At 47.4% G+C, this 288,358-nt stretch overlaps 2 protein-coding genes and 1 long non-coding RNA gene across 3 annotated transcripts; 1 reads left to right on the top strand and 2 right to left on the bottom strand.

Moving 5' to 3' along the window:
- Nucleotides 1-10,254: 10,254 nt before the first annotated feature.
- LOC142785174 (uncharacterized) lies at nucleotides 10,255-91,057 on the bottom strand. The gene is made up of 6 exons (XM_075883629.1): nucleotides 91,044-91,057; nucleotides 85,633-85,924; nucleotides 85,463-85,555; nucleotides 85,249-85,374; nucleotides 21,457-21,781; nucleotides 10,255-10,397 (listed from the first exon to the last, which is right to left on the bottom strand). Exons 1-6 carry the CDS (start codon nucleotides 91,055-91,057, stop codon nucleotides 10,255-10,257), a joined length of 993 nt encoding a protein of 330 aa, XP_075739744.1.
- A 47,431-nt stretch (nucleotides 91,058-138,488) lies between these two features.
- On the bottom strand, nucleotides 138,489-275,760 carry LOC119178440 (patched domain-containing protein). The gene is made up of 5 exons (XM_037429646.2): nucleotides 274,572-275,760; nucleotides 153,174-153,506; nucleotides 152,370-152,575; nucleotides 148,974-149,311; nucleotides 138,489-142,117 (listed from the first exon to the last, which is right to left on the bottom strand). The coding sequence occupies exons 1-5, from the start codon at nucleotides 275,566-275,568 to the stop codon at nucleotides 140,968-140,970; spliced, it is 3,024 nt and encodes a 1,007-aa protein (XP_037285543.1). The 5' UTR covers nucleotides 275,569-275,760; the 3' UTR covers nucleotides 138,489-140,967.
- LOC142785097 (uncharacterized) lies at nucleotides 222,959-283,373 on the top strand. The gene is made up of 3 exons (XR_012888850.1): nucleotides 222,959-223,265; nucleotides 281,114-281,168; nucleotides 282,782-283,373. It is a non-coding gene; the product is annotated as an uncharacterized LOC142785097 (long non-coding RNA).
- Nucleotides 283,374-288,358: the final 4,985 nt, after the last annotated feature.

Genomic DNA, 288,358 nt, shown 5'->3' with positions numbered 1-288,358 from the left:
GTAGAGCACTGGAGGCGTGTCCAGGCTTCCCACAGCCGATTCCATTAGGAACCACGAAAGAAGTACTGATTGGATTTAATTGATATTTTTCACATTTAATTAAATGCAATAGAATACAAGACGTGCAAATTTTCATAGAGGTTTGCGATTTTTTTCAGAAGCTATGACACTGTACTTTAGAAAGTACGCTGGTCCCTCGAGATAGCAATACGAAAGCTGGTGAGATGCAAGAATAAAGAGTACGCTAGTTTCTTGCCAAACGAATACTGAAGTCAACGTGGTCCGTAGAGCTTATCGAAGTACTGACTAACACCACGTTTCCTGCAACACTAGTTCGATGCATTGTCCTCGTGCATTGTTTTCCAAGATTTGTGAAAATATCGGTATAGATGAATAGAGTGTAATAGCAAGCTCAGCGGACGCTAGAGATCTCTTGAAACTTCCGTTATGTACAACAACGCCCAGTGAGTGTCTTCTTACTATGCGAGTGAAGGGCAATTGTCATCTCATAAGAGGTCTCCTGAAACATAGAGTGCAGTTGCAGACCCCGTATCCATTGTCAGGGGCCATTTCTCTGATGTGGGTAAATGTAGGCCTGTACCACTTTTTCTCAGCCATGGAATATCTGTGAAATATATATCTGTGAAATATATATCTGGGAAATATATATCTGTGAAATATATATATCTGTGAAATATATATATCTGTGAAATATAGCCATGAAATATATTCACGGCATGGTTGTAGAGCTCAGCCCATTTCATCACATTGTTACATATGTTCAAGAAAGTCGGCAATGGCACTACAATTTTTTGAGTGTATGGCCACCCGTTTACAGAACGTAGAAGCTACTGTGTGGTCAATAGGCAGCATAAAAACAATGCCTTTGATTTTGACCTTTATGAAACAGAATAGTTTCCAGTATCAAAACAGAAACTAAACTCCCTACGTTTCTCTGGTTTCATAATTTTTATTGTTGACATACATCGTCCTTCGCACCTTCCTCATTCTCCTCCTAAGTGTCTACACTAGAGTCAGACGCGATAATTAAGCATCAACGGGCTCTCTCATATTCACAGCGGTATCTGTCCCAGCCTCTTGGGTATCAGATAACCAAAACTAAATGCTATTATTTTAAGGAAAATGGCTGGTGCAATAATAGAGGTGCCGCACAACATCAGGTGCGTGTGTGCTCTCACGAAGTCCCATTCTACTATATAAAGTACACTCGGAATTGATTACACCTCCAAGCAAAACTATGCACTCTACACACTTCTCGCGTTGTGTAGGGATTATTGTGTTCTTGGTGAAGCATAAACCATCCGTTTTTTCAACTCATAAATTTTAAAAATTGAAACCAATTTAGGAAGAGCAGTACCGACCACGTGCGTTTGGCGGGCTCTCGTTTTTCTAAATGTGAACGACTCATAGAGAAAAAAATATAGGACAGAGTCAATATGCCTACTTATCATTATCTTCCTGCAACCCTTCACATTCAAAATTCTAATGAGCAAAATCAGAATACAGTGTTATGTATTTTTTTTCCAGAATACGAAAGTGTATTTTGTGAAGTACACTGGTTCCTAGTAGGTTGAAGAACTAATGACGGGGCAGAGTCTGAATTAGAAAGCATTGGCTCATGCATGAAATCCGAAGTTTGACGGCAAACGATCTGGCCGGGGAAATTCACACTGCAAATGCGAAAGGATACACCGACCAAAAAGAAAAGAATATTTACTTGACGTTTCCACACCGCATGAGGGTGCTTTGTTAGGAATCGAACTTAGAACAAGACTACTGTATGGGGTGCCAAAACATCGAGGAAACATTGTATTTAATTTTAACTGAGTTGCACCGACTGAAAAGAATGCACCGACTGAAAAAAATGCACCACTGAAAAGAACACAGCTTGTGAATCATGGACTGCACGGTGAGTTGGTAGTGCAAGGAAAAGAGCCCAAATAACTGGTAATATGCTTGAGAAGCACAGACGACTGGGCAAGTTGCTAATGGGTGCTGTGTCCTTGTGCGCTGTGTCCAGGTGTCTTCATTTTGTACTTCAATTATTTTGCGGAACTAAGGGAAGATGAAGTACCCACTCGCCCCGCAGTCCGTGCTTCTCAAGCAAACATTGTGTTATTTTCAGTCGGTGCATTCTTTCGCGTTTACAATACAATGGCTGACCGATTATCAAAAATCAAGTGAGGGTGAATGCTGGACAATTGATCTGCATTTTTCTTTAGATTATTGTCTATTTTCGCATACTCAAACATTTCGCTTAACAACCATCATTCAACCAACAGAACTAAATCTTACCGTCAGGGATACCAGATGACACCCACCGAACTGTCGCGGCCGGAACAAGCTGCTTACGATCGATGTCAACACTCGAGAGCTTCGCTGGATGATCGGGAACCTGTAAGAAAAGGGGTTTGGCTTCAGGCAATAATAAGTGCACAAATTGCCCCCAACTGAATGAATCGCGAGCATGAAATCAAAAATTTATCTGAGAATCTATCATTTCAAACGCATTAGATAGAATGCTTAGATAATAAGAGATGGGACGCTGATCTTCCTTTCTGCACACGTGCTAATAGCACGACCGTCCAACGCTAGACAAGAAACTGACGCGAGCGCGCAACTAAACACAACACACAAGAAGAAAAAGACGAGGACGGGTGAAAACTACCAACTCTTAATAACGAGAAAAGTCACCCTGTTGACCACTGCTTGGCTTGCCGGCATTGTGAACCGCGATTCTGCTGTGCCAAAATCCTAGGCAGAAGTAGAGAAAAACGGCTTGCGAAACTCTGGAAGCTTTTTTAAATAATTAGCAAAGCAGGTGGCCAGTGTGTGAGTGAACCCTTTATTTCGCTGTGGAATGCTGAATTTTAATTTCTTTCTTTCCTGCTTTAAGTTCACTTCGGTTATTGTAATGGTGCCCCTGCACAGGGTGTTGATGTATGTGAAAGTGTGGATGTTCCTTCAAAATTATGGTTCGCAGTTTGCACCTGTCCTAGTCTTTTTCTTCCGTTCTATTGTGCTTTCGCGATAGTTTCCATGTGAAAGCATCAACTTGCCCAACAGTCAACTCTTTTGAACGCACGACAAATTTCAGCCCGGTTGCCCCCATGTGTATGGTCGCGCACCATTTTTTGTCTGGCACACTACCTGCTTGTCCACACCGTCTGATCTATCGGCCTCCCTTACGGAAAAGTTCGCTGTCCGCGTCGTCCTCTGCTGCGAAATTGCTGAAGTCGACGTGGGTATTACGCAGGAAGGAGGTAAGCCGTCTTTGTTGCGATACCAGATGATGACGTGATGCGGTGGGCACTTGTTCGTACACCTGGGCTCAGTGAATAATTTCTTCGTAGATATCTACGTTCATAAGCCGTGCTTGAAAGGACATGTGTTGTGAACCACTACGCGTATACAGTCTGCGTGTGCTATTAACGTCATCTCCACAGTACCGAAATCATCCATGTCCATCTCTTGAAGCCATATGTTTGGTGTTCCTACCTTTGGTAACTTGGTGAACACTTTCTTGAAGGGAGAAAACAGTGTGAGCTCTCACTGCATTGTTTATCTTCCTCAAGAGAACCTACAAACCATTTTATTCATCACCGTTGATTTGGCTGCAGGGCTGAACTTCTTTTGTCTCGTGCGAACTCGTTAAAATTTCAGTTTTACACGATCATACAAGGTGTTGTCCTATATTATTCACTATTTTGTCAAGCTCTTTGATTGTCGAGCAAGTGACAGGAAGAAGTTTTTAATGTTGACGGTACACAATCGTCCACCAATCTCATGAATAGCATTTGTTTTGATTTTTAAGACATTGCCGTATATTTACTTGTTTCTTCTTTGAAATAAATATTTTGGTATTATTGGTGCTCTTGCATAGTAGTTTCCTATTTCCCATTTTCAGTGTTATCATTGACATTTATGCACCCACTCCTCGGGAGCTATTCTCGCGGTGTCTAATTCGTTGACATGTCCAATGCAACCTCCCCTGATTAGCTGCAGCTGGAGGGCAGAACGCCGCCTGTTTCCGGTCTTTCTTCCGCAATGTCAGTTTGACGCCGCCCAGCTTTCATAGCTTTCGACACAGATGAGAAATACAGAATGCGTTTTGCCACATCTATTGCTGCCACCAGAGATCCGCTTTTTAATGCACATCTCTGAGGCCGTGCATGGACTCTAATCACGTTAGTCCTTGATTTAGGTTAAACGTGTCCTCCCACCTGATGCCCGAAAAATGTCTGTACGTAATCTCTGCATCGTTTTTCAAACATCTCAAAACGTTCGTACGCAAGTTTAGATTTGTTAAATTTGTTTAATGAGTCATGCTAATCTGCATGTTGTCCGCTTATTTTCTTTTTACGCTGGGAGGTGCTGGCGGGTTTGGTGCACCGACGTGATCAAGCGTTCCATGACGTCACGACTTTCCGTTTTCTTTTTTCGCGTAACTGAACACGTTTCAGCAAATCCTACCTATTAACGACTTGAAAACCACGAGAATAGCTCCCCTGTTTGGCCTTGAGAAAGACTGGCTGTATAAAAATATATATTTAACCTTAATGACTAAATAATCGTTACCGTAAACACTGCAAATGATGGGTATACTCTTGTGAAGCATCACCAAATCCCAACTTTATACAGCAGTGTACCATCTATTCAACAAATGTGCTTGAAATCTGAGTTTTGAATAAACTGTTAAAATAATCAGCATTTATTAGTAATACCTTATAGGTGATGCTGCTAATGTACATCGCGGCCGTGCTGTTTGTCCGAGGTTTTACTTCTATTGCGACCGCATGCACTTTCTTTTCAGTTTAGTGAGAGACAACTTTTTCCACTTCTACTTAGCGGCAACATTATTTAGAAAGATCTCTCTTAGAAAAGCATGCAGCCAGGGGTGGTCCCACCAAAAGGCAAACATACAGACGAATGGTCTAACTGCATACGACCCAGAGCGCAAGTAGCTAATGAGTGCTCGTTACACTACTCACCCTTATAATGTTATCTTACCCATTTTCAATGTATTTAGTAAAATAAGCCGAAAAGAAAATTTAGCACCCAGAATTAACCTTGCCGCTACGTACAGTGAGAAAGCGTTTTTGGGATTAACTATCTCAAGTTTAATTTGCGAAAAAAATTGTTGCTAAGCAATATTCGAAGGACGCGAACCTCATCGGCGCTTGGTTGTTGACTTGAGCTTGCATAGAGAAAAAAAGAAGAGCAATTCTTGACTGCAACAACTGAAATAGTTCAGAATATAATGGATTGTATGACTAGTGTCTTCAATGTGAAATACAGCGGATGCAGGCAACTGACGCGCAATCTGGTGCACTTTTCGATTAGTTTAATTCTTGTGATGCTTAAGGCATCAAAAGTTTTGTCAGGTGAGCTGCACTACCGGAGATTGGAAAGAAGGCCTACTGTTCCGATGATTATCTGCACAGTAATCGATAACTAAGAAAATAGGGTACATAGCTAGCATCAACCAAAAATCTGTGATTCTCCTCATGCGATTGATAAAAAGTAGTATTTCTAGGTAGCATTACTTCAGGTATGCTTTTGTAACACTGCCCAAAGTATTTTTTACGATGTCGAACTGAGTAATACCGTGTAGGTGCACTCTCGAAAGCACCGCCTATTCTCGCGATCCTTTTGCTCAACGTTCATGTAGATCATAAAAGATAAAAAAGCACTCTAGTCATATCAATGAAACAATTTTTCGTTCTTCAAAATCAGCAGTGCAGCCTTGTGTTAGCGCACTTTTGATTGCAAAGCATGTAATGTGGATTACAGAAGTACAACGCACCTGAAATCTGTAGATTGGGTTGGTGACTATGATTTGCGTATAAAACATAACCTGCCAATTGAACCACAAGGGTTGGCCGGACACCGTTGCTTTTGGTGGACTGAACATAGCATCAACATGACTAAAGTAGACCCCTGGGCCATAATAATAGTTGTAGTGGCTGGTGTACACGCCATCGTGTTGACGCTCGTCCCATCCTATGAAAAACGTGAAAGTATTTTTGCGTTATTTTATTATCAGTTTATGCTAGACGTTTATAGCATACTTGAAAGCATGTCTAGAATAAGTTACTGAGAAGAACAGTTATTATCACTGGAGTAGAAAATACTGAAATCAGAATAGTGTTGCTAGGGTACAAAATGCGCCGGCAAAGTGCTTCATTGCCTTAAACACAATCTCAAGATATATCATTTGTGAAATTCAAAAAGATGAGCTCAAGCAGTGGGCGCAACACGAGATGGATAAATAGGTGAAACAAAGCGCGAGAGGGTTACAGATTTTTTCGCAATGAATTTCAACGCCATGCTTCAGAGCCGCCGTTGTGAACAATCGCACGAAAAGAAACTGGCTAGCTTACAACAGCGACATGCGTAGGGTGCGCGTGCGCCAGGCAAATGCACTGTGCATAACCTTTCTTCCTACAAGCCAAACGTCGCCGAGACTTCGGTCCTAAATGTGGGACTCAATTTCAATACGGGCCCTGAAACAGACCGCGGGAAGATAATTTGCGCCGTCGAGAACACTGTGAGCCTCGTAGAACTTTCTCGTAGAGACGAAGCCCGTACGCGTGTTGTGTCTGTGCTCTCTTCACTTCGTCATATGCAGCCTTCCCCTCTGACCTCAACAGAACTTCAGGTGGTGAAGTCACTACGCAATAATAAAGACATTGTAATACTTCCTGCGGACAAGGGCAACCTTATTGTCTTGCTCGACACGAATGACTACGTGAACAAGATTAACGTTCTTCTCGAGGATGCCAGTACGTACCTTCCACTACATAGCAACCCAACAGCAAAACTTCAAAGGGACCTCCAAAGGCTGCTAGCAGACGTCTTTCGCTTCGTGCCGCCTACACAGAAGTCTTTATATTACTCTCTTCTTTGTAACAATGAATCAGCGCTAGCTATGTAAGTACTGCCTAAGATTCACAAGACAGGTGTACCAATTCGCCCGATTGTCGATTTTACAAGGTCGCGTCTGAACAGGCTTTCGGCTTACCTACACATGACCCTCTCACTGCTCGTTGGAAAAACGTGAAACGCACTTAAGGAATTCCAGTAATTTCATTGATAAGGTACGCGACGTGGTACTAGGTGACAATGATGTTCTAGCATCTTTTGATGTACGGTCGCTTTTTACAAGTGTACCTGTTGGTCTGGCAATCGACGTGTGCAAGACAGCCCTTGAGTCAGACCAATCATTGTCGGACAGAACGCCCATCAATGTTTCTCATCTGCTACGGTTGCTTAAGTTCTGCTTAGAGACCACCTACTTTATATTCAGGAGCGAATACTACAAGCAGGTGCATGGCACTGCAATGGGATCTTCTGTGTTCGTCACTGTCGCAAACCTTACCATGGAGGCTGTTGAAAACCGGGCTCTCACTTCATTTGCTGCCCCGCCCAAGACTTTCCTTCGATATTTGGATAATTATTTCTGTGTTTTCCAACGGTATGCCCTGCCAGTAATCTCAGAACAGCTAAACTCCGTGGAAGCCGCGATACAGTTCATCGTGGAAGAAGAATCAGGCGGCTGCCTTCCGTTCCTTGATGTCCTCGTGAAATGAGATGGTAGGCGCCTGACTTTCAGCATGTACAGAAAAGAAACACACACCGGTCGTTTTCTAAGCTTCAATTCTGTGCACCCGTCCTGCCATAAACGTTATGTTGTGTCTACACTCGTAAAGCGCGCTTGGAGAGTTTGTTCTAAGGAAGAAGACGCAGTAGAAGATGTTGCGTCCATTCGACGGGAGCTGGCTACTTGCGGATACCCGCTTTCCTTCATGAACTTGATGCAGCGACAACTGCAGCGTCCGGCTCAGTCACACACCATTGCTACAAGAAAACGCGCATCGGTGCCTTACGTCTCAGGCTTCAGCGAGACCCTCGCTCGGGTATCGCGCGGCTACGACGTCCAAGTGGCTCACGTTCCGACACGAAAGCTCCGAGGCCGTCTTACAAATGTCAAAGATAAGTTGGACAGACATGAATTTCCCGGCATGGTGTATAAAATTCTTTGCAAAGACCGTGAATACGGATACATTGGCGAAATGGACAATTACAAAAGAAGGCTCCGGGAACACTTTAATGACGTCAAGAACAAGAAAGCAGCTCTCTAATGCCCTCGCAGAACATGTTGCGCTACTGGGCACGCTATCGACTGGGATAAAGCCTGCATCATTGCCACGGAAAGAAAGTTCTTACCACGATTGCACATGAAATCTCTGGCCATTCAAACTACGGCGCATACGTTGAACAGAAATAATTGGACACTCCCCCCTGTGTACGCGTGATGTCTTCAACATGTGATGAAACATGCATAAGAAGAGCGCACTACGCCATTTGCGGTCACTGTGAACAAGCCTCTCGTGTGGGGAGCCGAAACATCTTTTTAAATGTTGTGTATTTCACCTTGGTCGGCGTTTTTGTTATTTCGCACTATGTTTGTCCCCGACCAGAGGAGATTCCGTCGGACTCTTGACTATATAAAAGTTATTAATATGGTAACCATCATTCATATAAAGCCATTCTGAAAGTCAGTATCATCAACTCTCTCGAATTTCGATGACAATTTATTTCAGGAATGTCCCATTATAAGAAACAGAAAAAGGCCTTTTAAATTACTTGGAAGTTTTCACTTCTCTCTCCCACTCCAAATTTCCGCACCATCCAGGCCTTTGCAGGACTAAAGCTTATGATTGTGGTCTGCCAAATGCAGTGAGTTGGAGACCTCTGGTTAGCTTCCAGTGATTTCTTTTGTATCTTAGGTTGATTGCGACGTGGCGCTGTGGTCTGCATATGTGCTTCTGGTGTCCTCATCTTTTTTTTTCTCTTGCACCGTCCCCTTCCGCCAGGTGGCGCCGAGAAGTGCACACGCGTTCACATCGGCTCCGTGAATCATCGTACCTAGCAGCGGTTAAAATCATGTGACTACCAGTGAAACTACGGGAATTGTGCAGGAAGACGTCAGGTACACGCTGACACCACCTTTTTGGACAAGCAATCCCGGTTTCCTCTGGGAAGTGAAGACCTTCGGCAGAGCATGCCAACCCGCCACGCTAAGCCTCGCGGCGAAGCGGAACGCGAAGTCCTGGCAGCCAGCTCTCGGCCTACGCGTCGCGCTGCACCTGCCCGAACCTCAACGGACAACCACCCGGAACTAGCCCAGGCACTTATGGACATGGATGACTAAGACATCTAAACCCAAGTGAGCTCTGCGGTGGACGCCAACAAAGATTTCCTTTCACCTGACGAGGTGCTACAAGGGGAATCTACTAGCGACACCGAGAACAAGGAAAAATACTCTGCGGAGGAACGCGACGACGAAGCCAAGAATGGTCAGTGGCAGGTAGCTATGTCATTGCGACAGCGAAAACGCATCAGGAAACAAGAACGCGCCGCGAGTGATGACAGCGTTGCTCGAGGCGAAACTGAGAGCAACAGTTCCGGCGCTAGAACGCTTGCAGAAGAGCAACGCGGAAGAGCATCTGAAAGGGGCCGACGACGAACGCGCCCGGCGCCGCTGCCCAAAAACGATATGAAGATTATCATGCGGCCCAGACCAGGGTTAGTTGTGAAGGAACTGAAAGCATACCAGGTTGCGCGAGCGATTGAACATGCGAGCGGTGACCCGGAGGCCTGTAACAGCCACAAATTTCTGCTTCGCCTTCGCAACGGATCAAACATAATTATTGCAAGCACTCCGTTTGAAGATGTAGCGGAAAGGATCTTGAAGATAAAAGCACTGGAACTCAATGGCACCAACTATCCCGTGAACACCTACATATCCACTCCCGCTGGATACCTGAAAGGAGTGGTACACGGATTAGAACGCGAAACGCCAGAAGCTGAACTCCTGAGCCATCTCCGAGTGCGCACTCAAGGAGTGACAATTGTTCAAGCCCGCATGCTCGGACAGTCACAAACTGCAGTGATCACGTTCGATGGACCAATACTGCCACGCTTCGTGTATTATTACGGTGGCGAAATGCCGTGCGTGCCTTATCAACCCACACGGCAGTACTGTAAACTCTGCAAGAGCCAGGGACATAGGACGGATGTTTGTCCCACACCAATGACAAAGGCGTGCAGTAACTGTTGCCTAAGAGACCCACCTGAGGACCACACTTGCGATCCAAAATGTGCCCTGTGCGGCGGACGCCATCCCACGGCGGCATCGGAGTGCACCAAGGAACTCAAACGCGTCCCTCAAAAGGGCCGGTCGTTGCTGTCGCACCAACACAGCACACCAAAAACCACTGGCATACTCAAGAGACGCTGGTTCAGCACGGACCGCGAGGACTCTGCACCGCCAGGCAGGGCCCGTTCCAGTTCCCGATTCAGATCTCGATCTACATCCCGGTCAAGGTCCGGCTCTCGAGACTGCTCCAACTCCAGGAATGGTGGCCACAAGCAGGCTCAAGCAAAGCAACAACAGCACAAGGGCAAGAAGGCGCAGAAAAAGGAAACGAAGAACCAGGTGAGCTGGGCAGCAAAATCCTCCCTACACTCACACCAAACACCACAACTCACGCGCTTAGAACGTGAGTTAGAGATAATGTGGGTGGGAATAGGTGACCTAGAACGCGAAAATAGGGAACTAAAAAAGCAACAAACGCAGCACCCGCAACAAAACTCTATACCCACCCAGAGTGGCCAGAAATCGCAAACGCAACCGAATGCAGGAGGTGACTCAATGATTACGTCGTCGATGCTGAAAGAAACATTAAAGGAAGTTATACCGACAGTTATAGAGCGAGTGTAGAGAGGAAGAAGAATATGTGCCGCAGTGGGTCACGCTTTTAGGAAGAGGAGCCGAGCGCGAGCTGTTGCTCCGAGCGTTGTGTATCCTGCGTCGGTTCCTGCCGCCCGGTTGCCGCATCAACAGACCTGCTGTGCAAGCACTACTTGTGCCAATAAACCCCGTTCCAGAGTGGTGGAGGTGCCGGGGTAACTCAACCTGGAACTCCGCAACCGGAAACTACCTGCCATCCCAGACATGGCTGAAGAAACTATCCAGCAAGGTACGACCCAGCCTCCGATGGTCATCGTTCCCACTGCGCTACGTGTACACGATCCACCTTTTTTCGACGGTACTGATGAGAAAGACGTCGAAGATTGGCTGTCGACATTTGAAAAGGTAGGCGCAAGCAACAAGTGGGACGACCCTTCGAAGCTGCAATATGTACCCTTCTACCTGAAAGAGGTGGCTAGTCTCTGGTTTAACAACCACCAGTCGGAATTTGCCACTTGGGGTGCCTTTAAGCTACGCATTGCCGATGTGTTCGGTAGCCCCGAGGTACGCAAGCTCCGTGCCGAACAGCGCCTACGGGGACGCGCACAGCTTCAAGGAGAAGGCTTCACAAGCTACATCGAGGATGTGCTCGACTTGTGCAAGCGCCTTGACCCTTCAATGATTGAGGCAGACAAGATCAAACATATTTTGAAGGGGATAGACGACGACGCCTTCCAGATGCTGCTGGCCAAGGCATACACAACACTCGGAGCAACAGCTCGCGCTCGGCTCTTCTTCCTAAAGGCGTGACCCACTGCGGCACATATTCTTCTTCCTCTCTACACGAGTAATGATAAATGTAGATAGAAAGCTCGAGATTCTGGACAAGAAAATCCAGGCACAACACGTTCAATTCACGAAAGCCTTGCGAAAGCATGCCACAGGCATCAACATCAGAGAAAAAGCTGAAAAAATTTACAACAGGCCTGGATTGTCGGCCAAAAACCAGGAGACGCATAATGGCTAATCATCAAACGCAGCGGTCAGAAAAGTGCGAAATATGGCAGTGGAACTGCCGTGGTTTCCGGCGGAAAAGAGGGCAACTGTTGCAGCTGCTGGCGTCGCAACAAAAGTCACCTGCTGTCATAGCAGTCCAGGAAGCCGGAACACAACCAAAATTACGGGGTTACGAAACTTATAGTACCGGGGACGCAGAATGAAAAGTTGCTACATTAGTCGATAACTCAATTACAGCAATATGTCATCAGCCCATTGAAGAGGCGGATATCCCGCATATCATAACAGAAATAACCTACAAAGGAAGCCATGGAAAGAGCGCCTTCACACTTAATATCTATAGTCCCCCAAGACAAAAGAGAGCAACGTTCGACAAGCTCTTTCAAGAGACAGCAAAACTGGCGAAAGGGAATCCATTAATCATAGTTGGGGACTTTAATGCCAGGCATGCAAGCTGGGGATATAAGATGCAAGACACCAAAGGCAAGAATATCGCAAGACAAATAGAGAAACTGGAAATGACTCTGTTAACTGACCCTGCAATACCAACGAGGATAGGCAACAGCGCATCCATGGACACAAGTCCGGACTTGACGATAGTACAAAACTGCCACAGCGTGGACTGGTACAACACCCTTGAAAACCTGGCCAGTGATCATTACATACTAAGCACCACAATCCGCACCGGCCGAATCCGCAAACACATCGGCACAGCCAAAATTACAGACTGGCACGCGTATAGAAAAGCGCTAAAAGTGCACGTGACCACCATAGATGACTTGGACGAGTGGTGCAAAGTAATTCGAAATGAAAAGCAAATGTACACCAAAACTGTCGCCAGAACAGATGATACCCCTCAAGTAGACGCTCACCTTCTCCACCTGTGGGAAGCAAGAAGAAACCTCACTAAAAGATGGAAAAGGCAAAAGCGTAATAAGAAACTCAAAGCGAAAATTGAAGAAATAACGCAGCAAGCCGAACAGTACGCTAATCAACTCGCGACAGCCAACTGGGAACAATTTTGCGATTCACTAAATGGAACCCTAGGAACAGCAAAGACATGGAATATCTTAAGAGCCATGATTGACCCTCTGAAAACTAAACGCGAAGGACAAAAATCTCTAGAAAGATTATTGCACACATATCCAGGCACAAGAGATGACTTGCTTCAAGACATCTATATTAAGTGTTTCGGCGCCCGAGCCATCAAAGCTCCTTACCAGGCTAAATACACTGGGCTCCCAAACCCGGAACTGGATGCACCTTTCACGCATGCCGAGGTCAGAGCGGCAATCGTCAGCATGAAACGCAACACAGCGCCTGGGGCGGACCAAATCACCAATGCCATGATTCGCAACATGAATGACGAGCCACAACAGCGCTTCTAAACTTCATTAACAAACACTGGGTAAATGGCACTATACCTCAGCAATGGAAGCATGCTGTAATAATTATGATACCGAAACCAGGAAAGAAATTGGCAATAGAAAACCTCAGGCCAATATCTCTTACCTCGTGCTTAGGCAAAGTGTTTGAGAGATTAATAAATGCCGGACTTCAACGGCACCTTGAACAAAATAACTTGTTGCCAAACACCATGTTTGGTTTCCGCTCGAACCTTTCGACACAGGACATCCTTCTGCTTTTAAAGGAGGAAGTACTAACAAATGTTCCAAACGCAGGAGAAAACATTGTCATGGCCATCGACATAACAGGCACTTTTGACAACGTAAGCCATAAGGCCATATTAGATGGGCTAGCAGCGACAAACTGCGGTCAAAGGACGTACAAATATGTACAGAACTTCCTTACTAAAAGAACCGCTGTTATCAGACTAAGAGAAGACGAATCCAATGTCTTCCACCCACCGAGCAAAGGAACACCACAAGGCGCTGTGATCTCGCCTACGCTTTTCAACATAGCCATGATTGGTCTAGCCAAAAAACTGGAAGGTATTCCCGACATCCGACACTCCTTCTATGCGGATGACATCACTGTATGGACAACCAAGGGTAGCTTGGCGGAAAAAGAAGAGCGGCTTCAAATGGCAGCTAAAACCATCGAAGATTACACTAAAGAAAGGGGGCTTCAGTGCTCAGCAGACAAATCGGAACTCATTCGGTTCTCCAAGAGTGAAAAACAAAGGACAGACCCGAGCCTGCGCCTTGAGGTCAAGCTAGACGGCAATATTATACCAGAGAAAACAACTGTTCGGATCTTAGGGATGTGATTACAGTCTAATCAGCGATGTCTCCACACACTGAATATGCTTAAACGAACAGCTCAACAAATTGTTCGTATGATAGTTCGAATAACGAACAATCGTGCTGGACTGAAAAAACAAGACGTGCTTCGTTTGGTAAAGAGCTTAGTCATCAGCAGACTAACATACTCGCTACCCTACCACAACATGAATAGAGAGGAGAAAGAAAAAGCAGACAAAATAATAAGGATGGCGTATAGAGCGGCTCTGCGACTACCACAAAGCACTTCAACTGCGAAGCTATTAGCGCTCGGACTTCACAATACATTTGATGAGTTAGCTGAGGCACAAGTAACCACCCACATTAACCACCTGCTACAGACGACAACCGGCAGAAAACTTCTTCAGAGGATCGGCCTCGGAGAACACGTACAGGCACATGGAAGAGCTAAGGAATTGTCGTGTTCAGTCAGAGCCTGGTACAAAATATGCCCCCTACCGAAGAACATGGACCCAGTTTTACATGCTGGAAGACGTAAAGCAAGAGCCGTTTACATAGATAAACAGACAAAATATCTGAATACGGCGAGATTTACTGACGCTGCACCATATCAGGCAAATGCAAAGAACATGGTGGCCGTGGTCACAGACCGAAAAGGAAACGTCACAAGTTGTGCCTCCATAGCCCAAGCCTCTATCACAGAAGCGGAGGAGATAGCGATCGCGCTGGCAATCAAGGAGGGCAGGGAGCGAAAAGCCCCAATGACAATAATCACAGACTCGAATGCTGCATGTAGAAATTACGAAAAAGGTAGAATATGTATGAAGGCCTTCCAAATTCTAACCAAAGCTCACAAGGACTTCCCAATTGAATACACCCAAACCATTATCTGGGCGCCAGGGCACGAGGGCGTCACCGGGAACCAGTTTGCGGATGAGGCGGCTCGGGGCTTCACAGATTACCGAGCTTCCTTGCACACTGCAATAGAGGATCCAACGCCCCTAGACCCTAACTTTGGTGCAATTCTTCAGTATTACAGGGACAATAGAAAAGTGTATCCAGCACCGTACAAGAAACTCACAGCAATAGAATCGGTGGCATTACGCAGAATCCAAACAAACACATACACGAACTTACACATGCTGCATGTATTCTATCCCACAGCATACAAAGATATATGTCCGTGGTGTGGGTCCACACCAAGTCTGTTTCACATCACGTGGGAGTGTACGCATCACAATGAAGAACACCACAACATGAACAACACAAAGGAACAATAAGAGGCGCTGCTGTCCAGCTCGGCCATTGTTGAATAGCGCTGGCTGGTCCAACGGGTAGAGATGATGGCTAGGGCCAGCGGAGCCCTGGAATAGGGGCCCGACCATTTGGAATGCCCCGCGTTATGCGCAAATAAAGTTTTCTCTCTCTCTCTCTCTCTCTGCACCGTCCCTTTCAATGTGCATAAAATGCATCCATGCACAGAGTCAAAAGTGGTCAGCGCAACAGCAGATAAAAGAATACGAGGACAAAAACACACTTTCAACTGACATGTAATACCACGTACCATATGTACACCACACCCAAGATACAGTATGATCATAGTAGAAAAAAAGAACGAATTTTTGTATCAAAGTGCAGTGAAGCCATCAAAAAACTAAGGCAGAGTAGCACATGACGATGAATACAGGTAAGCCAGTTCTTTATCCGATAAGAGCATTAAAGGCTTAATGTCACTGCTTCTTTTAACTATTACAGTCTCAATGGTAATCCTGGTGCTATCAGAAAATTCAGACGCAACAACTTGTGTTTCCTGGACCCCATGCTCAACAATCAGAAGCCAAGAACCATCTCTCTTTTTAGTTTTTTTTACATTTTGACAGTGTTCCTGCTACTGTAAATTTAGGTACATGTCTCTTTGACCAACATAACCGTTTCTGCAGAACGAGCGTGTGCTGTAATTGATGCCTCCAGCACAGTAAACAAATATTTACGGTCCATAGATTTGCCATGGCTCAGAGGTATTTGCACAGCACTAGTTGAAACGCACAACTGAGATAGCTTAGTCAGTGCATTGGTTTAGTAGGAGCGTTTCTAAGCATACGAGTTTGCAGAAAAATTGGCAATATTAAAATAAAACATGGCTAGAAATTTTTTTCTGGCTTCTCATAGCTGGAAATATTTAGCGAGGGCGTGTTTCAGAAAGGGATACGAGGATGAAGACACACTTTCAACTGAAATGTAACAACACGTTCTTTAGCACCCAGGTGAATGAGTGGAAAAACTTTATTAATTGTCCAGAAGAATAATGACCCAAGCTCAGGTCTCCCATGTCGAGACGTCAAGGCCTTGCCTTCCGCCGCTTCACGGGCCTGCTGGTACCCAGAAATGGTCGGCGAGCTTGGAGCTCCGCAGAGCTGCTTCCCACCTTGCCGAAAAAACACCGCAACCTTCAGTACTTTCGACTGCAAATAAGTGGTCAACCTGAATTCAATTAGCATGCTGCATGTTGCCGCTGTTTTTGTTTGTGGTTTTACTGTATTTTGATGTTTCACTTCTTGTTTATTTAGCATTACCATGTTGTTTTAGTTTGGGGTGTACTTGTAGTTGTGATACTTGTAGTTGTGATGTAATTGATTTCAATTGAATGTCGGTGCTAATTTTCTTCTGGCCTGCGTTGATGTGCCTACTTTAGCATTGAGAAGTTTGAAGTATGGCATACCAACTAGTCCACTGGCACATGTTGCCCCATGCGCAGAAACCACGCGGTACTAGGCGCACGCTCTTATGTGTTGTGTGGTGGTGAGGAAGTCGAATATTTTATTGCCATATCAATTATCTAGACACTTTCGGCTGATTTTCGCCGTCACCGTCATGTCTCGAATATGTATATGTATGCATATAGGTGTGATCGATTAAGTTGCACCTCCTGCACCGGTTCATGGTGCACGACACCGCAGTCCCCGATTCTCTGTTGCACTACATCGCAGTGCTCTATTGCAGCGTGGTGCTGGTGTGGTACTGCTGCGGTGCAGAGAATTCCTGAGCTTGCTCGAAAGAAGGTGCCATCGTGGTACAGCTCAGAAGGGACGAAATGTTTCGCCGGCACTTTGTTGAACATGGCGTTGATCGTGGATGTGAATTTATAGTGTGCAACACCAAATATAACGGCGTGATAGTGGCAGATGGCAGCATGAAGATTCAAGCAGTGGCTGCTGAGGGAATTTTTCGGCTGAATGCGGGCGCATAAGAAACGAGGCTTTGCGAGCGAGCAGAGCAGGTGAAGGGTGATGCACCAATGCTCTTGATTAAAAGGAGAAAAAACAACAGGTGATAGCGCTGCATCTGCACCACTTGCATGACGATGGCACTGCAGAGGTGCCACCTCAACTATTGCAGCACCGGATCCCCGTGCCACGTCAGAATCGAACACAGCTTTACAAAGCGCGCAAGGAAAATAAACCAGAAAAGAAATTCACAGCAGATCCATGGAGTGAATGATGATGAATGGGGCGAAGCGCTAAAGCTATGATTTCATCGCTAAAACGTGGCCCATTTGCGACTATCGCCCACTACATCATCAAAGACGTGACAAACGCTATATATTTATACAAGAAATTATATTATTCGTAAGGCGCAGCTATACGTAGCTTCCGTTACCCCTTCAATATAGCGGCTTTATGGTCGGTGAAGTGGTCGATCGGGGATGCGGCGTAGTGGGATGTTTGCAAAGGCGGAACTGTATAGGTGGTCCCGTACGTACACAAACAAGGGATTGACAAACCCACACCTTTAGGAGCCTCGCCCCTAAAAGAATGGCACCCACCGAGAACTAGAACCAGTGATCCCTCGTGCCTCAGCGTGCTACATTAAGTAACCAGGCCACGCCGCTTATAATCCCACTAATGGCGAGCTATTTATATACACCATTTACCACGGGATTACTGCCAATGTACTTGAAAGAAACATTCTTGAACAAAAGATGTACTTCGTTTCGACAAGTCATACATGCTTTCCCTAAATATTGACGTGTCCGATGGCTTGATTAATGAAACGGTGGATTCACTGAAGCACATACAGTTGGATGAAAAGTGCGTTCCAAAATGTCTCTGGCTCCACTTTCACTGTGAGCCTTGCCACGTTGGTCTAGTGGCTAATGTACTCGGCTGTTGACCAGCAGGTCGTGGGATCGAATCCCGGCCGTGGCGGCTGCATTTTCGGTGGAGGCGAAAATGCTATAAGCCCGTGTGCTCAGATTTTGGTGCACGTTAAAGAACCCGAAGTGGTCGAAACTTCCGGAGCCCTCCACTACGTCGTCTCTTATGATGATATGGTGCTTTAGGGACTTCAAACTTCACATAACAATCGATCAATCAATCAATCAATCAATCAGTCAATCACTTTCACTTTCACTTTGAAGCGACAGGAAAAATTGCTTGCATCAAATTTAGTATATTCAGGAAGTTTCTGGTCCTGTCGCGCCTGTGAATTAGGTTCTTATCGAAATGCGCATCACCACTATCACTTTACATGTATAAACTCAACTAGCTGCCACCGATTAGTTGTAATGACGCTTGCGTCATTAAAACATAGCACGGCTTTGTCGTCGCCAGCAGGTCACAATGGTATACATCTCCCCAAGAACCTTGTGTATGACGTCATGAACTTCTTGCGGCACAAATTTCGTGTAGTGTGCACGCCTACAGGATCTGCCGGTGATAGTCGCTAGAGACATCTACGTTATTTTACTCCGACGTGAAAATCAGTGGCTTGTCACGTTTCTAGATGCCGAACTTGAGCTCAACCTCCTGTTGGACGTCACTCTATCAGAACGCCATCTGTTCAAATATCGTGTTAACTGCAGTAGTGTCATTTTAAGAACAATCGACCATGTTCACTACATTTCGAATGATTCCCGATTCTCCTAGCCTTACCGTATAACAGCCCGATGTGTTGCAATCACATTAATTGACTCGGCCTTGTTTCGAAAGTGTCATTTTTTTATTGCTTAGAACTATGGCACATGCAGCCATGGAAGCGAATAGCTAGGTGTGAGCACGTGGATGTCACATGGGCACTTTCTATCAAAATCGAATTTCTGGACCATGTTTGATTCATCTCCGTTTCTAACACAATCGAGTGAATCGTGATTGACAAACTTGGACTCTACAGCTATGATCATTTTATCGTGTAATGCCGATACTGTCAAAGTCAGGTATGGTCAGCTGCTTTTCTAAACGATGAATAAGTACGGTGCATTTAACATCTCAGCCAACGTGAGTTAGATTTATTTACGCCTGTAAAGTGAAGTATCTGACGAACGGGCGTAAGAACCAGAGCTGTAATACTGAAAGGTGGGCTTGTTGGTTATGCTGCTTACTGAAGCTTTGGGGCACACACACGAGGGAAAACGAAATTGACACAGAGAGCAGCGCAGTTACTCTTCTCAGCACCTCATGATCACTTGCGCATGAGCAAAAACGGCGTCGCACAAAAATATATAAACCAATTCATTCGTCAACAGATGCAGCGCCATTCTCTTCATAGTAACCTATACGTAGAACACCACCACTTGACAGCACTGACTTTTCACCCTGTTTCCTACTGTGTGGTCGGCACCCCTCACACACTATCGACACAACTCTACCATACCGGCTGAACGCTTGTCAAAGGGACACTAAAGTCAAATAACAATTAACGTCAGAGCTGGCTGGCTCAATGTATGACAACATCTAAAATGACAATACTGTCTACAACAGTGCCCTACTTACGGAGAAATTAAGGTAAATGAACAAGAACACAAGCGCCGCAGTAGGAAATTTTCAAAATGATCCCGATGACACCAGATGGACCACCTACAATTATTCACTAGTAATTGATCTAACTGCCCTAAATAAAGAATCTCTCGTGCATGAAGAGAGGCAAAAAATGCTGCTTGTTCGTTTCTGTTTGATTCATGGAAAAAAGAGCCACCGGACGTTACTGTGGGGAATGGCGTGAAAGGTTCAAAAATTCCATTTTCGCGTGGTTACACAGGATAGGTGATGCCATATAGCGGGGCGCAGTTCAAACCAAAAACGTCTGCTATCTCGAAGCCAATGGCAGGAAATTGATCAATGGCCGTTATTGCTGCTGTGCACGTGGCTCCTCCTGCTTTCGGTCTGCTGCTACTAGCGCAGTGAAGCCGGGCAACGTTGTGCACGGCAACAGCGACGTGAGATGGTCCAGTCGGTCCGCTTCTTGAGGCGGGTAACCTGAAGTGCGCTAACCCGATGTGAACCACTAAAACTTGATTTTATTTTTAAATAGGCCCTTAATTCTTTGGCAAAAAAGTAACACTACGAGGTTTGTGGACCTTTATTTCAACAATCAACGTTGACTTAATAGTAGCCTTTAGTGCTCTTTAATATGCACTGATATCTTACGCAATGATACATGACTAAGAGGGCCACAACCTCACATGGGCCTTTGCCTCCAGTGAGCAATAGCGGAAGAGTGATCGCTGTGACAGTATACGCTTCTGCGCCCAGTTGCCTTCCTGGAGAGCTTGTGTGCCTCTTGATTTCTTCCGCAGTTTCTGATCTCTCCTCGATGTTTTGGATGTGCGCTGCCATGGCCACGACACTGTGAACAACGAGTGTCCGAAGCCGTTCTATGATCCACTCCCTATGATGGCTGCTATAGCTAGGTCACCGTACCCGTCCTTTTTTGTCAACTCATGTATTGTAGCGAAGGGTAAAGCTGCATTGTGGCATGCTCTCAAGCACCACACAATCGGTTCGCCCGTACCATGCATTGCTTACGGATGCTACTGGTGTTCCGGCATGATTTCAAGCCGTTGGTTAAGCTACTGTTCAATCCTTCAGCATCGTTTGATATACGCCTGTACCCACTCTTTTTTTTTCACCTAAAATTCATAGTCTAGACGTTTTCCTCAATTGAAAAGTATCATTGGCACGTGTAAAACTACTTACGCTAATATACACGGCAGAATAAATTGTGCGTTGTTCGAAAGTTCCCGTTTAACCGCATCTGCACGTCAAACTTTATCGGCGATGCTGTTACAGGGCACTGCTGGCTCCAAGGCTGCGCATTTGCACGTTCACCCAAGTGGGGCGTGTTGCTAACTAAGCATTATGCTGTTCAATGGACATTTGTTATGCCGTCGTGTCTAAGCGGGTATGACAACAACAGCATGTGCACTAACGCAAGACGTGAAAGAGCGTTATACGATTGCTGCCCCCGCAGACGATTGAACACGGCGAACCGTTATATACGGCAACATGAAAGAGTCACAATGCCAAGACATGAGCCAGAAACGTTGCAAAAAGTAAAAAAAAAACACGTCTTTTAAACGCGTTCAAACCCGCACTTTCTGGCGTGCTTTATTGAATTTTACTGAATAATATTCTTTCACTCTAGGTGCACATTTTATGCATTTAAAAATAGAACACTCACCGATGCCGTCATCTCCAAAATTATGGGTTAAGTGGGTGCTGGCACCCGCACCATAAGTGGTGCGCATTATGACACCTCCTATGACAGGGCAGAGCGGCTGTGTGCCATTCTCCAAAGGCGCAAAGGCATAAACATATGCCAATAAATCTTCGGCAGATCTGACAATAGGCCTTTCTGCATACGATGCTAACGGTGCACCTAAGCAGGTCACGGGTGGCGCCTGGCGTAGCATCGAGCAAGTTGCTAGATGTGGCCCTTTCCTGGCGAAACAGGAATCGGCGAGTGTCTCAAGTGCAGCTGGGTGCTTCCCTGAGGGCAGCCATCCCTGCGTAAAAAAATCAACGCAAGGTTGAACAGATGAGCATGTTCGAAGGAGGATGAAACAGGGTGCAGAAAATCGAAACGGACAGCGCACGCCTCCAGACTACCATGAGTCGGCTCACTTAGATTCAGGGGGAGGCCAACCGTGGTGGTCGAGTGGCTAGGGTAGTCGGCTGCTGACCCGCAAATCGCGGGATCAAATTCCGGTTTCGGCGGATGCATTTCCGATGGAGGTCACACGCAGAATGACAAGCAGATCAAAACGTGCCCCACGTTTCTCACGCACAAATGATGCACGAAATGTACTCACAGGTACAGATGAACGCGAAGAAGCGCTTCGTTTGTGGCTTCGCTGTGTCTGAAAAGCGCGCCCTTTTGGCAAGCGGAGACTGTGCAACGATTGCAGTGACCTCTGTGCGCCCGGTAACTACAACAGAATTGTTCCGGCGACATCCCAAGGACAGTCAAGATGTACGATCCTCCCCACCGCGAGATGAAGGGTGCGCGAGCAAGCGTCCACACACCTGCTCTCCACGGGGCAAAGTACGCGTGGGAGATGTGAGAACGCGCGCCGCCACGTCATGACGATGTGTCGACGCGCACTTATTGCGCCATCTTATACACGTCAGACTCTTAAGTTTTGCGGACACGCAGCGCCACCTGTCGATGCAGTTTTGAGTAGTTCGAAGCTCAACTTTCCCAGTTTTCTGAGCAACCAGGTGCCACTACAGCGTACGAAACAACGATTGAGCTAAATATTAGGTGTACTTGCGCATTGAGCACTTGGACAAAGAGCTAGAAATTTCTCTCAGCTAGTCGGACGCGTGACCAAACCACGCCGGGAAGTGCTTGCTGATTCACTCGACAGAACGACGGCGAAGACAAGAGCAGACGCAACAGCTCCACGCTCTATGAAAAAAGACCGTAGTCGACGCTAGTGTTACACGCCGTGTATTGCCACGAACGTAAATGACTTCAGTTTTACTGATTTCCGCAGCTTTCGGGAAGCAGAGCGGCGAGAGTGCTGCAGTCATAGATACGGGCTGTTGCGAACGTGTTGGGTAGACTCGTGTTCTCCACAGCTGTTCGCATGAGAAAGTGTGATAATGTAGGTCTCCTGCTAATATGTTGAATTGCGTTGACGAAGAACCATGGAAACTTTGATCATCTGACCACGGCGCGCGCCGTGCAGCAGTAGACAGGTGGTGCGCGCGACAGGCATCACACACGCCACCACCACAAAGCATTGCGCACGTAGGGCTTTCAAGGCTCTAAGTTCTGGCTTTGATTAGGAAATGCGAATACGTCATACAGGTAGATCGGAAAATGATCACGACCACAATCAGGTTTTTCTTGCCGTTGGTCATGCGATGGCTGGAGCTAACTCGGAGGACTTGGTTTTCCCTTTCGTTGTACACCGATAAAGTGGAAGCGCATGTATCCCCATTTGCAGTATATACAAACGGAAGACAACCGTCAAGAGGACATTCTAGCATGCGTAATAAAACAGTTCAACGCACAGGAAGCGAGAGATCGATGGAGAATGCAACTACAAAGGCGAAAGTCGCCAAGGTGTTCGTGCCTGATAAAGTGAACTTTGTACCGCTGGTCGTAAAATAGATTGCTCGTGTATGCACTTCATCGCTTTGGCATCATGTGTATGCCAAAATTTAACGCATTTAGGCATTACAGCATGTCGGAGTGCTTGCCTCCGACTCGATGTCATGCGATGCTCGCATACACTTAAATTGCCAGTTGCAGTGGGCCGAAATTATTGCAATATCTTTTGATGAGCTTCCTACTTTTCTGCAGCAAGGTTTGAATAAAAAAAAGCTTGCCAGGTCCTTGATTTTCAGGAAACCGTGCCTCAGGACAAACGAAAGAGGAAGGTCTATGCCATTTCGCTTGCGGGCGGCTCTCTTTGCACTACCCATTTTTGACCGGCGCGTCGATGGAGGCGCTGGTGGCGGCGTTTTTCACAGCGCCGCCTGGACAGAGTCTGACGTGTATGCCGAAAACACGACAGCTCCTCCCGAAATTCCCATCAACAGCTGTAAGTGGTAGATATAAATAGCTTGCCGTTTGGCCATTGTGCAATATTTTACAGTGCAACGGGTTAGATACGGACAGAAAAGGGACACAACGCTGAACTCTCTACTGAAATTTATTTGGAAAACGAAAGGACATATATAGGAGACAATGAGTCATCAAAACTGTGCGCATGGGCACATGTGTTACTGCACCACACGCTGCACCCACATAACAGCAAGTTATATTCTTCATCTTGAAGAGTGATAGATGGATGACTTATGCACTTGTAATAAGTTTCATGAAAAAAGCTTCGGCTGGCTCACGCGTGCGCTGATCTACATGTCTATATACGCGTCAGATAGCCGAAGCCTTTTTCATTAAATCTTTAACAAGTGCATAGGTCATCCATCTATCACTCTTCAAGATGAAGAATATACGTTCCTTTTAGACAAGACATGAAGCGTGTTGTGCTGTAACACATGTGCCCATGCGCACAGTTTTGATGACTCATTGTCTCCTATATATGTCCTTTCTTTTTCCAAATAAATTTCAGCTGAGAATTCAGCGCTGTGTCCCTTCCCTGTTCATATCTAACCCGGTGCTCTGTAAAATATTTCACGATGAAGATCTACCAACTCGCCCCACTCTCGATTCTGCCATTTGACCGTTGAAGGACTTGCCTCTCCGTGGCTCAGTAGTTAACGCCTCGCGCTCACGTGTCAGAAGACCAACGTTCGATTCCGCGCACTGGAGTCTATTCCTGGATTTTGTAGCGTTAGCTACACTGGCCTCGCTGAGCCAATTTCGCGTGGCATTGGTCTGCGCATGCGCATTGATACTCCACCGCCGCTGCGCGCGGCTCGCCGCCGGTGTGCGCGCAATTCGATGCGCTGCGCAGACGATCAGTGGTGTCACGCACCGGAGCCGGCACCTCCCTCGCACTCGCACTCGGCCGCGGCCGCGCGCGACTCGCCGCCGCCGGTGTGTGCTTTCCAGAGGAGTGCCGCCATAGCCTTGGTAGACATATGGACGCCGATGCGCACGCGCCTTCCCTGTGCAGTCGCCAACATACACTGCGCTAAAGCCACTTGATAGCGCCTCTGACTGGCGTTTGCCACTGTGGTAAAGCCATGGAGAAGGAGAGTGTAAATGCTGCTCAACGGTGCAGTAGAGCGGAGAAGCTTTACTTATAGGATCCCGAAGTAGTTGCCCGGCAAAATAAATATACATGTTCCACATTATACGTATACCGTGTGTGCGTCATTGTAACAGCTGTAAGCATGATATCTGGAAAGATAACGCTACGTATATGGAAAGCTAACGCTACGTATATCCTGGCATAGCTGAGCTAAGCCACTGCCATTTTGTTCTTTCTGGCTGTTTTGTATATTACAGATACGTACATACATACAGTGAGTGACGGCGACACCAGCGCTGCCAGAAAAATTCCACCAAGAGTGTCCGTTTACTTGCTATCGCAATAATAAACTCAGTTTGAAAGCTCCGTCGGAGGGGCGAGCCGCGTGGCGGTCATGAAAACTAGTGGCACTGCAATACAATTTTGCTCCAGCGGCGCGCATGTTGTGATCGGCTACGTGCAAGCGGCTACCGCAAATGGTTCCTTGTATTCCCACGTCACTTCTCGGACTGATTTCGGTACAACGTAGTTTCTTGTACGCAAATGCGTTTGTGATGTATGAGGCGTAGCGAGGAGGAGCAGATTTATCTACATTGAGGTAACCGGACTTGCTTAGTGCTAGGTTCCAACAGCGGCGACCGCAATGACGACTCCGCTTCACGCAACTTGTTTGTTTGTTTATTCATTATTGTATTTTCTGTGTAAACATGGTTACACAGTGGCGTGGGCCCACATAAAAGCTGCTTTAAGCAGCTTGAGAACCTCATTTTGTAACCTCCGATCTCTTTCGCCCTGCGGTGACGGGCTCGCAGAGAAACGATCACAAGCAAATTCGCTTTCTAGCCTTGCACGTCACCCGAGGGAATTCATATTGTAGGGCAAAAAAGAATTTTAATTACATCATTAAAATACTATTATTTTTATTTTACTATTAGTTGCGGTAGCAATTGGTGGTTATGGCAGAGGTGACACCATTGAGGATTATGTATCTTGCGTGGCAACAGTTACACAACAGTCACAAACACAACAACTACTGATCTTGGAAGACGCTTGAGCTTTAGACGCTTGAGCTCGTTAAAGCTATCACGTTGGAATAATATACAGTGCATAAACATTTCAAATATAAGTATTTGTGAAGAGACAGTCGTTTATCCTACAACCTAATATGTGACAAACATTGCTAAAATTATCAAATCAAAAAGCAGTCCTACCGTTGTGTAGCTTAGTTCTTTAGTACTCAGGCATGTGCCAATAGTAGCTCTGCCATACAAATTTCTTGTGTCATCATACTAGCAAGCAATAGGTAATTAGTCTTAAGATATCTCAAAAACTAATAAACTAATTTGTTTAGAGAAAAGTAATTACATTTTTGAAATCAGCATCAAAGACTCAATCATACTGTGAGTTTTTTTATAAACCCATGAAAATATGTGGCAATTTGTCTCAAGCACAGTGTCCCTCCTTAAATCCACTGCGTGCTCTTCCACGAGGTTCTTGGCTTATACCATCTGCCAGCAGCTAATAATGTAGCCCATTGCTACAAGCACGCTTGCGGGCACTAGCTCCAGAATTGTGTGGTCATCATCCGGTTCCTCCAAATTCCTCTTGCCACGCACTTCATTCACAATGACCTCATCTGTGCACAGTTCTGAAGCGTCAGCTTCATCATCGACCATATCCGAGCAGATGTCCCGCTTTCTTATATAGTCAACAACACATTGTCACAAATCGATCGCACCGGAGTTTTGTCGCACCTTGCAATTCAGTGTTGCAAGATGCAGCGATGGCGTAGTGGTTACAACATCCACCTCGCATGCAAATGGTCCGTGGTTCAAAATCCGGTGCCGTGCAGTTCCCAGCCTGATAAAAAATCCGCGTGGTGATGGAACTGCACTGAGAGGCCTGGGGTGCGGCCTCACCAGCAACCACCACCGGGAACGCACTCCCTCACCAGAAAAGGTTTGGCCACCCTGGTGCAGTATCTGGCCACTGCCTCCCACATGCATACGTCAAATAACTGAGGGCCCTCAGTCCCCAGCAGCTGTGAAGCAACTGACCACAGCGGTGGTCAGATATGCAACGTAGCAGAGGGTGCTAAGAATATCTAAATCCGGACAGGCCGCCATTGGAACCTGAACTGGGCAACGCTTAACGCTAGAACCTTACCTAGTGAGGGAAGTCTAGCTGTACTATTTGAGGAGCTAGAGGGTGTTAAATGGGATATAATAGGGCTCAGTGAGGTTAGGAGGACAGATGAGGCCTATACGGTGCTACAGAATGGGCACATTCTTTGCTTTAGGGGCTTGGCTGACAGAAGAGAACTGGTAGTGTGGTTCCTAATTCACAGGAACATAGCTGGCAACATAGAGGAATACTATAGCATTAATGAAAGGGTGGTAGGTATCGTAAATAAACTGAATAAAAGATACCACCATTTCTTAAGCCACCTTCCATAAAGACTCCCAGTCTGAACAGGTGTGGAACCTTAAACACTAAAAAGCAGTGCCCCCCCCCCCCCAGCACACACACACACGAAATTCGAGGGCGCATGGGCTGATACACGCGCTGATGAAGGTTGTACAGGCTTACACGCCTACATCCAGCCATGACGACGCTTCAGTTTAAAGCTTCTATGAAGACGAGGAATCTGCAATGAGTAAGGTAAAAGCACAGTATATTATACTGATGGGAGACTTTATTGCAAAGGTAGGGAAGAAGCAGGCTGGAGACCAGGCAGTAGGAGATTATGGCATCGGTACTAGAAACGCCAGAGGAGAGCTACTAGTAGATTCCGCAGAACGCAATAATTTACGAATTTTCAATACCTTTACCGAAAACAAGAAACCCGCAAGTGGACATGGAGGAGCCCTAATAGCAAAAATAAGAATGAAATAGACTTTATAATGAGTGCACACCCAGGCATCGTGCAGGATGTGGAAGTGCCTGGCAAGGTACGATGCAGTGACCATAGAATGGTACGGTCTCAAATTCACCTAGTCTTGAGGAAGAAACGACAGAAACTAATACGCAAGAAGCCAATCAATGAGCAAGCACTGAGAAGGAAAGTACAGGAATTCAGAGCCTCACTTCAGAACAGGCACTCAGCTCTTAGTGAGGAAACCAACCTTAGCGTAGATACAATGAATGATAATCTGACGAGTATCACTATGGAGTGTGCAGTGGAAGTTGGAGGCAGGGTAGTTAGACAGGACACATGCAAGCTTTCCGAGGAAACGAAGAATCTCATTAAGAAGCGTCAAATCATGAAAGTCTCAAATACAACAGACAAAGTAGAACTGGCAGAGCTTTTGAAGTTGAATAATAGGCGCAATGTATCCGATGTGAGAAGGTATAACATGGAGAGAATTGAACACGCTCTGAAAAACAGAGGAAGCGTCAGAGCAGTGAAGACGAAACTTGGTATAGACAAAAATCGGATGTATGCTCTAAAGGACAAAGAAGGCAAAATAACTACTAATATGGATAGTATAGTTAAAATAGCGGAGAAGTTTTACAGAGACCTGTACAGCCACCCTGTTTACGAGGTGTCTCCTGACGGGCAGAGTACCAGAGTCTTGAAAGAACGCTAACATCAATTAATACATAAGAAGGAGTTCACAAAGACTTGAAGAATTACAGGCCGATCAGCTTGCTCTCTGTAGTATAGAAGCTATTTACAAAGGTAATTGCTAACAGAGTAAAGAAAACATTAGAATTCAAACAACCAAAGGAACAAGCAGGATTTTGAACAGGCTACTCAACAATCGACCGCATTCATACTATCAATCAGGTAATAGAGAAATGCTCAGAATATGACCAACCACTGTACATAGCCTTCATAGAATACGACAAGGCGTTTGATTCAGTAGAAGTATCAGCCGTCATGCAGACACTGCGGAATCAGGGTGTTGATTAAGTATATATAAACATCCTGGAAGAAATCTACAGGGGATCAACTGCTACCATAGTGCTTCATAAAGAAAGCAACAGAATACCAATCAAGAAGGATGTAAGGCAGGGGGACACAATCTCACCAATTCTATTTACCGCGTGCTTACAGGAGGTTTTCAGGGGCGTAGAATGGGAACAGTTAGGGATAAGAGTTATTGGAGAGTACCTTAGTAACCTGCGGTTTCCCGATAACATTGCATGGCTGAGTAAGTCAGGGGACGAATTGCAACTCATGATTACGGACTCGGACAAGGAGAGCAGAAAGGTGGGTCTTAAAATTAATTTAGAGAAAACAAAAGTAATGTACAACAACCTCGGAAGAGAGCAGCACTTCGGGATAAGTAATAATGCACTTGAAGTTGTAAAAGACTTTGTCTACTTTGGACAGGTAATAATCACAGAGCTGAACCACAAAATTGAAGTAACTAGAAGAATAAGAATGGGGTGAAGCACATTTGGCAAGCACTCTCAAATTATGACAGGTAGATTGCCACTATCCCTCAAGAGGAAAGTATATAACAGTTGTATCTTGCTGGTACTTAGCTACGGAGCAGAAAGCTGGAGATTTACGAAGAAGGTTCAGCTTAAATATAGGACGACGCAGTGAGCAATGGAAAGAGAAATGGTATGTGTAACCTTAAGAGACAAGAAGTGAGCAGAGTGGATTAGGGAACAAACGGGGGCTAAGGATATCATAGCTGAAATCAAAAAGAATAAAGGGACATGGCCCGGGCATGTAGCGCGTAGACAGGATAACCACTGGTCATTAAGAGTAACTAACTGGATTCCCACAGAAGGCAAGCGGGTTAGTGGCAGACGGAACGTTAGGTGGGCAGAGGAGGTTTGCGGGAATAAATTGACAGCAGCGAGCACAGGACCGGGTTAACTGGCGGTACGTGGGAGAGGCCTTTTCCTGCAGTGGACGTAGTCAGGCTGATGATGATGATGATGATGCTGATGATGTTGATGATGATGATGATGAATTTGTGAGCATGATCAAAGCACACATTGAAAGGTATAGTTCTAACCTCAAAAAAAGTAACCCGGGAGAGTGATCAGACGATCGAAACAATTTAGACCATGTTACTATAGTAGAGCTTTTAAATCGGGCATAGTAAAGTGAATCAATCGCATGCCATCATTTTGTTTTGGTGGGGGTGTAAATAAATTAATGTTGACTGTGACAGACGTTCACAGAAATCCGGCGCAATTCAAAAAGTGGTACCAAGCTTAGCGTCGCAAAGATAGAAAGCTCACTGCCAAACGAAAAGCCTGACGTTCAATGTGAGAATGGCGGCATCGTAATGCACTACCGTCAGGTTTTGCTGAACAAAAAGTTTTGATTTAACGCAGAAATTGGGAGCTCACACCCAGTACCGATCCGCCCTTGTTACCAGCGATTCCGCCCCATATATCGAAGCTCGAATATCTTTAAGAGTTGTGTTAGTGCCTGGGGCAGCAAGGGATTGCAAAAACTTATCTTTGAAGCAGCATCAACATGGCCATGTTCTAGTGCTATAGAGCTCGAGTACGCTAATTTGGTAGCTGTGCGTGCGCAAAAACGCATAACATAAAAGGAAACAACGAAAACAACTTGAATCGCATGGGCAAGTTAGTATTAGCACCATGCGTGCAAGAAATACGAGTACTGAATAAAGTAAATTACTTTTACATTCAGCTGAAATACTTGCGCGCAGTGACCGCTTGGTTCACTGTTACGGGCTATTTGGTCACGGTCACCGGTGGTTCGCAGCCACACACACATGTTGTATTAGATTACTTGCTAGCCTTGACTACTACTTTTTAAGATCGGAAAACAGCAAAAAGAAAACATGGCCGTACCACCGCACTATCTTTTAACTTATTTTGCTTTAGACCTATAGCGTACAGCAAGAAAATTTGCCATGCGTCAAGCTTGTTTTCAATTCAGACGTTCGCAAGGAGACAAGTACCAGAATAACACAATTTATTCTATGTTCGTACAATAAATATGTAATATACAGAAGTGCCTCAAGTATAACCACACAACGTTACATTAAAGATACAAACAGCAAAACTGTCGCTGTGAAAATTAACTTGCTGTAGCAAACTACGTCGAGCAATTACAGATGTAAAAATGTTCCGTCACTTTAGAAAATTATTGAAATACGTATTTCTCAGATTCTCTAGCTTGACAAAACTGTTTCATCCAATAACATGTATTTTAAACGGGTGTAGCAATTGTATGCTTCGGTGCGATCTGGGGTCACTTATGCATCAGGATTGTCCTTATCTAGAGGAATCGCATCAGCATAAAATTTACGAAAGAGGTAAATACCCAAAAAAATATTCTCTTGTTATTATTCATCAGTTTTCATAACTCCAACTATTTAATTATTGATAACAATGTATATTTACGAAGCCCAAAACATCGAGCATACGGAATAAATCCCTAAGGATAATTACACGTGAAAAATTCGTCGAGGGTTACGGTTTTCAACACACGGTGAAAGCCGAGTCAATAATTAATGTCCCATGTACGTCTGTATTCTGACGTTGGCTCGTAACGTGAAGTTCATTTATTTGATTTGTCTTGTTTTTCTGCATACGTATTTTTTTACAATTTTAGATGCGGAGCATCTTATACTCGCGCCTTGTAGTGCGCCGTCCGCGCCGTCCACACCGCTTCTCGAACATTCGACAGCTGACGCGCGCATGCGCCGTCGCGCCGTCGCCCACTCTTCCACCATCTGTGCATCCCTTCCTCCTCTACACACCGCGCGCGCTTCACTCCTCCACCATTTGTGCACCCTTCCTCCTCTACACACCGCGTTCGACATCTACAATTCTCCTGATTCTCCAGTGGACGCGCATGTGGCGTCGCGCTTCGAGAACATTCAACAGCTGACAGTGCATGCGCCGTCGTGCTGTATATATACTCAAGGTCGGCGCTCGCTCACTCAGTTGCCGCTCGTCGGTTGGTTTGTACGGCGCGTCGACGTCCAAGGTCGCGGTGAAATGAATTCCAACGAATCCACAAACACAATGATCGACGTCCCTTCGACCAGCGCCGCCCTTTCGCATACGTGTGTACGTGTTCACTCATTTAACACCCCCTCCTACAACCACGTTAACCAATTTAGCCATCGACCCAAGTAAGTCGCAATTTAACACCCCATTTCACAACCACGTTAACCAATTTAGCCATCGACCCAAGTAAGTCGCACTTTAACACCCCGTTAACCAAATATATGGTCCTCATCCTCCTCAGTGTTCCCCCGGGGGAAGCTGCGGGCAATTTTTTTTCGAACGCGCGCAGTTCTTCAAAATTTAGGGGTGTGCTGTAAACAAAATAGGTGATGACCACGTTTATATCATCCGGTGGGGAAAAATCAGACCACACGCCATATTTTAAGACGAAAGCCTTAGATTCTTCATGCACAGCCGGTCTGGGGGCGCGCGCTCCAGGAAGGAAGGGAGCGAGCGCGCGCATCCAGACCAGCCGTACTTCATGAAACGAGCAAAGTGACCATCGTTGTTGATGTCCCGACTCGGCGGCAACTGCACGTACGATCACAGGCGTGCACACACGGTTGCCCTCAGAGAGGAGGGGGTGCCCCCATACCTATTATGTCAAAGTTTGGGGCTGACTTTGAGCTCACCACCCACGTTATTGTCAATATATGCGGCTGATCACTTTGCGCCCCCCTCTTTGGAGATTAGGGAGGTGTCCCCTCCGCGAGCCCGCTTGTGCGTACGAGTGATGCGAAAAACTATCACGTGATGACGTCATCATTAAATAAACTATGCCAAAGTTAGTGACGCCATCATGTCACCTCATTATGGCATCGTCACTTTACACTGTTTTAATGACAGTGTAAAGCGACGATGACAGTGTAAGCGACAGTGTAACCGATCCCGGATGCAGTGCAAAACAAAGTGAGGTGAAGAAGCCTGCATTAAAATACTTAGGACCCTAGAGGTAGGGTCAAACCACGTTCGATGCGAAAAATCTCTCGGGGGAGAGGGTAAATTAATTTATCGACAGAAATAAAACAAGTATTTCCCATCGAGCTTTCTAAGGCGACAACCAAAGGACCTTGCGAGTTGTTATTGTTAATGGTGGCGTAAAAAGATAAACATGTCCAGGTATTGACCTCGTCACCGATTAGTCATGTTAGTCATACTATGGTGTCGATCATAAATCAGTTGAATGAGACGCTAGACTTACGCCAAATACGTAGGTGTTTTTTTTCTAGTACCACATCGACGGGCACATACTGTTTCGTATGAGCTATTTAAGGCAGTCAACTACTCTAGAAAACAGGATTGGGCAGGAGCAAAACTTAGAAAAAAAATCTAACGCACAAAATAAAAGAGGTCTCAAACGCATTAGCATGAGCTAGCCACTTACTGCGCACACAGATGCTACGTTCTATTGATTATTTATACGATTTATAGCTTATAATCTTCTGTAGCACGCCGACATTCGTCAATCCACACGAAACTTAATTAAGCCCCCTTCGCTCATGATAAAGTGCGTCCAGAAAGCGTTCCTCAGATGGCCGAGTATGTGTGTACCGTTGCGGTGATATACCAGCTAGACGTATATCTAGATCCAGATCTCCATTTAGCACCACACAACCACGTTCTAAGCACGGTGAGTCAATGCAGTATTACGTTGCAGTGACATAGTATTCAACATCACCAAGATTATAGCAATGTTGGCAAACAGCCGCAAAAATATCAGGCGCGTAGCAGACGCACGCCGCTTTGCCGCGGCTTCCATCGCGGGAAAAGCTCATGATGATCATGATGATGATGATGATGATTTGAGCCTGATCTATTTGTATCTTTGTATCGGGGGGGGGGGGCAGAATAATCTGCCCTAGGCAGGGAAAAACACTTAAAAAGTAAGCAAACAAAACACTCCACAGGAGTACCCACCCGCATCTGCACGCCTTCAATTTTGTCCACATAAATCATTACTGCTGCGTCGCGCGCCACCACTGCAACAGCCTTGTTTTGGTGGTGCGCACTGCCGCATAGTTCACTGTGCCAGCCGCTCCATCACCTGCGGGTGGCCCCGGGTCATCTTTGATAACAAACGCCAGAGCATCGGGCAGTGTGGTGCCCTTTCGTTGGTGTGGGCCCAAACACGTACAGTGTAGCACTAGATAAGCGATGGTTTCTTCTTCCTGCCCGCACACCCGGCAGATCGCACTCGTGTCATCGGTATTCTCGTCGAATCAGCGATGGTAAACAAGGGTTCATAGTGCCCCAGCCCGCGCTTCGAACAGAAGGCCACTACCGCCATTGTTGTCCTACATGCGCTCCTTTTCTATTCCATTCTTGCAACTTCGAAGTAACACCCAGGTTGCCTTGAAACGCATCGCCCTCAGCCACTGCTCGTTCTATTCTTCGCTTAGCTGTTATTGGACAGCACGGGCCCATCCGCACTCTGTGCTTGCCTTCACGGGTTTCGTGAAGAAACCAAACTTTCGGCACAGGGTGTACACCCGCGCAGTCCACTGTGTCGTTATTCCAGTCAGGCTGGTGTATCGGAACAAGCGTCTTGCCCACCTGTTGTCATTCATGAGACGCAGGCGGCCCTCGTAGGCCATCTTGCTCCTGGCTTCTCAGGCATCATACGAAGATCATCCAACGTCTCCTTGAATGGCCTCTTTAGCAACTCGTCCATGGCATCCCAAGGCCAGTTGACCAACCTCTCGCTGCACTCGTTCCAGCCACTTTATAGTTTCTGGTTGGAAGGTTAGTACAGCATTGGCAAACGACAAGCATGGGACATGCCCACTCTTCCATGTTTGCCGAACCAGCAGGAATTGGTTACAGCCCCAAAGATTTCGTTTACTTATGACGTGCGCCGCTTTGCGTGATGTTTGGTGGATGTTTTCGTCGTGAATGTCTAGAACATGCCCTGATGTACTGAGTTGGATACCGAGGTATCTATACTCTTCCTTCCATGAAATCAGCACACCCTCCGGCAACAACACTACCACAGTTATATCTGCGCTTGCAAACACCAGCACCGCTGATTTCTTGGCATTGAAGCAGAGCCCTCTCGAGGCTGGCCGTATACAGCAAATAAAGCAGCGGCGACAATAGACATCCCTGCTTGAGATCCCGCTTTACCGTCATTGATTTGGCTTGGGTTTCGGCAAAACACGCCACCATCGTATTGTCCGTGTACAGCTGTCACAGCAGACTAATCTATATCCTCGGCATGCCAATCGGCGTCACCCAGTGAAACAAAGGTCCACGCGGTACGCTATCATATGCCTTCGCGACGTCGAGAAACCAAGGGTACAGTCCTGTGTTCTTTCTTGCTATCTCGATAGCCTGGGTGAGCACACATTGCCATCGAGGCGCCATCTGCTGCGGAAACCATTCTGCAGCTCCGTCAATTTGTTGTCGTGTTCTGCCCAGCCGCCCATTCACGTCTTTAAGATTTGTTCGAAAGTTCGATATAGCACGCTGGTTACTGTGAGGGGTCTGTACTCGCGTAACAACCCTGCATCTCCTCCTCTCTTCGGCACCAGGATCACTCGGCCACATCGCCAATGCTCTTGTATTGGTTCTCCTGCCATGATGCCCGAGAACATACCTGCCAGCTTCTGCCTGGCCTCGTCTCCTAAGCATTTGAGCAGCCCCGCAGGTATGCCGTCTCGCCCTCGGGCGGTGTGCGCTCTTATGATTTTAAACGCTCTGTCAAGGGCTGGACGGGTCACTTCTCACTGCACCTTGTTGCTCAGGCAGTATTCATTGATGGGGTTATCGTCAGTTATTTTGATATCTGGATCGCCATTGCTAAAATCGTACAGTTTACGCACGTGCTCTGCTAGGTGCTTGTCCATGTCCGATACTGGCAGTCCTGTATTCTCATGCCGAATTTGGGGTACCTTGGCTTTCCCACTCACGGACGACACGTAGGTTCAAAACTTCCTGGCCCCATTGCGTCCGTCCGCTGTGAAAGATTGGAGTTGTCGGCTGTTGTGTTAGTGATTTCGCTTTGGACTATTGTCTGCATAGCCTGTTTGCAGTTAAGTATTCCTGCCATGCTTGGAGAGCGTCTCTTGCGGAAAGGGTTTTTAATGCTTTCCTGTGCTGGCGGTTTGCCTCTTTGCGCTCGTCCAAGGCTTTCCGCACTTCTTGATCCCACCACACTTTTCGTTGCACCCCTCCTCGTGAATTGGAGTGGACTTCGTGCTTCCGCATCAAGCGCCGCAGTTACTCCACGAACTGTTTATAATTGAGAGGTTTAGTGTTCTGTAGGCTGTTCTCAAACTCCTGGGCAATGTCTTCGTAGGCCGCTTCCGGCAGGAATCGTTGCGTAGACTTCCGGCATTCTCGCTTTTTTAAACCATGCGGAAGAGCAGATTGTTAGGGTGATCATGTTGTTGTAACTCCCAATGCTGAAGTCACCCCCCCCCCCTTATCAATGTTTATGTGATTGACCTGACGTGCCACTCGGCATGAGACAAGTACATAGTCAATACATGTCCGATAGTTTCTGGCACACCATGTGAATTCTCCTTCGCAATCTGGCTGGAGGTTGGCTACCTCTAGGTTGTGCCTTCTTGTACACTGCTGCATGAGGTCGCCATTGAAGTCTAGGAATCCATAAACATCTTGGATGTGGCCATTGAAGTCTCCAAGGATCAGCAGTTCACTCCCCGTACCCCACCGCTGGATGTCATCACTGATGCGCTGCATAGATCGGACGTTACCGTCGTGTCGTGCACTCATGACCATGAGATAGAGTACACACGCTATTGTAGAAATCCCTAAGATTGTTCCACGGATCCACATGTGTTCACTACACTGGCACTTTAGTTTTTCCCACACTTGTTCATTCCGCCATAGGAAGCCTATTCTATCACCCTTGCGTGCTTCCTCTTCACGGTTGTTACCGGCTCACTGCCACTGTGAATTAACTGGTGGCTCCTCTAGCTCGCGAAGATGCGTCTCCGCTACCACGTAAAGCTCTATGGTCTCAGAATCCAACATACTGTAGAGCTCGTCCCACCTGCTTAGCTTGCATGCTCCATGCATGTTTGGGAAGCCTACTTTTTTGGAAGTAACTCTCGTGCGATGTCGGCGCCTGCCTCCCGCAGGCACTCTCAGTGGCTTGAGTCTAGTGAGCGTACGTTGTGCCTGGGAGGTTGCTGATTTCAGGCCACCTGAAGGAGTGCCTTCCCTATGGCTGCCATTATCGGGGTAGCAGGGTTGCTTTTAAGCCGCGTCCCACTCGGGGCTGCTGCTCACTTTCCTAAAAGAGAGCAAAGTATGCGGCCTAGACGACTACCTGCTTCCTGTGGTCTATAGGGTTGCTGCGGATCACCTTCAGGTCTCCTCCCCCTGGAATAACAAGCTCTACTCCTGTTCTCAGTTTAGCACACATTGCGTCAAGCCATTAGTTGTAGCCTTTACGCCGTGCCACATCTCTTGCTTGTCCTTGTAGAGTTTCCGGCATCCCATATCTAACGAATAAGTGGCCACTACTTCTCGTCTTCCAGGCCAGAATGTTGGCCTATAAGGTATGGGCCACTTTCTCTGGCACCTGGTCTTTCTGCAGGTTGGTGAGACCTGGGTGTAGGACAACCATGGATTCAAGTATGTTCCAAATATCTGCTCCAGAATCCACTTGAGCGCTGATTTCTTGGATAGAGACACCATCACTCACCCGGCAGTGAACCAGCTTGTTTCATTTTACCGTGCGTAGGACTGCGTGTTTCATCCTGGCGGCACTCTCGTCTCCATAGATGAATGCATGTCGCTTTTTCCTCTTGACAGCCGTGCTGTATTTGAGGTGTTTTTGCGTGTGTGGAGTGACAGCTGGGGAGCCTCCTGGTGTTGTGAATTCTTGCATCTGTTGTGCTTTCTTCTTCTTCTTGCCTTTCTTACTTAAGGCAAGTTTCCATGCTTGTCCTGTTTGCGGACCTTCTGTCCCCTCATTCTGATCACTTTCTGACACCTTGTCTCTCTTCCAGGCTACTCTTAGGCTACTCTTCCAGGCTACTCTCTAAGAGTAGCCTGTCCAGGCTACTCTTAGGTTGGCATTCTTTGTTGTCACCCGTTGTGGTGCATCCAGATACCCACTTCGCATTTTACTCTGCTGCAGCGCTGTCCTGTGCTAAGTTTTGATCTGCTGCCTCTAAGCGCGCCTACAAAGGAGCTTTCCGAAGCTCTTAAATCTGTGCGCACACAGCTGTCCTTCAGTTTCTTTCCTCAGCTAGCTCTTCTCTTAGTGCACGCCGCTTTTTTCGCTGTGTTGTCGATGTGTTCTGTAAGTCGTGTCGCAATGTTCTGCATGACCAGTCGACAACACTTGTCCGTCTCTCTCATCATCAGCAAGAACTCCTCCTTCACGAGCCTGAACCTTTTACAGTGCTTGCACAAATAGGCCTCGGCTTCCTCCCCCTCATCGGTTGTCGCGAAAGGCGTGTTTTTGAGCTGGATACACATTTCGCATCCATTGCACATCACCCATCCAGCGATAGGCTCTTCTTCTGGTCATGTCTTGCGAGTGTTTTTCGCTTTCTTCGCCAGCTGTTCTCCCCAATACTCAGCGTCTGTGTTTACTGCTGCTGTCTCTGCAGACCCGGAGGTTGTTGATGTCGGTTCGACTTGGACTGTAAATTGGTAAGTCTCTTTGTTCTCGCCTTGATTCCGCATCGCTTGTGAGAGTCGATCGATGAGCACAGCTTTCAAACCGGTTTTGTCGAAACCTCTCTTATCAAGTTCGCTCCGTAGGTCCAACACACGAAGTTCAGACATGGTCCTAGTCACCAACCTGGCGCCGTGAGCAGCTGAGGCCATGTTTACATCCCCAACCCTCTATCCCACTCGTGTAGCCACTGCCATAACGCCGGCGCCACCTTTCGTTGATAGTCACACTGACTCACACCTCTGTGTCCATGGGCTGCGAGATGGGTCGTCGGGGTGTCCCCGGCTGCTCATGCTTCACTGTCAGGTGTGGCGAAATCGAGCGCTGCTCACCAAGGTGTCGCCGGACCTTGACAGTCACTGATCTCCTCTACGCTGTGACGACCCTTTCGTGTGCTTCCCATGCGGACTCGGTTGTCTCGCATGATAAGCGGGTGCAGAAACTGGCACCACCTCTCGTCCGCAGTCGGTACCCCGATGCGTCGGCGTTGGTGCTGTCTCTTCGGCCACTCACACGGTATCGGCTTGTTAGGCCTCGTCCCAACATGGGCTTGTGTAGCGCGATTTTACACCATCACCACACATAGATGGTATTCTGGTGGTCCTTGGGGCTCGATAAAAAATTCGCCGTATTTCTGGAGCACACGATCCGTTGGCATATGCCTGGGTCTAGCACGGGTCTGGCACGACAGTGCCGCGGCGCGGATGTCGACCACTAAAGGTCTTAACTCTTCCAATGTATTGGCGTGGCGCGTTGGACACTACTCGTATTCTAGGTCACGCTACCTCAGGGGCTGCACCCGCCAGTATTATGCACTCTAGGGAAAAATGGAGTACTCGGGGCGTAGTTCTGCTACATAACAATAATCGTAATATGACTTGCTCGCATTTACTGCTTTGAAAACCCGGCGCTGGCCACTTTCCTGTCGGGAATATTATGTCACACTGATAATGCATGCGCCATCCGTGACCGCGAATACCGGAACCCAGTTGACAGCGCAAGGAAAGCTGTAGAAGTAGATGGCCATTATTGATGCGTAGCAGGAACAGTCTCGGAAGACTCGGTTATTTTATATTCGTGCACTACCGCAGATTTTAATGGGCGGACATTTCTCTTTTGCAAGCAGTCAATAGAACCACAACAAAAGACTAGCTGTCTTTGTTACTGCTCTTCAAGATACCCAAAAATCTTGAATAATAATAATAATAATAATAATAATAATAATAATAATAATAATAATAATAATAATAATAATATAATAATACACTTAATAGTAATAATAAGCGAAAGAAGATAATTAATAACATAATCTTCATTTCAGCATGAATAGGAAGAAATACAACCCTGGTGACGCAACAGGGGGTTAGCGAAAACTCTCTGATGGCTTGACTAAGGCCCCAGCCCCGTTTACAAAACTATACCAAGCAAGCAATGCAGCAGTGGACACCAAGCAAGTCCAAATAAGGAAAATCCTACTAACATAATGATGGCTTATAGGTGAACCTCAGTTTACATTTAGATGATTCACTAGATTTCTTGTTCCTCACTAGACTAGTTGTTTTTACCTCATGAATCATTACACGCAGTAATTGAGGCCATGATTGAGCTCTATAGCATATGTCATAACTTCATGCAGCCGCTTAAAATCTAGTTATTTCGTACTACAATGAAATCGCAAGTGATAAAAGTGCGAGGGTAAAAAAAGTAAGAGCCTTTTGGCCTTTTGCTAATTTTTAAGTACGCAGGCGTCAGAATCAAGATTTATTGGTGCAGGGTCATCTGCTCATTCTTAAGCAGGGGCTGGAAGTTACCGATCTGGCTCTAAAGTCACCGACTTGGTGGGCGACGGAAATGAAACTGTCCGTGAGAATCGTTGCCCAGCCATTCGGGAAATGTGAGCCGTAAACCAATTTCCGCGAGCAAAACGGTCATCAGCTTCTCATGGTAAGCTGTGTGTGGTTGATGTACGTGCAGTGCTGAGTGAAAGAAATGTGCTGATACTACACAAATCACCACATCGTAATGTGCACGATCAAGAGCGTAAAGGCTTACCTTCGAGATCAATATAACTATTCAATAATAAGAAGGGCAATAAGATTGACGACCGACAGTTTGTAGTCTGTTAGATGCCTTTTATATGCGAAGCATCTTTAGCGAACTTTGGTGACATTGAGCATATCTATCTATCTATCTATCTATCTATCTTTCTATCTATCTATCTATCTATCTATCTATCTATCTATCTATCTATCTATCTATCTATCTATCTATCTATCTATCTATCTATCTATCTATCTATCTATCTATCTATCTATCTATCTATCTATCTATCTATCTATCTATCTATCTATCTATCTATCTATCTATCTATCTATCTATCTATCTATCTATCCGTCCGTCCGTCCGTCCGTCCGTCCGTCCGTCCGTCCGTCCGTCCGTCCGTCTATCTATCTATCTATCTATCTATCTATCTATCTATCTATCTATCTATCTATCTATCTATCTATCTATCTATCTATCTATCTATCTATCTATCTATCTATCTATCTATCTATCTATCTATCTATCTATCTATCTATCTATCTATCTATCTATCTATCTATCTATCTATCTATCTATCTATCTATCTATCTATCGTGACTAGTCATAATGTGGAAATCATGACATGTATATCCTAAATGTCATGGTTTACATTTCATGGTCTCGCTGTTCTTGTGGTGGTTTCGTTCACATTACATCGAGAATGCAATGTAACCCTGATAACGGGCATGTCGATCGTGACCGGAATGTACTGGGTGCGGGGCGATAGCGAAAGGATGGAACGCAATATAGATGACGATTACTGTTGTGGGACAACAAAACACCCGTTTTACTCGCTCTTTTTTTAGAATGTAGCTTCCGCTACGACTCCATTCTCGCGCTAAGCGCACCTACAAGAACTTTGGAGTGTAAATGCCAGTGTGCTGCATGCCACAATGCGAAACCATCTGGAGACCGCCCCGCTTCCCGGCTTGCTCTATCCAACGCAAACGCTGGATTACACAAGTAAAGCGAGATTCCTTGGAGCCGGCGATTTCTCACTGTGTTTGTGAGGTGATCGCCTCTTTTATTGCGAACGGGTTGAGCATATCACTGCATGTTTCGTGAAATGGCTGACTTAAACATGCAAAAAAAGCAGTAAGCTTGGTAACTTGCACAGTAAAAAACGGATCAAGCTTCGTTCGGCAACGTCAGGCTATACGAGCGAAAGCTGGTTAACTTGAGTATGCTTCCTTGTTTATCCTCGTAGTCGAAGAGCGGTTCACCAATCGAATGATATGACTAGTCGAACGTGTTGTCCTGCATTCATTCACTATGTGCGTTTCATGAGTATCCAAAGCCGTCGCTGCATTCGTCACGGAAAACGCCATGCCCGTAAACCGCCAACAGATGCTCGCGTTCCCGTCTTCCTTTGCAAGCAGATGTTCGCGTCCCTGCGACTATCCAATGCCGCTGAAGAGGCGCTCTAGGTGCCGACCAGTAAGGACGCGAGAAGATCGGCCCCTGCTTTCGAGATTGCTTTCCTGTAAAATCCATGAATTTGTCACCAATTTTTCAGTCACATCATGTTCCTAAGTTCTCAAGAAATCATTAAACATCGTCTTTGTGCCGGTGAGTAGACTTTAAATCATTTTTGGACAATATATACACGGCAACGCCCCCGAGGGATTTACGTCTTACCAAGGAGGTGATCGCCGCCAATGCGCCAGCCCGGCGCCAACGTGGCTCAACGCACTGCGCGTTCCAGAAGCGGCACCTGAGAATGGAATACCAAGTGGATGGAGAAGACATCACTCCAGTGAACTGCACCGAAGACATGGCTTGGAATAATGCAGAAATGAGACGCTCAAGAAATAAGCTAGCCATGTTTAGCTTTCCCACGACGAAGGGCTCGACCAAGGCTGGCGTTGGGGGAGACGCTCGAGCCAGTCGTAGTAGACATGGCACCAAGCACACGATTGTGCAAGCGGGACGCAAGCCACCACTACCCAAGAACTTTAGCAAAATTGTGCCATGACCTTATTAAGGATAAGATATCTCGAGAATTGGCGCTGGAGTCGTGGCAGATGCAATAGTACTCACGGCCGGCATCAAAGAAGAGGAGGCCATGCAGGACATCATCTGTTCCAACTTGCAGCAGAACATTATGGTGGCAAGCACTCTGGACCAGGACAGAGCTTCAAGATGCTTCAAGGTCAGAAAAATTGACATTGGGGGCAAAGCTTTCGAGGTCAGAGCGTACGTCACGGCACCCCACGATACATGTAAAGGAAGGATTCACGGGATCCCCGTAAACAATACTCAGGGCATTGTGACCCGAAAAATTGTGAACGTGAACAACCCGCTGGTGCTGCAGGCCAAGGGAGTCAAGGACACTGGGACAATCATCATAGCATTAGAAGGACAAGAAGTGCCGAGATTCGTGAGATATGGTCCTTCACTTCTGCTGTGCACTGTTTACCGAAAACACATCGACATTTGGTAAGTTTGTGGAAACCTGGGTCATCGGTCTGACGTCTGTAAAAACCCAGCTGGAACCATCTGCGGAGGTTGCGAGATCAAGAACTCAGATAAGCTACACCAGTGCAATAAAGATGCAGGCTGTGTAACGGTCACCATCTCATGGCAGACAAGGAGTGTAAGAATAGCTTCTTAGTGACAAACGTCGTCAGACGCAGACGTTAGGAAAGGTCGCGAGCAGTCGGAGAAGCCCGTGACGCATCAATGACATTGAGTCCAGATATCAACGTCGAGCAGCTAATCCCACCCATCGGGACCAAAAGCGTCCAGTCTACACAAGAACAGGAAAGGTGGCCCCACTCCAGGGGGAGGTCGCGTTCCAGAAGAGGCTCTAAACCAAAGGCCTTTTCCCAATCGTGGGGGCGCTTGAGTTTTAACGGCCACTCTCTGTGTCATGAGCAGCCTGGACAGCATCCGAATGACCAGCTGTCTGGCGTTTAGTTCGAGATCACGGCTTCTAACCCTGAGCGGACGCCCGCCGATGCACCGAAAAGCAGCTGGGCTGAGCGAGTGGGCAACGGCACTGTGGAGGTGATGACAGGTAAGCGGCCAAAGCATTATAGAATTGCACAGCTAGAGCAAGAAAACGCGAGGCTTACAAAATCAAAGAGAGGCTATCAGCAGAGTTAAAAATAAAAAAAATCTTCTCACTAAGCTAACCAGCACGCAGTTTTTACAGCCAATGCTTCGGCCAGTTGACATCCATGTAGCTGAAAATGTTGGGAACTCGAGAACCACAAAAAAGAGGACAGTAATGGCAGAACACGTGGAAGCCAAGAAACGACCATGTCAGATATGAAAGAGGTCTTCGACACACTCAGAAAAGTAGTAAGCCAATCTGAATGAGTAAATGGGCAACCAACAATCAAGCATGGCAGCACTGGAAGAACATATGACTTTGCGCATAACAAAGGTCGAAGCATACCTGCACAACACAAAGTGCCTCCTCATGCACCAAACTCACCTCTCTGGCCACCAATACTAGTGATATCAAACCTGCCAACGGGTGCAGCATAAGGCTCTGGCGGCCCATGTAATAACCATGATGGCAGCGCTTAGTGAAGCATTCCGTATCTGACAATGGAACTGTAGAGGTTACCTTAAAAAAGAAGGCATCTGTAGAGCAGTATATCAGGAGCAGTCAAGAAAAGTCTCATATTATATTGTTACAGAAAAGAAAAGACGCCGTATCGACGAGGCTGTGGACTAGATGTATTTAAAACTAGCGGTAAAGACGTGACCAGTTCCCCAGCAATTGAGAGAAGACAACACTTCGTCTTCCTTGTCTGGTGCATACGCGCGTCGCCCTTTAGAATACCAATATGCATGCATGCAGCATAACCCCCGGCGGTACAAACGCCGTCTCAACGCATATAAATGTCAACGACACTAAGAGAGTGGTAGGGCTTCAAACGCGCAACATGTACAATATCAGTAGCTTCTTGGGCGCATGAAGGCGACGGGGTGGCAGGACCAATTTCATATGTTACAGGAGTAACCACGCGAAGGACTCGGTATAAACCTGTGTAGCGAGTAAGCAGTTATTCTGACAAACCAACTTGACGGGTCGGAGACCAGAGGAGGACCAAAGAACTGGGCTAAAAGTGTACGTCATGGTGTCGTTGGCCATACAGACGCCGTTGCTTCTCTTGAGAGGTCAGACGGCGAATACGGGTAATTTCGTGTGTGTGAGTGGCCCGAATGATAGCGTCCATGACATATTCACTGGTCGGTACTACAGGGGACAGTATGACGGTGTCTAGATGCAATGTTGGTTCTCGGCCAGACAGCAGAAAAAATGCGGTTACCAGCAGTGTCATGGCGCGAAGAATTGCAAGCAAACGTGACGTACGGCAACGCGAGGTCCCAGCCGGTGTGGTTGGTAGAAACATATTTAGCGAACATGTCTGTAAGAGTTCGATTTAGACGAAGATGTTTGTAAGAGTCTATAGGTTTGCGCGTGGTATGCTGTACTCAGCTTTTGTCTCGTTTGACAGGACTGCAAGATGTCGGCCATGAACATCGACAAAAAATGGCAGCATATCCACGGATTGAATGATATAGAGTGGGGCGAAGCATCCGTCCGTCCATTCGTTCTTGCTTCCGTCCGGTCATGCGTGCGTCTGTGTGGCCGCCCGTGCGTCCATCAGCCCGTCCGCGCGTGCGTCTGTTCATGCGTCCGCACGTCCATCTGTGCGTCCGTCCCTGCGTTCGTCCATGCATCCGCTCCTTCTTCCGTCCATGCGTCCATCCGTCCGTGCAGCCATCCGTGCGTCCGTCTATGCATCTGTCTGTGTGTCCCTTCATCCACCTATTCAACACTCTAAGTACTACCATCTCGCATCTTTTCATCATATATTCCTCATATAGAAGCACCGTCATCCAGCGGACATTCCCAAGGACTGAACGAGAGGAGGCACATGTACACTTTCTTACGGCTTGCGCTTCGTGTCTACTTCCCACCTTTAATCACCTCGAGTTCATAATATATACTAGTTCACTCTATTCATGGCACTGCGGCCCAACGCTCGCTAAACCTTTCTAAAACCAAGGAGGTTACATCCAGCGAGTATAACGTAGCAACCCTTTCTTGTCAGATAGTGCTCAATGTACATGCCAATAACTGCTGAGTGGTAATGAGAGACAGAGGAATTCGGCTTTTAGTTAACGCGCACGCTGCGATTTTTTTATTGTTCAACAACGCGCAGAAGAAATCTTCCACCGGCACCACCTTTGTGGTCAAAACCTAAGACTGGTTACACACTATGACTACTACTACTACTATGAGGGACGAACAGGTGCCGCTTTAAAGAGCTTTGCCCCTAAAAGATGCGGCCATGGTCTGTAAGCAGCTGCCATGGGGCTTCGTGTTGCTAAATGACGTCCTTGAGGAGGAAGTTTGGTGACATCTGTGGCGCAGCTTGTTGGAAGAGCTCGTATGATGGCATAACGCGTGGCGTAGTCGGTGGCCACGGCTATCTACTTGTTACCCGAGGAAGACAAGAGAAAAGGGCCAACTAGGTCCAAGCCTACGCGGAAGAATGGTTCTGACAGAATGTCAAGTGGTCGAAGGCGTCCGGCGCGTATTGTCGATGGTCTTTTGCGGCGCTGACATTTCTCACAAGCTGCAACGTATCTTCTGACTGAGCGTGGAAGCCCCGGTCAAAACAAGCGTCGGCATATTCGGTCGCAACTGTGTGACATACCAAGGTGACCAGCAGTCGGAAGGTCATGAAGTTCATGTAGAATTCCGAGCGAAGGTGTTTTGGAATGACAAGCAGCAGGGCCAGTTCATCCGGCTCAAAACTTTGATGGTATAATACACTATCATGGAGCACAAATAAGTGACGCGACTGATTGGAAGATGGTGATTCGAGGCGCTCAATGTTGCACAAAAGGACTAATCATGGTGCTGCTCGTCACCAATGTATGTCATTTGCGAAAAAAAAGACGCAAGTCTCGGTGTCGGTGTCAGGCATAGTGCTCGACTCAGCAACCGGATAGCTGGACAGGCAGCCTGCCTCCTGATGTAGCCATCCGGAATCGTACGTCGCCGTGTAGGTATACCATGTGCGTCACCGAGTAGGTATATGGCACCGGCGGCACAATCGATCAGGGTAGAATGAGTCGATAAGAAGTCCATGCCAAAGATTAGGTCGTCAGGGCAATTTTCAAGCACCATAAATGAAACGGTTACATGGCGGCTGGCAATGCTAACACGAGTGGTACACATTCCAGTGATGGCCGCAGTTTCACCATCAGCGACACGGAGGGTTTTAGTCGCTGCAGGTGTGAGTACATTTTTCAGTAGGCGACACAGACGAGCACTCAATATGGACATTTGAACGGCGATATCAACTAACGCCGTCAAGAAAATACCGTCCACATACGTCTCAATCAAGTTCGTATTACTGGGGAGCATCAACAGAGGATTTGAATCAGTCGGAATTGACGCAGCACTACCTCCCGGAGCTGTATGGTCAGGGTCTAGCTTTCCGTCCGAGAATATCTATAGTTGACCGGCGATGGATAGCGGCGTGGTTGGGGCGATGGGGAACGGCGGCGTTGAGGTGACGGCGAACGAGTGGTGGAGCGGCTGTAAGGAATGTCGGAAGACGGATACACATGACTGGGCAAATACCGACGGAAGTCCTCGTATGCGCGAGAAGAGGAAAATGGGCTCCAGTTCGAGGGCGTCCAAGTGCTGCGACAGCAGCGGGAGATATGGCCAACTCGGTGGCAGCGGAAATAGATCGGCTTGTCGTCTGCAGTTCTCCATTTCGCCGGATTGCGGGATCGCGGAATAAAATGTAAGTCATGGCGTGGTGAATTTGTTGTCATTGGTCTGGAGACGGGTCGAGAGACCGAGCAGGCCACAGGAAAACCGAGCTTCGGAGTATCCTGCCTCACGACGGCTTGAATAACGGAGACCGCCGGAGGCGTTTGTGCGGTGCCATGGTCGAGCGGATGTGGAGGAAATGGTGCCGGACTTGACGCCCCAAGCTCCCGTCGAACTATTCGTGTCACACTTTCCTGCATGGGTGGTGCGGCACCGAGATCGGTGCAGGTAGATGTAACAGCCGTGTTTGGTAGCCACGTAATTGAGGCAGAACACGGCGGCTTTTGGCCATTTCGAAGCGGCGGCATTCCTTGATAGTCATATATACGTTCGTGACGTTAGTATAGACGAGCAAATTGAAGGCATCGTGCGCGATGCCCTTAAGTATGTGGCCCACCTTGTCACTCTCTGTCATTTGCTCGTCAACTTTTCGGCACAACGCGAGCACGTCCTGTATATACGAGACATGCGAATCTGTTGAGGACTGCACACGAGTGACGAGTTCTTTTCGCGCTTTCATTTGGCAACCGGACGAGTCCCCAAAGATGTCGTGTAGTCGCTCCTTGAAGGTATCCCAGCTGGTGAGCTGGGTCTCATGGGCGTCAAACCAGACCCGTGGGGTGCCGTCCAAGTAAAATATTGATGCAAGGTAGCCAGCCTACCTTGCGTCAATTCCCCCCTTTCGCACAACTTCGTAAGGGCCAAAGTAGCGTCGCAATAGCTTCTCCGAAAGCCCACGATGGCGAACTGGTGTCCACACCCATACATAGTCACCTGGTTGACAGTGGACATTCCTCGGCCTTGGTTGTAACGGCGAGCGTCGATATCTTGCTGCGCGCGAATGCGGCTCCGTGCAAGCTGGCGGGCTCCCTCGGCTTTCTCGACGAAGTCGTCAACGCTGTCATTTCCGCCGGTGTCCTGGTCTACGGGGAGCATAGCGTCTAACGCTGTTGTGACGCGACGGCCATAAACAAGCTCGAATGGTGTTAGGTCTGTGGTCTCTTGCACAGCGGTGTTATAAGCAAACGTGACGTACGGCAAAATTTCATCCCACGTTTTGTGCCCTACATCAACATACATATATAGCATGTCGGCCAGTGTTTTGTTTAACCTCTCCGTCAAGCCATTCGTTTGGGGATGATATGCTGTTTTCCGGTGATTGGTGTGCGTCAGCTTGGTGACTTGTTGCTATATCTCTGCCGTAAATGCTGCTCCGCGATCGCTTATGAGAACAGCAGGTGCGCCATGGTGCAAAACAATGTCGTGGACAAAGGATCTGGCGACTTCAACTGCAGTTCCCTTAGGCGCAGCTTTGGTTTCTGCATAGCGAGTCAGATAGTCGGTTGCGACGATTATCCACTTATTTTTTGAGGAGGACGTAGGGAAGGGACCAAGAAGGTCCATTCCCACTTGCTGAAATGGTTATCGTAGTGGATCTAAAAGTTGGAGGAAACCGGTGGGCTTTGCGGGTTGAACTTTACGCCTCTGACAGTCACGGCAGGTGCGGACATAGCGCTGAACGGACGAATACAGCTGTGGCCAGTAGTACTTCTGTCGAATGCGCGCTAATGTCCTAGCAAAGCCTAAGTGACCGGCCGAAGGATTGTCGTGGCACACCTGCAAAACTTCCTCACGCAGTGCCATTGGAACGGCGAGGAGGAAAGTTTCCTGGCTGCTCTCAAGATTTCTCTTGTAGAGAACATTGTTTCGCAGGCAATATGTTGGTAAACCACGTGAGAGCCGGCGTGGGACGATAACGTCTTCTCCTTGAAGATGCTGGATGACAGGAAGTAGCTCAGTGTCCTCACGTTGAAGCTCAGCCATCCGCACCACATCTACGATGCCAAGAAACGGTAAATCTTGTTCAGTGTAAGATGGCGTCGGGGAAATAAGAGCACGAGACAGGCAGTCAGCATCTGTATGCTTATGTCCTGATCGGTAGACCACCGTTATGTCGTACTCTTGAAGGCGGAGGCTCCAGCGGGCGAGGTGGCCTGATGGATCCCGTAGATTGGCAAGCCAACAGATTGAATGGTGGTCACTGACCACTCGAAATGGCCGGCTGTATAGGTAGGGTCGAAACTTTCTAATGACCCAAATGACTGCTAGACACTCTTTTTCGGTGGTGGAGTAATTGGCCTCTGCTTTTGTGAGACTGCAGCTCGCGTAAGCGATCACACGCTCTGCGCCGTTCTGCCATTGAACTAGAATGGCTCCGATTCCTACATTGCTGGCGTCTGTGTGCATCTCGGTGTCGGCAGTGTCGTCGAAATGTGCCAGCACTGGAGCTGTCTGCAGTCCATTGCGTAGCTCTACGAAGGCTTGTTGTTGTGCTTCCGTCCATACGAAAGGCACATCTGGCCGTGTCAGTCTTGTAAGAGGTTCCGAAATTTTCGAAAATCTTTCGGCAAAACGACGGTAGTATGCACAGAGTCCGAAGAATCGCCGAACAGCCTTTTTGTCGCCTGGACAAGGGAAATCGGCAACGGCAGCCAACTTCTCCGGATATGGTCGAACACCCCGCGGGCTCACCACGTGGCCGAAAAACTTGAGTTCCTGATAGCCGAAGTAGCACTTTTCGGGCTTGATAGTAAGGTTCGCTCTCCTTATTGCAGTGAGGACACTTTTTAGCCTTGAAAGATGCTCGTCAAACGTGCTTGAAAACACAACGACATCATCGAAGTATACAAGACACGTCTGCCACTTTAGTTCAGCTAGTTCAGTGTCCATCATGCGTTGAAACGTGGCGGGAGCGGAACAGAGACCGAAAGGCAGCACTTTGAATTCGTAGAGCCCGTCAGGCGTCACGAACGCGGTTTTCTCACGGTCGCCCTCGTCAACTTCAATTTGCCAGTACTCTGACTTGAGATCTAATGATGTAAAGGACTGGGCGTGGCGTAGACGGTCTAAGGCGTCATCAATCCGTGGCAGGGGGTAAACGTCGCGTTTTTTGACTTTGTTAAGCCGTTGATAGTCGACGCAGAAACGTAGTGTGTTGTCTTTTTTCTTTACTAAGACAACAGGTGACGCCCACGGACTTGTCGAAGGTTGAATGACGTCATCGTTCAGCATTTCTTGAACTTGACGCTTAATCACCTCTCTTTTCTTCGGCCACACACGGTACGGATGTTGGCGAAAAGGCCGCACCGACTTCTCGGTAACAATGCGATGTTTTGTAGCGCTGGTACGCTGAACTTTTGATGCTGTGGAGAAGCAGTCCGAGAATTCCCTCCCAAGGTTTAGCAGCCGTTCTTTTCGTGAATCTGGCAAGTCTGGATTAACGTGAATGCGGCTTGCCAGGTCAGCACAAGCTTTTGCATGCGGTGAAGTCGTATTCAATGTGCCGATATCGTAAAAGTCGGCGATTTCACTGAGGAAAGCGACAGTAGTGCCTCTAGGGACGTGTTGAAACTCATTGCTAATGTTGGTCAGCAGAACACGAGAGCGTTTATTTTCTAACCGAACAAGGCATCGGGCTATGCAGATGTTTCGTTTGAGCAGCAGTGGGATATTTGCCTCTGCAATACCTTCATAGTCGTTGAATTCATCAAAAACGTCGCAGGCTACCAAGGTCAACACGCTACTCTTCGGCGGTAGCGTGACACAATCGTCAACAATTCGCAAAGCATTGACGTAACTGCCGTGAGTGCTGCACGCTAAAGCGTGTGCCGTAGAAAACGTTACCTGCGACTCTTGAAAATGAATCACGGCTCCATTATTACGCAGAAAGTCCAGTCTGAGAATTAGGTCCCTCGAGCAAATCGGCAGTATTACAAAATCTCCGAGATACGTAAATTCGTGTATACTGACTCGCGCTGTGCACCGTCCCGCCGGAGTGAGAAGATGGCCTCCTGCCGTACGTATCTGCGACCCAGCCCACTGGGTGGAAACATTCTTTAGCCTGCAGGCAAGACCCATGCTCATAACGGAAGTGTCGGCTCCAGTGGTAATTAGTGCCATTACTTCTTCGTCGTCCACAGTTACCGCAATGTTTGATGTCACCACTCTTCGTACCACGTTTGACTGCGTCTGTACATCTTTTTGCTGACGTCGGTGTCGTCGTAGTGGAGGATCTTCCGTAGAGTCAGCGTCAGCGACCTCACCTCCGGAGGTCACTGAACTCAGTTTTTCCCACTTGCAGGACTGGGTGAACGGTGTCTCGGAGCGCCGCGTGAATAGGATGGGATCGGTGACCTGTAGCGAGCAGGCGTCGACGAGCGAGACTCTTGCGACCGATGTTCGATACTACGACGATTCGAGATGAAACTCTCTATTTCCAGTGGTCGCTCGCCAGGTCGTGGACAAGGGGCATTAGGCGAAAATCTACGGAGACCCACACGACGGTATGCACATGTTCGGTAGACGTGTCCGGTTTCCCCGCAGTGGAAACAAAGGGGCTTGTTGTCGGGTGTGCGCCAGATGTCACTCTTTCTCGGTCTTGCTTCGGCGATGAACGGTGAGCTGCGAGGACGGAAGCCTACCTCCATTTGCTGAGCGTGTCGCTCATTGTGGTAAAATACGCTGGTTGAACTGCACGATGTAGGACGTCGCACTGCTTCCGCGTAGCTCATCTCGACGCAGTGCCTCTGTTGTGGCACCTCGGACGGTTGGGGAGCGTGAACGGCTTGCCGTAGCTCGGCGCGTACCATCTCCACAATGGAGAGCTACCATACAGGTGAAGCAGTCATCTGCATCTCTTGTAGCTCTTCCTTAAGAAGAGCTCTGATAAGCTCTCGCAACGCGCTGATCCCTTCTGAGTGACAGAAGGGACCTCACTTGGGTGTACACCACGGTTATACTGTCTGGCACGCTGTTGAAGGGCCCTCTCCACGGCAGTGGCTTCCTCATGGAACTCCGCAAGTGTCGCAGGCAGGTTTCGAATCAGGCCGGCAAAAATTTCTTCTTTAACACCACGCATTAGGTGGCGAACATTCTTGGATTCGGACATAGAGGGCTCCGCACGCCTGAAAAGCCGATCCATGTCCTCTATGTAAGTCGTCACCCTTTTTTTAGGACATTGAACCCTTGCCTTTATAGCACGCTCCGCTGTCTCTTTCCTGTCCTCTCGGGAATGCCTTGAAGAACTGCCGGCGAAACTCATCCCATGACGTAAGCGCTGATTCATGGTTCTCAAACCACGTTTTCGCGGAGTCTTCCAGGAAGCAGTACACATAGCGTAGCTTACGCTCTGTGGCCCAATCGTTGATGACGGTGACCCGGTCGAAATGCTTGAGCCAGTCATCGGCATCTTCAAAAGCAGCGCCGTAAAATGTCTTCGCCGTCTTGGGCTGGTTGATAACCAGGTGCGCTGCTGGCGCGGTGACGTTAGGCGTTGTTTGGTTCACAGTCCTCTGACGTTCAGGCAGCAAACCGTGCTGTGGCTTGAGTCCCTGGAGACGACATCTAGAACGTACGTGCACAGGGGTAAGCTCGGCTGAGCTACTCGAGGGACTTGCGTCAAGGGGTGCTCTCAGGGGACCATATCATCTACCGTACCCCGCACCTCCACCAGATAATGTCGCAAGGACACAGGTACGCGGGTACAAAATAGGTCGTTTACTTTCGTAACCCAAGGGCCAGAAACACGAACACCAGAGCACGCGCCCACAGAACTACTTCGTTGTCCTCCTCAGAGGCTGGCCACTATAGTTGCCAGCCTATCATGCGTCAATATTACGTTGAAGAACGTCATGGTAGGGTCCCATTTGTGTGTCTGGCTGATACGCTCGTACATACGGAGCCAATAGTCATCGTGAAGCCCAGGTTGTGCGGAGAATGTACCGGGATCACGGAGGTAGGGCATCGTCAGGTATGTAGTGGCTGGAGCTACAGATTGAGACGCTGACGGGTTGTTGTCATTGGTAGCCATGGCCGGAGACTGAACGGTGCGGCCACTGCGAAGCTTCGCGGTGAAGACGGGGAAAATTCCACCTCCACCAGATATGTTACAGAAAAGAAGAGACGCCGTATCGACGAGGCTGGGGATTAGGTGTATTCAAAACCAGCGGTAATAGCATGACTGGTTCACAAGCGATCTAGCAAAGACAACCCATTGGCACACACGCGCGTCGCCCCCTAGAATATCAATATGCATGCATGTAGCAATATTATTGCAAGAAACCCTTTCACCGCAAGCAACGCTGTCTGGATTCCGGCCTGTAATGGGGGTGCCGAAGGGAGAGGAGTATACACCTTCGTATGCAACTAACTAACGCACGTAACCCACGACCTTAATATAGAAGCAGGCCAGTTGGAACACATTATGCTAGAGATAGTGCCGGGTACGAGCAACCATCAGAGCATTATTATTCTTAACATATATAGCAGTCCAAAGAAACAAAAGCAAGGGTTCAAGACGGTTCTAAAGAAAGGTGTTACTAACACCGGGGCATGTCTACTCGTCATAGCAGGTGATTTCAATGCCCCTCATCATACATGGACTCACAAGTGCAACACTGTAAAAAGAAATCGATTTTGGCAAAGTGCCAGTGAACTTGATTTCACCCTAATCACGGATTCCAGCTTACCAAGGTACATCCTGCTGCAGGGACTCCACTATAGACCTTATATTTGTAAGGCCCAGTGGATGAACCTTGCTGTAGACCTTTGGAGTATCCACTGCATTCTTGCCACTACCTTTTCTGTGGAGCGTAAGAAGCAAAGAGAATTTCACTTCACAGGCAGGAATAAGTTCAGGAAGTTAATGATGAAAAAAAAATTCCGCCATATCCACGAAGTGAATGATGATGAGTGGGCGAAGCTCCGGAGGTAAATCTGGTGAACCATGAATCCTCTGTACATTTTGCCCACTCGATTTTATTACATCGCTCCCCCTAGCGTACGTCACCGCACTAAATCGAACGATTGCCTTCAACTAATGACACGCGCCATATGTGACATCATTCCTATTTTATAAGATCTCGCGTCTTTCATCAACTACAAGTACCGCTTTCTAGTTTATAACATCTTGCATCTTTTCATCATCAGCTACAAGTACCACCATCTAGTAAACACTACAAGAACTAAACGAGAGGTGGCTACATACAGGAGACGGTACCGCCATCTAGTGAACACTGCAAGAACTAAACTAGAGGTGGCTAGATACAGGGGACGGTACCGCCATCTAGTGAACACTGCAAGAACTAAACTAGAGGTGGCTACATACAGGCTACAGGGGACGCACAGCCCACGCCCTAAGGAGCTTCGCCCCTAAAAGAACAAGACGGCCACAGACCAAGCTTGGAGCTGTGGGTCAAACAGATTAAAGAGGACATCAAATTCGTCTCCTCAACCATTACCGCAGATTTTCAAGTTGAAAGAGTGGACAGCTGGCTCGCTCATCATCTTGAGGCAAAGCAAGCGCGACTGAACCGTCGGAAGGGTCAGCGCCTGAACCGAAGAATGAGGAAGAAGATAGTTGAGGTAAACAGATCAGTGGAGGAATATTGCCGGGCACTATCAAGGCAGCAATGGGACGAAATTTGCAACTCTGTCGATGGTAAGATGCGCAATGGCAAGAAGTGGAATATGTTAAAACATCTCCTTAATGAAAACACCACCAAAAGAAATCAGAGGCATGTTCTCACTTAATTTTGCGTAAAGAGATAGGGCTTTCTACAGAACAGCAAGTCGTGCAGCGGCTCGTGCATAAGTACTTTGCAATCGAAACAGGATTGGCAACACCAAGTGGAAAGTACCAGGGCCGCCCAATCTAGGTCTTGAAGGCAACTGTAACATCGAGGAGATCCGAAGAGCCTTGCATGATCTCAACGGCAGGTTGGCCCCCGGCCCGGTCGAAATATCTAACATGGCCCTTCGCAATTTTGATGGCGATTCAATTGAGGCCCTGTAGGATATGATCAATCCAGTGTGAAGAGAAGGCAGGGTGTCAGAGCACTAGAAACTGGGCAGCGCGGTCCTCATTCCTAGGCCAGGTAAGCCCCCTATTTTACACAGCATGAGGCCAATATCCTTGACATCATGTATCGGCAAGGTTTCAGAACATGCCATACTGCACATGACAAACAAATACATGGAAGATAATGACATCTATACACACAATATGGTTGGATTCAGGGCAGGGCTATCCACACAAGACACAATGAAGCTTATTAAACACCCGAAGGTCATCGACAACGAAACCAGAGATGTTAGAGCCATTCTTTGCCTAGATCTAGAAAAAGCATTTGGCAACATGTACCACTCATTCATACTTGAAGCAATTTCCAAGCTTGGTCTGGGGAAAGTCTTTTATGACTGCATGTGGTCCCTTCTTACAGATTGGAAAGCCGTGAAGAAGATTGCAGATATCGAGGCTGAAGCAATCAAACTAGAAGCAAGGGGCACGCCACAAGGGGCAGTGATTTCACCAATGCTGTTCAACATTGCCATGATTCTACTGTCAAAGAAATTATCGAGCATCAAAGGATTGAAGCACAGCATCTACGTACATGACATTACCATCTGGTGCCCAGAGGGAGTGAGGGGCAGATAAAGAGTGCCCTGCAAGAGGCGATCGACACCGTAGAAGAGTACATTCGTCTTTCTGGGCTCAAGTGCTCCTCGAGCAAGTCAGAACTCTTACTGTATTTGACTACACGTCGGAGACTGAAGCCAAGGGAATGGAAGCCGTTAAACCAGATAGACATCCACCTCCGTACAAATCAAGGAGATTCCAACCGGAGGGTCAACTTCATCAAAGTCCTGGGCATGTCGACAGAGTCTACCGCGCTAACAGCAAATCTATAACCAAGTTAACTTTGAAAACAGACAGTGCGGTGCACCTCATATGCAAAATAGCCATAAAGAACAAGATCAAGCAAAGCAAGCTAATTCGGTTGATGCGTGCGTTTGTTGTTAACCACTTCACGTACTAGGCAGATATGCACAACTAGTCTAGAGCAGAGTTTGCAAAATTGAATGTGCTTCTCAGGAAAGTTACCAAGAAGATCCTGGACCTACCCATACACATCAGCACCAAGCGTCTACTTGATTTTGGCATTCACAACACGCTCGAAAAAATAGCAGAACCCCAAGAGAGAGCACAGCTTGCAAGGTTATCTACGAAAAGGTCGGGGAGAATGATCCTGCAGGAGCTAAACCAGCACCCAATGACGATTAGAACAAGTACAATGATATCCCCTAAAACATCAGGGAGAATATCACGGTATCTCCCATACCACGAAACATGCATCGAGAACGCAACATCGGAAGAAGAGTAGCGAGGGCCAGGACTATACTTCGTCAAGTCTCAAACGAGGAACGAGGGGTTCCATTTGTTGACGCGGCTTCCTACGCCAATGAGAACGCCTTTGTGGCAGTCGTGCTTGATGGGGCTGACCGTGTCGTCAACTCTGCGATGGTCAGGAAGAAAGACTCAATCATTGCGGAACAGGTGGCCATCGCCTTAGCACTCAAGATGAATAGCATTGAAGTCGTGTACAGTGATTGCATGGGAGCACTATTGGCCTTCGCGTAGGGAACGGTGTCAGAACAAACGCTGAGAATACTGCATGACAAGGACATTGTGCATCAACTTCCGAATGGGTTCCCAGCTCACCGTGGGCAAATATACTCCCCTCCCATGCTCAACGAAGCAGCACACGAGGTGGCGTGAGACCTCTCCATAGCACCTCCCGGGGCATGCGTTCTACCGGTGAAGGGGATAAGCGAAAAATTTTCACAAAATATAACGAGCTCAGGAAAAATTTCTACCTGTCCAGGAGGATTTTCCCTCCGCCTCGCAAAAATTGAATTCGGCCCCAAGCACTTACATTAAGGTTTTTCCAAACGCAGATGTACCCTACTTCCGAAATGTTACGCATCATCTACTTTGACCTATTCCCAAGTGATTTTTGCCTACATTGTGGGAAAATAGCTTCTTGGCAGTGTACCGTATTCGCTCCTATACCCAGGGCAGTACCCAATTATTTTTTTTTGGTGTTGGTGGTGGGGGAGGGGGTTTTGTTTGTAGAAGCTTTGCAAATTTTGAAGTTTTATACCAGCTTATTTTTGTGTATGAATGAAATACATCACTTACGTTTAATATTTCGAAGGTACATTTCATATATATGCACCGAAATAAAAAACTGCTGTGAAATAAAAAAACTGCTGGAAAGCAGTCTATGGGTGTTCAGAAAAAACTCACGGTTGTACATCGCTAAGGCCTGTAAAGCGCAAGCTGGGCGATCCTCTTCTTCGATCTGGCAGCACTTACTCAACCACAGTTAGAACTCGGTTTCCATGGCATTAGCCGAAGGATTGTCGTCAAGGTAAAACGGAACTGCGTCATCAACAGCAAAAAGGCTAGTCGATGCGCAGAACTTCACCATCAGCATGTTAAGGCCACTCAGGACCTCCTAAATGAGTATAGAACCGGTCCCTTAACTGATTTTTGAAGTCCACCTGCAAAGGCAGATACACATTCCTCCGGTAATACTATTCGGGAGTAGCAGATGGTACGTTGCTTCTTTGCATCTGTCTTCTAGTGATTTGTGGTAGGGCTATCTCAACGTTTGCGATATTATGCAAAGAGATGGACTTCTGAAGTATCTTGTTAAATCCTGTTTCAGCACTCCCCCTTTTTGTGGAAAGAGCACTCATAACATTACCTACGTAATCGCACGCTTCTGACAAGTCGCAGCCAACGTTTAGAAACTTGTAAAGTGGCAGGTTGAAGAAACTTGCAAAGTTGCAGGGTCAAAGAAAAGAGGTCACTGCAGATTTGAAGCGAAACAACAAACTCGGGCTTAGTAATGGCGGTGAGCAGCTGAGACGCTTTTGATGAAGTATCACACGACACGGCTTCATGCAAGAAATGTTCGAGAAATTGAACGATGGGCACGTACAGCTCAAGAAAACGCTGAACAGCATCATGACCTTGTCTGGCAAAAAGAGAGAACTGCTTTCCTTTTCAAATGCGAACCATTTCTTAGCGAACTTCGGCGACATTGAGCGTATCTATCTATCTATCTATCTATCTATCTATCTATCTATCTATCTATCTATCTATCTATCTATCTATCTATCTATCTATCTATCTATCTATCTATCTATCTATCTATCTATCTATCTATCTATCTATCTATCTATCTATCTATCTATCTATCTATCTATCTATCTATCTATCTATCTATCTATCTATCTATCTATCTATCTATCTATCTATCTATCTATCTATCTAGCCGCCTACGACTTCTAGCTCTCCTGGCCGCTTCGATAATGGTATCAATACCAAACTTAGTATGGCATAAAATGACTGTATGAAGAACATACTTGCCTAGTCATAACATGAAAATCATGATATGTATGACATAAATGTCATGATTTACAATTCAAGGTATTGTTGCTCTTGCGGTGGTTTCGTTCACATGACATGTTACAAAACTGGTATGGTAGGACATGATTGCATGGCAAATCCAAGCGACAGACCCTAACATGAAAATTATGACATGCGTGCCATGTAACAACATGATTACATGCTACGCTCATGATGCGCTCGCGGCCGTTTCACAAGCTTCACATATGCCGAATTTGGTATTACGTGACGTCAATGAATGACGAAGGTATGTGACTGGTGCAAACATGATAATCATGAGATCCGTGTCATGTGAGAACATGGCTACATGCCACAGCCAAGGCACCAATACAATTCAACGTGACGCAGTGCGCGTGCTCGCCGGCGTTCAGTTCGTCGCGTCACGCCGGCGTTGCCACGCCAGGCGCGTGCTGTGCTGCGTTGCTCTGACGCCTGTGCGTTTGAGTGCGTCCGGCGCCCCTTCATCGCAAAAAAATGGAGACGCAGTGTTGTCTGGGTAACGCAATGGCGCGATATGCAGCATGCCGCATTTCGCGCCGGTTGCCGTCGGGCCGCGCCGACGGACGCTGGTAGCGTTTGGCTTCAGACTATAGAGTGCTGACGTTTTGCTAACGTAGCGTCGCTGTGCCCAGTCTTTGCGCGCGTCAGCACTACATTGGAGTACATTGGGCCCTTCATGACGCACTCGCGGCTGTTTTGCTAGCTTCACATATACCAACTTTAGTGTTACGAGACGTCAATGGATGACGAAAGTATATGACTGGTGCAAACATGATAATCCTGACACGTGTGTCATATGTAAGAACATTACAACATACCACGCTCATAGCGTGCTGGGGGCCGTTTCACTTGCTCCACATATACTCAATTTGGTGTCACGTGATGCGAATAGATGACGAAGGTAAACTGCACATACAAACATTTTAATCATGACACGGAAGTCATATACAGCATCATTTACCTTTACCTCAAAACGTTCTCCTCACTTTAGTGTAACATATAAACCTTTCTAATTTGTACTTCGCATATCATCGATTCCCACTGTACGTGGGACCTACCAATTTTTTTGTATTTTTAATTGGTTTTTCATCAGCTGAGAAAACCAATGTTTTTAAGTGGCGCGAAGTCATGAAACCATGCAGCAGGCAAGCTTGAAACCTTTGCTGCTTTCTCGGTGTAGCCTTAGCAAGCCAAATCCCTTCCCTATCCTCATGGGCACGTGAGCGGGAGGATCACAGGGCGCATACACATGAGGACGCCATGCGCACCGAAGGCCACGGGCGCATGACGTGCTGACCATGGTTCCGACAGCCGGAGCTGCCGTGACACGAGCAGTGTTGTGTCGGTGTTCTCTGTTCCGTCCCTGCGAGCTATTTCGAATGCGCACTCACCAATCACTTGGCTCTCAATTTGTTACTGGGCATGAAAGGTGCGACATTGGTGCGGCGTTGAGACTAGTGGTGTGCCGCATGAACATTTGGTCAGGCGCGGGAGGTAAATGCATTTTTAGAGGTAAATGAGCCTAATCATTACTGGAACATGGGGAACATAGCGTTTTGCCGTAAGGGGAGGCGTCGGCGTGATCCGCAAAGCGCGAGAAGAGAAACACGAGCAAAACAGAGGCAGGTTAGTCTCGCATGTCGATGGTATTGCCAGTAAAAATTAAAAAAGGAAAAATGCCGACATTAGGCTTGCGAGTTTTATTATTGTTCTCAAGTTTTATTCATCTATTCAAGCTACATATTGCACAAACTGCAGAGCATAGAGTTTCTCAATATAGACTAGAAGGAGCTCTGGCGCTAGTGTCTATGGGAGCTGCAACACACGGCGCTCCAGCGAGCATGGGAATGATGGGTGGTACATTCATTTGTCTAATTTTCGTACTTCTGGCCTGCTTCTGGCTCTGTGTGTGTTCGTGTAGCTTGGAGCTGTTTTTCTCACGAAAACATAAATTAGCAAATGTTCACCATTCACGCTTCACAACCTTATTTTTTTAGGCTTACCATTTCGAATAAAGTCACTAACTTTAAAAGTATTCGTTCTTTCTTACAAAACAAAACAGTGACCAGCAATAAACGAAGCCGCAAGTACGATTCGCTGCCCGCGAGTACGAAGACTAGGCAAATGTGTGTACTACCCATCATTCCCATAGTCGCTGAACGATCGCAGCGCCGGAGTGCCCTCTAGTTAATTTTGGGAAACTCTATGCTGCACAGGTCACGTCATTTATTATCGTGGCGTCACGTGCTATTGTTGGCAACGACAGAGCGCAGGTGTTTATTCAGAGGAGCGACTTCACAGCTCTACCATCTACGTGGGGCCATTCCAACGTCTATGCCATCCCCTCATAAAGGTGTTTAGCAAGGTTCGGAAACACGTTACGGAAAGACGGCAACACAAAACCGTCTGAAGAGTGCGCAGGCACGACCATTGTACGCGCATATAGAAAGGAACCGTGTCATATTTCCGTAACGTGTTTCCGTGGTTTGCTAAAGAACTCTATCCTATGGGCGCGTGCCCACAAAAAGAAGGGAAAGCAGCCTTCAGCTTGAAGATGGATCGATGGATAAAAACTTTTATTGGGGTCCTGAAGGATTCCACCCCCGTTTTATATAGGGGTAGGATCGCGGGCCCCTCCCACGTAGGGATGGGAAGGCCTAGCCTCAACGCCTAATCGTGGGACTTCTGGGCAGCCTTGATTCGTTGTATGAAAACCGCGCTCGTGAGGAATAAATGATAGGAATTTTCGGTAAATTCTTCATTTTTTCTTGTAAATGGGGGCACCTTCAGAGCATGTAGTTAAAATCACTGCGACTGTGGCAGTCCGGACAAAATTCTGAAATATCGGAGTAATGACTATAGGTTACGAGGCTAGGGTATGTTCTTGTCTGATGCACCCGAAGAGAGGTTGTCTGTGGCCTCGAGAAATTTTCGTTTGGCAATGAAAAGGACCTACGGCCTAATTGATAGTGCTTCGTGATCTCGTTGAAGGTAGTCAAGATGTCCCTAAAATGAAGGTTGGGGGTATTCCTCTGTCTGAGAAGCACAAGTATCGGCGCGGTAAGTGAAGCCTCGTGTCTTGGAGTGGGCTAGCTTGTTGACATTGGGAAGGCGCGCGACCTTCAAGCCAAGGTGAGCAGAGAATCAAATAATAGTGTGGTGGGTGAGTTCCTTGTGAGCTAGAGTTCTAAAAACTTCCTTGCACATGGAACCAGAAGCGAAGGCCCTAGCAATGGATTTAGAGTCCGTATAAATATCAGTATTTTGTGGATCAAAGGGAGCTAGTGCGATGGCCATTGTTCTGCTTTGTAAGAAGTGGTTCGAACCAACGCTGAGGATAAAATCTGACCCTTAGTATCTAGGGATAATAATGCAAAGTGAGTGGAAACGCCGTACTGGGTGGCATAAACAAAGCACGAAACAGACGATTGGGTGTGAGCTTGAGCTAAAGGAAAGGAGGCTCGAGTGACGCGCCTGCCCACGTTGTACTGTGGATGCATATTTTGTGAAAGGGGACACACTTTGAGGCGAGAGCGTATGTAATCATCAAGTGGCGTATTTTGCACTTCGAGCGTCAGGGGGTTGACTTCAGCGTCGACAAAAATCTTTCTCCCTGCTGGTGTGACCGAAAGCCTGGCTACCTGTGCTGTTTGTTGAGCCTCGACAACTTCATCAAGCGTGTTCTGTACTCCAAGTTTCACAAGGTTCTCAGTGCTTGTGCGCATAGGAATGCCGAGAACTTTCTTGATGCTTTTCCTTATGCGGATGTTCAATTTATTTCTCTCATGAAGTTGCAACTTGCGCATAGGTGCGACACAGCTTATGTGGCGAATTAAGAATATATGGAACAGTCTTAGGAGGTTGTGCTCTCGAAGACCACCCCGACTGTTGGAAATGCGTGAGATTAGTCGGAAGACCCTTTCCGCCTTGGAAGTCAGACGGTCTATCGTGTGGCCGTTCTGTCCATTAGCCTTGATAATGATGCCCAGAATGCGTATAAAGTCTACCCTTGGAATATGCTGCCCCGATGCCGTGTGCAGCCTAATGTCGATGTCAGCCAGAGGTTGCCAGTTTTGGGGTTTGGGTCCCCGTCTCGTGGGTCGATATAAGAGAAGTTCGGACTTTGCCGACGAGAGCTTCAGGCCCATTTCCTTTATGTAGATTTCAACACAGTCAACGGCCTCTTGAAGAGAGCTCTCCACAGAGTCCTCCGAGCTACCGACACTGCATATGGTGATGTCGTCCACGTAAATGGTGAGCTTGATGCCTTCTTGGTTTGAGAGCTTGGCAACAAGGCCACACACTGCAATGTTAAACAGCAGTGGGGAGACGACTGAGCCCTGCGGGGTGCCGAAGTAACCGATATCATAGGGCTTAGACTTGAGATCCCCTAGCTGTATAGTGGCCTTTCTATTCCTGAGGCGTTGTGAACTTGTGTAAGTTGGCTCCCAAGTTTAAAGAAGAGATGTAGGCAAGTATGTGGGAGTGCGAGACATTGTCAAAGGCCTGTTTATTATTGAGTCCGAGAATGACCCTTACGTATTTCATCTCCCGATCTATCATGTGATGCTTCAGCATTTTCATGACGTCCTGAGTAGATAGGTATGGCCTAAACCTATCATGTTGTACGGGAACAGGTTAGTCTTCTCTATGTTCTACGATATCCGATCGCGTGTGACATGCTCGGTGACCTTGCCTATACAAGACGTCAGTGAAGTGGGTCGTAAATTGCTAAGACTAAGGGACTCTGGCCAGGTTTAGGTATGAGAATAACCGACGCCATTTTCCAACGCTCAGGGAAAGTACCCGTCTCCCAAGGACGATTGATTTCTTTGGTGAGAATGGTGACAGAGTCATCGTCTAAGTTGCGTAGTATCATGTTTGTAATGCCATCCAGGCCCGGGGCGGCCTTCTCATTAAGATTGTTTAGTGTGGCCCGGTCCTCTGCTTCCTGAAGGGCTTGTTTAATTCGAAGGCTGGTGATTCCGTGTATTGCGCGTAGTCAGGAGGAGGCCGGGTTGTATACAAAGGGAGGTATCTCTGTGCCAGACACTCCGTTATTTCCGTGTCCAATTTAACCTTCCTTTCTGAGTGGAATATTCGGTCTACCAAGCGCGTCTGGTTTGATTAGGACTGTGTCTCCTGCAGCAGGTGTTTCAGGAGGTTTCATTTCTCCCCCCCCCCACTTTCACCTGACCATGCATTGTGTAGCGAATTTTACACCAATGCTGTTTTTCCAGCGTCTGACAGTGAGCGGTTCTTTCCTGGTTTAGACTTGCGATGCGTTTTTGCAGTCTTCGATTCAGACGGTGTGCTTTCCACCTGGCAAAAAGGCGCTTTTAGCTTGAAGAAGATGGACAAGCCTGCTAATCATTTTGTTGACCGGGAGATCAGTGTCTATTGTTTTGGTGACTGAATTTACGTCTTCGACCAGCTGAGACGGGCACTTGTCGAAATTCGGTGGGTCATTATTATCCTCTGCACTCTCCGCTCTAATCATACGGAAGAGGCCCCAATCTGTGAATTTGAAAGCTTTAGGGGGCTTTGCCTGAATTTATAATGTTGTACTTCAAGTAGAATGGTCGCTCCTCAAGTCCTCTCCCAATTTCAACCATGATACCTCTCCCTTGGTTGCGACAAAGGTGAGGCCTGGTGTAGTATCCCTAGAAGCAGAATTTCCAGTGAGGGTAAGAAAAGTGGGGTCAGTGACCAATGTCAGATTCAGATCCGATACCACTTGCTAAAGCTCGGCTCCCTTGGCAGTGGTGCGAGGGTAGCCCCAAGCATGATGGGGTGCGTTGAAATATCCCACTATCACAAAGGGTGCGTCCACTTTCCTAGCAATCGTAATGACTTTTCATAACACTGAGGTAAAGCGATGGTGACTGCCTCTTGTAGAGCTATGTATTCATATGAAAATAATACTTTTAAGGTTGCTACCTGGTATAATTTCTAACAGAGAGTGCTCAATCTTGCCATGTGCCATGTGCGAATTGTGCTCAACGTAAGTGTACTTCTTGGTCACAAATGTACAGATACCGTGGCCATCTGGAGGTTTCGTGACGCGATGGGTGTCGCCTGACAGGCTCACTGTTTCCGTAAGCGTCTCCTGTAGCATAATAACATGTGGTCGAATTGGCGGGGATTTAATGTGCTGCTGTAGGCCTTCCTTCTTTGATTAGAAGCCGCAGCAGTTCCACTGCCAAATTACCAAATCATTAAGGTGTCGCGCCATTGTTTGGCTCCTCAAAACTCTCTCTTGAGAGACGCTACGAGTTGCCACCTCCTGCCCGATCCTGACCTTCGGTATTACTTGGGCCAGAGTAGCCTCGGCCGATTGTAAAACTTTGGGGTCCGCCTCAATCTTTGTAACTCTGCTGTCGAATACCGCAATCGATTCGACCACCACCCTGAAAGCATTTTTGATCTCATTCAAGGAATCCTTGACCTGTGTTTAGAAATCGGTATCCTCGTTCTTGGCTGGTTGTTCTAGCGCTCTCCTTTTTGTTGGTTTTACCCTTGGCTGGACGTCCATGGGGACCTTATCGTGACTCGCGTCCGATGCGGCCTCTGTACAGGGAATTGTGTTTGAAGGAGACGGAGACGAAACCTGCTGTGATTTCCTCAAGTTGGCTATTTCAGCCCTGAGTTGCTCGACAATGGCCATGAGATCAGCATTTCACCTTTGCATCTGCACATATACATCTGAGTGTTGCTCTGGATTGGTACCCCCCCTGTGGTTTCGAGCTCTTGATCTTGGATGCCCCGGTCTGGCGCTGATTTCCTTGCTGCACACTGTTGCGGACGGTAGGCACCCGTGAGTTGGAACGGCCTTTGGATCTAGAATGTCCTCTGAATCTCGAAGGGCTCCTTGCTCTGCCTCTAGAACGGGATCACCCTCGTGGTGGTTGTAGCTGTTGGCTGACGTCAGGCGGGAGCCAGCTGCTGCTCGGGTGCTCAGTCGTAGCGCGGCCGCCTGCAGCGGCTGGTAGCGATGGGAAGCGTCCTCCACTATCTGTGAAGTTCATGTCGTCGGCATCTTGTTCCGCGATTTCCAATGTATATTGCATCAGTCGCTTTCGTCTTCGTCGACGGACTGTGTAGGGTACTTGAAAACGACGCTTACACGTCTTGTCTGCCGTGGAATATCAACCACCACACAACTTGCACAGTGGAGTGCAGACGGGATTCTTCGAATGAGATGACATACCCCAGCGTCTACAGACCACCTCTTCTTGATGGGTACAAACATCGTTGTGATGACCTACCTTTCCTCAGGCATAACATACATCTGTCTATTGATGATACAAGGTGCAGCGAACCAAGCTATTTCCATATTCCACATATGACGTAATTCGAGACATTTAGTCCGTCAAAGAGGATGATCACCGCGGTGAAATTCTTTATTCTTTTCACTTGGAGTACGGCCGGGTTCCTTGGGTGTGCAATAAGTTAATAAAGTTGTTCTTGACTGATGTCCACGTCAATACCTCTGATGATACCTTCGCAGGTGTCGTCGAGGGCAGCTCGGTAGACAGTAACATCAAAACTGGCGGTACCGAGAGTAATGGCGGTGATCTTAGAATGCCCTCTGGCGTTCCTTTCCACTGGTGTTCTTATAACTGCGATGTTCTGCATCATGTTCGGGCATGCCGCGTCTTCCGCTACTTCCTCTTCTCTGAGCGCTGCACCCACTGCGAATGACTTCGCGAACTTAGTTTGACTCACAGTTCTCATGTTCAGGCAATTTTTACGTCTCACAATGACTCGATGGTGATCTCTTAGAAGGTGAGGAAGTCTAGAAGCAGCGATAAGACACTTCTTTACCACAGCTCGGGAGTGTGAGACGACCACGCGTCGCCATGTATAGAGACGCTTGCCTACGTCTCGGTCCTGGGGGTATGTGTCCCACGAAGTTTACGTTTAGTGGTCGCCACATACCATTCAGAGTCTTTAGGATGGTCGCGAGTGATATTCTCCCCATCGACAGAGACTTGCATAGACATTCCATGCGTAGAGTGCTGAAAAACCCTTCCGAGAAGGGCCGGCAGCCGCTCCGCCAAAGGCTCAGTCTAGCGCGCTAGGCTGGGCAGATGGATAACTTGGTCCAACCAGAAGAGTCTCGAAAAAGAGTCAAGAAGCTCACCCATCGTGAAACTTTTGGTATCGGGTTAATCGGTGCTGTTTTATGCGTCGACTGGCACGTACAGACAGTCAAAAATGCACGAAAAACTGTCCAAAAAAATTGCCCGCAGCTTCCCTCGGGGGAACACTGAGGAGGATGCGGAGCATATAATTGGTTAACGGGGTGTTAAAGTGCGACTTACTTGGGTCGATGGCTAAATTGGTTAACGTGGTTGTGAAATGGGGTGTTAAATTGCGACTTACTTGGGTCGATGGCTAAATTGGTTAACGTGGTTGTAGGAGGGGGTGTTAAATGAGTGAACACGTACACACGTATGCGAAAGGGCGGCGCTGGTCGAAGGAACGTCGATCATTGTGTTTGTGGATTCGTTGGAATTCATTTCACCACGACCTTGGACGTCGACGCGCCGTACAAACCAACCGACGAGCGGCAACTGAGCGAGCCAGCGCCAACCTTGAGTATATATACAGCGCGATGGCGCATGCACTGTCAGCTGTTGAATGTTCTCGAAGCACGACGGCGCATGCACGTCCACTGGAAAATCAGGAGAATTGTAGAATGTTCTCGAAGGGGAGAAGCGCGCGCGGCACAGATGGTGGGTGACGGTGCATGCGCGCGTCAGCTGTCGAATGTTCGAGAAGGGGGAGAAGTGCAACGGCGCATGCGCACGCGTCAGCTGCCGATGTTCTCGAAGCGCGACGGCGCATGCGCGCGCGTCAGCTGCCGATGTTCTCGAAGCGTGACGGCGCATGCGCGCTACATTATACAGCTAGCGAATGTTCGTGAAGAGGAGAAGCGCACGTGGTGTGTAGAGGAGGAAGGGTGCACAGATGGTGGAGGAGTGAAGCGCGCGCGGTGTGTAGAGGAGGAAGGGATGCACAGATGGTGGAAGAAGGAGGAAGAAGCTTGCGGACGGCGCCGCACTACAAGCCTCGAGTATTAGATGCTCCGAATCTAAAACATTTTCAAACGCGGAGCCGATGTTTTCAGATCCACATGAGACGGCATCCCCCTGGTGGTCCATTAGCTTGAAGAACAAAACTTTCTTTGTGAGAAAAACTGCTTTGCCGCTCAAACAGTGCAACGCCGCGTAGTCGGTTCGCTATTATAAGATGGAAAACGCGAGTTTTGCTGCACCTAGCATTGAAAAATTCGCAAGACGTAATTGTGAACACCGATTGCATGCACTGCGATCTTGGAGTTCATCTGAGTGCTAGCGTAGCTTCTGGGACAGTTCAGGTCAGCGGTCGGAGAATTCAGGACGAACTGCCACCATTCGTACTGAGTGACGACATGGCGAAGTATCTCGTCAAGTTTCAACACGTCTGTGAGCTAAATGCCTTGGAGTGGTCTCCTTAGGTGTAGAGCCTGTGAGCTCGTCTTGCCGGCAAAGTGTCCGACGTGATAATGTACTTGTCGAGGAAAGCATTTGAGAACTATGACGAAGTTAAGGAAGTGCTTTTGAGACGTTATAAAATGTCACCCGAAGCTTCCCGGCAAATGTTCCACCACGCAAAAAAAGGGCAATGAGTCACATGTTGGATTTGCGTATCGTCTTAAAGCCGATTTAATGAATGGCTCAAGGGCGAAGGTGTTTATGGCGATCGCGATAAAATGGTAAAATGTATTGCATTGGAGCCATTCCACCACTGCGTCGATGATGACGTCAAGCTTCGGCTACAAAATTAACATGGCGAAGTGCAGCTTATCAAGTTAGCTGAGGAGTATTATAGGCGCCCAAAGTTGCATAGCAGGGCAGTGCGCGTTGAAAAGAATACAAGGAAAGAGCGTTTTTCAAAGAAACCTGGTCAACAGAAAGGCCACGCCACGGTGGTCTAGTGGCTAATGTACTCGGCTGCTGACCCGCCGGTCGCGAGATCGAATCCCGACTGCGCCGGCTGCATTTTCGATTGAGGCGCAAATGTTATAAGCCCGTGTGCTCAGATATGGGTGCAGGTTAAAGAACCCCAGGTGGTCGAAATTATTGGATCCCTCTACTACGGCGTCTCTCATAATCATATGGTGGTTTTGGGACGTTAAATCCCACATATCAATCAAATGGTTAATGGAAACCCACTCCGCACCGTAATTTAAGGAAGAACCCGTCTCTTACGAAGGACACTGTAGGGGAAGGGCAAACGAAAGTGGAGAAATCGAGTGAGGTTGCTAAACAACGCACTGATACCACACGGGCGTTTGAATCACGGAAGCCGCTAATCAGCTGCAACAGCAAAAAGGAAGGGCACATTGCGGTAAACTGTGAACAAAAGTTTGCTTTTGCAACAATTCCAGAATCGGAAAAGAACATGCGGTTGTTAGAGCCATATCTCCAGGAAAGTAGTGCCAATGTGAAACGTGTCGAGCACTTTGAGACTCAGCGGCAACCATTGACGTTGTCCATCTTTCGTTGGTGTCTCCGGACGACTCTACAAGAGAATGCGCGTGGATCAGGCAAGTCGCCGAGCAGCAAAGTGCTTGCTTATCAATCGCTACAGTTGTCATTGAAGGCCCGTCCGGTAAGCTTTGCGCTATGTCTGCCACGCTTCCCGATCATTTTTCCTATCTTTTTTCTAATAACTCTGAGCATCTTTTCAAAGAGCAGGGTAAATCCTTGTTCTCCAACTTAGCGTACATGGCCCTCACGCGATCGCACGTGAGGAAGCTTTTGCAGGAACTTAATCTCGTTCAGTGTAGTGAAAACACCTCTTGAAGAGAGGCTGATCTGCGTGACCTTGGTGGCGAGGCGATGGTGCCTCGGGCAGGAAATTCCCCGGATGAGTCACTGGAGCCGCCCATCGCGGAAGTCGTCTCTGTCAGCGGAGGAGACGACATGACGCCATTGGATGAGAGCGAGAGGTGTGCTATGCTCTCGCTTGTAGCGGAAAGTGGGAGTGAGCTGTTGAGGGTAGATCGAGAAATGATCATTCGAGAGCAGCGTGAGGACCACTCGATTTAGGCGCTAATGGAAAGCGTATAGTTGGGAACAAGGAAACACACCTTTGAAGTGAGTAGCCAAATAATGCTGCTGTGGCCGTCCAAAAGAACAGCCGCAGCAGCCTTCATAGGGAAGGGCCTGTTAAAATAATACCGAAGCTTTATGATACCAATTATGAAGTCAAATTGGGAAGGCAGCCGAACACGTTTTACCAAAGTAACTTGATGAAGCCATACGTTCAACGTCAAGTGGTGATAAATCTGCCTTTGAATGCTTCAGAGGTAGAGGGAGCAGAAATTTTGACCTTTAGAGATGTAATCGAAAGGAGAGTGGAGGTAATCTTAGAGCAGTTGAGCCTAGAGCCTTGGTTAATTGAAGTCCTGAAGGAGGACTTGAGAAGGATTGTTTCCGAGTTTAAAGACGTGTTTTAGCACCGTCCCGAAAACACGACGGTGATTGAACACGATATCGAGCAAACTTGTGAAGAGCCAATCCGTAGCAAGCCGTATCGATGTTTCCCTGTGCAAAAGCACATAAATCACAAAAGCACAGAGAGGAGGTAGATAAAATGCTGCAGTTGGGATGATGATGATGATGATCAAAACTTTATCACTCCCGAAAGAGGGGACCGGCCGAGAGTTCGGTTACGCTGCTTAAAGGTGGTCAGCGGGGATCCCTTGGGACACCGTGGCCTGTCATAGCACCGGGCGGAAGTGACTATGCATCCTCTTTAATATTAGTTCAAGTGCCGGGAAAAGATTCAAGGCTATGCATGGATTATCGCCGTATTAACGCCAGAACTCCAGATCAAACTTCCCGATACCAAATATAGAGGAGAGGGTAGAAACTGTGTCACAGTCTAGTTATATTTCCACGTTAGACCTCGTGCAAGGGTATTGGCAAGTCCTCCTTACGGAGCGTGCTAGCCGCTATGCCGCATTCGTTTCTACATTCAGAATGTATCATTGTCCAATGAAGTTTAGCTTTGGTTAAAAAAGCGCCCTTTTGTTTTTCAGGCTTAACGGACCACGTTATTAATGGCCTGTCTGTGTTCGCTCTGCCATATCTTGACGATGTCATCACCTACTCGAATAGCTGGGAAGAACATGTAGAGCATTTACGAGTCGTGCTTAACAGGTTGGAGGCTGGTCTTACCGCGAAACCAGCTAAATGTCACCTAGGGTGCGGCGAGGTGTCTTACCTGGGACACGTTGTGGGGCGTGGCCGGCGTAGACTTGCAGAAATTAAGGTAGCTGCCGTCATGAATTATCCACGAGCAACCACAAAATCTGAAATAAGGGCATTCTTGGGCCTAGCTAGGTACTATCAGCATTACGTGCAAAAGTACTCTAGCATTGCCAGCTATCCAACTGACGCACTTCGAAAGCCTGAGCCGGTTAAAGTGGTGTGGGAGTCAGACAAAAATGCGTTTTGCAAGCTGAAACAATCCCTAAGCGAAAAGCCCGTTTTTATGGCACCCGATTTCTCTAGGGGCTTTGCCATTCAGTGCGACGCAAGTGGCTTTGGGTGCTATATTGCGCCAAAAAGACGGCGCTGGTAACTAAAGGTCAGTTTTGTATTTAAGTTGAAAATTGAGCAGCAGGGAAGAAGCATACAGTCCCTCTGAAAAGGAATGCACTTGCCTGGTGTGGAGCGTTCAAAGGGTAGCCTTTTATTCCGGTTTCAGGTTTGTTGTCGAAACGGACTACTCTCCTCTCACCTGGTTAAATAACATGACGCCTAAAAGTGCCGGTTACTGAGGTGGAGCATGATACTCCAACAGCAGAACTTAGGCGTTCGCTTCAAGAAAGGAAAGATAAACGCTACGACGGACGCATTAAGGCATGCGTTTTAGTTACTACCTTCTACACCTTTCGGTCTTTCGTTGTCGAGTCGGGGCAAAATTTTGTCCCCATCACGGCTTTAGCTGAGCGCTCTCTTTCAGAGTGATCTCAAAGCGCCAGCTTAATGTTGTATTCTATTTCATTACGTTGTTGTAAATGCAAAAATTTGAATCTCATTTTAGGAGTCTTGTGTCCCGCATGTGCCTCTTGATTTAGAGGCAACGAAATTCCGATAGACACGTAACTAAATATATGTTGTACTATACTTTGTCTGGTGTTCTGTCGGGTAACCGAGGGCACATGCTTGTGTCGTGTGTTCTCTGTCGTCGAACCGTTCTGGAAAAGTTGCAGAACCTTTGACAAGTGCTGAGACTAAAAATTGTCAGAAGAGATGAGCGAAGCTAGCTGGCAAGTTTTTGAGACAAGCCAGTGGAGCTGGGATCCGTCCTGAGAAAAGGGGATGTGTTCACAGAACTGAGCCTGGGACTACATCCTCCCCATGGCCCTGGAGGTGAACCTGGACGGACCTGGCGAACAAGCGCGCCCAACATCCGAGCCACGTAGAAGCAGCTCGTCTTTCCGGCGCATTGTCTGGCGGTGGGGGTGCTGTTACGCCTGGGAGCCCACACCGAACGTCATTGCCTCTGCAAAGGCAATCTGTGTCAAGGCCAGCGAGCGAGCCCACCTGACGCCCTTAACTCCATGACGTCATCAAGCGGCAGCGCCGCTCTGTCTTACGCAACGTACGGCGAGCTCTTTCAGCCCATGGGCCCGATGATGCAAGCGGTTCCATGCAGTCTGGCGAGTTTTACGCAATGCGAGGCAACACCACTCGTCCTCGGGTGCAACCCAGCGCAGAGGCTCCAAATTTTAGGATCATGACGCAACCCAGTGAAAGGTCCCCATTGGATGATTCTGACATCACAGCCAGTGGCGCTTCTGATTGTACGTTGGTGACGCGAAGGTCCACCCGGTGCCTATAAAAAAGCTAAGCGGGGCGATGCCAGCAACCAAGCTATGCGTCACAGAGAAGCTGACCTATGCGTGAGAGAGAAGACATCTCGGCCTTTCAAGTCCCTAAGCTGTCGGCCCCATGCAGTGCCGAATATGTAATGTAAAGCTTGTATTTCTATACTGTACATAAACCTTGCCTTAACTCACCGTCGTCTTGTCCGCTCGTCTATCAGCTCTGCGCAGAAGCAGTCGCGAGCTGAGAAACATACTCTACCAAACAGCCAGTGACTTTGGCAGCAGCGAGTTTTGTGACAGCGGTGCCCTGCGGAACCGTGGCGTCGGAGTTTTGTGAAGTGCCAACCACTGGCACGCGTATGCTCACGTCTACGCGTCAAAAGCGCCAATGTGCCTCTCGGCGTCGGCGTCGGAGGAGAATACGCGAGGAGGCGCGAGGGATCAAGCCGGGCTTGATATTTTTGCCACGCGTACGCTACGTCACCACGCGTACAGCGGCGCCAACCAACCATGGGCCGCGATGCCTCAGAACGTTATGCCTAATGGGCGACGCTTTCAAGGCACAGCCGAGTGCTGGATGAAAGCACAGAAACTACTCCAAACGTTCCTGAATAACCGCTTCGTAATCTAGAACGACAACGACACGACGAACGACTGCGAGTGCTACCAGCTTGATGCGGTTTCGTGCCGAGTTTGAGCGACGCCGACAAATCCAGCGAATGCCGGCCGGCTATGCTAGCGCCGGTCCCGAGTGCGATCGTCAGCCGAGCGATAGGAGCATGTCGGTGTTCTTGTGCTTTGATCTGTGACTTTCTGTGCTAAAAACGAGTGTAAACAGACTTCGGAGGTTCGAAGGTTTGAGCGTGAGCTCTCGCCTACCGCGGAGGCAATTCAGAGCGGTGTCATCTGCATTCAGCGCAGGCCTCTACCGTCTAGTTCGTATGAACCAGCACATGCGAGGAACCTCGGCTGAAAAAAGTTGACGGTAGTTTCCGCCGCAACATAGACACCATATACGATGCCCGAAACATCGCGTAGTTCATACGGAGAAGTTTTTATCTGCACTGTGTTTGTTTTCAACATCGGTATTCATCATCGCTGAAAGCGAACCTCGCACTAGCCTACACATTTCGGTGATGTGAAAACGTACGTACTTATAGAAGTGTATTCGCGGATTGTACGACGCTTAAACATTCATTGGCTTCGGAGCAAATCGTTTTCGTCTGATTCCAAGCTAATAACAAGCGTGCACTGGTTGGTAGCATTGTGAGGTGACTTCGTGTCGGGTACCACCAACGCTGAAACATTCAGCTGTCAGCGGTCTCATTTCTATTCACGTACAAGACTGAAACTCGAGTGTGCGTTGCTGTGGTGATCGAAAAAGAAAGTTGCATGATTAAGTGCTGCTGGTATTGCCTGCTATTTCACTTCTCGCTTCTTCTGCTTCTCTGCCCTGCTCAGTAGCACATTGTTTGGAGGCATTCTAGCACACACATTCTTAATTTATAGTTGATTCTGATACACATAGCTATAGGCATACATTGGCGCTTATCCATCGTTTTACAGTTTACTATATTATTACGCGCGTTCTGTTTACAGCTGGAAAGATAACTGAAAACCTTGTGAGAAGCACCTGATTTGAAATCAGCTGCACATTGACATGATAGTTGGAAGAGAAGATCACCACATGTATGCACAGAATGAATGAAGGTGCACTAGTATGGTACTGCACTTTGTATAGAAGAAATGCAAGAAGTACCTCATTTGACTTATGAGACCTTTCAGAACTGTGCATGTATTTATCTGTTCCTCGAGACTGTATTGAGCTGAAGATATTATTCGATGGTTTCGAACATTGAATATTTGTATGTGTTTCCAAGGAGTGCTTCATTTCTGTTCACTTTTTAGTATATGCATTAACTTGGATTATGAATATATATATATATATATATATATATATATATATATATATATATATATATATATATATATATATATATATATATATATATATATATATATATATATATATGCACTTAAGCATATTCAGTTTAGCTCTGTTAAAATTGAAAAACTTGCCAAAACTTCTGTACGGTGCGCTCTGGTGCAATCCTATGATCGATATCTGTCCCATCAAAAATTTTGGGCATGCTTTATTGCATTATAGGGTATTTTGACAATGGATGACATGTGAAGGCCACAGTGCTTGGCTGTAATCTCAAAACCAATGTCTGTCTCATCAAGAAGTGTCAGATGCATTTTGTAGATGTTAAAGGATATTTAAACTACCATCAAAGTGCTGAAGCCTTCAACACAGCACTGATCCGCAATCACCATCCAGCTTAGAAGCCATTTGTAGTGATCTCTAACACGTTCAAATAAAGCTATCAAACACTGGATCGATCTACTTGGTTTGCTTCCTAATACCAGTGTGTCTGACTTTTTGGAGGCACTTGTATTATAATAATGTTTTATTTCTCTGATTTCTTACCGCGGTGCACTCAAGTGTAGTGATATTTGTTTACCTTGGCACACTTATTTTGATATTACTGTTTAAATCCTTTCATTTTGTATATATGTACGCCACTTTTGCAGTAGCCTCATATTGGGCTGCCATATTTGAAAATAAATAAATATACCATCCGAAAGTGTTCCACGCTGTGCTCGGTTCCAATCTGATCACTAATATCTGTTGCATGATGATGTGTCAGATGTGTTTTATTGCATTGGAGAACATTTTGGCTGCCATTTATGAAGGGTTCAGTTCCAGTATTATGACTGTTATCTGTGACTTCATGAAGAGTGAGGCGCGGTTTGTCATTTTAGACGATACTTCAGTTACAGACAACGTCCAGATGTCTTCTATACAAGGTACAGTTGCAGTCCTATGGCCAATATCTGTTTTATTATAAAAAATTCAAGTACAGTTAGTTGCATTAGAGCATATTTCGACTACAAAAAATGCCCAGAGGCATTCAACGTAGTGCTTGGTTCCATTCTTATGAACAGTATCTGTTGTATCATTAAGAGCCAGATGCGGTTTCTTGCATTAGAGAATATTTCGAATACCCTTATCATTCAAAAGCCCTCCGCAAAGGGCACAATTACAGCTTCATGACCTAAATCCGTCACATCATGAAGAGTAGGCTGTGGGTTGTTGCATTGGAGAACATTTCGGCTGCAGACAACGTTCAAAAGCCTTCTATAAAGGGTTCAGTTTCAATATTATGACCGATATCTGTGACTTTATGAACAGTTGGGTGCAGTTTGTCAATTTAGAGAATAATTTGACTAAAGACAACGTCCAGAAGTCTTCCATACGGGGTTCAGTTCCAATATTGTCACGAACAAAACAAGACCTGCAGCCAGGAGTTCACTTGAACCAGAGCAACGAAGATGTTCTCTTCTTCTTCGCGCCCAAAAACGCGTATGAGCCACAGTGGCTCGTTCATCAATGGTGGCATTACCCCCTCTCCCAAGAAGCATCGTCTCGATGCTGTACATGAAGGCGAAAAAGAAAACAAAATTAGATGAAAATTAGCATGCGAGCAAAATGAATGGCGTAAGGCGGAATAACGTAGTTGGTTGTGGGGACAAAAGTTAGAGAAATAAGAAAAATAGGAAAAATGTAAGGAAAAGACGAAACAAAAAGAAAGACGCGAAGTTACTAATAAAGTCAGTCACTCCCTGGCGATTCAGAGCGCGAAAAGTATGGTTCGAGACGTGAAACGTGAATGACTTCAGTTTGCTGGGTGAAACGGGAACGTCTCGAATTGCCTTGTGGGAGAACTTCGTAAGTGACGTCACTGAGACGTCGCACAACCTTGTAAGGGCCGAAGTAGCGGCGAAAAAGCTTTTCGGAACGTCCACGCTGTCGGATAGGGGTCCACACCCAGACTTCATCACCTGGCTTAAAAATAACTTCACGGTGGCGAAGATTGTAGCGGCGCGCGTCTGCGGTTTGGTGACGTTGAATGCGTTGACGAGCAAGTTGACGGGCCTCTTCAGCGCACTGCGCGAATTTGGCGGCATTCGTGCGGTATATTCCTAAGTTGTTGGGCAGGAGCATGGCGTCGAGCATCGTCGTGACGTCACGACCGTGGACTAAGCGAAAAGGCGTGAAACCGGTACTTTCTTGAATAGCAGTGTTATACGCAAAAGTTACGTATGGAAGTATGGTGTCCCAGTTCTTGTGATCGATGTCCACATACATTGACAGCATGTCTGCAATTGTCTTATTGAGTCGTTCAGTCAGCCCATTTGTTTGCGGGTGGTAAGCCGTTGTTTTACGATGTTCCGTGCCACTTAATCGCAAGACTTCCTGCAGCATCTCTGCGGTCAAAGCTGTCCCACGATCAGTTAAGACGACAGCTGGAGCACCGTGACGTAAGACGATGCTGTTAACAAAAAAATTGGGCGACATCTGCTGCGGTGGCTTTTGGAAGTGCCTTGGTTTCACAGTAGCGTGTTAAGTAGTCTGTAGCGACGACAATCCACCGGTTTCCAGACGAAGACGTGGGGAATGACCCCAGCAAGTCCATGCCAATCTGATGAAAGGGCGCCTTTGGTGGGCCAATTGGGTGCAGTAGTCCCGCTGGTCGTAAAGGTGGAATCTTACGTCGCAGACAGTCGCGACATGTGCGAACGTAGTGCTTCACAGTCTTCGCGAGACGTGGCCAGTAGTAGGAGCGTTGAATCCGTTGCAGCGTGCGCGTATAGCCGAGGTGTCCGGACGATGGCTCATCGTGACACGCACGTAAAATGTCACCACGAAGCGTAGTTGGCACAACAAGCAGATACATAGCTTGTGTAGGATGAAAGTTCTTTTTATAAAGCACTCTATCACGGAAACAAAAGGAAGATAGTGAGCGCGCAAAGCTTCGAGGAAGGTGGGAATTGCGTCCTTCCAGGTAGTCAATGGGCGGGATGAGCTCCGAGTCATGATGCTGTTGCTCCGCAAAGCTGGTCGCTGATACGGCAGAAAGAAAAGTGTCGTCGTCTTCAAGGTCAGTGTTGGCATTTTCGACCGGTGCACGTGAGAGACAGTCGGCGTCAGTGTGTTTCCGCCCAGATTTGTGGACGATGGTGACATCGAAATTTTGTAGCCGAAGGCTCCATCGTGCTAGACGACCTGAGGGATCTTTGAGATTCGCGAGCCAACAAAGGGAATGGTGGTCGCTAACTACCCTGAATGGGCGGCCATACACGTATGGGCGGAACTTTGTTATGGCCCAGACAACAGCGAGGCATTCCTTTTCGGTTGCAGAATAGTTTTTCTCCGCTGGGGATAACGTTCTGCTCGCATAAGCGATCACGCGCTCTATGCCATTTTGCCACTGAACTAATACCGCTCCTAGTCCAACTTTGCTGGCGTCAGTGTGTAATTCCGTGTCAGCGCTTTCGTCAAAATGACCTAGTACAGGCGGAGCCTGGAGGAGGTTTCGGAGGGTGTCGAACGCATGGCACTGATCGGGACCCCAAACAAAGGAGACACCGTCTTTTGTAAGCTTGTTGAGGGGTTCAGCAATCTTCGAGAAGTTTTTGACAAAGCGCCTGTAGTACGCACAGAGCCCCAGAAATCGGCGTAGGTCGCGCTTATTTGTGGGCACGGGAAAGGTGACAACGGCGCGGGTTTTCTCGGGATCTAGGCGGATGCCAGCATGGATCACAACGTGACCAAGGACCTTCAGTTCTTCATATCAAAAATGACATTTGTCGGGTTTGAGAGACAACCCCGCTGTTCTAATTGCCTGAAGAACTGCATAAAGGCGTTGGACGTGTTGTTCAAACGTGTCTGCAAAGACCACGACGTCATCAAGGTAAACAAGGCATGATTGCCATTTGAGCCCCGTGAGAACCGTATCCATCATTCTTTGAAAAGTAGCTGGCGCTGAGCATAGACCGAAAGGCAACACTTTAAACTCGTACAGACCATCGGGAGTAATAAACGCCGTCTTTTCGCGGTCGCGCTCGTCCACTGCGATTTGCCAGTAGCCGCTACGCAAATCCATGGAGGAAAAATATTTAGCGTTGCGAATACGGTCCAATGAGTCATCTATCCGGGGTAGAGGATAAACGTCCTTTTCGGTGACCTTGTTCAGTTTACGGTAATCAACGCAAAAACGCAACGTACCATCCTTCTTCTTTACTAGCACAACTGGCGAAGCCCAGGGACTGGTCGATGGCTGAATGACGTCGTCCTGAAGCATCTGCTGGACTTGGTCACGTATAGCATCTTGCTCTTTTTGCGACACCCTATAGAGGCATGTTGTCGGATGGGTCTCTCAGTAGGTTCCGTGATGATACGATGTTGAGCAAGTGGTGTCTGTTTAACCTTTGACGTAGTGGCAAAGCAGTCTTGAAATGAGCCGAGTATACGCAAAAGGCTTTCTCGTTGAGCCGAAGGTAGTCTCTCGTTTACGTCGAGAGTGCTCACGAAGGCCTCGTCAGGGTGGCCATTCGATGAAAATGAAGCTAACGTAGATGGACCATCGGCATCGGCAAGTTCTTCACAATATGCAATGGCAGTGTGTCTCGTTAGGTAGCGATATTCGTCACTGAAGTTCGTGACCAGCAGGTGAGCATGCCTATTGCTAGGCTGAATGATTCCTCGGGCAACACAGATTTGTTGTGAAATAAGGAGAGACGAATTGGCCTCTGCAATTACCGCGTCAGACAAGTCCTGTCCCAATTCTACTTTGACAAAGAGGCTGCTTCGAGGTGGGAGAGTCAGAGAATCGTCGGTAACACGGAGTGCTCTTTTCCGGAATTGCATACTGTCAGTTGCAGCGCAAAAAGGATCCTCGAACGACACAAGTAATTCACGGAGGTCGATGACGGCGCCGTATTCACGAAGGAAGTCCATTCCTAGAATGACTGGCTGAGAGCACACGCGCAATACGAGGAAAGAGCCCGCAAATGTTGACGTACGTATTCGAATGCGTGCCGTGCACATACCAGTAGGCGTCACCAGATGGCCACCTGCCGTGCGCAACTGAGGTCCTTGCCAAGGCGTCGTAACCTTCCTCAGTTCAGATGCCAGTGTTGCGCTCATTACGGAATAGTCGGCACCGGTGTCGACGAGGGCGTTAACAGCATGATTGTCGACGAAGACGGTGATTTCGGCAGAAACAATCTTTTTGCTGTCGGAGAACACTGCAAAACCGGAATCGCCCTCGTCTGGTCGTTGCGTCGAAGGACGCAACGTCTTTTACAGTTCTTTTACAGTTCGCCGGGCCGCGACTTCACCCGCAGAAGTCGCCGTTCCTAGTTTCCCCTGCGGGGACTTGGTGACCGGCTCCTGAAAGGAGCGGAAGACGATGAGGGCAAACTGGGTGACGTAGACCGGCGAGGGGATGGTGATCTCGACTGGTGGTACCGAATAGTCGAAGGAGTACGTTGGCCCGTGAGATAGGCTTCAATTTCGCGGGGGCACTCACCGTAGCGCGGGCATCGAGCATCAGGGTGGAAGCCGCGGAGACCTAGTTGCCGGTATTGACAGTTCCGGTATACGTGACCCGCTTCACCCCAGTGATAGCAGAGCGGACGGTTATCCGAGGTGCACCACGTGCTTGCCTTGCTACCACTTTGTCTTGAGATGGACGGCGGATAGGTGGGTGGGCTCGAAAACCTTGAGCCGAGAGGTGGGCTCGAAGCAGTGTCGTGGAATGACTGCATAGCCTGGTACCTTGGCCGCATAGCAGTATCTGTAGCCGGTGGCGCAGGGGATCGCAATGCCGTTGCGTATGTCAAGACTGGGGCCTCGGGAATCGGCGGTGCGATTGGGGCTAGGGGTGTGACGGCCTGCCGGACTTCTTGTCTGATTACATCCGCGAGGGCTGACACGGGTGGATGGGATCCCACTGCCTGCAGCTGTCGCAATTCGTCCCGAACGATACTTCGAATGAAGTCTGCGAGGGTCTGTCTCTCGCTGTCAGAGCCGACAGAGCATGTGGTGGCCGGGATCTGGCGTTCGTATTGTGACGACCGCTGCTGCAGCGTACGTTCCATCGTAGCTGCCTCACTGATGAACTGGGCGACTGTCGTCGGTGGATTGCGCACGAGCCCAGCGAAAAGCTGTGCTTTTACTCCGCGCATCAAATGACGCACCTTCTTTTCCTCAGACATGGCAGGGTCCGCGCGCTTGAAGAGTCGAAGCATGTCCTCGACAAACATGGATACACGTTTGTTCGGCCGTTGGTTTCTGCTGAATATGGCTTGTTCGGCCCTCTCCTTCCTTTCGGTGTTGCGATAGGCGTCACGGAGCTGTCGGCTAAACTCTTGCCATGTTGCAAAGGAGCCCTCGTGGTTCTCGTACCACGTCTTCGCAGAATCCTCCAAGTAGAAATAAACTCGGCGCAGCTTCCGAACATCGTCCCATTCATTGATACTGGCAACCCGTTCAAAGTGGTCTAGCCAGTCATCAACATCCTCGAAGATGTCTCCATGGAACGGCTTTGGTGTCTGTGGCACGTGAAAAACATGGGCGAAAAGCGAATCATGGCCATCGCTGGTTTGGACCGCCTGGCTTGTCATCGCAGTTGCCATCTTTCTGGGTATCGATGCCAAGGGACCAAATTCAGGGGGTAACCCACGCAGGCGGCGGCTGATTCTTGCTCGGGGTGATGTAGCTGTCCCCACGATGGCCGACACAGCCGAAGTACACGTACCCAGCGTCTCCACCAGTAATGTCACGAACAAAACAAGACCTGCAGCCAGGAGTTCACTTGAACCAGAGCAACGAAGATGTTCTCTTCTTCTTCGCGCCCAAAAACGCGTATGAGCCACAGTGGCTCGTTCATCAATGGTGGCAATATTATGACTGATATTTGTGACTTCATGAAGAGTTGGGTGCGGTTTGTCACTTTATAGAATACTTTGACTAAAGACAACGTCCAGAAGTCTTCCATACATGGTTCAGTTACAAAATCATGACCGATATCCGCCACATCATGAAGTGTCAGGCACAGTTAGTTGCATTAGAGCACATTTCGACTATGGAAAATGCCCGAAGGCATTCTACGCAGTATTTGGTTCCTATCTTATAACCAATATCTGTTGTATCAGTAAGAACCAGGTGTGCTTTGTTGCATTAGAGGATATTTCGAACACACACTTCAGCCGAAAGCCAGCTACTCTGGCCTCAATTGTAGTCTTATGACTGACTTAAATCTGTCAGATCATGAAGTTTGTGGCGTGATTATTAAGTTGAGTGCTATAAAATATGATGTGTAAATATACTGCAGGTGCCAACATATTCAAGATATTGTTAATAAATTTTGTAGTTCAGGTATAAAAACCCGGTGGTATGTTAACCTGATCAGGAGGGCAGCCGCCGCCTCATTTACCGAAGAGAGGAGGGGAAGCTCAATGTCAACTCCATATATTAACATATTAGGGGGGGGGCGCTAAACCAGCCATTACATGGGGGGGGGGCACTGCGACAAACTTTTGCCTCCTCCTTAAGGAGAACCCTGCACACACCTATGATAGACGTACAGTATGCTAGACGCGAATGTTCATTCGCGGGAGCGGCGCACGCACCGATGTTGATTTCTTGTGCATACCGCTGTAGTTACTTTGGACACTGAAATGCCAATTACTTCTAAAATAGTCTAAACTGTGGTGGGTAAAGCACTATCAATTTTTTAACGTGTTCTCATATCATCTAAAACATATAAACCCGCTCCAGTTAGGAACGTACCGTTCTGTGCTGAACTTGGACAGTTCTAAGCCAAGAGATAAAGCAACTTTTTGCATCGGCCTTCGACGCGTGGGCGTCAACGTGGTTGAGGCGTGCCAGTGGTTGCGCGCCCTTTTCCTCCACAGGCGCAACTAGACGCTTTTGACGCGTAGGCGCGTGCATACGCGTGCCAGTTGTTGGCACTTAACAGCGTGCTATGAGCGTAGCATGTAGTCATGTTTTACATGCCAGTCATGTCATGATTATTATGTTTGGACGTGTCATTTATCTTTGTCGTCCAATTACGCCAAGTGATACCAAACTTGGTATATGTAGAGCTAGCGACACGGCCATGAGCGCATCATGGGCGTGGTATCTTGCCATTTTCTTGCATGACACGCATGTCATGATTATCATGTTTCCACCAGTCATATACATTTGTCATCTATTCATGTCACTTAACACCATTTTTGGTATAGGTGAAGCTAGCGAAATGACCACGATCGCACTATGAGCGTAGCGTGTGGTTATGTTTTACATGACACGCATTTCATGATTATGATGTTTGGACGTGTCATTTAACTTCGTCATCTGTTTGCGTCATGCAATACCTAATTTGATATATGTGGGGCTAGCGAAACGGCCGCAAGCGCATCATGCGCGTGGCATGTAGTCATGTTGTTACATGACAAGCATCTCATGATTATCATGTTCGCACCATTCACACACCTTCGTCGTCCATTCACGTCCCGTAATACGAAATTTGGTCTATGCGAAGCTAGTGAAACTAACGAAGCTAGCTTCACTAGCTTCACTATATGACTCATAATGCTAGCGAAGCTAGCATGATGAGTGTGGCATGTAGGCATGTTGCTACATAACACCCATGTCATAATTTTCATGTTAGCGTTTGTCGCTTGTGTTCGCCATGCAGTCATGTCCTACCATACCAGTTTTGCAACATGTCAGGGAAACCACCGCAAGAGCAGCAAGACAATGAAATGTAATTCCTGACTTCATGACATACATGTTATTTTTATGTTATGACCAGTCACATATGCTCGTCATACAGTCATTTTATAAGCCATATCAATTGTAGTATCGATAACATTATCAAAACGGCCAGGAGAGCTAAAAGTCGTAGGCGGTTAGATAGATAGATAGATAGATAGATAGATAGATAGATAGATAGATAGATAGATAGATAGATAGATAGATAGATAGATAGATAGATAGATAGATAGATAGATAGATAGATAGATAGATAGATATGCTCAAAGTCGCTGAAGTTCGGTAAGAAATCTTTCGCATTTAAAAAGTAGTCAGCGCGTTCTTGGCCAGTCAACTAGAGTGAGTATGCGTCATATATCAAGGAAACAAGATAAACCAACCCATTTGTGTGAAAGACGGCGTTCTCGCTAACACAGGGCCGTTGACATCGTTGCGCTTCTGGTAACAGCTGGTTACATAAACATCTGCAACTCTTCAGCATATGTCGGGGGGTTTAACCTTTTTGATATATTAAGCATCATATCATGACGTGTCGTCCAATAAAAAATTGCAACACGGTCAACTTCCCTTCACCTGCTTCGCATAATGTCGATTCCCAAGTACGTGGGATCTGCCGAATTTTTTAAGGGCGAAACTTTTTATAGCGGCACCCGTTCATCCCTCATAGCCGTTGTAGTATGTGACAAGCATAACATTTTGACCTCCAAGGTGGTACTGGTGAGAGATTTCTTCTGTGTGCTGTTGAACAGTAAACAATAGTGCTCAATCTACAGGCTAATGGCTGCTAATGGGGAATGAGAGACAGGAGCATTCGGCTTTTAGTTAATGCGCTCGCTGCGATCCCCATTAGCAGCCATTGGCATGTACATTGAGCACTATCTGACAAGAAAGGGTTGCTACGTGATACTCGCTGGGTGTAACCTCCTTAGTTTTTTGAAAGGTTTAGCGAGCGTTGAGCCGCAGTGCCATGAGTACAATGAACTAGTATATACAATGAATGAACTCGAGGTGGTTAAAGGTGGGAAGTAGACCCGAAGCACAAGCCGTAAGCAAATGCGTGTGTGCCACCTCTCGTTTAGTCCTTGGAATGTCCGCTTGATCGCGGTGCTTCTATATGGGGAATATGTGGTGAAAAGATGCGAAAAGGGGGTACCTGGAGTGTTTAATAGATGGACCAACGGACACACAGACATGTGCATGGATGGACGCACGAACGGACGCATGGGCGGATGCATGGACGGACGCACGAACAGACGAATGCGCGGATGGGTGGATTGACGCATGGACGGTCACACAGACGGACGCATGGATGCACGGAAGCAAGAACGAATGGACGGACGAATGCTTCGCCCCACTCTCCATCATTCACTCCGTGGATATATGCTGCCAATTTTTTTCTAGTTTTAGTGTACCACAAGTCAAGGGGGTGATCAAAAGAGCACCCAGATGTATGCGGCTAGATAGATACATAGATGGATATCTAAATAGATAGATATTCAAAATAATAGATAGATAGATAGATAGATAGATAGATAGATAGATAGATAGATAGATAGATAGATAGATAGATAGATAGATAGATAGATAGATAGATAGATAGATAGATAGATAGATAGATACACTCAATGTCGCCGAAGCTCGCAAAGAAATGCTGAACATTTAGTAAACACGCCGCATGGCAGTGGGACGTGAAGTAATGACATGTGTTCACTGTTGGCGCCAATTCTAGTCCAGGCGTGTGTTGCCTGCGTCATAATCCTAGAGTGTTACGCATCGGGAATTTTCAGTCATTATCATCCTGATACGGGGAGCATATAGTATGGCTTCTTTGCGCTGCACAAACGTTCGTGGAAGAGGCAAGCGTCGGATGATCTCACTTACATTCAAGGCACTCGCCATCAGGTCCGGCCGTTCATAGTCGTCGTTTCCACAAGGACTCACGTTACCGCTTTTGATGTGAGAACGTTCATTTGGAGATGTGATACGCCAGACCTCGGACGGCTGTTTCTGCAAACAAGATGCCACAGCGCTTTTCATTTATCCATGTAGCTAAATGTCATCACATCTATAAAGGGGACAGTTTATTGAGGCTTACATTCGTGTGATTTGTGTTTTCGCTTGCCCCTTCGATGTTGCGCAGTGTTGATGTGGTGATAGCTGAGGTGTCTTGAAGTCTTTTTATCCCATCCTACGAACAAAAAAATACACGCCTTTGGTTTGTGCTTGAATTTCCGCAACACAATTTAAGTCCTCTTGTTAACTTACGTTTGACCTAGCTTCAGCTGCGTTTTTCCTGGCGCGGATATTCAGTGTCGAGGGAGGCCATGCGGTTGCGTCGGAAGCGTTGTGAGCCCCTGCTAACAGTGACACTCGCTGGAAGCCACTTTCAGCACGTTTACGAGGAGCTACCACGTTCTCCGCTGAAAGCGGCAGCTCCGTCGAACCGAGGTCTGGCATAAGGGTGGCCAGGCGTGGCAGCTCAACCGAAACATTTTCGCCGCTTCCAGCAGAAGTTTCAGCCACCAGGGCGACTTTCAATAGAATCCTAAGCAACATCCTGCAAGTAAAAACAGGCCGTAGTATGGAATCACGAGCATTGTACTGATGCCAACCCTCTTGAATGCCTCGCACATCACGGTCATCTTGCATACGCAACAAATAATAGAGCGGATATGGTGAAAACTATTTTTGAAAAAACGAACCATGTCAGTAACAAATAGCAGTTCAAAAGCATGCACAAAGATGGGTGTGCTTGAAATTCACAATTATGGTTATTACATGAGCGTACTCCTATAATAGTTTCAGTTACGAATGTTGCTCATATTGTCCCATGGACCGTGTACAATCTGCTCTCGATACCATGAAAGCCAGCGTGCAGCTCCGTTATAATCCAGCGTCGCGCTTGATAGAGCTTCGTATAGCGGGGAAACTCATGGATCTCGTGCACGGGCACGTGACAGTGCCTTTGACCTGTGAGGCTAAAAAAGAAGCGCGTTGGGGGAGACATAGAGTTTCTTAAAATAAACTAGAGGGGAATCTGGTGTTGCTAACGTTCAGCGACCATTGGGAATGATGAATGGTACATGTATTTATGGGCCTAGTCTTCAAGCTTGCATGCCTCAAGTGCACTTCTGGCTTTGTTTGTTACTGTATATTGGTTTTGTTTCAAATTAAATACCGTATTTACTCGCATAATAGGCGCACTTTTTTTTCAGAAAATCCGGCTCGAAAATAGGGGTGCGCCAATTACGCGGGGTAAAATTTTCGAAAATTTCTTCAACTCAGTTCTCGCGCTTTAAATCTGCACACTTGTCAAGTAAAAGGCGACTTTTAGTGGGGGAAGTAAAAGTTGTCAAGTAAAAGGCGACCAAAGTGGTGGAAGTCCACCACTTTGTCCTCATATGCTGCGGGCAAGCGCTGGCACGAGGTGGTCCGCCTTCGCAGTACGAAGCCATGGCGCCGCATGAAACGAGTTGTCCATCCGGAGCTGGCTTTGAACTCTTTCGCTTCGATGCGCTGTGCTCGGGCTATTCTGCGCGCCTCAGTCTGCACAATATCCAACGACACAGCACAGCCGTCTTGTCGTAGCTCCCGTATATGCCGGACCAGTTGCTCTTCGACGTTCGGATACCTGCCGGTCTTGGCACCGCGGAAAGCCCGTCGTGTCTTCTTCGTCGCCTTAAGTTTTTCTTCTTGGTCCCTCCAGTACCGAATACTGGTTTCTCCAACGCCGAAATGCCTGCTTGCAGCCCGGTTGCCGTGCTCCAGCGCGTACTGCACTGCCTTCAGTTTAAACCCAGCCGTGTAGCTCGCGTACTTCCCCATGGTGAAACCAAAGTTCAATACACGACCACAACATACGCACACCGCTTGCAAAATGGCGTTTCTTTCTTTTTCTCTGATGGTGGTGATGGCGATCGAGCCCCCGGCGTTGTACACGTGACCTCCAAAAAGCGCGGCGATTTGGGGGGTATCAGTAATTGATGGAACAGCCGTTTTTTTTTCGCTCATGGACGCTTTTTCTCATGTTTTATTTCGACAAATACGTTGGTTAGGTCGTTGCACTTCGAATTTTTTTATTTGCTCGTCGATTTGCCTTCTTTTTTTCTTCAGGGTACGGGAACCGCGTTCCAACTGTATCGCTGGGGGGTAGAATCGTTTCTGATCACGGCCAAGTTCGGGGTGCGCCTATTATGCGCGTAATTAAAAAAAATCAAATTTTCCGCGACCAAACTAGGGGTGCGCCTATTATGCGAGTGCGCCGATTATGCGAGTAAATACGGTAAAACCCGCTTTGAACTTCGTGACCTGATTTGAATTGGTGAGCCTAAAATGTTAAAGGTGCTGTAGCGCAACTGCTGAACGTTTACTGATTGTCGTTTAGTCACAAAGCAACTGCAAGCCACGCGAAGTGAACTTGAGTCGAAAGTATGGAAATTAGGCAAATCCAAGTCCTACCCATCATTACCATGCTCGCTAAAACGCCATGCGCTGCAGCTGCCATAGGCACTAACGCCAGCGTTCGCTCCAGTGTATTTATAGGAAACGCCATAGGTGGAGAAATGCTTTTCTCTGGAACGCTCCAGCAGACTTCTACATTTTGAATGTAGTCTTCAGAGCAGACTGGCACCCATAATGAACCAGTTGCTGTGTATCCTTCATTTAATTATGTCACAATAATTCCGTCAGTAGCTTTGTTGCGCATTCAGACTTGATATATTTGCAAACAAACGCCAACTAGTCACCACATAGAATTCAGTGTTTTACCCTACAACAGTTTAGAACACACGGCCCCTCCCGCGCATGGCTTTTAAATGCAAAGCATATCTTAGTGAACTTCACCGACTTTGAGCGTATCTATCTATCTATCTATCTATCTATCTATCTATCTATCTATCTATCTATCTATCTATCTATCTATCTATCTATCCATCTATCTATCTATCTATCTATCTATCTATCTATCTATCTATCTATCTATCTATCTATCCAGCCACCTACGACATTTAGCTATCCTGGCCGTTTCGATAATGGTATCAATACCAATTTTGGTATGGCATAACATGACTGTATGAGGTACACATTTGACTAGACGTAACATGAAAATTATGACATGTATTTCATAAATGTCATGATATACATATCATGGCCCTGCAGCTCTTGCGCTGGTTTTGTTCACATGGCATGTTGCAAAACTTATGGTATGGCATGATTGCATGGCGAACACAAGTGACAAACCCTATCAAGAAACATATGACATGCGTGCCATGTAACAACATGACCACATACCACGCTCATGAGGCGCTAACAGCCGTTTCGCTAGCGCCACATAAACCAAATTTGGTATTACAGTACGGGAATGAATGACGAAGGTATGTGACTGGTCCAAACATGATAATGAAGAGATGCGTGTCATGTAACAACATGGCTACATGCTACGCTCATGAAGTGCTCGCGACCGTTTCGCTAGTTTTACATGTACCAAACTCAGTATTACGTGACGTGAACGGACGACATAGGTAAAGGACACGTGCAAACATGATAATCACTACATGCGTGTCATGTAACAACATTAATACATGCCACACTGATCACTAGCTTCACATACGCCAAATTTGGTATTACGTGACGCCAGTGGCTGACGAAGGTATGTGACTGGTGCAAGCATGATACTCATGAGATTGCTTGTCGTGTGAGAACATGACTACATGCTACAATCAAGACGCCAATACATTTCGACGTGATACGGTGTGTGTGCTCGCCGGCGTTCATTTCGTCGCGGCACGGTGGCGTTGCCACGATGGGCGCTGGTCCTGCCATATTCTCGCAAGCATGCGTCGCGCTGCGTTGCTTTGACGCATGCGCGTTTCGGCGCGTCCGGCGTCCCTCCGTCACGAAAAGAGGGAGACGCAATGTTGTTTGGGTAATGCATCGGCGCAAAATGCAGCATGCTGCATTTCACGCCGGTTGCCGTCGGGCCGCGCCGATGGACGCTGCCACGGTCTCGCCTAGCGTTACACTATAGAGTGCTCACGTTTTGCTAACGTAGCATTGCTGTGCCCTGCGTGCACGCGCATCAACACTACATAGGAGTATATTGGGCCCTTCATGATGCGCTCGCGGCCATTTCGCTGGCTGCACGTATACCGAATTCGGTGTTACGGGAAGTCAATGAATGATGAAAGTATACGACTGGTGCAAACATGATAATCCTGAAACGCGTGTCGTGTAACAACATGACAACATACTACGCTGATAGCGTGGTCGCGGCCGTTTAGCTAGCTCCACATATACTAAATTTGGTATTACGTGATGCGAATAGATGACGAAGGTATCCGACAGATCCAAACATGATAATCATGACACGGAAGTCATGTACGGCCTCATTTGCCTCCACCTCGTAACGTTGTGCTGATATAAAGTGACATATGAACATTTCTCATTCGTGCTTTGGATATCATCGATTCGCAGTGTGCGAAGGATCTGCTATTTTTTCTCCAGTTAATCTTTTCTTGTCTTAATAAGTGATCCATTAACATTCGACCTGCAATAGACAGCTGTTTAGACAAGAAAGAAACTTGGCGGACAAGGAATAACTTTGATAACATTTGTGTCTAAATTACAACAATGAAACTAAAACTCTGCAATCGGCTTCGTTGATAACTTACTTCTCTATATAATTGTTGTTTTTCATGAAGTCTTTATCAGAACTCCTGTCTTTCAGAATATCAATATTTACTATATTTAATGAGATCCGTTCGACAAAAGTATTAAAGCAATTTACTGAGCGAAAACATCTTAAAATGTTTATTAATAGAAATATAAGCCAATGCGAACAGAATCCAATTCCTCGTGTTTGTAGTTACTTCTGGCGATGAAATAAAATGCTAAGGATGAATAAACCACTATGCAGTTTTCTAAGTGTCCGCAAAGCCTATATATATCTGCCATGTTTTAGCTTGTGGGCCCCTGAAACAACGCGAAGTGGTAACACATGTGATCAATTGTGGAATTCAATGTCTTATCTGTGTGCGCGATCATGAAGAACACTGTAACAGTGTTCGCGCCTGCTCAACGTGTCACCCTCGTGGTACTTTTGCATAAGTCTGAACCTAGATTCTATGCTATTTAACCGTATCTAAGTGCGATGATTGGAACATGGTATTTATGCTACGCCGTAGCACACGGCCGTACAATAATGCGCTGACATGAATGGCGGCGACGCTATGCACTATGGTTAGAAGCCATTTTTTTCTCAGAGGCGGCCGGGAAGTGCAGCAGCGTAGTCGCTTTCGCAAGTGTTGCCATAGCTTGCAGGCGTGATCGAGTGCGAGTGACGCGCAAATTAAACTCCAAGGAGTGTCCTGCACGATGAACTTTGCGTCACGCTCTCACTCGATCACACTTGCAAGCTACACCAACGCTCGCTAACACGACTGAACTGCAGCACTCCTCGGCCACCTCTGACAAAAAAATGGCTGCCTACCCAGAGTGCACAGCGTCGCCGCCGTTCATGCAAGCTCCATGTATTGTCGTGGGTTCCAAAGACGGAAATAAATGATGTGACGAGAGAATCATAACCGACATAGCATGCGTTAGATGAGTGTGCCGAATGATAGGATGTCTTCCACTGCTAAAGCATCGAACAATATCGAAGAGCTTATGCCAGCACTTACCCGAGAGCCAACATCTTCGCAGCGCTTGTTCTTGCTCACCTATTCCTCGTGGCGAAATAGCTGTTCTTCTGCTTCTTCTTCTTGACCCTCGCGCATGGAATGCCTTCTTGGGACGGAATGGGCCGAGTAGAAGATGGGTCCTTCCCATATTTTCTGTATAGTGTAAATATTAGGTCCACTAGTCAATTTTTCACTGATTTGAGGTGTATATTACCAATATTGAAATGTGTGATGCACGAAAAATTTTGCGAGATATTGTCTTAGTTACCGAGACATAGTTCAGAATGACAAAAAAAATTCCTGCCTGTGGCTCTACCCAATAGTGCACGATTCACTACTTTTGCGTTATTTAGCGCACTCTTTTCGTTTTCTCAGTAGCCGTGGCTTTCACCCATACGAGGATATTGTTTGCACTTCAGTTTGGCTCGTACCCATCATGTGGCATTGAATTACCATACGACAACTGAACGCCTCAGATTACTATATTAAAATGGTATACTGATAAATGAAACAGAAAAAAACAGAAGTATAAACCAAGGACCTCAAGGAACCAGCAGAAAGCACAACGGCCAAGGAAAAAAGCTTTCCACTATGGCGTCTTTCATAATCATATGGTGGTCTTGAGACGTTAAATCCCACATATCAATCATCATCATATATACCAACTGCATCTTGCCCGTACTTACCTACGAGCCTTCAGGCTTCTGCTACGGCGTACTTACCTACGCCGTAGCAGAAACCTGGAGGCTTATAAAGAGGGTCAGCTTAAATTGAGGGCGATGCAGTGAGTAATTGAAAGAAAGGTGATAGGTGTAACTGTAACTTGAAAGGGGCCTGGTGACATAATTTGAGCATGTATTTTTCATTCGTTCTGCTGATGCTGTGGAATGCACCGATATCGTTGAGTAAATGGAAAGGTCGTAATCAAAGCTGTTATAATTTTACTTCAGGGGACAAACTAACTTTTGTTTCAGACTATGGTGACACATATCAGCAATTTTCGCTTTGCGAAGTGACTTCATGTGATGTGACGTGATGACAAAGACCATTCGCTTTTCATGGGCTTGATGCAAAAAGTACGGTGCAATATTCGTGTGGGTAGCTATGCAATACGAGTGAGTTTCAAAAAGAAACAATCAAATGTTTCCCGCTCCCTTATTAATATCATGAGGAAATGCGAAGGCATTTCTTGCGCCGAGACGAAGCAGTAATTTTTTTTACAGATCAGGAAGGTGCGCTGGGCGAGGACGGTTACGGTAGCCAAAACCGACACTCATCAAGAGGACGCGTCTGTTGATCAGTAAACTGTGGCCAGAGGTATGTGTCACAGAACGAGCGCTAAAAATAGGCGCGCCGCAAATTGTTGCGGTAACGCGCGGAAACAACGCCGCGAAGTCAAAAGAAAAAAAAAGGGAAAGAAAAAGAAAACAAACGGCCAAGGCTCCCCGGGCGCGCGCTCACCCCGCAGAAGCCTGGCTTCGTCGACGAACCTCCTCACCCCCCAACGGCGGCCGAGCAAGCCCGCGATTTTTCTAGAACGAAGGAGGCGTGGCCACGCCGAGATGAGTCATCCGACGCGGAGGGCAGTCGAACCGTCTCGCGACTCTCCCCAGCCTTCGTTGCGCATCGCGCCGACGAAATGAGGAGAACTTTCTGGAAGGTGGCGCGGAAGGTATTTAATCGAGCAGCCGAGACGAGAAAGCAGGAGGAGACGGAAGTTAACGCCAGAGCGCGTAGGGATTCCGCCGTGTAGTCGGCGAAGGTTTTGGTCCGTAGGGACGAAGCCGGAGATGAAGAGGATTTTCACCTGAGGGGTGACGACTCGAGCTACCGGCAAGAGTGAGTGTTTACCGCTATCGAGCGAAGACGCGGGGCAACAGCTGCGTGTGTGAAGCCGACGTGTTCCGGCGAAGAAGTTGAAGTTTGAAGAGTGGCCAATTGAAGACGGGAGGTTTCCTGGAAGAGAAACTTCGAGGGCTGCGGAACGACAACAACGCTGGACTTTGAGTGAGTGATTCTCGGAAGAGTATCATCTCGACTTTGGTTCCAAGAACTTTGGACTGAATAGGTTTTCTATCTCTTTAGTCTTTAAGTGTCTTGGTTGTTCAATGCATGCGACTGCATTGTAGCTCGTATTGTTGTCCGAGTCCGTTGTTTCAAGTGTGGCTGATTGTATTGTGTAGTACGTTGATTGATTGGTTTGATTGGTGACATATTGTATGCAACAATTGTGGAGTGTGCATTTTTGTGTATTGTTTCTGATCTGCCATTATTGAGAATATAATTTTGTTTGTTTATCCACTCTCGGCTCTGACTTGTTCTTTGGGCCACAGCCAGCGTCCGCTGGCGCGCCAAAAAGGACCACTTCTAAATTGTCCACGCTTTCGTGGTGCGGTTCGGAGGGCCAATACTTCGGCCCTTGGAATTAGCCCGGCGATAGCCTCCCTAATTAACGGGACTTGTCTGACAATTAAGCCGGCGTCCGCTGGCGCGCCAAAAAGGACCACTTCTAAATTGTCCACGCTTTCGTGGTGCGGTTCGGGGGGCCGATACTTCGGCCCTTGGAATTAGCCCGGCGATCGCCTCCCCAATTAACGGGACCGGTGTGACAATTAATCTGGCGTCCGCGACAGGACCTTTTGGTGCACAGTGTGTCCAAAGTAGTGAGAAAGAGCCTCGAGTTGTTGATAGTGCTATCGGAAAGATTTTGTGTGTTGTTCAGTGTTCTCGTTAATGAGTGCAGGGGAGTGTTCCGATAGACCGATTTAGGCAGATACTTTTTGCACGCGGCAAGGTTTTATTTGCGAGTTGCGAGACACAATGGATCTCGAAAAGTTAGTTGCGCTTGGTGAGAAGATGGGTCTTTCCGGCGCCGAACTACGGAAATGGGTAAGCCAGAAGGAGAAAGAGGCGGTGGAGAGAGAAAGGTTGGCAGCTGAGAGAGCCAAGGAAGAAAAAACAGCTGAGTTGGAATGAGAGAGGTTGGCAGCTGAAAGGGTGAAAGAAGAAAGAGAGGCAAAGGAGCGACAGCTGAAGGAAGAAAGAGAGCAGCAATTGAAGTTGGAGCTGGAGAGAGAGAAGTTGGCAGCCGAAAGGGCGAGAGAAGAAAGAGAAGCGAGGGAGCGACAGCTGAAAGAAGAAAGAGAGGAAAGGGAGCGGCAGCGGCAGCACGAGATGGAACTCGAGCGGCTCCGTTTGCAACAGCGAAGTGAAACTCCCGTCCAAGCTAGAGTTGAAAGCAGCGAACGGGAAGATCACGCCTTCCGCTTGAACCCAAGCAAGCTGCTCGTGGCGTTTGATGAAAGGAAGGACGACCTAGACGCGTACCTCCACAGATTTGAGACGATTGCGAGGAGCCAGAATTGGCCGGAACAGCAATGGGCAACTGCTTTAAGTACTTGCTTGAGTGGTGAAGCGCTCAGTGTGTACGGTAGGCTGACGCCGACCGATGCAGCCAACTACGCAAGGGTGAAAGCTGCTTTGTTGAAGCGATTTAGATTCACTGTGGAAGGATTCCGGGATAGATTTCGGACAGGAAAGCCAGCTGACGGTGAGACAGCTACGCAGTATGCCGCCCGATTTTTGCCATTATTTCGACAGATGGATTGAACTTTCAGGGACAGCGCAGGAGTACGATGAGCTTAGAGAGCTCCTAATTAGAGAACAATTTCTTTCTAGTTGCCACCCGAGCCTGTCGCTGTACTTGAAAGAGAGGAAGGCTGAGTCACTCGAAGGAATGCTTGAAATGGCTGATCAATTCTTGGAAGCACAAGGTGGAACTAATTTGGCCAAGGTCAAGACGGATTGTCCCGATGATTCGAAGAAATTGGCTCCCGAAGAAAAGAAGCGTGCACCAGAGAGCATTCCGCGATGTTTTCTGTGCAACCGAGTGGGTCATCGCGCGAAAAACTGTCGAACGATCTTTACGAGCCCTACGGCAGTAAAATGTTTCAAGTGTGGTCAGACTGGGCACAAAGCAGACGCTTGTCGGAACGTAGTGAGTCAAACTCACCAGGTATCTTGTGTGCAAACGGCACCGAAATCTGATAATAATAATGCCGTCACTGATGGATTCGTAGAGTTGAAGAATGGGGAAAAAATTCCTATTGTGGGTGCTGTAATGTCAAAACAGCCAACCGGTGTTACGAAAGGAATGCCAACACTGCCTGGAAAAGTTGCGGGCAAAAAGATTACGGTGTTAAGAGATACCGGCAGTTCCACTGTTATCGTGCGGAGAGATTTGGTACGGGAAAGTGAGTTAACAGGCAAAACGAAACCGGTTTGCTTAATTGACCGTACAGTTCGGATGCTTCCCGAAGCAGAAATTGAGGTTGAAACCCCGTACTTCAGCGGGAAGGTTACGGCTTTATGCATGACGACCCCCCTGTATGACCTTGTCATCGGAAACATCGACGGGGCGCGAGGGCCAAGTGATCCAGAATGTTTGGGAGAAGACCCGAAGATAGAGCCCTCGCCAACACAGCGGCCGCGAGATACAGTGGAGGAACATCCCGTGACGGATCTCACTAGAGCCCAAGGTGAAGCTGCGGCGCAAGAGACAGTGAAGGAGAAGACGATCGTGTCGAATCAGTTCACGGGCCGAGCAACCGGACTTACGTCGGCACGACCTCAACCGACCGACAGTGTAAAGGAGACGGAGTTGGCCAGCCGGGAAAAATGTAGAGGCATGATCAAGCGGGTAAATAAACAGACAGGACCCGTCGAATGTAATGACGCGTTAACGGTGTCGGAAGAGACAACGATGGCTGAGACAACGCCTCAGATATCGTCGTTGGAAAGGGCTCGCCGAAAAAGAACGTGGAAGCACAAGAAGAGATCGAGCGAGCACCGCAAAAGGGGGCGCAAGCGCTGCTCGAAGTGCGCAGGATAAGTGCTGAGGTCAAAGCAGAATGTGGTTAGCAGTGTTGAGTGCCATATGTTGTGTTAATGTTGTGGTATCCTGTGTCACAAGTGTCGAAGTGTTGTGCTGTGATAGGATGTATAGTATTGTACCATTGTTGTAGGGAGAGACTTTGTACATTTGTATTATTGGGAATGTGTGGTGGAGTGTTGTACTCATGTGCTTGTGGTTGTGTTTTCACGTGTTGTGTAATTGAATTACAATGTACAATTGTATTAAGTGATCTATTGTGAATGTGAAGTGTCATGAGCGACGGACTATGTTACAGTCTGTGAGAGTGTGTGGTGACTGTTCGCGCTCGTTTGTGTGGTTTTGAATATTATGAGATAATATTCTTAAAGTGGGGGGCAGTGTCACAGAACGAGCGCTAAAAATAGGCGCGCCGCAAATTCTTGCGGTAACGCGCGGAAAAAACGCCGCGAAGTCAAAAGAAAAAAAAGGGAAAGAAAAGAAAACAAACGGCCAAGGCTCCCCGGGCGCGCGCTCACCCCGCAGAAGCGTGGCTTCGTCGACGAACCTCCTCACCCCCCCCCCCCATGGCGGCCGAGCAAGCCCGCGATTTTTCTAGAACGAAGGAGGCGTGGCCACGCCGAGATGAGTCATCCGACGCGGAGGGCAGTCGAACCGTCTCGCGACTCTCCCCAGCCTTCGTTGCGCATCGCGCCGACGAAATGAGGAGAACTTTCTGGAAGGTGGCGCGGAAGGTATTTAATCGAGCAGCCGAGACGAGAAAGCAGGAGGAGACGGAAGTTAACGCCAGAGCGCGTAGGGATTCCGCCGTGTAGTCGGTGAAGGTTTTGGTCCGTAGGGACGAAGCCGGAGATGAAGAGGATTTCCACCTGAGGGGTGACGACTCAAGCTACCGGCAAGAGTGTGTGTTTACCGCTATCGAGCGAAGACGCGGGGCAACAGCTGCGTGTGTGAAGCCGACGTGTTCCGGCGAAGAAGTTGAAGTTTGAAGAGTGGCCAATTGAAGACGGGAGGTTTCCTGGAAGAGAAACTTCGAGGGCTGCGGAACGACAACAACGCTGGACTTTGAGTGAGTGATTCTCGGAAGAGTATCATCTCGACTTTGGTTCCAAGAACTTTGGACTGAATAGGTTTTCTATCTCTTTAGTCTTTAAGTGTCTTGGTTGTTCAATGCATGCGACTGCATTGTAGCTCGTATTGTTGTCCGAGTCCGTAGTTTCAAGTGTGGCTGATTGTATTGTGTAGTACGTTGATTGATTGGTTTGATTGGTGACATATTGTATGCAACAATTGTGGAGTGTGCATTTTTGTGTATTGTTTCTGATCTGCTATTATTGAGAATATAATTTTGTTTGTTTATCCACTCTCGGCTCAGACTTGTTCTTTGGGCCACAGCCGGCGTCCGCTGGCGCGCCAAAAAGGACCACTTCTAAATTGTCCACGCTTTCGTGGTGCGGTTCGGGGGGCCGATACTTCGGCCCTTGGAATTAGCCCGGCGATCGCCTCCCCAATTAACGGGATCTGTGTGACAGTATGACTTCAACGGCGCAGGATGAAGGTTGTCATCACAGACGGTGATGAAGGTGTCCACATTCTTGTCGTCAGTGCCTCCTCTTTATACTTGTTCCAAACAACCTGAAGAGCGTTCAAATGACTTGAGTCCTTCTTCAAGCAAGTTCCCTATCACGCCCAGATTGTCGTGGAATCCCACCTGATCGCAAGGCTTGCAGCTATGACCAAAGCTGTGGTCCTCGAATACGCACTTGAAACGGGCGTGCGGCTGCGCAAACTGCCGAGAGCGCGCCACCGCTTGCGTGGTGCGATAAAAAGTGCGGGCGACAGCAGGATGAGCTTGTCATCGTTGCCACTTGGACTCAGCCTCGATCCGTTTACCTCGAGGCTCGAACACGAACGTCAGCGTTCTCATCTCGCTGCTAACGTTTCACAGCGGTGTACCGAGCCCACATTTCCGCATCTTTGGCTCGGCGTTGGCGCTTCGCAGCGGCTAACTGAGCACGGAGTTCGGTATCGGCAGCTCACTTCGTTCGCTTGCGTTAAGCATCATGCGCTCTTCGCTTTGCAGCCTTCTTTTCCACTTCTTCTCCTCCGGTTGATGATGTCGTTGAAGCTACTGCAGTGACGCCACCTCCAGGGAGAGGTGTAATGCTCAGGTTGGAGTGCATATTGCTAGCGGTAACTTTGCCGCCACTCATTCGCCTTCACCGACTTCTGCCATCGCCTTGAGAGTCGCCCAGCCAGCAAACGGTCGAGAGTGAGGCGCAAGCTGTACTCCATCGGACGGGAGAGTGGGGCACAGGGAGGAGCGAGAGCGAACGGCGAGAGAAGGAGGAGCGAAGTACTCCACCTGCCATGGTACAGTGCCTAGAATATACGTAAGTACATTCTAGGCCCTGTAGTCGTGGTATCTGAGGGCCATAATGTCAGCGTCTTATCCCCACATACGATGTACAAATGCTGACTGCACAAACGCTACAAACGCGTTTCAAACGCACTGCATTGAGGTGGTGGCAAGTCACGTTCAAGTCAAAAAGGTGATGGCTCCGTTCGCTAGCGGCGAGGGTAGGCGCGCGCATCCGTTGCTGTTGCTGAGTGACCATGGCAACTCCCGGTAGAACGGACGGCTGGCTTCACACCACAGCCGCAACTGCAGCGGAGACCCAAACTGGATATGATCCTCACAGCATGGTGTGGACCAGCGTCCCGTCTTCAGACAGTCGACAAGCACTGCCCTAATCCTTCGAGAGCACCGCACTTGCTGCCGCGGTCGCTTGCCTAGAGCAGGCAAGCAACGCACTCACGGCAGCCTCCGCCGACGTGGCGTCCCTGCCGCAGCTACCAACGCGGACGCAAGTGCTTGCTTCCAACACTTTCGTTGCCAGCGACGCGCTCCGTGGGCCCACAACGGGGGCACCGGAAGCCTTTGTGGTGACCTCAACCTCTGCCGAAGCCGAAAGCAACGGACTTCGCGCGAGACCTTTCCAACCGCGCCTCCCCGGGGATGCATTCTAACGGTGATGAAGATAACCGGGAAATTATTACAACATATAACAAGCTCACTAAACATTTCTACCTGTCTAGAAGGATTTTCCCTCCACCTCATAAAAATCTAACTCGGCCCAAAGCACTTAAATTAGGGCTTTTGCAAACGCGGATGCACCCTACTTTGAAAATGTTACACATCATGTACCCTGACCTATACCCAAGTAATCTTTGTTCACATTGTGGGGAAATAGCTTCATTAGAACATATGCTCTGGCAGTGCATCAAATTCGCTCATTTATCGAACATCACCTCTGCCAGATGGGAGGCGGCAATCCGCAACTCGTCCTTGGCAGATCAGCTCTGGGCTGTCCACCATGCCCACGAGGCGGCTGGGGAGCTTGGAATCTCAGTCCCCACTTGGGAGATGCCCGCAACACAGTGATCTGTGTTTTGGAGGACCAAATAAAAGTTTATCCAATCCAATCCAATCGCCATCGTGCTCAAACCCCGGACTCAGCTGTTCCTCGCCGACGCGTTCCCCGAGAACGGGGCCGGACGCGCGCTCATCGCCCACCTGGGAGCGAATGCGACACGGCAATCCGTTGTGATGGTGCGGGAACAAAATCTGATCTTCGTCTTCACCACAAACCCGCACATAGCCGGCAAAATTATCGGCAAGTTTGCGTTTCCCTCACCGGCCGTATACTAGTGCCCCTGTTTGGGTACTTGCACGTGGACACTCAAGACTCCTGTTATAGTGTAGTGTCAGTGCGAAGCTCCGACACTGGAGATGCTCCTCGTGAGAGCCTTTATTGGCCTGATGGCGACATTCTACACGTGCGGTGACTGGGCACCGCAAATAAGGTGCGCCTCACGTTTTCCGGCAAGGTGACGCTGAAGTACGTTGCTTACGACGCCCTGCTCATCCCAGTGCAGGCGTACGAAAAAAACTGTTCCCGCCTTGGGTCAGTTCGGCTCCGTTATACATCAATCCGATGCCTGTCCCGGCCCCAAACCAGACTTTTGTGGCATCTGCGGAAAGGTGGTGCCGCTCACGGATGGCGCCCGTGCTTCTCTTGAGTGTACGCCCCGCTGCGCTCTCTGTGCTGGGTCCCACATAACCAGGGACCGGTGCTGTAGAGAACGCTACAGGGTGCCGCCATCAAGCCACCCCCCCCCTTCATCGGTAGGTCAAGCTAGCCGCAAGAAGAGCAGACGTCGGCACCGACGGAACTAAGTACGGTTTTCAAACACATTGCTCTGCTCAGGACATACTCCTTCAACTCCATTGTGACGTCGTTGAGCTGATCGAGCATCCCAACAATGATAAGGTAGTCCTCGCCTTGGGTATCAAAGGGGCTTCTGATATAACGTCATTCACAAAATCATTCCTATCCGTCTGTCCCAAACAGATTGTGGGCATAATGCTTTCAGGTACATCCGTCAGTTACTGACGGAACGGCAGACGTACCTCCGCATTTAAGACAGGGAGCAATCGCATATTTTCTAAGCACTCGAGGAACACCACAGGCAGCCGTCCTCTCTCCCCTTCTAATTAACCTCGCCATGGCTCATCTCCCCCTCCCCCTGCTGAAGAATACTCCCGGCGTACGCCATGCTATGTGCGCCAATGATATCACGCTGTGGGCAACCCAGGGTTCCCTTGGCAGCATTGAAGCCAGCCTGCTACATGCTGTGTCGGTCGTGGAGGACTGCGCTCTTTTCTGCGGCCTCGAATGCTCTTCTACAAAATCTGACTTTGTACACCTTCGCTACAAACCCAAAGACACGACAGAACTCACAATTTCATTGCGCACCGGGCCAATCCCGAAACGTGAAGAAACCCGCGTCTTGGGGCTTTTTATACACAAGAGCAGAAAAGCTGACACACCCCGGCGCAAGCTACGTACGATCGCAGATCAGGTAGGCCGCATGGTTCATCGTATCTCGAACAAGCGAGGGTGTCTCACAAGCCGCGACACTCTGCGCCTCGCCAACACTTTCGTGACCGGTCGGATTCTGTATTCGACACCCTACCTACGTTTGCGCCAATGTGATGTAAACACACTCGAATGCATTCTGCGCAAATTATACAAGTGCACCTTAGACCTCCCGATATCGACGTCTAACCAAGGCCTTGCAGATTTGGGTATGACCAACATGTACGGGGAACTCAAAGAGGCCCATCTCAACGACAAGTACCTGTGTCTTACCAAGTCGCACACTGGGAGATGTCTCTTACACCGCCTCCATATATCCTACACCTATCAGGCAGAAAAGCGTACCACAATCGCCGAGGACAGACGTAGTGCGTTGGTTATTCAGTCTCTGTCCCAAAACATAGCTAGGGATACCCACGAAGGCAGGCGAACTGCGCGGGTTACAGCCTTTTAACGACGCTATAGGTCCCGTTTTGGAGTATTCTACATGGACGCGTCGGGCCCTCACCACGGGGGAGGGGGGGGGGTACACGACAGCCATGGTCCATCAAAACTTTCCCGTTCAAGGACTCACTTTTCAAGATTCAGACATTACTCAAGCAGAGGAAGTCGCCATAGCTCTCGCCGCAGCGGACTCGTATCTAAGATCATCATTACCGATTCGCGGAGTGCGTGTCGAGATTTAACAAAACGTCACATCACCAGTCGCGCCGCTCGAATCATGAAGGGATTTTATTATCTAGACTGCTCAAACACGCATTTTAGTGATCTGGACGCCAGCTCACGCAGGACTAGTTAGTAATGAGGCTGCCAATCCCTCAGCCCACGCACTTGATTAGAGAGAACCTCCTCGTCCTCCATCGCCTGACGATTCAGAACCTAATCCGGTCACCTCCTTTCGCCAAATTACAGCCATGTACAGATCGAACAGGCTTCGATTTCCGCTCCCGGTGACGGGCCTAAATAAGGTGGACGAGCGCTGGCGGTTACGCCTTTACACTAACACAGTATTGTGCCCGGCAATACTTAGGCATTTCAATCCAGCTTTTTCAGGGGAATGCCCCCACTGTGATCATCCGCTTTCGTATACTTTCCACATGATGGGAGACGTGAGGATGGCGCCGTGCAGGTCGGACGCGTTGCTATCGGCTCCAGTGATTTCTTCACTTCTTGGTGTTATGTGAGGCCGCAATCACCCGCAATTGGGTCGCAACAGACTTCTAAGATCATCGAGACGCCGTGGACACAAGAATCGCTCCGGTGGGTGGACTATTTGTACATTAATAAGTGACTTTCGTGACGACGACGCTGAGTGTGCAGCTACAGACGCCATCGTTCGGCCCGGCCGCGCCGCTGTCTGCGTGGTGCACAGGCACCGCGTCTCAAACAGAAAATGACTTGTTCTAGCCACATTTAGGTTGCGTTCACACTGAGCATTCCGGCTGCCGAAAGTGCTCCGAATCCGGTTCGGCGGCGGCGAAATCCGCCGAAAGGGCCCTCTCCGCGCCGATCGCTCTCGGACCAATTTTTGCGGCGTCTGCCGCCGAATCGGTCACCGCGGACCAATAGGAGCGCTAATCAAGGAATTTTGAAAAATGGCGGCCAAGCCCTACCCACTTGTTAAGGGGAAGTGCACGTAACGAATGGTTGACACCAACGGGAGTTTAACCTACTCTGTGCCTACTTCGCGTCCGTATTTCGTGGAAGAGGTGATCGAGCTTGCTGTTGGCGTGACCGAGCTTGTTGCGCTCTTGAAGAGAAAAACGAACCCACCAACGCCGCTGACGTCAGTGGTTTTTCTGCTCTTCGTGCATTACAAGACAGCCACTTACCAGCAAAGTAAGCAGTACTGCCTTTTCTTGTTTCTTGCGTACGAGAATCGTCGAAGTATACACCACCGGATAGCGTAGTAGGGTTTGCGAGCGGCGACAACAACCGGGTGACAGCGCATCCATCCCGCGTTCGCCCCGTAGTAGATGGCATATTCGGCGGCGCGGGGCGCGTCCAGTGCGAACGATGCTGCGTTTCGGCGGCAGGGGAATTTCGGTCGCTGTAGAAAGCGGATGTTTCAGTGTGAACTAGGCATAAGAGATGAAAGATGAATCATCGAAGACCCTGGTGGACGCTGAAGAGAATAACAAAGATTCCAGATGGATTACGGTGAGTAAAAGACGATCAGAAGTGAGGAAAGCCAGTAGATCTGCTGGCGCCGGAACGCCGGCTCTAATACGAATGCTCAAGAACCTACGCCCGGCCGTCACAGCTTCAGAGATGTCAAGAACAACCTTATAAGGGGAAGCAAGATGCCACCGCTGCCATGTGAAGAAACTAAGGTCATCGTGAGGCCGAGAGGCGGTCTGTGTATTAGCAAGTTTGGCGCGTCTGTCGTGGTAGAGGCCATATGGAGTGTGGCGGGGCTCGGTCCGGAAGAGAGAAACATGGAAACAATGTGCCCTAATCATCTGCAAAATATTATGGTCGTCAGTACTTCGAGCCAAGAGAATGTTAAGCGCTACGTTAACGTTGAAGCTATTACGGTGGCCGACAAGGCCCCGAAGTCAGTGCATATGCGACTGCTCCGCATGCCACCTGCAAGGAAGTTACCCTGGGATCCTTCTTAGTGATGGTCCTGAAGCAATCGACCGAAAGATTGTCAATGCAAGAAATTCACTGGCCCTCAGAGCAAAAAGAATCAAGAATACTGGCGTCACCATAGTGCTGTTTGACTGGTACAAGGTTCCCAATTACGTTTCCTATGACAGCACCCTCATCAAGTGCACTTTATACAGGAAGCAAATTGATGTTTGCTATGCCTGCGGCCGACTAGGACACCGCTCTGACGTCTGCCCGACGCCCGACGCTTTAGTCTGCAAGGCTTGCAGACAAGCTATCCAGCAAGAAGAGCATCATGTTTGTGAACCATTATGCAAATTTTGTGGTGCAAAGCACCTCACCGCATCCAGGGAATGCCAGAACCGACATCAGATACCCTATGTCGTCAGGCGCAGGCGAGGCCTGAGGGCCCGCGCCCCTCGGGAGAGGTCTCCATCCGTCAATGTCGATGGCTTCCCCGAGCTCAACGACTGTCATCAGCAGGGCCAGCCTTGACCATCGGCTCCTGGAGGCCGATTCAAATCACGAGGGAGATCCAGAACCAGAGGCAGCTGCAGGAGTCGTTTCACGTCCAGGTTGCGTCTCGGATTCCGTTGGAGATCCGGGGCCCGCTGCGCGTCCAGGACGCGGTGTCAATCCAGGGGTGGTACCAGACCACGTCCCAGCTCCAGTGTCTGTTCCGGATCCAGTCTCGGACCTGGCCAGGGAAAGACTGACGCACCGAGCACCAGACCAGACCCCTCGCTCAGGGCAGACGATGGGCACGCACGGGGACTCCAGCTGTCCGGGGCAGTCCACGCCACTGAGGACCAGAGCAGGGGCAAGTCAAACGTAACCTCGGCCGACAGGGTTCGTAGGAATGACGGCAAGCAACCCATGCAATGCGACCCGTCCCCAGAGCATGCTAGAGACGCGGAGATATTACGACTGAAAAAGGAAAACGCCGAGCTTAAGGATATGCTTACTAAAATGGCAAATGAAATGGCGGAGTTTAAAAGAATGCTGAGCACGATGCAAAGCAATACTGAAGGCGAAACCACCGATACGCTGGTTCCGGCCCCTATCGGAGATGGGCCCATGGCAACCAAAAGCAGAGCGGTGGTAAGCAAGCTTAAGAACACGGAATCTCAAGTCGAGGAGCTTAAGCAAACGCTGGTTACAATTATAGAGAACATTAGGATGAAGGCAAAGAGTGTAGCTAGCCTCACGGAGAGTGTTAGGCAGATGCAGGCTGCACTCAGTGACCCAGTAGAGGGGCTTAGGGCAATGAACAAGTGCATAATTGAGCTAGAAAATCACGCCAAACTGCCTAAACCTGCGCCACAGGGTGCGTCACCTGGCAACGTAGAAGTGGCCATTCCCGTACACGTCGACAGCCCAGGAGTTAATTACGAGGAGGAACAGATTTTTCGAGCAATACTGACTCCCCAGGGCGGTGATCAAAGTAGAATCAATAATGGATAATAACAAAGACACTGTCTGTATTTGGCAATGGAACTGCAGGGCGTACGCTGGTAAAAGAGCACTCCTGCAGCAGTACTTTAGAACAATAACGAAGAAACCTCAAATTATAGCCCTTCAAGAGACCTTAGTCTCTGCAGCGTCGCTTTCTGGTCACTGGGCAGTCCCTGGCCAGTCAGGAGGACGAGGTGTCTGCACACTAATAAGTAGAAAGCTGACACACGTCGCCCACAACTTGAAGATGGCCAGATGCAATATCGAATATGTAATAGTAGAGATCCTATTTGACACACCACGGCGCAATCAGCGGAAAAACAGTGTTTTGGTATTGAATGTCTACAGTCACCCCAGGCACAGGCGCCAGCAGTTCAAGACGTTGCTTGAGAGGGCAGTTGAACTCTATTTTCTCGATGGAAGAAGCAGAAGCACAACCGTAGGCTGCAACAAAGAATATCAAAGTTGAACAAAGAAATCGAACAACATTGCGACACACTGCAAACAGCAGTGGGACGAGTTGTGCGAGTCCGTCGATGCTCAAATCAGAAATGGCAAGTGCTGGCACCTTCTGAAGCACCTCCTGGACGAGCACAGCACTTAAGACAACCAGAGACACACTTTAGCCCATGCCCAAAGAACAGGGGGTTGACGAACTCGTTACCCGATTAGTTTCCAAGTACCTGCCAGTCGAACGAGAGGACGAAGATGGCGTGTTCCCAGAGTATGGCGGCCCTCCTCTACCTGAACTAGAAGAAGACTTTTCAGAAGCTGAAATCAGGAGAGTGATACAAACGCTCAATCGCAAGTCGGCACCAGGGTCAGACGGGGTCACGAACAGAGCCCTCAGAAACCTCGACGACGCATCCATAGAACGTCCACCTGGTTTCATCAATGAAGCATGGAAAAGGGGAAGAGTTTCTGAGTAATGGAAGCTAGCTGACACCATACTGATTCCCAAGCCAGGGAAGTCTCCTAGCTTTAAGAATCTTCGCCCCATCTCCCTCACGTCGTGCGTGGGTAAGGTGGCAGAGCACGCGATTCTCAACAGACTTAACGACTAGCTGGAGGGAAGTGACATTTATAAGCACAATATGATCGGGTTTGGTACCGGCCTTTCAACGCAGGATGCCATGCTGCTCATTAAGCACGAAGTTCTTGATGGATACTCTAGAGATACAAATGCTCTTCTTGGCCTAGACCTAGAGAAGGCCTTTGACAACATCTAGCACGAATTCATCTTGGAGACTGTGGCGAAACTCGAGCTTCAGCCCAGGCTGTACAACTACATCAAGTCCTTCTTGTCTGTAAGAAAAGTGAGGCTGCGTATCAGGAACTTCTTCTCTGGCGACGTACCACTCGGACACCGAGGCACGCCTCAGGGGTCCGTGATTGCTGCAGTGCTGCTCAATCTCTGCAACATCAGACTGTCAAAAGACTGGCTAGCTTGGACGCATCAAGCATACCATCTACGCCGACGACATCACAGTCTGGTGCGTTGGCGGCAGCGAAGGCCGGGTGCAAGATGCCCTTCAAGAAGCAGTCGCCGAGGTGGAATCGTACTTGCGCCAAACGGGACCATGATGCTCACCCGCCAAGTCGGAGCTCCTGCTCTATGCAAAAGAACGAGGTGGCCGACCTAAGGGATGGAAACCCGTCGAAGAAAGCGATATACACATTTACACGAGTGACGGGGAGGAAATACCGAGGGTAGAGACCATCCGGATCCTCGGCATGTTTATTGAAGTGAAGGGTGGCAATGGCACTGCTCTGCGGAAGATTGTCGCCAAAACTGACAACGCTTTTCGACTCGTCAAAAGAGTCTCCGGGAGACATAGAGGCCTTAAGAAAGACAAGTCGTTAAGGCTCATGAATGCGTTTTTGCTCTGCCACTGTACCTACACCTTTGCCATGCACAACTGGCTCAGGTCGGAGTGGTACAAGCTCGACGTGATTATCAAAAAGATCGTCCAGAAAGCACTGGGACTTCCCGTACGCACACACACCGAGAACTTGCTCGCGCTTGGCGTGCACAACTCTGCTGCCGAGTGTCACAAATCGAGCGCTCAAAAAAGGGCGCGCCGCCAAATTCTCGCGACGAAGCTCCGGAGAGACGCCTCGAGGTCAACGGTAGAAAAGAAAACAAGCATTCAAAGACTCCCCGGGCGCGCGTCCCTCTCCCCTCAGAAGCATAGGTTCGCCGACGAACCTCCTCATATCGGCGGCTGAGCAAGCCAAAGAAAGTTCTCGATGGAATGGGGCGTGGTGATGCAGGGTTGCGTCATCTGTCGTGGACGGCCCTCGTACCATCTCGCGCTTTCCCCAGCCTTCGCTGCGTATCCCGCCAACGAAATGATGAGAACTTTCTGGAATCACGCGCGGAAGGTATTTAACAGAGCAACAGAGATAGGAGATCAGGAGAAGAAGGAAGTAAGCGCCAGTGTGCGTGGGGTCATTCCGCCGAGTCTGTCGGTGAAGGCTTTGTCATTAGTGACAAAGCAGGAGAAGAAGAAAGTATGCGCCGGAGTGCGTAGGGTGTTCCGCCGTGTACTCGGTGAAGGTTTTGTCCTCAGTGACAAAGCAGGAGAAGAAGGAATTTCACGCCAGAGTGCGTAGGGTGTTCCGCGTTGTCGGCGAAGCTTTTTGTCCCTAGTGGCAAAGGAGGAGAAGAAGAGAATTTCCACCTTAGGGGTGAAACTCGAGCTACAGGCAAGAGTGTGTGTCTGCCGCCAGCGAGCGAAGACGTGTGGCAACAGCTGCGTGTGGGAAGCCGACGTGTTACCGGCGAAGAAGTTTGGTGCTTGGAGAGCGGCCAATTGAAGACGCGAGGTTTACTGGAAGAGAAACTTCGGGGGCAGTGGAACGACAACAACGCTGGACTTTGAGTGAGTGATTCTCGGAAGAGTATCATTCAGACTTTTGTTCCAAGAACTTTGGACTGAATAAGTTTTCTAGCTCTTTAGTCTTTAAGTGTCTTGGTTGTTCGATGCATGCGACTGCACTGTAGTGCGTATTGTTGTCTGTATCCGTTGTTTCGAGCGTGGCTGATTGTACTGCGTAGTACGTTGTTTGATTGGTGACATATTGTATTCATCTATTGTCGAGTGTGCAAACTTGTGTGTTGTTTTGATCTGCCATAATTGAGAATATAATTTTGTTTTGTTTATCAACTCTCGGCTCTCACTTGTTCTTTGGGCCACAGCCGGCGTCCGCTGGCGCGCCAAATAGGAGCACTTCTAAATTGTCCATGCTTTCGTGGTGCGATTAGGAAGGCGATCGTCGGCCCTTGGAATTGGCCCGGCGATCGCCTCCCTAATTAACGGGACTCGTGACACCGAGATAGCGGAAGCGCAGCAACGCTCGCAGCAGGCTCGCTTGCCCACTACGACAGCTGGTCTGCGCATACTTGGCGAGCTAGGTTTTAACACCATGGAGCTGGAAACAAATAGCGTGCGTATATCAAAACTTATACAGGAAAACGTCATTGTTGCCCCAATATCCCGCAACACTCACCCTGTACACAACGAGGGACGTCGTCGGGCAAGGGCGACGGCTCTTCTGAAGCAACTGGGAAAAAATGGCGTAAATGCAAGTTTCGTTGACGGTGCAGCATATCGAGACGTCAAAAAGTTCGCAGCGGTGGTCGTGGACCAGATGGGCTCGACTACGAACTGCGCCACAGTACGCACCACCAACCCCCAGGTGGCCGAACAAGTGGCCATCGCACTCGCTCTGCTAAATTATCTGTGCGAAGAGGTGTACAGCGACTCAAAAGCCGCAGTCAGAGCCTTTCAAAACGGCCGCATATCAACACAGGCAGCCAGGATCTTGCGCAGCTCCACCAGCGATACGATTGTCCCTCGCACCATACATTGGGTCACCGCGCATGTCGGCTCCGTAAACGGCGATGCACTGGACTCGAACGATTCGGCCCACTCAGCAGCGCGCGCGCTCACTGACCGCGCTGCTCTCGACCTGGGTGACGGCTCCAGTGCCGACGAAGTGGGACATAAAGACACACCTACTACACACAACGAGCTTACGAAGTATTACTACATGGCGAAGCGGGCATTCCCAATGCCACATTCAAAACTCAATAGAGCACAGGCTGTCTCGTTGCGCTTACTTCAAACCCATTCGTACCCGTCGTTAGCACACCTAAACGCAATTTATCCTCACAAATTCCCCGATGCCACTTGCGCCGCTTGCGGGCAGACCACTACATTAGCACACATGCTCTGGGAGTGCGGGTTGCTTGAACCGACTTATAGCAAACCCGAGTGGCATGCGCTTCTGCACAGCGCAGAACTTCAGAACCAAATCCTGGCCGTCCAGTGTGCCCGCGACAAGGCAGTCTGGCTAGACCTGTCGGTCCCCACGTGGGAGTAGCCGGGTGACGCGTGGCAACCTCAGCGTCTGCTCTGGACAATAATAAAGCTGTTCTCACTCACTCACTCACTCACTCACTCACTCACTCACTCACTCACTTTTCACATGAGTTGGGCATGCTAACGTCCTACCCATGCTAACGATGCCGTGAAATAGGTTGGTAGCGAGGTATTGCGTGAAGGCCACCATGACGTGACATTTGCGGTATTTCTTTTCTTTCTTCCAGCCAGAGATCGAGGACTCGTATCTTGGACACTATGGGTATGTGGCCTCATTCTTCTGTCGTGACACACATGCCCGTATGACGGACCTGGGCCACGTTCCTCGGGGGTGTCCCGGTTTTCGCGGTTTGTAGAGCAAGTTATCGGACTTGTTTGGGGCGCAGATGAGCCCCGTGCATTCGAGGGGCTACTCGACTTTCCTGACCGCACGATGCAGGCTGTTTTGCATACTCGCAAAACTCATGCCCTCTGTGGTCCATATCGTAATATTGTCCGCGTAGATTGTATAGTTGATGGCTTCAATAGCGTCGAGCCACTCCGCTAGGCTGACAATAACTAGGTTTAACATATTGTGGAGAGCACGGAGCCTTGCAGCGTCCTGGCACCAGCAATCTCGACTGTCTTTGATGGTAACCTGTCTATCTTGATCCGCGCTTCTCATACTTCGAGGAAGCTGCCAACTTAGTGGTGGAATCTTTCCCTCTTATAGGTTTATCTGACTGATATTCTCTAGTGTGGCCGCATGCCTCACCGTGTCGAAAACACTTTTGAGGTCGAGAGGGTGGCGAGAAGGTGCGTTCTCGGTGCATTAAGGACTTGTTCTTTATTCTGCAGCATTGAGTCCAGCGTGGAGAGTCCTTTCCGGAACCCGATGATGTAGGTGCTAAACTCGTTTCGCCTTTCGAGAAGCGTCACCACCTTATTAATGCAGGCATGCTCCATCACATTGCCAACGCATGACGTGAGTTTGCACTCGCGCGGAACCCTACCTCACCTCCAGCAGTCATTGAAAAACTCACATAGGTTCATGGTTGCGTTGTCGTCTAGGTTACTGAGGATATTTTTGGTGATTTTGCCTTTTACTGGGATTCTGCCACTTTATGGAGAACTGTGGTGCCCATGGATCCACTGTAAATTTCTTCCAATGTGTTTATGTGGGGTTCATCGATTTCTGGCTCCGTAGTGTCTGCATCACTGGTGATGTCTCGACTGAGTCAAACGCCTTCTCGTAATCTATGAAGGCTATGTTGTGAGGATTCTGGGTTTGATGTCATCCCACCGCTGCCACCTCTGCTTGGAATGTAAATTTATCGCAGTGTCCTACAGCAATGACCACGTGGCCGTCGTTGGTCGAAGCCAGACTCTTGAAATCGCTCGGAGCTGAACAAGAGTCAAATGTTTTGTAAAAAAAACAAGTAACAACGTTTATAGCAGAAAATAGCTGGTATGCCACGTTGTAGCGACAGAGCCAGCCAGCACGACCAAGTCTGCTGGGGCGAAATCCCTCAAACATGGGAACGGCACGGCCTTAAATAACATTCTAGTTTTTCTCCGAGACCAGTTCCTGGTGCTTGGCGGGCAAAGCAAAGACTTTCCCGGAACTGTACGTGGCTCGCCGCCGTGTGCGTGGAAAGTGAAGCTGAAAGGGGGGAGACTTCGCTGAAACTGTGAGCAGCTAGCCGACGTCTACGTAGAAAGAACGGTCCACGCACAAGGACTGTGCCTCTGGAACTGGTCTTGTGGAGTAGCCTGTATGAATTCCTGCTTGGTCCTTTGGTTGACGGAACTGTCATGTCGTATTTATTCTATGAACTATTACTTTGTAAATAGTTTGTAGAGAACTGACAGTAAGCTGACAGACCAGTAATTTTTCAAATCTTTGACGTCTCCTTTCTTATGGGTTAAAATGATGTTGCCGTTCTTCTAAGACTACGGTACCCTTCCCGCGAGTAGACACTTCGTATATAAGGAGAACAGTTTTTCTAACACAATTTCTCTGTCGTCTTTCAGCAGGTCCGTTGTTACCTTATCCTCATTAGCGGCTTTGCCTCTTTCCGTTCCTCTAGGGCTTTCCTTACTTCGCCTGCTGTTACTGGTAATATATGTCATATTCCTCGGGCTACCATTGCTTAGTACGATATCATCCTGGTTGTTTCGGCTTCTCTATAGCTCCCTGTAGAACTCTCCCGCCACCTCAACTATCATATCTATATGGGTTATGACATTGCCTTCCTTATCCATTGATGGATACATTCGATTTCCGCCTATGCACAAGTTTGCCTTCGCAGCCATTAGGCTTCTGTCGCTTTTTACAGTTTTCTAGATTCTATACATGTTATATTTTCAGATTTAGGCTACCTTGCGCCTATTTATTAACTTGGAAACTTATACTATAGCCCTATTTTGCCACTTGCATTTGAGGCTTCGATGGTTTGTCGTCTCAATGAAAGTTTTCGACTCCTGGGTTAGTTTGGCAATATCCTGCCTTATGAGCGTACCAATGACTTCCAAAACGCACTCCGTATGCATACTCTTTGATACAGTCACCCCGAGAAAAATTGTTACCGAGCGAGAAAAATATCAAGGCCTCCGAACGACGACGTGACCTAACGCTAGCGAGATGAGCCGGACCGTTCGCTTCGACACCTCTAGGTTCGTCGCGCTTGCAGGCAGTCACTTAGCGAGTCGCTGCTTATGGCTTCGAAAAATTAGCGCTGTGCTCCAAGTTTATCCAGGACTGTATAAGCTTCGGCCCCAACGCAATACACGTATGTTTAACGCAAAAAATAAGTACCTCGCGCCGGTGCACTGCTATCTACACCACCATACCAAGCGTCACTAGCTTACCCTTTGCTTAGAATAATGTGCTAGAAACATTGTTTTTGAGTGTATCGTAATATGACATCTGTTATTGCGCTTGTGGGTGTGAATGCTTGACAAAGGCTATAGAAAGCCAACTTTGTTAGTTTAGTCGTAGAGTGGCGCGCAATGCAGGATGGCCTGAGTTTCTCGGGCAGCCGAGTTTTTTCCGATCTCGCTTGCGGTGGCCGTAGCATGAGGATAGTGCGGAGCGCATGATAGCGTTGATAAAAATGGCTACACGAACGCGCGTGGCGTTTGGAACGCATGTTATTTGCGGTGGTTATCAAAGAAAACACCGCGTGCGAGCATATCAGTGCCGCCACTCACTCAACATTTTAGCAGTGCAGCGACGTCAGCGTGATCTTTTTGCCAATTCAACACGCGTCTCCCACAAGCGTGTTCATAAGTGTTTGTCCTCTTTCGAACAAGTTCTTTTGTTCCACCTGCAGCATGAAAATTTCCACTCTCTAAGGCGGCAAGGGTGCACACGCTGAACTCTTGAGCTGCTCGTGTCGCTCCAATCAAATATTGCAGATAAATATAGTGACAGGTGGTCACCAGGGGCGCTCTCATCGTGTCGGTAACAGATAAATACAAATATCTGGGCGTATGGATAAGCAATGGGAGCGAGTATCTGAGGGAACACGAAATATACGTGACGACTAAAAATAACAGGAATGCAGCAGTCATGAAAAATAGGGCACTGTGGAATTACAATAGGTATGATGTTGTGAGAGGAATATGGAAAGGGGTCATGGTTCCTGGGCTGACGTTCGGCAATGCGGTCTTGTGCATGAGATCAGAAGTTCAAGCAAGATTAGAGATTAAGCAACGTGGAATTGGTAGGCTTGCTTTAGGAGCTCACGGGAATACACCAAATCAGGGAGTACAAGGTGATATGGGATGGACATCATTTGAGGGCAGGGAAGCTAGCAGCAAGATAAAATTTGAGAAGCGATTGAGAGAAATGGGGGAAGAGCGTTGGGCTAGGAAGGTTTTCAGCTACTTGTACATGAAGAATGTTGATACAAAATGGAGGAAGCGAACCAGGAAGTTGACTGGTAAATACTTAGAAAACAGCAGGTGGCCAAACCAAAAAGAACTATCGGTTAAGAAGAAAGTGAAGGAAACGGAGACTGACATGTGGAGAATGGGCATAATTAAGAAGTCCGCACTAGAGATCTATCGAACGTTTAAGCAGGAAATTGCCAAGGAAAGGATCTATGACAATACTCGGGGTAGTTCTCTACTGTTTGAGGCCAGAACGGGAGTACTGCGAACCAAGACATATCGGGCCAAATACGAAGGGGTAGACACAGTATGCAGTGCGTGTGGAGAGGAAGAAGAAACTGCCGAACACTTGATAATGTTCTGTAAAGGGCTTCACCCTATAGTTCAGGATGTTGGCGCAGAGTTTTTCAAAGCACTGGGGTTTAGGGACCGGGAGGGCAAAATAGACTTTAAGCAAGTAGACTTAACTAGAAGGAGGTTATCTGATTGGTGGCTAAAGTCAAGGCATGAGTGAAAATTAAACTCTTCACTGCAAAGTACGAATCCTCAAACTAACTTTTTAAGAAAAAAAATAAATATAGTTTTGGGTTCATTAGGTATTACGGCTTGGTGGCGCTAGCCACCGCCCGATCTAAAGGGTACAGCCATATCCATCCATGCATCCATCCATCCATCCATCCATCCAACGCGGCTGTGATGCGATATGTCGTGAGCGCAATGAAACTGAATGCGAGCCATCGTAGCCACTTGGTGATAACACTTTTACTTCTGCGTGCGTGTGTTAATAGTCTGCACGATTAAGCTGAAAGATTCATTTAACCGCTCGACATGAGTACTGCTTCTCGGCAAGAGCAAACGTGGCGGGCGTACCCGATATTCGCCGCGGGCTTCTGTCAATCAAACTGATGAACGCGTGAACTCAGATACAAACTCGTTGATTCTGAGAAGGCCTGAGTTCAACTCGTGACTGTGATGGTGCATGTGTGACTGTCAAGCATTTGATGCGGTGAACGCTAAGCGGCAGCTTCTTTGCATATAAAATAATTTGGTGAGCTTACATTCCTTGTGCAAGGCTGATGCCATAGAGGAGTTTGTGATAAACTACCTTCTTGCAGCTTTTTAAGTTGGTTGTCTACTTATGTGCTTGGTCAGCTTTGAAGTGAACGCCACATCAGTTCTGTCCTGATTTTAACTGTACTAATTGGCTGAGGCTTTGCTATGATTACACTGAGCTTGTCTTGTCTTCCTTGATAAGGCTTTAATTAGAAGGGAATTATTTCAGGCCCAATTACCGAGGCCACCATCAATATCGAGCTATTGGACGTAATCCTGATTAGCAGGATACTAGTTGTAATCACATTAGTAAGTGCTAATTAGCATTGTTTTACTTCACCTTCGCATGAATAACGTTGCGTTAATTAGCATAGTTTAGTTAGCTCATAAATTAGCTTGCTTTAGTAAGTATAGTTCTAGCTTTCAATGGCTGCATTAACACGGTCTTCTGAAGTTGTGGCTTCATTACCTCGTCCTTATCATGACTTGGCGTAATTAGCATGGTAATAGCATGTCCTCGATGAGCTAGCCAAGTATACCGGCCAGCCAAGAAATCACAGCATATATTCACGGAGTAAATGTTGACGAGTGGGGCGAAGCTCCGAAATGTTTGTCGGAGCTTCGCCCGACAAACATTTCTGTCTCATAACTGTTAAACGCCTGCCTGCTTGCCTGCCTGTTCATTCGTCCACAGCTGCTGAGTGAGTCATTAACTAGGCGGTCACGTCCCCCGAGCTAGGAAGGACAGACCGATGGCTTTAGGAGCTTCGCACTTGACTTCTAATTAGCCGATCGCACGTGTTTGGGTGCTAGCGGGCGATTACAACAAAAACGACGCGCACCGGCCGACCAGCGCACTAGAATGTACGGGCTGACCATGATGATTAACACGTGGCCTCAGATTTAGCGGCGGTTGTGATGTTGTAAGATGCTCGTTGGGTACTGATCTCAGAGCCCACTGTGCTGATTATTCTAAAGCAGACTTAGTGTAGGCATTAAAAGCCTTAAGATTATTTTAAACAACCCGTCCTTCTAAAAAAGTATCATCACGAAATGTTTCTGACACTTATATTGCATGGGCGCACTTCTGCACTCAGTGGAATGACAAACAAATGAAAGAAGATGCCGCCCGGCCGTGGTGGTCTAGCTAAGGTACTCGACTGCTGACCCGCACGTCGCGGGATTGAATCCCGGCTGTGGCGGCTGCATTTCAGATGGAGGCGAAAATGCTGTAGTCGCGTGTGCTCAGGTTTGGGTGCAGGTTTAGGAACCCCACGTGGTAGAAATTTCTGTAGCCCTCCACTACGGCATCTCTCATAACATAATTGCGGTTTTGGGACGTTAAACACCACAAATCTATTAATCAAGAAGATGCCTCTGGTTTGAAAACACCACCAGACTTATTCGACCATCCTTGATGCGATGACTGGTTCCATCGTAATCAATGAAACGCAGCGCGCTGAGGGGTGGATTTGACTTTTCCGTACTGATGGCTCGTTCTTAAGGGGGTGTCGCCAGAGTTTGGGAAGATGCCAAGTTTCGTGAAACTTGGCCGATTCTGCATAGCACCCCTGAAGTGACTGCAAAAGAGCAGAACAGTACAGCGAAGGCACAAGTATATCTTAATGACAAATTATAAAAAACTCCATTCATCAAAAAAAGTTTAAAGCGTGTATTTGCATTGATCATTTGTATTTTCTCGTTTTGTGAAACAGACACAGAAACAAGACACAGGATATCAAGGTTCATTTATTGGCGTACATTTTTTTATAATAGCGCCACGCACTACTGATTCACACAAAAGGAGCTTCAGCCTGGTTGTACAATCTCTGATCATGTTTTTTTTATTTGCATCTGCCCTGTTTGCTGGTCACTTTGGTTTTTATATAATGTTGAGATAGTGGCGAAGGCCTAGCCAAAATCTAAATTTCTCCCCTCAGTGCAAAAGTAAAGGGCGCAATGGTGAAATGCTGTAACACGAAGAGCTTCAATGATAAACAACTATCGCAATGCGCTTCAATGATAGTATCCAGAATGGACAAAATGCATCGTTTATATTATGATGTGTGCAAATGAAGCCTAGCTACGGCACATAATGTTTACAAGGTCTCTGTCAACAAAAACATACAAATGACTTCAAAAAAGCAGAGCATCATGAATAAAACATAAATAACGAGAAGCAACTGTGAGGTCTACAAGGTCCTTAGCTTTCGCTCATTCTTGGCATTACGTAATTAGTCGTTTTCTGTTTGGCACAAGCTGTTCAGAAGTGTGTTCGCTGTAGCACTTAGAACATGCTCCATTACTTCCTGTGCAGAATGACCAGAATCACACACATCAAGGTCCTCATAGTCTGCAAAGGCAGAGAACACAGCCGACAAGAGTGTCTTTCTGCATAGGAAGGCTTAGAAATTGCGTAGTGTATTCTGGCGCCCTGAGCTTGTCTATTGTGATTTCAGTAAACAGCACAGCGTTAACTACAACTTCACGTGAAAACTTCAGCCCACCCCTCGACATCTTCAAGATTAATGCATTCTCAGCATCATGTAGGTCGACGTCTTTCATAACAAGGTTTTCCCTGCAAGATGCGCATGCCAGTTTCTTTGCATCTGCATGGACACAATAGCCGGCAACGTATGTTACTGCAGGTTGCCTTGACACGTTTTTCTGAATGTCAGACACAGTCACAGTAACCTCAAACTGGCAGAGTGCTGACGGCACAGCTGTCCTCCATGTATTCGCAGTCGATGCTGGTAGCCTAACTCTGGCAGGTTCAAAACCTTCTGCAAACGCAGTTTGTTTTAAGATTCATATTGTTACACGGTATATTGTTATTGACACATGGCAATCCGCACCCGACAGTTGCTGACACTTTCCGAAGCGATCCTCCAAGCTGTCAGTTTGAAATTTGCCTCCCCCCCCCCAAAAAAAACGTACTCAAAATTAAGCTCTTCCAGGCAGTATATGGCTAGTTCGTACAAGGCGTGGGTGGTGTGACTGGAAGTTGCATGCGTTTCACGTGTAAGGCGGCTATTGTCATGTTCCACCAAGTCAATATGGTGTCAATGTGCTCAAATTTTTCCTTAGCATACTGGGACGTTGCGGTACTCAGAGCAACAACAGTAGATGAGTTAGAAACGTTTAGTGCAAGCTTAACGTCCTGTCATTTCATGTTGGAGGGGTGTAGCGCTTTTAGAAGTGAGAGTTGGCACTAACTTCAAGGGTTCATGCTTTTGAGCTTCGTGCAACTCACACAATACCTTGAAAGATGCTGTAAGTATCTTTGGTTCAGCCTCATTAGTTTTTGGTTCAGGAAAGTACATGCATTTTCCAATGTTTTGTTGATTGAGTCAGTCATTTCTTATACACTTTAGTAAGTGAACAGTGTCCACCATTAAAAACAGAGGTAACGATGAGTCAGCAGGATGCTGGTAAACAATGCTGACACTTGCGGGCTTAGAGAAGGAGGACATAGCTTTTCTGTTTATGACGTTATTGTCTGAGATTACTGCAATTATTCTAAAACTAGATGCCTCGAGATCAAGAATAAGCTTTCGAAGGAAGTCATGTAGTGCTATAGCTTGAATTTGCGCCATGCGAAGAATGTGTACCACATCCTTGTTTGAAGAAAGAAGGCTCTGTATCATTCAGGAACCTCATCAAGCATTATTGTCACAGTCTTTCATGATCTTTAAGTGTGCTTACAATCCGCTTGGCATAAGAAAGAAGGCTAGCTTCTTGCTAACTCTGTGCTGCTCCTTTTACGGGGTTAAGGATATCATATTTGAAATCAACATGAGAAAAGGACATGGGCCGGGCATGTAGCGCGTAGACAGGATATCCACTGGTCATTAAGGGTAACTAACTGGATTCCCAGAGAAGGCAAGCGAGTTAGGGGGAGACAAGGTTAGGTGGGCAGATGAGATTAAGAAGTTTGCGGGTATAAGTTGGCAGCAGCAAGCACAGGACCGGGTTAACTGGCGGAACGTGGGAGAGGCCTTTGTCCTCCAGTGGACGAAGTCAGGCTGATGATGATGATGATGATAATAATAATAATGATGATGATGATGATGAGGAGGAGGAGGAAGAAGAAGAAGAAGAAGAAGAAGAAGAAGAAGAAGAAGAAGAAGAAGAAGAAGAAGAAGAAGAAGAAGAAGAAGAAGAAGAAGAAGAAGAAGAAGAAGAAGAAGAAGAAGAAGAAGAAGAAGAAGAAGAAGAAGAAGAAGAAGAAGACAGTCTCCTGATAATATCAGGATGCGGCAGCTTAGACTGCATCAAATTTTTCAAGAATCTGTGTTCATGAGGGGAAGCGGTGAACAAAAGGGTAAAAAAACCAACAAATCTGGGGGATAACGATTGGCGTTATTCAGAACAATATCAACTTGACTCTTCAAGAATTTCAACACCTCCAAATGCCATTCTCGCTACTGGCATGCAAAATATTCGCCGCTCACTTGCTCTAGTAACGTCGACAACAATCTCAGTAGATTACGGGTTTTCTCAGAAGGCGCCGCGCTGATATCCTTGCCAGTCTTTTCAATGATCTCTAGCACTCTCTTTAAATCTTTAAGGTCATATATTTTCAGGAACTAGCACACCACCACAATTTCTCACGACCGTTTCGCCAAAAGAATACTTCACTGCGAAGGTCAGTAGACAAAATCACCAAAGTGCGGAAGGTTGGAGCAGAATAGAGAACCAAGTCCAAAAAGTAAACCCAGGAAGGAGTTCTTGAGTATTACAGTCCAGAAGTCTGAAGGTTCAAATCCTGGCAAAGCATTGAGCAAGTCCACAAAACTACCGAGCTTATTTTTGGTTTCCTCTTTTGCTGGCGTTTGCTGCGAAAGCATTATTGCATTGCGCAAACAAGCGGCTTCCAATCGTTCTCTTTTCGCATCCTGTGCTTCCCGAACACATGGTTGCGGACGCGATAAGTAGGCAGGGCAGTTGGGAAACAAGCAACAAGCTCGGCACTTCAGTTTGCGTCAGACGACTGTTCTTCAGGATGCCTTCGACAGCTTTTCCTGTCTTGACGTCTGTGTAAGTTGTCGTCTTCAAGTAATCCGATGGCAAGAAATGCTTTTCATAGAGCTGAAACAAAATAAAAAGATGTTAGGAACATGAGCTCGACCAAAACGCAGGAGAGGTGTGGCGACAAGTGCCGAATCCCCATCTAGCGTGCAACCATCAACGGATGCTTTGGACACTATCGAAATATCTGAAAACCCTGAAAAAAAAAACACACACAGAGAAGGACTGCTTACCATGGCGTACTTCGTTGACAAGAAGCCCTTTCGGGGACTAGCTTTGGTCCACGCTACCCACATAATTGGGTCTGAAGAAAATCTGTGCACTCGTACACGTAGCCCTTCGTCATAGTTTGACTTGAAGTTCGATGCACAGCAACAGCCAGGCATCGTTGCGCTTCAGTGGATGACCATGGCAAAGATTAACCACACGCTCTCGACAGATAGCAAGCACGTATGTGATGCGGCATGTTCTACCACGGCCACTCTGGAAAGACGCGTGCGTTCGTTCTACGGAACGCGCCCCACACGGAACACGCGCGCATTTCCAGTCCGGCTGTGTCTCTACATGCGGCCACTGTAGTGTTGCAGCTATAAGTAACTAGATTATCGCAGCCAAGATGATGATGATGATGAACAAACTTTATTTAATTAGCAGAAAGGTCCTCTTCCCCTTTCAGGTGCGAGAGGAGAAGGGAGGACCAAACCTAGACGACGGCCATGATCCCATGGGCCCTGGCGGCGTCTTCGGCCTGCCGTATTAAGCATGCTTGTAATTGAGAGTCAGAGCTGAGGAGCGCGGCATCCCATCTACTCCCGTCTGGAAATTCGCCTCTCATGGGGGCCTGCGGGCATGCCCATAAAATGTGGCTCAAGTCCGCCCTGTTGTGGCAAAATTTACACTTGTCCGAATGAAGTTCCGGCGCGCAGCGGTTCATTGTTACCGGACCAGGAAACGTGTGGGTCTGGAGTAGGTGCCACGCCACCGCCTGTCCTTTGTTCAATGACGAGTGTGCGGGAGGATAAATTTTCCTGCTTAGCCTGTAATACTGCGTAATATCTCTGTAAGTGGTCATCCGCTCAAATCTCTCATCGTCCTCCCCGTTCGACCAGGGCAATCCAGAGGCTCGGTCTGTAAGTCCTCGAGCTGTCTGGTGTGCAGCCTCATTGCCGGGCAAGGAGGAGTGAGTGGGTGCCCAGACTATTTCTATTGTTCGTTGGTCTTTGTATCCAACCATTATTCTTAAAGCTATTTGGGGTATTCGCCCTCGTGCAAAGTTTCTCACAGCCATCTGCGAGTCGCTAACAATGAGTGAAGTCAAGGTGGATGCTATGGCCATTGCAATAGCTGCTTCCTCCGCCTCTTCTGCAAAGCTCGTTCTCACCGAGCCGCTGACCTTATGATTTCCTTTGTAGTCCACTACTGCTATAGTCATGTTGCCATTTCCTTTGTATTTGGACGCGTCTACGTATGTTGTTTCCGGTAAATCTTTTACGTTGTTATGTATATTTTTCGCTCTTTCAGCTCTCCTTGCTTTGTGATGTTCAGGGTGCATGTTTTTCGGAATCGGTAAGATTACTAAACATTTCCTGATTTCATACGGGATATCCTTTTTGGCGCCAAATTGATTTGCGTAGTTTATACCCAGTTCCTCTAGTATGGCTCTACCTGTTTTACTCTGCGTTCGTCTTTCCTATTGTGCGATTCTTTGAGCTTCTATAAGCTCTTCTGATGTGTTGTGAAGCCCTAATTGAAGTAATTTATCATTAGAGGTAGTAATTGGAAGTCCGATTGCCTGTTTGAAAACTAGTCTAATGATTCTGTCAATCTTCACTCTCGGCCACTTGCAGTCTGAGGTACGGAATTACATATACAATACGGCTGATGACAAAAGCCTGTACCAGTCTGATCATATTATTTTCCTTCATACCATAGTGCCGGTTTGCAATTCGTTTAAGTAGACGCATAGTTTGCTGCGCACTGGTTTCAAGTATTCTAATCGCCTCTCCGTTGTGCCCGTTTGAGCTGATTCGGAGTCCCAGAATTCTTATGCTTTCGACCGTCGGTATTTGCGTTTTTCCAACAAAGACTTTAATGTTACGTTTTTCCTGGATGCTTTTCCGACCCCTACATGTCGGGCTATAGAAGAGAAGTTCTGATTTTTTCGTTGAACATTGTAATCCTGTATGGGTAGCATATTCTTCTACAACATTCACTGCTGTTTGTAAAGTTTTCTCTATGTATCCGTCACTACCCTCTGCTACCCATAAGGTAATGTCATCTGCATAAAGGCTATGGTGGAGTCCTGGAATTTCCTTAAGTCGGGTAGGGAGACCTATCATGGACTGAGCCTTGCGGCGTACCTCTGCTGCCCAGACTAAACTCTTGGGATTCTGCTTCGCCTAGTATTATTCTTGCAGTCCGGCCAGTTAAAAAGTCTTTTATATAATCGTATACTCTTTTTCCTACCCCAAACGCTTGAAGATTGGCAAGTATAGCTTTATGTGATGTATTATCGAATGCCTTTTTAAGATCTAGGCCAGCTATTACCTTTGTGTCGTGTGTATTGAGTCCCGAATCAATTATTTGGTGTTTACTCTTAAGCATACTGTCCTGTGTAGACAATTTCGCTCTGAGGCCCACCATCGTATGAGAAAAGAGCTCATTGTCTTCCATATAATTTGATAGGCGAGTTAGGATGACATGCTCTAATAACTTTCCTATGCAGGATGTCAGGGAAATAGGCCTAAGATTATCAAGATCTAGTTTCTTGCCTGGCTTGGGAATCATTTTGATTGTTGCCGTTTTCCATTGCTTGGGTATCTTACCTTTTTCCCAACACTTGTTCATATATTCGGTGAAGGCTGTGATAGATTTGTCGTCTAAGTTTCTGAGCGTTTTATTCGTGATCCCATCGGGGCCCGGGGCTGATGTTGTGCTCAGTTTCATCAGTTCCGATCGTACCTCGGCCTCTAATATGGGTCGGTCTAGGGAATGATTTTCTTTACCTTTGTACGAGCTTAATTGCTCTTTGGTTGTATCCCCAATGTATCTCTGTTTGATTTCTTCAATCAGTTCTTCCTCCGTGCCTTTGTATTTACGGACAAGTCTAATAAAGTTTTGTTGTTGTGCTGTCTTGCTCGCTTCCGAGTCTATCAGACATCTTAACAGGTTCCATGTTTTAGAGAGACTTATTTGTTTTTTTCATCGCATCACACTTTTCCTCCCATTGTTGTCTGCATAGTTGCTCCGCGTACTTTTCAATATCTTTACTAAGGGTGGCTATCCTTTTCTTAAGGCGTTTGTTGTGTTTTTGTGTTTTCCACTATTTTTCTAGGCTCTTTTTTGCCTCCCACATATGTAGGACTTACTGTCTGTGCTTTCTAGTCCTTCTGTTTTTGGTATGGTCTTAGTTGCGATTTGAATATTTTGCTTAAGGTTCCCTAGCCATTCATCTAAGTCTTCGATGACATCGCATGCTTCCTTCTCTCTGATTTTTCTAAAGCTATCCCATTCAACCATCCTTAATTCTTTGCTTCCTCTTTTACGTGGACCTGCTTTAAACGGGGTCTCAATTATATAGTTGTCACTGCCCGTATTTTCTTGTGTATTAAGCCAATAAGGTTCGATGATATTCTTAGTAAACGTGACGTAGGGAGACGTGTCTTTGGATACGCTGTTTCCAATCCAAGTTGGGAAAAGGGGGTCGGTTTTTAACGTAAGGCCCTCCTGTTGGGCGTCGATCCAGAGATTTCTACCTTTGATGTTTTCTTTGTCATAACCCCATGCCGCATGCAACGCGTTGAAATCTCCTACTATAACCAATGCTTAATTTTTAGTAATGCTGATCGTTTTTCTAAAAAGTGAACTAAATTTGGTTTTTTGTCTAGGGCTGCTATAGACATTTAATATGAATAGACTTTCACCACTCTTCTGCGATTGAACTAACTCAACAAGAACATGATCAACGCCCCGCCGCGGTGGTCTAGTGGCTAAGGTACTCGGCTGCTGACCCGCAGGGCGCGGGTTCGAATCCCGGCTGCGGCGGCTGCATTTCCGATGGAGGCAGAAATGTTGTAGGCCCGTGTGCTCAGATTTGGGTGCACGTTAAAGAACCCCAGGTGGTCTAAATTTCCGGAGCCCTCCACTACGGCATCTCTCATAATCATATAGTGGTTTTGTGACGTTAAACCTCACATATCAATCAATCAAGAACATGATCAACGTCGCAGATTTCTGTATCATGTTCTATCACCGTGAGATTTCTTTGCACGAGGGTTGTTACGGACGTTTTTTGATCAGGGGTACCATAGGATTTGTAATTCGACAATTTAGCCATTCCTCCAGTTTCCTGTAAGGCGATGACGTCTGGTGCCTCCTTTCCGTTTCGGAACTGTTGTAAGTTACCCCGTTTCCGGCGATATCCCTGACAGTTCCACTGCCAAATTTTATACTGATTACGTCGTGCCATGTCTAGAAACGGTCCCTTCCCCTGCGATTTAGATTACTTCGGTCGTAGTCGGCCGGTTGTAGGGTTTAGTACTAGTTTTAACCGGGCCTGCTCCTATAGACCTCGAATTTGTTTGCGTGTTCTCCACCAGCGTTAGTCGATTTTCTATACTATCTATTCTTTGTTTTATTTCTACGAGCTGCAGCTGCAATCCTGCGAATTGCTGTTGCCTTACCTTAGTAAGTTCTCCGAGCATATTCTCGACTTTCTTTTCGAGGGGTTTTGAGAGGTCTTCATTTTCTACAGGAGTTATTTCCTCTGCTCTTCGTTTCGCTGCATGCACTCCTGACTCCTTTGCAGGCGCTGGAGTTAAAATTCGACTACACAATGCTATGGAGCTAGTTGACTCGCGCAGCTGATTTTGCCTGAGTTTAGCGTTCTCTTCCTTTAGTTGTTTTATTTCGTCCCTCTGTTTCGCGTTTTCACGGGTGAGTTGCTCTAGCATTTTCTTAATATGGTTTAGCTCTTGACCTAGGGTAGACCCTTCTGCCACAACTTCAGGCAAACTCCCAGACCGGAGAGACTCCCCCGATACCTCGCCCACCCAGCTCACCATTTGTTGACTGCCCCGACCGCCGCCAGGACCCTCGTGGGACTGTCCTTGAGGTGATGTCGTTGCCCTTGTCTTAGATTTGGCCCGTTACCTGGATCTGTGTTGACGAGTGGACCTTGATCTGGATGTGGATCTGGGTTCGTGTTGAGTCCCTTCTTTTTCCCCTTCGGCGAGTAGCTGGAAGGAGCTGGAACGATCTCCGCGTCGTCCCCCTCTGTCCTGGGTGGCGTTGCCCTTCTCCTCCGTTGGATTTTCTGGTGAATACCCTTCTCTCCATGCCTGTGTTGCTATAGTGTTCAACAAAATCTTCATTTCTCTTCGTTCATCGCCTTGTTGTTGTTCCTTTTCCCGCAATCTTTTCTTCAAAAGGTACGGGGTCCTAAACCGTTCTTTGCATTTTTTGTCCCCTGTAAGATGACCTTTCCCGCAAAGGCTGCACCTAGAAACGCACTGGTGCTTTTCAGTTGGATTGAGCACCCCACAACCACGGCATTTCTTGCTGTCAGGCTGTGGGCAGACATCCGCCCGATGTCCCATTCGACTACAAGTAGTGCATGTTTCATATTGCTTCTTGTATAGGAAGCACCTATATTCGGCACCACGGTAGTATACAAAATACGGCACAAACAACCCTTCGAAAACAATGACGACTGAGTCCGTAAGTCCCATACGTCGTGCATGTAGAATCGTCGGGTTCCTCTGATTGACCAAGCTTTTTTCTGTGTGTTCTTGATTATCATATTTCGGTATTCCGTGGATAACCCCTTTGGATGTGTTTTCTGGTGCTGTTACATAAGCGGCTGTAGCATAGCTCTTGTCATTGATCATAATTTCCTTGATGTTGCTGTATTCCTTCACATTGGCCAGACTAGGTGTGCTCATGATCATGGTATTTTGTCGCATATTGATTCTGAGAGTATCTTCCCCAGCAATGTCAGGCTGTACTTTTGCCGCTCGTAGAACACAGTCTCTTATGAGCGCTAGACTCTGTCGCGTCAAGTCCAGACCTCCTCCTGGGCGTATTACAACCTTGTAATCGTCTTCTGGTAGTTGCGGTTCTTTTGGCACTGGCCGGCGATGCAAAAAATGCTTCAGTCTCCGAGACGCTTCCATGGACGCACCTCCCGCGTTCGTGGCTGGTTCCGCGTTTCTCTTGTCTTTTGCCTTGTTGCGCCGTTCATGGGCCACAACCTATCCTTGAGTGTCGTTGTACTCTTCGGGAGACAGCGTCTCCCCCTCAATTTCCACAACATTCATTTCGCAGGCTTCGAACAAGCCGGGAGCCTGGCTTGTCGCCTAGTTGCCAGCACGTCGATGGTGCTGCGTCGGCACTGCGATGGCGTAGCTAGGGCGACGCCATTGTGGGAACTTAAAAGAAGTGTCACGGCTCAAAAAAAAGTAGGCCCACCTGGTATATCTAGGCATCGGACGAATCAGGTGATCGTCTGGCGACAGCTGTGATGGTCTTGAATCCCGTGGTTGTCCTTATTCAGCCGCGAAAGTGAAAAACTGGCAGAGCCCATTCGAGAGGCGTCCGAGTGGCTCAGCCCCCTAGCGGCAGATCCCCTCGCAGCCAAGAAGAAAACTTTTCTTACAACGCGGTGCGCGTTTGTTGCGTGCACGACGCGGCGTGCCTCGCTATGACTGCGCATCGCTTTGATAATGATTATGAACAAACTTTATTTATTTGCAGAAATATCCTCCTCTCCTTTCAGGTGCGAGTATGACACAAAATTTTGCGGCCGAGATAGCCTGTGTCATCAATCCCGTGAATATTCACATATCGTGTGCAAAATATCAACAGCGAATATAGCTCGGAAGACATTTTAAATTAAATTTTTATGCTTGCATGAGCGATAGACTTCATCGCGCTCTTGACACCTTCAAAAGGTACTTCTCTCACGCGACTACATCGCAGCAAACTATGACGATGTCAAAAGTCGTCATTTTTTTTTGTCACGTTTGCCCCAGTGGGCCATTACTAGCTGCTCGCGAGTCCGTGGCCGCAACGTACGAATTGAAAAATTTGTGTTTGATGACTTTGCTGTCCCGTTTCCTGTTCGAAGAAACTTCTTGATGCAAATCACGGAAACGTGCGTCACAGTTCTGCGTGCTGACATGGTCGGGCGTTGCACCCGCTGGGTGGTGATAGTTGCATTCGGTGGCTAGTCGTTTTTAAAACCGAAAGTGACAGTAGTCGGTGATAACAACTTTTTAATTAATCATCTACCGTGTGCTGCAGAAAAAGACATGCTGTGTTGGGGCTACCACTCCCCTAGAAATGCATAGCAGCAAAAAGAAAAGAAAGCGCGAGGCCAAAATGTTTTTATGTCAGTACCCCTTTAAAATGCCTTCAGCTGTAGTGTTTGGAAAACATGATTGGCAAATTGAAAGCATAGTTTTTTAGCTAATAGATAAACCCGGACTATGAAAGGCATCGAGGTATACTCATTAATGAACGCCGAGATTCTTAATGCAGGCTTATTTGAAAAAATTAAAAAAATAGTTCGAGGTGCCTTAAAGGGCCACTCACCAGGTATGACAATTTTGAGCTGAGAAGCGCAATGCGTAGACGAGGCATTTATGATCACGTCTGCCGAAATTCACAACACTACGCGCCGCGGAAATGGGTCAAATTTCAAGATGAAAGCTGCTCCCCCTCCTCTCTGCCGGCGCACGCGTAGAGAATGAGGGCATGACGTGGGCGTAGGAATGGCCCTACGTACACGGCAATGCGGTGACGTTGGTCCTCTACGTAGACGACTCTGCTCTGACGTTGTCAACAGTATACAACGTGACACGACAAAAATTGTTTAACACAATATGCGTAGTGTATGTATTTGTTGCTTTAGGAGATGAATAAAACTTAAAATAAATAATGAGACGCAATAAATTGTGCGCGTTTTTCTCACATTTTTTCCCGTGAAATGCTACGAGATGCGGGGCTAATGTGCGAGCCTTTCGCATGCGTTCGGGTCCCCGCGGTCAGCGCATTGAGCAGACGACCGCCGTGGAACGCTCCTTCGTGTTCGCGCACTCATAGTGCTCATCTACTCTACCGCGTCTAATACCCCTGTCACACGACACCCGCGAAGACCATGTAACTCCCTCGTTGTTACGACAACGAAGATGCGGTCCATGTCACAGGGCAACCCTTACCCAAACGAAGGTAAACGGAGCGTTTCGCAAAGGACGTTCAACGATCTCCCTTCGCAGCGAAACGAGGTACTCTCGTCCCCAGCAGTCTAGAGGTCAGAAAAAAATTTCGAGCACTAAGTGGCCGCAGTGAAAGAATAATACATTTTGGCAATCTTACACGTTCTTTTGTTGTAGTACTCATTCACAACGCGTGTTTGTTTACATATATTTACGCCCGCCAGAGTTTACTTACTCTCAACACCGATGCTCTACACTCCGTGCCTCGCACGTGGTGCCTCGCGAGTCGGGCCGGCCGGCGCCATTGAAAAATATTTCGTCCATGCGTGTGGTTGTGGTCGTCGCTGTGTCACTCACGGCTGAAGAACAGAAAATGTGTGCTCACGAGGCAAGGAAGCACAAGAACTTTCGTACACAAACATGAACACAGGCAACAAAACAACTAAAGCACAATGTGGCCAGCGTCACTAGCAGCATCGTTACATTTAGCGAATTCGTTTTATTTGAAAATATTTTTATGGTTTGTTAGCCCCTTGCCTCCTTAATAGGGTTTTTTTGTAAAAACCCCAGAAAGAGGATTCACAAAAAATCAATAGAGATGAAATTAGAATACTTTTCCGAAAATCAAACAGCGCCAGCTGAGCCCCCTCGCGCCAATTGTTACAACCTTTTCATTGCCGTGTGACACTGCCCCAACTCCTTTCTCCGTCGAACCACCTAGGGAAGATTTACGTTGACGGTGTTCAACGGAGTTTAGTGGTGGCCGTGTGACAGGGGTATAAGCCAGCGTTTACAAACAATTTCGCAGAAACAGGCAGAAGACCACAAAATAAATGCTGTTCAACAAAGCAACGCTGCTCGCGTGCTCGGGGGCTGGGCTTGTTCGGCACGTCATGCGCACGTCACCTCTTGGTCGGATGCCGGAGAGGGTGGGGAAGAGATTTGGCTTGCGAAGACTACGCGGAGGAGCGGCAAGGGTTTCGAGCCGCCTCCTCTCACCCTCGTTTCGCGCCGCTTCAAAAACCTGTTTTCTCCGCTCGTAATGAACCGATTCGAAAAAATTTTTGTGGCAAAACATTCCTCATCGGACACCCAGCAACTTCCACTGTCTAACTAAAATTCGGTATGGGGCCTGGTGAGTGGCCCTTTCTACTGGAGTTCGTCGGCGCACCACCACTGGTCGTACTGCTGAAGCACCAGACTAATGATATGGCCTCCGAGATGGCGGGTGCGCAGTGGGTCAACACGCCATGCACCCATCATCTTGGAGGCCATGCTAAAAGAGCCACTGAGAGACAGCCCATTGTTAGCGGTATACAGACTTTCATGGCAGCTACCTTGTGCAAACAAGCTAAGCCTTAAAAGGTTCCAGATACAATTTTCGAACATGGTCAGAAAACGTTACCAATTGGTAGTCAGAGGCTCCCGAGAACACGCGAGCCAAGTGTTAAAGCGCAGCACGCTGGGTGGAGTTCACATTAAATCATCAGTGTCAGCTTAAAATTGCTTTCTCTTCCCTCTACAAAGGATGGAGGACGCTCAAAAAGTACACGTAGAATGCCCATCTATCAGCCACTGGCTGATTTGAGCATGGTACGCTCGGTATTCACTGAGATCCCGCGGAAAGCCGTCACTTGTCTGCGCGTGCGCGCGCGATTGAAAAGAAAAAAAAAGTGCTCAAGGTCGCGAGGCACGCGCGACGTTTAGTTTGCCCCTCCCATCCCTCCCTTCTTAGCTTCCAGCGCTCTCGTCCGGACGAGAGAAGAGAGATTGCGATTGCAGCGTGAGACTAATATTTGTAACTCCACTCTTACTGGGCGGAATCTTAAAATTTTTACGGTGTAGAATTTGTGGGGCAATAAAATCTTCGAATGAATTATTACTATGGTTACTCAAAAAGGTATACCAGGACCCCTTTAAGGGGCCCAGAAATTCCTTAAGTCGAGTTGACAAGTGTCACGTTACCTCGCCAGTGTTCCTGTCAATCGACAGATATTGTTCAGACAATAAACAGACACAAATTTACGTTACTGTGGACTCTAAATCAGCTCGCAGTGATGGTGTTGAATGTCAATAAATATAACTGTTCCAATGTAAGTGCTTGGTGAGCTGGAATTTGAAGCAGACTTCCGTTGCACCTCGTGCTCCTGTAGGAGGTTTGCTTTGTCATAAAAGTTCAGGCCACACTTAATTCAATGATATTTCAGTTTAAAGTATCATCCCGTAAGTCACTTGGCTCCATCGCCTTACTATTCTAGCGTCAAGCTAAAAATATGCACTTCCTTGTTGTTTTATAACTGAAACACTTGTTGCTCAATAAACCACTTGTGCGACAGCTAGAATAAATTAAGCGACATTAAAAATGCACTTGTAGGTTGTCAGCGAAGTCGCGAACGGTTATTTCTCTTCCAACTGTACTGAGCTCAGACAAGTCAGGAACAGTTTGATCCGAAGGACTGCCTGTGCGCATGCTGGACGGCTCGGTGCTCGGGCTGTGACTGATACTGTGCTCGTGCTTGTATTATAATTAAAAAGAGACTAAAATGAAATAACAATTTACGTCAGAGTGAACACTCAATGTATGACAACACCTAAAACGACGATGAACGGATAATAAACGCCTTAACATTATCAACAGTGCCCCACTTACTGAGAAATTAAGGTAAATGCACCAGAATATATGCGCCGCAGTAGGACATCTTCAAAATGATCCCGATGACATCAGACGGACCACCTACAATAACCACTAGTAATCGATCTAACTGCACTAAATAAAGAACCTTCCGTGCATTAAGAGACGCAATGCTGCTTGCTCGTTTCTATTTGATTCATAGAAAAAGAACCACCGGACGTTACTATAAGGAATGGCGCGAGTGGTTAAGTTTATTTTTTGCGTGGTTACGCAGGGCAGGTTGTGCCATCAAGTGGGGCGCAGTTGAAACAAAAGCACCTGCGATCTCGAAGCCAATGGCGGGAAATTGATCAATGGCCGTTGTTGCAACTGTGGCTCCCGCTGATTTCGGTCTGCTGCTACTAGCTCAGTAAAGCCGGGCCACGTTGTGCATGGCAACAGTGACGTGAGCGTGCGTGAGTCGGTATGTTCGGTTCGCTTCTTGAGGCGGGTAATTTGAAGTGCGCTGCGAGTGGTTCTTAAGATAGTGAAAGGAAGAGAAAAGTGAGCCTCGTTATTGTCTGCTTCAGGAGCGACAGCGCCACAGAGCTCACAAGGGATGGGGGTGAGGAGGGATAAAAGGGTAGAAGTAAAGGTATAGAAAAGAGGAAGAAGAAGCAACAACAAACTGAGGGGATAGGAGAGACAGGAAAGATGGAAGCACGGTCACTGGAGTCCGAGGACGGGGTACACTTGCGAGAGATGTTGTCGGCGTCTGTAGATGGCGTAGAGCAGGTCCAGTAGGTCAGAGCTGCGCTGTCGTCGAAGACCGTCGGCGACAGGAGGTGACGTAGGGCCAGCCCAGTCGGCCAGAGCTACGATGACGTCGAAGGTCGCGAGCGCGCGGGGCGCGCGGGCGCACAACCGGTCGGCACAGAATCCAGCGATCTAACCCGATGCGGAGCACTAAAACCTGATTTTATTTCAAAACAGGCTCTTCCTTGGCACAAAAGTAACACTGCGAAGTTTCTGGACCGTCATTTCAACAATCAACGTCGACTTATTAGTTGACTTTAGTTTCCCTTTAAGAAACTCAGCATTATGTGCTTATCATCCCTAACACGTTAGTGACCATTTTCACTCCGGGCGAGAGCTGCTGCTTAACAAGCATGCCATACCACAATAAATTTATTAAGCTGGGCCGCACACCACAACGGCACTGCGGTGAAGCTAACTATTGTGAATTGGTTATTTTGTGGCATCGCGACACTTGACCTGGTTAGTTATGTAAATAAACGCTCTATTAACAAGCCGAGCAGTGCAAGCCATGGAGCGAAATGAGAGAAGTGAGCGTCAACACGTGCAATATGCGCGCATCATGAATTTTCTTTGCGCTCTCTAAGGCAGTCTTCATAGCTTCACCCCTACGCAGTGAATTTTCTTTGCGCTCTCTTAGGCAGTCTTCATAGCTTCACCCCTACGCAGATGTGCAATGCGATGAGAACTAAGCACTTGTAATCATTTGCTGCTATAAACAGTATTGTCCCGCTGTTTCGAGGGCGCAAAATTGCCCCTCGCACGTTTCGCAACAAATTGGTGATTGAAGAATGGTACAAGCTTTTAATGCATTGAAGCGCCTTTATAGCAGACAATCGTCTCAAAGAGCACTCTTCATAAATGTGTACCTGGTGTTTTTAATACTGCATATATGCAACAAGCTCCCGATCCCATTTCAGTTAAATGTGATCCTTAGAGTATACGTATACAGGTCACAGACTGAGGGCAGTATTCGCAACATAACCATTTATTATCTAGAGATGGTGTTAGATTGTTTCGGCGGTAAACAAACTCTTGTCTTCGATGTAAAAATAAAAGCATTCACATTTGCGTTGCATATCCACTTGGTTTCATACATATCTTTACGAGACGAGTGCAAATTATGCAAAAACAGTCAATTGAGCACGGCAAATTGCCAAGTTAGGGTAGGGGGAGGGAAGGGTAAACTCTTTCCGGACTATTAGCCAGCTTAAATCTATTATCTTCAATCGGTACGCCCTTTCTTCGTCCTCTTCTTTATCGATGTCGTCATATCCATTCATTTCACTCTCAGAACGCGTGCACTGATTTCTCCAGAGTGGGATGCAATAACTCTGATGGGGGAAAAAGACACATTGAGAAAGAGAGGGTAGAGGAAGAGAAGCGGAAAAAGAGTGAGAAAGAAAAAGAAAGATATATTTTTGAAATCATTTCTTGGAGATGTGAGATTAGAACCCCACATACCCAAGATGCGAAGGTGAGCGTCTATATACAAGGTACTCTGCTGTCTAGACACGCCGCAAAGCCCCTTCTCCGCCACAGGGAGGAGAAGGCGTAGCCTGTCTTCATGACTTCGCCCACTTTGGCAACGTGCGACGACGTCAGCGATACGTCATCAGTGCGCAGCCAACGATAGAGCAGGGCTTACCCTATACATGAGCACGTGTCATAGTGGCATGGAGAGGAAGCGTGGTGTGAAGAGCACCCTTCTCCTAGGGGAAAAGTAGCGAGACGCCTCTTTATCTAGGAAGCTTTCGTTCTGGAAATACCGTACGTTGGGTTTGTGTGTAGCACATTATCTTCTGCAGCAAATAGTAGTAGAAGGGATGGATTGCGTCTCACTGCACCCGGGTGGGCAGGAGACGGGCCATGACCGCAAAATACCTTGGCAGCCCATCTATCCTTAGGGGACGTCGCAGACTTCCCAGCCGTGCGACAGTGTAAGCCGTGCGACAGCGTACGCTTTGTGTGCGGTGACTGAAGTTATCGTGCCGAAGGACAGCCCCATTGTCACGTGTCGGGGTACGTCCGCTGCGTGTACCGAATTCACGATGCCAAAAGGTAGCCTCTCTGCTGAGTGTCGCTGGGCCTTAGCGGTCAGGAGACGGGCCATGACCGCAGCGTGCCCTATATACGCACGGCGGTAGCCCACCTTGCCGGGGTAGCGAGTTCTTCATCTTCTTATGTGGTTCTTAAAGGAAAAGAAAAGTTAGTCCCGTAACTGTCTGCATCAGAGTGCGACACCTCAACAGTAGCTCACAAGGAATGGGGGGATTAAAAGAATAGGGTTGCAAGGTATATATAGAGATAGGAAGGAGAGAGCAAGGCGAAGGGAAAGCGAGCGACGGAAGTAAATAGGAGATAGGAAAGATGGACCTGGTCGCAGGAGTCAGAGGATTGGACACCACTCGAGATCTCTTGTCGGCGTCAGGAGATAGCGTAGGGCGAGCCCAGTCGGCCAGAGCTGCGCTGTCGTCGGAGATCACGAGGGCACAACCGGTATAGGGACGAAATCGAGTGAGCGAGTCCCGTAGTTTTTTGGTTTTTTTTTCATTTTTAGCGCATTTTGTGACAGCCCTATTTAATCATCTCATATCCAGAATTCTCTGGCAAAAACAATTAACATATTGCATTTTCTTTTTTTTTGTTTCAAAAAACATTTCAATGCTCATGTCAGATTTTGTATTTAATATTTTTTTGCGACAAAGCACCGAGTGTATGTAGCCATTTGACTCAACTTGAGCCAGAAAATGAATACTTGCAAAGCTTCTAAGAAAATAGATTTTATTGATACTAAAAACTATAATTCAGCCGGGTAGCCACTAGTGATTTAGGCAAGAATTGTCTCAATGTATTGGCATCACTGCATTTTCTGTCTGGTATGTGCTTAATTGTAAAAAGTACTTTTTTGTAATTTGCTATGTTAATTTCATTCCTATCTCGGCATAGTTCGTTGTGCTGTCTCACCTTGTGTTCTTATCATTATTGCACAAATAATGGAATAATAAATAAGTAAGTGCCTATAAACAGGTTCATGCTTAGTTTATTGATGTAAGCTTAGAGCAAAAGAAGATGCGCTATAAACTGACCTTTCTTTGCGAATAGACGACAAGATTCAGAGCAATTTTCACCAAATACACTTATGTTTTACTCCCATTTGGTGTCACGAGCGGGCATCACTTGTAGCCAGGTACATTTTGTTTTGTTTTTTTTCATTTGCGCACCTAGGGGCATGTGCAAGGTTGTGTTCAATGAGAATTTAGATGCAGTACAAAAAAAAACAAAAAAAACTTTCGTGATGTTTTCAGATGACCAATCACATTCACGCAAAAATATGGTGGGTCATTGGTAGCGACAACGTTACTAGGGGCATGCGAATATTTGAATAACGAAGCAAATAGCATTCGCTAGTCAAATTGAATGGTGCATATACAAAACACCAAATATTTTAAAAATAATTGGCTCCTATGAGAAAACCATGAAGCAGAAAAACATGGGATCAGCTGAATGTTTATTTTGTTCTTGTAATCTCTGAATTACAACAATAATGCAGCCCAAGTATTGGCAACAATATTGATGCTACAACCACTACCAGACAAAGCATTTTTGCTGCATGCAGCACTTTTACTCTGTTTGTACTATGGTGGAACTGCATCGCATTAATCATTTCCTGTCTTCATTATTGAAGTTAGGGACTATGGCTGCATTCAGCTTCTCGAATAAAAACACATGCAAGCCTTTTGTTCACGTAAATTGTTTTTACAGATACAGATTTCAACACTTGATTTTTTTCATGCACTCTGTGCCGGGGTATATGTTGTGATAATTTTGCCTGTTGCAATGAATCTTTAGCTGAATGCATGGTGTCCGGTTCAAAATTGTTTAGATTTTATGTCGCAGTTTTACTTAAACGCTGGCAACAGAGTTTCAACTTGAATAATGTAGTTTCTGTGGTATTTCGACATACAGTTAAAAAGTATTTCGAAGGCTCTGATCGCTGCTGTATACAAGCTTATCACAGTTTTCATAATTGTAGTATTATTTGGTGACACTTCGTGAATACTTATTTCAAATAAACTATTGTGGAGTTCTAGGATTACCTTTAAAAAGGTTTCCTTACTATTTGAAAACTATCAGAAGACAACTAGGTTCATTTAGGCGTTCGATTTGGTTATAACACTATAGCATTAAAATTAATTCACTTCTGAAATTGACTACTAGCAAACCCCTTGCTTGCGCACGTTTCGAAATATGACAGAGCACGTGCTGTCAACACTTCACCGTTCTACAGGCACGCATTGCAGTGAAGTGAGCAAACACACGCAAACACACACCAGCTGGTGGCGGGCTCTTTATATGCACAACATACAGCAGATTTCGAAGTGTATTTTGCCTAGAGGGAATACGCTGCCACCCGCGTCCTTCTCTTCTAGTATTAGCACGGCCCCTCGCTCCTTATGGGAACGGAACTGCATCGCGTGTTCATAGCGTGACACTACGAAGATATTCATTGGCAAGTCTGTGGAGGCGCTGCTACAGATATTTGTGCTTCTCATTTCGTATCGCTATCATAATCAGTAGCGGTTGCATTCACTACGAGTAGCCTAAGATATGCCAGAGTGAGCGCAAGCTGAGCCGATCGAGTGACGTGCGCGACGTATGCACTCAAGTGCTCCGACAACGGCTCTTTGATCTGCAACAAAGGCTTACCGAGTTACGATTGTTGTTATATAGTCCGCACATGAACTCTTTACACCACCATCTTCCCTTTTTCACTGCATATCTGCGCCGACTTCGATGCTTTCGGCGATCGTTGCAAAGGGAGCGACAGGACTTACGGCAGCGTCGACACAGGCGTGCACACAACGTTTCTGTGGCATCTTGGTGGCACCAACTACTTGATAGCGCCGTTTTCCCGTTCATCGTAGGCGGTTTGTCAGTACGCGTGCGAGAGTCAACTTTGTTCTCGCCCTCGGCTAGTGTCTGCATCGGCTGTGCCCGGTCCCGACGCTTGAAGTCATGAGCCCTGCAGCATCGTCATGGGCACAGCCATGTTTGATGACGAAATCACGCACGAACCAATGAGCGCGCAGCTTCCGAGAGCCTCGTGAGACCGCCTGGCGCAGTGCATTATGGGGGGGGGGGGGGGGGGGTCTATCCGCTCGCTTTTGTAAACTCGCGCCGAGGTACGCCCGCTTTGTGTGTTGTGACCGAAGTTACAGGGCAAAAGGTTAGTCCCTTTGTTGGGTCTACCTGGCTTGTACGCCGGGAGCACGGTGTAAGAGTGGCCGGGAGGCAGGCTGCGTCTATTTGGCGCCGAGCGGTGGCCCCCTTGCCAGGGTATGGCCGTCTGCCCAAAACAACTGTTCTCTCTCACACGATCCTCGGGAGGAGGAAGTGCCGGGACAGACGTACGGATGATGATGTGTTGATGAGTTACGCGAGAATCTGAAGCAAAGCGCCTCAGCGCTGCGTCTCCTTCTTACCTGACAACGGCACCGCTTCTCCCGGTGGTCTCAGGCTCTACAAAACAGAGCAGAGGCCAGTACAAGAAAATGACTGTACGGATTGCGCGGCCGAAACTGCATCATTGCAGTGCCAAGACATCGTTTCATACAGGGCAAAGGACCACTCGACGAGCTCAGTGGTTCGTCACGTTGTCCATGGCCATGCTTGCACCACTGCGAGTTCGAGGGGATCGGTCATGCGCAGGAATCGTTTTTTCGAAATGGAGGAATGCGTGGCGTGCAGCACAGATGCTCCTGTAATATGCAGAAAATGTGATCACCGCGGTCTATTGTACGAATTGGCGAGCTAGTTTGAGAGTGTTAAAAAAAAGTCAGAGACGGTTTATTGACCTTTGACTTTTGCAAAATCGAACACTCTGTCTTGCACAACATGCCAGCTTGGTTCAAGCCGCAGTTTCATTTTAACTGCTTCATGAAAACTCTGGGGGCATAGAGCAAAACTGCGTGGCCGGTACTGCCAACTGCTGGGTACGATTCGCTTTCATTATATCTTCTGTTTCTATATAAGAGTGTTGTAAGACAACTCACCAATGTAAGATTCATTGAAGAACTTCTGATGATCCTCGTGGTTTCATATCACTGTCGATGCGCAGGTTCTGTTTTTCACTGCCAGAATGATTCTTGTACTCGTTAATAATATCGGCATGAATGCACTCCGGCAGCAATTCACTTTTTGCTGACTATAAGCCCAATAAAATGAACACTCAAAGCTCGTCATGAAAAGGGCGGCTATGTGCGACGTGCGAGAAAACCTTTAATAGACACATCACACAGCTTCACTAATCGACCAGCTTCATGGAGCGAAAGATAGGAGAGTCCATTGTATCCTTGTTTCCTCTGTCGAATTAATAATATTTTATCCTTGACAGTTACCATGCATTGCCTTCTAGTCTGCGTGACAGAATGTGCCACAGTAAACAATGATGATTAGGCCTTTAGCACTACTACTTAGTTTGCAATCGTGCTGCTTGTGCGCTGCTCCAGTTAAAGCCACGGGACGAACTCACCGTCTGTGATGGTAAGCGCTGAACCACCATCACGTCGATGACAGCCGTGACTTTTCTCTCCTTCTCTCTGTAACTTTTATTCCCCTTAACTCCTTCGCCATTGCAGGGTAACCTACTGGGCTCGGTCATATGAGTAACCTTCCTGTCTTCCTTTCATCCTTATCATCTATCTTTTTATTCAATCATGCGATGATTCGCTCAGAGCGTTCTTGCCAATCTATCCTACAAAGTAGATTTTTTTTTCACAACCGGATATTGATCCACTTTGCCCAGATTGTGGTGAATTTTGCTCTTTGAGTCACATGCTCTGGCAGTGCCCTGCGTTACAGGATTTTAAAACAGAAGAAGACTGGACGACGGCAATCACAGACCCCAGACAAGACGTCCAGCTTCAGGCTGTCCAGAGGGCCCGTGAACGAGCGGAGAGGCATGGCCTCTCTGTTCCGACATGGGACTAGCCAACGGCTGGGTGGGGACCTACATAGTTGGCCCGCTGCCTTGCCTCTCAGGACCAAATAAAGTTGTTTGTCCTGTCCTGTCACAACCATCTCGCCGTCTAGAAGTCTATTACCACCCGAAGAATAGACAAACTCTTAAGCTCAAGATGGTAAGTTAACGTACCGGCCGACGCCCTTGGTAATCGCCGAAGCACGAATACACACTCTGACCTTGTTGCATCTTCGATGCTGCGCACGCTCGCCGATTCGTTGCACAAATGGAGTCCAGTGACAACAATGCATTGACTGAAGTGTGGGCCTTTTGGCTACTTCTTTGTTTAGTGGGATGAAGAACTGATAGTCAGACTCACAAGACGTAAACAATTACGCAAGGGGACGCTTATTTCTGTGTGCCCCCTCTCGCTCTGCCTACCATTTCCTTTGTTATTTTTAGTAACCATGAAACAGCAGACCGTGGGGTTTGCGTCTGTTTCCTACAGGCCTATGCGTCGCTATAGACACTAGCTCCAGTCAAGCGGGGGTCGAAGAGCATTAAGCGTCTTCGGGTCTTAGACAAGCGTTTTTCAAAACAACGTGAACTTTATTCGTTATTCGCACTTATTGTATGTACAACAGTTGAATACTATCGCATCCTGATGCACTATCATACACTCGATACCAATAAAATAAAAAAAAACTTATACAGCACCATAAAAACAAGACAAAGAAACAGCACGTGCTAGGCCAACCAGGAATGCCTGGTCACTGCGCCGCCTGTGGTAATGCCGGAACGGCTGAAAACATTGTTTCTGTTTTATGACCGAATAATCTATTGCAAATGTAGGGACAACCGCAGTGTTTGTGTTCTTCTTTTCTTTTTATGCATCCCTACGGCTGTGTAATACTTGTGCTGCACCTGCATTTTTTTTTTCATCACACAAGTGCTTCTTCAATAGCGCAACAAGCCTGAACTCAAAGTGTTAATCGTGTTGTTGTTGTGGTCTGGCAGTCTAAAATGTGTGTGAAGGTTTACGTGAGTTTTTTTCTTTAGGAATATGCTTTCGGCCTATCCTTCAAGCAAATCGGCAATGATTCTGCAAAGGCATGTGTTCAAAATATACGGGTTCAAGAGATTCCTGATAGAGAGTTTCAGGTCACGGTACCCGAATGTTGCCCGGCCGTGGTGGTCTAGTGGCTAAGGTACTCGGCTGCTGACCCGCAGGTTGCGGGATTGAATCCTAGTGGCGGTGGCTGCAGTTTCCTATGGAAGCTAAAATGCTGTAGGCCCATGGGCTCAGATTTGGGTGCAAGTTAAACAATCCCAGGTAGTCAAAATTTCTGGAGCCCTCTACTGAGGCATCTTTCATAATCATATGGTGTCTTTGGGACGTTAAACCCCACATATCAATCAATCAATTACCCAAACGTTAGGGACGCAAGCTCCACTGCAGGCCAGGCGCATTTATTTTGTTTACTCTTTTCCTTTGTTCACACGACCAGCAGTTTTCAGCCCCATACTATTCGGTTTAGAATAGTTCAAAAGCTTTCTCATCAGTATTTGCACTGTACAACAATCAGCTATGCGTGGAAATGCACTGTTCAAAGCACGAATACTTGCTTGAGATGTTTGTGGCTTTCAAAAACAGTTCCCCAAACACGTACGCCATCATACTTTTGTCAAGAAAGATGCAGCACGTCTGGGGTAGACTAATCAACAGGAGCATTAAAACACAGTTCACATGTCTGCAAGCCACGACTCTCGGAATGGTGGCTGTCTTGTAAGTTCCCCAATGCTCTATAAAAAAGTCCTAAATTGTCGGCTGTTGACCGAAAGGCCGACGCGTATGAGTACATCTAAGACATTGGAGTTGAGAAGACGACACTGATTTTGCATTGCCCCTTTTTGGGGGCTTTCCACACACGTTCGTCGAGAGGCAAAAGGCAAGGTTTCGCTGTTTAATTCCAAAGACGCCTAGTTCTTCAAGTTCAGATTCATAAATGGGCAGCCAAAAGCAGTGTGTATAACCAAGTAACCAAGTTTTCTGCACCAATAAAAAAAATAAAAAAAACTACAGGTAGGTACCTTACACCTTGCCTCAATTTCATGATGCACTGGGGCATTTCAACAAGACAAATAATGTTGCGAATATACAAGCTGTGTGACACGGTGTTTTCTTCTTCTGTGTTTTGTTAAGTTATTGAAGTATTTTGCCGCAACTGTTAAACAGTTGGCAAGACCTGTTGTGTCAGCCTGTGCGCAGAACAAGCGTGGACGCAACCAATAGGCTTCATCAGTCATGAAATTGCAAGCTTCTCACAATATGTGAACATTGCGAAAAAAAAGAACTTGTTGACACAATACGCAATATTAACTTCACGGTACCTTATATGTTAACAATTAAATTCACACTGCTCTCACAAACACACGGTAGCATAAAAAAACGTAACATACATTCGCTAAACGCACAGGTTGCGAAAGGATCGTCTCAATACAAAGAACTTAAAATACGTGGGGCACTTATTGCGGAGTGGTTTTTACAGTCACCAGCGAAACACAAATTTGAAGCAAACATTTTCCATTCATCATCGTGCTCAAAGGACCGGGCACTCGGAATACCTCATCGAAGCAGGCATAAAATGGGTGTTGCAGGTATAACAACACAGCATCTGTACAATTCTTGAGCGTGTCTCACGAGAACTTCTTTTTATCTGGGGGTGTGTTCAAAGTCCAATGTAATATTCGATATACACCTGCGAAGCTCACTTTTGCTTCTGAAGAACGTGCAAAGATGATTTGTCAAAGCGGTTCCATCTGTACCATACAAGCCGTCGTCATCGTCACCGTACACACGCCCTGTTCGTCCGAGGGCGAAAATGACGAGTAAAAAAAACAACAAAATGCACTTTGGTTTATGTACAACACAAGCAGCCCGTATCGCACAGTGCACAGGACTAGACTTCCCATCTTTCGTCGCCGTTCGTCGGCCCAGTGCTGGGGCGGGTGAGGCGCTGGAGGCTGGGTAGGAGGCTTGGGAGACGAGTTAACAGCAGTCGGTCGATCAGGACGGTACGCTGTACTGTTTAGAAAGCCGCGGTGCAGACTTCATATCGTTCGAGCTGTGTCTCCTGTGCAGGCACCGATCGGCCGGCGGCACCTTCACTGGCCAGTTGTAGGGCGGCGCTATCCTGCCGGGCACAGTGTCGTGCTCTTCGTCTTCATCCGGCTGGAAACCCGGGTTCACCTGGTCACCGCCGCTTCTGCTATCCTGGAAGGTCGAATAGTTGACGATGTTGGTGAGCAGGTTCTTGCTGCTTTCGCTGCTGGGCATCTCCTTCTCTTGGTTTAGCTCGCCGCTCAGCTTGCGCTTGATGTCCTTGCTGTTGGAAGACGGCATGCTCAGAGACCCGTACGAGTCACCCGAAGTGACGATCACCGGCGGCGTCTTGCAGCCGTTCGATGACGGGTACGGCGGTACAAAGAACGGGTGCGTCACGATGGCCTTCTTTTGCTTCTTACAGAGTGAATGCGACATGGACAGCAGTACCGGCAGGAGAAGGATTCCATGCAGCGCACCAAAGAGGATGACGAGGAACACAGTCTTGAAGAAGGTCAGGAAGATGTAGGATGGCGCGAACGCCAAGATGATGATGCCGAGAATGGTGGACACGCTACCCTGGAATATGGGCATTCCCAGGGAGTGGAGGGCACACTTCATTTTCTCGTTGGGCGTCGGACCGTCCGACGATAGGTACGCGTATGATATGTGAGCCGAGTAGTCCACAGAGAACCCGATGCACATTATGAGATTGATCATGGAGATGGAGTCGAGGTTCACGTTCCACAAGGTCATGTAGCCGATGACGCCGATCTCGATGGAGCAGATGGAGAAGGCCACCCACAGAGCGCACGAAACGCTCGGGATAAAGATCAGGGCGATGATCATCATGACGGCGGCAGCAACGCCAATGGACTGAATGGATGTCTCGCGCACCAGGATGAACTGGTCGAAGAAGACAAACAGCGTGTGGAACACGGTTATGTGGTGATCCGGGTAGCTGTCGGCGATGCGCCTCAGGTCGAGCACCATGTCTTTCTCCATGTTGGCGTCTGAAATGTTGGTGGTCTGGATAATGCAGCGGGAGGCTACGATGGATGTGTAGTTCTCGTTGAACTTGATGTCCTTCTTGAATGTCGAAAACGGCTCGAATCTGCGCAACACATAAAAACAGAAAAGTTGAAATGATAAAATTGGCTTTCTGTCAGAGGTTCATTGTATTAAGCAATACAAATATGAGGCTAACGATTGGTCAAGCATGCTTAGTTTAATAGTGCATTTTTTTTTCAATGGACAATTTACATAAACATTAGAGTTTAATATTAAAGTCGAGCACGTCGTCCATACCAAGATCGCTCTACACTCTACGTAATATTGTAAGAGAATCGCTCGGCAGTTGGTTCAGATTGATCCCTATAGTATCATCTGGCTAAAATTTTAAATTTTCCAACTGAACTATCTAGGCATTTTATAAGGCTCGCCGCAAGGCTTTTGTAGGTATACATTGGTAAGGTAAAATTTTACGAATGTTCTTAATTTTCTTAAAGCACATTAGCAACTGCACAATTGTTTATCAGCATACTTTATATGTGCGAGAAAAAATATTATTGCGAGAGCAACTATATATACAATCTCGGCTGGCTTTTGCCGCCGCTGCCGCCGTCATTCGCGTATATGTATATGTATGTATATATATACGGGGAAGGATGGGCTAGCCTCCTCTTTCTGTAAACCGAGCATCAGCTTTCTGGCCGTGGTCATCTGCTCGTGCGCTTATCTAGTGAGCGAACAAGGGGGAGTTTCTACGGGCTGCGGTCTGTACACGAAAAAGCGGTGCCAGAAGTGTACCTGGAGCGGCCGTGTTCTCTTACACCAGCGTTTTGTAGAGTTACGTGTCATCAGATCTGAATGAGTTGACTGCCAACCTCACTTCGTATACCATTGTAATTTGTCGCTATGGCCGCGCCGCAGGAAACTTGGTTACTTATAGCAGCGCATGTTTACTATGATTATTATTGCTCCTAAAATTCTAGTTTTGCTTCATAAAACATTCGAATATGTTGCTATCGCATACATTGCTTCGCCCTTTTGGCGAAAGTGTGACTTTCCTAACTGTCTCAACATTCCAATTTTCCTGTGCTGACATCCGATTGCAAAAGTAAGAAACTAACAAATTTATGCGTAATTTGCATATAAGAAGAGGTTAGTGTACTGAAGACGTATCTTTCACGTTTGCGGTACTTGCTTCTATACTACAATTTCGATTCATTGCAAAGTGCACTATTGCAGCTAACGTAGATTCACACACCCCTTCAGAAATAACGGGCACTTTGACAAATTTCGCAACCCAATTTGATTTAGTTTTTATCAGGTCATGAGTGACCACAAGATAACATGTAGCTTCGCACTAAATTTCTTTCTTCACTTCTACCACTGCCACATTTTACCAGCAACATGACAAAAGCATGCTTGCAACTATCGCAAAATCGCAAGCACAAAGAATACTGTTCTTTTACTGTTAAACATCTTCCTAGCTCTTTTTTTTTAATTTTACTCAGTAAGAGCAATTGTTCAAAAGGATTATTCATTTATTAGACACGAATTATTGAATCTACTGAAAAATTAAGCCGAGAAGAGCGTATAACATCATTATTTGCTATTTTTAACTGTAGTGAAGTAATTACGACAAAATTGAAATGAAGTAATATGTGCCTTCCTCTTATGCTACGTTTATGTGCCCAATCGCGTAACCCTCTGCAAAGAAGCATGTAGGCGCCTTTATATATGTCGACTGAATTTTCTGTACTTCATTGAACAGCTTTCTCTCTCTTCCTCTCCCTCAAATAAGTGTACAATGCTCTACGAATTGAGCTGCGACTGCAGGCATTCTTCAGTACGTTTTGTTAATAATGACAAGTTCTGGTGTTTCCCGTCCCAAAACCACACTATGACTACGGCACACTCCATCTGAAATAACCCCTGCAATTTTGATCATCTCATGTTGTTCACTTATCTCATGTTTTGATCATCTCATGTCTGTTCACTCATCTCATGATCACTTGGCAGTGACAACGGAACTGTGAACGTCGTAATAAGCAATCTGCTTTCTGTACAGGCTGACGCACGTTTTTCACCGGTGATACCCAACCCTGGAAGGAAAAGTACCGTGGTCCCTGGCTGCATAGTTACGCTGCTGCGTGCTTCATTTGTGCGCCTGCGTGCTGCCGTGTCCTGCGCGGTGCAGCTTCGTCCACGTCATCAAATTCACCCTACAAGAAGAGCGCTCAGGTCGCCGGCTGCATCACTTGGCAGTGACAACGGAACTGTGAACGTCGTAATAAGCAATCTGCTTTCTGTACAGGCTGACGCACGTTTTTCACCGGTGATACCCAACCCTGGAAGGAAAAGTACCGTGGTCCCTGGCTGCATAGTTACGCTGCTGCGTGCTTCATTTGTGCGCCTGCGTGCTGCCGTGTCCTGCGCGGTGCAGCTTCGTCCACGTCATCAAATTCACCCTACAAGAAGAGCGCTCAGGTCGCCGGCTGCATCACTTGGCAGTGACAACGGAACTGTGAACGTCGTAATAAGCAATCTGCTTTCTGTACAGGTCAGTGACCAAGTATACTGAGCTGCTTATAGCTTTTTTGTGTGTTCCGTCGTCACTGCCAAATTGTTTTGAATTATCTGTGGTGCTTTCTTGCTTCTTTCGTAAATCATTAAGATTTGTTATGGCTAAATTGAAGGAGGAAATGAAGACTGAATGTTTGAAGTTAAAGGAGGAGGTGCAGCAGGAACTTAAGATGTTCCGTGACTCTGTGGTAAGGGATTTCAGGAATGAAATTCGAGACATGAAAACAGAACAAAGGAACATGACTAAAAGCATTGACTACGCTCACGACAGTATTGAGGAGTTGAAGAAAAAATTAGAAGAAGCTGTCGCTGAAAGTGCTCGCCTTAAAAGTGATAATGCTTCTCTACGCCTAGAAAACGCGTCCTTGAAAACCTCTGTATTTGAATTGGAGCATCGATTGACCGGCTGTGAACAGTACTCTAGGAATGTCAATATAGAAATACAAGGCGTTGTGAAAAGGGAGACTGAATCGGTCAGTGACTTACTTTGTACGCTAGGCACGATTATCGGAGAGCCGCTTAGCAAGGATGACATAGAGGCGTGTCACCGTGTGCCGAGTAGAACGGAAAACAAGAGCAACATCGTTGTTCAATTTAAGTCCCGCGTCAAACGGGACAGGGTGCTAAAGAAGGCAAAAAAAGCGCGCCTTACAAATGCTGATTTGGGCATTGGCAACTCAACTTCCTTTTCACCGCCTGTGTATGTGAATGAACATCTCTGCCCGACGTTGAAAAAACTGCTCGCGACCGCTGTAAAAAAGAAGTACGAAATGAAATGGAAATCTGTATGGTCTTACAACGGGAAGATATACGCTAAACAGACTGACGAAACACCTGCTGTACACATACCCAGCGAGCGTGATATCGACAGGATTTTTGGAGGGCAAAATAGTTCTGTGTCTGCATAATGTCAGTTGATGTGCTTGCTTGAAACTTTGAAATAGCATTTATTCGCTATGGATTACCTAGAGCTTGCTTTTCCTCGCGATATCTGCTTACACAATCAAACAGGCAACTCAGTTCTGCATATTAACACGAGGTCACTTAACCATAAAAGGGACGACGTTGCACTCTTTTTAGAGCAATTCCAATTAAAATTTGACCTCATTATGATGACTGAAACTTGGGGTACAAATGATGAACCAACTTTTACTCTGGATGGCTACAATACATTCTATCTTAATCGGACGCATAAGCGAGGGGGAGGGGTTGCTTTGCTTGTTACGACAAAAAAGAGTTGCCACATCGTCCCTGAATTCAGTAAGATAACAGATGAATATGAAATACTTACAGTCCAGTTTAAAGATGAGCTTATCTCGGTAATCTACCGACCGCCAAATGGAAGCATGGCAAGTTTCATGCAATTTTACGAGAACTTCTTGGAGTATGCTTGTTGTAATAATTTCCTCCTTATTTCTGCAGGAGATTTTAATATTAACCTACTGGAGGAAAACTGTGTCACCCGCGAGCTAAATAACCTTTTGCTCTCGAGTGGTTTTAAAAATCTAATTAATACGCCAACACGAATTACATGCTCCACTTCATCAGCACTGGATCTTGTCATTACCAATATTGACACAGTAATTTATAGCGCAGGCACAATAACATCTGATATTAGTGACCACTGTCCCGTGTTTATGAGCTATTTTTGCAAACCTCTTGATAAAGGGACGCGGCGGGTGCTGCCTACCATACAGCATATCACATCTCGAAGTCTTGAAGCTTTTACGCTCGATATATCCAAACAAAACTGGTCATCTGTATTTAAGGAGAAAAATGCCGATAACGCATATGATGCATTCATCCAAACTTTTCGACGCATTTACGCAAAACATTTTCCATTCAAAACATTAAAATCTGCAAGAAAGGCTAGGAAACCCTGGGTCACTCGCGAGCATTTGAGTATGATAAAGCGTAAAAACATCTGCTATCACACTTTTCTACGTACGCGCTCTGCTGAAACTTTGAAAGAATTTAAAAAGCTTCGCAATAGATTAAACGCTGAACTTCAACGTGCCAAGAAAGCCTACTATCAGCGTATCTTTGTACATGCCAATCGGCAACGTTCAAGTGCTACGTGGAAGCTAATTAATACCATACTCGGTCGTGATAATAAAAATGCTTTGCCTGAGTCTATAACCTTCGGGGGTAAAGATTTTAGAGGTGCAGCACTCGCAGATCATTTTAATAACTACTTCATAAATGCAGTAGCGTTGTGCAATGATAACGCGGATTTTGTCGCCGGATGCAGTAACGTGAGCCAAAGTATCTTTCTTGACCCAACAAACGAAAGTGAAGTATGCGAAATCTTCAAGCATCTAAATAGTACTAAATCTCTTGATGCCGATGACCTGCAGATCACACCAATAAAACACGTTTTATATTTACTTAGTAGTGTACTAACCTATATATATAACTTAGTTCTTGAACATGGTGTTTTTCCAGAAGCCATGAAGAAAGCTCGTGTATCAGTCATTTTTAAGGGTGGTGACCGCAGCAGTGAAAGTAACTACAGGCCTATATCGGTCCTTCCTGTCTTCTCTAAATGTTTAGAAAAAATTATTCATGTCCGCATAACGAATTTTTTTAATAAACACAATGTGTTAACAGATGCGCAGTTTGGCTTTATAAGCGGCAAGTCCACTGAAACTGCATTGTTGACATTAAAGGAAGCTATACTTCATAACTTTGAACAAAATAAATTCACACTCAGCATATTTCTAGATTTCAGTAAGGCATTTGACTCGCTTCATCATAATATATTGTTAGACAAATTAGAATCAAATGGCATTCGGGGTGTTGCCAAATCTTTAATTCGATCATATCTTAGCAATAGGTGCCAAAGTGTTTACATTAATGAAAATAGCTCGTCATTCTTGCCCCTCACTCGTGGTGTGCCGCAAGGCAGTATACTTGGTCCGCTGATGTTCAATGTTTACATTAATGACATTGTTCAACTGGACACAACAGTTAAATACGTCATATATGCGGACGATTCAACAATAATCCTTGATGGCGTTAACTTAGATGACATTGTAAGCAAAGCAAATGATATACTTTCAAGAATTTCGTCATGGTCCAGAATGAACCAGCTTAAAATTAATCCAAATAAAACCAAAGCCATTGTTTTTCGTGCCAAAAATAAAGTACTCGCTACCCATCAACCTTTAGTTCTTGAATCAGTGCCGATTGATATTGTTGATAGCTACAAAATACTCGGAGTTTATTTTTCTTCCAATCTAGGCTGGGATACACATGTAAATTTTGTTTGTAAAAAGCTTTCTTCGGTAACAGGAGTGATGTCTCGTTGCCGGAACATTTTGCCGCTCAAAGTGAAACTTCAGATATATTATGCGCTATTTAATTCACATCTAATGTATTGCAGCCTTGTATGGGCCACGACAAGCAAAGCAAACATCAATAAAGTCATTACTTTGCAAAAAAAAATAGTCCGCCAGATTGGAAATATTGAACCGTTCGGAACGACGCGTGGAGCTTTCCAAGAATTTAATATAATACGAGCTGACAACCTTTACACATTTCGCTTATTGCACACACTTTATTTCTCGAATAAGGATTTCTCCAACTTCATTAGATTACTGTCATGCCTACAGCGTCGTGTCATTACGTTTCCTACAAGAAATACAGATATTTGGTTCGTACCGCGTTTCCGCACTACATATAGACACCAAGCCTTGGCCTACAACGTTCCCACAACACTTAACACGCACGAAAGTACAATCTCCTGCAACAAAAAACAACTACACTCACATTTCTGCTCTCTGGCCCCATAGGAACATTCCTAGTCCAGTCCAGTGTAAATAAATTGTGTCATGTTATATCTCGTTATCTTGCGTTGTATTAGCGATATGAATGTATGTGTTTTCACATAAATGTATATATGTTTCTTTTTAGGTTGATAAGTGTCAATGTATACGATTTGTCTGTGCATGGTGTATTTTGCTTATTGAAAACCCTTTTTTACACATTTTATAACAGGTATTGTAAAATAATCAGTTAAAAAATCATTTTTGAATTGTGTATTGTTCATATTTTTTTTTTTTATTGTACTTGCATGTTATGTACTTGTAATCATTTCCGCACTACTGCCATGTGTATATTCAGGTCACCAGGGCCTTTGTCAAGCCGTTTCTCACGGCTTTTAGCCTTGGCGACCTTCCAGTTTGGTCTGGTAAATAAATAAAATAAAGAAAAAGAATAAAGAATTTGTTAACGCGCACTGAGATAACACAGTACAGGGGCCTCTCTTCGTCCACTTTGTTGGCTGTTAGGCACTATAGAAAGCAGTGGCAAACGTCAAGTGTCAACTCGGCGGTTCATTCGCGTGTGCATTGTAGTGGTGTCGACAAATCGCTCACCTTAGCATGAACCTAAGCCCTTGTATGTAGTCGTGGGGGTCAGTGAGGTCGAACTGGCCGAAGTAACCCTTGAAAGGACCGTCCAGCGTCTGGCGACGGTACTCGCGGAACCAGCACTCGGTCAGGTCAGAGTTCTGCACGAAGCTGCTGTTTTCGAAGTTCCCGACGATCTCCTCTAATTTGTCGTACACTTCGGGATCCCAGTAGTCAAGAGTCTTGTTCATCACCACGTGTATCCGCAGCGGGAATCGCCGGAAGTACTTGTCGTCCATGTTGAAGAAATCGCGGGCGTACGAAGTATCCATGGCCAGCTTGTAGCGCTCCAGCCCTTCTTTGACCTGCCGTTCGGGAGAAAGATAACGATGTTTAAGACGGGAGATAAGAGCATGTGCTCCACGGTCATACGGAATGAAAGTCTGTGTCGAATTCTCTCTGCCTTATTAATACATTTCAATCAAAACGTAACTTGTTCTCTCTATGGTTTTTGTTCTTTTTAGTCAAGTGGTTGCAAGTGACGCCAAACAAGATCTAGCTGCTTGAATTGCATTATTCTCACCTTTCACTGACGTCAAACGTGTCACGTATCTTATAGCGATCTCTTGAGCATAAACTAGACCGCTTACAATGAAACAGACTATGTCAACGGCATGGTTTTTTTAATGAAGAATGACATGCCATATTAAGTGGTAATTATAGAATGCATATGAAATCCATAGCGCCGTCTCCTCATTTATTTTCCATTTGATCTGTCTAAGAATGTGCTAATACTGCTCAAGTTTAGAAAGGTGCACTCTCATCAATACACCCCCACGGCCAACAAATCATTCACTGTATCGACAGTGGCGTAGTTACATGTCTATATCCAGAAGGCTTGGGCATGCTAACTGACAGAGAAGTCACGTAACAAGAAAATCGATGTCAGTAACATTATTTCATCAATACTCGACCATCAGCGGAAGATTGAAAACGATAGTAAAGCCTAAAGCGTACAGACTGTTTGGCTACGCGGCTTCGGCCTACATGTTAGCGCAGACGCGCTAACATGCAGGCCGAAGGACTTTCGTTGTGATGCCCGAGACTCCTTATTAAACCTCGATATGATTGGTGACCAGACAATGTATTAATGAAGCGTGTCTTTCGCTCCGCCACTATTTCAGACACTCTGAGTAGCCCAGAACACAGAGTGTTTCGTTTTATTTACTGTCCGAGCTATGTTTTTCTTTTTACAAACGCACAAATTTTGAAAAGTCACGCTACACTGTCATGTATGTTTATTTCCTTGTCTACTATTTATATCATCTTCGCCGCTTTAAATACTAATATTTTAGTGCGTAACGGCAGCCTATGTCGCTTCGCACTTGCGCACTCAGTTCAGCGTCGCTTCATAGTTTGTGCGCAACCACTAATTAGTGCATTTAGTAGATAGAAATATTTGGCGCTCTTTCTAAAAGCTAGCCAAAGAGAAAAGGCCTTAGAGACAAACAATAGCCTTAGAGACTAACAATAACAATAATAATTGTTGGTGTTTAACACCTAAACAAGAACCGCGATATTATTTTGGGAGACGCCGTAGTGGAGAGCTCCGAAACTTTCGACCACCAGCCCCGCCGCGGCGGTCTAGTGGTTAAGGTACTAGGCCGCTGACCCGCAGGTCGCGAGTTCAAATCCCGGCTGAGGCGGCTGCATTTCCGATGGAGGCGGAAATGTTGTAGGCCCGTGTGCTCAGATTTGGGTGCACGTTAAAGAACCCCAGGTGGTCGAAATTTCCGGAGCCCTCCACTACGGCGTCGCTCATAATCGTATGGTGGTTTTGGGACGTTAAACCCCACAAATCAATCAATCAATAAATCAACTTTCGACCACCAGGGGTTCTTTAACGTCTACGAGCCACAAGCATTTTCGCCTTTATCAGAAATGTGGCCGCCGAGGCCGGGGTTTGATCCCACAACCCTTCGAGTGAACAGTGGAGATCCACAACCACTGTGGTGGGTCCGTGACAACAAACGCGTGATGCACATCCACATTATTAGCATCTCTAGCCTGCCCATTCACAGCAGGCATTTCGATGAAATAAAGCCTTAGACACTAACTAAATCATATGCCCGTACTGTTTTAACTAATTTTCTGTAGAAATGCTCAGGCTTATATCACCTCGGCTTCTCCATTTCTCTCAGTTTTTCAGCGTACGAGCAAAGAAGTGGTTACACAAAATATAAAAAACAAGAAAAAGAAATACGTAAGAAACTGAAAAAAAATAGAAGTATCATGATGATTGTACTCTCAACAAGATATAGCAGCGAACTTTGAACAGGTGTAAGGCAAACGAAAGTAGCCCGACATATATCGTGGACTTCGATCGCAGGATGCGGTACTGCTGCATGCGAAATTTCAATATAGCTGCACATGAACTGCATACATCACCACACGTTGTTTTTGTTTTTTTGTCGCTTCCAGACGTTAGTGTTTAATTTGTGATTCGACAGCACTGTCACTAGGCCTTTCCACGCACTGTGATGACACGCTTACATATCGGCATGATCTGAATGTATTCCCCCCGTAGTGTGAACGATGGTTACAAAAGTTTAAAACAATATTTGAGTTGCTATTTCATTACGGCAACTATAGCTGGTGTTGAATATGTATACGTAGCGACAAAGCGACGTTTACAAACCTATCCACCTCTGTTTTCAGATGTGCAGATAATATATGCGCTTAATTATTACTGATCATGGTCGTTAAGGGTAACTAACTGGATTCCCAGAGAAGGCAAGCGGGTTAGGGGGAGACAGAAGGTTAGGTGGGCAGATGAGATTAAGAAGTTTGCGGGTATAATTTGGCAGCAGCAAGCACAGGACCAAGTTAACTGGCGGAACATGGGAGAGGCCTTTGTCCTGCAGTGGACGTAGTCAGGCTGATGATGATGATGATGATGATGATGATGATGATGATTACTGATCAGCTCCTTCGCTTCTTTTATGCATTCCATGTTATATTACTTAATTTACTTTTTCCTATTTCTGTTAGTAGCCTACTTACAAAATAATGAACACGTAAGAGTATGGAAGCTCCCAAAAATTAAAGTAGAATTTTCTCTTTTCATTTGCTTGTTTGTTTTATTTTTTTATGCTGTTACTGAAATTGGTCAGAAAAAAAGTGGAACCTAAGCAGACTCTCTCAAGAGATGGACTCACTCACCAAACTTTCACCCACCCGGACTCTCTAGACTAAAGACTCATGGCTTGATCTGAGTCAGTCCGAGTATAGGTTGACTCACGACCTATAGTCACCAATCTTGAACACTGAAAGCGCTCGCAAGGAGGATGTTTCATCAACTACAATACCTAACTCTGGGACGGGTACTATTGCGTCTGTAGACATTCTAGCAGGTGAACTCACTTGCGTGCAACCCCAGAGTCCAATGGCTAGGTACACCAGGAAAACGAGGATGACCAGTATCTTGATGGGAAACAGGCTGAGCAGTCCGCCCCAGGTGTCACGGAAGAAGGTCATCATGATGTGCTCCCGGTTGTCTAGCGGGTTGTCCGGGTCGTTCGGGTTGAGGCCGCCAGTGCACAGAGCCCGGAACAGCCACGAGCGCCCACCTGCGAACGCGGTAACACAAGAGGATGTTGCTGATGCTGAATTGGTGTTACGCGTAGTTACGCAGGAAGCTGAGGTGGTACACTGGACTCAGAACTGCTGACAAAAGCAGGCTCCCTTGATCGTGTTATTGCAACACGAACTGTAAAATAAAAATTAATTGACATTGATGAGTGATGACATCACACTGACGCAGCAGCGTTGACCATGTCAGTGAGAAATCGCAAAAGTGCAACATTTGATTCTCTATCTTATTTAATGGTTTTGTTGTTGCCAAGTTAACGACAACAGTGTTATAAAATAAAGATCTATGAATTGGGGCGCACTTTAATGCGTCACTCTAGCGTCCCTTTTACTTTTGCCTAAGCCGCTACTTCAGTACTCTGGTGCTCGGCAAACCTCAAAGCCTTCAATGATTCGCGAGTTGGACAAGTTGGTGGACGTTCATCGTGGTATATTTTACAGCGCAGCGGGTTAGATACGCACGGAGAAGGGTCACAGTGCTGTGTCCCTTCTCTGTTCGTATCTAACCCGTTGCGCTGTAAAATATTCCACGATGAACTTCACAGATCGAGAAGCAGTTCGCATATGGTCACTCACTGGCTTGCGACTTCGGCATGGTGGGGAAGCAAAGCAGGCCGTGCAGGTTGCGGCGCTCCGCGTATCCGGACAGCGCCATGCATCCTCCGAAGAAGGTGATCTGGTAGACGTAGGTGAACAGCACGGCCACCGCAGTGTAGATGCAGAAGATGCGCACCGACGGGAACGGCGTGATGGCGCCGATGCAGAACGAGATGAAGTTTGTCAGCGAGGTGATGGTGATGGAGACGGCCGCCTCGCGGTACGTCTCGCCCATGCGCTCCACCACGCTCTTTCGGGGGTTGGTGCGCCGCCAGGCGGCCAGCAGCACGAACGTGTCGTCCATTCCGATACCTGCGCGAAACAAGTGAAAACGATAAGGTTTTGTGCGTGTTTGTGCAATATATAACTACGTAGGATGGAGTCAAACGCTTCGGAGTTTCACACGGACTTACAGGCCAGTTGGCGAAGCGCTAAGTGCTGCGTGGTTCGTACTCAACGAAAGATGGAAGCCGACGAACCACAACGACAGAGCTTGGAGACTGAGAAGCACTGGGTATTTCACAGGAGCGCCTATTCAGGAACACCGCTCAAATCAACGCTCCGCTTCAACTCTAGCAAAGCGGAAGTGGAGGGTGGGGGCGTCACGTGCCAACAGGCAAGAAAAGAGTGCTTCACACTCGCCGTAGTAGCTACTGGCAGCGAGCGCTCTGACACTCCCAAGTTTAAATGCACATGTATACCTTACACGGTGGATGGATGGCTGACCATAGCCATATAGTTCAGCTGGTATAGAGCATTGGACGCGTTATTCGAAGGTCGCAGGTACGGTCCCTGCCGGCGACATGTTATATTTTCATCCACTTTTCTTACTTCTTTACATTTACAATAAGATTACTTCTGATAACATCCCCTATACTTTCCTTGGCATCGTTGTCTCTAAAGGAAGTACGACACATGCGACTCTCACGAGTCAAGGATCGAAGAATGTGTTCTCCGTGGTTTATCAGTGGAAGGTGCTCGGCTGCTGATGCAAAGGTCGCTGGTTTGACCCCGGCCGCGGGACTGACATTTCGGTTGAGGCGATACGGCAGAGGCTCGTGTATTGTGCCATGTTAGTGCACGTTATAGAGCACCAGATGGTCAAAATATGTCGAGGCTTCGGCTGCAGCGTCTCTTGTAATCATATCATTGTTTTGGGACGTAAAACCTCAGATAATATTTTTATTAATGTTCTCAGATAGTAAGAACGGCCTTCTCGCTGATACCATTGCCCGGTGGTGAAGTCCTCAATACAACTACTTCCATTGGCAATAACAACGCGGTGGTGCTAGTATAGTGTTTTCCTCTTCAAGGCACCTGTATTTTCTTTAGAGGAAGCACACGTGGTATACTCTGTATTGTTTGAAACCGCTCATTCATTTCTTGTTTTCTCGATATGTCCAGTGCGGAAAAACAAGGCAGCACATGAGCGCTGGCAACGCAGCGCGGTTGCCCACCAAAGCAGGAAAAGGAGCAGAATCGAACAATCGCCGCAGCGGAAAGTGCTCCCAAAGGGGGAAAACAGCGCGGCTGTGTGGGCCAACAGCGTGTGGAATCGATGATGTAAAAGATTTCCAAGGACGGTGCTTCGAGTCGTACGAGCAAAGGAGATGCGCGCCTTTTTATGTGTAAACAATACAGTGCGTGTACGTCCGGCTTTTCTTTCATGTATACTAACCATGCAGAGCACGAGGAAAACTGCCTGACCGCGGCCACTCGGCTTTGTGCCTCGCCTTCCGCACGTGACACTCCAACGAACGCGAAAAAAAAAATGCATTGAGAATTCAGAGAGTACGATTCGAGGAATAAGAATGAACATACGAGAGGCCCCGTAAAAAGAAAGCTGGGCCAATCGGGACGCGTGGATGCCCACGATAAATGCAACGTCGGCGCACGGACATCACCACGCGCTCGCTGGTTCTGTATCTCGACGGCGAAACACTTGTGCGATCTTCGTATAGCGGGCTCAAAGTGTGGGTGACGACGGAACTGCACTTGTTTCGCACTTTGACTGAAGACACGAGAAAGTGTTGCGAATGACGCAGGGAAGATGGTGCTGCCCGGTGCTATGTAAAAAAAAATTAATAAATATTAGCCCCGAGAACTAACACTGGTGGCGCGGCAGTCGGGGCGAACTGACGTCATGGCAAGGACTCGCTAGCTCTGGGCCGACTGTCGCACTTTTCTGAGCACGCCGTGAGCCCGCTCTTACGTGGCACGGTGGTGATAACTGCGCATTGTTGCAATGCAAATATATTAAGGTAGAAGTCATCTGTTTACACTGCTGTGAACGTTAGGTGAGCTGCAGGAAGTTGTGATAATCTAATGGGAAAGCCCCCGTCTGAACGGGAGAGTCACTGTGAAAATGGTGGTACATTACAGCAAGGAATTCGTTGTGACTGCTTACGCCGAGAAATCGGTATTAAAATGCTTTACCCTGATGACTCTATCTTCATTACAACTTGGCGTACACTCTGGGGTTAGAACACGTGTCACGAATACTTAGAAATAAAATTCAATATTTTCAAATTCACTAAATACAACGCAGTTTTCAAGCAGATTATTCCACAAAGTTTTGATTTTTGGTAAAAGAGATGCTAGATGAATCTACCATTAAAAATCTTTAAGTGTGTCCAAAATATTGAACTAAACTAACGCCACTCATGAAACGTTCAGGAAAATGCTGAAATGTCAGTGTACTTGCATTCCGTGAATAATAATTCAGAAAATCTAGTAACCAGGGATTATGTGACCGTGCACACGGATTTACATGAACTGCTGGTCCAATCAAACGCCACGTCCCAAACAGTAATGTTCAATTCACGTGGGTGAACTATTCATGAAAATCGTTTGCTTAGCAAACGATTGAAAATCAAAATGAGCTTTGTGAATGATTTCGCTGGCGGTCTCAGTGACGTGGCCCACGTAATAATTAAACGGTCTTTGCCTCCATCCGTCAGTGTGGGGTCTCGCACGTCATATCCACATACAAAATAATGAAGTTTGTCTAATCAAATGCAAGTAAAATTTACGAGTGGGCTCTGAAACCGGTACTAACGAGTGTAACAGCGACGTTGCGACGAATGTGCATGAAGTTTGCGTAACTAACCTCAACTCGCTTTTTTTTTTGTGAGGTTAAGCCTCAAAATTACTGCGACGAAAGCGTGAATCTATACACGACTAGTGAGTGAGTACATGTGAAAATCAAATAGAACAGCTGTGGTAGCATTCTTGGCCAAGCGCTTTGGAGATATATACCTTTACAGCCTTGATACCACATGGTTTTTTGCAGCTGTGCGTAGAACTTACTACTGATAAGATAAGCAAGATAAGCTCCTTTGTCCGATACCAATAACTGTTTCAGAAGTGAAAACATCATATCTCTGAAAAGAACCTGTCGTGAAGAAACCATCCTGATAATGTAAATATGCTGGCATGTTATGTGTAAAAAGCACGACTTGAAGTAGGACCCGCTGTGGAATAACTTTGTGTCCAAGCAGAAACATGTACCTGTTCACTCACGTTGGAATGCGGCCCCGCCACGGTGGTCTAGTGGCTAAGGTACTCGGCTGCTGACCCGCAGGTCGCGGGATCAAATCCCGGCTATGGCGGCTGCATTTCCGATGGAGGCGGAAATGTTGTAGGCCCGTGTACTCAGATTTGGGTGCACGTTAAAGAACTGAACCCCGAGGCGGTCGAAATTTCCGGAGCCCTCCACTACGGCGTCTCTCATAATCATATGGTGGTTTTGAGACGTTAAACCCCACAAATCAATCAATCAACGATGGAATGCGACTGCTGTGGTCGAGAATCGAACCGATCCTTGAGTTTAGGAGTGCGACAACACAAACCTGATCAATATGTGCACGGTGGAGCGCGGTAACCATTGGCGATTCTAATGAACAAAAGCTTCTTGTTGTTTTAGTAGGAGCATTATTGGCGCTGTTTTAGTCATTCATCTGAAACTTGAGTCAAGCGAAAAGTGATCGCAAACAGCCGAACAGCGTACGATGCGAGCGCATGTCGTGTTGGCGCGCCACGGCACGCGTCGAAGCATCCTTGCCGTGACGTCATCCAAGCAGCCCGCCAAGCGGCGTGACTCCAACTTCTCGGGTCAAATAAAAGTTCTCCTATCGGGAAAAGGGGCAAACGAAGCCTGGCGTCTGCTTGTCTGAGCTACTACTTTTACTTCTTTTTTTTTCGTGCTTTGCACGGTGGTCTATAGTGGCTAAGGTACTGCAGCTGCTGACCAGGATCGCTATCGCGGGATCGAAACCCGGCTGCGGCGGCTGCATTTTCGATGGAGGCCCGTGTGCTCAGATTTGGGTACACGTTAAAGAACCGAAGGTAGTCAAAATTTCCGGAGCCCTCCACTACGGCGTCTCTCATAATCACATGGTGGTTTTGGGTCGTTAAACCCCACATACCATCATCATCATCATCATCATCCTTGTTTGTTTGTTTTCTTTTTTATCAAGAGCCCTTTCCCTCCACTGCGGAAGCGTTAGAGAGGTGATTTGTTTCGGTGTTGGTGGGAGAGCGCATCTATACGCAGTACGCATCGCACCTAACGAATCCCTTTCTGGCGCCGGAACCTGAGGTCACGCGTTCATATCCAGGCGACAATGCAACGTGGCAACGTGAAAGTACAAGTGGCCGCTATAAAAGATCAAATTCCTGCATAAGCGACGGCTGATCACCCGCAGGCCCACGGTTGAGAGAGAGCCAATTAGCGGGAAACGAGGCTATCAGGATGCACAAGTGACCAGGACACTTCCGACGGCCCTATTTTATCAATCGGTTCCGGCGCTGGGTTTGCCGCGTGTGACAACGCTGCCACCGACAATTGCAACTCACGACAAAAAACAGTAGACCGGACGGCGTACGTTCCAATTAGTGTCGCATTCTAAGAAACGTCATCCGTTAGGCGCAGCAACAATCACTGAACTGTATAGCAGTACCAATTGATATAAATGTTGCACTTTCCTTAAACGGCATCGTGATGATTCAGTGCCATCTACCTGAGGTCCTGCATCCATTTTCTTTGTTGGTATATGATTTGTGATCTTTTGCATGCTAGCCACTTGTTCACGTTTTTTTTTTTAAATTCCATTTCATTGCTAATTCATATCCCCCAACATGCATTAGCAAACCGAAAGTACGCGTCCGGTTGGCCTCCTCGCTTTCCCTCCTCCATCAGTCAGGCTCATTCAGAGTCGTAAACAAGTCACGATCACATAAATTAAATTAGATTTATGTGAATTAGTGTGAACACTCACAAACTTACAGGGATGGTATACATGAAAACCACGAGTCATGCTGCGATGGTAGATGACCGAAGTTGTTTAGCGCAGCTATCACTGATTAACCTGCGAAGGGGCCAGTCGACGTTCAACTCAGTGTACAAAGTCTACTGTGACACATCAACGTCGACGTCCACTTTTAGCGACTTTTTCACGCAAAGTCCACCTACGAAACCGCATACTCCAACTCAAAGTGTGAGTAGGTTTCACTGCCGCAAACAATGTGAGAAATCTTATATACAAAAACGAAGCTTAGAACACGTTTTTAATGTGGGTTTCACTTTTACGCAGTAATGCAATGTTTAGCAAACACTTGTTTACAGAGGGAATATAAGTTGGCTAATGTCAAGCTATTAAGGTTCTGGCAACTTACTTCAATAGGACGAAGAAATCCGATAAACGAGTCACATACATTTTCGGTGTAAGAAGTCAGGTAACGCTTTTCAACCTGTGCTGCTCATCAGGAAGCTGTGGGTTTGATCTACACCACCGAATTCGCATTTTCAATGCAGGCATACATCGAGCCACAGCTAGTGTAGCATGCCATATCCGCGCGCGTTAAATCAACCGAATCCATCCTAAAGCTTCCGCCACGGCGCACCTCATAATCGGGCTTTTGGCACGGATACCCTCGAAAATTATCACACGCTCAATGCGTTTGTGAAAATCAAAACTTGGGAAGGCCACCGCACGCACGCGAGAAAACGTGAGAGCAATTGACAATCCGACGCGACCATGCACTGGCGGACGGCCTTCCCGTCAGGCGCACTTGTCTAGCGGCACATGCGTGGAGAAGGGCATTTGTTCACACCGATCGCTTCGGTGGGTCACGCAAGACCACAAGCGCGGACGACGCGTAACCAGTCGCATTTTACTGCTGTCCTGAATCCTTAGCGATTGCGTACTCGTCCCTTAGCCTTGCACATATGCCGAGCGTGGCTACACATCGTCGCATTCGAAGGTAAAAACGCCCGTTCATATCCACTGTGTTTTTTTTTTTCTGAACGTAAGGCCACAAGAGTCAACCTCAGTATACGCGTACCTACGTGAGCGGTTAGTAGGGCGTGTATACGCATGTACGGAAATCACAAGAACGACGTCGTGCAGCTGCTCCCTTAACAAGTTAACCGCACGCTAGCAAGTGCTTTCACGGCCGAACAACGTATAGAATCGCTACCAGCGCGCAAGTAGGCCGCCAGCGGTAAAGTGCGAAGCAAAGGAAAGAAAGAAAGAAAAAAGAGAGAGGAAAAAAAACGCCATGCGCACTTTTAATCGAATAATTCCATTTAATGGATGAATAACAGACCACAAAGGCCTTGTCGATGCGGGAGGATTAGAATGCGATTGCGCAGACTAAAAAGCGTGCCCTTTTCCTCGCGGGAAAAAAAAATACGATTCGCGTTGACAACTAACTGGCGTACATTTGAAGTTTAGCAAGCGGTATGACAGTCCTGCGGCGTTGTACCACGAGCTGCTTCCAAGGTTTCGACGACTGAACGTTTAAACGTGTCCTTCCATGTCGGCGTGGCATTGCGCGGCTTGGTGGTTGAGTGTGCGTTTGACGAAACCGATGCACCCGTAACACGCGAATGACAGCGCTCGCTCACCACTACGCTACTCGTTGCCAGGGTGCTCGCTGAGAATTCTGCGTGCGCTGTCAGATGTTTGGCAACCTTCTCGAAAAGACGGCCGCTGCAATTTTGTTAAGTGACATTAAAGGGCACCTGCATGCACTCGTACGCTTTTTGCGGACCTTGAAAAGCGGCCGAGACGCCGATAAGATTGTATAACGCATGCTTTAGGGGGTAAACCACAAATACGAATGTGAAAGGCGCCGTAGTAATGGACGTCGGATTAATTTTTACCTTACGTGGTCATTTCGTGTACACGCGAATACAACAAGGCAAGTGTCCTTGCGCTCCGCCCTCGGCGAAATTCGGTCGTCATGGCAGGCAGTCCAACACGCACACTAGAACTAAGCAGCACCACACCTTAATTCGAAGGTTCTGGGTTCGGATGCTGGTGACGAAAATGATGCTATTCTGTTGACTTTAGTGTATTCTACTTTACGTCATGAATGCTACACTAAAGCTAATATAGAGAACAGTCATTGTCTTAATGTGCGAAGTAACAAAAACGACGACCGAGGTGAAATACACAAAAGTTAAAAAGACGTTTCGGCTCCTCAAGCAGGAGCCGTGTTCACTCTGAACAAGGCTCCCGTGTGGGGAGCCGAAACGTCTTTTTAACTTTTGTGTGTTTCGCCTTGGTCAGCGTTTGTGTTACTTTGCACTATGTTTGTCCCCGACCACACGGGATTCCGTCAGACTCTTGACTATTGTCCCCAATGCTTTCTTCTGCCTCATTGTATGTTGCATTCACTTGGTTGTGACCAGAATGGGAACCACACGAATCATAGTGTGAGCAAGCGCCTTAGTTAGCTATGTTAAAGCTAGATACGCCTTAATATTGCACCAAGGTCAACTTTAATACAGGGGCCAAAGTGAGACCGTTGATCATAACGAGCTATGTGTGCCTATGGGACATGAATCGTACAGACCACCGTCCGTGTTTGCATGACAAAAAAGCTGACCAAACTTATTAAGCGGAGCGCGTGGATCGAACTTCCCTGAGCGGCAGAACGAACCGACGGAGCTGAAATCAAGAAAGCCGACGTAACATATATATTCTTCAAGTCATGGACTGCTCATAATCGAGCACGTGTAATAATAATGGCCGGGGTTTCACTTCCCAATACCATGATCCGGTTATGAAGGACTCCATAATGAAATAACTCCGGAAATTTTGACCAGCTGGAGTTCTTTGAACGTGTTCCTAAGCATATGGGCGTCTCAGGAATTTCGCCTCCACTGAAATGCACCCGCCGCAGCCGAGCTTCGGTCCCCCGATCTTCGGTTTAGCCTGCAATCAAACGCCGCAACCACTGAACCACCTCGGTGGGTGCGTGATTAAGCAAGGATCATGAGCGCAGATGCGATCATTTGCGTCCGTTGCGCAGAAGACAGCCTCGCGGAGAGAGTGCTGTAGACATTTAGGAACAACATCCCTCGGCAGCAAAATGCCGTCTCAGAAGCACCCGCCCCTTTCCTGCACCATCTTTTTGTTCTTGTTGCTTGTACCTTATTACAAGTGTCGAGGGCTTTCGACCACGTATCCCTTCAAGAAAGCACCGACGCTAAAAACGGCGCATTCGACTCGTTGCGCAAGTGAGGCGCTTGTCAGGTGAACGACGGCGCGAGCGTGGCACGCAGGCGCCTCTGTGCGTGTCGCTGAACATTTTGTCTGCTCGAAGAAAAACAGATTGTTTACCTCACGTTTTTTGGGTTATGATTATCTCTCGTTTTCCGTGTCTCCCTCCGTTTTTTTTCTTCTTTTTTATTATTTTCCTCTTTACTCCTTCCTTTTGCACGCAGCCCCAGCATTAGGCTCTCATGAACTCCGTGATCGACGAAGGAAAGTGCGAGATAAAAAATTTCGACTACGAGAAACACAAGGGCAACAGAGCATTAAGCCGACTACGCCGTGCACTGCTTCAAGCGCGGGACACCCCGCAATTGAGGCCTACAACGAAAGACATGAGAACTGACGGGAACGAGCTGACTTCACTGCCCCCTTACCAGAAAAAGGGGGCACAATGAACATTTGATCGTAGATGTTGTAGAAGTCTTTTTCAAAGTATTATTGCACTTTGTGCACACATGCGTGCATAGGTTCACTTATAGTTTCCGCTATCCATGAAGAGACGCGCTTCCAAGTATCCGTGTTGTCCTTGATCTTCTTCGATTCTTGATGGGAGAGACATAGTTTGGACATTCGCGATACATCAGAAATAGTCGTGAAACAAGTGCACCGTATCCACAATAATGTACCACTTCTTTCGATTGCGCTTGTTGTGTCGGTTGATGGGGCTGATAAATGCCGATTTACCTTGAAGGTTACGTACGCTTGTGACAGCGAACGCGCAATCACGTGTCGTTTTCTACGGGCCGAGGAGTGCTCTGGCTCGTAGCTGGCGCATTGCTTGAGTCTGTACATTTACGCTACATGCCTTTGTGTAGCACTCTACTGCATGGCGAACTGGCGCATTAGCCACGTCACCGCGCATATATACGCACGCGCGAGTAAAACACTTTTAACCATCCAGCCGTTTAGTGACAGACAACACATGTCTTTCTGTCTGAGAACAGGCGACAGCAGGCGAAGGGCGTGTAGCGATATCAGATGGTTCTTCTGTTTAAATACAATCTGCGATATCACACCGATATCTTGACAGGGCGCATTGCTATATATACGGTGTGCAGTTCCCGTGTGCTTGATGTTAGAAGTGTAAAGAAATTAAGGAAATGTTTTATATTGAATGCTTGTGAATGAGCGCGCCTGGGTGCATGTTTTATATAGCCCACGAAGCCTTGCGTTTTATAGGCAGCACAGTAAATGTAAACAATCCGTGATAGAAATAAGTAAAGGCTCATGAATGATTCAGGGAGGAAAAGTGGGAAGAAATGGGCAAATACGCCCAGAAGGCAGGGTTTATTTCCCGGAAGGTGCAGAGATTGTTTTTCTTTTTTGGTAGGTGAAATCAGTGGACACAAGCGAAACTGTACTGCGTTTCTGGTCTCGATTTTGACAATGCTCCAAAGTTGTTACAGGGTCCGTTTAAGCAGCAGATATTAGTGTCATAGTCTTTCCAAACAGTAAACTGCTATATTTTTCTTTATATGTATACATGCCCGTCCTTGCTTTTCGCCCTGCTTACTTCGCACAATGGGGTGGTCGTACGTTGTGTGGCTGAAGGCCAGAGCGGTCGCAGTTGAAGTGACCATGAAACGAAGAAGTTCGTATCAACCGTACATTTTTGTATAATGCGCAATTAGATGTAAATGTGGCTCCGCTGCCATGAGAGTTCACTGACGTTCTCTTCGTCATGTTGCGAGTGTCAAAGACTAGGTGCGTTCGGCATTGTTTCGATCGGGGCGTGGCCCGCAATGCGGCCATGGCTAGATCTACAACCGAGCTTTATCTCAACAACATATGATTCGTGCCACATCTTTATATAAATTCTACTTCCATATTGAGCCACAGCAATTAAGCAAGCAAGAAACAAAACAGGCTGCTGAAACGACGCACTGGGAGCGCACACCCCTGACCAGTGTCTTCTGTGGGCCAGCCGCTACTGCACTACAGCACAAGACTTCGTTATTTAACAAGGAGTTTAGTTTGTTTAAGCACTGTTAAATAGAATAAAAGCTGTATTTTACGCTACGTCTTCGTATCAATATATGCATTCTGACATACAGAGTGGGGTTGGCTGGGCGCGAATCGAGGACACCTTAATCCAGGGGAAACTCCGATAACGTTCACTCACCGGTATCGTCATGCACATATTCGAAGACAATTTTGTGCCACCTAGACCCAGGAAACGAGAACTTCAGCCTAGTTTCCCGGCTATACCCAGCCCCAGACGCAGGAAATATACTAAAATTGTGTGTGACAACGAAGCAGCGTCAAAGCTTCAAACCACTCTGCCATGAACGCCGGTCAAACGGTCCCATCGTGGTCGTTCGTTTCCGGCGTTAATTCATCGTGACGAAGTAGTTGGGGGTGCACGGACGATTGTTCCACTTCACCGGCCCGTACAAGTAAGAGTACAAGAAGCCCGACCTCGATTAGAAACACGCCGTCATTGCGTCTTCCGTGAGGTGCCATCCTCTATCGTTAGACTCTTTCCGCGATGTTCCCGTACAATGGATTCTGCCACCGTATCTCTTACATAATTGCCACGGCATGTTTCCTTCACAACAGAGACGTGTCCCCGCACGAAGAAGAGGTGATTTGCATACGCGTTGAAGGGCTTCCCGTTTTTCAACTCGAGCGATGTTTATCGCGCGTGTAGATGCCATTCTCGGCGTTTGGCTTCTTGCGACGAGTCATTGTTCCTTTTTTCGGGTGTCACCTTGGTGTCTTTTTCTCATTTCCTCTACTCGACGTTGTGAGCCGTTAGCTTCGATTATACGCCGATGCCATGTCTTTGTTGTTGCGCGATTCTTTTGTCTGGTTGCTAAATTTTTATATCTAGCTTCCACCAACAGGGCATGATCAACGACAAGTAAACGGTGCATGATAATCCCTAGAAGGGTACACAGATTAACAAGAATTAAAATTCGCGATACAAAAAAGAACATACGTGGACCTTGGCCACAAGCCATGATTTCTATGTGCGACTCACTGTAGAAAAACATTTTTTTTTTCGTGTTTGCTTGGTTATACTGAAATTCCTGGTGGACTCGCATACGGCAATGTACATGCGCGTGCCCGGACACATTATTTTCTTCCGCATAGAACAAGCACCCCTTCGCGCGCATGCGCATATGCATGCTTACGCGAAAGCGGTGTGGATATCGCTCTGTCTCGCATTCATTTCATAATGACGTAGAAGCCGCAGAGTCCAGGACAGAGTCGAGACAGTACTGAAGAGCAGCCTTCAGATTACGCTTGCTTTAGCTCTGACAATGAAGTCCATGATCAGCGGTCAGTACAGACTTCCACGTCAGAACAACGGTGCAACCATCATCGTTCTCATAACACTTAACAACTACCCACCTATTTTATGACCACCTCGATTTACCTTGCCCTGCGCAGACCGACTCCATTTCATGACTTCAATTTTCTTAATTTTATAACCCCTTTCAGTCTCGATTCTCCAATGTCCAGCCTGCGTTTCCTATACCTCATGGTGCTTTTCGTCACTTTTACTGACCTTCGGTTATCTGTCCAACACATTATGTAACTCATGCAGGTCCACCATTTTCTCTTCGTATACTTGTTGTGTTACTGTCCTTGATTTGTCTCAGAGACAAGTACTTGCCAACGCATTGCGTCGACTGGATGATAGGCCACTTTCTGTGCACGTACATATTACAGCACCGTCCACATCTCACGACAGCATACAGGCAGTGAAAGCCCTCGCGTTTTTTAGGGTGACGGGTTTGTGTGAACGCCTCTGAGTTGCGGCTGAGTTCTACACGCTTCAGGGCAATTACTGTCCCTCTCTCCTTTTCCCTTCTCTTCCCTCTTTTGTCTTTCTCATCTTTTTATTCCCCTTCCCTGATCCCCCAGTGTAAGGTAGACAACCGGATGTCTTTCTGGTTAGCCTCCCGTCCATTTGTGTTTGCTTCTTTCTTCGTATGAACCATGTTATCGGCTACCCACATTTGTTATTTGTCTCACACTGACGGGCTCATATCTCCTTATGTTTCAGTTTAGGGGCGAAGCTCCTTAAGGCGTGGGCTGTGCGTCCCCTGTATGTAGCCATCTCTCATTTAGTTCTTGCAGCGTTCACTAGATGGCGGTACCGTCCTCTGCATGTAGGCACCTCTTGTTTAGTTCTTGCAGTATTCACTAGATGGGGGTACTTGCAGCTGATGATGAAAGATGCGAGGTGTTGTAAAATAGGAATGATGTCACATATAGTGCGTGTCATTGGTGGAAGGCAATCGTTCGATTTAGTGCGGCGACGTACGCTAGAGGGAGCATTGTAATAAAATCGAGTGGGCAAAGCGTACGGAGAATTCATGGTTTACCAGATTTACCTCCGGAGCTTCGCCCATTCATCATCATTCACTTCGTGGCGGCACTTTTTTTCCTTCCAACGTACCCTCTGCGTGACCCGTTACTTCTCGTTTAATTGTTATCTTCCCATCTTTGGTAATATACGACAGTACTCGTAAGATGCAATATTTGTGCACTTGCCACTTAGGGGTCAGCGTTTAGTTTTGTATATGACCTTTAATAAAAGACGATTCATTTTTTCTTTCTTTTTATGGGTGCAATTCTTCTTGCGGGAAAACTGAACAACAGAAAGAAACGCGGCCGCTGAACAACTTGCGGAAATTCCTGCGCACTTCTTTTTTCGGTATTTCCACGCCAGCCACACTATTTCGCTGAAGTCCTCGCGTGCGACAAGGGCGTGCTTCTACACGTGGATCACGCGTGTGCCGCACAAATTCCACGAGTTCGTGCGTCCCGACGAGCGACCTCAAATCCGGCGGGACTTCCATCTCGACCGGGCAGGGACTGCGTGATGTTACGGACACGGACTTACACGGTACAGCGACCCCGCCATGCACGGTGTGCTCCTCAAGCTCGCGTTGCGGATTCCGTCCAACTGCGGGAGAAAACTGGCTTTCACTAGTCCTTATACTCGAAAAGGCCCGCCAATGCATGGTTACAGTAGGAACCTAAAACATTTCAAGTTGTTGTTTATTCCGGAGGGAAAGGGGATATGAATACCTCTCCCCCACCACTTGCATACACACGCACGTACCGTGCAGCACAACAAAGAATACCTGTTCCACTTTCCTTCGTTCAAAATGCACGTTGTAGGAGTTTCAAAACCATAGTGATGGTCATAATAATGGCTCCTACCTTCGCCGGTAGCTTCTATTCCCGCTGACGCATAGCTCGGCAAGTACTGCTCACTGGGCGAGCTGGTGCATGATGAAGTGCAATTGCTTTAGCGCGAAAGCGCTCACACTGTCGTCCGTTTTCTTCCTTTATTGGCCGTATAGCATCTTATCTTCACGCTCAAATAGAGCTGCGCTAAAGCAATATCATTTTAGCATAGCTCGGCCGAACGTGTGTCGCGCTCAGACTTGATCTAGGGTTCACTGTATGTTTCGATGCTGAGGTATTTTGATGATCGTCCGCCTCCGTAAACAACGGCTAAGGTGCTCGGCTGCTGAGGCGAAGGTCGCGGGTTCGATCCCGGCGATCGCATTTCAATGGAGGTGAAATGGCAGAGGCCTGTGTGCTGTACGAACAGCAAGCGGTCGCAATTTCCGGCGCCCTACACTACGGCGTCTCTCATAATGATACCGTAACTTTGATAGGTTGAACTTCAGATATTATTATTATTATTATTATTATTATTATTATTATTATTATTATTATTATTATTATTATTATTATTATTATTATTATTATTATTATTTCGACGATTACTTGGCGAAGTGATTCATGAACTCTTTCACGATGGGATGACGAATAAAACGAGCCTCTATCGGCTTGTGCAGTAAGATTGTAACTGGGCAACCTCGTCGGCGTCTGCAGTTGCTTTCTTACTCTTTCCCTCTTTCTCTCTTTGAGAGAGAGAGAGTTGCTTTCGAGCAGCTCGAAACTTCAAGCGGTACTCTTGTATCTTTGGTTCCCCTGCTACGGATATATGACGTGTTGCTGTAACTTCGCAAATTCTAAAGCATTTATTCTTATATATATACCACCGCCGACGCGTGCCGGGGCCATTAGGCGACTCGGACGGATTTCCGCCGAGTCAAGAGTGAGGCAGGCGTTCTCAATGGACCGTCAATGGCCGGGCCCATCTAAAGTGCATCGGAGGGCCGCGCTTTGACAGCGACCCGGAAGCGATTTGCACAACTCTCTCTCACCGGCTGCACGCCGTCGCAGGCAAACAAGTAAACAGATAAACAAGTGAAAGTAGGGCGACACGAGCGCCACATGCAGGGTCATAGCCTCCTATATTTTTTCATATAGGAGGCTATGGCTGTGTTCGTTAGGGCTGTTCAAATGCGTACAAGCATCGTCGGTGACGCTCTGACCCGTCCGAGCACCGCGTGTCGTTGACGAAACGGCCACGCGGTAGCTAAAAAAGGAGACACGTTCAATCGTGCACGAAAAAAACGCGGCGCCGACAAGCGCCTCTCTTGCAGTTGCAGTGATGTCATGCATGTCCGAAAGTGCGTGTGAGAGTGCGTATACTTGATCGCACTCTTACAGATCTTCTGCAAGCGCTGCCGTAGAGAAGGGGAATGAGTAACGCCCGTTCAAATATTTCCTTCTCTTCTTCGGCGAGGCTGTCGCTTTGAAAGCCGGTCTGCACACTTTGTCCGCTGCATCAGTGATAATTTACGATATATTTTCGTAAGACCTGCGCCTCGATGCCATCGCAAACGTATCTCGCCTGCACAGTCCCGTCAACGTCGTTACCGAACTGACACCTTCGCGGCATTTCATCTGTTATAGGCCATATTTGCTCATAGACGCGCCAAGTTGCGCAGACGTGTACGGCTCGCGTAAATCGAGAGTTACACTCACGGCACCACGTCGCGGGGAGACTCTGTTTTCTGTTCGTGGACGTGTCGTAAGCGCCTCGCTTTGCGCAATTCCGTGCAACAGTCGTTTATTTTTGGTTGCGCACGTTATACACCAGACCCTTGCAAATTAGCTCTGTAGTTTCTCTGTTTTTTTCTTCTGTTTTTAGACGCCGAGAAATTGCGTGGTGCTTTGTAGGTGCCCCGTAAGAGGCTACTGGGATTCCCCCCGTGTGGCTATAGTCTCACACCGCTTCCTACGTGGGGTGGCGGAAGGCCATCTCGGTCCCAGGAGCACTTTGGAAAAAACCTTTACAACTTAGTGACACGTTGGTTGTGAAAGTTAAGTGGTGTGGCCGCTTCGACTCAAAGAAGCTCTGTCAATAGTGCACAAAACTTCATGATCGCGACCGCAACAGCTGTGCAGGCGCCTGCTTTCTTCGTGTTCCTCTTTATCTTGTGCTTCGCTCCCAGAGCACGTGCGCCGATTTTCACAAAAGTTGAGAGAAGCACAAAGGACATGAAAAAAAAACATCTGGAGATGTGTTTTTTTCATCTCTAGATGTTTTTTTTTTCAAGAAAAGCTGCCCAGCTCCGCTGTTCAATGACACTCGAACCCCCCCCCCCCCTCCCAATCTGCCTTCATTTGTTTTCCATTTACTTTGCTTCCAAGGTCATCGAGAATTACGTTCGCCGTCTGGCGTTGCGGCAGCTATCATCGTTGTTGCATTAGACGCAACTATTTTATATTGCCAGTGCGTATTCATTATGCAGTGGCTTGAGGCTGCGCCTTTTATATATTTTACTTCCATGGCTTGCGCAATTTTTTCCCGTATTCTTTTTTTATTTTTGCCTGCTAGGGGTCATAATTCTCGCGTAAAATATTCTAGAACCTGGTCGAGGAAAGTGTCCACAAACCTCTAGTGTCCCACGGGAAATTAGAGAGGAGAGTAGTGCCACTTTCTCAACGTGGGAAATCACTCTGAACACCTCATACGCAACGGCATCGTGAATAGGCCACACACCGCAGTGGAAAGAAGATCAACGGCAAAGCTTCTGCGGGAGCGGCGACGCGAATGAAGTATAACGAAGCGGGGAAGAACACCACTCTTCCCATCGTACCCGATAATGACATTTCACTGCGTTAGCGTCCGTCTCAAACATTGACGCCGAAATGGCCTGCTGTGACGTCGTGCGCAGTACTGGCCCTGTCGCGCGAGCACGACTGCGGGACGACAGAAAACAGATTTTGCAGTGGATCAAGTTTCTTGCTACTAATAATGATGTGTGTGGTTTCACGTGGCAGAACCGATGGTTGTCAGGTACGCTGTAGCGATGGTCTCCAAGATATTTGTACAATAGAGTTTTTTTTTTTTTAAGTACACTAAAAGGAACTTCGTCCACGGGAGTTCCAACACATAACGTTTCAGCCTGCACGAGAATCATGGGCCGTATGCGTGTTTGTGTTCACTTCATTCATACGAAGTTAACATAACATGTTAACGAAGTTACGAAGTTAACATACCATGTTAACTTCGTTCATACGGCTCTGTTTGGCTCCGTGCGTCGTGGTGCAGCTTTGTCGCAAGACGAAGTTCAGCAAATATCCAGCAGTTTCACTTCACCGCCGTGACCTTTTTAGGCTATCTAACTCGAATCCGTTCAAGAAGCTCGCAGCGATTAACCATTTTATTCCAAGCGAATGCCAAAGCACAACAACGAACAAAGCCACCAGTGCGTTTTAAGCAGCTAACACGAAGACTAGAGGCCAATAATCCGTGCACTGCTCATCATTCGCATGGCAGCTGAACGATCGCAGCGCCAGAGTTCCCTCTAGTAAATATTGCCTGGAACTCTATGATGGGGCCATCTGGTTTGCTTTGACGTGCAGTGACATTGCACCATCACCTCGATCGAAAAAAGGTGAGAGCTGAAGCCGGGATCTAACCCACGTCTTTTGAGACAGCATTCAAGCCGCGTACATATACGAATAACCGCCACACCGCTACGACAGTCAGCATTCTTACAACCGCAGAACTTCTTGTTGCACCAGTGAAATGTTTGAAAGAAATATTAGGAATAACATTAACGTCGTGTTTCGCCTTTCAAATGGCCGGAATCACTAATCCATTCCAAAACCATATCATGTAGCCATATGTGGCCACAATAATTGGTTGTCTTTGGCACCTGGGGACACGCGTGGTCCTTTAAGTGCATTCCCGAGAACTGCGCAGTTCAATCCATCTGGCTGTATTGGTGGTAGATCTAACGCAGCAATAGTTCCGCACGGTACGAAGTTCCTGGAAACTCGTTCGCACTCCAAGCATGACTGCACTTACAACCTTACCACCTTCGTTTTTCTAAGCATCTTATATTGTCATCCTGAAAGTTGATAACTAGTACACTTACGCGTTAACAAGAGACAGAGATGCGATCGGTCATTGCTGCTACAAGCAGTGAATAACGGTACTGCCTATTGTTGGCAACCTGAGAGTTCACCAACCATGCAGCAGATATACGTTTAGTGAGAAACGATTCGGTTTCCTATTTCCCTCTCTTTACTGCGTCTTATAAGTTAGAAGGCTGTAACTGTCATCATCTCTATAGCACATTATCAATCAGTCCCAGTAATTATATTCTGTTTTTTTCTGCCGCTCAACTGAGGCGCATTTATTTTCTGTGCCGCTGCGTGCGGTATTCAAGGCTGCCCTGAGGCTACCAACCGCCTGTTGTGCGGCTGTCAACAACTCAGTTCACACAGTGAATCACTTAAACCGAGCGATAAACGAGGTCTTTTATGCACTCCCTGAATATTGAAAGTGACCTTGTCGTCATATATATTTAACAATGTAAAATATGCAAGCAAAGATTAAAAGAATCCTAATGACCTCCCATCACATTATTGCCTAATTAACTCTATGTCGCAAGATGTCTGGTAGCCAACTGGATGCCGTGATTCAGTAAATTCACCTTCTATACACATTCTCGATCTTTATATACCAGTTTCTAAAAAAACAAGGACTAAGTCGGTCGGCTTCACAGCCTTCCTTACCGGGTGAATTTCGCGTCTACCCGCTTCAACTTCGAGACGCCCTCCTATAATGTAGCTTTGCCTGCCATCAAGCGCGCATTGGAGCGAAGCCTACGTCTGCCCTTTATGACGATAGTCGTTGCATCCGCCCAGCGGAGGTGGGAAAAATACCTTTGCAAGGATATCAATGACGGTACTGATTGCATTTCAGAAATGTCGAGAAGTTAATATATTACATTGCAAATTATATCTTCTTGATAGCAATGAATTAGGCTCCCATTACTTTCGTGAAGTACAAAAATTACTATGAAATTACTTTAGCGAAAAAAAAAGGATTATCCCTGTAGTAAATCATGCCCACTTTAATTCTTGTGATGTGTGCATTGAAACTTTGAATAATTTTGTTCAACTTCCCGCATACGATGTGGCACTTAAATTGACTACGATATTTTTCTCTTCTTTCTTGGTCATTCTTTTTCTGCCACAAGGGAAGCTTAATGCAACCTTTTAATGGAAAGCCACTTTAACAGTAATAATTATTTATTTCTTTTTGTCTGTATACTTCAAGTAATTGATATCATTACTAAATACTAGCCCAAAAATGTAAATCATTACACCATACTCACTACAGCGAAAACTAGTCTAGCTGCTGTAATTTCATTACAGCCACGTCAGCCACATAGGCACTTCATTTTACCGTTAGGTTGACCGATATCTTTTGATGCACATGCAAGCGCACATCACCGGGTTTCCTGGAACTTGCTTTTACTCAGCGCCACGCATACCTTACTTCATCGGCCGCGCTGGTGGACGTTATACATGTGCGAGCAATTGCATGTGTTTTTTTTTTTTTGTCATGTCAGGCAATATTGATTTACTGAATCATTCACTAAATGCTTGTTTTGTTTTTCGTCCGCAGTTTGTGACCGCACCGAATATGTGCAGCACAGCAAAGCGTTTGGGAGAGGGGGAAGAGAAGTAATATATCAAAGAATGCGGTAAGGAAATAACACCTACTCGGTTTTAGTTCCCGAAATATACCGATCACCATGCAGGGGTACCCATCTTGCTGTCAGAAAAACCACTAGCTGCTCTGCGGCACTTGGAATCGAGCCGAATACGTCCCGTGGTGGGGATAGACGGTTACCACGTACGAGAGTTGTTAGCCCCGCCGCAGTGGCCTAGAGGTTATGGCAGTAGACTGCTAACCCTAAGGTAGCGGGATCGAATCCCGGCTGCAGTGGCTGCATTTTCGATGGAGGCGAAGATGTTTGAGTCCCGTGTACTTTTAGATTTATTGCGCGTTAAAGAACCCCAGGTGGTCGAAAGTTCCGGAGCCTTCCACTATGGCGTTTCTCATAATCATATATTGGTTTTGGAACGCGATACCTGAGATTTATTATTATTATTATTATTATTATTATTATTATTATTATTATTATTATTATTATTATTATTATTATTATTAATATTATTATTATTATTATTATTATTATTATTATTATTATTATTATTATTATTATTATTATTATTATTATTATTATTATTATTATTACCAGCGCTGTTATGGACTATTTGAAGGGTAGCCTTCTACCTTGGATACTTTAAAGAAACCACTGCGTAAAGTGATCATTCTACAAACTCTTCCTTTCCTTATCAATATCAGTCGTTACTCCTGTCCTCTTTATATATCTTGTGTCCTGTGTAGAGTAGCAGGTGAGGGTAAACAAGTCAAGGCCGATCCTAATTAATTATGTCTCCCTTGATATTCAAACATTTGGCTGTTCACAATCTTTATCCATTTGTGCGTAATAAAGTGCTTCTTCTATGTTCACCCATGAGTGCTTGTGATTCCGTGCAGTGAGAAATGCACATTGCAGAGCTGTGGTCTGAACTGACAAACATCCATTGTCACGTGAGCAGTTTCAAAGTTAGCGTTCCTGTGCCAGCGTCCAACATTTATGGGATGCTCCTCTTACTGCGTTCCTTTTCTCTCACTCTCTCTCTCTCATCTATCTCTCTCTCGCTCTCTCTCTCTTTATCTCTCTCTCCTTTTCTTCAGTGATAAAATGAGGCAGATAGCTAGCACTTCGTGCGTGCGCAGATCTTCCCTTCCCCATTTGTGATACACTGCTCATGATTCACCACATTGGGGATCTGGCGCCGCCATGGACGCCAGGCATTTACGTCTACTGTTTCTGCAGCTGATGCAGGTGATGACTACCGTCTGCGGCACCTTCGACTTAGCGTGCTTGTTTCCTATCAAGAATGCCGACATGAATCACGTGTGCCCCGCTTTCATATGCCCTTGGGATCGCAACCCGCCACTGGACATGACAGCGCTACCGGCAGCCGATCGTCTCATCCCCTGGCAACCTTGGTCACACCAGGATGGGATACTACTTAAGCAGGCACCTCAACCTGCCACTCCGGGATCTGGCGCCGCCATGGACGCCAGGCATTTACGCCTACTGTTTCTGCAGGTTGGTTATTCCTATCGTTGTGTATATGGAAAACCGTTTAGAAAGCTGGCGTCAGATCCCACATGTGTCAGTGTGCTTATTTGTGATTTATTTCATGTTGTTACAAACTACTCGGAAAGCGGAGATGTTATTGTTGGGTTGCTTTTGCTGCTGTACGGCGATATCGAGCAGAATCCTGGCCCCATTTCCGAGGAGCAAGAACAAAAAATGTTTTCTGCGATCATGCAAATCCCTCAGATGTTGCAGAAGCAGTCAGACATTCTTGATGAAATTCGCACCCTACGCTGTCAGCAACAGGCTATCAAACAAAACGTATCTGATCTCGCGGCTAAGGTCGAGCGTGCTGAAGCCAGCGCATCATGTGTTCCGCCTTTGAAAGAAGTAGGGAGAGTGACGGCTTGCGTTGAATCACTTGCTGCATCGTTTGCCTCCATGCGCGAACGCCAAGACGATCTAGAAAATAGATCACGCCGAAATAACTTGCTATTTTATGGTCTTGATGATACCGCTGGTGAAACGTGGGCGGAATCTGAGGAACAAATTTTGACTTTTTGCTCCGAAAAACTAAGCGTTGATGCTTCTGTAACATCGATAGAAAGAGCCCACAGGCTTGGGCGTTTTTCACAGCAAAACAACAGGCCGATAATAATGAAGTACGTGTCATTTAAAGAAAAACAACGGGTGCTTGCCGCTGCGCGAAAACTAAAGGGAACCGACTATTCTATCAGTGAATACTACTCTGAAAAGGTTAGATTGAAGCGTAAAAAGTTACTCCAGTTTGCTAGAGAACGCGGTGGTGATTTCAAGCTGAACTTCAATAAGCTCAAGATTGGCACACAAGTTTTATGGTATGACGCGGCTAGTGATAGCGTGAAGTGCAATGTCCGATAGCCACGAATTCAACCTCTATCGCACGAAAAGACAGATGCTGTAACGGAACTTAAAATAATTGTTGTAAATTGCCGTAGCCTCAAGAACAAAAAGGAGGAGTTTGGTGCACTTGTTGAACTAGTAAAGCCACACGTCGTTGTGGGCACTGAGTCGTGGTTGGATGACACCATAACTGACAGCGAAATTTTTCCGCCGGACTATATGGCATATCGAAAAGATCGCAATGTGCATGGTGGAGGCGTTTTCGTCCTTGTCCACAGTGCTATCAGTAGCGTGCCAATAAACCTAAATACCCCATCATGCGAAACGGTCTGGTGTAAGGTTATCCTCGCTAATGGCTCGCTCCGCTATGGCTATCGGGTCGTTTCACAGGCCACCTTCACAGAAAGGCCCTGAGTCATTGTTTCAGCTTAGCAATATTTTACTAGCTCTAGATGCAACGCGTGTTATTTTGGCGGGCGATTTTAATTTGCCAAACATCGAATGGGTCCATCTTCAGCCTAAATCTAACACGTCGTCGCTTCTGTACTCTGCTTTTTGTGAAATGATTAACGCTCATTCGCTATTTCAATTTGTATCTCGTCCTACCAGACTAGGTTCCTCTTGCAATGATGTGCTTGATTTAATTTTTTGCAATGACCAAACTCTAATCTCTTCTGTCACAACAATACCAGGTATAAGCGACCACGAAGTCGTTGTTGGAACAATAAGTTGCGATATCGTGCGCCACCCGAATCCGTTACCGCGAAAAGTGTTTTATTATAATCGCGGTGATTATGTCTCTCTTTCCCGAGAGCTAGATCAGTTTTTACCGGAGTTCAGACAACATGCTACCAACCTGGATTTGAATACTACATGGCACTTGTTCAAAACTAAGCTTTTATCACTGATACGCACTAATGTTCCGTCACGGGTGCTTTCCTCAAAGCGTAGAACTATAGTAAGCCCTAAATGAACAGCAGCCTCAAGGCCTTGATTAATCGCAGGCACCGCGTGTATCGAAAGTACCGCCAGACACCACAACGCGAGCTACATGAAACGTTAAAAGAACTAGACAAGAGTGTTGCTAAACAGATGCGCTGTGCTGAACTTGAGCATCTGGGTCGCCTAACTGATAGGATCAAAAATAACCCGAAAGAAGTATGAAAGTACGTTAAAAGCAAGCAGGCTGTGAAGGAAACGATTCCAGATGTTATAGATGACCTCAACTTCAGCGCAGACTTAAAGGGCAAAGCTGAGAGATTCAATTTTTTATTTTCAGTCTGTTTTCACCCAATCAGTTTGCCTACCCAGCGGCCCTCAGTTAGTCAGAAAAAATTCAGAAATAATTGAAATATGTTTTACTGAACGTGGAGTCTTAGCTCAGCTACAAAAAATTAAGGTGAATGCGGCACCTGGTCCTGATGCTATTCCTAATTATGTTTTAAAAAACTGTGCTGCCTCACTTGTACCATTTCTAGTCTTGCTCTTCGAAAAATCAATGGCGCTTGGCTGTTTACCTGACGACTGGAAAAGTGCCAACGTTGCCCCTATTTTCAAAGCTGGAGACAAAACGCGAACAAAAATTTACAGACCGATCTCGCTAACTTGTGTAATATGTAAATTGATGGAACACATTATCTATTCCAATTTAATCTCCCATCTTCAAGATAATAACTTTTTCTGCACTACGCAACACGGTTTCAGAAAAGGATTGTCCTGCGATACTCAACTAATTGAATTTAGTAATGATATAGCTGCCTCGATCGACAATGGATGCCAAGTGGACTGTGTATTTTTAGATTTTCAAAAAGCCTTTGATTCTGTATCACACAATTTATTATTACTTAAACTGTCTGCTCTAAATATCCCTCCCTCTTTGTTGAAGTGGCTTGAAGCGTATCTTGTTGGTAGAAAACAGCGGGCTGTTCTCGAGGGAGTGAATTCATCTGAAGTCGATGTCTTATCAGGGGTCCCCCAGGGATCTGTTCTGGGACCCCTTCTTTTTTTGATATTTATAAATGATATAACCCAACAAGTATCCAGCCGCATGCGCATGTATGCAGATGACTGCTGCATATATCGTGACGTCACGTCTGCTCAAGATTCTGCTCAACTACAAAGTGATCTAAATGCTGTGTTATCGTGGTGCACCACATGGAACATGACACTTAACTTTTCAAAATGTAATACCGTTCGCTTCACAAACAAAAAGAACATTCTAAATACGAATTACTTTCTTGGAGACAATCGTTTGGAAGTTGTGTCTAAATATAAGTACCTAGGCGTTTTCTTTACGAGCAACCTATCCTGGAACGACCACATTGAATACGTCGGTGCTAAAGCGAGCCGTGTATTGAACTTCCTGAAGCGTAACTTTAAACAGGCCCCACCTAAACTAAAGGAAACGCTCTATCTTTCTAACGTTCGCTCAATTTTAGAGTACGGTTGTGTGGCTTGGGATCCAGACACTAAAATATGTACTAATGCGCTAGAAAGGGTTCAGAAACGAGCAGCGCGTTTTGTGTCTGGTAACTATGATTTCACTAACCGCTCTTCGTGCATTCGTAAACATTTGGGTTGGCCTCTCCTGCAGGACAGGCGCAAATTCTTAAGATGAAATCTGTTTCATAATATTTATATTGGTAGCACTGGTCTAAATAAAGACGTGTACATTAAAGATCCCACTTATGTATCTTCTCGCCTAGATCACTCCCGCAAAGTTCGCGAATACCGATGTCGCATAAATACTTACAAAAACTTCTTCTTCCCGAAAACCACACACGAATGGAACAACCTACCAGAATATATTGTATCCACCCTGCCACCCTCATTTCAAAATGCTCTGTCACAATTTTTGTTGAAATGAAAGATGCCAATTTCTGTCTGCATTTCTGTTTGTGTTTTACTTTTCCTTGATTTACTTTTCCTTAATTGCCTCGTGTTCCCGAGAATGTGTACACACTGTATAAGCTGAGCAGGCTTACTTGTTTTGTTATCGGTATTCATACCCTGTATCAATTTCAAGGTTTATGTCTCCTCCCCCCTACTGTAATGCCCAAATAGGGCGCTGTAGGTACACGAATAAATAAATAAATAAAAAAATCAAAACGCTTTACTTAGGACAATATATTCAAAACAATGCTGTCTTTCTGTTTTCATTTTATTCTCGCGCACGATACAACGCCTTCCTTCTTCATCAGGTCGTCCTTCTTGTTACGGTATCTCTTTTTCGAACCCCGGTTCATCACTTATTTCGCAAAACCAACATCCACACCCACTTTCATGAGTCGCCTGTGCCCCTCCCCCCCCCCCCTTTCCCCTACACACGCGTACTTGCGCACCACTAGTACGTCCTACAAATTACCCGCCTCTCTCTATCGTCCAAAATTCGCGCGCACGCTCGCAATCGCTCGCTCACGTTCGGCACAGTCGTTGCACTGCTACGCCCGAAATGCGAACACCTCCTCTCGCCAACGTAACTCGAGAGATTGAAGGAAAGTAAGGACCTTCCCTCTCAACTGAAGCTTGCCTGCCCGTTAACGTGCGCACACACCGGCAGGTGGGCGGGCGCTGCATCGGTGCAGTAGAACGGCACCCAACAAACAAACAGCCGGCGAGAAAGTGTCGCCCTCTTTCGCCACTTGCCGCGGCGCGCACAAGTCGACCGTGAAGTGAAGGAGACTACTTCCGCATTTCGAGTTCCTTCGCGCGTCCGACTTCGCTCGTTCCGCCACGGCGGGCCTCGGATATCGTCGGCCCGGGAAGCAAGCTGGCGCGTAAGAGTTGCACGGAGCGTCGAAAGTTGCTCGAGACGCTAGAGTGATGTCTCGTATTCATTAGCCGCACGTGGCCGTTACGAGGTTATATCGCCGCTGTGTTCGGACTATTTCTTGCTTCTAGTTTGCTGTCTGAGTGGATATACAGTGGGCAACACTTCTTGAGAGATAGTATCATGGATATCTTTTGAGTCCATGCTTTATTGCCTTACTTTCTCCTAATGTACAACCATAGCAGTGTAGCTGAATTTCGCGGGCAATGCCAGAGAAGGGCGCGGGTAGTGGAAGTCACCCCTCAATAAATAAATAAATAAATAAATAAATAAATAAATAAATAAATAAATGCCTACCATTTGTCATTATTATAAGTTTTCACTTCTATCTTTATGGACTAAGACATAAAGATGGCGCATACATCTTGCATTAAACAGCTTCAAATAGCGCCTGTGTCCTTTAGCAGTCTACCCTTTTTCACTCTAGCGCTATCCTAAGTTGTGGTTCGGTGAGGTCAACGTCAAACATTGCTAAAATAAACAACTGTCCTAGGTGTCGTCCAAATGTGTTGTTCAGTTTTGTTGGTGGCTGATATCGGCAAATGAAGCATCATGTGTGAAATGGAAGTGGACAACTACGAAACGGGCTTGGGTACGATGGGCGCATCCGCAAGATATAGCAAGACAGTGGAGTGGACCAAAGAACGAACAGGGGCAACCAGTCATAATCTACTTTTGCATTAACCCTGCAACGTACCATCGGGTCGAGCTCATACGCACAGGCAAAGCTTTACGGTATACACTACCCGCTGCTCAAACAAGACAGCGATGCAAACAAAACAACGTAAAATGAACATACGCAAAGCAAAAAGAAGCAGAATCAAGCGCGGAATGGGGTTAACCTGTGGTGCGAAGATGCACGTGGTGCGATATTGAGGCGGATCGCTAGCAAGGCGCACGACTTCGTCAACTCACCCACAAGGTGTAGCTGTGCTGACCCAGATACCTTGACAAGAAGCATGGCAAGAAGCAAGCTATATGACCTCCCGATTCGCCCTATTCCATTCGAGTTCATGCAGGTGATAGTCTTTTTGGTCTGTTTGTAACGCCCTATACACCTTTTCACAGGAGGGAAAAAAACACCGCCATAATGGGCTGCGCGCTGGAGTACAAAGCCTTGTCAGTGCATTTTTGAGGGGCCCGTCAATTTGCACTGCCCAAAGAGAACTATGGCGACTCCCAGGGAGGCGTTTTTGAAAAGGTCTATACGTGTACAGTATTTTCGACGTTTTAAAGACGCGTCCCTTCCCTGTACGAACACCTAATGCGGAACTGCTGACCAACAACGAGGCTTCGAAAAAAAAAAAAAGAATTAACATCCCCGTGTGAGCGGCCTTTATTATGATCCAGACAGATAAACGCGTTCTTTGCAATGGCGAAAGCTGTTGAAAAGCTCTCTTACGTCAACTGAAGACTCGTGCGCAAACAGCGAGTCAAAAACCGGCTGCGGAAGGTCATCCAGCGTTACTGGCCTTGGCTTTCCAAGCTATTGTTCCGCCTGCGGACATAGTCAGAAACTGCGACATCTGGGCAAGATCCAGCCTCGTCCTCCTGCAATGGCTGTGAAGAAACATATTTCGCCCAGAAACCGCGCCAATTAAGAACGTGGGAGCGCACACGAGGAGATGGAGGAGCTCCACGCACGTGAATGATGCATACGGCCGTCAGATCACGTCTCTGAAACAATCGATGAGTAGGGGGCATGTTTCCGCTCATTGTGGCGTTCTTTGTCGCTACGCTGTACCGGGTAAATAAAAACGTTTTTCTAGGGGCGAAACTCTCTATAGCGGCACCCGTTCGTCCCTCGTAGCCATTGTAGTATGTAACAAGTATAATATTTTGACCTCTAAGCTGGTACCGGTGAGAGATTTCTTTTGTGCGTTGTTGAACAATAAAAAATAGTGCTCAATTTACATGCCAATGGCTGCTAATGCATGGGGAATGAGAGAGAGGAGCATTCGGCTTTTAATTAACGCGCACGCAGCGATCCCCATTATCAGCCATTGGCGCGTACATTGAGCATTATCTGAGAAGAAAGGGTTGCTACGTTATACTCGCTGGGTGTAACCCCCTTTGTTTTAGAAAGGTTTAGCGAGAATTGAGTCGCAGTGCCATGAATACAATACCATGCATGAACTCGAAGTGGTGAAAGGTGAGAAATAGATACGAAGTGCAAACCGTAAGAAAGTAAAAGCCAAATTCTCCTGTCTCTCATTCTCCCTTAGCAGCCATTGGCATGAACATTGAGCACTATCTGACAAGAAAGGGTTGCTACGTTATACTCTCTGGGCGTAACCTTTTTGGTTTTAGAAAGGTTTAGCGAGCGTTGGGCCGCAGTGCCATGAATACAGTGAACTAGTATATACCATGGACTCGAAGTGGTTAAAGGTGGGAAGTAAACCCGAAGCACAAGCCGTAAGAAAGTGTGCGTGTGCCACCTCTCGCTTAGTCCTTGGAATGTTCGCTGAATGGCGGTGCTTCTATATGGGGAATATATGACGAAAAGATGCGAGATGGTGGTACTTGGAGTGTTGAATAGATGGACGAACGGACACACAGACAGATGCATGGATGGACGCATGAACGGATGCAGGAGCGGATCCATGGACGAACGCCGGGACGGACGCACGAACAGACGCACGCACGGACGGGCGGATGGACGCATGGACGGTCACACAGACGGACACGTGGACGGACGGAAGCAAGTACGAATGGACGGACGAATGCTTCGCCCCACTCTCCATCATTCACTCCGTGGATATGATGCCATTTTTTTTTCACAGACACCTCAGGAAGTTTTGCAGCTATAGGGGAGGAAGCAACCACCGCCAAGCCTTGCTTGAGGTTCGTGCACATACGAGCCAAAGCTCATTGTTCCCCGTGGCCACCAGCATTACCTTGGCCACTAGCCACTGGTGGATTCAGAGAGGTGGGAGAAGGTCCAGCTATCTTGACCTCACTTAGCCCTCTCTTTTCTCCGCCTCCCTTTTCAAATAAGCTGACTACTTCCGAAAAATCCTGGATTACATTCTGGGACACAGTACTTAATGAGTTCTACGAACGCCTGCACTTCCACCCGCTACACATCTTCGCATGCGCTGATTCTTCTGGGTAGAAGGACACTTCACAACAAAACTAAATGCCTAAGAACACAGCGCCCTCTCTTACAATGCTTGTAACGTACAGCCCTTGAGGACGCTGACGCTAAGTATGGGTTTACGTGACAAGCTGCTGAGGCACTCAAGGCGACCTGCTCGCCTGACCTCGCAGACGCGAGGTTCTCGTCACGTCGCCGGCGCGCCGCAATGATGCACTGCGAGACCCCCGCGGCCGCGACGGATTACCGAGCGCCGTTTCTGACGCAATGGCAATCCGCGCACCCCTGTCTTTTTTTTTTTATCAATACGACATCCCGAAAAGAACGAGTAAGATGACGAACATATATGATTCCCAGCGCGCGGCACGTGACGAAATACAAAAAGACGCGACAGGGCGACGGCAAGGAAACAAACACCATAGGCGCCTTCAGAGTAGCCCCACTGTATAGATGATGTGACAGTTACGGCGAGACGTAATAAATGAATTTTGCTCTCGAGGTGCACATGATTCATTGTTTACTTTGAGGTTTTTCAAAACTTTACCTGTGTCCTCGGCGTCTGTGCGTACGTGCGTATTTTATTGCCTTAAGTAGTCTTGGTGGGTCTCTAACAAAAAATAAGAACTGGGTATAGAAACCTAATACAGAAAGTTGTCCAGGATATTATCCCGCGTATCGTGGTGAGTCTGCACTAAAATAACGGGTCAAATACCAGTTGGTGTGTTGCTCAAATAAACGAGAAGGAGGAAAAAAAATTGGCAGATCCCACGTACAGCGGGAATCGGTGATATGCGAAGCACAAACGAGAAATGTTGATATGTCATTTTCAAATCAGCACAACGTTACGAGGTGGAGGTAAATGATGCCGTACGTGACTTCGGAGTCAAGATTATCATGTTTGGATGTGTCATTTACCTTTGTCATGTAATCATCCCACGTGATACCAAACTCAGTATATGTGGAGCTAGCGAAACGACCACGAGCACGCTATGAGCGTGGTATGTTGTCATGTTGTTACATGACATGCGTGTCAGGATTATCAGGTTTGCACAAATCAAATACTTTCGTCATTCATTGACGTCACTTAACACCATATTTGGTATATGCGGAGCTAGCAAAACGGCCACCAGAGCATCATGAAGGGCCCAGTATAATCCAATGTAGCGTTGACGCGCGCACGCTGGGCACAGCGACGCTACTTTAGCAAAGGGCGAGTTCTCTATATATTCTGACACCAGGCGTGGCCAGCATCCGTCGGCACGGCCCGAGGGCAACCAGCGCGAAATGCGACATGCTGCATTTCGCGCCGATGCGTTACACAGACAACTCTGCATCTCCCTCTTTTCGTGACGGAGAGATGCCGGACGGGCTGAAACGTGCATGCGTCAAAGCAACTCAGCGCGGCGCGCACCTGCGAGTATATGGCAGGACCGGTGCCTGGCGTCGTAACGCCAGCGTGACGCGTCGAAATGAACGCCGGCGAGCACGCACACCGTATCACGTCGAAATGTATTGGCGTCTTGATTGTAGCATGTAGTCATGTTCTCACACGACAAGCAATCTCATGATTTTCACGCTTGCACCAGTCACATACCTTCGTCATTTATTGACGTCACTTAATAGCAAATTTGGCATGGTTGAAGCTAGCAAAACAGCCGCGAGTGCATCATGAGTGTGGCATGTAGTCACATTGTTACATGACATGCATGTCATGGTTGTCATGTTTGTACGTGTCATTTACCTATGTTCTCCGTTCGCGTCACGTAATATACAAAGCTTGGTACATGTGAAGCTAGCGAAACGGCCGCGAGCGCATCATGAGCGTAGCATGTAGTAATGTTGTTACATGACACGCATCTCATGTTTATCATGTTTGCACCAGTATCATACCTTCGTCATCCATTCACGTCCCGTAATACTAAATTTGGTACAAGTGAAGCTATCGAAACGACCGCCAGCGCATCATTAGCGTGGCATGTAGTCAAGTTGTTACATGAAACGCATCTCATGATTATCATGTTTTCACCACTCACATACCTTCATCACTCATTCACGTCCCGTAATACCAAATTTGGTATATGTGAGGCTAGCGAAACAGCCGCGAGCGCATAATGAGCTTGGAGTGTAGTCATCTTGTTACATGACACGCATGCCACGATTTTCATGTTAGGGTCCGTCGCTTGTGTTCGCCATGCAATCATGTCACACCATACCAGTTTTGTAACATGCCATGGGAACGAAACCACCGCAAGAGCTGCAGGATCATGAATAGTAAATCATGACATTCATTGCATCCATGTCATGATTTTCATGTTATGACTAGTTCAATATGTTCTTCATAGAGTCATGTTATGCCATACCAAGTTTGGTATCGATACCATTATCGAAACGGCCAGGAGAGCTAAAAGTCGTAAGTGGATAGATAGATAGATAGATAGATAGATAGATAGATAGATAGATAGATAGATAGATAGATAGATAGATAGATAGATAGATAGATAGATAGATAGATAGATAGATAGATAGATAGATAGATAGATAGATAGATAGATAGATAGATAGATAGATAGATAGATAGATAGATAGATAGATAGATAGATAGATAGATAGATAGATAGATTAATTAGATAGATAGATAGATAGATAGATAGATAGATAGATAGATAGATAGATAGATAGATAGATAGATAGATAGATAGATAGATAGATAGATAGATAGATAGATAGATAGATAGATAGATAGATAGATAGATAGATAGATAGATAGATAGATAGATAGATAGATAGATAGATAGATAGATAGATAGATACGCTCAAAGTAGCTGAAGTTTGCTAAGACATGCTTCGCATTTAAAAAAAACGGAAGGACGGGGAGATTAGCCTTTTCTCAGACCAGCTGGCTACCAGTGCTCGAGAAAGGGGGCAAGGGAATAAATATGATACAAGATAGAGGTCACATAGGTGAATCGTAGTATACGACAAACGTGCTGCATCACCTCATTTGGCACCCAGGGCGGTTTTCAGCCATGCGATAAAGCTTACGAAAGCACCATCGTCTCAGAAGGTAATGGAACGTGCATAAATATATACGGTAAGCGCCGGCTCGCCCGGTTCGGGAAGCCTACTCGCCGAGTAAATCCGTGTCAGTACTCGCGCCTCCTTCGTAAAACACTGCCGACTGCGCAAATGGTATCGTTTCTGTAGTCGCGATTGTGATCCGCTGCCGCGCTTTTGCTGTCTGAGGGGCCTCTCAACAGCCGCAGCTCGTCTACAAGAATGGAACCTACACCTCCTGAGAAGAAGATTGTGCCAGCAAACCGTATACCACCCCCCCCCCCCTTCAATCGTATCTAAAACGGAAGATAAACCAGACTGTGCCTGCAACAGAGCGTCTATAGGGCATTCCTCAATATCAACAATATCTGGGCCTTTATGCGCCAAAACCAACATCATTATGATAGACGCCGGATAGTGGAGGACTCCGGAAAATTCGACAAACTAGTGTGTGTGTGTGTGTGTGTGTGTGTGTGTGTGTGTGTGTGTGTGTGTGTGTGTGTGTGTGTGTGTGTGTGTGTGTGTGTGTGTGTGTGTGTGTGTGTGTGTGTGTGTGTGTGTGTGTGTGTGTGTGTGTGTGTGTGTGTGTGTGTGTGTGTGTGTGTGTGTGTGTGTGTGTGTGTGTGTGTGTGTGTGTGTGTGTGTGTGTGTGTGTGTGTGTGTGTGTGTGTGTGTGTGTGTGTGTGTGTGTGTGTGTGTGTGTGTGTGTGTGTGTTTTGATTCTCACTGACATCGCAGAGTACGCGGATCTCTGCCATTTCATCTTCATCGAAATGGGACCGCCGTGGAGAGTATCGAACTCGCGACTCTCGGGTCAGCAGCCGAGCACCTTTACCTCTGATCCACCGCAGTGGACGGCTACAGCATTCCTGATGCAACAAAAAGAAATTTATACGTCACAAGTGAGTGAGTCAGGATGCTTGGTTGTACGCAAGCACCATTGCATCCACGTTCTACAGTGGGCACAAATCCCGCTTCGCAGCCACCTGTTATCCGCTTGTGCAAACTGCGGGGCCAAAGTCACTTTGGGGTTACCAAATGTTGAGAGCGCGGCAGTAAAAGTGGCTGCGACGACATTTTGTCACTTCCAGAGCCCTCGTCGGACTCCTGATATGGCACGGTGGATGCGGACATCTACGACCCCCGCGGTCTTCCAGTGCACCGAAGTATTATTGCGCTATTGCAGAAAGCGGGAAGGAACAAAGAGAGAAGGCCGAAGAAAGTAACCATGGCCGCCGTGCCGGGTCAGACTCGAGAAGTTGGCACGCGGAAAGCGGCATTGCCGTCCGGACCGAAAACGCACCCCGAACGCCGCGGAAAGCGGTTCCTCCGGCTTCATTCCTCGGCGACGGCGGGCTAGCGCAGAAAATGGCGTCCGCCGGCAGAACAATGGCTGCTCTCGCTCACAGCGTAGCCCCGAACTGGCTGGCCCGAGTTTGGCCCGCCGAAGGAGTCGTCACGGCGTGAACGGCTGCGAGTCAAGCGAGCACCCACTAAGCGCACCGCCCAATGTGGGTCACCTGCCCGGACCAGCTGTTTGGCGGAGGAAGCTGCCATATCCTTTCCTCGAACGTCCGTCCGACCGTCTTCTGTTTCTTTTTTTTTCTACTTTTATTTCTTGGCAGGACGCTGCATCGACGCTCGCAACAGCGGAGCCCTCGAGCTGAGCGAAAGGGCGCGCGGTTGCTTGGTAGGGGAGTAAGCGCATACTGCGAATCCTTGAAGTGTGACGAAGTGAGAGTTACGCTGCTTGCCTCCAATCATATATCGCCGACGGCAGTGCGCAAGCTTGTGAATACTTACCAAAGGGCGGTTGTTACAGTAGACACGGCGACGTATCAGTGTATCTGCAGCTGTTCCAACGTTGTTATAGGTATATATTGTTTTACGGCAGATTTTATTTTTGCGCGATCTGTAGAAGATACAGAGAAATGGATTGAGAAATAAGTTCTCGCTATTTTATATTAATATTTTAATTTAAAAAGCCGGTCTCTAGCAAAGGACACTGCGCAGTTTCACTCACACGGTTATTTCTGAATTTCGAGAGTGCACTCTCCAGACATTGTCCCCAGGCAGAGTACCGCCATTCCCACGATATGCGTGTTTAAATCAGACCAGATCGGCGACCTCTGTTTTCGCGGCTCTCCTTGTGTGATTTTCACGGAACTCTTTCTCCGAAGGCAGTGACTTGAAAGGCCTTAAAATTTTGTACAGCTGTTCACGGTATATTTGGAACTATCAGCAGATGTGATATTATGTTTAAACTTTAAAAAATAACCCATGCGTGTATTAGATAGCTAATGTAAAATAAAGTTAATTGACGTTTAAAGAATTGCATTAGACGTAACATTGTAATTGAATAGTTCATACTAAATCTTGAAAATTATTTTAGTAGTTTTCTTGCCTTAGTAAAATCCCTGTATATTTATTTGTGTCAAATTCGAGCTGGCGTTTTAGTTCGTCCGAAACGTAGGTTACCTGATGCGGCCCGCACCCTTGTTTTTTGAGCCCTTCGTTTAAATTGAACTGTATTCGAATGAATCCTTCGTGTCCATTCATGGCCGATTGACTGTTCCTTAAGTGTGCACTCTTGAAAGAAAAAAAAAACTGTTGAAAGCTTGTAACCACATGCGAACAGTTAGTAAAACGAGCTGTTATTAAATTTCTTGGGCACTTACCAACTTTTGTGACCTTTTTTTTACGTAAGCTTGTCGACACTTGAAAATTCCAACGGTTTTTATGCGCACTGTCATTAGCGTTTTGCCATGCACCTGTTTAATGAATTGGTTGAACAAATCTTAGATGCCGTTATTACGAGCGCCTAACAACCTATTACTAACACGGGGATCCGTTCAAGTTCGTTGAGACGTTATATGTAAGCTTATTAGATGCCCACCTTGGGTCTTCTTAGGCCCTATATACTGAGGCGGTAGTATGCTAAGTAGACAGAACATATCATTTTTAATAATACTTGATTAAAATTCCTATGCTTCGTTACCTCCAGCACCTAATACAATTGTACATTGACTGAAGAAAGTGCAACAGAACCACAAAAATTGCTGAGCAGCCTAGGAATCAATGACAAAATTCGGTACGAATGCAAATGCTGGACTATTAGCAATTGTACATTCACTTGAAGCTAGTAATAAAGAAACGTAAAAAATAAAAAAATAAAAAGAATTTTGTGGTGTGGCGTACCCGACGATCACCTGCCGGTAATGCACTTCCTCACCAGAGCGGGAGTGGCCACCCTGGTGCAGTGCTTGACCACTACCTTCCTTGTGAAAGTACCAATTAACCTTTGACCCTCAGTCCCCAGCGACTGCGAAGCAACTGTCCAAGGCGGAGGTCATACCTGTGGTGCATGCGGTGGATGCTAAAAATCTGTTGGTCCGTACAGGCCGCCATTGAAATCTGAACTTGACTATGTTCAACGCTTGAACGATATCTAATGAGGCTAGTCTAGCTGTGCTATTCGAGAATTTAGAGGGTGTTAAATGAGATCAAATAGGGTTCATCAAAGTTAGGGGGAAAAGTGAGGCTTATAGAGTGCCGAAGAAGGGACACATCCTATGCTATAGAATCAGTTGACAGAAGAGAACTAGGTATAGGGTTTCTTATACACAAGAATATCACCGGCAAGACAGAGTTAATTTTAACAAAGGTGTAAGATGGAGGTGGTACAGGCCTACGCGATTACATCAAGCCATGATAATCATTTAGTTGAACGCTTCTATTAAGACGTAGAGACAGTCAATAATAAATTAAAGACACAGCATATTATTCTAATGGGCGAATTCAATGCAAAAGTAGGCAAGAAACAGGCCAGAGGCAATGCAGTGGGCGAATATGGCATCGGTTCTAAAAATGCCGAAGGAAAGTTATTTGTAGAGTTCGCAAAACGTTATAATTTACGGATCTTGAATACCTTCTTCGCCATGTCCACCGTAAGTGGGCATGGCGAGTCCTACTGGCGAAACTAAAAATAAAACAGACTTCATTCTGTGTGCACACCCAGGCAATGCATAAGATGTAAAAGTAGTTGGCAAGATCCGATGCGGTGACCAGTATGGTAAGAGCTCGCATTCACCTAGATTTAAAAAGAAGCAAAGACAAAAATTGATACACAAGAAGCCAAATAATAAATTAGCGGTGAGAACGAAAGTACAACAATTCAGAGTTTAGCTTCAGAATATATTCGAGGCACTAAATGAGATAACCGACGTTAGCGCTGACAGAATGAACAATAATCTTACTAGTATCATCGAAGAGTGTGCAATTAAAGTGGGAAATATAGTTACTAGATAGGTAACTGGCAAACTATCTCAGGAGATTAAAACCTGATTAAAAGACGACAAGCCGTGAAATCCTCAAATGCAATCGACAAAATAGAGCTAGTGGAGCTTTGCAAGTTAATCAACATGCTTAAGGTAGGCGACATGAGAAGGTATAACATGGACGGATTCGAGCAGGCTGTAAAAAACGGCAGAAGCCTAAAATTTCGGAGGCCAAACTGTTGCATAGGGCAAAATCGGATGTGTGCATCAAGGGACAAGGAAGGCAATGCCATAACCAGTATGGATAGAATAGTTATGATGGCGGAGGAGTTCTACAGAGAGTTGTACAGAACCCGAAACAACCAAGATGATGTCGTAAGAAGCAACAATAGTCTAGAGGAATTCGACATCCTACGATTAACGACTCGGGAAGTAAGGAAAGCCTTAGAATAAATGCAAGGAGGCAAAGCCGCTGGTAAGATAAAGTAACAATGAACGTTTTGGTGAAAAACGGCGGAGAAATTGTGTTGGAAAAAGTGGCCACCCTATATACGAAGTGTATCTTGACGAGAAGAATACCAGAATCTTGGAAGAACGCCAACATCGTTCTATTTCATAAGAAAGGAGACGTCAAGGACTTAAAAAATTACAGGCCAATCAGCATACTCTCCGTTCTCCATCAACTATTTTAAAAAATCACACCTTATCCAAAGAATGATTGATGCTCAGTATAGGTCAAGCTCGAGAAGGGGAGATGATTGGTAAACCGTAACTCTCCCGTGAAATTTAGCATATTTCCTCATTAGAAAGGAGTAAGACGGAGTATATTATGCAAATAAACTTTTTTTGTTGCTTGCAAATGTGATTTATGGTCGGAGATCGATCAGTGATGCAGCGTAGTGGGATGTTTGCAAGCATGAAGTGGTGGGCAGCTTGCAAATGTGGTTACGAACCAGTCACAGGGGAAGGACAGACCCATGGGTTTTGGAGCTTCGCCCCTAAAATATTCCCTAACAAATTTAGGGCGACATTAAAGTTCAATCAACTAAAGCACCAAGCAGGATTTCGTACAAGCTACTCCACAGCAGACCATATTCATACTATCAATCAGGTAATAGAGAAATGCGTGGAATGCAACCAACCCTTATACATTGCTTTCATAGATTACGAGAAGACGTTTCAGTCAGTCGAGACAACAGCAGTAATACAGGTACTACGGAATCTGGACATCGACGAACTCTACATAAACATACTGGAAGAAATTTACAGTGGACACACAGCTACCATTGTTCTCCATGAAAAAAGCGGCAGAATCCCAATAAAGAAGGGTGTGAGGCAGGCAGACACTAACTCTCCAATGCTATTCACCGCGTGTTTACAGGAGGTTTTCAGTGCCCTAAACTGAGAAGAGTTAGAGATAAGAGTTAATGGAAAGAATCCGAGTAACCTGCGATTTGCTGATGGCATTGCCTTGATGGGTAACTCAGGGGACAAATTGCGGCTCATGATTACTCAATAGGACATGGAAAGCAGGAGAGTAGGTCTGAAAATTAAAATGCTCAAAACTAAAGTAATGTGCAACAGCCTCAAAAGGAAACGGCACTTTGCAATAGGCGGAGAGACGCTGGAAGTTGTAAAGAAATATGTCTATTTAGGACAGGTAGAAACCGTGGAGTCGAACCATGAGAGTGAAATCACTGAACGAATAAGGATGGGGTGGATCACATTCGCCAAAAAATTTTCAAATCTCGAATGGGAATCTGCCCCTAACCCTCAAAGAAAGGTACATAACAGCTGCATCTTGCCGGTGCTTACCTACGGAGCAGAAACCTGGAGAGTTTACGAAGAGGGTTCAGCTTAAATTGAGGACGACACAGCGAGCAATGGAAAAGAAAACGACGGGTGTAACGTTAAAAGACAAGAAGAGGACAGAGTGGGTCAGGAAACAAACTGGGGTTAAGGATATCAGTTGAAAACAAGAAAAAGAAATGGACACTGTGGGCCGGACACACAGCACGTAGGCAGGATAACCGCTGGTCAATGAGGGTAACTGACTAGATTCCCAGAAAAGGCAAATGCACGAAGGGGAGACAGAAAGTTAGGTGGGCCGATGTTTAAAAAGCAGGCAGGTATAACGCGGGAGCACAAAGCACAAGACCGTATTAAATGGCGCATCATGGGGGAGGCCTTTGCCCTGCAGTGGGCGTAGTCAGGCCGATGATGATGATCATTTTACGAAGCTGCATGGAAAAGGCACCCGCTGAATAAATACCAGGTGTCTAGGTATGTGTATGCGGACCGACATCAGTACTCTAAGATGTCCCAAGCAAACCAAAGCCGTGAGCAGGCCTTGAACGATGAAGATGGAACATATGTCTTCCATAGACCAACTCAAGCGCCTGGCGCTTACCAACTCTCTTGCATGTTGGTTATGCGAATCAAGTTGGACCATAGCATCTGCTGCATAGGTAACGTGTGTTGGCTCTTGAAGATGTGTAATCGTTATAACTGTTGATAGGCAGAACATTGGACAAAAGGTGTTTTAAGACTGGATGTTTGATGGCAAAAGATGTGCTGAAGACCACAGATAAACTTAAAACCACGTCAGCTACCATGGCCGTACAGTAAATCGTTTGGGTACTCGATAGCCAAGTTTACAACTTCCTTGTTCAACTATTGGACAATTTGGATTAGCGTTCGTCCTGACGCTACGAACCATATTTTAAAGCTGTCCAGTTCAGATGAGGGTACATAACCGGCTTGCACTGCGAATCACAATGATGTACACGCACGCGCCAGTACTCAAACAAGCGGGCTGAAATTGCAATTATAATTTGGAAACATGAAACAATCTCAAAGAAAGAAAGCAAGAAAGAAAGAAAAAAAGAAAGAAAGAAAGAAAGAAAGAAAGAAAGAAAGAAAGAAAGAAAGAAAGAAACAAACAAACAAACAAACGACAATGCCCTAGTCGCGCGATGCAACCTACGACTTCCTCGGTTTTATTCGAGGAACAAGAAAAAACAATCGCCCTCTTTCCCTATTCAAGGCTGCCCTTGAGACAAAAATATGCATCGACGGTGACCGTATCACGTCCACAATCGTCGCCAGCTTCAACTTTTATCATATATATACGCCTAAACCATTATTAGCACATGATCGTCAGCCATGTGAACCACCGTTGCCGATGATGACACGCGAAATGAAGCCGCCGAGTGCCGAGCATGAAGACGGCATGATTTGCGGACTCGTTAACTACAGAAGAAAAAAGAAAACAGCATCAAGAGGTATACAAAAGGCGCCGTGAATGTGCGAAGCCACTCGCAGAACTTTCCTTCCCCGTGCGACGGTAGCTATGTCAAGGACGCGAAGTCGAGGAAGAAGGTTGAAAGATAAGAACTCGGTTATAAGTCCACCACGTCGCCGCATGGACGAGACTTCGGAGGCGATGCCAACAAGCGCGCGAGGGACTCGCGAAAGGTCGCTCGAAAAACAGCGTATGCGTATAAAAACAGAGGGGTGATTCGTGACGACAGCACACAGAAGCTCAGATGTCTCGCTGCCCAGCTCGCGGTGCTAAACAGATTAACTGCTAAGCTCCCGGCACCTGTGTTTTGACAAGGTCTAAACACAAGAACCCCCGTTTTACTTACGCTGAAGTGCGAGAACCCCATGGGGTGTGAATCAGTGGCGTAGCCAAGGGATGGCACACTAAGTCCGTTCCCCTCCCCCTATAATAAGGAAGTGCCCCCCCCCCCCTCTTCACGAAAAAAATGTCTGCCTACGTCTCTGGTCCGATTTGATCGAGATTGAGCTACTAAAGGTCAATAAAACTCCTTGTCGGCTGAGTTAATGCTTACTTGCGAAGCAAAATTAATAGGGCGTGCTTCATAATGGCAGCCTCATAACGCTCCAGAAATTATTAAAAAAAAAAAGATGCGAGAAGAGACGGAGCACGCCTACTCGAGCGCTGGAATATTTAGTTCTTTGAAACTCTATCTTCCTGAAGGACCTTGTAAGGCCACAAATGATAACAAGGCCGCAAGCTTTATTTTTGAGAAGGAAATAAATGCGCGTCTCAAGTTGAATTCGTAGATGATGCATGCGAGGTGTCGTGTTAAAAATTATTTTGCTATGGGATGAGTATTGCATATGAATACTCAGAAACTGAGATATCATTTAGCGTCTTTTTGTTTCTTCACTTTGCAAAAGTGGGGGCTGTCTTCCCGACTAATAACAGTAGGTGACAAAAGAATTTACATCTCCTTAGCTAACGTTAACGAAGACATGGGTCACTGGCAAGGAAAAGCTGTTTTTTTTTTCATACTCATGTGTCACACAAAACTTTTGCGGTGACAGAAATGGCCTTTTTTTTTTAATGAAAAACATGATGCCAGATTTCTTTTTTTTTTTTAAGTGATAGATTGAAATTCATACCCCTGTCTTTTCCTGCATAATCCCTTCTGGTTTTCGTGCACATATTCAGAAACTCGCATCTCCCGGAACAATGGCGCGTCCTTTTGTGTTGGCCGCTACAGACGCCACTCCGGCGAGCACGCGGTTCCAGCAGCAGCAGCACGTGACGCGACGTTTCGGCGACGGCCGCCGCTGAGTCGATTCCGTTCTCTCGCCCTCCTCCGCTTCCCTCTTCCTGTTCGATCGAAAGCGGTTACCTGTCGAGGAAGCGAAGCACTCCGTAAAACGGAGAGCGTAAGAGAAAGAAAAAAAAAAAAAGAGTCGGCGGACGGGCGAGGAGGGTGGGAAGCGGCAAACCGGACCTTTCTTCCTGTTCCAGCCGGCGGCCTTTCTTTCCTCGGGCGGAAGGACCCCGAAATAGAGTCGGACGTTCCACTTGCGCGGCGCGCAGCCGCCAACAACGTTGAACGCAACTGCCTTCCGTGCGCCACCAATCCGCGGCGGCTGCGTCGTCTGCGTTGGCCCCTGCACGTACGCCGTGCCCGCGCCAGCTTTCCCCTCAAACCGCTGACGTCCTGAGAGCAACGCGTCGAACATGGTCCACCTCGGTGGTTCCAAGGCCGCTGGATGAAAGCGATTTTTCATTCAGCGGCCCCGGTGTTTCAGTGATTGCTGAGGTCGCCTGCTGAATCGAATGTTGCGAGTTCGATCTCGGCCGCAGTGGTTGCATTTTTGGTGTCCGTGTACTGCGCGATGCCAGTGTACTTTAGAGCATAGAGTTTCTCAAAATTAACTAGAGAGCACTTTGGCGCTGCGATCGTTCAGCGATCATGAGAATGATGGGTAGTACAGACATTTGCCTAGTCTTCGTACCTGCGGTTGGCGAATCGTACTTGCGGCTTCGTTTGTTGCTGGTTACGGTTTTGTTTTGAAGCAGAGAACGAACCCTTTTGAACTTAGTGACTTGATTCGATACGGTAAGCCTAAAAGAATAAGGTTGTGAAGCGCAAACGGTGAACATTTGCTAATTTATGTTTTCGTGAAAAAACAGCTCCAAGCCACGCGAACACACACGGAGCCAGAAGTAGGCCAGAAGTACGAAAATTAGACAAATGTGTGTACTAACCATCATTCCCATTATCGCTGAAGCGCCGTGAGTTGCAGCTCCCATAGACACTAGTGTATATTAAGAAACTCTATGCCTTTGAGGACATCAGTTAGTCAAAATTTCTGGAGTCCACAGTTACGGCGTGTCTCGTAATCATATTGTGTTTTTGGCTTGATCCACAAGGGGCCGACACCATAGCGGCGTCATTTTGAAGGTCTGTCCGTATTGTCCGTGCTTCGGCGTACAGGAGGTGTTCTGGAGGTCTATACAGACATCCACGTTTCCGCGCGGATCTCGGACACAGCGCGTGCAGCGAGTTTTATGCATGTGGGATGAGCGCTCGGACCTCCAAAATGGTGACGCCGACGCTAGCGATCTTCACGGATGGCGTCAAGTGCATACCCCTATAATATACCATGAAACACGGTGTCGATCGCGTTGCCGCTGAGCGCAAGCTCACGGTATCCATCACCGGTCCGAACAGCCGCGCATCTCAGAAGGGTCGACTCGCAAAACTTGCTTCACATGCTTACAAATAGGTGCACATTTATGGTATTCAGTTCGGTCGATATTAGCTTCGACTTCCCATCTCTGAGAGGTAAAAACTTGAATTACAAGATCACGAAGCAGCGGTTACGAAAGGCAGAATTTGTCTTGGGACGTCCTCAAACAGTGCATAATTTTCCCCGCAAAAAGTTATCATGCGTCTATTGTACAAAATTGTCTGAAGGTTGCACGCAATGAGATAATCGATGTTGATGAGAAGCATTCACCAAGAAGCTGGCTATGGTAAAATGTTTGACTTTACCAAAACTGTATTCATTCCAGTCGAATCGACACCTTTGTGTGAACTGGGTGGCTGCATGCTTGCGAAGACTATTTATTACCAGGCACGTTTATTAGACCGCAATGCCTAAAGGGCGGATTACATAATTCCAACGCTGCGTCTGAACTCGCGTTAGAACGACAACTTCAGACGTACCATCCATAAGCATGGTGGTAGACGGGAGTAACAATCTTCAGTATATGTGGCAGAGACATAATAGCGCGTACGCAATATTTATTATATTCACATAATACCGAATCGCTGATGCTAGCGGTTGTGATTGAAAACACGGCAGAGTTTGTCAACATTCGGCAGCAGTGGTGGACAGTTAGGTGACCATTCACGACAGTTACCGCAAAACAACAGTTAGCCGATGCTATAGCCAGCGCTATTATTACATCATCGCCGTCGTCGTCAGTCTATCTCGTCTCCACTGCAGGATCTCCCCCACTGTTCTCTAGTTCACCTTGTTCGGCGATGGTCGACTCGATTTTACGGTGTGAATTACCAGTCCCTATCTCCTTCCGTGCTACACGCGGTGTACCGTATACGTACTCCGAACACACTTATATTTTACCTACTATCGGCTGCATAAGTTGATACATCACGTATCGTAAACCAAACTATTTTGCTCTATCCTAACAATACATGGAGTGCGCAGGTATTGAAAGTTTGGTTTTGTCAAAGCTAACGGCGAGCGAGAACTGGCAGCGAGCGTGCGATGGCGAAAGGCCAGATGATAGCTTGGTCGTAGTACACGTCACACCTGACGAACTGCCCCATCCAAAGGTGGCTGCTTTTTACACGCAACAAAAGCAGCTGCTGTTCCATACACTAAGAGAGTGGTAGGTGTGTGTGGGGGGGGGGGGGGGGATATTGCACGAAGATCTTAGAAAAGCGATGCTTTAGTTTGCGAACCTCTCCCAGCAACTGCATTACAAACGATTCACTTCTCTTAGCCAACGTTGCTCGCACTTAATTTTTTTTTTTTGCCAAGGCGCCACAATCGCCATGCTGCAATGCATCAGCTATATGTTCAAGGTCGGTATCATAACATGAGCCATAAGCTAAGCAGCAGCCAGTAGAATGCAACACTCTCATCCGAATTCATTTCTTTCATACGCGAGTTGTCGTGGGTGTGTACAAGCAGCGGTCGACGATCGTTATCATCAAAACTTCCCGTTCTTGAATAGTCCATGGGCAATTAAGAGTTAAGAAACTAGACAATCCAGCCAATGAGTTACAACGCGCACCAGCCGGGATGTCCGAGTATATTACCTTCATTTATAAATAACATTCATTCTACTCATTGCGCCATCACCATCATTTCTTTTGGAATTTAGAAACTTCCAGAGAAAAAAAATGAACAAGAAACGGCAGGAAAATAGCAAGAGCGCGCGTCCATTTTCCTCAACATCTACCGTCGCTTAATCTGCCATGGTTTCCGCAACTTACGAAAACAATCGCGCACTTTCTTTAATGTGCCGCTGTGGCATTCGTCTCTCACACAAAAAGAAAAAAAAAGAGAAAAGTTACACTAATAAATGAAGACCGTGGTGAGCAGGAAAAATCGCTACGATTTCCGCGAATGTGCGGCAGTGTACGTTCCAGCTTATAAACAAAGCAGAGGCCATAAGTGGTCGAGATAGGGATGTAGAAAAACGCGCTTCACTAACCACATGCTTAGTCTCCGCGAATGGGTGAAGTGTGCGCGCGCGCACTAACAGAAGCCGCGAGAAAAACGAGCGCTTCTTGAACTATTCCGTGAGGTTCCCATCCGGGTCTTAATGCGGCGTACTCCTCCTCTGCCCGCCGTCGTTAAGCGTAGCGCGCCGTGTATGTGCAGCGTCGTTACAGTTGGCGCTCCAGGAAGGAAAGCGAAAGTGACGTCCACTCCTTGCCTTATGGTCGGGGTAGTATGTGAGTTGTCGCCGTCGTGTATTACGCGACGAATGACGGAGAGATACTTGCTTTGGGCAGCGTTTTAAAGCAGCATTCATTGACAAAGTTTACGGTGTTAGATCCCAGTGAATAAGCGTGGAGAAAAAATAGCACCCCCCCCCCCCCGAAAAAAAAGGGTAGATAGCTTAAATTATTAATGGTGTTACAATCAAGAAAATTGTGTCCGTATGCGCTGCCGTGTGGCAATACTGAATACATTGTGCTGTGCTATATACAACGCTTTAATGCGTCGGTATGCGTCCCACAGCACTCTGTCCGGCGGCAAACGTATATACGTTATAAAGCAGCATCTCTGTTCTCGATCCCTGCTCTCCTCTTACGTTCTCCTCCTCTGCCTATCTTCACCATTATTCTTCACTCTCTGCCGCACGCCGCGTTCAGGCGCTGCGCCATGCTCCCTACCGGGCTGCAGAAATTCGGTGCCTTCTTCTTGTTCCAACCACTGCCAGCACCACACCACGTTCGCCTTGTTTCGCCCTTTCCTGCGTCAACGTACTGTTCACTCGATTTCGCCAAAAAGCGAAACGAACGAACGGGTTTTACTCAAGAGCTGCGTATTACAACGAGGAACTAAACTCATTGGCGTCACCTCGAAAATGACGCCTGTTAGCAGCGGCAATAACGTATAGCCCCATATGAACCTCATGGTTGGTTGGTTGTCCCTTAGAGACTTGGCGCAACCAACCGCGGGGCATTGACCATGAAACAATATGAAAAAAATGGCGTGAATAACAAAGACAAACTGGGAGGCAGAATACACAGAAGATGAGCGCTGGTATACGACGCTTTAACGTCCCACTTCGTCGTTCGTGAGGACGCTGTTTATTTCACGTGCGCGCAGTAGCATCAACTCGCCCCAAGTTTTTATCATTTCGCTTACACCACTTTGCACCCGCTTAAACGTGCTTATCGTGATATTTCACTGCAGTATTTGCTTTACAGTGTTACGCTTCGAAGAGCGAGGGTGCGGGTACGATTCACAAGCACGCCTTGCAGCGTTTCGGTAAAGAGACCAAACTCAAGAACGCCGGCGTGCGTTTAGGAGTAAGTCAAAGAAAACCCAGTTGGTCAGAATCAGTCCGGACTATCCGACCACTGCGCGACTCGCAATCATGTCGCGGTTGTGGCCCGTAAACCGTCTCGTTACCATTAATTAGTAATATACTTATTAAAACTCGTCGTCATAATTAGGCCATTGCCACCGATGTCCTTGGTGCGACGTCCTGGTACAATTTTGCAAATGGCAGCAGCAGCAATACGAGCGAAGACCCTCTATTGGCAGAGCACACGCAGTCGGCGGTCGATTACTGAGAAAAAAAACACACCTTTTTCACACGTGTCGTGCCAAGCCTGCGTTTCGTTTTCGCACGGCCACTCGATGAGACCGAAAGCACGCGACAACCGATCGATGACAGCGAGACCGCCTGTTGTGTTTCCCTGCAGCCGCCGTTGCCGAGGTGTCGAATAAAAGAAAGTAACACGGCGGTGCAAACCACAGGGTCGCGTCTGCGTGTGTGCGTCGCCCTTGGTTCGGCTGTGCGGTCGGCCACCTTGAATCGCTCGCGTCCTCGGAGCCGACGACGCCAGCCTTGGATCGATCGCAACTGGGTCAATTCCGTCACCCCGACCCACACACGGAGGGCTGCCCACAATGCCTCGACTACGCGGGAGCACGCACACAACAGCGCACGCACTTAGCTGCCTGCGAGAACCGCCACAGCCGTCTCAACTTCTGGAGGAGACGGCCTTCTTACGAGCGCATGAACGCCTTGTATACGCGTCCGTTACCATGAGAGATGACCGCCGAGCAATGTTTTCCGTTTTTCGCTTGTTTCTGGAAATCCACAGCCGATCACGGTGGTCTGCAGTGAAATTCTTCGCGTGCCTGACAGATGTTCTCTGCTTTTTAGGTATTCTGTCAACGATAGCCGCCGATCCCGTGTGACTAAGGTGAACTTTTCCGCGCGCCTGTTATCTGTTCTCTGCTATTCAGGTGCTCTGTCAACGACGTCCTATACATCTCAGCGTAACCGGAGTCCTTAACTAAGCTCCTCCTCGTTACCTTGTCTCGCTTGCTTTCTTCCTCCCTTTCTCTGCAATGGTCGTTAATGGAAATATGCTCGCTGGGCACCAACTTAGCACACAGTCAACACAGCCGACAATATATGCAAGATCTTCTTTCTTTCTTGTCGGTCTACACCTTGACTTGCCTTGTTTCCTTTTCTCGGTTTCGTTTATTATTTCATTCCCGGCTCATTTTCCTGTGCACGGCCGCAGAGTTATCTTCAACGAGAGAAACGGCTGAGGCGACTCCCTTTCTTTTATATTTTTACTCTTCAAAGACCTCTCTCTGTCCCTGCGTTGTAGTAGAATTACCCCCCACCCCCCACCCCAGCCACAAAAAATTTCTTATTTATACGTACGCAGAAGCACGTTAGAGACATAAACGACGAATGAAGCAACAAAGCGGGTCGATGAACAAAAATAGAGCGTCTAATGAATCGCTCCGTCTCCTCGTCACAAGTTCTGTCCTTCACAAAGTTCAAGCAAGCGAGACGCCAACGCTTGGAGAGACGCATACTAATGAGGGCGTTAGCCACAGTGCAACAAAAACTTTCTTTCTCTCTATATATTCTCTCTCTCTACCTCCCTTTCACTTCTGCTTGCATAGTGCCCTCCCAGTTCTCACGCGACGTCTCTAGGCGTACAATTACCGCTCGCACACCGCGAAAGTACGCAAGAGCAACGCAATGTCACAAAGGGAACGAAACGAAAGCAAACGAGACGGGGACGCGTTTTGACGTCAATGAAGTGCGCGGGTTCAAGGTTACCTCGCCTGGGTGTCTTCGCACGCAGGAGTCAAATGAATACGTACAACCCCCGCGAGCGCGTTCAACACCCAGTACGGATGCACCGTTGCGCTCTTCTGCAGGCTCCAGCAGGGAGGTACACGCCCTTTGCTACACAGCGTTCCGGACGTACACGATGGTGACGGCCCCCTCTCCTCGGTTTGCAAGCGCGGCCTTCGCCTCATTTCGTCTCAATGAAGCCGGCCAACGCCGCCGTGTGAAGGCGGTGCACGTCTTGTTTATGTCTCGGGCGGTAGCACTGCGTGGTGCTAACTCGAGCTCGGACCAAGGAGGATTAAAGAAAAATTGCTGGAGTGGAAGCTCCTGTATTGCCTTGCCAGCAGAAGTGAAGCCAGCTTTTGCCACTGCCAAGATGGCGGAAACATGCTCTTTTCTGATAGTGCCCACTTGAAGATCAAGTGGCTTTGATGTGTTATGTAAATGCTGCGTTAGTTCTGTATGAAAAGATAGTTGTTCCCGACGAAATAACATACAGAAACGAGTATGGATGACTGAATCTTCAAAGAACTTTGCTTCCCATTAGAGGCTCACTAACGAAAACTAGTAACTCTAAAACGCACTTGGAGCACTATGTGACCCGAAAAAGTTCCCACATTAAACTTGCTGGGCGTGCGAGGTTAACTGTAATGCCCCGTTTTTAATCGCTGAACGGTGATTGTCACAAACGACTCCAATTTTCGGAGCATCCGCGGGCCCCACCTTCCAAGGAAGGGCGCTTTTGTGTGGGGGACGACATCCGGCGACTATAACGACCCAGCGTGGCGCCGGCTCGTCTTCCCTGCACCGGTACCGGAAGGGGCACCGGCGATCTAAACAAGGAAAATTACTCCCAGATGAGGCGGGAGCACGTGTACGCCCCTGAGGAGGTTTGAACTGCATCGGAATAGGCAGTTGACGTACAGCCAGCAACAAGTGCGGTCGTCGGTGTCGCGAGTCTCGCGTAGGCGGCGAGCGTGGAGTGACCCGTGCAACGTATTGAGACGGCTGCAATTCCGGGCACCCTCGTCGTCTACCAAGCCGGCGAGATCTCCAGCGGCACCCGTCAACTCCCCTGCGTGCACCAAGAGCTGGCCTGGTCCGTATGGAACTTTTTATTGTGACTTTTTTTTAAACTGTTAAATTGTTTTAACCAGCCTTTTTTTTAAATATTTGTAGTGTGCGCTGCGTCGCACGTTAAAATTCAAAAGCGTCACCATGATCATTGTGTAATTATTCCCTTGTATCGCTCTGTTCTGATTTCCATTTTGTCGTTATTTTATTAACATTCCGAGTATTGGCCTGTGCTTGTACCTCTTGTGGTGTTCTTTTAGAGCATAGTTTGTTTCATAGTCGTTCTTCCCGTCGCTTATCAGTTTCCCTCCTCTGTTATATTTTTCGTTAACTCCTGCCTTTGCCCTTGTTTCAATTAAATGCTTGTTTGTGTGTAATCAAACTCCGTGTCTGCTCTATGAGTGCGTCGGTTAGGCCCACACACCACCACACGTGCAACCCCGCACGGGTCGACCAACCCGCAAATAAATTTGAAATGTGCCACTTCGAGGCCTTTCAGGCGTCGCAGGCCGAAGCGTAAAGTGGAAGCCTGCGAGTCTGCCGCACGTCGATGTTGGATCGGCGGGGCCTCACCGGAAGTGTGTGACATTATCTGGCGTCTGCGACAGGACTGGCCGACCACGTGGCGATGTCTGGGAGACTGACGTAACTCTGAGCGTGCAGTATGTAGACGTCCTTTTATAGTTTTGTTGGTGGTCAACTGTTGGTAACAATGGACGGCACGCAGTTTGACAGGCTTATTGAACAGGGCAAAGCCTTTGGCTTTGTAGGCAAGGAGTTATATAATTTCGTTGAAAAAGAACGAAATAGACTTAAAGAGGAGCGCGATGCCGAACGCATTAGGTACAGGCAACATCTGGAATTTTTGATGGAACAGGAGCGAGAAAATTCAAGGCTAAGAATTCAAAAGGAAAAAGAGCGCTTGGGACTGTGTGTGGCACAGTCGGGTCTTAGCTTAGACACTAGAACGACCAGTAGCGTGACCGACCGTGTCACGAACAAGCAGTCTTACCAGGATCATGTTCAACTACTGCGCCAGAAAATGGAAGGTAGACGGCGCATGTTTGAGACCTGGGATGCAAGGCACGAAAGGGGCAAAGAGACCGTAGGTGCCAAAACCGCTGAGAGCCGGGCAAAAGTTTTGTACTGCTGAGGCGGACATCAGGTTCGCGAGTGAACCTAAAGCGTTAGCTGCTGAAAGTCCTGTTGTGGCCACAAAGGCCACTGAAGGCCGCAGTGATGGCGACGAGGCGCTGTGCCTGCAAAGTCTTGTCGATACAGAAATGTCATCTGTTATTGACTTGGCACAGCCACCCTGTATGCGCGTCGCCATGGCAGCTAACTGCGATGTTCACAGTACAACCAGCCCGGCAGACGAGGACCCCTGTACAGACAGCGGGACAGAGGCGTGTGCTGACGCACCCTGTCAGCTGGGCAAGGTTGGGGCAAGTAGTTCTTCCAGGTGCGAGCGGTGCAACCCCGAGGAAGACGCTTGCATTGCTCAGCATTCAGCCAAGTTCACCGTAAGTCAGGGTGTCCGTAAGTTAGAGAAAGACCCCGGTTGTATAGACAGCACCGCAGATGAGACAGACGAGACAAGTTCTGCTTTGCAAATGATGCAAGCAGACTTATCAAAAGTGGTCACGAGGCAATGGGCAAAGAGAAAAAGACGCCGCGAAAGCAAAAGGACAACAAAGGGTGCAAAGCCACCCAAGAAAAATAGAATTGCTGAAGTTCAAACAAAGCAACGAAAGCATCGTTTGAATTTTGTGGCATTCGCCAGTCGAGTGGGTCCCTATGCTTCAAACCGCCCGACAGATAGAGGGGTGAGGCAGGCATTTGTTCGTGGAGCTCGGAAGAGCCAACCCCCTTCGCTCCATTGTCCTGCTCGAAACGCGGGGCGCCTTGTGAGGCAGCGCCTTTCGGCCGAGCGACAGGACGTGGCTCGGGGACCCGTTTTCGTAGAACGAGGCGTCGATGAAGGCATGCCTCCGGGGTGCAGACTAACGGAAAACAGGCATCCGTGTAGTGGCCATACGCTCTTTTGTCTGGCCGGGTTGTTTCGAACGGCTCCCCCAAGAGTGCGACCACCTCGAGCACGGATAAAGGTTACGTACATAGGAACTCAAAGGTAACCTTAAAGGCAAATGACTTGTTGTTTGAAACAATGTTCATTTATATTTTTAGATTTAGGAGCATTCCATGAATGGGAGGACTAATAGCTTAGTTAATCTTTTGGTTTGCTTTTGTCGACTTTGTGTTTGTAGACTATGTTCTCTTGTTTCAACCTATTACCCGTTCTGTTGGGGAAGCCTTGTTTTAGGGATTGTGTTATTTTATTAGTTCGACTTTTCATTTTAAGAGACTGGTTGGTCATACAATTGAAGTGTATCACGGCACGCATGTGTGATAAACATGACGCTATGTTATTCAAGACTTTTCTTTCTATTATTATTTTGAAAGGAAGCGCTTTAGTGTGGAGCATGTTCAAGAACTGTGCACAAATGATCATGCTGATTTATTACTCATTCATCTTTTTCGAAAGCTGCGTGTCAACAAGTGACTTTTCAATACCGCTTAAAGCGTGTATTGTTTTAATATGTGGCATCAAAGGATGCTTACGTGCCTCAGCTTGGAAGTGTACAGTATTTTCGTGATTTTCTTTTTGAATGTGTGCGATTATGACGTTGTGCGCGAGTTATGACTTTCATCTTATGGTGACCGTGAAGCGTAGTGTGTCGGGTGTTCTCTGCGATGTCGTCCACGTCAGTGCAATGGTGCGCGAAAAAGAAAACGCATTGGTGGACAACCGGAACACTGCAAGCTCTCGAACATTGCGCGTTTGTGATTTTCTTGAATATTACACAGTAATATTCTTAAGAAGGGGGCTATGTCACAAACGACTCCAATTTTCGGAGCATCCGCGGGCCCCACCTTCCAAGGAAGGGCGCTTTTGTGTGAGGGACGACATCCGGTGACTATAACGACCCAGCGTGGCGCCGGCTCGTCTTCCCTGCACCGGTACCGGAAGGGGCACCGGCGATCTAAACAAGGAAAATTACTCCCAGATGAGGCGGGAGCACGTGTACGCCCTGAGGAGGTTTGAACTGCATCGGAATAGGCAGTTGACGTACAGCCAGCAACAAGTGCGGTCGTCGGTGTCGCGAGTCTCGCGTAGGCGGCGAGCGTGGAGTGACCCGTGCAACGTATTGAGACGGCTGCAATTCCGGGCACCCTCGTCGTCTACCAAGCCGGCGAGATCTCCAGCGGCACCCGTCAACTCCCCTGCGTGCACCAAGAGCTGGCCTGGTCCGTATGGAACTTTTTATTGTGACTTTTTTTTTAAACTGTTAAATTGTTTTAACCAGCCTTTTTTTTAAATATTTGTAGTGTGCGCTGCGTCGCACGTTAAAATTCAAAAGCGTCACCATGATCATTGTGTAATTATTCCCTTGTATCGCTCTGTTCTGATTTCCATTTTGTCGTTATTTTATTAACATTCCGCGTATTGGCCTGTGCTTGTACCTCTTGTGGTGTTCTTTTAGAGCATAGTTTGTTTCATAGTCGTTCTTCCCGTCGCTTATCAGTTTCCCTCCTCTGTTATATTTTTCGTTAACTCCTGCCTTTGCCCTTGTTTCAATTAAATGCTTGTTTGTGTGTAATCAAACTCCGTGTCTGCTCTATGAGTGCGTCGGTTAGGCCCACACACCACCACACGTGCAACCCCGCATGGGTCGACCAACCCGCAAATAAATTTGAAATGTGCCACTTCGAGGCCTTTCAGGCGTCGCAGGCCGAAGCGTAAAGTGGAAGCCTGCGAGTCTGCCGCACGTCGATGTTGGATCGGCGGGGCCTCACCGGAAGTGTGTGACAGTGATGCATGCCCCTAGTAAGATGGTCGCCACAGCCTCCGTCTTGCCAGAGGAACGGCTTCACTTCTGCGCAGCCATTTCCACTCCAGCAATTTTTTTAGATGCGGAGCATCTAATACTCGAGGCTTGTAGTGCGGCGCCGTCCGCAAGCTTCCTCCTCCTTCTTCCACCATCTGTGCATCCCTTCCTCCTCTACACACCGCGCGCGCTTCACTCCTCCACCATCTGTGCACCCTTCCTCCTCTACACACCGCGTGCGCTTCTCCTCTTCATGAACATTCGCTAGCTGTATAATGTAGCGCGCATGCGCCGTCACGCTTCGAGAACATCGGCAGCTGACGCGCGCGCATGCGCCGTCGCGCTTCGAGAACATCGGCAGCTGACGCGCGCGCATGCGCCGTTGCGCTTCTCCCCCTTCTCGAACATTCGACAGCTGACAGTGCATGCGCCGTCGCGCTGTATATATACTCAAGGTCGGCGCTCGCTCGCTCAGTTGCTGCTCGTCGGTTGGTTTGTACGGCGCGTCGACGTCCAAGGTCGCGGTGAAATGAATTCCAACGAATCCACAAACACAATGATCGACGTCCCTTCGACCAGCGCCGCCCTTTCGCATACGTGTGTACGTGTTCACTCATTTAACACCCCCTCCTACAACCACGTTAACCGATTTAGCCATCGACCGAGTAAGTCGCAATTTAACACCCCATTTCACAACCACGTTAACCAATTTAGCCATCGACCCAAGTAAGTCGCACTTTAACACCCCGTTAACCAATTATATGCTCCGCATCCTCCCCAGTGTTCCCCCGAGGGAAGCTGCGGGCATTTTTTTTTAAATCCTCCTTGGCTCGGACTGCTCGTTTACTTTATTGATTCGGTTGAATGGTAAAATGACAGCCAGTGTCATCGGTCGGAGAGCTCACTTATGAGTCGACTCACTCAAACTCAAATCGAGCCGTGAGTCGGAGTTTGAGTCAGTTCGGGTGAGCGATATATATGACTGAGTGCGAGTGAGTCTGGTTGAAAAAAAATAACTGCAAGTTTGAGTCCGAATGGGCCCGGCTCAAGAAAATTTCGGTGAGTCTGAGTCCGAGTGACTCAGAAGTGCAAGATCCATTTCTTGAGTGAGTCTGATTGGGCTCCTTAATTTTTTCTTAGATTTGCCCAGTGCTGTACGTAGTTTGTCTATTTCCACTGCACACCACCCCTTGGCAATAACAGCAACCGATAGGATGCTAGCTGGAAACTGTGCAACATCTCGGGAGAAGAGCAGCATTCTGCAACTTTACTGTCGACAGTCCGCGAGCAGTCGCTCCACCGCAGTGATCTAGTAACTAAGGTACTCGGCTGCATTTTCGATGGTGGCGAAAATGCTGTAGGAGGCCCGTGTGCTCAGATTTGGGTGCACGTTAAAGAACCCCTGGTGGTCGAAATTTCCGGAGTCCTCCACAACCGCGTCTCACTTTGGGATGTTGAGCACCACATATCAATGTCAGTCCGCAAACAGTTCGTGTTCGAATGCTAATAGCCGAACGGACCCGCGTGACGCGGCTTAACATCTGGCATTGAAAGCCCGCAGTCCTCCCGGCCATATGCGAGCACAAGGTCCTCCATTAGGGAAGGGGAGAGGCCTAGTTTAACAGCAGCGTACAACCCCTCCCCCACTCCTTGGTCGAGTCTAATCAAAACAAGATTCCCAGTTAATGCAAGAGTGAAAATGAAGCGATAACGTGCCTGTCAGATTTGCCTGCCTTTCATTTCCGGCTTTCTGTAAGGGTACGTAAGGTATAGTAAACAGCTCTGTGGATGCAGTATGATTGGGCCAGGGCCGACACTATTGTGAAACACCTGCGTGTTCTTAACCACGAACTTTCATAGTAGATTTTAGCGCTGTGTTCGTGTGGCCCTTTCTTTATCGCCATTTTATGCGCTATAGATTCTGCTGTGATGCTGAATCAACTCGCCCTACAAGTCCACGAACTTTACAGATAGGTGGGAAAAGTCCTACTGAGCAAAGGTATGGAGCAGATTTTGTGCGCATTGTGATTAGTGAAGAAAGAGCACTATCCCTCCCCCCCCCCCCCTGGGGTGGGGGTGCACACACACGCTTCCAGCGTCGCTCAAAGCTGCTATGGACCAAACAGTCGGCCGGTTGGTCAGCCCAGATGCCATGAGTCTGACGTGACTGCACATGTTTACTCACGCGAACAGGCCGTTCGCTTCTAATTCCAAGGAGTCCTTGAGAATATGCCTGCGCCATTGGGCACTATCCGCAATCTCTTTCTCCAGCTAAGAAAAATTTCTCCCTTGGCACATGGACGATGAAGAGCCCCTTCTGCTCGCCCTCTAAATAGATTACTGCACTGAAAAAATGAAAGTAGAGACCCGTTTTGCTGAAACATTTATTTATTTAATGCATAAACTAGCACTCAGCACATAATAAGCGGTCACATATGCAGTTAAAACAAAAGCAGTAGCATAAGAAACATCAATCTTACAGCGCCTAAAGCTGAAACAGACCGTGACCTTAATATTTAGAGCCCCATCTCTTACCCTCCTCTTTCTGCCTTATTTGTAGGCCCACTGACTGGAAAGTGGGAGGTCCCCAACTACAAACGCGTTAGAAGGCGATGAGAACATTTAAATGAAATAGTAAAAAACAGTGCGGATGACTTAGCAGCAATTGATTGATTGATTTGTGGGGTTTAACGTTTCAAAACGACTATATGATTATAAGAGGCACCATAGTGGAGGGCTCCGGAAATTTTGACCACCTGGGGTTCTTTAACGTGCACCCAAATCTGAGTACACGGGCCTACAACAATTCCGCCTCCATCGGAAATGCAGCCGCCACAGCCGAGATTTAATCCCGCGACCTGCAGGTCAGCAGCCGAGTACCTTAGCCACTAGACCACCGTGGCGGGGCAACCGAGCAGCAAGCCGGCTGGAAATGACCGTGTGGGGGATGCCAAAAGCGTCCTTTGCCGTCGTATAAACGAGCAGATGTCCACCGATACGCCAGGCATACATAACCGGCCCTACAACGCGGCGAGCCCTGCAGCACAAATCGTGCTTGTTAACAGTGATGTACCAATAGGGAAGGCAAAGTGAAAGCACCGCAAGTATTGAAATAGATGAATAAACGATGCAATTATCTATGTTTTTCGGTTCGGGAGAGGCCAGTGCTAAGTTAAAGTCAAACCGGAGGGCATCACCGTTAACGGGCGTCCGACAGTTCTCACTTATGGAAAGATGGTGGTCGTCGACAATCCACGAAAAGAAAACGCACAAATACACTTTTTTTTTGTTCACTTCACTGGCATGCGCTTTTTCCCCGGTGAAAAAATAGCGAGACGCCTTTTGGCATTTTACCGGTTGTCATGGCTCCTTCTAAAACCCTACTGAAATTACAGAGGAGAGCACAGGAAGACGAAAGAGGCCGCTCGCTTAGCGACACGACTTGTTGCAGTGGTGGAGGTACACAAAGGTAAACTGCACCCTTTCGTTAGGGACCAAGAACATGTAGTTGAAAGCATCTCTTTCGTACACAAGAAAAAGGGAAAGGATCTCTTCCCTTCTACAGGAATTCGATCCCACGACCTTCGGATTTGCAGTCGAGCACCATTATATACCACCAAACCAATGTTGTATGTGATGACTCATGACCATGCTTTCCGACTTCCTTCTTTGCTCTCTCATAGAAACTAAATGTGTACACATGGAACACGGAAAGACACAGCATCTTTCGGGAATACACTGTGAAGTTTGTTTACCACCGTGGAACAGCAATTATAGAAGAAACCCGTTTTCGGAGATACAGTAAAGTGGAAAAAACACCATTGAAAGGCACCGCATCTCGCAGTTACTCGCACGCATACAGCGCAGCCTCTATCGAGCTTTCTGAGACGCCCGTAGATCTCACAAAAGAACGAGAAGGATGGCGTAGTATCTCATTTCTTCACATGCTTATGATAGAGTACCAAGTACTCTAAATCGTTAACAACTTTTTCTAACCATGACCCCCCACGCTCACAGAGCCCCACCTTCTAGCGTTGCCTCAAGATGCTCCCAAAGTACTTTGCCGAAGGGCTTGCTTTCTGTGGCTCTGAACTTGAACCTTCCTGGTCACAACGTATTCCTTTCGTTTTGTTGCCAGATTTCCTTACGCACGTGATCAGTTTGAACCCTCTACGCACGTCTTTGCTTATTTGCCCGGTTAACGTCACAGAACATAAACTCCACAAAGTGAAGTGCAGTAGCTAGGAATGACCGAGTTTGGACGGTGTCTATCGCGAACCACTACGCTCAATAGATCATTCCACATACGGAAAAGCTGGTCGGCAGGCTCATATGAGGATTCCTCACACACACATACACGAAGAAGCATCACGGATGCCGGCCCGTGCACGGTGTATAATATTGCTCCCGTCTCGGGTGCACGACGATGCCCGATTTAGAAAGAGGTGATCTTTGTATACAGGACGGCAGTGCTTAATGCATAACCCTGAATGTGCGTCGCCGCCATTACAGCGGTGGGAGGAACCGACCACTTGCCGGCGGCAGTCGCAGCAGGCGATGCCGCGCACCCGTTCCTCCTCCCAGGCGTGCCGCCGCACAAGAAAAGGCTAGAAGAGGGCGAAAGCCGCAATCGGGCGCACCAAACCGCATCGCCTTTCGCCCTCGCCGCCTGCAAGGCAAGCCAGCGGAGTCACGCTCTGCTGATGCACCGCCACCATCAGAGACTTCCGCCATTGTTTCGCTACCGCCGCTATGGGGAGCTCCGGTCGCACGAACACCACGGGTGTTTATTTTTTGCACACGTCCCGCGCACACAGCTAAAAGCAGCGGTTGGCAAGATTTGCGACTAAGGTTGACCATAGGCGCATGCATCGGTGCCGAAACGCATAGTTTTTGGTTCCCCGAGACTGCACTGTGCAATGAAAACTAGCCAGTTAATGGGTGGGAACCTTGATGGAGAAGGCGCATTTACATACACGGTCTAAGAAACAAATGAGCGACGACCTTAGCTCACTAGCATCACTAGTGGACGCTGGTATAGATGTTAAGAAGAAAGTAACACTACCGTTCCTTCGAAACGTCTGACTTGTTGGAATGTTCCTTTTGCTAAGGTGTGGTGGGGAACTTGTTGAGGTGCTCGCAAGTGCTTACAGAAAGAAGGTATGGCGTTTAGTCGCACTTTTCAGCCGCATTGTTAACGCATACTGCTTTGTTCAAGTCATGTATTGTGCATTGGTGAACAATCTTCTGGTCTTTGAATTTGTTTCCAAAGTGCCCCTTTCAGCCCCTCTAATCACGTGCAGAATGGCCAGAGACGAGCGTCTGATGCAAACAGGTGTACTGTTCTCTGGAAAATCTGTATACTGCGACCTTTCACTCTTAGTGCACTGTAGAAACTCCGTGCCGAAACAAAGTTAGCTCGGCACGGAACTGTACGTTACCTCTAACAATGTCCAGGACAAACTTCGCGCAAAATGGCAATGCTTTCGCGGCCATGATTGACATCCTTTGCTGAAGCTTTTCAGAGTTGGAGGTACAGCGCCAGAACACATAGCTTAGCGGATGTAGGGAGGAAAATTAGAGCAACGGGATCTATGTAGATTCATCGTTGTCGCCATTCAGATCACTTACTACAAAACAACTCGGAAGAAATGGAACGCTTTTACATTCTAAATAAATAGCGTGAACATGGTTAAACTTGACCCTGACGAAGCTATGCGTGTACATCGATTAGACGAGCGACGATTTTTCAGTTCAGTTTCTTCAACACAAACAGATTTACACTAATGTGTTGGGGAACGAAAAGAAAGGTGTATTAACCAGCTTGACAGTTCCCCACGTTCCAGGCTCACGGTGGCGACATGGCGGCAAAAGCAAAGTAAATTTAAAGACATGGTATACCTTGAAAAAAAAACTGACCTAATTAACGAAGCATATCCAGAATTTAGAAGTATTACAGAAAGTAGGTACATTTTCACAAGTAATAACGAAGTTATTTATTGTACTTAGCAAGGAATAACACAGTGCCTCGAGGTTAGGGCGTGACATCAGGATACGCCGACAATCTGAGTGTTGATTTAGATGCTAGAAGTATTTACCTGCAGATCAGCTAAATTATAACCGTGTGGCTGTACAGAGAAACGTCATCATGTTTTTTTTTTTTTTTCACGTCCCTATACACTCTGGAGTCAATGACGTGGTACGTGAAGGCACTGTAGCATCACCTCGCCGGTTCAAGGTGCGGGTATAGTTTAGTAATGACGGCTTGTACATCGCTCGTTTCTGTGATCGCTGCACGCGACTTCAGATTTTCGGAGCATGTTATTCTACCGGCTGAGACATGTTTGCGCAACTTTGTGACAGAGGACTGTATGGATTGCTTCCTCTTGCAAGACGTATGTCGCCCACATCCTTTTTTGTTGCTTTTTTTTCAGGTTATGCTCCACTTGCCGAAGTGCGCGCATTGCACTGCCCTGTCGTAATGCGCGTCCGCTCCGGCACGGCGTATGTGTACGCTTCATTCGACAAGAAGTGAAAGCATTTCCGCTTTTTTGCGGCTATTCTGAATATACAGCAATCATTTCGTTTATGGAAACACTAGCAATAGAGTTCAAAACCGGAGCACGTCATTGCTGTGAGCCGAGTTGCTTTGTGCGGCTCATGCGCAAGGCGCCAAAAGCCAAAGCCACAAGGCGGCAGCCTTCACGCAGTGAGCTTATCGTATACAGTACGACTCGAACTATGTTTCACACACTTGGGACAAACGTGGCACTATCCAGTGTTTAAGGTTGCGTCAACGTTTTGATAGCAATTTCGGGTCTACGTGGTATACCTTATACCCGTAACACACGGGCAAAAGTTAAGTACTTTGAAGTAAACCCCTTTTGTCGCCTAAGGGGACCATTTGCAGAAAGGAGTGGCGCTGATGACACACGGCACCGTGCTACTGTTTTAGGCGGTGCCTCAGAAGAACGCTGCAGAAAAAATGGCGCTGTTTGTGGAAGCGGCAAGATTGGAAATATTAAAAAGAATCTGCGCATGTACATCACATTCAGCGACGCCGGAGCATAAAACCGTTTTTTTTATTGTTTGGTGGCTTATAATGCGCATACCTCTAATTTTCTTTCGCTTTTTTGCGTTTTTAGCAGCAACTTAAGTTTGTCTGGCAACTATGAACAGTCGGTCTTTTGCTGTTTTTGTTTTTGTTTCTCGATATGCGAGGTGCCCATGCATGTCGGGTTTTACAGGCCCGATCTTAACACACACTAAACAAGCAAGCGGTACGCGTGCGACAACGCGTAGCGTGAGTGACCGTATAATCTGAATGTCTGTGTCAAGTTGTCAATTTTGCTGTGAACTTGCGCCCGTGTACGCAAAATACCGGCGTCGGTGAGGCTCTCGGAAATCGCCTGGTACACTCCACCGTTGTGCTTTTGCCCTCGCAAGGCGTCCAAATGGTCCTCCCATGGCTTTATCAGCGCCCAGGTCTCCTTTTCAGTCCACTGGACGCGCGGTTTATTCTTCACCGACTGAGCCGACTCCATTGTTACAAGATACTACGTCGCCGATACAGCAACTGCCGCTGCCAACCCTAACATGATCGCGCTAGTGACGTAATGCAGGCGTTTGAGAGTATGGACAGACTATAGGCCTTCACTTTTCAACAAATCGCACTGCTGCTGAAAATGAAAACATTTTCCCAGCGCAAAAAAAAAATACTGACAGCGCACCACAGTGTTGCGACACGTTTTCTTCTATTGATAAATTATGCACACTGTATGCGAGAGTACTCCCTTTTTCCTGCCAGAAAAGTAGATGCGGGATCTGCTTTTGCGAAAAGGATCTTTGCCGGAAAGAAGTTACTGCTTTGTCGTGTGTCACTGCGCCCGAACGCCTTTCCGAAAGATGTCCCCTTGTCTAAAGGACTTCAGGGTGCCCGTGTGTCAGGGGCATTATATGCTTCGCCCACTGGCAGTTTAGCCTCCGCAATATTCTATACCGCCAGAAAAAGACCTGTCAAATATATGTTTACATGCATATATCGCGTGCCTAGAATTTTATTTCAAAGGCCGGTGCTCAATGATTCCTCGAAAGGAAGGTACCATAGTTTGTGCGGATCATTTTCTGCTTGTGTCGCTGGACCAATGTGACCCAGGACTTTCCAGCGATAACGAACTACACTCGTCAACGGCAACGCATTTCTTCCTGCTTCATAGCTACCACGTGAGTAGCACAAATATCTGAGTATCCGCATAGCTATGCATATACCACTCACCACAAGGAGCCACCGAAGTCCGCCAATGAGTGCTACTTGCAAAGGCAAATAAACAGTCCTCGCGCGTAGCGTACGTCGATGTGCCACAAACTCCACGTCAACGTGCGCCTCACATTCGTCGCTACGTCTTCACGAAATAGCGGCGTTAATTGTTCCCCGCAGCTTTAAAGGATGCACGGCGACACTACCATTGTAAAATATGTAAATAGATGACCGGTTATCTCCAACTGGGGCATTCGTGCCTAGCTTCCGACGGGAAATCAAGCAAGCGATTAGCCGGCATGAATTAAGCGCAGCTGATCCACAAGGGACCCCGTGACCACCATTTAAACACCACTCCAAACTTTTCCTTCATGTGCCGACTACGCAGGCTCGGTAACATCTCCCTCCAGAATCCTGGAGCCGGTGGAACGTTGATCACAGCTCTCTGCAGAATTTGTGAAACTATGGCACTCAGAAAGGGCAAAAAAAAAATCACAGCATATCCACGAAGTGAATGATGATGAGTGGGGCGAAGCGGTCATCTGTCCGTCTATCTGCATGTATGTATGCATGTATGCATGTATGTATGTATGTATGTATGTATGTATGTATGTATGTATGTATGTATGTATGTATGTATGTATGTATGTATGTATGTATGTATGTATGTATGCATGCATGCATGTATGTATGTATGTATGTATGTATGTATGTATGTATGTATGTATGTATGTATGTATGTACTCGTGGATATGCTGGGCTGCCTACGCCGCCGGATGGACGTAGGATTGCCCTAGCCCATAAGAAGCTTCACCCCTAAAAACTAAATCTCGTCTAACCACGCCCACCCGACGCAGCTGAATCATTCTGCGTTTTTAGACAACACGGACGCTTAGACAACACGGGCGCTTACTTACAGGTGCGGGCTTTCATGTTTGATAAGAAAATAGATGCACGAGTAAAAAGCCATAAAACAGAAGATGTATATGCATACGTCCCCTCCTCCTTTCTCCCCCCCCCCCCAATCTACCTGCTCTCCTCGAGTAGCTTTACTTCTTTGGCTGATATGGCCAAAGGTGGATGGCTTATGCACAGGGACGTCCTAGTGTTAGCAACTAGCTTGCCTTTGCGTTTTGCTACAAATTTTTTTCTCTTTCTTTCTTTTTTCCTTTCTTTCTTTCTTTCTTTCTTTCTTTCTACCCATGGGGGCTTGTAATGCAAAGGAGACAAGGAGGCGCGGGCGCACGACTGCGAGGATGACTTGTTGGACTTATCTCGAAAGAGCGCGCCATCGACACTGCCGGCGAAGGAGGTCGCCAGCACACGTGAGCGCCGGCGAAAGCTCCGTCTCGCGGACAAGGCCGAGCAAGCGAACGGGACGCGCCGGCCGAGTCGCGAGAAAACGGGGACTCTCGGCTGTGGTCGGCCCGACCGGAAGGCCAGGCCCACGTGCCACTGTAGGAGCCGCCGCGTGCGCCGAACAGTGCGGGACACAGAGATCGGCGCGACACCGTGATGCGGCCGTCGATTAGCGAGCGGCCGAGCGATGCTCAGAGATATGCGACACCGGTGCACGAGTAGGCTGTTGTCTGACTGTGTTTTCTCTCTAGCTCTGTTGTCCTTGTTTGTTTTGTTTGATCACTGTGTTTTTCTCATCCTTATTTTTTTTATTTCATATTTTAAGCTGGAAAGAACGCCCCGCCCCGTCTCCAGTGTAAGTGGCTTTTGAAACCTCGACGTGGGCAGATAGGGTAATTACGGAAAGGCCATGAGAATTCAGTCTTAATATATATCCCTCCCTCTTGTTTTTTTATATTTTTGTTTATTGTTTTTCAGTAACTTCCCGCTGCCCCTATATCGCACGTTTCCGTTATTATTTGTATAAGGCTTCACAGTCATGCTTTATATAAGATGCTAGCTTTCTTCTGCTCATTTCTTCCCTATAGGATTGGTGGCAGCAGGTGTTACCAAACGGGAAAGAAGAAGTGGGCATTTATTTACATGTGAGTGACTAATACATCTGCATTATTATCCTGGCGTGTCTACAACATTACGTAAAAAATGAGAGGATTACTCTAATTTAAGAATAAATTCCTTTCTTTATTTAAATAATTGTATCCATTAGATGAATCACCACAATTTCCTAGGTCATCGGTAACCTTCCTATCATATAATCTCCATTATTCCAAAACTGCACGATATTTTATAAAACCACTCAATTTTCGGCCAATCCTCCCCAGGGTGTATGCGCCACAAGCAATAGGTGAACAAGAACAAGGACAGAGTGCAGCGATCGGGCATTGGGTTTAGAATTGACTTCAAGAAAAAAAAAAGATAATTTCCAGGAGGCTTTTTCCAATCGGGGGGTAAGTTGTCGTCACGTTTGTGCGCACGCCGCAACCTCTTTAAAGCCACGTAATTTGGTTTATAACGATTAGAACAAGTTAACGATAACGTTGCGACTATGGAAACGCCTATACGAGAAACGAAGATGGTAATGATACCGATCTGTAGGGCTGAACGCACCAAAATTAGCATATGATTATGAGAAACGCTGTAGTAAAGGGCTCCGGAAATTTCGACCACCTAGGGTTTTTTTAACGTGCACCCAAATCATAGCACACGGGCCTACAGCATTTTCGCTCCATCAATAATGCAGCCGCCGATGCCGGGATTCCAACCCGCAATCTGCAGGTCAGCAGCCGAGTACCTTAGCCACTAGACCACCACGGCGGGGCAAACCAAGATGGTAATAAGATATGATTACTTCGAATGCTATAGCGAAGGTTACGCAAGATGAAAGTCCGATCTAACAGCAGCAACAATTGCCACACTTCAGTAATAAAATCACTGAACGTATATTGCTCGCGAAAGAAGTAGACTGTTTTCGGTGGTCGGTTGTACACGCAATGAACTTTTACCGCACCGATAGCTCCTTCCTGTTCCTCCCACATTTTCATAACTCGTTATCCACCTTCATGGCAGCAAGCCAGACATGCGTCTTATTGATCTTCATATCTTCCCTACGTCCTCCACCCTCATCCTTCTCAACGTTCGGTGCGGTAGTGTTGAAGGTGTGCACTGACCAGTGGCCGCCGTACTGCTGTACACAAAGCATAGTGAAAGGCACGCTTTCTTATCTCGTTCTGCTTGTCTTCAGAACAGTGAAGCTGCGCATTGTACAACAAAATGACGTACGATGACGTGAATACCCTCCATACGGCGCGGGACGCGCCTATGTTTCCCGCACGCAACAATTTAATACTTCATCAACTTATCACATGTACGGAGCGTGTCGTTAGAACGGTCCTGTTCGGCGAGGAAGCTATTAGATTGTTCGTTATCGCTTCAGCGCGCCTTGAAGTCTCGCTGCGCCGTCAATGTGGCAGAGCCTTGGTCAAGCAGGAACTTTGAACGGGAGCCAAGAAAACAGTGGCTGCGCAGGCGTGCGTTTGTACTTTCCTCGTAGAACGACAGAGAGAGAGAGAGAGAAAATGCAAGGTCGTCTTCAGTCAACAACATGTCTCAACGCTTGTCGACACGACCACGTATACACAGCGCTTATAACTTCTTAATGGGCAGTGGATGTCTTGAAAGCTGGAGGAAACAAATGCAAGAACAAGCTTGTGTACGCTGGTCTATGTGAATGGTCGAGTCCACACAATTATATTGTCACCAATGCACTTACTTGCCCTATCGTTAAATGCAGGCGAAGCTGTCTTCTTTTAGTATTTGTTAAACTACCGGTTGATCCAGGAGGTTGATTGGCGATGCCGTAATCTTCCGATTCACAGGCCATCAAAGAGGCATCAGCTTGAAGTCAAGCTACATTGCTTTCCTTATCACCAATGTAAATCTGCTTATGGGAGCGTTATACGCATTCGACGTAGGTGTTGCTGAGGGCTTAGCCATTGCTGAGTTATTGAGTCGATTGATAAAACTCATTTGTCCACAATAAATAGACCTTTGCCTTGCATGGAGTTCGACAGCAAGAAGTCCGGGGTATATTTCTGAATGCAATGTATACAGTAAGCGACACAACATGCCATATGAATCAGTGCACTTTTGAAAAAGAACATTCCGCAAAGATATTGCAAAAAAAAAATTTGAGGACGCATTAAGGCAAACGCTTCAGAGTGCCTTAGTGTCATGGTACAACATACAATGAATACGGCAGAAGGATTTTCTTCATCGGAGTGCCAAACCTGGGGTATATATGGAAGAAGGCAGGTCCGTAAAGCCACGAAACACTTGAACATATATTCGAATTACTTTTAATATCTGTACTTTTATCCGAGCTACTTTTAATAAAATATTTGCAAAGTAACCTCATTACTTTTTTTTCAAGAGTAACAGTGAATAATGTCATTACTTTCGGCCAGCTGTAAATGGTAATGTAACTTATTTACGTTTTAGGGGCAACTTTGCCATCTACAAGCTGTTTGCTTAGTATGAGTCTTCAGCAGAAAGAATTTATTGGCTGTGGGCGCACCTGTAGCCATGCCAAGACCTCCCAGTAAAGATTCCGCCCGGGCGCCTCATTTCACAAAATTCGGGGAAACGTACTCGGGGCATTTTTCTTGAAAGTGCAACGCAGACGGTAGAGCCACTACGACTCCTGTCATGAAGGCGACGTGTGTCTATTCCGTAGCAACAGTATTGCTTCATCCCCAAGAACGTTGGAGGTGGCTTGCGAAGTAGACTGCTACGCATCGACGCATGAAGGAGGCCGAGCTTTAGGAGCGCTCGCTAGTTGGAAGTTCGCGTTGGTTTAAAGAGCAACTACAAATTTTCATCGACGGTGAGCGAACTGGGAAGAGTGTTGGTAGCGTGCCCACTGCCCACCGACAACTAACACTTGCAAAAACCCTGGCACGGTGCCTGTCGTCGAACTCTCGCACCTACGAAAACGCTCGAAAACGCTCGGCAAAAGGATTGATTGAGTAATACACTTTGTTACTGAGACGAGAAATTCCCCAAGTCGACTCCATACAAAGCAGTCAAGACCGTCCGCAGCCTTGTTACTGCCGCTGCCATGGACCTTACCAACAGTCATCGAACATGTTCTTTTAACGGTAGAGGCGTAGCGCCGAATCTGATTAATTTCAGGTGATGACGTCGGATGACGTCATGAAGACGTCAAGTGAGGTGGCTTTGGTACTGTCATTGTTATCGACTCCGGCCATTATTCTGGGCCTAAAGCACTCCCCTCGTGAGCTGACTGAGTGCCATCCTTTCGGAATTCTTCGCTCCTTTTTTTTTAATTTAGTTATTCCATTCCACGATCGTCCTTTTTCCTGAGAACTAAAGAACAATGGGCATCTTGCGGGAAACTTTCCACAGTTGGAAAAATCGCCGGAACGCAACACGGTGCAAGGAAAATCGGAGCTGCACGTTCCACACTAATTGTGAAAGTTAGTACAATATCGTAGAATGGGAGGGCTTTCAATACTAAATAACGATAAGTGCTCATGTTCCCTGTGACTTGGACGCATTTGTGGAAAAAAGTGGAGACCTGAACATTGCTAGATTCAGGCAAACCTTGACGTGCCGATAAAGATGAAGTGTAGGTTGCTGTCATGTGAAAATTTTTCTCCCCTTTTCACACATCGAAATTTTCAAATTTTGCGCATGCATCCGCATGGGCGTACATTCAAACACAGGCATCGATGTACTATACAGAGGTGCTCGGACATCGCCTGAAAAATACTCTTGGCCCCTGATTGTGAGAGACGGTATTGGTTCATATGCTATTAACAATTGTTACGACACGAATACTTCATTTACCTGTGCTTACAGTTCGATCAATTTAGAGTCGTGGATATATCTGGTATGCGCTAAAAACTTTAATAAAGTCGATCTATATATGGAAACTGAAGTTCTCAAAGCGCGCCGAATGTACACAGCCCAAAAGTGACACACCTGAGCATTCAAGCCGTCGAGTACGATGTTGTGAAGCCCTCTTTCGTCCTTCTCTGCCTCTTTCTCTTTGCACACTATTTTATAACGAAATAAATCCCTTTGTTTCACTACAGCAGTCCTATAAGTTTTTAGAGATTTTTTGTATCGAACATATTGATTGATTGATATGTGGGGTTTAACGTCCCAAAACCACTATATGATTATGAGAGACGCCGTAGTGGAGGGCTCCGGAAATTTAGACCACCTGGGGTTCTTTAACGTGCACCCAAATCTGAGCACACGGGCCTACAACATTTCCGCCTCCATCGGAAATGCAGCCGCCGCAGCCGTATCGAACATATAGAATCAACATTTATTCATTTATGTTCGATCGCAGTTCATCGAGAACAACACAGAAGACGAACTGGAAAATGGCAGTATACCTGTAGTTAACGCTTGGCAGATCAGAGGCGAAAGCCTGATGCTCTCAGAAGAAACTCGCTAAATCACATATGTGTTCTCTGTAGATTAGAGTGCCTGCCATTTCCCGTACCTTTATGTACTTCGCCTGGTGTTGCGCACTACCTCCAGGATCGGCTCATCTTCGACATAGCGCCGATGTCATCAGATAGCGTCATACAGACACCAAGTAATGTGATTTCGGCACCCTCACTGTTGTCACCTCCAGACGCCGGATTTCAAGACGTGTAGGTCTTTTGCCACAGTGCGTGGAATGGCCTTGTAATATTTCTAGATACCGTAGCCCTATGTTTACCTTTCAAGCTGCCCGCTTTCTGAATGACGCAATATTTCCGTTCATAACAACACATCGTCGTTGAAGACTGCAGTATTTCCAGTGCTTCGACCAGCGGACAACTACAGATACTGTTTTTTTTTATCTTACTGCGTCATAAAACCAGTGAACGCAGGAGGCAAAGAACAACAGAACAAATCGTGGCTACCGCAAATGGCTGGCAAACTAGCGCTTGTGCGAACCATTGTCCAGCTAGATATCCCAAATGTCCAATGAGAAAGGGCAGAAAAGAAGCGCTAAGAAATGTTTCAATTATTCGCCTCACAGAGCCAGCCAACTCGCCGAAGCAAATTTGCCGGTGGACAATTTCGATCTTGTCAGTGTTTTCGATCGAGACGACCTGATGCCACAGCGCGTTAGATTGATGAGAGAATCACAAGAACGAGAACTCGATTGGCCGTGATTCAGGGCGTGAGTCCAGCGCGAAGACGAGCAAGGACGCCCGAAAGTCGACGAGAGATTTCCTGCGATCATTAAGCTCCTCGCAGTAGTTTAGCAATGCACGCCATTGAAGCACGGCAGGCCCTGCACGAATATTTGAGCCGGTAGCCCTATATCCTTGAAAGACTCCACTGGCGCGCGTTATTGACGCTCAAGCGACCGCCTCCGCAACCGATACTGCGTGCGGTGAAGCCGTGGAAGGTTACCAGGCAGGCAACCAAGCCACTCTCGCCAGAAAACACAGATATTATCACGTCCGCGCCTTCAGCAATGAAAGACCGTGGCTCCGGATCAACGCACCTTTTTAGTTGAGTGACGACGTCCATGGGTAGAAAACAAACAAACAGACAAGCAGACAAGCAGATACAGAAAACGAGATCAAAAAATTTGCCGGTGTATGAGTTTCTCGTCTAGCATGGAGCAATTGCCAACCAACTTTCACTTTGTGGCTCGAGAACGCATACGCAAGTAGCCTGGCATGCAAAGCCGAGTATAGATTGAAATCACTACGTTTGGTAGAGGTTGGCAACCTCGGGCGCTCCGAGGGTCGACGCAAGGTCTATTCAAATAGGTTGCGAAAGTTCAGGGGAAAAGTGGTTCAGAAGATATTGCCGGTGAAATCAGCATGGGGAGTTGTGAGAGCTGCGATTGAAGCGAGACTAGGTCCGGAGGAAACAAACATTATATTGAAAAAACATGTTTGATTCAAAGTCGAAGCAATCGCTATGTTTTACGAATGAAATCTTTTTTCCCCGACAGTATACGAGGCGTAATGAGCAAAGAATTTATGAAAGTTTTTTGTTATTACGATTTTTTCTGGAGTTCTCTGCCCGCGCTATTATTGGTCAGCCATTGAACATATGACACTGTCATCTGTTCCTCATTTGCTTGCGTTCTTTGCTGTAAGCGGAATCGTGAGGTACATTTTATCTTCGATGAACGTCTTGAGTGCAGTGTCCAACGGACAGCGGACGATGCGGATTACATTTAACGCCGAGTGCTTTCGTCGGTACCTGCGGAAACGATGTGCTGCGCGAGGATGCAGCAACAACAAACGTATGCGTGGTGACCCACGTTTTCTAGGTAAGAAAGACGCAATATTCAAAATACAGTGCTCACTAGACTTTCAACACTCAGTATTCTTGCAGCCTGGTTTCCTTCTTGAGCATGCAGTGTCTGTATACGATTATTCGCGTCGTCTGTGAGAATATCACCAAGTTATCTGTCATGCTACAGTTCACCTGTCTGCATTCGCATAGCGGTAATTTATCGGAGCGTAATGCAAAAAAAAAAAGCATAACGTAAGTAGTGTCCACAGAAGTTCTTGTGCTTATTACCATTTCGTGCAGCGTAATAAATCTGAGTTATTGTGACCGTTGAATAAAACTAAATTGTATTAATTTTGGCGCCACTAGGCATTATTTCTTGCCCCGCCGCGGTGGTCTAGTGGCTAAGGTACTCGGCTGCTGACCCGCAGGGCGCGGGTTCGAATCCCGGCTGCGGCGGCTGCATTTCCGATGGAGGCGGAAATGTTGTAGGCCCGTGTGCTCAGATTTGGGTGCACGTTAAAGAACCCCAGGTGGTCTAAATTTCCGGAGCCCTCCACTACGGCGTCTCTCATAATCATATAGTGGTTTTGGGACGTTAAACCCCACATATCAATCAATCATTATTTCTTGCTGGTAAAACTGAAGATTACAAGCATTGTACTTAATGAAGAACCTGCGGATGTGTGAAGCAAATAAGCAACGCGTCAGATATGACAGGTTTACGCTGTTGGTTGTTTGAATCCATTGGCGAAAAATGCCACGAACGCCGAATGATTGTACGAAGAATAAGTTTGCTTGTAAACCTGTGGCAAGGTGAACGGTAGTACACTTAAACATCACTATCTAGTCATGAGTCGGCATTGGATTGGCCGGTGTTGACTTGAAGCGCACTCGTGGAGGACTCGCCGGCGATCGCCTAAGGGCGAGTCCTTAGCGATCAGGGGCCTAAGAAACGTAGATTGAGATCAAAATTCGCGCTAACACATATAAAATGGCGTCACTTGCTTAGCAGCTATTACGTCATATCTGCTTTATTTTTTGTTCCACCGGAAGTGCATCTTCCTCCCACAGATGGCGCTAAGCCCCTTGAGCAGCTGAGTAGCCACCATTTTCTGAACGTATATGGGATACTATGCAGCCTTCGCTACAAGTTGTATGTACCTTGGTCGGCGCACGCATTTCACGCAACTCAGGTTCTTGCGTGCGCAGTGCACAATGCCCTTTTTGCGCTTAGCTTTCGGACGAATTCCACGGTGCCTATCGCCGGCGTTCGAGGTTATCGCGACCTCCTTCGTGTCAATGTCTCGCTGCCGCTAAGCACCTCGTTTCTCCGACATGGCAGCCAAGGTTGATACTACGATCTGTTGCAGTGTGCAGCCACGTCACCCATCTCGGAGGCTTGGTGACCTCCGCTATGTAAGTACAAGGTTATTTTATACCGAGGACAAAGTTACGTAAGGTGCTGCAAGGGGCCAAGACATTTGCTTTCAGTCAACAACGCCATATAGGCGCAGCGTCATAGGTGTACTTCACGGGGGTTCAGAGACGATATATAGAACGGTTTACCTTTACAACCACTGTGGGAAGTTTGGGAGCTACGTTCCACCACTATGACCCCCTACACCACGTTCGCTACGCTAGCGAGTGTATAGTGACGTAATCTGCATATACGTTCGACAACCACCCCACAAGCTTTGACATGCAACATTGTCCTCCCTCAGTGGTGCGTGACTGACTTAATAAATGCGCACGGAAAAATCTGCGCATGCGGTGCACGCCAACTGGAGCAACACACACCCAGAAAGGCTGTGTTAAGGTTACCATTAGAGTTATTTACCATCGGTCGATGTGCTCACGGTTGGATATAAAGAAGCGCTTTCATAATTTTGCGGCGGTCAGCTTGCTAAAGTGAAGCAGATTGCCCACTTTACAATAATTTTGTTGGATAATCATGTGCATCTTTATTCTTTAAGCAGCTAAATGGGGCTCACTTGACGTAGTGTTGAAGTTATAGATAAAAATTGGGTGAGAGTGGGACAAAGACGCCATACTCCGCTAATAGTACCAAAACAGCGTGAATGGGTAATGCCGTCACCGTTCACCAAGATGGAACCTGCGCTGGTTAATTCTTCTTGTTTATACACTTTTTAAATCTCTATCTCTATTTTGAATCTGCCACGCACCCGCAGTCCGAAGCAGAGCATGGCGTCAAAGAAATGATTGGCCGTTAATCCTCCCTTTGGTATATGGAAAGAGTTTACTACTATATATTATCAGCCTGACTGTATGCCCACTGAAGGACAAAGGCACCTTTGATGTTCCGCCAATTAGCCCGGTCCTGTGCTTGCTGCTGCCACGTTACACCCGCAAACTTCTTAATGTCATTTGCCCACCTAACTTTCTGCCTCACCCTCGTGCGACTGCATTCCCTCGAAATCCAATGAGTTACCTTAAATGACGAGCGGTTATGCAGCCAACGCGCTACGTGCCCTGCCCATCTCTTACTCTTAATTATCACTTTGATGTGATGATGTCCTTAAGACTCGTTTGTTCCCTGACCCAATCTGCTCTCTTTCTGCCTCTTAAGGTTACACCTATCATCTTCCTTTTGATTGAGGTACCAGACACTAAAACTTTCTAATGCGGTATTGGCACATAAATCAGCGCAACGTTTTTTTTTTCTCCCTAACATGTCAATGACCTTCCGTTTCGCGGTACAGTGGACCAAACAGTTGCGGGAGGCTCGACTATTTGCATGTCTCACCACCATCTGTACAACTCAGGTTGTTATACTTTAGATTTCTTGCTCAATCTTCGTCGCAGCATTAGAGGCACATTCACTGTGAAATGCATTATGCCGGCCCCACGCAGCTGTATAGATATAGCGGCTGACAACGACGGAGAACTCTTTCAGTACTGCCCGTATATCCTTGAAACAAGGGCGAAGGTCGCATTTGCCAGCAGCGGGAAAATGTGCGCTAGGATAACTGGCCTCGCGCGGGTTCTTCGTGGCACGTGACAGGCCGGCTGCAAATCTTTTCTGAGCAAAGAACGTTCGAATCGCTTCACGAAAAGAGGCTAACGGTTATACGTGCGCTCACTGGCACGAGCAGGCACGCCAGGGCCACTGCCTCTGATTCGAAGATCGTCGCATTGACTGCGGCGGAAAATTTTTTTCATGCGCGCAGCATAATCAGCCCATACATTTGGACTGATTGACCAATCGGCTATTAAACTGCGGCTGACGTCACACGCACGTGCCCACACGCACATCAATGCCTATATACTATACATAAATGATGGGTCTAATAATAACAATTATTACATCTGGTGTTTTACGTCCCGAAACCGCGCTATGATTATGAAAGACGCCGTTGTGAAGGCTTCCGGAAATTTCGGCTATCTCGTGTTCTTAAAGGTGCACTGACATCATACAGTATACAGGCATTTATCACTTCGCCTCCATCAAAAAAAAAAAAAAGACCACCGCAGCCGGGGTTGAGTTCTTGACCTTCGCGTCAGCAGCCCAGCACAATAGCCAGTATACGTTAAACTCATTGGCAAGGAAATATATTTCCTCTAAGAACACACTCCATCCCCCCATGTGTTCCCGTTTCTTATTTTCTACTCATCTTGCCCTTTCATTACGGCGTAAATGTAGCGCAAAAAAGGACAAGGACCAGAAAGTGAACACCACAAGTGCTTACTCACAATTGAAAGCTGCATTGATTGAACCAAAAGTATATAACATCTAAACTTTACGCTCGACTAAACTCAGCGCATGTGCATCGTGGGCGAAGCAACAGGCAGCCTTATCGGAAAAGGAAGTGATACTGCTCAAGGAAAGGGGGCATACTGGCGGGGAGGAAGGTGCACGAGGTGTGTTCTTGCTTTGGTTTCTTGCCTTTTGCTTCGCCCACGATGTGCATGCGCTGGATTTAGTCGAGCGTCAAAGTTTAGATGTTTATGTGATTTCATATGTGGGGTTTAACGTCCCAAGGCCACCATGTGATTATGAGAGACGCCGTAGTGGAGTTCTCCGGAAATTTCGATCACCCGGGGTCTCTTTAACGTGCACCCAAATATGAGCACACGGGCTCGGTTCAAGCAGTAAAGCTTTGAGTTGTCGGTATAAGCGCTTGTGGTATTCACTTTCTTGTCCTTGTCTCTCTCTCTCTCTCTCTCTTTTTCTTGCGCTACATTTACGCCGTAATAAGTCAGTGCCAACTTGCTCGCCCCTCCGTTTTGCTTCCCTTTTCTTGCTGGACAGTATTTAGACTCTACCGTACAAAAATGCTGGTGCTTTGAAACTGCACCAAGAGTTGGTCATTAGCGTCGTTGGCTTCCTTTCCTCTTTCGCTTGCTGTTTCTGTTCGTATATAAACTATGCACACACTATACGAAATGAACATTGCCTCAAGGTGACGCAACCAGAAAGCGAGAAAAATTAATACGCGAAGACAACATGAGCAGCTGAATGAAACGCAGTCAGAAAAAAAAAACATCCTGTTACACACCCTGCACGAAGTCAATATCGAGCAACGGTCACTGTGATTATTACATGTGCAATAACCCGCAATGTGCCCCTGACCGGTTTGGGAAAGAACGAAGTTCACAATGGATGTGATGCAACAGCGTGGCTGGAACGGAACCGTTCAGTCCCCCGGCTCATTGCCCCTTGTAGTTCGTCTGTGCGGATACGTGAGCGGGCAGTCAAAAACCTCATTAAGAGTCCTCACGCACAGCATCCAGCTGTTTTGTCGCTCGTCTAATTCAATATAGCGTCTTCATTCGCGATATAGTCACACGCACACCATCGACCATAGGTCAGCAAACTCCCTCGCGAGTTCACTCACTTAAACTCCCTCAGATTTCGACCGAGTCGCGATTATACGAGTATGATTGAGTCCGGGTGAGTAATAATTTGTTGAATTTGAATACAAGAGAGTCCGGTTGAGGAAAATTCTCGTGAGTCCGAATCCAAGTGAGCCATAAGCGCGAAATTGATTTCTTGAGGGAGTGTGACTCAGTTCTACCCTTCTTTGCCGATCTATCGTTCTGTTTACTCACTACAGCATTAGCCTCAAGTCGCATTTACATTCACGCGGACTCGCACATATTTCAAAACACCAGCGTTTATACTCCAGCTCAATATTTATCGATCCGGGGGCGAAGGAGGGGGGGGGGTGCATAAATCCTCCACCTCCCGCCTGCCCTTTGAAACTTTCCCGGGAGTCCTCGATAAAAACATCTTGTGGGAATAACATATCTCAGTAAGAATGTCTTTACTGGACTGCTACCACTGATATGCCATATTTGATGGTCCGAGACCAAAGGCGCCAAATAGAGCACGAATTACGCCAGATGTTGGCGCTAGAGAACATTTACATCATGTCAGAAAAACGTCGGACGCCTGAGTCAGCTCACTCATACTCGGACAGAGCTGCGTGTCTGAGTATGGGTTAGTCCAAGTGAGTAATACTCTGATCGCTTTGAGTCCATGAGGAAATCTTTGGTGAGTCTGAGCGTGTCCCAAGGAGAAATCATTTCTCATGAGTGAGTCTGAGTCAGCCTCACACTTTTTTTTTTGCCAACTTATGCACTGGGCACGTTGCAAACTTACAAATAGGCTACGTTCGTGTGTGTTCTAGTCTGCTTGTAAATGTGTTCTTTGGTGCTGTGACATCGCTCTTTGTTGGTCGATATGCGGGCCCCCTGTCCTCCAGTAAACTTTAGCTTCCGCGTTATTATTCCCCTCTACCTCTTTTATTACACTGCTACCATCCTGTACACTACTGTCCGGGCACCCACAATGCGATATACAGCTTTGTTTGTCTTTTCTCCCTTTTTCTTTTTCCAAAGTTGCTCTCTTGATAAGAAAAGAACTTGCGTTCAGTCAACCTCTCTAAATTTCTTTTTTACACTCGCTTTTCCATTCTCTCTGTGTTATTTTGACGTCGTCTTCACGCAGGAGCAAGACCGAGTTTTGCAGAGGGTGATTGACTTGCAAACAAAAACATATACACGAAGGGCGTGCACGAGCCTTGCAACATTTCGGCGTCAACAGCGCACGTGAGTGCTCACGCAAGGCTAAGGCCTCGTATAAGTAACGCGTTACAGCACTGTCGTCGCGACGGGGACACCACCCGAAGAAATGCTATGCTTCTCCGGTTTTCCGTGAATAGTCTACGAATCCGTGAAACGTACAAGTGCTCAAGACTTTCAAGTTACGAGGCCACATTTTATGTAGTCGAAAAACAACAAAACAATGAGAATACGAGGTGAAGCTTCGACACTTTCAAATTTTGCCTCTCGTTATATACTACGAAACATACATTTGTGCACCTAAAACCTGTTCAAATAAATGTCCAAGGCAATGTGATGGCCCACAAGAAGATGGTAAGGAGAAAAAAAATTACTAACGAGAATGCCACAACGCAGGCTCTCTCATGGACGGTGCTCAATATAACTGTCGAAATTTCTTTTTTTTTCAGCGTTTTTTTTTTTCATTCTTTTACGTGACTTACGTCACACGCGGTAACGGAAAGACGTCGACAAATGACCATGCGGCACGTAAGAGAAGACGCTCGATACAGAATCGAGCATCGATGTTATAGCTAAGTGTGCCATGCAATAAACATGTGCTTTTCCTTCGACGTCGGCCTTCGCACGGGCATCGTGCGTTACCAAACCACTGGGTCATTATAATGAAGGTCGTCACCCATCTCAGAGTCATAGGCATCGAGCGCATGCGGCCGCCAATCTTGCCTGCATGGACATGCTGAAAGTCAATCGGACGAGAAGATATCAATGGGAAAAAAAACTAAGAGATTGGCGGTTTGTTTTATTCGTCTCTGCCTTCCGTTTTTTACTTTGCATTCTTCTTTCACTCTTGTTTTATTGGATCGCAATGAGTTCTGAGCGAAATGGTACGCTTGAGTGCTGCAGGTAGCGTGCTTTGTGAGATATATTCATAATAGAGAGAGAGAGAGAGAGAGAGAGAGAGAATATAAAGAGGAAATGCGGGTACAAAGCATGGTATACCATGTTTGCGTCACACAGGCTTTCTTGTCGCCGTATAAACGATTAAGGCAGCGTCTTTTGCAGCCTTGATAGGCCATGAAGTTTTTGTTAGGCCACAAATTATATGCCAAAAATAATGGAAAAGCAGGGGAGCGTGTGAAAGTGATGAGATTATAAAAGAACGCCTCAAGCGTTCATGCTTTTGCTTATTTCAGTTCCTGCATTACGCCCGTTATGCTGTATAACTGAATACTAATCTCGGGAAACAATTCATGACTGAAATGTATTATGCGTGCTCTGTCGGAGAGGTAGGATAAGCGAGAATAGATTTTCCAGTGATACGAACACGCACGTTGACCAGCGAAACCACTTTCCATTGGGATGTTTTAAAAGCGCGACTGGCGCGTGTCCTTGTGTCGTCACATAACCATGACGTTACATATTGACGTAATCACGTGACGTATGACCAAAGGTGGGCCGATCGTGGAGGCTCTGAACACCCCGTTGGGGGCAGAAAGATGTGGGGGGGGGGGGGGTAGGGGGCTAACACAATTGACAGGAAAATAAAAAAATAGACTGACGGCTTACGCCTTCAAGTCGTCTTAGACGAAAGCATAAGAGACCGAATGACTTTTGCGATCATGGTGTCATTGCGGTGGTGGACATCCTCCCTTGCTTTTGATGATCTTCAGGACAGCGCTGCGGGTGGAAGCGTTATAGACTCTACAGCAGTCTTCGATTGCTACCGGGCAAGTCCACCACGGAGAAGCAGTAGTTATGGTGTTAGATCTCGGCCGCAGTGGTCACATTTCAATGGAGACGAAATACCCCTGTACTGTGCAATGACAGTGAGCGTTCAAGAACAACATATGGTGGAAAGTTCTGGAGCCCACGACTTCGGCATCCCTCATAATCCTCTCCTTCTTCGGCAAGACACTTCAACCCCTTCTACAGCTCCTTTCATTCACAAGGCTTGAACATCTGTGATAATATCGCGGTTTTTGGATGTGAACTCCAGATAATATTATTATTATTATTAAATGCGAAGCATTTCTTAGCGAACAATGGCGACTATGCGTGTTTCTATCTATCTATCTATCTATCTATCTATCTATCTATCTATCTATCTATCTATCTACGACTTTTAGGTCTCCCAGCCGTCTCGATAATGGTATAGATACCAAAATTGGTATGGCACAACATGACTATATACGAGCATATTTGACTAGTCATAACACGAAAATCACGATATATGTGTCATGAATGTCATGATTTACATTTCGAGGTCTTGCTGCTCTTGCGGTGGTTTCGTTCACATAACATTTTGCAAAATTGGTATGATGTGACATGACTGCATGGCGAACATAAGTGATAAACCCTAACGTAGAAATCATCACATGCATTTCATGATTTTCATGTTATGACTAGTCATGACTACACGCCATGCTCATGGTGCGCTCGTGGTCGTTTCGCTAGCTTCACATATAGCAAATTTGGTGTTACGTGACGTCAATGGATGACGAAGGTATAAGACAGGAGCAAACATGATAATCATGACATGAGTGTCATGTAAGAACATGACAACATACCGCGCTCATGATGCGCTCGTGGACCTTTCGTTAGCTTCACATATAGCAAATTTGGTATTACTGGGCGTGAATGGACGACGAAGGTAAATGACACGTGCAAACACGGTAATCATGACATGCGTGTCATCTAAAACATGACTACATGCTATGCTCATAGCACGCTCGCAGCCGTTTCGCTAGCTCCACACATTCCAAATTTGGTATCACATGACTAGACGACGGAGGTAAATAACACGTCTAAACATGATAATCATGACATCCGTGTCATGTGAAACATGATTACATGCTGCGCTCATAGCATGCTCGCGGCCTTGGCGAACTTCACATATACTAAGTTTGGTATCAGGTGACGTGAATAGACGACGAAGGTAAATGACACGTCCAAACATGAAAAGCATGATGTGCGTGCAATGTAAAACATGACTACACGCTACGCTCATAGCGTGCTCACGGCTGTTTCGCTAGCTCCACATATACGAAATCGCGTATTACGCGACGTGAATGGACGATGAAGGCAAATGACACGTCCAAACATGATAATCATGGCATAGAAGTCAAGTACGGCCTAATTCACGCCCGCCTCGTAACGTTGTACTCATTTTGAAATGCCATATCAACCTTCCTAATTCGTGCTTCGCATATCATCATTTCCCACAGTACGTGGGATCTGCCAAACTCTATTATTATTATTATTATTATTATTATTATTATTATTATTATTATTATTATTATTATTATTATTATTATTATTATTATTATTATTATTATTATTGCTACCATACAAGAGACGAGAGGGATAGAGAGGGGGGGGGGGGCTAAGTGTAGATGGGTGGGTATGTATGTTAACCACCTGCAGTCCAAATTGTATGCACTTCATGAATGGTCAAAGACAGACACAAGAACTAACGACGTAAATGATGTACAGAATACTGCGATCGCAGGCTTTGACGCTTCCCCGTTCTGTGCCTTCTGTGGTGACATCGGGGATATTGAACATTTCATTTGGCTTTGCCCACAGTTTGATGTGCAAAGAGCAGCGATGATCCGCACCTTGCGAAAAGGCTGTCATAGGCACTGGACAGTTGATGACGTCATTTTTCCTGAAGGACCCGCGGCAACCAGGAGGAACGTGCAACAAATTTTGTTGGTCTTCCTGCTAGACACTGGGCTGTCTGACACGTGGTGACAATTTCCAAATTCAGGAGATGCTCAAGTGAAACAATTGCCGGCCATGGAGGCCAGACTAACCCCGCCTGCTGCAACACCACCACCACCACCTTACGCATACAACGTCTAGGTCCCATTTGCTGCTACACTGCGGCCTTCTGTGAGTAATTGTTTTTAGAAGCGTCGCTTTGTCGGCCCGGAGGTCAGGAAGGGCATCGCAACATCAATGTGTGTACGCATAGCAAGCCCTCTGCAACCACATGTCGCGCTCTCTCAGTGCGCCATCATCTCACCTCTGTGACAAAGTGTGTGATCGCACAGAGACTAACGAAAAATGCCACCAAGCGCAAAACGGGAGGACGAAGAGTGTCGCGCGCTGACAAGCTTCGCACCGGAAAAAAAAAAATCACAGCATACCCTCGGACTGAATGATGATGAGTGGCGCGAAGCGTCCGTCAGTCCACCCGCACTTTTGTCCGTTCATTCGTTCTTGCTGACGTCCCTACATGCGTCCGTCCATGCAACCGTCCGTACAACCGTTCGTTCATGCATCTGTCCGTGTGACCGTCCATCCATACGTCTGTCCGTGTGACCGTCCATCCATACGTCCGTCCGTGCGTCCATCTGGGCCTCTGTCCGTGCACCCGTCTCCATCCGTCCGTCCATATAATGAGCACTCTAAGTACCGCCGTCTCAAAGAGTTTCATATAGTCTCATCATACATAAATCATATAGAAGTACCGCCATCCAGCGGGCATTCCAAGGACTAAACGAGAAGAGGCTAACTACTAGTCTTCTACTACTACTACTACTACTACTACTACTACTACTACTACTACTGCATACATCGTGGACGCACGACCCACTGCATAAGGAGCTTCGCTCCTAAAAAAGAATAGAAAAACACGCCCAGCGGGTCTCGGCAAGGGCGGTCACCGTGCCCACGTGCTCGCACATAACGCAAAACGTGCCGGGCAGCAACACTCGCGCGACTCGACGAAGAGCGAGATCGGTGACGACGCCGCCTGTCTCTCGCTCGCGCGCCGCAAGCAGGAAAGCCAGCTTGGAAGCAAGAAACGATACGCAACAATAAAAGCTGAACGGAGGTGGAAGACGTGAGGCGGAGGGGCCCCGCTCTCGCGCGCTGCTACGCGTCGTTCAGCAACGAGGTGGCCGCAGCCTGTCCCAGTTCGGGGCGGCGGCGCGGTCGCTTCCGCAATGCATGCCTGCCACCCGGGCCGACCGACCGACCACTTTCACCCCGTCTCGCTTTCGCGCCAGCAGCACGACCCCACGCGACCGCCATCCGCCTTGTGACGGCGACGCGCCTGTGCGCTGCACTTTCACAAGGCCCGTTCATACCCCTCTCTCCAGACGGCATACGTCACGCTAGTTGTCCGACTGTCCAGTGGTCGAGGACGCGTCGCTCAGGCGGTGGTGTTGGTGACCCCGCGCACTTTTTTACTCCGAACGGCGGAGAAGCCACGACAGGTTTACCTCTCAGTCTAGATGGTGTTGCTGCACTGCGCCCTGCTCAAACTCGTGTGGTCTGGCGATGGACGTGGGTCTGTTTACAAACGAACAGCGCCGGCCGAGGGCACGCTGCTTCCGGCCGACTCACCGGACGTGAAATCAGCTGGCGTTGGTAGCTCAAGTGGCCAGCACGGGCCTGGACGGCAGACGAGCCATTGACTGTTGTTGCCATCTACCCAATCCTTCTATATTGTATGTTCCTAATTAGCAGCGGGGTACGTTTGCCTATAAGCTTCCGAGCGCTGCCCCTTCGTGTATGACCCCGTCTGATCATATTTCCTTGTATTTGAGTTGGCAGCAACAAGCGGTGCTTTGCACCATTTGAACGTGTGTAATAGACCAACGCAATAAAGCCGTCGTAAAAGCGTGTGGCAACTTAGCCGACACGTCACTTTTGTACAACAAAGGAATGTGTGTATAGAAAAAGTGTTTAATGATTCAGAGTACTTGGCACTCTAATATGGGAGAGCAGAAAGCCATCCCAGTTGTGTGACGGAATTCACAGCATATCCACGGAGTGAATGATGATGAGCGGGGCTAAGGGTCCACCCGTCTTCCGTCAACTATACGAAAACCACTAATTCCATATAGTGGTACTTCTAAGGGCATATAGGCCCTCCATGGTGGTCTAGTGACTAAGGTACTCGGCTGCTGACCCGCAGGTCGCGGGATCAAATCTCGGCTGCGGCGGCTGCATTTCGAAGGAGGCGAAAATGCTGTAAGCCTGTGGGCTCAGATTTGGGTGCGCGTTAAAGAACCCCAGGTGGTCAAAATTTCCGGAGCCCTCCACTACGGCGTCTCTCATAATCATATGGTGGTTTTGGGACGTCAAACCCCACATATCAATCAATCAATTCCAAGGGCATATATACAAAACGCCATAAATTGAGGAATTCGTAAACTATAGAGGTGACTACACACTTTTATCATAGAGTAACATACACTGTAAACAGAAATAAGCCGAGATGGGAGTAAATGACCTTGTCCTAGCTAGCGCACGCCCGGATGGGAGTTTTATAAACACCGTCTGGAGGCAAAATCAAAAATTTACTCCCCATCAGTAAGGGGTTTTTGCATGGTGCCAGGAGAGTTTTTATTCACATCCATCGGGGAATTTTTCAGGTCAGTATGGGAGTAAATTTTTTGCATCAACCAAGAAAAAAATTACGTCATCAGCCGTGCCATGCGCAAGCGTAACTTTAATTGCATTACCTTCGAAGCACACAACAATGATTACAGTACACAGACATGCTCACAACGTTCACGTAATATTGCAACACTTACACTCACCACAGCTTGCCACCCACTTTTTTTTTTCTTTATTGACAGCTTGCCACCCACGCTCCACACCTACGATTCAGTCACCGGGTATATATAGGCCCCACATTCTGACCTCCCATGTAACCCTGGAGGGGCCCATTTTTTGCTGTTAATTAAACAATAAACACGCATGACGTAGGTATGAAGTTGCGGTGGCCTGATGTAAGCATTTCAACAAATGCCTTTTATGTTAAACCTGCCTAATATTTAATATTTCTTAACTATAGCGAAAAAAGTTTTATCAGTTGGCACTCTGTCGTACGAGCTGAATTCGCATTAGCAGTACTGTTTGTGCATCCGTAAAATGCACTGAATCATACACAAAGCCCACGCGGCCTCGAATGAACACATTAACGAGGCACATTCAGCAGCTCCAGCGATGAACCGAGGAAGACCGCCGCTACCGCGTTCGACGACTAGGCCTCACTCACGAGTACGGCACGGTGATTCGATGAATGACAGCTGGCGATCACAAAATGCTTGCTGATGTGCCGTTTACGTCTAGTTATTTTTCCTATGCACGGAAATAGGTGTCCGCTATCCACGCAGTTTAAGTTACGGAGCAATAGACTTAAACTAACGAGACGGTTCGCAGTCGCTGTTCCCGTTGCTCGCACGCATTGCATGGGCATGCATGCATGTCGTACGCTGTTTCTGTGTTTCTCCGCCTCGTTCGGCGCTCGCCTTCGAGTTAGTCATTTGACAGCTGTGGTCGCATGGCGCAGAAGTCTGTTATTCATCCCAGTAGCCTTTACTTTTTCTAAAACACATTCATTGCCTTGCCGGTAGTCAGTGATAGCTAGCTCGTAGAGCTCGCCACGGCGGCCGGTGCGCAGTGCGAGACGATGCCGGCTTGATACCGACGGCATAGCGAGGCCTTTTTACCGCTTAGATATTGCAGCCGGTGAAACACCGGTGACTTTCCGAGAACTCACCATCGGCGGAGACGGGGCGAGCGCGTCGCCGGCGCAACTCTCACACCAGTTGCCGGCCAGCCTGCCGTGGTCGAGCGAAGCCTACTTCGAACCGCTTCGCCGTTTTACGGTGCAATTACTGACGATCGTACTCCGCCTCGTTCGGCGCTCGCCTTGTAGTTAGTCATTTTATAGCTGCGCAGAAGACTGTTATTCATCCCAGCAGCCTTTATTTTTGTGAAACACATTCTTTGCCTCGCCGGTGGTCGGTGCTAGATCGTAGGGCTTGCCACAGCGGCCGGCACTCAGTGCGAGCTCGATACAATGCCGGCTTGATACCGACGGCATAGAGAGGCCTTCCTACCGCTTAGATGTTGCAGCTGGTGAAATACCGGTGACACACCGAGAACTCACCATCGGCGGAGACGGGGTGAGCGCGTCGCCGGCGCAACTCTCACACCAGTTGCCGGCCAGCCTGCCGTGGTCGAGCGAAGCCTACTTCGAACCACTTCGCCGTTTTACGGTGCAATTACTGACGATCGTACTCCGCCTCGTTCGGCGCTCGCCTTGTAGTTAGTCATTTTATAGCTGCGCAGAAGACTGTTATTCATCCCAGCAGCCTTTATTTTTGTGAAACACATTCTTTGCCTCGCCGGTGGTCGGTGCTAGATCGTAGGGCTTGCCACAGCGGCCGGCACTCAGTGCGAGCTCGATACAATGCCGGCTTGATACCGACGGCATAGAGAGGCCTTCCTACCGCTTAGATGTTGCAGCTGGTGAAATACCGGTGACACACCGAGAACTCACCATCGGCGGAGACGGGGTGAGCGCGTCGCCGGCGCAACTCTCACACCAGTTGCCGGCCAGCCTGCCGTGGTCGAGCGAAGCCTACTTCGAACCGCTTCGCCGTTTTACGGTGCAATTACTGACGATCGTACTCCGCCTCGTTCGGCGCTCGCCTTGTAGTTAGTCATTTTATAGCTGCGCAGAAGACTGTTATTCATCCCAGCAGCCTTTATTTTTGTGAAACACATTCTTTGCCTCGCCGGTGGTCGGTGCTAGATCGTAGGGCTTGCCACAGCGGCCGGCACTCAGTGCGAGCTCGATACAATGCCGGCTTGATACCGACGGCATAGAGAGGCCTTCCTACCGCTTAGATGTTGCAGCTGGTGAAATACCGGTGACACACCGAGAACTCACCATCGGCGGAGACGGGGTGAGCGCGTCGCCGGCGCAACTCTCACACCACTGCAGTTGCCGGCCAACCTGCCGTGGTCGAGCGAAGCCTACTTCGAACCGCTTCGAAGTTTTTCACGGCGAAACTCCAGGAGCAGCCCCTGACGATTGTAACAGGTTACTTTTACTACCATTAATGTATTCTTCGAAGTTTTTGTTACTCGGACCTTTGAAGCGTGGCATTCACGGTGTTTCGTTGAGGAATCGGACCGATGTGGAGCGTGGTTTAACGCTGTGAAATATATTGAAATGTTCACATTAAATACCAACCAGTCGTTGCAATTCTTCGCTGAACTTATAATTTCGTTGCCTGTGGACAGATGCTCACACGGTTAGCCACACACAAAGCACCTTCGTTTCACACCGACGTGCAAACATATGTCTGTACACACACACACACACATCCGTGTGTTTCTCATCCGTGTGTTTTAAAAGAGCTCATCCGTGTGTTTTAAAAAAGTTGTTAACGATTTCGAGCCCTTGGTACTGCAATATGGGAGAGTATAAAGCCGTCCCGTGGGCCTCACAGTAGAAGCTCAGACATCGTCCGCCCGAACGCTCTGTGTTTAGAAAAATATGTGTAACTATTTAGACTACATAGTACTCCACTATGGGAGAGCATAATGCCGTCCCAACTATTGTGTGTTTAGAAAAAGTTGTTAACAATTTAGAGCACGAGGTACCCTACTATGAGAGCATAAGCCGTCCCGTGGGCCGTTAAGAGGCCGTGTGTTTAGAAAAAGTGGGTAACAATTTAGAGTACTAGAGGTACTCAACTATGGGAGAGATTAAAGCCGTCGCGTTGGCAGCTCTGTGTGTTTAGATAGAGTTGATAACGATTTAGAGCACGTAGTACTCTACTATGGGAGAGCATAAGCCGTCCCGTGGGCCGTTAAGAAGCTGACTTGACAAAAGCTACAGATACACGAAACCGACTATTGTGTTTAGAAAATTTTGTGTGGACGATTTTGAGTACGCAGTACTCTACTATAGGAGAGCATAAGGCCGTCCCCAGGATGCTTCACTTTTCCATTTTGTTTGTCTACCTGCCTATTTGTCCGGCCGCCGTGAAAACTCGCCTGTTTCACTGAAGGATTTACGAGATGAAATTGTAAGGCGTAGTGCACATAGGACCATGAATCGTGGCCTTCTATTTTGTTCTGGTTATTAGCGTTTCATTTCGTTATTTTAAATATTTTTTTGTGTCATGTGCTATCACCGATGACCGGTTGGACATCAGTATTTTCACGACGTCATGGCCTTTTATTTATTTGAACTATACACCCACTGTGGACTCTCTTTAACTGGGGTTACACACAGATGTTTTACACTTGAACTTCGACTACAGAACACGGCGAGGCGAGTCTCGATAACAACAGTCGGACATTGTGCGACCTTAATTAAAGGGGCCCTCTAACGCTTGAAAACATCAGTGCCGACTGCATAACTCGTAGTGGCGCTTGTCAGAAGCCAGAACCACTGTGATCGGAAATGACGCCAGAAGGTTACCGCCATATAATTGAACAAATGTAACTTTAAATGTGATCGTGCCATTGCATCGAAATATGTATTACTATTGGGTTTTTTTTCATTAGCATGATTTTTCACTCAAAGCGACCGAGAATAAAGCTCTTCGACCTTTCCAGCTTGAAAACTGCAAAGCTGGTCAAGAATGCGTTGAACGCCATGTGCTGGAGGAAACGCACCGGGGACGCTCCGGGCGCCGTTATTCGAAGAAACTAAAGGAAAAAAATTGCAGCATATCCACGGGGTGAATGATGGAGAGTGGGGCGAAGCATCCCTTCTTTAATTGTTCTTGCTTCCGTCCGTCCATGCGTGCGTCTGTGTGGCCACCCATGCGTCCATCCGCCCGTCCGTGCGTCTGTTCGTGCGTCCGCACGTCCATCTGTGCGTCCGTCCCTGCGTTCGTCCATGCATCCGCCCCTGCGTCCGTCCATGCGTCCATTCGTCGGTGGAGCCATCCGTGAGTCCATCCATGCATCTGCATGTGTGTCCGTTCGTCCATCTATTCAACGCTCCAAGTACCACCGTCTCGCATCTTTTCATCATATATTCTCGATGTAGAAGCACCGCCATCCAGCGGACATTCCAAGGACTAAACGAGAGGTGGCACACGCACACTTTCTTACGGCTTGCGCTTCGTGTCTACTTCCCACTTTTAACCACCTCGAGTTCATGGTATATACTAGTTCACTGTATTCGTGGCACTGCGGCCCAACGCTCGTTAAACCTTTCTAAAACGAAGGAGGTTACGTCCAGCGAGTATAACGTAGCAACCCTTTCTTGTCAGATAGTGCTGAATGTACATGCCAATGGCTGCTAATTGGGAATGAGAGACAGGAGAATTCAGCTTTTAGTTAACACGGACGCTGCGAAGTTTTATTGCTCAACAACGCACAGGAGAAATCTCCCACCGGTACCACCTTGCAGGTCAAAGCGCAAAACATGTTACATACTACGACGAGGCACGAACGGGTGCCGCTTTAAGAAGCTTCGCCCCTTAAAAATGCAAGAGTTCATATATATATATATATATATATATATATATATATATATATATATATATATATATATATGTATGTATATATATATATACGTTATTGCTGAAAGAAAGATCAGTAAAGCTACAAAACATTACAGAAGCGTTCGCGAGCTGGCTCTTTTCGCACGTGTCGTTCCATCTTCAAGTACCACATTGTTCAATCGCACTGGCATCCTTAAAGGGGCCCTTTAACACTTTTCACAACTTCATTGTTTTACATGTTGCCCCGCCACGGTGGTCTAGTGGCTAAGGTACTCGGCTGCTGACCCGCAGGTCGCGGGATCAAATCCCGGCTGTGGCGGCTGCATTTCCGATGGAGGCAGAAATGTTGTAGGCCCGTGTACTCAGATTTGGGTGCACGTTAAAGAACCCCAGGTGGTCGAAATTTCCGGAGCCCTCCACTACGGCGTCTCTCATAATCATATAGTGGTTTTGGGACGTTAAACCCCACTCAATCAAAACCCCACAAATCATCATGTTTTACATGTTTTTTTCTGGCTGGTTGCGTAGACTGACGGCTTAATAAGTGCCGCAAGAATGGCAGTGATAGGGCCACGCCGTACAAAGTTATTCAGCATAGAGATATTAAAATGCAACGAAATAGATGCTTACCCTTAGCTCGACTTTCACGGGCTTACCTTACAGTGTTTCCCTCACCCTCTGACGTCGGAAGGCTGCCCGATGAAATGAACTGAAAGCCCTACCATACAGGAAGCTCGCATCACATATTAGAGAGTTTCAGTACTGCGTACGCTGCGTACGTGGCGGCGTTGCGTACGTAAGGACGACACGTTCAGCGTAGTGCGCATGCGCAGACCACTACGCGCACGTCTCGCGTTACGTACGCAGCTGCTACGTACGCACGCATGAGATGCGTGCGTGCGTACGTATGAGGTGATCGCGCCGCTCTCGAACAAATTCGCGACAGCGCGAGACTTCGTTTTGCGCAATGGCGGCATCGAAGCCAAGCTATGAAACTGTAGCCAAGCACCGACCGGCTCTGTGGCTTAAAATATGGCCATAATCTGGCTATAACACTTGGATTGGCTCACATTGGCTGTCAAGAACACGTACTTCTATTTTGGTCTACCAGATGACGCAACACGCGTCACGCTCGTTGCGTACGCGGGTACTACGGCGTACTAAAAGCCGATTAGTGGCAAACGACGCCACGTAACGCAAGGCGGTTGCGTGATGCGTACGTAGCACCATTCCGCAGTACTAAAACTCTCTATTGCCCGTTATGCCGAACGTATTCATGACGCCGTTGCGATGGCAACAAATAACGTGGTACTTGAAGAGGGAACGACACGTGCGAAACGAACCAGCTCGCAAACGTTTCTATAATGTTTTGTAGCTTTACTTACCTTTCTTTTTGCGATTGCGTCTACATATCGACGCTTTTACACTTGTTTTTTTTTTCTTTTAGATTCTTCAAACAACGGTGTCCGGAGCGTCCCTGGCACTTCCCCTCCAGCACATGGCATTCGACGCATTCTTTGACCAGCTTTGCAGTTTTCAAGCTGGAAAATTTGGAGAGCTTTCTTCTCTTCCGCTCTGAGCGAAAAATCATGCTAAAGAAAAAAAAAGATATCTAATAGTAATTCCTATTTTGTTGCAATGCCGCGATTACATTTAACGTTACAATTACTCAGTCATATGGCGGCAACCTTCCGGTGTCATTTCCGCTTGCAGTAGTTCTGGCAAGCGCCACTACGAGTTATGCGGTCAGCACCAGTGTTTTCAAGCGTTGGAGGGCCTATTTAATACGCTGGACGTAACAGGCGTTATGTCATACGAACTTCCTGTACGGTATACGTCTTTCAGTTCATTTTATTGGGCAGCCTTCCGACGTCAGAGGGCGAGGGAAACACGGTAAGATGAGCCCGCGAAAATCGAGTTGAGTGTAAGGATCTATTTCATTGCATTTTGATATCTCTACGCTGAATATCTTTGCACTGCGTTGCCCTATCGCTTCCGTTCTTGCGGCACTTATCTCTTAAGCCGTCAGTGTACGCAGCCAGCTTGAAAAACGTGTAAAACTATGAAGTCGTGAAAAGTGAAAGCGTTGCAACAGATAACACAGTTTACGCAAAGAGCTCAAATCGGTCTCTAAATTACCAGGGGACTTGGTCTACCGACCCAATGTGTTTGTAAAAACTTGTCCAAACCGTTTCAGGGTACACGCTTTCCGCGTCGCGTCAACGAGTGTCTGTTTCACTCGGCATCGCGCCCTCTCCCTTCAGAGAGAGAGAGGACCGTGGTTTAGCATAGCCGCGTCAGTAAACCACGCGCTGACACGCTGAAATGCCTACGTAGGGTCAGACCTTTACAGTGCGCAAGGTATACATCGTCAAACCTTGTACAGGTATAGCCACTATAGTGCAGGCAAATATCCGTTTATCAGGCAAAATGACAGCACGGGGTCCAGCCCTCCTTCTCTGTATCTCAAGAGGAAGGAACCTGCGCGTGAGGCTGAAACAAAACTCGGAGCGTGTGTAATTATTGCACCGCGTATTCGGTTGGCCGCTCTGGTCCTCTGGCTCAGAGTCGCCAGATGCAGAGGCATCTCGCAATCGGAGTGTAAGAGGCAGCGCACCAACCGAATACATCGGCGATTTTAGATCACCCACTGTGGACACTATTCTGTCAAGTGCCCGAGAAAAGACAATGCAACAGAAGGCGACGAAAGCTCTGTTTAAATTCCTACGTGACACGGACTTGAACAAGCGACTGTGATTGCAATGTCACACACCGCGAAAGACAAGACTGGACTATGACTGAGTGTGCGCGCGTGTGATGCCGAATGTGCTGTGTTTCTCTCTTCCCTCTCTGCTCACTATCTTTCATCTCCCCCATCCCTCTCCCACGCGCAGGGTAGCAAACCGGCTGCCTATAGGCTGGTTAACCTCCCTGCCGTTCTTTTCCCCCTATTTTCCTTCCTTAGATCACCCAATGCAGCGCGCCTGTGAGCACCACGGTGCAGCCAGCGCGGGAAGCCGCCTGGTAAACAGCGCTGCGCCTGTATGCCACGTCAACAAATGGTGCCGATCAGTTCAGTCGATATCTCTGACATGTCTGAAATTTCTCATATTCTTCATCTCTCTCTCTGACATGTCTGGATGTAGTGAAAGCCTTTGAGCTCAGATCATAAATCTGGCGATCGTCTTCACCCGAGCTGCTATCTTCAAGGCAAATATCGAAGCTGTCTGCTTCGCCCCACACACGCCCCACACACGCTCACGAAGTATTACACGCCCGGCGATGCCCCTTTCCGAAACGCTGGCTCACGCCCCTCACCTAGTTCACCTGCTGGCAGCTGTCATTGGCAGGCTTGTGCCACGTGATCTGTCCTCCCAGTCAGATCGCGCCACATTGTCACTTCGAAGTCAGAGTGTTCGGAACACTCGGAGTCAGAGGCTGGCGCTCTCAAAGAACCAACCGAAGGAAGTCCGAGCGCTCGAATTCTACCAAGCGAATGGCGCAGCCACTTTTCAGATGGTTCCAGAGCGCTCGAACACGCCCAACCGAATATGCCATTAGAGACAGGCAAACAGGTCGCCCATCTCCCATGAGCGTGGATATGGTGGCTAGAAGGAGTATAGCGTGGAAATCGCAGTGCCGTGGTGCGGTCGTGTCGAGCACATTGGGATTCGCGCTATCAGCGTTACGGGAAAGGGTATTCAATGCATAGCACTCCATAGTCCTGGGAGATTGATTGACATCTGGGGTTAAACATCCCAAAACCACCATATGATTATGAGAAACGTCGTATAGTGGAGGGCTCCGGAAATTTTGACCACCTGGCGTTCTTTGACCTGCACCCAAATCTGAGCACACGGGCCTACAGCCTTTTCGCCTTCATCAAAAGCGCAGCCGCCGCAGCCAGGATTCGATCCCGCGACCTGCGGGTCAGCAGCCGAGTACCTTAGCCACTAGACCACCACGGCGAGGAAGCCTTGGGAGAGTAAGAATGAGAGGTATGCCGTAGTGATGAACTGTGAGAGAGAGAGAGCGCTATTGACAGCGAAGCGTGTCCTGTGTGTCCTTGAAGCAGAACGCCGCGGACCGTGGAGGCGATCGAGCGTTGCGTGACTGGCAGCGCGGCCCTCGTCGGGCATGGGACAAATGGCGCCTTGTTTATTAACATCGACAGTCGCACGTATCGCTCTTCTTATGTGATTCTTAAAGAGAAAAGTTAGCCCCGTAACTGTCTGACTCAGAGTGCGACACCTGAACAGTACCTTACAAGTGATGGGGTAAGGAGGGATTAAAAGGATAGTATTAAAGGTATAGATGTAGAGGGAGGAAAGAGAAAGCGAGAGGCAGGGACAGCGAACGAAAGAAAACGACGGAAGTAAAGAGGAGATAGGAGAGATGGACACGGTCGCAGGAGTGCGAGGACGGGACACCACTCAGCGAGAGCTCTTGTCGGCGGCAGGAGATGGCGTAGGGCGAGCCAGTTGGCCAGAGCTGCACTGTCCTCGGAGATCGCGGGGGCACAACCGGTCGGCAAGAAATCCAGGGAGCGAGTTCCGTATCGCCCTTCATCCGCTTAAATTATTAAGATGCGTGGCGTCGAGCTCCTGCGCAAGCCTCTTCACCGGCGCGTTGCAAGTGCAAATGTCGTTTGAAAATCACAAAAAAAGAGGGGGGGGGGGGGTAAATTGTCTTCTATCATCTCTCTTCGTTTGGCAAATACGCTCGCTCTCCGTTGTCCGTGCCGAATGTGACGTCTAAAAGTTATGATGGACGTGCCCAAGTCTGCCAGACACAACTGCAGACAGTCATGTAAATGAAAAAAAAAACAGCCTAGTAACGTGCTATGCAAACTACAAGATAGACAGAAAGACGGCACAGAGCGCATGCAGCGCCGTCATTCCTTGTACTATAGTCGCTGGTTTGCGCAAGACGTCATCGTTTCAGTATAAGCTAGATAGTCTGCAGGAAAACGGTATAGATTCAAGCACGCGTGAGCATCTGCGAAGCGACTTATCTAAGAGGGTTCTCAATTATCACCTCTACGGTTTTGTGTGCCAAAACAACGGCGCTAATATGGGACAAAAAAATATTTACTATCTCACAGTAGACAAGCATAGATCGTTTCGCCGCCATCAAAATGCGACTTCCCCTCAATACCATGTCTTATATGCGAAAAAAAGAACACGTTTGAGAAAGAAGTTCGTGCCAACGCCCTCGAGATTTTAATTGTAACTAAGATAAACTAGGAATTGAACGCACTGGAGGCGGGTGATCGATGCCCCAGTATTCCACCGCGTGCCGCGGTGTTCGCCCACGATCCCACGTGCACAATTGTTCTTACTGCAGTATTTTGTTTTTTCATTCACTCCCTCGCTTTCTTGGCTGACATGCCTCACTTATCACGCCTATTTTCCTCGCTGCCATATTCTGAATATAGCAGCGAGTGGTCTCGAACAACTTTTTTTTTTCAACAATCCCCAAGGTGTGTGGCAGCGAGGTACCACTTTATTAATAGAGCGTTCCACTGCCGGGGATGTTCTTACATTCATTCGTTATCTCGCCGTTTTATTTTTTTCTCCATCCACCTCTAACGACAATACAAAGGGACGCAAGAACGTGTGTACGCAAGCCCCTGCGTTTCTTTGTTGCTTTAGTTGCGGTTGGAAGTACAGAGGATAACGCAGGGACGTGCAAAGCCGCTTTGGGTCCCTAGCACTAGCACTCTCTAATTTACAACTTGTTCTCATGGTGAGTTAGTGAGTGCACAATGAGTGCGGGCAGCTCAGTTCACCGAATTACCAGATAAACGCCGACTGTCGAGGGCATCGTCAGCCAAGGTATACATGACGCACAATGTGGGAAAAACCTCGGCTCCTCGCTGCAGAGAACAGAAGGCGAGACGGAACAAACGCGACTAAAAGAATCTCTCCGTTGCAGCTGCAGCGTAATTACGCTTGGACCGAAACTAGCCTGCTTTATTTCTTTTTTGTTTTTTGCCATTTTTCGTGCGTTGAATAAAACAAACCACGTAGGCGAAATTTAGCGACACGCAAGCAATGTTTCTTTAATCACGGTCGGTTGACGTCGCCAGCGACCACCACCCCTTACGCAGGGCAGAGCACGAGTTGAAGAAGTCACCAAGGCAATATTAGTCTCGGCGCAATCGCGATTATATTGGTCATATAATTATATGCAAGAAATCAACATCAGTGGTTACATGCTTGGGTCATATAAGCGTAATTTCTCGATCTGCAGCGAAAATTGCGTCAATGCCTGCTACAGTAGACTGCAGTTGTAAACCAGACAACGAGAGCCGGCTCTTGGCCGCGGACGACGTGTATTATTGATACCTCTGGGGCTTTAAGTAAGTCCCAAGCAGATGACCTATATACAGACGGTTTCTTTTTCTTTTTTTTTGCACAGAAGTGTTTTCGCGCGTTCCTGGGCTGATGCTCTTGGAGACCATGCGCACAATATCTTTTCCGGAGTAAAGGGACGATTATCCTGTCTCCTCAAGGCACAGCTAACATAACTGAGCGAGCGCCTGTGATAGCCTGCACTGTGGTGTGCAATGTGCATCTCCTTTTGACTTTTTTACTCCCTTATTCCCCTCTCCCCTCCAGTAGGGTAGTAAACTGGACTTCGTCTAGTTATCCTATCCTCCATGTCTTTGTTATGTTTCTACTTTCTCTCTTGTTTGCACAAGAACGTTATGCCAGCTTCTGACTAGGAAAACAATGTTACAATGCAGGAAATTTTGGTTCAACGACTAAACATTTTATTTTCTGCATATATTCCCCCATTTCTATAGGTGCCCTTCCACCCCCTTTCTGCGAAGACCCTTTTATTCCCCCTGGTGGTCAGTTGTTGCAAAAGTGTTGGAAGGTGGCGGAGCGCCTAAACTTGGACAGGCGACGTCACGCCGGACTCCCTTAATCACGCGCCAGTCTTTGTCACCACATTGTGTTACGCACTTTTCAACCTGGTTTCAAGTTAGCCCTTCGGTGCACAGAGAGATTCTCTCGTCAAGACAGTCACCCCATTCCTCAACGAGGCGCGATGTACCAGCCTTCACGTGCGCGGAATCTACAGCAGCGCCCGTGGCAAGTTCTCGTCAAAGAGATGTCAGCACCCATTCCGACGAAACTCGCGGATTGTCTTAGGCGAATGACGGCCACTTTCCGGTCGGCACCCACCCGAAAGAATTCCTCGAAAGACCTTCCCGCTCTTTCTTTCTTTCCTTCTTTCTTTCTTTCTTTCTTTCTTTCTTTCTTTCTTTCTTTCTTTCTTTCTTTCTTTCTTTCTTTCTTTCTTTTTCTGCTTCATAGCGTTTTCTGTCCAGCTAGCATAGTGAGCTCGCCACTGCCCTCACCGTAGTCATACATTCATCCTATGTTTACTTTCCCCGGAATCTATTTTGTTCTCGTCCAAGCTCTCTCCCTGCGTACCCCCTTATTTCTCCCTCGGTGACTCCACGCGTACTCTTCGTTCGGCCGAGATACGTTCGGTACGTCACTAGAGGGCGCGTCACTGTACGACGTAACGGCTAATCACACAGGCCGGGTGCGCCTTCGTTCAAGTGTGTTCAATTAAGATCAGACATAATGATATGCTGCGTTTCCTTCTACAGTTTCTCTAGTTACGCGGGCAAACCAAACCAAACACGCCACGCATCCTCATTCTTAAGCGCGTCTTATCGCCGGAGAATCGACCTCTAGATCATGGCGGAAAAACCGAAGAAATAAAAAGAAAACTAAGAGCCCCTTTTCTTACTGGGGAGATGGGGCGACACGAGAAGCTTGGCGTGCGTGGGCCCGACACATAATTTTTTTTTTGTTTTCTCTATCGCATTGTTCAGTGCTCCCTCCTTTCTCCGTGCTCGGACCTCCGACCGTCGACGCTGGGTCAGAACGGTGGGTGCGAGGCCACCCATGGTCAGGAACCAGAGGCGAAGCCAGGCTTTTTTTTTTTTTAGGGTTGGGGGGCACCCGTGACAATCGAGTTTCTAGAGGGATGCTGAGAACATATGCGTTGTGTTTTGGCTATGATTGGTCCCTGGATACCGCCCGCTAGCGCCACAGCTCGTTCCCCAACGTGCTTAGTAACGCAACACTTCCGTCGATAGAAGAAAGAACGAAGGACACGCGTAGAACAATCAAGCGTAACAATGAAAGGCAACAATGAAATCTAAGCAGCCCCTCTTCATGCCAGCAACCCTGCGTACTCTCTCTCTCTCTCTCTCTCGTGTATTTTCCTTTGGTCGCGAGGGTCCAGAACGTTGCCTGAGCACAAGGCATCTTGGACGATGGGCGCCTCAACTTAGCTGCGATGTGGATAAAGGTGTTTCTTCCTTCTCTTTTTCTTCTCCAACTGTTCATTTGTTTGCCTACATCATAGTCACACCTGGCACACCTCAGGAATGTTCACTCGTTTCTGCCCTCACATGATTGCTGCGGAGGGAAACAAGTCACTGTGTACAACGGCTAGGTTTCTCCTCATTGTTTTTTTTTAATGCGAAGCATTTCTTAGCGAATTTCGGCGACTTTGAGCGTATCTATCTATCTATCTATCGATCTATCTATCTATCTATCTATCTATCTATCTATCTATCTATCTATCTATCTATCTATCTATCTATCTATCTATCTATCTATCTATCTATCTATCTATCTATCTATCTATCTATCTATCTATCTATCTATCTATCTATCTAGCCACTTACGTTTGGGTGCTCTCGTGGTAACCCCCTTAACTTGGCATGAACCAAAATTAGAATGGAAGGATAAGAAGGTTTGAAGAATATGACGCGCTGGTCAAGACATGAATGTCACAATCCTGTCGCGCACGTCGTCAAACACTTCCCGCCGGACAGTGACACATACCCACGGGCGGGTATGTGCCGCTGGTATGCGGGTATGTGCCACATGTGATTGACACTTAGTATCTACCCAGGAACGACGAGAACACACATTAGCAATTTTAACGCACGGTGAATAAATACCCGACATTTGTAGCGTCCACCCGATGAATGCGAAGAATAAATGTCAGGGTCTCAGCTGGAATGCAACCCAAGCATTCTGCGTGGCAGTGAAGGATTTTACCATAGTTACGCCCACTCTCAGAAAAACTTCTCATATAGACACTAATCTTCGTGACACGTCAATAGTGGTTGCAGGGCTGCCTACCCGATTTTATAACATTACATATGTACTCATTTGATACAGCCGTCACGTTGGGTTAGCGTCAATCGTGGTGAAGTGCCATGCGCTGAAATTGATTTATGTAGCAGTGTCAAGGGCCAGTGTTTTCGCGAGCATCAATGCTTCATATCAGCTTATGATGTCGCTGAAACGCATTTCGAGCTGACATCGTTGTGCAAGTGGAAAACTGATTATGTAAACATCTGCAACTCTTCAACATAAGTCTCTGCGTGCAACATCTGTACATATATTTACCGTGATTTCATGACGTGTCGCTCAATAAAAAAAATTATACCACGGCCACCTTCCCTCCGCGTGCTTCGCATAAAGTTGATTCCAATATACGTGGGATCTGCCGAATTTTGTTTTCGCGAAACATCTCTCGGCTGCGGCTCAGCCATTTAAGTCACCGCTTGTTGTCCGTGTTACACAATAGAGCTCTCAAGGCAACTGCAATTACGAGAGGCAGCGTCTTCCAGTCCGTATTGTGTGAAAGCAACAGCCTCTTTGCGCTACGTCTCCTTGAGCATTCCAATGGCGCCACGTACCACCGCACAAACTGATGCAAGTGTACGACAATGCGTTCTGTGCTGCGTCTTGCTGATGAGATAGGGGGAGCGGAACGAAAACTTATTCGCGGAAACTGGTTCGTACGAATGCTAAACACTAGCGTCCAGCAGCAGCAGCAGCGTGCTCTGTGGGAGAACCAGTGGCATAGCTTGGCCGCCCGCCATTGACGTCACACTGCGAGGAAACGACGACATGGGGCACTTAGACGCCGGACAAGGTCATGGCACGCTGCGATGACGTCAATGCAGGGCGACTGCCTGCCTGCCTGCTTCTCGTCCGAAAATGAAAACAAGAAATTGCTGGTGTACCTTTGAAAAGAGAGCAAAACAAAACGGAACATACCTTAGCGGCCGTATCCCGAATTAGACACCCAGCTTACACAAGCTCGGTGGTTTGGTGTTGCCCTTTCTTGTAAGCCAAATGAGCAGTTGTGCATTCTCGAAGGTTTTGTCGGAGAAGTATTTTCGCTCTCTCTCTCTCTCTACATCTAGAGATGATCTTTATAATGAGTTTTCCTACGTCTGTGGCGGCGCCTTCCTTGCTAGTCATTTAGGCCCTCGTTATACGCAACGACACCCCGACGCCTCGAAAGCTGCAGGGCTTCGCGCCGCACGCATAGAACAGCGACGTGCACAAAACTAACTAGGCATAACGATTTCCAAGACAGCGAAAGGCGCACACACCGCGAAGGTCTAAAAATGGCGACGCTTGTGCGTTTGTATACCGTCGTGGATTGGAAGCAATGTGCCCGTTGCGAAACCGTGCTGAAGCGCGAGATGAGACATCGTCTGCGAATGTCGACACTAAACTGAACGCACGTTCGCAAGTGATTATGCTGCGCGATTTGTCTGGTCCTGTACAAGGCAATCCGGGATCACGCGTTACTAAACGAAGCCTATAAACGAACACGTAGACTATAGATGTGACGGCAATGAAGGAACGAGGTGTAAGACAAAATTAATGGATAGTTCCTGTGGCTGACACGATAGAAAATTGTCGGTGTACCGTAGCGCCCAAATAAGGTATGAATGCGTCTCTAGAAAACCGGACGTAATTTAATCTTTCACCGCAGACACTCCGTCTGATGTTAAAACAGAAGAAAGAAACGCTATACAGCGGCGTTCTCGTTCTGCTTCCTTATGTACGCGCCTTCCGAAATCGCTAGCTGAATGCTACTGTGCAAGCTGAACTCCAGTGCATAGCATAATGCTTGGCACGTAATTGGAATCGTCTACTCCAGACCGGAAGGTGCGCAGGCTTTCCCGAGGTCTTCAAACCTCCTTGCTTTGCATACACGCCGGCGCACGTGCTCGTCATTTGCAATGGTACCACCATTTCTCTTGAATATGCGCCTATGTATCCGATCAACGGAAGTAATTCCATCCACGTAATGAGATAGCAACTGAATCCCTGAATGCGATACAGTTCTACTTCAATGCAACCTGCCTCCAGAAAGCTTGTGTGAGCCTCATCGAGTTGCACGCAAGCTTCTGGCAAGCGTTCCATCATTCGGTCGGCACTACTATAGTGCATCAAATATACTTACTATATTCTAGGCACTGTAGCACTACTATGTTATCAAGATGCACGTTTGTGCACAGCAGTAGCAGCAAGACGCACGGGCTGTAACGCTGGATGGCTGGCGTCTTTAGCGGTTACTCCAACGCCTGCACGTGACGTAAAAGACGGCAGAAAGTTCGGCAGCACTCGGCGACAACTTCTCTTGGAAGTACTGTGGCAGTTACAGAACCGAAATGCTTGCCTGCCTGCGTGCAAGAAGATTGTACTTTCTTTTTTTTCTTAGGGGCGAAGCTCCTTTGTTTAGAAAAAGTTTATTTACAGCATGTACAGAACACAAAGGCTTCATACCATTCCAGCAACAGGGCACATACACTTCAGCACATCTATATTTCACGACTAACATCACTACGTCACAGTGAAGACATTTGCTCTAATATACATGATTATGTTCGCATACATGTACACAAAAATTCAATGTGATATCACGATAAATGGGTATAACGATACAATAGATCCAAATAAAACACAATGTGTAACAAATGAAATCGTATATAACAACTCAACGGGCGCTGCTTAGCACCAAGTCGGTCGAAAAATGAGTTGTATCCTTTCGTGTTCCACCTTGACGAAAGGGCACGACCAATGCCGCAGAAACTCTTGCTCCCCGAGGAAGAAAAGCTCTTCGGAGAGGAACGCGAGGATCTCTCGTCTCATTCTCCCCAGTATCGGCCACAAAGCACGCCGGCGGCAATTGGCAGCTACGGCCTCACATCGGTTTCTCCAAAGGCTGAAAAGCCCCGCAACTATTAAGAGAGCGGAGAAGCGGCTACGCGGAAATCGGCCGTTGGACACGAAAGTTCGCACACCCTGTCCCCGAAAACCAGCATTAACCGCACGCCAAAAAAGGCGGGAAACCACACATTCAAACGTCGCATGTCGATTGGTCTCTACCATGACGCAGTTGGGGCAAGTGGAAGTGCGAACCACCTGCCATCGCTGCAACCGATCTCGCGTGGGGAGCAAGCCCCAGCCCAGCCTCCAGACAAAGTCTCTGAGATGCCCTGGCAACACTGCGGCAGTTATTGGTTTCCAAGCGCGGTTCAATACAGATTGACGATGCTGGGGCACCAGGGGCCGTAGAAGGGCGGCCATTGTGTCCACCACTTTAGAATCGGCCACCTCTATCTCTGGGCACGTAGCTTCCAAACGTCGGTGAAATGCCAGAAGGGCTCGATACAAAGGTGGTAATTCAGTTGATTGGGGACCTTTGTTTCTTTGGCTATCCGGCAAGAAGACACGTAGTGATGGCCCCAGATGGTAGCGAGCCAGTGTCTGAGCGGGTATGTCATCATTGCTTAGTATTCGCAATAGAGTGCGGAGGCACAATGTAGAAGCCGCGACGGAAACGTCAGGGAATGTAAAACCGCCTTGATCTCGCGGTTGAGCTAACGCTGGACGCGATAACAATTCTGTGCCACCAGACCAAAAAAATGAACTGATGCAGCTTTGCACTTTCCTGCAGACGTGGAGCGGTGGTTTAACAGAATGGCAAAGGTACCAAAATTTTCCTAGGTACACCGTTTGAGTTAAGTATCGGCGTTCCAAGAGGGGGAATTCAAAGTGCCTGGCTGCTTTGATATCATTTAGAAGAGTTTGTACAACGGATGACCAGATGCTATCCTGTATACCAAATACAGTGAAAGTAACTCCGAGTATTGAAATCTCAGGAGACCACTGTAAAGGCGACGTGATGTTGATGCGACCGCTGGGGTTGCCAATGAAAAAATACTGGCTTTTAGAAAAGTTTAACCTTGCACCGGAGATAACACCGAAATCATGGAATGTATCAAGAGCATGCTGCAGCGACTGTTCATTATGTACATATAGAGTGATATCATCTGCATATGCAGCGACTTTTACTTGAGTGTTACCGGGTAGAGGTAAGCCACGAATCTGCGGGTGATGTTCAACGGCCCTTAAGAAGGGCTCTAATGCAAGGATAAATAACACTGGGGAGAGGGGGCACCCTTGACGGACCCCACGCGTGACTCTAAATGCGTGACTCTCACGGGAATCTAAGTAAAGGGTACTTTCTAAATTAGTGTACATCGCGTTGATAAGGTCAATGAACTTATCCGGGAATCCGTATGCATGTAAAACATTTAGTATGTAGCCATGTTCTATGAAATCAAAAGCTTTCTCTTGATCTAATGAAACCAACAGTCCTTGCGCACATCGGCTAATGGTGTATTGAATGATGTCACGCGTTAACCACGTATGGGCGTGTATTTCTCGGCCCGGAACAGAACAGACCTGGTGGGGAGCGATTAATGTTGCAAGAAATGGACTGATTCGGCGCACCAAAATGTTAGCCAAGAGCTTGTAATCTACATTGAGCAGGGTAATAGGACGCCAATCTTCTGGTCGTGTAGACATTGGGTCTTTCTTGGGAACTAGTGTTATACGGCCTTTGTGGAAAGAAGTTGGAAGTGTAATATCTTGGAAACACTTGCGAATGACGCGTGACATAGTTGGACCAATGATAGGCCAGAACTGTACATAAAACTCTGCAGGTAGTCCGTCAGGCCTTGGGGCCGATCCCTTTTTCATTGCGTCTAATGCACCTTTGATTTCGTCATCGGATGGCGGTGATAGGAGGACGTCATTTGACATGTTGGAATCATGAGGTAAATCTGTTGGCAGAGGATGCGAAGAAACGGATCCTGGGTAACAGACATTAGCACCAGATTTAGCTATTGACTCAAAGTGTTGAGTGAATTCCTGAAAGTCGCGCGTTCCCGCAGCAGCTGGGGTGATAGAGTTCAGCGAGTGGGCAGGCGAGCCTGGTGGACGAAGCAGAGCTCTGCGTGCATACCTTAGCACCTCAGGGTGCGCACAGGGTGCACGTCGACAGCGCCAAGCGGCAGCCGAGAGTGAAGAAGCGCGCATAATACGCTGGTACCGTTCAACGAGCTCCTCTTGCCATGCCCGCATTACAGTGGAAGGACTGGGATCTCGATTGGCAATGCGTATCTTCTGGATTAACAATGACGCATCTTTCGACATACGGGTGCAAAGTCCTCTGCCCGACGCACTGCAATGATGCCGCCACTGTTCTTTGAGGCGATCCCAATCAGCTACATCGGCCCCAATAAGCGATGCGCGTAACGCTCGGGATAATTTCTCCGTAGCCTGAGAGTCCTGGAGGACGCGACAATCGAGACGCCATGGTCTGTGAACCGTCGGCGTCCCCGCTGGCAGGCGGAGAGATAACATGACCGGCCGATGGTCGCTAATGTACACCGGTGTCGGTGGCAATGACATTACCCCGGTGTCGTGAACGTAGGTAATGAGATTGGGGGATGCATACACGCGATCAATTCGGCTGCTCGACGCTGCTCGACGCCAAGTATAGGCATAATTACTGCCATGCACAATTTGATGAATGTCACTCAATGCCAATTGCTGCACTAGACGTTCGAGTTCTCTGGCATTCCAGTTTGACCGGCCGCGACCCGGACCTCGAACGTCTGCGCGTGAGTCTAAGACACAATTGAAATCCCCTAAAAGTACCACATGTCGGGAATTTAAAAGAAACGCATCAAGAGATTGGAAGAACGCGTTTGAGTTCTCGCGTGCCGCTGGGGCATACACGGCAACAAATCTTATTCTTAACGAAAAAAAGGTGCAGTCGAACGCCAGCACGCGTCCGAAGGCATCGAAGGAAACATGATGGTCACGTAAAAGACCTCGGTTAAAAATAACGACTCCGACGCCAGTCGACTGCGTGCTGGCGTACGAAAAGAAACAATCAAAATTGAACGCGCGCTTGAAAGCGAGTACATCAGAAAGCTTGAAAAAATTTGTTTCTTGCAGGAACAGCAAATCACAGTGCACTGAACGTGCAAAAGCCAATACCTCAGCCTGTTTTTGTGGATTTCGGAAACCTTGAACGTTAAAAGTAATAATTTTTAGAGTAAGAGCCATGGGGAAAATGAAAACATAGTATAGAATCACGCAAATGCAGGGGTACCTTTATCAGGTGCGGGAGCCAATGCCCCGCAAGTGGCTGAGTCATTTTTTCCGACCAGGCGATCCACCGGAAGCTCGGGGCCTCCGGGATCGCGTCGAAGTCCGCAGGGGACTTCTGTCTCTGGTGGGGGCTTCCAAGTCACGAGTAGTTATCCGGTGGCGTTTGGTGTCCGGGTTTTTGAGCGAGGATGGTACAAAGACGTCTCCACTGTCCTGGCTTAAGTCACTGGGGCTGGTGTCTTCGTCAATTTGTAGGGGCGCCTCACTCGCGGTGCTGTTGGAGTCCTCGTTAATGCAGGCGTCGTCGTCTTGAGATGTAGACTCCTCGATGACACCTGAACTTGTTGTCGACAGAGCAGCAACGCGAGGAGCCTCAGATGCAATATTCCCATCCGAGACGCCGTCCTCACGAGGCGCTTCGTCAGACGAGGGCTTGGCCTGCGATTCCTCAGAAATGGCCACGGGACGCGGGGAACTTAAGTTTTCAGTACCTGGAGGGAGTACCAGGCCCGGAATCGTTGGGGACGCAGTGGGCGTCTGGTGCAGCGTTGCGATTGGCACACCTTGGTCGTGGTCGGTTACCGCGGCTCGCGTTGACGAATAGTCGCACTTGTTCTTAGATGGCATTCCTGGTTGAAGTGGAGGGAAATCCTTAGATGCCGCCTCGGAATACGATGGCCTGATGGTGCAGGCCACGGTGGCATGCGGGTCCCCACAACGGCGACACGGCAGCGAGCAGCCTTTCCCGTCGTGGCCATAAACGCCGCACCTTCCACAAAACGGAGCTGTGCAATTCATGCGGAAGTGCCCGCTGTCTCCACATCGACGGCACACTCGCTGGATCCCTTTATAGTCACAGGTTACTCGATTACTCACAGGTTACTCGAGTCAACGCACACGCTGCGATCCCCATTAGCAGCCATTGGCATGTACATTGAGCACTATCGGACATAGAAAGGGTTGCTACATTATACTCGCTGGGTGTAACCTCCTTAGTTTTAGAAAGGTTTAGCGAGCGTTGAGCCGCAGGGCCATGAATACAATTAACTAGTATATACCATGAATGAATTCGAGGTGGTTAAAGGGGGGAAGCAGAGACGAAGCGCAAGCCGTAAGAAATTAAAAGCTGAATCCTCCTGTCTCTCATTTCACATTAGCAGCCACTGGCATGTACATTGAGCACTATCTGATAGGAAAAGGTTGCTACGTTATACTCGTTGGGCGTAACCTCCCTAGTTTTAGAAAGGTTTAGCGAGCATTGGGCCGCAGTGCCATGAATACAGTGAACTAGTATATACCATGAACTCAAGGTGGTTGAAGGTGGGAAGTAGACCCGAAGTGCAAGCCATAAGAAAGTGTGCGTGTGCCACATCTCGTTTAGTCCTTGGAATGTCCACTGAATGGCGGTGCTTTTATATGGGGAATATATGATAAAAAGATGCGAGATGGTGGGACTTGGAGTGTTGAATAGATAGACGAACGGACACGCAGACAGATGCATGGGTGGACGCATGAACGGACGCAGGGGCGGATGCACGAACGAACGCAGGGACGGGCGCACGAACAGACGCATGGACGGTCACACAGACGGACACATGGACGAACGAATGCTTCGCCCCACTCTCCATCATTCACTCCGTGGATATGCTGCCATTTTTTTTACTGTTCGAATATCAGAGTTAGCTAGATCGGATAAATAAAGCTTTCTTAATTATAAAATTTAGAAAAGGTATAGGAAGCCGTTGGTGGAAAAAACTTGTGCACCTTCATTTTTTTACTTGTATTATTTTTTGGACATCGTCCCTTTCTCCGCACGCCTGTTTTCGGAGTAAACATGACATTTCCGATGACGGCCGAACCATATGCAGCTCCAAACTCGTTTATTTGTTCTCCGCGACGGACATACTCGCAATGTGACAAGAAGGGGTTGTCAAATCGGCCCCTAAGCAGACCAGGAAAGTTACCTGCAACGTCTATGACGGGGTAACGTTTCCCTGAGCCTGTGTTATTGAGAAGTGGTGCGAGTAAGCAAACTCGAAACTGCAACTGAAATCGGCTGCGAGCGGCCGGACAACAGCATAGCGCAAATGCTCGGACGCACCACCTCCGTAGCCTTCACTCCGCTGTCATGAAACACCCGAGGTCCTTCGAGCTCTGATACAGTGGGCCCGACTCGTCGCTGGAGTCGTCCTAGGGACCCAGGACTAGGGGTTCCTCCCCCGCCCTCCTTCTCCATGCTTTTGTGAATAAAGACGTATCTCTCTCTCTCTCTCTCTCTCTCTCTCTCTTGTGATAGGTGTGTCGCTGTGTATAGTTGGTTGGTATGAAGATTTATCACGGAAAAAGAAGGTCGACGGGCAAGCACGGACGCACGAGAACAGAACGAGACAACTCAAACGCGCTTGTGTTGCCTAAGCGTTTGCGCGTTCGCAATGTTTCTCGACGTGAAGCCTCCGAGTGACGTCACATTCAAGTTATGGGCGTCCGTTTAAGATGCATTCGAGAGTACACGCTCGTGCGACCTGCAAGTAACGCTGATGACATGTCACGTGACGACGAAGAAAAGCGTCGCGTGCGATACACCATTGTATACCTATACTGCGCAACCATCCGCTGCGCCGAAAATGGAGCCCGCGATCGTCACGGCTTCAGTCTCTCTTCTGTCTTCCCATGAGGGAATCGTGGTCGAGAAATTGGCCTCATTTCCCTTTCTTGGAGCACCGCGGTGCATCGTCAGCGGCCTCTTGCGCAACATGTAGGTAAGTCCGTTCTCGCTTCGTTTGTTGCTTCTGCTGCTGGCGATGCCATTGTTGGGGCTGCTCGCAATGCTTGGCCGACGTTGTATGCAGCACTTATTCAGCTCCGTTCGGGCCTCGCTATCGCGAACAGTGTCCCGCCCAACGAAAGCGCTTTCGGAGTTCCTGCTGGGCCGGATACTTGCAGCTCAGACGCCGTCAGTGGCGTAAATTGAGAATAATCGCAAGGTGGGCACACGTCTTGCCACTGGAGTCATTTTATTTTTGTAAGTGTTGTATATAGGCTTTTTCTTTTCATTTATACAAAATTTTAAACCATGTCTTGAAATCAACTCGAAAAAAAACGAGCATGGGTTCTGAGCTCACGTAATTCCTTTGTTCTATAAGTCTCCTGTGAAACCGATAGAGCGACAGTTAGGATTTCAACAGTCTCACACAGCTTAGGGGGTATTACACCCCGGCAGATGGTGACAAAAATAAAGACAATAAAAAAGTTGGATGCACTACACTTAACCTTCAAGTTATTAAGATATACGATTTGTGAAAGAGGGATTTTAAGTTGTGACACTCGCAAGGGTGTGTATCCCCCCGCCTGAGCACAAGAGGTGGGGGGGGGGGGGCTCAAGACCCTTCTGACCCTCCGCTATATATAAGCCACTAGCCGGCATTATGTGGCGAGTCGTTTACACTCGATTAGATATGTTCGTTATCATCCGCTGCTCCCGACTGGCCGAAGACCTATATACATCCGCTATTGCTTGTTGCACGACACCTGGGCCATTGCTGCAATTTATCCGTACGGAACACAAAACCCGAAGAAAACAAACTTAGGGTACCACAATTCTCTCGCTTTTTTGGCCACGCGTTACGGGACCAACCTTACAGTAAGCACCGCGAAGACCATTTCATGCATGTCTGGAGCTGGACAACACCTATTTAGAGTGTTTACTCAGGCGTGTCCACAATGTCTCGCGTGTCGTTTGCTCATGAAAACGGCCCTTCTTTTTGCCCGTCCCTGCTCCGTGTGCAGCGTACGTGACGGCCCAGGAGTCCAGGTACTGGCTAGGCAGTATACACCACAATGGATGACCTTCTGGCTGCTCTAGGACATAATATGCATTGTTCTCAAAGCAATGCCGAATAGCGCTCACCAGCCAACCGTCGACGGAGATGGACGATCGTCTTTGGATTGGGAACTGTACTGCCTAGTTCGCGAAAACCTTCAGCAGGGAAGTGCAACCCATTGCAGATCGCAACTTTCACCGCCTATAGAGAGGGTGCTAGTGTAAGTCCAACTCTGCTGTCGTTTGGGGGATCGTACATAAACCACTAGATAGTGTGTCCGTCACTTGAAACTGTGTGGCCTTTTCGGCTGCAGCCACCGTGTTGTCAAGGCTTTGCCGAGGTCATTGGCTCTAGCATGTATTATATGCCACACTGGGTATTGAGAAACGCCCATGTGGTGTATTATTGAAAGAGAAGTTTTGAACAGCGAATACCTAATTTGCTGCGGTACAGCTTCATGAAAAAAAGTACAGCTTCGTGAAAAAAAAGTAAATTATTGGTTCTACGATTCTCAGTACGTGTCCGACTTCGGTAGTACACATCCGAATCACCAGAAGGCGTCGTAAAAATCCCCAGCGTCTAACTATAAAGCACCAGCGAACCACCAAAGTGAGGCTGACTGAGCGCCAGCACGGGCTGGCTGCGTGGACATCCTCCAAACGACAGTTGTAACGGGTGCCGCATGGCAGCGCTACCATCTGTGAAAGCGAAGTCTCGTGGGTATGGTGGCATATCGTGGGCGTCTCGCATGGGCAGTGGCGAGGGCCGGAATAACACTGGTTCAGCTGACTGGCGCTTTGCTCTAAACTCTGTACTGTACGGACAACGTCGAGTACGCCTTCATTGCGGCATTTGTCGTTGCTCAGAGTTCAAGCGGATTCCGTTCGTACTGTTAACCAAAACTACGCTACGTACACCATTATGAGGCGAGTAAGGCATGCCTCACTCTGATTAACAAGTGCGACAGTTTCATTTCGTTCCTCTGAAAGCCGCCACTGTGACTGGGAAACCCAGCGTGCATCGACGTGCTTTTTTAACATCGAGATCACTTAAATTCGGGGAAACATCGAAAAGCCGGAAACTTATACACCTCCGAAGACTCGGTGCTACATCGCAGCCTGCCGTGCTATACAGCGGGAACATAATGCACTAACTCCTGCAAATATATATATATATATATATATATATATATATATATATATATATATATATATATATATATATATATATATATATATATATATATATATTTGAAGGCCTCTAGTATTGAAGCCTATGAAATTCACAAAATGAAAGAAAAATGTATGAGTGCGGCTGACTTGGCTTTGCCAGCTAAAGAAAACAAGCTATCCAGAATCTTCGCTTTGTAGTTGGCGAGCGCAGATTGTCGAAATCGGTGACGACGCGTGCATGAGTTGTGCTGTGTCTTTACACGATGTTTTCTCAGTTTTATCGATGTACTGTTATTGTACAAATAGCATGTGCGATCGCAAATAAAAGGTCAGTTGCAAGTTTGCGCTGTGTGTGTGTCTCTCCCTCTCTTCTGTCCTTGTCGTGGCGCGCTGCACCCACATGAATGATGAACCGCAACCAATCAGCCCGTCGACGTGCCTTAAAGCAAATGACACAAAGAGTGCACTCGTACCCAGTATATCGCGGTCGCCACAGTACCACGGCTACCGCTAAACCCTCGGGGCCGAGCGGGGCTTCCTGACGGGGGTTGGCGCAAGGGGAAAACCAGTTTCACGTCGCCGCCAACGGGCGAAAGTGGCCCGCCGTGAACGTGCTGCCAGTGCACATGGGCCGTTGACGAAGACGACGACGTTGTCGATACCCCCAGCCCGAAATACGGAACAATAAACAATGCGACGTGTCTCGTCACGCCACATGCTGAACTTTGTTTTTGTTTTGTTTTTTCAGTTTTTTTTTCTTGAAGCACCCACTGTGGGAGCTCGGGTAGCGTGAAACGTTATTCAAAACGGAGGCGCCTTTAGGTGCATGCTGGTCAAAATCGATCGGGATTCACACTAGAGATGTGCGTGGGCCGCAGTTTTGCGGCCCGGCCCGGGCCCGATGTTTGCCGGAGGCGGGCCAGTCCGGCCCGATAATGTATAGAGGACGGGCTGCCCAGGCCCAGCCCGGCGTCTCATACCCAAGGCCCGGCCGGACCTGGTCCGACTCGATGAACCACGCGACAAAGCGCATGGCAACCGAAAAATGAAAATCCATTTACTAAGAAAAAAAGCGTGCCATCCATCTCTGTAACTTCTTTTTTTTTTGTATACGACAAATATTTTTGTATAAGATATGTATACGATAAAGAACAAAACATTTACAAAACGTATGCCAGATTTTTTTTACTCATAGTACATAGCTGTGCTGTTCCCTCAGCCCGTAGTGTTAAAAGCCGTGAGTTTCAGCTAATTAACACACATACAACCCAACTATGAAAACTATGACAATTTTTTTTTACAAAAAGCGTACTTTTTTTCCAAAGAAAGCACACATATGAACAATGAGAATTCCGGCATATCATCTATATTTATGGCTTGATTCGAGCTTTTCATCAGGCCCGAGCCCGGCCCTATAATTCAACAAAGAAGCCCGAGCCCGGCCCGGGCCCGAGGTTAAAAGACGTCGCGCTGCCCGAACCGTGGGCCGGGTTCGGGCAGCGCGACGTATTTTAGAGGTGCACACGGGCCCCAGCTTTCGGGCAACCCTGAGCCCGTGCACATCTCTAATCCACACATGCCTTCCAAACTCTCCTTCCATATTCTTCTTATTTCTTTTCCTCACATGAACATGCTTAAGATATTCGCAATGTGTGTGTGTGTGTGTGTGTGTGTGTGTGTGTGTGTGTGTGTGTGTAAGAGAGAGAGAGAGATAGAGAGAGAGAGAGAGAGAGAGAGAGAGAGAACTTAGTTCGTACAACTTATTGGCTCGTTTACACACGGCTGCGCGCTCGTGTGTGTGTTCCATTTCACACAATGCTAATGCTTTTCAGTTTTGCTAGGTTAGTGCAAGGCGTAGTCTAGTTCTACGAACATATTTTGTGACACCATCCAATGATGCCTCTCAGGTCATATTGATCGGGAATTGTCCAAAATGCTGGTTACAAGTAGCACTTTGCGTTTTGAGGACTACGTCATCCGAGACTCGCGCGTTGATACATGCTCCACTCTAGCCGCAGAAGATGTTGTGGCGAGTGATATATTTCAGAAAAAAGAAGAGAAGCAGAAAGAAGTAGAGGGAGCATCGAATATTTCAGCTAAATAAGCACTGATGGACAAAAGTGATGAAACGGTTTCGCTGCCCAGCAGAGTTTTGCCTAAAAGGCTTATGAGAGCTTGGATACGGTAGCTCATTCCATTAACACTGCATCCTTAAGGCCAAAGGTGCAGCAAATATTGCTGCATTCTTCAAAACAAGCTAAACACGCAGGAATTCACATCCAAACAATGAGCATTGCAATTAACAAGGTGCACATTTCATTTTAACAACTGATGTTTTTGTCAGTTCCTGCACAAGTTGCAACGTAGCTATTTCACTTCAGTGAGTTTTCAATTTAACACACTGTTTCCTAGAGTCCCTTGAAGTGCGTTCAAGTGTAGCTTCACCGCGCATGTGTTGAAAGAGAGGCCAAGGACGATACACATACGACTACGGTTCACAGCGGAGAGCCTTCGAGTTCGGGAGTTTTCGCCGAGTCAGATTGAACTGCCAGACTAAAGTACAAGCAAGCCAAGCGTAAGGCGCGTCGCATACAGGGCCTCACACTGACGTGTTTGCACATCAGCGCGAATCGGCACACATATACGCGCTCACACACATGTTTACCTGCTCTGCGACGTGGCTTTTAACACGTACAACGCAGTTACGCCAACGACATTCACGCGCGGTATTTTTATTATCGATGCGGGGAATCCTGCTTTTCGAGGGTGTTTGCCCGGAAAACACTGAGGGTCGGGCCACGCCCACGCCACGCCAGAGTTCGAGATGCCGTCGAGACGTTCGGGCTGATTTCGCGCACAACGCAACGCGTCGGGCAAGCACCTGAGCGAACGGAAAGGACGCGCCAACCTGGTCTCGTTCACTCGCACGCAGTCGCCTTTCGACAACCAGCGACAAGTTGAACCGAGGTTGCCCCACCGTTGACCTTCAAACTGATGTTCATAATACGTATAATTTTAGTGTTCTTGGAGCCGGTTATTAAGAAGTATTAAGATGTGAAAGGCGCACGTACCCAAAGAAAACTATACTTTAGTTTGCCGTTTCAACCGAGGTCAGGTCTCTGTTAAGAAGATCGGATCGAATGCATTTCCAGTTTTCATTTATGCATCTTATTGCTTGATTAGATAGATAGATAGATAGATAGATAGATAGATAGATAGATAGATAGATAGATAGATAGATAGATAGATAGATAGATAGATAGATAGATAGATAGATAGATAGACAGATAGACAGATAGATAGATAGATAGATAGATAGATAGATAGATAGATAGATAGATAGATAGATAGATAGATAGATAGATAGATAGATAGATAGATAGATAGATAGATAGATAGATAGATAGATAGATAGATAGATAGATAGATGGTCCCTCTTTCTGCAGGTACAATATTATATGACAAAATGGTTTCCCTGCTGTTTTAGATCGGGTTTAGAACAAGTTGTTTATAGTTTCATCGTGTGTTTCTCGAGTTCACTACACTTACTTCATATGAAGGGTCATTTAGACAATCAAGCTAATCACTGACTTCCTTTCAATTCTGTTGTCATATTCCATCGACGCTTATGTCAGCACACGTGAACGCTGACTGTGTAGAAGCGAAGATTGTGAACAAGCGAAGTGCCAGAGCGAGGATTGCTGCCGCGTCTCAGGTGCTTCAGCAGAAGCGCATCTACAAATATGTTCGATGGAGGCAATCCACCCGCCAAGCATTGTGAAACGTGTATTAGCCATGCACGCCCAGATACTTTCCTCGTCAGTGGTTTCTTCTGGACGAGTGCCGGGAAAGTTTAACGACGCCATTGTGGCGGCCGTTCGCAGACGAGTGTTTTAGGACGGCGTGACTTGGCACGTTTTTACCATCACCTCTTTCCCGATACGTTGCGCGAATAACTCATTCGATGAAAGTGCGCACGAGACATTCTGAAACGGAAGAACGTAGTACGCAAGGCGAGTACTTTGTTATTCGATCGCAATGGCTGTGTTGTGCCTCTGAGCATGCGATGTGCACGTTACGTCTCCAGGAAAAGAAAAATAAAAACGTGGGGTAATCTTGTCGGTGTTACTCTGTGTTTTTTCATTGTCCGCGCATGCCTAATAATTTCTAACACGAAAGTGTTTCATGCCGGGGGTCCCCCACGGCTCCGCTGACGAATTTTCGTCACGGATATGACGATGTAAAATAGGTACTAACACATTGCAAAGAAAATGAAGAGAGATGGTAAAGATCTGCAGCGTGGCGTCGAACCAGCGACCTCACGCTCTTCAGCGCGCGACGCTAACCAGTAAACCACGCTGACCACTAAGTTTCGAGTTTCTTGCCGTTCTTCGCGCTGTATTGCAATTGTTAAACACTTTCGCATTCATTCCTTTGCCCTAGTGATGAAACAATGCAGAGTGAACGCACAAGGGCTTCTGCGAGGGCACGTTTCACTTTTGTGTTATTCGACTCCTAAAAGGGGGGACCAGCCATCTTTTTTTATTAATACAACCTGTCATGTTGTCACTCGTCAGAGCGTGTTGTTGCTGGATACTGAAGATCCCATCGTTAGTTTGTTATCGCGTTTTTCTGGCCTAACAAGCGTTTGTTCATGGTACTTTCGTTTTTGTAGAATGGTCATTTTATACTAGCACGTGTTACTTTTTTACATCTCTAACTGTTCAATTACTTGCTATGCTTTTTCCATACCATCATTCTCTACTACTTCCCCGTCCACGCACTCTTTCGAGACTCGCATTCGTTTGATGTTCAGTCTGACGGAAAGCGTCATTTCTCTCTATAAGCACATACACATAACACATACAGCATCGAACAATAAGCAACCCTCCGTATTGTCTGTTTAATAGAAAGATCTACTTTACTACAGTCTATGGGAGACGTCAAACACTTCTTTAAACCTGCGCGCTATTATGTCTCGTGCTACCCAAATGATACGATGAACAACTGACTCTTTACTTCAATGATTGATTGATATGTGGGGTTTAACGTGCCTAAACCACCATATGATTACGAGAGATTCTGTAGTGGAGGACCGTCGGAAATTTCGACCACCTGGGGTTTTTTAACGTGCACCCAAATCTGAGCACACTGGCCTACAACATTTCCGCCTCTGTCGGAAATGCAACCGCCGCAGCCGGGATTCGATCACGCGACCTGCGGGTCAGCAGCCCTGTACCTTAGCCACTAGACCACCATGGCGGTGCTCTTTATTTCAATGAATGGTCGAAAGTGGGGGTGTCAGAAATAAATATAAGAAACAGACTAAATGAAGACATAACTACAGCTGGGGTAGGTACGCAGCCCAACTCTGGCAAACAAAACCATCGCGTTAGAAAAATAATCTTGGGATGATTTCTGCGACGCAAACAGTGTGCTGTGCACCCAAGGTCAGCGTTGTAGGTCACCGTATACAACGCGTGCGACCTCGACAGGCCTCTATCTTTCTTCTTTGTCCTTCTCGGTTCAGTGAGCTGAAGCAGGTCCATCGCGACTTCAACAACAAAGTTTCTCCGACACGCAGAACGCTCAGTTGTTGTTTCACTGCGCATACTCTAGATAATCACGCAAAAGAAACATGTTTCCTGCATCCCAATATTGAAGGCTTCAACTGGCAGCAGGTCGAAAGCCACCTGGATGATGCGACCAATTTGGTTACCAATTTTCCTTTATATGTCTGTCTAATGACTATACCTGCTGATGCGCATGAAATTTGCGAAAAGCATTGAAGCTTCCTACGGGCACAGAATTGACTGACAATCTGGGACATAGGGCACAGAATATTTACTGTGCCCACGCGGCAAAAACAATGGCCGGGCCTTTCTCTTGTGTGCTTAAAATTGATCTATCTATCTATCTATCTATCTATCTATCTATCTATCTATCTATCTATCTATCTATCTATCTATCTATCTATCTATCTATCTATCTATCTATCTATCTATATATCTATCTATCTATCTATCTATCTATCTATCTATCTATCTATCTGTCTGTCTGTCTGTCTGTCTGTCTGTCTGTCTGTCTGTCTGTCTGTCTGTCTGTCTGTGTCTGTCTGTCTGTCTGTCTGTCTGTCTGTCTGTGTCTGTGTCTATTATTAACGACACTGACTGCTGCCTGCACTTGGTCTTAAATACGATATTTAATGTTAAACGAGAATATATACGCTTTCCTCGGAATACCTTGTCCATTCTCACTCAAATGTTCTTTACCCGCTTCGTTCAGAGCGAAGCTCGTTAGGCTTTTGGATGCGCCGTGTAGTGCGAGCAGGAATCACCATCATCATGAACCGGTATTCAATTGTTTAGACCTCGTCAACTTCTGCTTCGCTCGCACAACACGTGCGCCGATTTGTACGGCATAGAATACAAGAACTATGATGCGCAAGTCCGTTATGATGTCACTAAAGATCTCGTAACTAGTCACGTGACTAAGATCGCGTATGTCGCGTAATAACTATAGTCACCTGGCATGTTCCTGCAGAAAACCACGTAAACCACGTCAAACCTCTTAGCTCCCTTGTTGACATTTTATTTTGGCATGTGTCCGAGTCAACTGACTCGAGGCGCTATAGAATATTCGTTTGAGATTCCGTAACACAAATGAGCTATCTATATTGGCGGTGTTAAAAGGAAGCGTTGTCATCCGTCCGGGACGCTACACACACTTAGCGTAGCGCGCAGGAAAGGCGTACGAAGCAGTCACACGCAGACCGGTTGCGCAAGCCTTCCGCTGACGTAACACACCGTGGCCGTCGTCTGAGCGTCCTACACTCAGTTCAGAAGTATATATCCTGAGCGCAATCTTTATATACTGCTAAGCCGCAGTAAGTAAGTCGGTGCACTGGCGGAGGAAGCGTGCATGAAATGGGACACCACTGTGGCAGCTTCGACGGTGGCTAAATGTGGCTTCGGAGGAAACGCAGGACAACCGATGCAAGGAAAATAAAACAACACGGTAGTCGTGCACTGGCTGCGGAAGCAAGGAGCGTTTCGTCCTTTGTTGTGCGATGACGTCATCTTGAGGCAATGCACGACTTGTGACTACGATATAGCCCTGTGAGCCACTGTATCTATGCGAGGTAACACGACTTATTTTTCGACAAGGGCTTAATAGAGAGATAAATCGAGAAGGGGAAATGCAGGGAGGTTAACCATGACGAGCGTCCGGTTCGCTGGAGCCTGCACAGGGGAATGGGAGAGAAGAAAGTGAAAAGACAGAGAATGTGAATACTGCACACACGCTGCAGTTCAACCGTTCAATAATGCTGAATTTCGCGGTCTTGTATGCGCGACTACAGTGCTCAAGCATTCGATTGAAAAATCGTGGCCTTTCTGATTTCAGAACGCGATGAGGGCCATGGAACAGCCCCGCTGGTTAGTGAAGATGTGAGAACGTTCAGCTGTAGATCCCGCACACACCCATTCCACAAGTCTGGAAGCCTTCAAAATTTTGTGTCGGTAATCCTTTAGGCGCTGCTGTGCCATGTTCCGGCTATGGACCAGAGCATAAAGATCTCGACCGTAAGCGTTTCCAGAGTTGACGGTTCAACAGCCCACCTCTTGAAGTTGCTCAGTTTTTGTGTAGTTTGTTCTTGCCATCGAAACACGGCTACCGCTGCAGCAGGGAATCGAATCGACGTCCTCGCACTTAGGCAGCGTTGCGCCGCAGCCGTTAAATGCTGTCTCCATGGCTCATAAGTATATCCAGACGTAACTCCCGTCTTCAAGGAACAACAAACCACACGAAGTCTGAAGAGCTGTGATCTCGCTTCATCAGTTCGCATCTCAGGCTGCTTCGCAATGCGACCCGAGGCGACGGCTCTGGCGCCGATGAAGACACGTCGCTGTGCCGCCGGATCAGTACACCGCCGCCCTTGCGTCGTCGGCGCAGCAAGCAACAGCAAGCACGGCGAGCGCACGGGGTCAGCGTGCCACGCGAAGTTGGCCAACGTCGTCGGCGGCGCAGCGGGACTCAGCGTTTCCTAACTGCACCGAACGAGACGGGGATTGCCACCATCGCTCACGGCGTCGTATCGTGTTATGTCTCAGTTCTATTAGGTGACTATAAACGCTTGTTCACTGCAGATATGATGGACAAAAGTGAGAACGTCGCAGCACGGAATACATACACTACAGCACGCCGTTAAAATAGAGGCTGGTGCGAACAAAAACGAAGATAGCGGAAATCTTTGAGCTACAATGGATTAAAGCACACTTGATAATAGCAAATAAATGTAGGTGTATATGCTAGCGGATGAGAAGAAAACGTCCCCATCCTTTCTCACTAGGCGAGGTGCCATGTCTTCCGCATATCTTTACTCAACAGGGCCTGTTATGCCAGTGCCTAATGTACGGAGTTATGGTGACAGAGGCTTTTGATGATAATGGTGGACGAAGATCCGTGATTCTGTATTCCAATTAGGAACCGTTTGCTTCCCGTTCTTGTGTAATGGTAGTGCTACGAAGACAAGGAGATGAAAGTGCACAGCACGAGCACTTTCTTTTCCCTGTCTTGGCGCTTGTGTCATACAAGAATGAATCAGTACTATGTCGCCTTTCCATTTTCATTTCTTCCCACATCCGAAGAACTGGGAACTGAAGGTTTACCCCGTGACGAGAAGCACGTCGTCGCATTGTTGACATTCATACATCGATTGCTAGCCTTGTTTTCTTTCTCAGACTGTATGCCAGTGGCGGCTGTTGTATGGCTCCGTCACGTTTCTATAGCGGCTACGGCGTCCTATGGGGAAGGTCGCCGGTGCCCGGAGTTCGAAAATGGTTCCCTCAATATGGCGAAAACGCGTGTGATACAAAAGGTTTCGCTGTATCCGATAGTTCGTTATCACCACATATCTCCGTTTCCTTCATTGTAACCGATAATTCGTTATATCTGGTCTACGTTCATTGTGGCTAGGTTTGGTTGCGTTCTAAATCCGGATTCTGGATGAAAAATTGACTTCGTCACCCACTAAGCTCATGTCGCGTACGCCGTCTGCTATTGTAATGCACCAGCAGCTGTACGATTAGCTGACGTCACATCTTCTACATAAGCAGCGTTTACGTGAATGTGACAGGTAGGAATGCATGTGGCGTTAGTAGCACATCGCAATCATGTGAACAGTGATAGCGTGTAGGCGAAGCGCTTCCGTGGGTTGAGGAAAAGACACGGTATACTTCTACAGCCGCTTCTTTTGAGGATGCCTCGGAATTCATCGGGGAGATGTAAAAAAAATATTGAAAAGAGCTCCGTAATGCGCCAGGATGGTTCATTGCGTCGATGCGACAAGAGATCGAGAGAAAAATCGACTCGTCTCTTGCTGCGTACTTCAAACGTAGCCGGTTGTGTCTCATCGACACATGCCGTCACTCATACAGTGCACCACAGTGATCCGTTTGGAAGGCAGCACAGTGTCTGCATCACTGTTCTTTATTTTGTTTCTTCCGTGTCAGATTCGCATGAGTTGTCTGCCGTCGGTTCACTATTTGAACTGATACCTTGCAAAATAGCTATTGAACACTACATGAACAGCCTCGACCTTAGGCTAACCAGCATACTTTTTCCCCATTCAACGCTCGTACCTTACTTTGTCTCGTTTTTCCGTTTCTTTCTGCATGCGATAGAGCTTACTATGAAGCGTCACATTCTTTTGGTCATCTTAGAAAGGCCTCTGAGGTGGTTGTGATATTTTTTTATTTGATATATGGCGTTTAGCGTCCCAAAACCACCACATGATTATGAGGGACATCCGTAGTGGAGGGCTCCGGAAATTTCGACCACCTGGGGTTCTTTAACGTGCACCCAAATCTGAGCACACGAACCTACAGCATTTTCGCCTCCACTGAAAATGCAGCCACCGCAGCCGGGTTTTGATCCCGCGACCTGCGGGTCAGCAGCCGAATACCTTAACCACTAAAGACCACCGCGGCGGGGCTGAGGTGGTTGTGCATCGGTCGTTGTAATGTGGAGGGGTGAAGCAGTTTGGGACGAGAAAAGCACTCTGGGAACGAGAGGTTTCTTACGAAAAATAGTCTTGCAAGTAAGCCGACTCACATACGTTTCAAAGCGTGCGCTCATTATATTGCAAAGTGTCAATTAGCGAAAGTCAGCGTCATTATAATGCGCGTTACGACACATGCTCATTCTGACTGGTTGTTGTCTATATGCGCATATGCATGCGATAATCATTAGCGTGTAATGAAGATGGTGTTGGTTGCAGGCGTGCGAAGAGGCAAAGTCTGCCTCATACTTCGACATCGAGTGGAAGGAGCGGGCGCAGTGATATGCCTCCGCCCCCCCCCCCCCTTCCCCGCCGCGTCTGTGGTGTTGGCGTTAGGAAAGCAAATATCCACATTTAGCCGACGTTAGCCAATAGTGGCTATGACTCATAGAACACTGGCCAGCACATGACAAAATAAGTTCGGGTAGATTAACTCGCAGGGAAAGGAGGGACGAACGGGGGGGTCTTGCGCTAAGGTAGGCTTTCTTGTGCATGACACCTCCGACGTAGCTGACCGCGAGCGAAAAGCGCACGACTGTGGAACGCCCCCGTCGACGGAAGTTTTCGCGGGAAAACGGTACTTCCGCGCCGCTTCCTGCCGCAGAGAACGAGTTTCCGGAAGTGCTTCCAGCCGCGTCCGGTTACGCAAACGTGTGGCGACCGCGCACCGAAAAGAACAACCTGTTCGCGTTATCTCTTTTTTTTGCTTTTTTTCGTTTTTTTACGCCAGTGTTTCGGCTTGCTCGGGCATACATTCGCTTGTCTTGGGCGGTAAACTTGCCCTCTATACTGTTCTGTAATAGAAGATGCAATCGCTGAGCATACGTCGTACTTCTTCGCTTCTAACGCGCACTCGTTTGCAAAGAACACCCTATATTCTCCGGCTTATATCTCTGAAAAGAAAAAAGAAATCAGTGCAACCACGACGTTTAAATCCTTGCAAGTGTTTGCTTCTCGCCATTTTTGTTTGTCTGTCTATAAAGGGAAGCAATGACGAAAAGGAAGCGTTATTGGATCGGAGTTACAACGAAGGACACGTTATAGTAGCACCGAGTGGTTCATTATTATTCTCGAATGCCCACTTTATCTCATCTCTGCCACTGTTCGGGGCGTTTGCGATTCCCGCCGATGATTACGAAAACCTTTAGCAAACTTTGCATCGTGGGCGCGGAGATACAGGGCAACTGTCGAGCTACCACGTCGCTTACGTTGCATCAAAGAACCTCTAATGTCAGTTACGATGGGCGTTTGTGGGACCACTGCATGCATACCATAGTTGTCAGCCAGTCCCAAAAGCAGCAGTCCCGGCGGCCAGCCTGCAGGAGTAACTTCTCTAACTGATCACCGCAGTTTTTATCTCTCTCCCCCCTCTCTTTATAGCTTTAGTATACCGCTACACAGATACAAGAAGGACACGAAGGACACGAGCGCTAACTTCCAACTCCTTCGTGTCCTTCTTGTCTCTGTGTGGTCGTTCTGTTCTCGCGCTATAGCTATCGTCATGTCATACGAGCTAGCCCAAGCTGTCACACTTTTTAGTACCGCACCTTAATCTAACGTGCAAGTGGTGTATGGTACATTCCTGTTTACCTAAAAGCAGTTAGGAGGTCTAGAATCGCAGAAGTACCAACGCTGAGTCCCACAAAATGCCAACGAAAATTTGGCAGTCTGCAGGGATCGCGGCAGCTCGCCTGTTATCATCCGTCAACGCAACTAATTACACTCTCTAAAACAACCGTTGCCCACTGCTACTGCGAGCAATTGAGATATACTTTCATTTATCTTCTGGAAACTCTCGAGTAAGCAGAGCTTTGCATATATAGTCGCCCCTTGCAACTCGAAGCCCATCTCTTCGGGCGACAGCGTTTGTCTCCAAGCTCTCGCTGCCCGAGCGGGCGGGGAAAGAGAGTGATTACCCGTTCGGCGAAAAGTCAACAGTCGCATCTTTTTCTCCGACTTCGCTGTCGGCAAACGACTGTCCTCTACCTTCCTTCCCCACTCATTTTGTTTTTCTTTTTCTCGTCCTGTTTTTAGTACCTCCGTGAAGTACGGCCGTGTCATCGTCGTAGCCCCGCTTCTCGTCCTCCCCAAATTTTCCTCTCATTGTGAGTCACCCCCACCTTAGGGGGACCTGCTCCTAAACGACGTTCAGCTGTGATGGGAAAGTGAAGGACCGTTCGAAACTCGCACTAGTCCACCGTGGACGAGTCGTCTCGCATCGGAATGCGCATCGCAGGTCTTTAAAGAAAGCCATCCTAGAAGGAATTCGTTACCGCCGTTATTGTAACTAACCGCGCCCGCATGTACTCGATTTGCTGCGCACCAAAGATGTGTTCGGAAGCTGGCTGGAAAGCGAACGAACCACGGCCACACGCGAACGGTGCTTTGTCGTGTAAACAACGCTGATTTCTTCCCTAAGTGGGGCCGCAGATTTTATAAGCTGTCAAGTTCGCGAAATAGGACTAAAATAAAGTTTTTTTCTGTTACATTGAAGTTCGCGAAATCGGGTATTCGAGCAAAATTACTTTTTGCATTCGTTCGTGTCGGGGTTATGATCTACTTTTGCCTGAGCTGCTGATCACTAAAGGAAGGGGGCTGCCGTTGCTCAAATATCACCGAAAGCTGTCCGTCCTTCAGAATCCCCCACCTCCTGACAGCAGTGTTGCGGCCCGTTCCGTGCACGGAGGCATCGTGCCGTTCGCGTCAAGATGCCTCGTTTCTCTCTTCTCTCGCCAGCGCGTTCTTTCACTTTCGTCAGCTGGCGGCGGCGGGAGAAAGCATCCGCGCTAAGGAGGAACAGCGCGGCTTCCTGCAAGGCGCTACCTCCTCCGCCGTGAACTCTTTTCCTCGTCCCTGTTTCTCTTCTCGCTGCGCGAAACAATGGGGCGAGAAGCGGGAAGTGCGCAGCTGTGACACATGCTGCGTAAGCGTGTCCTTGCCGGCGTTTCCTCAATATACGTCGCCGCGGCTGCATTTAGAACGAAGCGACGACGACAGTGAAGTCTTCGGTGTCGCACCACACCGAGCTATTCGATCCCCGAGAATAACCGGAAAGTGAAATAAACACTGACGTCACTGAAATCTCCATGTTTGAGTACCCACACGGTAGGACGCGAAGTCTGGCACGTCGCATGCAACTTCTTTCGTTATTAAGAGGGCATTTGCGTTACGGTAGCTTCTGCATTACACTGAAGCACGTTAACCGTCACACAATAATCTCAACCAATAGGCATAATCTTCACGAGCGAATCGTAGCTGTGCTGTACGCCCGCGACAGGGCTGTTACTGGACCTTCCGGTCCCCACGTGGGAGTAGCCACTGGGCAATTTCAGCGCCTGCACTCAACTCTAATAAAGTTGTGCTCTCTCTTTCCTTCTCATGCACTGGTGCTGCGTCGACGTTGTCAGAGCTTCTATGTGGCTACGCCTCCTGATCTGCATGTGAGAGTTCCAGTAAGTTAGGAGAGTGCGTCCGTGTCGTCACTCGCAAGATATCAATACATTGGCGGTGCTGATGACTCGGCATTGCTATAACATCCTGTTTGGCATGTGATGTGCAAACTGAACGATCGTTATAGTGTATACAAACACAGATACACACACGTGGATGCTATATTTTGTGATGTTTGTAAGGAAAACACACCAATGAAAAAAAAACACTCAAGCCGTGTGACACTATGGAAAAGAAGCTAAAAAGTATGCCGCGTTGATGAATGTCGACTCGCATTGCGCAATTTGATGCAAGTCTATCGTAGGGCATTGCTTAGCCAGGCTGTGAGTCGGACAGACAGACGGGTGGCGACTCCGCAGTGTTATTCGTCGGCTGTCAATAACAGCCTTCCGCACGTGCATATTTTTTTATTATGAATGTGATCATCACAGAAATGCGTGAATGTTCAATTCGTTTACGTACAACAGAACAAACATTTTCCTTTCATCAAAGCACGTAGTAATAATAGCTCAGCGTGCGCGCACCATTCATATCACAATAGACACACCTTTTTTGAAATTGCGACGAAAAAAAAATGCCTGGCTTGCTACATCTTCATCTGTTTTCCATTATCTTCCCCCCGGTTGTCACACTTTCCTGTCCCATTTATATCGGCGCGCACAGGGTGGCTACATTCAGCTCCTATGTGTGAAGATCCCGCGCGTGGCGAAATTCGGAAACGTACGACGCACAACGCCAGCGTCCCTCTCTCCAAGCGAAAGTTCTTGTACCGTGAGTCATCACTTCCGGCTTGGCCAAATCCCAAATGCGGCGTAGAGCTACGCCGGTGCAATGCACAGGGTGTCGAAATCTTCGGAACCGGCGATACTTATATACTTATGAATATGCGCGGCATGGGCCGAACGAGCTGCGCCCCGGCGTGAACGACCACGAGACACGGACGGTGCCATAAAAACGCGGGTAAACGCTCCGGGCGCAAGTTTCGGGCGTCTCGCTCCACGGTGTATCTCGCTCTCGACATGGCGTAAGCCGAAAAAAAAAAAGCAAGCTTCCACTATTTTTCGGGCTTCTTTCCGGCGGAAGGAAGAGGAAGAAAAAGATCCGTATCACGGGCCTTTACGTACTGTTCACTCGTGCATGACGCTGCTGATGATGATAACTGTGCATTCGTATAGGACCTCTGGTGGTGGTATAAATATAATTTTAGCTCCCCTTTAGTAAGCATGCATAAAGATATATTATGGGGCATTTAACCCAAACCTCTGAAGTTGGCACTCACCGAAGTAAAAGCAAAATGCAATTACACGAAATAGCTTTCCCAAACTTTGTTTTACTTATCCACCACCTCGACCGACGCTTGTTTGTTTTTTCGTGATAAACTAGCTCGAGCAATGTTTCATGAATGATGTATACGGAAGATAAGTGCCCGACACGGTAGCACAGAACACCTATATACTACGGCGGTATAGTCTCTGATGTGTGATCCCATGCACGAAGTCGATTTCGAACGACGCGCTCTAGGCTTCTCATGTGCGAACTTCGATAGGGGCAAAGGCATGCATGACTCACCTAACATGAGGAACGGTGCAGCCATGTTGATGCCGATGAACTCGAGTCCAAGGTAGATGACCATGCCGAAACCGGCTATGACCGATACGGCGGCCGAAAGGCAGCCCAGGATTCCAAGCCAGGGCTTGCTGCGCACCGCGTCGCGCATGAGGCACGTGGTAACCGTGAATATGAGCATGATCACCACGGTGATGCTGAAGAAAGGCGTCACCGTGGTCGTGTTCTTCTCGAGCTCGTCGGCCAGCGATCGCGAGGTGAACCAGGCCAGCTTGATGTGGTCGAACTCGAGCGACTCCATCAGGTCCAGGAAGGCGTACTCCCAGGCCTGCGATCGTAGGTTGGCCTTGCGTGAAGACGTGTCCAAGTAGTAGAACATCGCCATCGCCTGCACCGACTTGATGAAACCGTCGGCATCGCGCTCGATGCCTCCCATCAGGGCGCCGGTGAAGTAGATCTTCTGGCGCGCCCGGTCTATCCGGAGCGGGTACTCCAGCTTGAAGGTGCCGTTCTCGATCTGGTCGATGTACGGGTAGAAGTCGAGCAGCTCGTTGGGGTAGCAGAAGCGGCCGTCGCGCGCACATATCTGCTCGTACACCCAGATGTCATCATCCCAGAGGACGGTCATGTTCTTGATGATCTGGTCCAGGAGCATGATCTCGTCCCACACTTTGCGCGTCAGCAGGTTTTCGCCGTCACGCGTCATCACGATGAGGCGACCGAACTTCTCGGGCTTCGTCTGGCGACCGATGTCGAAGTTGAACGATGTGTTCTGCGGGAACAGCGCCTCGACGATGCGCCGCTCGTCGTGCGACCGGCCGTTGACGGGGCTAAAGAGGTACTCCGGGTCGTCCACGTACACCATGCGCTGGATGCCCGTAGCCAGACACGCGGCCACGAGCAGGGGCACGATGACGAAGTAGCCCGGGTAGCGAGCGATGAACTCGCCCACCACCTTGAAGAGCCACGAGACGGCACGGTCCACGCAGTCCATCCGCATCTTGGCTGACTCTGGCCGCCGCCTGGCAAGAAACCACCACAAAAACCAGCACACACCGCACGCACCGCACCGCACACAGACGCACTCGGCGAGGCCGCCACTCAGGGCTGGTCCGAGGAAAAAAAGCGGGACGTACGCTACGCTACGTCGTCGCCGCCAGCGCCGACGCTCTCTGGTCGTGTTCTGTGCGGCAGCACGCGTCGCGAAGAAGGAGGCCCCTGCTGCCACCTTGGGCGAGGAAGAGGGCGAGAGGAGAGTTGTAAAACTTCCTCTCGCTTCTTCGGAGGACGAGAGGGGCGGTCCTCTTTTCTCTTTCTTCCGCCGGCAGGCAAGCAGGTAAGCCAGAAGCCAGGTGGCAAGGTCGGCGCTCCGATTGGCCCGTACGGGTGTGCTCTCGCGCGCACAAGAACTTGTGCCGCAGTCCTATGCGTCACGCGATTAAGTGGTGCGTCAACGTGATGCTTATTTACCCTGGCCCACACTGCCGGGGCCGGTAGTGTAGCTGTCTACTTCGTTAACAACTCCGGCCCCGAAAGTGTACTCTCGGTGAAGTGATTACACAATGTTGCTGAATTGAACCGCAACGTTGAGTCATCCAAGCGCGCAATACTGGCGCTTCATCAAGTAAGCCCAAACCTGATAGCACGCGAGGACCTCGGAAACCGTGTGGTCTCGCAACGCAAGCCCGTCTGGGTCGCCGATCGCAGTCAGAACTGGAAATCGCGGGGTAATGTCCCTGGATGTCGACGTTATTCGAGAGTCCACCCGTCGGGGCGTCCTTGGGCTGACTGAGCGGAATTTCCAACACGCGCAAATGACTCACCAAGGCTTCGCCGCTCTTAAGACACAATGTTTGATACCCAGTAAAATGACGATTACCGCCGAATTTCTTTCGTCACGACTACCCATGGAGAGCAACTAGAAAGAAAAGTTAGTTTAATTAGTATTTGTAAGCAAGAGTAGTGAAAGGGTAACACTACAGTGATCGGAGGGAGGTTTAGTGAAATATAGAAAACGAAAACCAGGAAGATCAGGTCTCGATGACCTCTTTCACGCAGGCACGTTTCAGCTTTATTTATTTAATAATGTAGATGTCTCCAAGGGAAAGGTATTGCAAGAGGGAGATATCATGAGTGATATTGAAAGAGCACGAAAATCATGCACCCTTCCGCGTAGAAAAAGAATTGGTGCTAATGATACTGTGTTAGAAATAACACATCGTATCTGGCAAGATTAAGCGAGCGACGTGGAGTGTGCAGGAGAAATAGTCATTCCGTGGAAAAGGAATGCGCTGTATTTCAAAAGAACCAATGTTTAACGCACATGGCAAGATTTAAAGAGCTCTTCACGCTCACAAAAGAAACAGAAAAGGTGATAACAGCGTAGCGTTAAAAAACGTTTGGAAACCGGTGACGTTGTGCTGCGGTGTTGCGGCGCTGCTTCTGGGGCGAATTGTTAATGAGAATGTTTCACCCATGTCAAGTCTTTAGTTAAAATGAATGTTATGAAACTCACACTAAAGGGAAAGATATCGTTGCACTTGCATTAGTAAATTACCCCTTCACAGTGACGAAAGTGACAACGGTGCGTTGACAAGACATCTTTAGAACCCTAGGAAGAGAATACCAGCGGAGAAACAGCATTGTTGTTACCGCACATTTAGAAGAGGTCATGCGTTTCGACTATGTATATATGCTAATGTCTGCATGAGTCTGTATTAATAAAGATCAATTGTGTTATGTTCCGAAAGAGCCAGAGACCTACAGGACTTTTTGTCCTATAGGTCTCCGCGAATGCGCCCGCCACCTCCAGAAAAAAAAAAGAACATTTAGATGTGATGTCCCACTCGCATTCGAATGCCGGGGCAACACCACAAAATTCAAAACTAAAGTGCTCTCTCTTTTTATTACTTTATACTAATGAACATATGATTGTGCTATCAACAACTATAGCGTTCTTATAATGATAACCTGAACCGAATGGGTGAGTCTTTATAGTGTTCTTTTAACAACGTCGTTTGCATTCTCACCTTGACAATGAGGCGTGCAGTGGGCGAGATCAGCGCGGCCTGGCGGAGGAGGCGTTATGTTATGCGCACAGAGACAGCTTCACGCACCTGTGTGGTCTGTCACCACTGCGTCGATGGGGACACGTGGCAGTATGCGCTCGATGAGATCTCCGCACTTCTCTTTCACACCACCTTTTCCCGCGATCAATTTTTTTCCTCTTTCATTATAGGCTGAGCCGAGATGGACATACCGGCGCTTCGTGGCGTGCTTGTAACTCAGCTATACCAACAGCGCGACACGCCTCGCACGGATACATCCATGGCGGAGTAGTCCGCAAGAACGGTGGTCAGAGCAAAGAATGGTATGAGGAGACTCTAAAGTGAATAAGCAAATCAGTCAAGACAGGTGAATTACTCGTTCGGAACCTTCTCATTAGTTTCGCATCACAGTATAATCTCCGGAAGAAAAGTATAGGTCAAAGTATCATTTTTTAATTTCGCGCCAAAGCGTCGGCAAGTTAGCGTTAGTGCGACATTGCGATTTTCAAATTTTTTTGTTTGTTTCGACCACGTCCGTTCAATGAAAATTCCTGCGTCCACTACTGTATACAAAGCAGAAGTGTAGTTTCAAACTTCCGTGATACCTTTTAAGGGAGATGCTCCTTAAGGTCAAGCCATTGTCCGCCGTTGTCCCTCGATGACGATGACGCTGATGAAGAACAAGTGCGTCCGAGACCACACATTCTCTTTCTCTCATCACGTCACAGGACATGCAAGGTGCCCACTATACGTCATGACAATGGCGATGACACAAAACAAAGGCAAGACGAAATTCATAACTCAACACACGCAACATATAGCATTCCTGACCAATAAACGTTGTCTATAACTGTGCACCGCTTTATCACTCATTTACACTTCTCAGTGGTCAATGTCACGGGTGATTTAAAGTAAAGCAGAATGATTTCACTGCTTCGCCCAGTCATTATCATTCACATCGTCAATATGCCATGATTTGTTTGTGTGTTCTCTTCTTTCTATTTCCCTGTGTGCACCTTCTTGCCTTTCCTTCTTCCTCCTCCTCCTCCTTGCTATCTTATTGCGTTAGGTTCCTCGAAACACTGCAAACAATTTTCACCAATTAACGATTGCGTAGGCCCTAGCGAACGCCGTAAGAATTTGTGACGTCATAAAGAGCCGGCATGCGGGAAGGTGGCGTCGCCCTCTCTGTTTTCTAATCGTGCCGTATTTCTGGTAAGGGTCTTTTTATACATGGACATGAAGGGCTATATTTGCTACTGTATTGTTATCATTGGTGCGCATGCGCGGAACCGGAAGGTATTTCCGGAGTTTGTGGCCCTTCTTCCGCGTCTTTGAACTTTATACGTCGTGCGCAGTGGCCACTTGTGAGGAACTTCTTCTGCAGATCGTATCGAAGCATCTACGTAGGCATGATCATATTCATTAATAACCATGTCAAAGTCTGACCCTCACCACACTAGATGGAACTTACTATCGACCCGCGCTTGAAACTGATGATGTTGCAGCGGATGGGGTCGTTGATGATGTTGCAGCGGATGCAATGCGTTGTTGAAATGGGGTGTCACAATGTGTTGATCTAACCCGTGTCGTATACATTAAAGGCAATGAACACAGTCCACTGCTTGTGTATTCGGTTGTCCACTCAGTGGTACAGTGGTTACGGTGCTGGGTTGCTCACCAGTAAGTCACGTGTTCTATCAGGGCAGCCCCATTTCGATGGAACCTATTTCATACACAACACTGGACTAAGGGCGCACATTTACATTTAATACACATATACGCACACCCTATTGTGCCTTAAAAGCAAGACTTTGTAACAATCAAAAAAAGGCGAAATGCCCGTGTAATGGGTGATGTCAGTGCTCGTCAAAGAACAGCTACTGGTCGAAATTTCCGGAGCCCTCCGCTGCGGCATGCCTCGTAATGACGTCACTGCTTTGGCACGCAATACCACTGACATTGTTTGTTATTGATGTATTTGGGGCTTAATTTGGTGTTGATATTATCATTATTTTTTTTCTTAGAAGTTCAGTGGTCTACATGGTTACAAACTTGCATCCTAAATCTTCCAAGCGAATTACCGATGACCAAGAAGAGAACTTCTCATTTGTTCTAATATATTCACTTCGTTGCGACAAGCTCCTCGGCTTCCCTGGTAACTTCCCTATATTAAAAGCTGCGAATCGAAATCTCGACCTTGTATGCATATAGCATCATCGCATTCTATACAGCCCATCACGTGAGCTAATGAAAAAAAAAAGTGATGGTAATGGCTAGACGTATATGCAATCGATCGGACTTTCGGGTTCGTTAGTTTTGACAACTTATATTCAATGTCACCGAACAGCGACATAAAAACCGTAATTCACGATCATGTTCACTGAAAAACGTTTCTCGTTTCCGTACACGTTGTAACATGCCACGCTTTGCTATCAGTTCTCTCTCATTTTTTTTCTTTCACTTTTCTTTTCGCTGATATACAGGCATATACATATATTGCATGTTTATTTTTCTATTAACATAATCCCTCTTCTCGGACACCGCGGTGAAACATGCGATTTCCGTGTTGCGCCGTTTCCGCGTACTTAGCTTCTTCCCTAAGCGTCATTTACTCGTAAATTAACGCATGCATACTTCTACGCAGTCTTCTCTTCGTCTGTGACGTGTTTTACTGAGCGACCAATCTCCGAAACTGAGCGGCGTCACGTAGTGAAGACTATGCGGTCTAAGATTCTCTCTCTCTCTATCCGTCTCTGTAAACTTCTGTGTTTTACAAGAACTGCTTTTGTCGCTCGGCGAGCACAGCGGCTTTCAAGGCAACACCGGGAGTGGCTACACTTGCGGAGATATCTATTCTGAAAACCGCTTCCGCATGCGATGCCGACCGGATGTACTGCGTTTCCGAGAAAAGTTGAACGGTCCCCCATGTTTATTATGCCTCGCATCTGTACACTGTCTCTCTATCCATAGCACTTGTCCGTATTTCCAGGGGATAGATAGATGGACGGACGGATGGATGGATACAACTTTATTGAACGTCCAGCAAGGTTTAACGTGACCCGTGCTTAGTAGGTCTCCCACCGAGGAACGGGAAGGCTAAGGCACTCTAGTCAAGGCCTTGCCTCAACGCCACCTCGCGGGCTTGCTTGACTGCCCACGTTTGGATGCCGAAGTCTGAGCTGCGCAGAGTGGCGTCCCAACGTGACGACAGGGTCTCCGGAGTAACTGCCATCAATCTGGTCATGAATTGTTACAGATTCATGGGGCGAAAATGCTGTTAAATATAAATTGCTATTTGTATACTTGTTTGTATGAGAATATTAATTTCGTGTGTACATTGCGCACGTTGACTACTGATTGATTGTGATTTTTTTTTCTACAAGTGCTTGTTCCCACTCCTGCATGGGCTCTGATTAGAGCCTGCCGTATTCTGTAAATAAAAATAAATAAATAAATAATCTAAGACCATTTTAACGGAGGATCCACTCGTTTCAGGGTTGTTGCACGGGAATACAAAAGCTAACGTCACAGCTTCGGCCCTGCAATTTTGGTAAGTCACGCATGTTAATTACGACAGCGTCCAGGGAGTCTTCGTTGACAAGGTGACAAGATGTATTTGGGCGTTGCTGGCCCTTCCTGGCTCAATTTGCACTGTATATATCTGTTTGATGTGAACTGGGTTAAGAAAGGTGTTCGATCCGCAGCTGCATTATAGTTTGAGCCTCGGTGGTGTGAATATTTTTCTGGCGTTAAGATACGCTTTCTTTACTTTGTTATAGCTAGGAACCCTATCCCGTTTCTAGTTGCTGGAGGGTATTGCTACTTTTAGAATGAAAGACAAAACTCACCGTATTCATTATACAATCGTCTGACCCGAAGGCGAATGCTATCCTCTTTATCTTCTGAGTGGACGTACTGACTCTACAGTGAACTGAACGTACATTGACCCTACGTCGTCCCCATATGGAAATTTTCTGCACGTATAACATGGCTTTACCCCCACTGCCTCAAGAAGCGGGGACTTTGCAAGATTTTCTGCACATCATCTGGTTTTACATCGTCTCCGTGATTGGCCCACATTTGACCAATCTATATGATGTCACGCAATGACGCCATCAAGTTGTCCCACCATATTATGTCTCATCATGATAACGTCATGGGGTACCACTATCGTGACGTGATTGTGATTTTTATTAACCACTTGTGTAGACACCCACGACGCAAGGCCGATTCTGGACTATAGGAACGCCTCTCCATAGCTACCTTGTAAATAAAGATGTTTATTTTCTCTCTTTAGAGCATGTGTTGTGTAATGTAAAAGCTTTTGTGCGTAGCACACTCCCGCACAGGATAACGTTTGTATACAACTCATTGTACTTTAATATAAGTTATCTGTCATCATGCCCATATCTACCTCGGCATCTCCCCTTTTCCCCTTCCCGCCGTGAAAAGTGGGCTAGAAACATGCTTTCCAGGTTCACTGCATATGCTGCTATAAATGGATGTTCCAGTCAAAGAATTAGAGGTGTGTTCTCACATTCAGTACATTTGCTATTTTCTTTTACGCATAACTGGGAACAGTCCAGTCTATAGTCAGCGCTTTCCTTGCAAAGAGGTGACTGAGAAAGAAAATAAAATTAAAAAAAGAACCTTAGGAAACACACTGCTTTGGAATGCACGCTGGCCCCGCCGCGGTGGTCTAGTGGCTAAGGTACTCGGCTGCTGACCCGCAGGTCGCGGGTTCGATTCCCGGCTGCGGCGGCTGCATTTCCGATGAAGGCGGAAATGTTGTAGGCCCGTGTACTCAGATTTGGGTGCACGTTAAAGAACCCCAGGTGGTCAAAATTTCCGGAGCCCTCCACTACGGCGTCTCTCATAATCAAATGGTGGTTTTGGGACGTTAAACCCCACAAATCAATCAATCATCAATGCACGCTGGTCGAGCGTGGAGTACGAGCCAAAGCATGCGCGTTTCAATATAATGATAATATCTATAATCATGTTACAAAAAGAAAGAACAAAGTTATAACCGCAGCAAATGCGGAGAGCCTTAGCAATTTTTCCGTTGCTTCAGGCGTTCTCGCCGATCGTATAGATATGCGCTTGTTTGTTTATCGGTTTGTTTGTGGGTAATCAATGACGTACTTGCTCTCCTGCTTTCAGTATTCCACGCCTGACGTACATTGCGGGCTTTTTCTACAAGCATCGCGACTCCAAGGAGCCTTGATTGCCGTGGAACCATGCCGAGCGGGCCACGGACGTCCCCAACACTGTCGGATCGACGCGTAGTGCGGTGCAACTAAACTGCCGTGCTAACGGAGACGGGGGAAATACCGGCTCGGAGGCCACAGCGTTCTCGTGTATCTAGCCGAGTAATCAGTAGCGCTTGTTCATGGCTTGACCTTCCGTGCTTTGGTTTCATTGGATTGTGCGAAATGAAAGCACATCGCACATCAGTGGATTCGTGCTAAACGCTGTCTTGTATCACTCATCTCTACTCTCTACTTCGACCCCCCCACCCCATCTGTGATGGCGAATTCTTTAAGCGAATTGAACATGAACCAAACAGGAACAACATGGAATAAGCCGGCTTCACCAGACAATCTACGCTTGCGCAAGTTTCCTAACACCGCACCGCTTCGTTGTATGTTCTGCTTTGAGTTCTCCTGGTGCGCCTCCTTGCTGCGTGCTTCAAGTATATTGGCGCATTCTACCAATCCTCGGTACAAAAGACCAATAAACGCCGTGGAAAGTTCTGTTCATACCTTCAATGTATGTTATTTTAGTTCAAGATAAACAGCAGCCTAGCTCCTAGAGAAGAAAAAGAAAGCAGTAGATTGTGCCCACGTGTGGTGTGGTCGTCTCGTTGGGTTGACGAGCTTGTGTTGCTCCACTGAATAAATATTAGTAACAAAAAAGTACGCCATCTCTTCGAAGCCGGGGACCATAGGGTGATGCGAAGCATCGTGGATACTATTATTGGTGTTTTTTATGGCGGTGTTTACCGGTTTGCCGTGTTACCTTTGCGGTGAACCTTGCGTGTTATTACGTTGTCAGCTTGGTTTGTTCCACGCATTGCGTGAACGTTATGTTGGAAACTCCAGCGATGCTCCGCATCACCCCGTGGTCCCCTTGCTCCGTGGGCTGTGTGTCCCATGTTTCTAGTAGGTAGTAGTAGGCACCTCTCATTTAGTCCGTAGAATTTCCGCTGGATGGCGGTACTTGTATATGATGCGTGTGGAGAGGAGGAGGAAACTGCTGAACACCTGATCATGTTCTATAAAGGGCTTCACCCTATAGTTCAGGATGATGGCGCAGAATTTTTCAAAGCACTGGGGTTTAGGGCCAGTGAGGGCAAAATAGACTTTAAGCTGGTAGAAATAACTAGAAGAAGGTTATCTCATTGGTGGCTAAAATCAAGGCATGAGTGAAAATTAAATCATTGAGCGCAAAATAGCAGTCCTCAACTTTACTATATTAAGGGAAAAAAAGATTAATCTAGTTGTTGGTTCACCAAGTATTACGGCTAGGTGGCGTTAGCCGCCACCCGATCTAAAGGGTACAGCCATATCAATCCATCCATCTAATATATGATGCAAGGATGTGAGACGGATGGATGGGCGTACGTATCGCCGGACAAACAGACGGATGTATGGACGGATGGACGCACGGACGGGTGGACACAAGGACACTTGGCCCCACTCATCACTCATTTACTCCGTGGATATGCTGGGATTTTTTTTTAATTGTTCAAGAAATCTCCCACCGGCACTGCTTGTAGGTCAAGATCAAGTGCCTACATATACGGGGTGGCCAATGAACAGCTGTGCAGCGCGAGCAATCGGTTATTTCAATAAAAAAAATGGCATCATATCCACGGAGTGAAGAATGGAGAGTGGGGCGAAGCATCCGTCCGTTTATTCGTTCTTGCTTCCGTCCGTCCATGCGTCCGTATGTGTGACCGTCCGTGCGTCCATTCGCCCGTCCGTGCGTGCGTTTGTTCGTGCGTCTGCACGTCCATCTGTGCGTCCGTCCCTGCGTTCGTCCACGCATCCGCCCCTGCGTCCATCGATGCGTCCATCCGTGAGTCCGTCCATGCATCTGCATGTGTGCCCGTTCGTCCATCTATTCAACGCTCCAAGTACCACCATCTCGCATATTTTTATCATATATTCCCCATATAGAAGCACCACCATCCAGTGGACATTCCAAGGACTAAACGAGAGGTGGCCCACGCACACCTTCTTACGGCTTGCGCTTCGGGTCTACTTCCCACCTTTAACCACCTCGAGTTTATGGTATATACTAGTTCGCTGTATTCATGGCACTGCGGCCCAACGCTCGCTAGACGTTTCTAAAACCAAGGAGGCTACGCCCTGCGAGTATAGCGTAGCAACCCTTTCTTGTCAGATAGTGCTCAATGTACATGCCAATGGCTGCTAATGGGGAATGAGAAACAGGAGAATACGGCTTTTACTTTCTTACAGCTTGCGCTTCGTACCTACTTCCCACCTTTAACCACCTCTCTTCCTTCTTTCCTTTTCTTTTTATCCTCATATTCCCGTTCTTCCCATTTCTCCGGCATAGAACAGGCATCGAAACGGTATTCTGGTTAACCTCGGTCAGTGGCTACTGCGTTTCTGTTTCATTCTTTCCCATCTTTATTCACTCTTCTCTTTCTTTGGTATCGCAAACATGCGTGAAACACATTCCAGTGACCGTGAATTGTAATCCTGAGTCCCCAATAGAGGTTAAAATGGCAACACTTTTTCTTCAGTTCGAGCCTACAGTGACAAACCGACAGCTTGCCCTCCGTATATAAAACAACTGTGTTTACGTGCCGCGTATGATCGACTAGAAACCGTTCATTAATACGATGCGTCTCTTTTTGCGCTACGCCTTTTACGCGAGTGCGACGCGTTAAAGAAATATGACCTGATGTGACACTGTTGCGTTATGAATGCGAGAACGAAACAATGAACAAGGCTGCACAAAAACATATTTCATGCCCCATATTTGACAACGAAGCGAAGAGCATACAAACGTGGCATGGAGTCATCTTAGTAAACCAGGGCAAAAAACGAGGGGAAAGAAAGAAACACACGGGAAAGAGTGTTGTTTGCTGTGTGTTTCTTCCTTTCTCCTCGTTGTTTTTTTTTTTTTGTTTCTTTTGCGCTGTTTTGCGAACTTGAAGCCCTACCAACAAGCTCGAACCCACACACTCTTAATGGTATGGAGTTGTATTTGCGCGCTCTTCTCTTTGCCACTGAAAGTTGTTGGAACTCGGCGCTTTAATGCGTGTTCTTCGTCAATTCATCTCTGTCACATTGTTCTTACATTCGTTATGTTCGACCAACATGCCTAAGTTTTCATCTTTCATGGCATTTATGGAAACGCTGCTGTGGCTTAACAATACGTTTCAATTTTTCTGACGTTTAATCTCGAAGAAACTGGAGCTATCACAAAGTTGGGTAACGTCGGTTATTGTGCTTCTCACCGAACACAATGCAGTGGCTGATGCAGCAATAAGTTAGCCAGTATGGCACAGTTGTAAGACGTACGAATCGGATCACGAGAAAAGCCAACACGTCGCTGGCGCTACATATGCACTTGCAATACGAGCTACATCATGGTGGAGCTACATTGTAGTAGCTCGCGCACGTCTACGATGATCAACTTCAAGTACTGCGCTTGTGTCACCTGACCCGCCAGAAAAGCAATCAAGTGAAACCAAGACCAATGTTTCCTTGAATCTTGCTTCACCTACCATTCTAGCATTGCGAAGTAAAAAATAGTCTTTGCGGCTGAGCGAGATGGCGACGACACGACTCTTTTCGTGAGCTTCCAGACGATTGCAGGTGCGTGCGTGTGTTTACCTTTTTCTCCCTCTCTCCTGTGTGTGTGTGTTTATGTGTGTGTGTGTGCGTGCAAGAGAATGACACAGCAAGCGGTTAATCGCAAACGAAACGAAGAGGAAACGTCAGGACAGGCATCTCGCCTGCCCCCATCCTACCTCGCACCATACCCGTGTCTTTTTCCGAACTCTTGCCGTGTGCTGCCCCACCGCAGGATGGTCGTTAGGTTAATAGCTCTGTAAAGAGCGGACCTCTTAACCATCCCCAGTCCTCTCCGCGATCCGCTTTTTTTCCCCTCCTGCATTGTATTGTGGGCGCTTGTCGTCGCTGTACCATCCCTGCCACGTGCGCTGAGCAAAAATGTTGGCTCTCCAGCCCAAACAAACTCAAAAACCCTGCGTGGTGCCATTTACGTCCCTTCACGTCGTGGGGAAGGTGCCGCCAAGACCGCGCCATTCAGACACTCCCGGGGAGACCGGGGTGGGGGGTGGGGGTGGGGAGTGATTTTAAGTGAAAAGAAGAGAAAAGTGAGCCCCGTAACTGTATCTCAGGGGGAGGACACCTCAACAGTAGCTTACGATGGACGGGGGTAGAGAAGGGATTAAAAGGATATGATTAAAAGGTGGAGAAATAGAGAGAGAGGAAGGAGAGAGTGAGGCGCAGGGATAGCGAACGACGGAAGTACGGAGAAGACAGAAAAGATGGACACGGTTACAGGAATCCGACGACGCCACCACTGGCGAGAGCTCTTGTCGGCGTCAGGAGATGGCGTAGGGCTAATCCAGTCGGCCAGAGCAACGCTGTTGTCGTTGGCGGCGACTGGCGTCAGGAGGTGGCGACCAGCCCAGTCGGCCAGAGCTGCACTGTCGTCGGAGATCGCGAGGGCACAACCGGTCGGCGCGGAATCCTGCGAGCGAGTCCAGGCGGGGTAGACCATTGGCCCACGTTTCTGTCATCTTTCTTCATATCTGACAGAGCTGTAAAGTGGAACTCAAGGGACTTTTCGAGCTGAGTGGTTGCATATGCATGATACCTCAGAATGCTGGAAAGAGATGTAATACGAAGGCGTCGAGGAGTATTACTGTTAGGTTGTGTGCTAGACGTTGCTGTCACTGGCAGTTACGGTACGTGTAAATGAATTGAGGGTTGTTGGCTGCACGATCTTCACCGCTGACGAATTGGAAACGCACAGCGCGTGAGTCGGAGTCCATTGCATTCAGGTGAGGTTCGATTGTAACACACGGCGCAGCTGATAATTAATACCTAGAACGACTCTGCTTCGATCGGCAGCTCTGTCATACGTAACTCGCACTTTTATCGCCACAGAAAACCCAAACGAAGCGTGAAAAGTGACCTACTTGACATGCCATCGACGCCGTAGCCGCGCCCGACGGCTCCAAGCAGCGCTGGCACCGGCGCTCTCGAACTCTTGCCGTTCCGAACCCCTGGGCCTTTGAGGCATAATAAATAAATAAGAAAAAAAACTAAAATGCGGCTACTTTAGCTGGCGTACTTTGGCGACGCCTTTGCGTATTCGTAAGCTGGCTCGGTACTCGACTTTTCAGGAGCACTGTCTGTCTATCACAGCTGTATTTTGGTCCCTGCGATAACACAAAGGTAAGCAATCACCTCTTTGAGCTATACGCTCTCTGTTATCACTCCATGGTAATACGCCCAAAATCGTCATATATGATGCTGCCTTTGTCGAAAAGACCAATCGTGCGTAAGAACGCTAGGACTGCACTTAACGGGCACTAAAACTGCGCACAATGCGAAAAGGTTTTCTGAAAAGCCTATCTTAGATGGTCATTATTAATGATGCCCATTGTGATGATGGTCATCTATGAGTGAAATCGTTCTCAATATGACGTGGTGGCGCTTGTTT

The sequence above is a fragment of the Rhipicephalus microplus genome, unplaced genomic scaffold (assembly GCF_043290135.1).
Source record: "Rhipicephalus microplus isolate Deutch F79 unplaced genomic scaffold, USDA_Rmic scaffold_18, whole genome shotgun sequence".
NCBI classification, from domain to species: Eukaryota; Metazoa; Arthropoda; class Arachnida; order Ixodida; family Ixodidae; genus Rhipicephalus; species Rhipicephalus microplus.
The sequence above is the reverse complement of the archived record's forward strand: the minus strand, read 5'-3'. Positions and strand labels throughout refer to the sequence as shown.

What these genes read in the sequence shown, in the direction of transcription:
- LOC142785174 (XM_075883629.1), bottom strand. An exon ending in AAAACACAAATCACACGAAT is followed by an intron (nt 85,375 to 85,462) that starts GTAAGCCTCAAT and finishes TCTTGTTTGCAG; the next exon opens with AAACAGCCGTCCGAGGTCTG. An exon ending in TTTTGGAGATGACGGCATCG is followed by an intron (nt 10,398 to 21,456) that starts GTGAGTGTTCTA and finishes ACCGGGATGTAG; the next exon opens with ATCGAGATCTGAATCGGGAA.
- LOC119178440 (XM_037429646.2), bottom strand. Translation starts at nt 275,568, where the DNA reads ATGCGGATGGACTGCGTGGACCGTGCCGTCTCGTGGCTCTTCAAGGTG. An exon ending in CATGCCGAAGTCGCAAGCCA is followed by an intron (nt 152,576 to 153,173) that starts GTGAGTGACCAT and finishes CCGCGTTCGCAG; the next exon opens with GTGGGCGCTCGTGGCTGTTC. An exon ending in GGGCTTAGGTTCATGCTAAG is followed by an intron (nt 142,118 to 148,973) that starts GTGAGCGATTTG and finishes TGTGTTGCGCAG; the next exon opens with ATTCGAGCCGTTTTCGACAT.